At 36.0% G+C, this 269,281-nt stretch overlaps 2 protein-coding genes, 1 non-coding gene and 2 pseudogenes across 10 annotated transcripts; 2 read left to right on the top strand and 3 right to left on the bottom strand.

Annotated features, from left to right (window-relative positions):
* Positions 1 to 1,852: 1,852 nt before the first annotated feature.
* LOC144376333 (uncharacterized) lies at positions 1,853 to 120,334 on the bottom strand. The gene is made up of 5 exons (XM_078043721.1): positions 120,098 to 120,334; positions 69,373 to 69,438; positions 52,751 to 52,851; positions 47,250 to 47,384; positions 1,853 to 46,855 (listed from the first exon to the last, which is right to left on the bottom strand). The coding sequence occupies exons 1-5, from the start codon at positions 120,205 to 120,207 to the stop codon at positions 46,797 to 46,799; spliced, it is 471 nt and encodes a 156-aa protein (XP_077899847.1). The 5' UTR covers positions 120,208 to 120,334; the 3' UTR covers positions 1,853 to 46,796.
* Positions 120,335 to 120,410: 76 nt separating this feature from the next.
* Positions 120,411 to 237,356, top strand: Atp11b (ATPase phospholipid transporting 11B (putative)). Of its 8 annotated transcripts, none has more exons than XM_078043713.1 (33): positions 120,411 to 120,710; positions 134,308 to 134,424; positions 137,186 to 137,221; positions 139,339 to 139,428; positions 141,412 to 141,492; positions 153,470 to 153,577; positions 153,875 to 154,003; positions 154,820 to 154,923; positions 160,007 to 160,054; positions 162,335 to 162,399; positions 164,995 to 165,076; positions 169,423 to 169,573; positions 170,630 to 170,827; positions 173,238 to 173,480; positions 174,217 to 174,392; positions 175,117 to 175,185; positions 176,436 to 176,509; positions 176,582 to 176,685; positions 179,882 to 180,063; positions 181,686 to 181,889; positions 187,228 to 187,381; positions 189,326 to 189,428; positions 192,545 to 192,690; positions 193,956 to 194,015; positions 196,037 to 196,164; positions 196,911 to 197,024; positions 197,274 to 197,412; positions 213,915 to 213,980; positions 214,474 to 214,577; positions 215,164 to 215,329; positions 218,633 to 218,718; positions 229,212 to 229,345; positions 233,536 to 237,356. In XM_078043713.1, the coding sequence occupies exons 1-32, from the start codon at positions 120,684 to 120,686 to the stop codon at positions 229,315 to 229,317; spliced, it is 3,660 nt and encodes a 1,219-aa protein (XP_077899839.1). In that variant the 5' UTR covers positions 120,411 to 120,683; the 3' UTR covers positions 229,318 to 229,345; positions 233,536 to 237,356. The 8 variants fall into 8 exon arrangements, with proteins under 8 accessions (XP_077899839.1, XP_077899841.1, XP_077899838.1 ...); XM_078043715.1 differs by lacking the exon at positions 233,536 to 237,356 and adding an exon at positions 221,876 to 222,001 and having other exon boundaries at positions 229,212 to 229,311; XM_078043712.1 differs by lacking the exon at positions 218,633 to 218,718.
* LOC101969694 (very-long-chain 3-oxoacyl-CoA reductase pseudogene) lies at positions 157,430 to 159,619 on the bottom strand (annotated as a pseudogene).
* On the bottom strand, positions 157,797 to 157,869 carry Trnat-agu (transfer RNA threonine (anticodon AGU)). Its single transcript has one exon. It is a non-coding gene; the product is annotated as a tRNA-Thr (tRNA).
* Positions 237,357 to 260,075: 22,719 nt separating the features above from the next.
* On the top strand, positions 260,076 to 262,996 carry LOC101955212 (splicing factor 3A subunit 3 pseudogene; annotated as a pseudogene).
* Positions 262,997 to 269,281: the final 6,285 nt, after the last annotated feature.

The raw sequence follows: 269,281 nt of genomic DNA on the forward strand, positions 1-269,281 counted from the left end.
AATCATAATGTCTGTATTCTTAATAGCTGCCATTCTAACTGGAGTGAGATGAAATCTTAGAGAAATGCAAATAAAAACTAATTGCTAGAGGTGTTGAACATTTTTTCATGTATTTGTTGATTGGCCTTTGACATCTTCTAGATTTTTCAATGATTTAACTTTTTCAACTCATTGCTTCTTTGAATATATAAATGAATAAAAATTCTGATTTATTTTTGTCCAGAGCTGGCACCAGGGATTAGTAACCAAAGAGAGAAAAAAGGAAAAAGGAAATTGGTGTAATTCAGAAACTGAGTGGAATATTTTGAATAAACAAAGACAATAATGTGAAAATTATTTTCAGTGGACATAAAAATAGCATACCATTTACATAAAATGAATGTACAATTGGGCAGGCAAACAACATTACTCTACAGTCTTGGGTAACAACTTTCATTTCAGTCATTATTAGGGACTGTACTGCATCCTAACACCTTTTTCCAAACCAGTTTAAGGGCATCAGAAGAACCTCCCCAAGAAGTGACATCTATGCTGAGCCCTGAGGATGTGTAGACAGATGTGAGTGGGCAGATGAGTGGACCTGGGGAAATGGTGGCAAAAAGAGCATCATAAGTGGATTGCCCCAAGTGCTCAAGATAGAGAAAGCTTGTCACTTTTCAGGACCTCAGAGGGTTTATCATGGGAAATGTGGAGTTGCAGGATGATGTATGAGATGATCCCAGAGATGAGGCCAAAGAGACAGACGAGGCCAAACAGAAATAGTTATAGAAGCCAATTCTTGGTGATTTATAACAAATGCTCTTTATGGGGAAGGTGTTCATCCGGGGACTTCCTCTTTGTGGCACTCTACCCTGGAGCCTACCATGGTCCTTTGTGGCTCCTGCAAATCCTATCAAGGTTGGTCAAAGCCATCTGGTAATAGCATTTTTATAGCAATTACTATGTTCTAGGCATTGCGCTAAGAATTATGCATGAATTAATGCATCTAATCTTCATCATAATCTTATGAGATAGATATTATCCTTATCTCCATTTCACGGATTAAACTGAAACACAGAGAAGTTAATATGTCCAAAGTCACATTGCCTAACTTGGCTCTAGCAGCTTTGCTCTAAAGGGTTACCCCACACACCCTCCTCATGAATGTGTAGTGCCTATCATATGGCCTGCACTTTTAACCATGTGGAACAGACACATCGACATGGCAAGTGTGTCCCAGTGACAAGAGGTCTCACTTCGTATGCTGTTTCAGGAAACCAAATTACTCAGCAAGTCCTTAGCTGAATATCTCAGTAATTCATCAACAGATAAGCCTCTCTCAGTGACAACAGAGTAATAATGATTCACTCTGGTATTTGTGTAGCATGTTATCATTTATGAAGTACTTCCTTGTGTCACCTCACAGTCACGGTGGTCACAACAGTCCTGTCAAGCTAGAAAGACAGGATTACCTGAGAATTAGACTCTGTGGAGGGAGGTGACTACCAAGGACACTAGTAAGGAAACAAGACTCAAACCTTTGGGTCCTGACTCATGGCCAAGGCTCTGGAGAGACTCCTAGCTCCTGACCTTGGCTTGGAGTCTTCTTTTAGTCTAGTAGAAGTTACCTGCTAGTTATGTGACCTTTCTTCCTCAATTCTTTACCTCAAAAGTTAGGATAACAAGATCTATGATATACAGTGGGTATGAGGCCTAGATAAGGAGGTGGAGGTGCCACTCAATAAATCCTGCATATCCTTTTCCCCCATGAGCATCTGCTCATGGAGCAGGTGTTTGTGAAGTTGAACTTTGCTGCAGTCTGGCTACAGTTAGCAAACTAACTGGGGGGTGACGAACAACTTGTGAACATTGATACAGAAGGAGTGGAGCCATTTATTGTAGGACAGGAGGGGTATATATACATTCCACACAGCTTATCTTAATTAACATAAAATAGATACAGCAGTCAACCAATAAGGAATCTCCACACTTAATGGCTCGCTGGCACCACCTCACAAACCACTCCCCCTGGCAAAATGCCAGGCGCCATCCTGACTTGTTTACAGACTCTAACATTTCCCCCTTTTGTTTAATTTAAATAACGACCATAGTTGTTTTTACACAAACACCATAAATAATCTGCTACAAGCAGAAGGGAGGATACAAATTGCCATAATACCAAGCCAATTGATGGCTCCATGCAAGAAGCCCTTGGAAAAATTATACCAGCAATGACACCGTTAGCAAAGATACTGAGTTACAATTTGTTGTAGATTACAGTTTGTTGTCTCAGTCCAGGTAAAGCAGTGTCTCAATAGATTAACTCACAGTCCAGGTAAATCACAGTCCAGGTAAGTTCTGCAGACAGCTAGCTTAAATCACAGTCCAGGTAAGTTCTGCAAGCAGCTAGCTTGATCCAAAGTCTCATCCGGTTCCCTCAGCCAAAGTTTTGTTGGTTTTCAGCAACACTGGAAATTCTTCCACCCTCGTCTTCACTGGCACTGGGACGAAGGCAGGAACTCCAGATGGCTAAAGAAAATCCTGTAGTATTCCAGCAGGCACTAAGAAAACAACCTTCTGAACAATTTAGTACATTATCTCAAAGTATTTTATATTTGAAATAGGCCTTAATGGTGCTCATCACTCATTAGTAATGGTGTGGAGAACCCTTGTAGTTACTGGCATTTAAAATAATCAAACTTCAGGGATGCCTGCAGCATCTGGGGCAGCCCCAGATGGCCCCAAGGAGAGTCCGGGGAGTATTCCGGACTCAAACTGCCACTGGGCACAGGGAGCAAGAGCCTGCAAGACTGTGCCTCCGGGTCAGGTTTGGATTTGGGCTCTCACAGTGGCGTGGGGAGCGGGGAAGAGCCCGCTGTCGCTGCTTGGAATGTCCTTGTTGCACCATGACCCGGCTCACACACATGGCAGACGCCACGCTGATTTACGCACCCTCTGATAATGAAAAGTATTTAATAATAGCCTTTTGCTGCAACTTTTTTCCTGACAATCCTTCCTCCTCTGAACTTTCTTCTTTCTGACTAGAGTTCCTGGGCTTCCCTCAACACAGGCCCTAACTATTCTTGGTTCCACTGGTGTGCCTCTTTCCCTTATCAATTTACCTAATATCCCTTCCATATTTTCATCACAAAGACAATACAATATACCAAGACAAAACAAGACACAAACATACTGCATCAATCTTCTCCATTTTCTCAAAATGGCCATTTTTCCTCCCGCCCTTTCTGTCTAGGGACGAGCAGATTTGCTCCCATCCTATCTATGGACGGGCAGCTTTTCTTTTTTTTTTTCATCACTTACCCCTGAGTGTCCCAGAGCTCCCCGTATGGGCCACCATCTGCCGAAGCCCAGCTGCAGCAAACTAACTGGGGGGTGACGAACAACTTGTGTACATTGATACAGCAGGAGTGGAGCCATTTATTGTAGGACAGGAGGGGTATATATACATTCCACACAGCTTATCTTAATTAACATAAACTAGATACAGCAGTCAACCAATAAGGAATCTCTACCCTTAATGGCTCGCTGGCGTCACCTCACAAACCACTCCCCCTGGCAAAATGCCAGGCGCCATCCTGACTTGTTTACAGACTCTAACAGAACTTGTAAATGAAATCAGAGTTCAAATATTGTTTCCAAGAGGAGCCCATGTGGTGTATAGCATGAATAGTCAACCTCTCTGCCTTCTTTGCCCACCACCATTATCACAAATTCTGATTTTTCTCTTTGGAGTTTTCTTAAAGTAGATTGCTTAAACAGTAGCTTCCAGAAAATGTGCATGTGGGAGTGGAGGGCCCAGATGCCCCACCACATTTCTGAAGGTGACTAAGTGTTTGTCTGGCTCAGATTCAAACTCTTATGGCAAATAACAACCAGAAGAGACTTGCTCCAGGATCCCTCCCTGCAGGCAATACCAGACCCTGGCCTTCCTGATGCCCAGCCCAGCACGCAGCCCTTGGATCATACTCTGTTTTTCCCCAGGCTCCAGGGACTCCATTGTCCCCAGAAGCATAAAAGCCTGCACATGGGGTAAGATGTTCTACCAGACCATTTAAACCCTGAGAGCAAGCATCAAGATCCATCTGCCACTGGCCCTTTTGGCTTCGTCCTGGCAGCCACTGTCTGCTAAGAGTATCCCCTGTGTTCCCCTGCAGAAGGCACCAGTAGAAATTCTGAGAATTGAGAGAATTCACTGTCACCTGAAAAAATATGTAAGGAGGAAAAAAAAAACACATGTCATGCTTTTTTATGTAAAATAAATTCGGGAGCTGAAATGTCTCAGGGAGAAAATGAGGCTTTGAATAGAAGCCTGCAACAGGGAGGGAATGGAGGGAAAAGGTTGAATTTTTTAAATAACCACATTTCTTTCCTTTAAAAAAAAATTTTTTTTAAAAACCCACTGCCTGTTCAAGTGAGAATAAGCATCCTCCCCTGGGCTCTTCCCAGGACCTCAGAAGCTGAGGAGGAGGAAATGGTAGAGTTGCTTTGCATCTTTCGGCTGAATTTCTGTAGCATTTGATTGCCCTGGTGGTGTTTACTTCACAAATGCAGCCTAGTTCAGGCCCCAAGGGAGGCGAAGCCAATGAAAAGAACTCAGCGGGCTGGAAGGTGAGCAGGCTGAGCATCCAGCAGGGGAAGCGTTTTCAGAAGCAATCAATAAGAAGCCATCGCAGCTTGGGCTGCAGAGGACTCGGGGCTCCTTTGGAAGAGCAGGCACCAGGAGGATGGTGAGAGACAGCCAGCCTTTGGACTCTATTATCTTAGAGGGTGGACTCGGGAAATAGAGGCCTCACCAATCCCTGCCTCCAATGAAGCTTAATTCACCCCATTTTATAAAAGCAAGAGAACACTATTTAGAAAAAAAAGGTTTCCAGTGGGCTGTTACTTTCCCTCCTCACCTCCCTGCATCCCAGAGCCATTTGTATGTCTGGACTTTAAACTCCATCCTTTCCGGGAAGACTTTGTGGATCCCCCAAGGCAGAGTCAGAGGCTCCTTTCTAGGTCTCTCAAAGCAAGCTGTTTTACTCCTCAAGTGGCACTTCACTTGCTGAATTTTCGATATCTTTTTGCTAGCCTTTTGCCTCTCCCTGGCTCTAGCTTCTCTAAGAACAAGAACCAGCTTCTTCACTGCCATATCCCTGTACAACATTACGGGTACTCAATAATTATTGGTTGAAAGTCAAAATTTGAAAAGAGCAAAAGAGATATCGGATACCCATTGACCAGAAAGGTGCCCTCCATGGTTCTGACTCACAACTCAGGCTATTTATTGCTTTCTCTGGAATGCTTTGGGTCATTCGCATGCAAGGAAAATGTTCTTCTGAGTTTAATTATGAGCTGGAGTAGATAAACATAAGCTTTGGTGTCAGAACAGCTCTGGTTTTGATTCCTGGCTATGCTAATGCATGCTGTCTGTAGAAGCTTGAACAATTTTGTAACCTCTCTTAAGAAATTTCTCACTTACCAAAGAACAGTTAGAAGATAAAACTCACAGAACTAATACAAAGCAAGTGAAATAGTCATGTGGTGGGTGAGACTGAAAAGTGTCAGCCCAGGCATTGCCCACTGGTCTATTTTCTAATCTTGTCTTCTTCTACCTAGTTCTTCAAAAACTAGCCTCTACTACAGCCTCTCATTTCTCACTCCCTCTTAGGGTGAGAAATAAGATAATTCTTGATTTTTGTTTGTTTCCAAAGACCTGGCTTCTAATAAACAATAGGCTTCAGAAGATTACTGGCTAAGCAGCCCGCCTTCAGCAGAAGATCCCCCACTTCAGCGCCTAAGTCTTTCAGGCACAAGAGCCTCAGGTAAGCTTGGAGAAGTGAAGGGAACAAGCTAGACATTGGTTTGGATGCCAAGCCCCTGCCCACTTGAGCCAAGTCCCAGTAAGAGAATCAGAGGAGAGAGATGACAGATCATTTTCAGGTTTGAGGAGCCCCTGAGAGAGGGGCCTTGAATCCCACTTGCTAAGAGGGTCTCCTTGTTAAATTGCAAGAAGCATGAAAGCAGACATAGGGGACACTGTGGAAGGACACAGCAGGTGGGATTCCCTTGGGGGAGCTAATAAGAATATGGTTATTTCTTATGAGAAATGAAAATATTTCTCAGGAGACGGCCAATGTGGAACAGAAAGGTACAAAGACCAAGCCAGACAGCTAACTCTCATGGGAGATAATGTCAGATCAGAGGAAGGATGTGCCATCCTCTCCTCCAGATCCATAGAGGCCTAAACCCAAATCACAGCAGTTTTGAGAACAGTATTAGGAAGAGTAGGGGAATTCCAGAGCTGTGTGGGTTTAAAGATGAAATGAACTAATCTAATCCAAGAAGGGACTAAGTTGATGTAAATATAACTGGACTCAGGTTTTTACTTTGGGGAAAAAATGAAGATTTAAGACAAAATTTAAGTTCAGTTACAGAAATTTAAAATTTCTAAATTTAAAAAAAAATTTAAAAACTATATTCTTGCTTTTTTCTGGGTCTTGAAACACACACAACCAATATAAAGCACCTAAATAGGAACCTAGTACATAGAAGGTTCTAAGATACCAGCTCCCCTTGGCAAGATCACCATAAATTTTTATGCTAAGACTTCTTTTTAAAGTCTGAGACATTTGTAGCTTGGCTCAAGGAACCAGTTAGGTTTACTCTGAGGATGCAAACAAATCAATCAACAATCATTTACATCCAGCAAGTATAGAAAGAGAGCCCTGTCCTTCCAGGAAGTGATGTTGTAATTAGAAAAAGGAGTTGATGTTCATCATTACCAATGGCCACTGCCATCATGGGAGTGAAGTTAGAAAGGCAATATAAAATCTGTGGGCTGTATCTTCTAAGTTGACAAAAATTCCAACTCCTCTTCTTCATTTCTAGATCTCTCTCCATGGTCCACACTACCATCTCCCACTGGATGCTGCTCAATCTCTCTGCCCTGACGACTCTCTACACAAAGTGACTCTTTTAAAACATAAATAGGATAGTATCAGTCCTCTATTTAAAATACTCCCAAGAAGCTTAATTCCCATCCATTTCCCCCTAAGGATGAGCTCAATTCCAAAGGCTAGAATCAGAGGAAAATAGTTACTCTATGGTGGGGAAATCGGGCAAACCTACCTTAGCCAAGTGATGAAGGTTAGCATCACCAGTACAAGCACCCAGATACTAGGTTCTCACCTCCAGGTATTCTAACCAGAGACTCGTAGCCCTTATCATGAGAGGAGCAAAAGACAAACCCAAAAGGGAATATTCTATGAGATACCAAACTGATACTCCTTAGGTAAGTCAGGGTCATGGAAATAAAAAAGAAAGAGTATCACAGCCCAGAGAAGATTGGGGAGATACAACCATAAATGCATTGGATCTTGGAACAGAAGGAGGACATTGATGGAAAAATTAGTGACAGTCAAATAAAATCTGAAGACTTGTTAATAGTAATAGACCAATGCCAATGTCCTAGTTTTGACAAAGGAACCATGGTAATGTAAGATGTTAACAATAGGGGAAATTGGGTAAAGGATGAAAGGTAACTTTCTTGACCATCTTTGCAACTTTCACGTAAATCTAAATTGGCCCAAAATAAAAAAATTTATTTCAAAACTCTGGTGCAAACATGTAATTTTTCATATACTTTTTAAATTAATTTTAATTTTTGAAACTCCATTTTTGTAAATGAAACAAACTTTTAGTTTTATGACTTCAAGGTAGTCAAGGTACACTCAGAAGGACATTTATTCACTTTGGGCTCAAAAGAAAAAGATCCCAAAAGACTCCACATTTTTCCCCACAATCTCAATTCCTACATCCTCATCACAGCCTACAGCCATCTGTACTATCCTAGGATCTGACCACCCTTCCTTCTTCAGCCTCTTTGCCTTTTCCCCAGTCATTCCCCCATTTTGCTATTCTTGGAAAGCTTCACGCAATTCTCTCCTCCGGATCTTTGCTCTTGCAATTCCCAGATACCTGCTTGGTTGCTCAGACCCATATTCAAATGTGAATTTTTCAGAGAGGTTCTCCATGACCACACTATGGAAACTCTGACCCACTCTGACGGACTCCCTCATCTTTTACCTTACTTTTTTCCTGATGCTTCTCATTATCACATTATCTGATATGATTTATTATGGACACATTTGGACAGGGTTTTTTGTGGGTTCTTGTTTCATTCATTTTTCTGTTTGGGTTTTTGTTGTTGTTGCTGTCAATTTTCTCTGAGGAGAGGGATTTTGTCTGCTTGTCTGCTTTGATCACTGCTGTAACCCCAGTGCTTAGCAGTTCCTGGCACACAGTATGAGTTTAATCTGTTGAATGAATGAATATAAAAATCTGTGTAGTTCTTGCTTCTGTCCATGTCCCTTCAGGTGGCATTGGGCCATTACAACCAGAAAACTGAGATTGCTTTCTGGGCCCAAAAGATACCTAATGATGGACATGTTTGATGTAAATCAAACAAAACCTCCTGCCTTGGACTAATTATAAGAAGCTATTTATAATTAGCCCATTGTTAAATTAATCAGCAAGCTTTTGCTACCTCATGAGTAAAGTTTAATTTCCCAAAGGATTTTGGCACTACTGATAAGCCCATGGGCAATGAACAATATTTAACTGCCAACAAATGTTAAATAAAATTACTTGTTTGGTTAAGATGCTAGTAAAATGCATTAATTAAGCCTTTTAAAAATTTATTTGCATGAATAAGCCAGATTTCTGACTTTTATATCTAATATAGTATATATACTTAAAATTATAGCTCCTAACCTAGGGAACTTTATGGAATGATGGAAATGTTCTACAACTTGACTGAGGTGGTGGTTATTTAGGCATATATTTTCATCAAAATTCATAGAATATTACACTTGGTGTGCATATGAACTGTGTGTAAGTTTTACCTCAAATATTTAAAGTATGACCCTAAATTGGTAATAATTGCATTGAACCCAACTCATATTAATAAAATTCACTTTGTATATGTATATGTTTATGTAGTATTCTCAAATGTGCACAGATATATATCATAGAAATCAACTTTGAATCATTTATTGCTGGAAGTTTCTAACTGAAAACACTGCACCAGCCAGGCGCAGTGGCTCACACCTGTAATCTCAGTGGCTTGGGAGGCAGAGGCAGGAAGATTGCAAGTTCAAAGCCAGCCTCAGCAAAAGCCAGGGGCTAAGCAACTCAGTAAGACCCTGGCTCTAAATAAAATACAAAATAGAGCTGGGGATGTGGCTCAGTGGTTGAGTGCCCCTGAGTTCAATCCCCGGTACCCAAAAAAACAAAACAAACAAATAACAACAACAACAAAAAAACACTGCACCAATATTTCCAGTTATCATCATCATCATTAATATTATTATTAAACATAAACCATCTTGAAAATGTTGTTCCCTTCATTTAGAAAAATGCAAAACAACAGACAGTAACAATTATCTCCCAAAATCTAAATATTAGCAACACAATCTCAAATGGAGGCAAAATTTGAATATTTTCAGTTATAGGGAGAATTTACATAAAAAACATAAATATCCAAAATGAAATTAAACCAAATGAAACCCTTAGTCCTTAAGGGAGGGAAATAAAGACACCTGTAGATAATTAGCATGATCATTAACACAAAAGGGAACACAGGTAATGAACTATGACCTACATGTGCTCAGCTCAACTCTAGGAGCAATATTATGAATCAAATCCCAACAGTAAGATATCTATCTAAATTATTTCAGAAAAACAACCTTGTAATACATATTTCTGTGTTTCAGTTGATAAGAACTGATGTAAGATTTTCTTGTTCAAAACTAACATCAAATTTTCCCAAGAGATGAACTTATATAAAGAATAAATATCTGCAATATTTCTACTTTCTATTCCCCAAAGATGACCTAATTTACTGCCAATTATAATATAAAAATGTTTTTTCATTATATTTTTATTTAAAGAAGTCCTCTTCAGATGAAGGTAGGATGTGTGAGGCTGACATCCCTTCCCTCAAAAGAATTTCTTTAACATCCACTGTCCTAATATTACTTATCACCACCTGAAATTACATTGCCTGAAATCACATTATCTGTTTGCTTATTGACTTGTTTAAGGGCAATCTCCTCCTTTGCCATGTGAGCTCTGTGAGAGCAGGACTTGGATTCTCCCATCTTTGTTGTGTCCTGATACTTTAAACAGTGGCTAGACATAATAAGCACGAAAGTCACCCTATTAGGCCACTATAATGTGGGTATGTGCCCTGGGAAAAAGGCACCATGGTTCTTGTTTCATTCATTTTTCTGTTTGGGTTTCTGACCAGCTCATCTGTAGAGGATGAAAAGATTATGTGAGGGCTCACGGTTTCAGAGGTCTTAGTCCATTCAGAGGTCTTAGCTCCATTCCTTGGGCTTGAGATGAGGCAAAAACATCATGGCAGAAGAGTGTGGCAAAGGGAAGCAGCTCAAATCACAGTGATCATGAAGAAGAGAGAGAGACTCCAGGTCCAGATACAAAATATATACCCTATAGCCACGCCCCAATTAACCACTTCCTCCAGCCACATCCCACCTGCCTCTAGTTACCACTCAGTTAATCCCATAAGGGATTAATTCTCTAATTGGGTTAAGACTCACATTCCAATCATTTCTCCTTCGAACCTTCTTGTATTGTCTCACACTTGAGCTTTTGGGGGACATCTTACATCCAAACCACATAGTAAGATGAAAGAGCTACACTACTTCAGGTCCCAAACATCTGTGTTGTCATGTAGGGAAATGATTATGGCCCGCTGAGCAGGCAACATGATGGCTAGGGGGGATGAGGGATGAGGGGGGCAGTGAAGGAGTGGTCAGGATCACATGCAGTAGGGAAAGTGCCACATAGAGCAGCATGTTTGCATTGGCTGGAGCCTAAGGAGTGTGGCATGTGGCAGTTCTGGAGTGGTTGACCTGGGCAAAGCATGTGGAAACACAGCCTGCAAGCAAAGGATGTCAGCAGCAGAGCAGACAGGGCCCATGAGAGAGGGGTCATGAGACATAGCAAGCTAATGCCAGAGGACATGCCAGTTACACGTAGATAAAAATTGAAAACGAAAAAAAAATTGGGAAAAAAAATATCTGTCCTATGTGGGCATTTCCATCACCAGCTTGGATTCCCCCGTTCACATACCACAACCCATTACATCCCAGGGAGGTGGCACAGCTACTGCCCTGGGCTCATGCACTGTTCACACACATGTGCCCCAGACATGCTCTGAAGGGTCCCTCCTTGTGTCCAGCCCCAAATGCCCTTTTCCATCTCTCCCTGCCTGCAGTTCCATCTAATTGGCAAAAACCAAATTTCCACCTATGTCCTAGTAACTTGTTCCATTAACCTTGCACAGGGTATGGGGAGTACTGTCTAGGAAATGTTGGACTATAATGATACCAGAGTAAGTGCCTGTATCTAATTCACTGAAAGATGGCAGCCCAAAGGAACCATTGTTAATGCCTATCTCCCAACTTTGAAGAATTGAAACTTACCATAATCAAATTCACACATCTGAATCCAGAACATGCCCTGTGAACTAGACTAGTGCAGATGACAGCAGAGCCTGGACAGTGCAAGGTGACAGGCACAGTTCTTGGTAAGAACAACCTCCACTTCACAGAGTCAGTCAGTATGAGACAGATTGGTCAGAGATTAGATTAAGGGAAGAGAGAGGGATTTGTTCCATTCCATCCAAAATCTTACCCTTTATCCATTCCCCAAACCAAGTCCTAAGAGTTGATCATTCCATTCTGAAAATATGTAGTGCAGCTGGCTGTTATCTCAGCTCTAGGTAAAATCAGTATAATATTGAGGTCAATTTACATGAAGCACAGCCTCAAATTTGTGCTCTAAAGATGCTGGAAGTTTCAGGCAGTCCTCTAACACAGGATTGCCAACCTGAAAGAAGGGTTTTATTTCATGCTCTGCTTCTTTCACCAAATGTAAGGACACACCACATTACCCCTTGAGACCTGGAGTTCCATATGGCCTGATATAATTGACCTGCAGGACAAAGTACAGCAACGTCTTTGAGTTACAGGTGCAACGCTCCCAGTGCAGTTGTTACAGGATTAGGACAGCAGGAACGCTAGTAGGACCAGATGTCCTGGATTATACACTAAACACGTAGGCTTCCTCAGCTGCAGCATGAGAAAGAGGCAAAGGGGCTCCCTCCCAGCTCACTGGGGTTCACTGGTTTCTGGAGGGTTCTAAGGCCTACCTTTGAAACACCCGATCTTGAGAATCAAGGCACTGAATCCAGGTACATCTTCTAAACCACCTCAGAAAGACTTTATCCTCCCCTTAAATCTTCTAAAGCCAGAAGACGGAGTGGGTCCATGGGAACAGAGAGCTCAAAGAAGAAACCAGAAGGAGTCCCCTAGAGACCTCAGGGCTTCTGGGATTACTTATCTGATCTCCCCTCCTCATAGCTTCAGGGCACTGAAGTTAACACCCCAGGGAAAGATGGATTAGGGACCCATTACAAAAGAGCCAGGATCAAAGGTGAGCAGGTAGAGAACAGGACAAAATCCACAGTGCAGAGTTAGTACCAAGTAACAGTGCCAGGAAAAGTTTCCAAAGGTGGATCCCGGATGAGCCCTACAGCTGACACACATCCGAATTCTTGACAGGGCAACTGTAGCCCAGTTAAGAGCACTGAGACTATCCAGACAAGCAGCCATGAACCCCAGATCACCTTCACACTATTTCTAACTAAACTAGTCTTTTCCCATATAAGATAGATAAAGAGGTTTGTGTGTGCCCATTCGTTGACAGATTAAATTGGGTTTCCTTCTCATTTGAGGATTATAAATATTTAAGATGTGTGTGTATATAGAGACAAAACTTTTGCATATATCCTACATGTTTTACATATTAGTCAACTATATCGATAAATAAGTCTAGTAGCTATAAATAACTATACATATATGTATAGATACATATATAACACATAAGTATGTATAAGTATTTAGTTGATGGAGACCTAAGAGGAGAGACACTGAAAGCAATGGAGAGACAGAGAAAAAGAGTGTTAGAGATGGAAAGAAAGAGAAGATGAGAGACAGAGAAATAGTTCTCCATACAGGAAGAAGCCAGAGTCTTTTTTGTTTTTTGAGGTGGGGGTGGAGCACTTTGGATTCAGAAGACCATGACAGAAAAACAATGTCCACATGCCTGGATGAGGTTTGAGTTATCAGCACCCTCCGATCTTAGTGCAACAGGATTTGCCAGTGGACCATAGCCACTGGAACAAAGGCGTAAAAAGGATGCACATTCCTTCACACACGCCATCCCCCGTGACCTCCAGGGTCCAAGGGCCACTTCTGTCTGTGGCATGTCCATCTCCTGTCATTAAATCTCTATGCCCTCAACCATGAAGAGTTGACTAACAGGGAGAAGGAAAAGGAGCTTGGCACCTTTAGCAATTTGGTAAAAGCCCCGGATAGGTATGTTTTCTTTAGTATTACTGTTTTCCATCTTTATTACCTAAGGCTATATTTGACTATAGATAAGGTAGGGGCAATCTTGGTTTTGGTCATTATGCTTCAAGATGTCACTGTTTGTTGATGTATAGGGAGTCTTGGTCACCCTCTTCCTTTGCTAAATACAATGCACTTGAGTAAAGGGTCCTATCCGCTAGTTGATAGATCCACTGAGTGTCAGAGCACTAAGGTATGCAAGCTACTCTTCAGTGTGGGTCACTTCCAATGATGAAGGCTGGAGGATGTTAGATTAGATTTTCCTGAAATTCTAGCTTTCATTTGTATAAATAAATGCCATCTAATGCTCAGCAGATACATCAACTGAAATCTTGGGTTTCAAATAGGAATGACGGATGAAGAGACGTGCATCAGAGAATAAGAACTCCTCTACTTTGCCTTTTTAAGTTAAAGTCTTGTCAGAAAGTGCCTATGTGCTAATGTAAAAATTATTACTAGAAAAAGGGTCAATGTGCTGCAAGGAAACTGAATTTTCGTGTTAACAATGTTAGAGAAATTAATTCATAAGAAAATGAGTTTAAAAGACAAATTAGTTGATTTCCACAAACTGTTCACAAAATTATAACCCATCATTTTATGATTTATAAAGGTACCCCCCCCAAAAAATTCTGATGGGAAGCACCTAGCCTGCATCCCTACACGTGTTCCTCTTTGCCCTCATTTGTTCCTCCCATTTATCATTGCTAGCTCACCAAAGTATGTAGCTATTCAAACAGAGAGAAAACTTGTGATTCCAAATTGTCTTCTGAGAAATCCCACAAGAATGTATAATGGTATTGAATGTCTTACTTATTAAAACTATTTATGTTAACTCATAACTAATCTATTCATTTTTTTTACTTATTCAGAAAAGATTTACTGGCTAGAATATAACAAATTCCCTGTCTTCATGAAACTTACAGTCTGATAGAAAAGAAGTCATTAAGCACCAAAAAAGCTAAAAAAGAGAACTTAGAATGTTTCACCACAAGAAATATCAAATGTTTGCAGTAATGGATACACTAATTGTGCAATTTGATCATTACAAACATATACATGTATGGAAACATTACATTGTACCCCATAAATATGCCAATTAAAAATAAATGAATTTTTTAAAGTAACAATGAAGAAATGCAATCATGGTAAGGAAGAATTACCCAGTCCAACTAAGTCTTGGAGGCAACATATTAACCCAGAGATGACAGAGAATACTTTCTTAAGGAAATGACAACTGCAATCTGTATAAAAAGAGCAGAATAAGAATCAAGGGATTAGGGCAAGAAGAACTACACATGCAAAGCCCTGTGGCAAGAGGAAGTAAGATGTATTTCAGAAATTAAAAATAAGCCAGCAAGTTCATTAATCACTAGGAAAATGCAAATCAAAACCACAATGGGGAGGCTGGGATTGTGGCTCAGCGGCAGAGCACTTGCCTAGCACATGTGAGGCACTGGGTTCGATCCTCAGCACCACATAAAAACAAATCAAGATTGTGTCTATCTACAACTAAAATTTAAAAAAAAAACACAATGGGATACCACTGAAAAACTATCAACATGCCTAGAATCAAAAAGTCAATAACAAGTGGTGGCTAAAATGTGGAGAAATTGGAACCCTCATTCATTGCTGGTAGGAATCTAAACTGGTACAGCTACTTTGGGAAGGAATTTATCACATCCTCAAAAAACTGAACATAGAACTACCTACCACTTGACCAAGCAATTCTATTCCTAGGTACATGCACAAAAGAATAAGTTCACATAAAAACTTGGATATGGATACTCATACAGCATCATTCATGATAGCCAAAAGGTGGAAACACTCAAATGTGTACCAATTGATGAAAAGATACAAACAGTAGAACATTATTTGACAATCAAAAGGAATGAAGTGTAGACACATGCTACAACAAGGATAAACCTTGTATTTAAGATAAAAGAAGCCAACACCAGGCTAGGGTTGTGGCTCAGTGGCAGAGAGCTTGCCTCGCACATGTGAGGCACTTAGTTTGAATCCTCAGCACCACATAAAAATAAATAAACAAAATAAAGATATTGTGTCCATGTATAACTAAAAATATTTTTAAAAAGAAGCCAACACAAAAGGCCAGTTATTCTGATTCCATTTATATGAAATATCAAGAATAGACAAATTTATAGACATGGAAAGTAGATTCATGATCGCCAGAGGCTACAGGAGAAGAGAGTGGAGAGTGACTGTTAATGGGATTCGGGGGTGATGAAAATGCCCTGGAATTGGACAGTAAAGCCTGCATGAACTGAGAAGCATACTGAAATAACTGAACCCGATACTTCAAAAGAATGAATTTTATGTACTGCAGTGCCCCCCCCACACACCAAAGAGTCATAATTAAGCTTCTGCAAAGACCCTTACCATAATTGTTCTTATCAACAGGATATCAGCAAAAGAGTTCTGCAGAGGGATTAATACAGTTTGCAGCTTCCTATTTCCTGTAAGGACTCAGTTGACCTTTCTTGTAAAAGATAAGTTTGCCTGCAAACTTGATACTGTAAAAATAATAAATAAAAATAAAAATTACTATTTCTGCTTCCCATGGTAAAATCTTGTGAAAATCTCTGACTAATATAAGAAAGTGACACAAAAAGTACTTCTTCTACATAAACTCCCACAAAAAAATGTAAATTCCCTCCCAATGGGTATAAAGCTCAAAGAACCTCCAGCCTCAAAGTCCAGACATATTTAAGCATTAGCCCCCTCTAGACTGCTATAGATAATATAAACCTGCTTCTTGCTAAGTCCTGGGGTGTCCAACCTCATCAGCAAAAAGGGTTATGGGTGGTGCAATACAAAATAGGCTGAGGGAGGGAAAGAGGAAGTTTGGGGGAACAAAATTCACCAAGTTATATTGTGTGCATGTATGAATATATAGCAACACATTCCACTATTATGTATAAGTATAATGCACCAATAAAATTATAATAAGGCTGAAACAAGAGAAAGGAGCAGGAACACAAAGGTCTTTTGCAACTTGAGGCTTTGGTCTTCTTTGTTCTAGGAGTAATGAAGTCTTTTAAGGGCAAAGATATGATTAAGAACCATTCTAAGAACCATCATTTGGGATGTCTTATAGATGAAAAATTAGAGAGCAAGAGTGAATACTGAAAGGCCATCTAAACCTTTGTAGGATCTTGTGTATGAAAAGTCAGTAACTTGGACCAAATAAGGGAAGTAAAGATAGAAGTAAGCAGATACAAGATGCTTAGGAGGTAAAATCTCTACTATTTCATGCATGTGGTGGAAAGCATTGCCAGAGGCGGCACTCAGGTTTCTGGTTTGCATAACAGAATGAAGTGTACTCTCATTTGCTGAGAAAAGGAACCCTGCAAATAGACTGAGCAAGGGAAAGAAAAGTGCCTTCAAGATACCCAAGCAGAATGACCAGTACCCTGGTAAATATACAGGGATCAAACCCAGAGAAGATGTCCAAGATGGAGCTAACATCTGTGAGACATCTGCATGAAGTGTTCATGAAAGCCACAGGCATGAATGAGAAGAGAAGAATGTGCAATGAAAAGAGGAGAGGGCCCAGGGCCAAGCCTTGAGAGAATATAATATCTCAAGACAGAGCAGAAGACAGTGAGCCAGAAGGAGTACCAGAAAGGTTAAAGGGAAACCAGGAGTGTGACGTCAGAAAAGGAGAGAAAGCAATTGCTTCAAGAAAGGTGTGATACAGTTCTCCAGATGTCAATCTTGTTTCATGAAAAACATGTCCTGTGAGAAAGAAAGTCTGTGGTCAAATACTTTAACCAAAGTTATATCATTTTCTTTACTGCAAGACTATCAGATTTTTTTTAGATTGTTAATGCATAGCTGACTCTACAATGGTATATAACCTATTCCAAACTTAATGTCTAATAGAATCCTTTCTTGGAATGGAACACCTATTAATATGGTTCAAACACACTTTGGGAAACAAAGAAGGAGGCAACGTGTAGGTAAAGCTTAGTTTGGGGTCCACTCTCCATAATTCTCTGTAACCAATAGATTTGGAAGGGAAAAAGTCACATGTCCTTTAGCTTCATCTTTTTTTTTTTTTTGCCTCCATTACATCAGCACCCAAGACCATTCAGTACATCAGATTTAAATGAAGAGCCGAGGTAACTAGAAATAATAAAACAGAAGGCAGTGGAGTGGGCAGAGGGTATTTGATGTCTTACGCGATTTTTTTTTTCATGTTCAAGTGTAGAGCATTGTCTTAGTCCATTGGGCTGCTGTAACAAAATCCCTTAGACTGGGCTATTTATGAGCAACAGAAGTTTGTCACTGGAGACCAGGAAATCTAACATGAAGGCTGCAGCAAATTCAGTGTCTGGTGAGGGCTGCTCTCTGTTTCGTAGATGATGCATTTTTGTTATCCTCACATGGTGGGAGGAACAGAAAGAGAAAACAGACTCCCACAAGCCTCTTTAATAAGGGCATTGATTCCATTCATGAAGGCAAAACCCCCATGATTTAATCATTTTCTAAATGATCTCACCTCTTAAAACTACCACTATAAGATAAGATTTTAACGTGAATCTTAGAGCTATACAATATTTAGACCATAGCAAGCATCCAAGAAAATACTTTATGGTAGTAGGATGTTTCTTCATGGTCACATGCATCCTAGCCCCTGACCTTGCTCCTCTGAACTTATGGCCATGCCTATCTAGTGGAGCATTTCTGGAGTATCTCTGCATGGCTCACCTCCTCCCACAGCCAGCATTTATATGTCCTTCTGAAAAGAATCTCAAAGTATCTTCTGCTTTCCCCTGACCATATCTTTCCCTAAGCCTGAGGTATTTGGTCTAGAGAAGAACATTCCCAGGAAATTTCTGAAACAAACTAGATAGCAGTTACACAACAGGCTTTGGATATGAAGTTGGGTGGAAATGGGGTTGGAGTAGAGATGATAGCTGTAAAATTGTAAGACCACAAGGCAATCCAGAGTTGGCCTAAGAATTATAAGTGGGTCTCCTCTGGTATTATGTGTCCGCCATACAATCTCTTCAGTACATAGCTATTGTAACACACACACTTTCCAAGAACCAACATTGATTCTCAGAGACAGTATAACTCATAAGGCAGAAAAAAATATTTTCCTAGCTTCCTGTACATCTTCTGAGATCAACCATCTCACAATGGAATTGATACTGCATGTTGGAATTTTCTTCATATTCTTTTCATAAAGAATAATTCTTCTTTTTAGATAGTTTCTTTTACTATTTTCATCCAGCCAGTCTTAAATTATGCCCCTCCATACCTACCAAAAAAATAAGAAATAGCTCCATTGCTCAGCAAAGCATCTCTTGATAATTACCAAAACACTTGGTTTACAAGGAACCCCATCAAAATTTTTCTTGTAGTGGGACAGACTTTGTTTGATTCTGTTAGGTTCTTCACTTTCTTAGAAAAATATTTGGGAACAAAGAGTTAGAATAAAGGTTTCTTCATCCCTTATATGCAACAACACAGCTAAATTCATCCATATAATTTTAATGTATCACTGAGTTTCCTCAAAAAGATCCTTGAAATTCTAGAACTTCCGAAAGGTAGTAATGGGTTCTCTGTGCCTTTTTCAAGATTTTTAAGTGATTGAAAGAAATCATGTACTTGATCACCATTAGGGAGTCCATGATACCTATGGGAGTTTCTTTGGTTTGGGTGGGAATTACAGCAGCTCAGTGCTGAAAATCTGTTGGCTACACTTTCATTACAATGACTAACTGGTGGCTGTAATTGTGTTTGCTTATTAAAATGGAAAAGCCTAATAAATAAGTATAATCTGATAAGAAAAAAATCTTTCAAAATTCTCAGGTGATGGGACAAGTGACTTTCAGTGATAACAATATTAGAAACCATTACTTCCAGTATCCCCCGAAACAATGCATTCAATAAAACAGCTGTTTTCTGGCTTAGTAGTCATATAAGTGGGTGGTGTTACGCTGACAAATTTTTGTTTTGTTTTCTGTATTTGTTTACAGTTGAAAACACTTCTTCCTTTGCATCTACAAGGTTATAATTATTAGGTGTTCCAATTAAAGCCATGGAAGGACTCATCTATTGTTGCATGATTTTTAAAAACATGCTATCTTTTTTGATGACTATGATATTATTAATCAGCTAATTATCATCATTGGAAAATATGTGTCCAAATAGTTTTAAAAACACCTTCTCAAAACAAAGTAATTTAAACTCTTAAAATGTGTATGTTATTTGCAGATAAGATGTATTTTTGTGCACAAATTCTTCAGCTCCAAGCAAGGGCAAAAATAAGTATAGGACCCCACAGGAATTATGTGTTACTTTGTTGACTTGTGATGTTTTTGTGACATTCCATCCAAGCTCAGCACAAGGTCTTTGTCTGTCAGCAGTGGTCAGATAAATGATTAGCTGACACAGCTCTTCCTTGTATGGGTCACTGGCAGAACAGATAGGTTCAAATGTACAAGATGTTGGCTCTGGCCCTTCCTGAATGCCTTTCCTACTTCATTAAGCTTTAAGCATAGCTGTTTATATAGGAAAATGACACACATTGGCACTCAAAAATATAAACCCACTGCTTAAATGCAATATGGCAATCCATGTAGGAAGTATCTAACAATTGATTCCCAGGGAAAGTTTTTTATAAGGAGAAGAAATTTCAACTGATTTTATTTTGAAGGGTTACCCATATGGTCACATAATAATGTCAGATTAACAAAACCCAAATATGGTCACAATTATCTATTCTCCCTCCCTAAATCACAGTCATAAATGCAAGAGATATCAACCACAACTTATTAAAAACAAATACTGACCAATAAAATTTATTTTGTGCTTATCACAATGCATCTTAGAAGACAAGTGTTTGACTTCGAATTGTACTTTTCTAGGAACGGTTGAGGAAGACCAGCAAGTAGAAAAAGGACAGAAAAATCATGACTTGGAATAAGATGGGGATAATCCAAAGGCTAATATTAAACTAAAATCCTAGTTAAATGTAATTGTCTGGAATATTACTGAGCAATAAAAGAGAATAAAATCATGGCATTTGCAGGTAAATGGATGGAGTTAGAGAAGATAATGCTAAGTGAAGTTAGCCAATCCCAAAAAACCAAAGGCCAAATGTTTTCTCTGATATAAGGAGACTGATTCATAGTGGGGTAGGGAGGGGGAGCATGGGAGGAAGAGATGAACTCTAGATAATGCAGAAGGGTGGGAGGGAAAGGGAGGGGGCATGGGGTTAGAAATGATGGTAGAATGTAATCCAAAGTACATGTATGAAGACACGAATTGGTGTGAATATACTTTGTATAGAACCAGAGATATGAAAAAATGTGCTCTATATGTATAATATGAATTGTAAGGCATTCTGCTATCATATATAAATTTAAACAATTAATTTTAAAAAACGTAACTGTCAATCTTCCTTCCATAGAGAGACTATTCCATAGCAATTATAGCTTCAGTCCTAGGGGACCAGAGACCTCATCTCCCTGGTTCACCATTGCATTCTGAGAACATAGAGCTTAGTGGGGTTTCATAAACCTTTGTTGGTGAATGAGTAGAGTTCAAAAGAACCTTAAATAGTCTGCCATTAGAACAGAGAGGAAAGATGAAGACCAGAGGAATGGAATGATTTTATAAATTCACAACTATGTGGCAATATAGCAAGGGTGCTTCCAGAAGAACCTGCCAACATTTTGTGGGAGAGGACTTGATCCTCCACTCTCAGAGGAAGGACCATACCCTTTTACTCCAGGATTCTATTTCCTGTGGAAGTGACAGAGTTGAAAGTGGTCTCCCTTAACCTGAGATGTGTTTTATGCCTTATTCCATACCACTGGGCACCAGAATAGTTCTCAGAGACTCTTGTGCATCCAGATTGCCCAACTTTACTTCTCTAAAAGTGGTAATAATTGTTGAAAAAACAAGGGATGGGCACAAGGTGATGCTGACCACCCCAAATAAAGGGAAGCATTGTGAAGTTGGAGGAATCTTAACTTTCTGGTGAAATAGAAAGTATAATTGAAAGCTAAGGATATATTAGACAGGGAAGATCCTATCCAGTGTCTAATTTTCATGATGTTGAAATGAAAACTAAAATCCTTATTATATCAGAAGAGGTGTTTCCTTTCTCATTTTGAATATGCTTAAGGGGAAATGGCATTAGATTTTGTCACTAGGAAAAACAGAACATTGTCCTTTGTACATGGTTTTGTAGTAGAAGGATATTACCCTACAAGCTCAAAATTGGATATTAAAGACATAATCAATGTTAATATCTACAGATTTAAGGATGGGGATTAACAACCTGCTATTGTGTTAAAACAAAAATATGTAAGTCCACAAATTTAAGAAGCTGCACTTCAGGCTTTGGGGACAATGAAAGTCAGACCCAAAAGCCAAATGTTTATCTTTCCATCATTACAATGCAGCCAGATACATGTGGCCCTAAATGAGCACCATTCAGAAGAAGAACACACATCCCAAACTCCAGGCCCTTATGATCAAAGACAGCTCTAACACAACTACTAAGTGGCGCAGAGACAATTTGACACACATAAACCAAAGAAATTAATGAATAAATCCCCGCTAATTCCCAACATACACACAGCATGTGTTGGTTTCACAGGGAAGGGGTAGAAGGAAGGAGAAAATCATGGAGTCTATTTGTGCAGACAGCTTTAAGCCTGAAAGAACTCACAACTTGTTCAAGTGTATTCCACATGATATCATGATAGTGTTGGACAATCCAGAAGACCCTGCCTACAGGGAGATTTCATGACTGAGTGAGGTGAAGGTTTTGTCAACAGGAAATAGCTTGGGAGAATGCTCAAGGGGTGAGACTGAGATGATTTGACAAGTTACTAGATAGATTTGCTTGAGAGGCTGAAGGGCCTGAGGCCATAGGGAAGCAGAGGAAGATGGGAGAGGAGCCGAGAGAGACCTACATGAACAGGACTGCAGCCTCCACTGTGAAGAGCTAAGTGCCGACCCTGCAGAGAGCATCTGCTGGGTGCCTAATTTAACTACATAAGCATTTGGGAATTCCAAAGTATTCTCCCTTTGATACCTTTGGTTATAAGCACTTCGGAGGCAACAACAGTAATCTCCTGTTTTGATTGTCTTTATATGTATAGGGGGAAAAAGGAAAATAGGGTACTTAGACACATGACTAGACCTGGAAACCTAGGAAAACCAAATCTCAAAGCTGAAGGGAGTTATAAAAAAAAAAGACTGAAGCAGAAGCACATTCCAGACCCAAAGAAGCTCCAGAAGTGAGGTTACTTGTCACCTGCAGAAGTTACTTGTCACTTGGCCTCTTAATCTGGTGTTTAGTTAAAGAGTCATAATCAAATATATCTCTGGAGAAATTTTATTTCACTCAATAACATTTACAAAACATCCTCCACAAGACAATCACCATCCCGGAAAGGGCCAATGTGCTTGTTGATGTGACTCTATAAACACCTGTTGTGCTTGGAGTTCTCTGTGATCGCCACAGGGTGTGCTCTGCTATGCTGTCGCAGTGGAAGACAGTATAGGTGTCTCCCTGCCCACCTCCCATCCTAGGGGCTCCAGATCCCATGACACTGCCTAACATGGCCTGCAGTCCCACTGCCAGCAACCTTAGTGACCCTGTTAAAGCTCAAGTCTATAAATACATAATCGAAGTTATTTTTCCTTATGCGTGATAATATGATTTTGATCATATATATGAAAATTAGATTTAGGTAAAAAGATATTTGGCAACTGAATCATCTCTCTATCTTCTTTCTCCTCAATATACTGCTAGTGAATAAATGCATTTCCATGAAAAGCTATCTAGAGAACTGAAGGGTATTTACTTTTAAGCAAAAGAAAATGAGATCAGAAACTAGTAAAAAAAAAAAATGGATTTTAAAATCAATTCAGAGATAGAACAAGTAGCTACCAAACTCATTTTTTTTCCAGCCCAAAATTTATTTCTTTTGGAAAGAGGACTACATATTACAAAAGGAAGATTTTTCTGTACATCTTCACTTCTTTGGGGCCCAATTATATCACAGATCTCTGTACTGCTGGGTATTAGTATGTGCCTGATGTGAGGTTGATGGAGAGAGCTTTATTACTCCTGTCTTGGAAATCACAGTCAGTAAAGACAAAAACAAAGAAATTTGACTCCCTGTCACATTTTGGAAAAGTCACAATTGTTTCTATGCAGGAGGGTTAGATGTGAATAATTCCAAACAAATTCACATGACCTGTGATTTACCCACAATTCTTACTCTGACCCTTTTACTTGTTTTAAAACATAAACTAATTTTCAATTTCTAGAAAAACAGACTAATATGATGAGCTTGAGTCCTGGGTAAATGAAAACCCCAACCTATAAATATAGTCCAATAGTTCTCACCTCTTCCCATCTATGGTTTCAGTATCTGCAGTTTCAGTTATGGGTCACCTTGAGCTGAAAAGATCAAATGTAAAACTCCAGAAATAAACAATAACTTCAAATGCACACTATTCTGAGTGGTGTGATGAAATTTTGCTCCATCCTTCTGCATCGCCCCTAGGGCATGAATCATCCCTTTGTCCAACATATCCACATTCTATTCACTACCCACCTATTAGTCATTTAGTAGTCATCTTTGTTATTAGATCAACTGTTATGGTACCACAGAGCTATGTTCAAGTAACTCTTATTTTACATGATAATAGCCCCAAAGCACAAGAGTAGTTATGACAGCAATTCATGTGTGCCAAAGAGAAGGGAGAAAATATTTCATTTAAGTAAAAGGGTGAAAGTTTTTCACGGATATATAAGGGGAAAAAAACAGTATGCATAGGGTTTGGTATTATCTCTAGCTTCACACATCACTGGGAGATTATGAAACATATTCCCAAGGATGAGGAGGCCATGGTACTAGACACGGAACAGTTTATTCCCCTTTTCTGAACTTGATTGCACATCTCTTGATTTCATCATTAATTAACTATTTGTCAGAGAGAATGTTCCTATCTTCTTGATTAAATTGAACATCAGAAATCTCTTGTATCAGAGCAGTGGCTCTCAAGCTTGACTGAGAATTAGAATCACTTGGAAATTTTGTTAAAACACAAACCATTGAGCCCCACTCCCCAGATTTCTGATTTAACAAGTCTGGAGAAAAATCCAAGAATTTGCATCTCTAATAAATTTTTGGCTAATACTGAGACTAATTGGTGCCAGGATGACACTTTGAGTACTATTGGACTAGAGAACATGATTATTGACTATTGTTTTTAATAGATATAAGAAACCAAGATCTAGGTTTCCCACTGAATATTTCAATGTTATTATTGGCTTAGTTGACAATAGATTGGTAGAACCAAGAAAACAGTAAACCTCTTGAGGGGAACATTCCTGTGGAGTAGACAAAGGAAACTAACAGACTAACAGGATCAGGTCAAGCTACAACTTAGAATGGGGACTTAGGTCAGTAGTAGAGCATGTGCTTAGCATGTGTGAAGCCCCGGGTTCAATCCCCAGCAACACACACACACACACACACACACACACACCCACACACTCAAACACTCAGAAGCTATAACTTTAGCTATCTTAAAATCTAACCTCTATTTTAGAGAATTTGACAGCCAAAAGGCCAAATCCGAACAATTCGTGATATAATGGTTTAGATAATGGGGTATCCCCCAAGAGCTCACATGTGAGACAATGCAAGAAAGTCCAGAGGCGAAATTATTGGGTAAAACAAACAAACAAACAAATAAAAGACTTAACCTAATCAGTGTGTTAATAATCCACTGATTCAGATTAACTGGGCAAAATTGTAGGCAGGTGGGGTATGCTGAAAGAAGAAGGTCACTGGGGGCTTTAATCTTTTATATTTTGTCCCTGTTTTGCAGAGTTCTATCTTTCCTTCTTGGTGCCATGTCCTGAGCTGCTTTTTTCAGCCACACTCTTCCTCTGTGATGTTCTGCCTCAACTTGGGCCCAGAGCAATACACTGCCTATTGACTGAGACCTCTGAAACCATGAGCCCCCAAATAAACTTTTCCTCCTCTAAGTTGTTCTTGTTGGGTATTTTGGTCACAAAATTGACTAAAATACTTGGTTCAGAATATCTGAATCACCTAAATTGGTCGGGATATATATATTGCATGTAGAAGTCCAGGGAGCTGTGAGGCAACTGGAATCAAGTCAAGGATACAACTCCTAGAGACCATGATGGAGATGATGTGAATCCTAATTCCAGGACAGATTGCTCCCAGAATTTCAGTGGAGGGAATAAAGAAAGGCAGTTGTACGTGGTTATGGTGTGAAATTGAAAGAAGATGGGAAAGTCTCAATATCCAGAAGTGCCCATAATACACCACCTGGGAAACATCTCAAAGATACCAATGTCCAGACCACAGTTCAGACCTTAAATAGAATCCCTAGTAGTGGAGCCTGGATATTAATATTTTTAAACCTCTCAGATGATTTTGATTTCTAGCAGACTGAAAAGCACTGGGGTAGAATAGCAATCTTGATATCCTTAAAATGTTTAGGGCAGGATGATGGGCCAAAGATGAAAACAAGAAAAAAATATACCAGTAATTTTTTTTATAAAAACTTAAGTAGATTTAACATACCAGTTTAAAGACCGATACTAACATACTGGAAAAATATACAAAGATTCAGGTATATTTATAAAAGACACTAAAAAAAACTAAAATAAGGGGGTATGTTGGGGAATAAAATAGATCTAATTGTTAAGTAAACAAGATGGACCCCACCATGTTACATGAAAGAGTACACTAACTTTTATACCAGCTCATTTGGAAAACTATGGAACTGAAGATCAGTTTCATAGGCCGGTTTTGGCTAGGCAAATCCTGTTAACTGAATGTTTTAGAACAAGATAGTTCTTCCTTTCACAAACAGAAAGGAATTACAATGGCATATGTTAATGTTTCTATTAAGTAATGATTGTATAAAAGATGGGTTAAAAGATAGAGTAAACATAAAAATTAAATGGGAATGAAAATTCAAATATTTTTCTGCAGTTTTTCTTCTAGGATCTATTTTCAGAAATAGTATGTGTCAGCTTGGAAGATAAACAATAGTGTGTATACCTTTCTATTGTTCTTATATTTTGGTTTAGTATACATTTTCTACAAGCAATTTTTATTGGAATTTCTGTGTTGTGGTCTAATCTTCAAGTTCAGAAACACAGGGACCATTTAGTAATTGTCTTAGGGATGTGTGTGTGATGAATTCTGTTTCTGATTCATTGAAAATGCATCCTAGACTTAAAATCCCTCTATAACATTTACTTGATAAGTCCTTACTGTTAAAGGAAGCATTAGAAATAGAAACAACATGGAGCTGGGTGCAGTGGCACATGTCTGTAATCCCAGCAGCTTCCGAGGCTGAGGCAGGAGGATCTCGAGTTCAAAGCCAGCCTCAGCAACTTAACAAGGTTCTAAGCAACTCAGTGAGACTCTGTCTCTAAATAAAATACAAAAAAAGGGCTGGGGATGTGGCTCAGTGGTTAAGTGCCCCTGAGTTCAATCCTCTGTACCAAAAAACAAATAAATGAAGACAATATGGAGGAGAGTTATGTGTAGCAATACTACATATAATACTAAAAAAAAAAATCAGAAAATTTCCATTTATCCACTAATTAGGAAGGCATAAATTAATTGTTGTGTCCAAGAAAGGAAATACTTTCATTTTTGTAAGGAATATTTAATATGTGAAAATACTTATAAAATATATTGATATGTTGAAAAAGACTGAAAGATATGTAATAAAATGTTAACTTTTTACATTTCTATATTTTACTAATTCCTCCAATATGTAATTTTATTTACAAAGGGAAAACGAGGTATTAAGAAAGAAGGGAAAGAGAAAGAGAGGAAAGAAAGAGTATGGATAAAAGGAAGGAGAATTTCTTAGATGTTTTCCTTCTTTTCTCCTCATAATGGGACCATCCAAATTCAGTACCAATCATGGCACCTGTCCATAACTGTTTGGCTCCAATACCTCTTCCTTCCATTCTTCTACCTACCGTTGCCAGACCACACTTCCTGTGATCAAGAACTCCACTGAGTCCTAATTTTTCTGCCAAGAGTGAAATGAAATGCACGCTCTCATTTCTGCTGCTGGAAACATAAATTGGCACAACATTTCAGTAAAGCAATTTAGCAGAATATATCAATAACCTTAAAAATATTCATGTATTTTAGACCAAGCTGTCATTCTGATAATTCCTCTTGTGGAGGAAAATTATCAGATTTTTTTTTTAAAAAATTATTCTCATAGAAGTGTTACATACTTTAGAAGGAAAAAAAAACAGAGCCACAAAAGGTCCAACAATAATTAGCTGACTTAATAGCAAGGCCACAAAATATGATCTTACATGGCCATCACAAATCTTACTTCCAAAGATTATGTAATGGCATGTAAAAATGCTGACAAATATGAACAGCAAGTTACAAAAGTACATGTATAGTATTGTCCCAGATTATGTTTTAATCATAAAAGTAGATATTTTCATTGGGACAAAATAACCAGAAGGCAGCTTACTGAAGTTCTCATAAGCAGTTGATCTCTGGGTGGTAGATCATGGGATATTGTTCTCTTCTCTCCTTTGTTTATGTCTATTTTCTACTAGGAAGAGGTATATTCATTCACCTAGTCAATCTTATCTTTTATGACCCATACCTTCAGTCAGATGGTCCCCTCATTGTCCCTTTGGAGCACTAAGCTCTTTCCTACTTTCAGACCTTTATTCATACTAGTACTTCTACCTAGAATTCCTATCTTTTTCTCCAAGAACAAGCTTCCACCTCTCCGTCTCTACAAAGGTTCCCTGGCTATGTTGATCTTCAGACATCACTTCTTTTCTCTGAACCTCTGTTTTTCTTCAGTTAGTGGAATTATATGCCATTATCAAGGGCATGAATTATCTCCTTTAATCCCCAAACCTCCCTGGGAGACTTACATCATTATATCCATTTCGTTGGTGAGGATACTGTGTGAATCAAAGTAATTAGGTGGCTTGTTGGAGAGCACTGTTTCATTACTCTTTCATGATTGCATGTTCTTACATGCTTTGTCCCTCTACTAAGAGGATATGCACTTTGTTTTCAGGGATCTTATTTTATGCGGTGGTGCTTTACTTATCTGGTATCCAAGAATTAATTTTTGCCATAAATGTATTGTCCAAACAATTGTTTGCCTTAATTATCAAACAGCATTTTATGCTAACCACTTATAACCATTTTAAGAATTGCCTGCCTTTTCTAACTGAGTATTGTGAGCCTAATTAAGTTTTTCTCCAATATGTATAGTCAGTTATGGTACCAAGCTGTATCATAGTGATTCTCTCAGAGAATATTGGGGAAAGGGGTAATTTGCCTGTATACCAAATGTCAGGCACAGAATCCTAGTGTGTCTTACATAAGTATCACCAGTGAGACTCCTGTATCTAATTCTCTTCCTCTCCTTCCCCCTATTAAAATGAACAGATGAGCTCATTCTAACAAGTACAGTATCATGTCTATGCATTTCCAGCTGCATCTGGCTGTTGCTAAAAGGAACTTAGTACTGAAACACAACTGGACTGACTGTAATTGAAACTGTAATGAAAAATGAGCAATTTAAAGAATGGATGAGATAAAAATCTGCTCTATTTCAAGGATCCTTATATAGAATTTATATTGCAAATTCCCTGTTAAACTCTGGAAAGATAGATAGATGATAGATAGAGTATTATACACATTCAGACACATGAACACACTGCAACTATTGCTACTGAAAGTCAATTCAGATTTTTTTTGTTATATGATTAACTTGCCTTATGATAGGAAACAGAAGAGGCAATTGGAAATTTTCAACTTAGTAGTTTGAAATATTAAGATTCTAGGACCTTCCCCTGGAAATTCTTTTTCCATCAATCTGGGTTGGGGTCTGAAAAATCTATTGTTTTTAAATAAGTGCTTTAGGTGATTCCAAGGTCTGCTTGAGAATTTAATCAGTTGATGTTTGTGGACAATCAAGTCTCTGAGTCCCTTCCCTGCATGTCAATATGTGTCTTTTTTTTTTTTTTTTTCATAACAGGAGAGTGTCTTGGCTCAGTACAGGACGCTTTTCCTTTCTTTGACAAATGATGAGTGCTTACTAATGGCCAGTTCTAGATGGTAACAATGAACAAACAAATCCTTTGATCTCAAGGTACTTATATTCTATTGGGAAAAAATGCAATAAGCAAGTACACCGGACTGGGGGTATAGCTCGTGGCTATCAGTGTCTGCCCAGCATGTGTGAGGCCCTGGGTTCAATCCCTATCACCACACGCAAAACAAAAAAAGAAAAAACAAGTAGACAGTAAAACAGAATCTGATGTTATATAGGAAATAAAGCACAGTTAGGAAGATAGAAAATGACCAAGGGAGAGGGGGCTATTACTTTATTAAAATAGAGGGGGTTAGAGAGGCCTCTTTGATAAGGTAGTAACTAAACAAAGACCTGAGGGTGGGAGGGAGCCTCGTGTAGTCTGGCGAAGTTCATTCCCGGCTGAGGCACAGGCGCCCATTGTGCTGTCAAGGTGTGAGCAAAGGGAGAAGGTCAGAGGTGGGAGATGGGAAGTGCTAAGGGGTTTTGAGCACAGAAGTGATTCCATCTGACCATTGTTTTCTAAAGGATCATTCTGGCTGTTGTGTGGAGAACAGACTCCAGTTAACAGGCCACTGCAGTCATACAGATGAGAGATCATGGTGGCTAGCATCAGTTGTTTGGGGCAAAGGGTCACAGGTTTGTTGCTTTTTTTTTTCCCCCCTCTCATATGAATCATATTATAATATTGTAGATGCTATATTCCATTGTCTTCCGACTTTCATGTTTCAAAGGGAAAGAACAAGGCCACTCTGACTCTTTTTACTTCTTTATGTAACTTGTTCTTTCTATTTGGAAACTTGTAGGACTTTCCTGTTTATCCTTGAACTAAGGTTTCCAATGTAGTATACAAAAACAGCATTAAATGGAGTGATAGAGGATAGAGGTGGGTTATCAAATCTAGGTCAGAAAAACACAAAATTGGGAACAAGAACACTATTGGAAGCCCTGGGCCTGAGCACATAGGCCAAAATGGGTTAAGGGCAGAAAGTCAACTTTCAAAGAAAGTTCCTGGGGCCTTCTTTACCTGGCAGCAGGACAACTACCTTCCCCCACTGGCCTCAGCTCAGACCAGTTAACTTTAGATCCCAGCCACCAAGCTGTGCTAAGGACATCCTAGGCCTTGGGCTTTTACTATCACTCTCCTTTGCAGGGGGCGGGGGAAAACAAGAAGAAGAAGAAAGAAAAAAACATGGAGTTTTACTTGGGGCTAATTTCATTGGCCACATATGTTGACAGCATTTAAATTCTCTATGGCTACTTTCATCTGTATTCATAAGCATCTGTTCTAGATCCTTACTTAGGACTTAGATAGATCTAAGTATCTATTCACACATATCTGTGGCCCTGAAAGAACTTGGATATATTTATTCAAATGTATAAGTAGAAATTCTGCTTTATTTAGATGCATTTCTTGATTTTTTTTATTTCATATTTGGCTAAAAGCTGAGTTCATTCATGTCTATAAAAAGTCGGTCTCATTTGGGATATAGGCAGGGAAGAGCCCTGAAGAAAGTATTTATGCCTTGTGCTATTTGGTGAGGGCAGCGGGAGGGGTGAGCAGGAAAGCCTGGCCGGGGAGGGGTAAGAGAGACGGGAGGAGGCAATGCTCCTCTGTTGACGGTGGAGGGTGAGCTAGAACACAGACGCAGGGCCACGCCAAGACACGAGCAGGTATCTGATGGAAGATGGCTGCAGGAAAGCTGATAACCATAATGTTCCTTAACGATACACAGAAAGATAGAAGTGTGAGACAGACAACGTTCCTCTTTTATTCTGTGTGTCCTTCCCTTCTCTATCTGATCCGCTGTTAGAATATGCCTTGTTCCTACTTCCTCCTTGTTACCCCAAATCACTGCATTTTCTCTCTCATTTATTCTGTGAACATCTTCGTTGGCTGTTTCTGTATTTTGCAATAAAGAAACACTTCAGGGAATGATGCAAATAGAAGTTGCATATGCAATTGCAGATAAAACTAACAGATCAAGGGACACCAGGAGAAACACAGGGAGCTAGAGAATTAAGCAGGCAAGACACCCAGGCAATAGAGACAGAGATGAACAATGTAAAATCCAAGGAGCCAGTTGGAGAACAGATGGAAATCCAGGACCGGACTGCTCTTCTCACATCAAATGGAAAATAGTAAAAAGATCTGGGGAGTAGGGAGAATGAGCGATGCAGAAGGAATTTTGATCCAGGAGCTTATTCCGAGGCAGAAAGAAGGATGGGGAGGAGGGGTTCCCTTCAAAGGTTTACAATATGCCAAACTGGTTCTAGAGGGAAATCTCAAAGACTGCCACCATTTTCAACCTTAAAATGTTCTTCTTCTTCAATGGCTACGTTTGTTTTGAAAAATCCTCGCCCAGTAAAATATTCCTCATGAAGAGTTTTTGTTTTGTTTTGTGTGTGTGTGTGTGTGTGTGTGAGTGTGTGTGTATGTGTGGTTAAAGAATATCCCAGGAGATACTTTCTGTGTTATATTGCCACCTTATGTGGAATTTTCTCTTCTCACTTCATTCTTCATTAGGTTGGACTTGGGATAAAAGAGTAGAATGGGTCATAAGGTCCTGTTCCAAGTAATTAGAGAGTTTTTTTTTTTCTCTTATCTAAATGTGCCTTGTTAGAGTATATCAATGTCAGCCAGGTTAATTGGAACTTTAATACATAATTGATGTTAATTTATGGCCCTTTTTGTTCCAGGATGCTACTGCAGACCTTAAAGTCAGGATACAGTTTTCTTGTTATTAATTATATACAGAAAGCCAATATCCCCTTTGAGAAGGGACCCATGTCATCTGTAGCTTATTAGAGATACAGTGTGTCAGCCGTAGGTCACATTTACTGCATAAGTCCTCCCTAAACTCCATACCACTCTTTCATAATGTAATATACTAATCACAGTATATGAAAATTGGAATTATGAGCTGATGCCCTTGCATACTGCATATTAAAATGTTTAACATGCCATATTAAAAATGCATTATATTTATTTGGATTCTCTGTATCCCACAGGGCCAGAGAACCTAGTTACATTTTTGAAATCAATGTACTATCTTGGAATCAGAATTATCTCCACAAATGTAAAGGCAATAATGTGGCCATAACTGAGGCTGTCATGAAGACAGAATGCCAAACGGAGACTATAAAATTTAGGTTTCCTTGCACAGTTGTCATTCCATTTCAAATTCTTGTTAAGTCGCTCTTTGGGGGGGATGAAGCAAAATGGTATGTCCCCATTCAATTAAAGGTTCTATGTTCTAATTTTCATCCATCATTATGATGAGTGCTAGCTCAAGAACTCAGTGCAAAAGTACAGGATCATGCAAGATTTGTAAACCAGACAGTTCCACATGTTCTGAATGTTTAGCCAAAACCTTGAGCTAGAAATTGAGGAAAGACCCAAGTCTAATAGTCTGAACTCACCTGATGAATAGCAGTCCTGGATTTGCTGATGGCTAAAAGATGCCAAATCGACCAACTTTGTCTAGACTATTCCATTTTGAAAGAGTGAAGAAGGCATGCTTTATGTAAACCTGATATGCCGGATTTTTTTCTAATATGTCACTACGTTTTGTTCAACTTAACATTGCCACAATGTGATCAGATATGACATAATGTGATAAACAACAGGGGTGTCTCACAATGGAACATGACACAACATGATGTGTCAAGTTTCTTTTGAACCTTTCTTGGGATCCAATATCAGCCAAAAGGAGGTCATTTTAATTATCAGATGATTAATTAATTAGATAGTGAATTGTCAGAGGTAGATGAATCCAAAGACATTGGAGTTCTGTACGTGCATGTTTATACACAGAGGGAAATACAACTTTTTTAATGTAGTAATAAATGAAAAGAAATGAAAGTTTAAGCATTTGAATTATTTTTATTCAAGTGACTTTCATGTACAACTTCTATGTATTATGCCAGATGTTGTATGAAGCACACTCAGAAGTAGAAAATCTGACCTGCCCTCAAAGGGCTGATATTCAAGTTGAAAATACAAACCTTCCCTAGAAACAATCTGGACAAATAGAAAATATTTAGTAAACATATATTTTTGAGCTAACAACTAAGGAACAATTCAAAGGCAATAAATAATAAAAATAGCTACTTGTCGTACTTTTAAAAATATATTTGTTGTAGTTGTAAAAGGACAGAATGCCTTTATTTTATTTGTTTATTTTTATGTGGTGTGAGGATCAAACCAGTGTCTCACACATGTTAGGCAAGTGCTCTGCCACTGAGCTACAGCTCCAACCCTACTTCTAGTACTTTGGCACTGTTTGCTTTCTAGGGAAAGTTATCATATTTCAGGAACAAGGGTGACAAATATTTTTTTGAAATAGCATCAAATATAAGTGAAATCTCAGTATCAAATACTTTCATGAGTTAACCAAAAACTTAAGATCCTATGTAAAACTTCAAAAAAATCAGTGTTTAACAATGGAATATTACTCAGCCATAAAGAAGAATGGAATTATGGCATTTGCCAGTAAATGGATGGAACTGGAGACTATCATGCTAAGTGAAATAAACCAGTCCTCAAAAACCAAAGGCCAAATGTTGTCTGATATGTGGATGCTGACTCACAAAAGGCCGAGGGAGGGAGGAATGGAGGTTCACCAGATTGGACAGGGGGGAACTGAGAGAAAGGAAGGGGGTGGGCATGGGAAGACAGTAGAATGAATTGGACTTAACTGTCCTATGTCCATATATGAATACCTGAACAGTGAACTTCCACATCAGGTACAACCACAAGAATGGGAAGTTATACTCCATGTATGTGTGATATGTCAAAAGACATTCTACTGTCATATACAAATTTTTTTAAATGCAAAAAATAAAAAAATAAATCAGTGCTTGAAAAGGATTGTTTTTTACTTTTCTTTTAAAAGCAGAGACACAGGACACAGGAAATACTCAGAAATCTCATAGCTCTCTTGGAAAAAGCTGCCAAGATTGTAAGTTCCTTTATACATATTTAGAAGGGTTTTTTTTTTTAACAATCAATGGCAATTAATGTATCATGCAGAATCATTGTCAAATGAATTTCTTAAGTATCTATTTGCATGAGATTCCATCCTAGGCATTATTAAGCAAAATAAGCATGTAGTTAATGTTCTGCAATCTAAGATGTAAAGTACTTTTTATTATTCTAAACTAATGAAGTAGTTTTTGTTTGATTTCCCCTCCCCACAGCATTTGTAATTAGTTCCACAGACCTTTCTGGGCCCTGGTCTCTTCGTTTGCAAAATAAGGATATACTACTCACTTGCAGAACCCAGTGATTGCCAGCAACATCTTAAGTCAAAGTTTGTGCTGCTTTGAAATCATAGTATGTTAAAAATCAAAGATTACCAGAATATTAGGAGGGATTTTTAGACAAGAAAAGAGCCATAGTGAACTTTAGATTTTGAACCAAAATAGTAAAATCTCCAAGGCTTTCATCTCAATATAGCTGAAGCAATTACGATGTATTGCCTCTTTAGGAGGTTTTCAAAACAATATTTTCTTGATCCCTTCCTTTCTCTCCCTCCCACTGCCAATCCAAAGCAAATTCCTATCTCCAAAGCATACCTAGAGTCCGGGCATTCTCTCCATGCCTAGCAACACTTGCCTGTCCTGATGCACAGCATTTCTCCTGAGCACAACAACAATGATCTCATCAGGTTGATGTCACTCCATCAAGCCCATCCCCCACGTTGCCACATGTGTGATGTGCTGCCAGTGAATCCCCATGAGTCTCTCCCAGCCTCTTCACTCTTAATGGACAAAATATCTTGCTTCTTATTTCCCTGAGAAACTAGAAACAAATTAAAGAGAAATTCTACAAAGTTCTGCCACCTCCTACAGCCACATACCTGTGTCCACATGTGTCCATTCTGACTACCTTCTTGTGGCTCAGTGACTTGCTTGCATTCCCATCAAAAGGCAACCTTTGTGTCCTAGATCTCGTTCCCTCTTCCCAACTTGATGGCATCATTCCAATGATTCTTCCCTTTCTAGGCATTGACAATTTTTTCTTCTCTGTTGGATCATTCCCGTCAATGAATAAACACTATAATCTATCACATGGATGAAAGAAAACTCTTCCTAGGCTTTGCCTGTGTCCCCCTAAACCACTACTCCCTCCAGACTGAACATCTTCCCTGAACTTCAGGTTCAAGTCTTCTACTTCCCATTTAACTCTCCCATGTGCTGTCTAGCAGGGGTCTCAAGGGAGCGTGTCTACACTGAGCTCCCAGTCCTCCTCTAAACCTGTCCTTCACGCAGTCTTCCTTGCCTCCGTGGTAACACCATCCTTCCAAGATGCTCAGGTCAAAAACTTTGACTAATTTTTGTCACCAGAAAATCCTCTTTCCTACACTGCTACCACCCTGGTCTAAGCCATACCTCATCTTCTGAATTATGGTATACACCAAATAATGTTTCACAAAGACACTGGTCCCATAAGGTTCTTTCACCTAGTGACATCGGAGTTGGCTTGGTATATACAAGTACACTCTGTGATGTTCTCTCAAAGACAAAATCACCTAATAACACATTTCTCAGAACACATCCCCATTATTAAGTGTCCACTACAATGGTCTTCTAATCAGCCTCCCTACAATTTCCACCTCGTCTCCCTTCAATCTCTTCTCAACACAGCAGATAGTCATCCTTTGACTCATAAATTAGATAACTCCTCTTCTCTGCTCTCAACCCTCCAATGACTCACCGTCTCAAACAGGGTGAAAGTTGGAGTCTTTATAATGATGTAAAATTCCCTACATAATCTGAGTCCCCGTCACCTCTCTGATCTTTTCTCTTTCTGCTTTCCTTATGCATCTTACTCCATATCTACAAGGTCTCCCAGATATTTCTCAAACATGCCAGGAATGCTTCTGCCTCAGGATATTTGCATTTGTTCTTCCCTCTGCCTGGAAAGCCCACTGGCTAGAGACCTGCAAGGCCACCTTCTGCAGGTCTTGGCACAAATCCATTTCCTCAGTGAAGCATTCTCTGATGCCCTATAGGAAATCGTTCCCCCCACTCCACAAACCAGACACTGTCTTCCTGCTCTGCTTTATTTTCCTCCATAGCAACTACGCCATCTAACATACTCTTTGTTAGCTTCATGAGAGCAGGGAGATTTTTAATCTATTTTATCTGTTTATGTGTTTTGTTCACTGCTATTCTAATGCCTAGTAGGCACTTGCATTAGTCAGCTTCCAGTTGCTATAATAAAATAGCTGAGATAATTAACTTACAAAGAGAAAAGGCTTATTTTGGCTCACAATTCTGGAAGTTTCACTTCTAAGAGGGAGAAGAGCAGGGCTTTAGATCTCTGATAAGGCAGCACATCATGACAGAAGAACATGTTGGAGCAAACCACTCACCTCATGAGCCAGGAAGCAAAGAGTAAGAGAGGAATCAGTCAGGATCCCACAGTCCTTTCTAAAGGTACACACACACCCAATGGCCGAAGAACCTCCCACTAGGTCCCACCTTCTAAACATCCACAACATCTCTTAATAGCACCACACTGAGGACCAAAGCTTTAACACACAGACTTCTGGAAGACATCAACATCCAAACCTTAGCTGCATTCAAAAAGTATCAGGTGAATAAATGAAAATCTCTTTCAAAAGCTAATGCCTACTGTTGATAAGGGTTCAGAGCAACAGATACTTTCACATTCTGCTAATTAAAATATAAATTTTAATATTTTTCTAGTGGTCGGTAAGAAAATTACTGGCAGTAAGAATCCAAAACTTTAAAAATATATACATTATTCAAGCCAGCAGATTCATTGCTATAATCTAATCTAAGAACATTATTATGGATGTGCACAAAAAAAAACAAGTTTATATAAGAATGTTTATTACAGAACTCTGCAATAATAAAATATTGGAAATAATCGCAAATGTCAAAATGAATTTGTCAGAATAAACTGCAATGTGGCACATCTATACAGTGAAATTCTATTGCAGCTTGTTATGGTAATATTATGAATTATACAATGATGTACAATGTAAATAATAGATAGTATAAAATTTTGAGATAAGAATGTATAAGATTGAGAGTAGATCCTCTCTGGATGGCGGGATTACATATAATTTTATTCCTTTTGCTTGTCTACATTTATAATGAAAAGATATCACTATAGTAATAGGAAAGTGTGTCCCGGCACAGTGGCACACGCCTGTAATCCCAATGGCTCGGGAGGTTGAGACAGGATGATCGCGAGTTCAAAGCCAGCCTCAGCAAAAAGCAAAGGTGCTAAGCAACTCAGTGAGACCCTGTCTCTAAATAAAATACAAAATAGGGCTGGGGATGTGGCTCAGTGTTAGAATGCCCCTGAGTTCAATCCTGAGGACCCAAAAAAGGAAAGTGTTGCTAAAAATTATTTACTGAGCATTGAAAATATGCCATATACTTCAAATATACCCTCTCATAAGTCATGAAGGGATACCATGAGGAACGTACCATGATTATTCCCATATTACAGCTTTGGGCACTGAAGCTTAATGAGCTTAAGAATTTTTACATCACACAATAAAGAGCACAATCTATGCTCTTAGCTATTAAAGGAGTTGGATAAACAAGAGAAAAAAGTTTTCTTTTGTGATCCAAAGTAGTCACAATCTCAAAGCCAGCTGGGCAGGGATCACCAATTCTTGCCTCCAAATGTTCCTGCTCCCCTTCAACTCTGTTAGAAGCTGCATGAACCCCTAATCCCTCTCCTCATTTCCCTTTATCAAGCAGTGGCTTCTCCCCTTCTCTTCCTCTCTGGCCTTCACCTGGGGCAGCACATCACCAGTGATTATCTCAAACATCTCAGGACCTACCCCAGCACTCTGTGGTTAGGGTTAATGAACTGGGAGACTTCAGAATTATACTCTATGATTAGAATATGCAAAAATGAAGGATACTTATAGTACATCAACTAGGGATGAGATCTCTTTATTGAGATTAAGTGGGAACTTAAAAAAGAAATGGGAGATTGGTCTTAGGTCAGGGGTTAGTCGTTACTACTGGCTGCTTCCATATAACTACAAAAGACCTCCAACCTTTCAATTACTGTATTAAGTATAAGACAATGACTAGTTTCAAGGAGAAAAATATTCATTGTAGTGAATTCACAATAAGAAAACACCACCTCATTAATTTTGCAGTTACCCTCTTCCAAGAAGTTGAAATCACTAAAATAATTTGATTCAAGGAAAATGGCAAATATTCTGTGCCAATCCCACACTCAAAAAGTTATGGTCATGATTTGCAGAGTACGGCCATCCAGCGCTCGTGCGCTCGCTCTCTCTCTCGCTCTCTCTCTCTCTCTCTCTCTCTCTATATATACACACACACACACACACACACACACACACACACACACACACACCAGGTACCAGGGATTGAACCCAGGGGTGCTTAAACATTGAAAAATATCCCCAGTCCTTTTTATTTTTTATGTAGAGATAGGATCTTGCTAAGTTGCTTAGGGCTAAATTGCTGAGGCTGGCCTCAAATTTGTAATCCTCCTGCCTTGGCCTCCTGAGCCACTAGGATTACAGGCGCACACCACTACACCCAGCTACAAATTTTGTTTGAGCCCTTGATGTTGCTTTCACTGTTGAAGCCTCTTGGAGTGATAAAAAAAAAGAAAAAGGAAGAGGAGGAGGAACAAAGAGGAAACCGAATGGTCCTAACCTAAAGAAATTTGTTATTTCTTTTAGGCCTTAGGGCCTCTGTCCTGGCCAGCCCCTGCCCTGATACAGCTGGTCATTGGCCTTCAGTTAAGACAAATGTCCCCATGGAGGAAGGCCTTCCTTACCCATCCCTCGTCAACAGCCTCTCACCCCAGCCCTGCCCCCTCTACCATCTCACCCTCATTTTTTTCTTCCCTGTACCTTTCACCGCCTGAAATTGCTAGATTTACATGTGTCACTATTTATTGTGTTTCCTTGTACTTGAAAGCCAACTCCGTGAAAGCATGAACCATGTCTGACTTATCCACAGCACATGCTTGGCTTCAATAAATATTTATGAAACAAGTAAATGATTGAAAAGCAGGCAGATGGAAGAGAGTCAGTGGTGACTAGAGTCACCCAAGAAGACGCTGGGATGGGCTTTGAAGGATAAATGCTAGCAAATCAATCAGAACCTGATGAAGTTAATTCTTTTTTTTTTCTTTACCCCTTCTTTACCAAAAGCTAAACAAGGGCTGGGGTTGTGGTTTAGTGGCAGAGTGCTTGCCTGGCATGAGAGGCACTGGGTTCAATCCTCAGCACCACATAAAAATAAATAATATAAAAGTATTGTGCAATATATATATATATATATATATATATATATATATATATATATATACACACACACACACACACACACACACACACAAATAATTTGAAAGTTATTGCTAAATGCTTATTCAGTTGAATAGCTTTATTTTCAATTCAAAATTTCCAGTGCTGTGTATCATTTCTGATTAGATGTAAGAGTCAGCTCAGCAACCTTCACTGAGGTTGTTTTTGGTTTTGTTTGTTTGTTTGTTTTTTGATTTTATGGTTCTGGGGATGGAACTCAGGGCCTCTTGCATGCTGTGCAATCACTTTACCACTGAGCTACACTTCTGCCCTTGAGGGTTTCCTTAGTTCAGTCACAAGGCCAGCAGCATCCCAGACAGTGATAGCTCTATGTTCGGAGTAGGTGAAGCAGAGCTCACGTCACCCACACCAGTGTCCATGTAAAGAAATGAATGCACTTGAAGCAAGCTCCTTTGCTATGGCTAGACCTCAGGCCTAACCTTAGAAAAACATCATAATGTGAAATTTTGCCCAGTTTTGTAACTTAAATGCTGTGACGTTGCCCTAAGACAGTTTTTGGCTTCTATTATAGTTTAGATGTGAGATGTCCCACAAAAGCTCATGTGTGAGCCAATGCAAGAACGTTTGGAAGTGAAAGGATGAGATTATGAGAGCTATAACCTAATCAGTAGATTCATCCACTGATTTATATGGATTAACTATGTGTTAACTGTAGGCAAGTAGTGTGTACCTGGAGGAGGTGGGTCACTGGAGTGTGCCTTTGGGGTTAATATTTTGACCCCAGTGAGTGAAGCAGTTTCTCTGCTCCTTGGAGGTTACGTCCTCACACGCTTCTGCCATATACTCTGCCTCACCTGGAGCCCAAAGCAATGGAGCTGGCCATCTATGGACCCAGATCTCTGAAACTAAGAGCCAAATAAAATTTTCCTCTTTTAAAATTGTTTTTGTCAAGTCTTTTGGTCACAGCAATGAAAAAGATGACTGAAACAGCTTCCATACTATTTTTTAAAAATATATTTATTTTTTAGTTATAGGTGGACACGATATTTTATTATTATGCAGTGCTGAGAATCAAACCCAGTGCCTCATGCATGCTAGGTGAGCTCTCTACCTCTGAAACACAACCCCAGCTCTACTCTTAATTTTCTGGTAATATTTATACAAGGATTTGCAAAGAAATGCAAGGTTTTGGTGTTCTCTCCATTAGATATTTCATAGGCTAAATTGTGTCCACACAAATTTCAGATTTATAAACCTTAACCTTAGAATACCATTGTATTTGAAGGCAAGGTCTCTAAAGAGTTAATGAAGTTTAAAAGATATTTTTAGGACCTAGATCCTCATCCTATCTTATAATCTGTCCTTTTAAGAATAAGTTTGTACATAAACATGTGCATGAAGAGGGAAGAGACCATCTGAGGATACGGCAAGGAAGCCATCTGCCAGCCAAGTAAGAAACCTTAAAAGAAATCAAACCTGCCAACACCTTGATTTTGGACTTCCAGCCCCTACAACAATGAGAAAACAAATTTCTGTTGTTTAAGCCACTCAGTCTGGTATTTTGTTTGTTATGGTTGCTCTGGAAAACTAGCAAATTATCCCTACTCATGAAATTTTAAATTTCAGGAACTAGGGGGGTAACTCAGTGGTAGATCACTTACCTAACATGAAAAAGGTCCTGAACTTAATCCCCAGCACTGTAAGAAAACAAACAGGCCAGTCCCTGATTTATAGTAGTTGAACATACAATTTTTCAACTTTTACAACCATGTGAAGTGGACCCATAGGTCCACTTCATTCTGTTGTTCACTTTCAGTACTACAGTCAGTAAATTACACTTTATAAAACAGGCTTTGGGTTAGATGAATTTACCAACCATAGGCCAATGTAATTGTTCTGAGCACATTTAGGATTAACTAGATATATGATGTAGGATCTGTAGGTAAGGAATATAAAATGCATTTTTAACATATGATATTTTCAACTTACGTTGGCTATATCAGGGTGCAAACCTATTGTAAGTCAAGGGGCATCTGAAATTGCACCCCATTTCCATCTCATGATTCCCAACACCAGGTGGAATACCAAAGAAATGTGTTCAATTGGAATGAGATATGTGGAGAAAACTTAAAAATCAAAGATCCTTTTTCTCTTCAATTTTTTAACAACAGTGAAGAAGAAACCAGGGTAGTTGTTTGGGAAATAATGGGTTAATGGATCTTTTGATGTTAGGACACCTAGTTCATGAGCTCAGCTTGGTCTGAGTTTGTCAGACCAAGACTGAGATTGAGAAGCCTTTGGTTTTTATGTATTACATCCTGATGAAAATTCCAAGTTCCAGGAAAAATTTGGTAAATAAGGAAAGGATAACGTGCTATCCAAATATGTCCAATATATTTATAAAAATACCTCAATTCTTAGATCATAGAATTTTTTAAAATTTTTGTCCCCCTGGAGATCAAGCCAGGGCCTCTTGCAGGCTAGGCAAGGACTTCTGCTGCTGAGGAACACTCCCAGCTCAAAAAGCTAAACTCTTACTATGTAAAACACAGTTTACAAATTTACAAGAAAGAGACCACTGTCACAATAATAAGTAAATAATATGAAAAATTAATTCACAAAATAATAAGTTTAAATCTTACTACTTTTTTAAAAATCCAATCATAATTATTGGTCATTTGGGACATGCTTAGCAATGTAGCCAACATGATATTGAGCAAAAATGGCCCTGATAACAAAGTACATGTATAAAGACATGAATTAGAGTGAACATATTTTATATGCAAAGATATGAAAAATTGTGCTCTATATGTGTAGTAAGAAATTGTAATGCATTCCGCTGTCATGTATTTAAAAAAATAAAATCAATTTTAAAATGGCCCTGATATGCAAGAGTTCACAGTATAACATTAAATCCAATTCACAAAGAAATTCAAATTAATTGTGCTATTAATGTTAATTGTACTATTTATAATAGAGGAAAGTAGAGACTACTTTAATGTTCAACAGTTGGTGATAGGTTAAATAAATTGATGCAGACATTAAATTTTTTAAAAAAATTAATATCATTGGAAAATTCTCACAACACAATATTACTAAGAGAACAACGCAACACAAAACTGGAGACAGCAACAGAATGAAATTGATGTGTGGATATGGGTAAATTCTACATTTTCTAGAGTAAAAGTGTTATTCTAATAAATAAGGGAAAAGTTTCTAAAATAAAACAATATAAACGCTTTTGACAAAGATGCCATCTTATATTTTAATTACCAAGTAAATTTTCTAAATATACTCGTTTTATTTTTTAAATTGACAAAAATCGTCTATATGTACGATGTATAACATGAATTTTTGAAATTGTATAAGTACGCTCTTCTGAAAGATCACAATTTGGGTACATTTTGGAGCACAGTGGGGCTAAGAAAATCCTCCTGATGCTAGAAGTGACACAATTCTCTTAATTGAGCAATGAAATGCCACTGTCTTGTTTAAATTGTTTTTAAGAGAAAGTCAAAACTTGTCTTGACATTCACTTCTGCCTTTATAAGATAAACAGAGTTATTACCACACCCCCCCCCCCAAAAAAAAGTTTAAAACCACAAAGAGGTCTGGGATGTTGCTCAATTGTTGCTCCTATATTTTATCTCTTGTACCAAATAAAATTAAAAACAAAAACAAAAACAGCACGGTACTGAGTTTCACTGGAGGCCTTATATTTCCTCCCTCTTGCCCTGACTTGCCGAGGTCCACAGCTGACCCACCGCCGCAGGTGGCGGACTTCTGCGCCAAGCCCCGAATCACCGCTTCCCGCCCAGGGGAGGCACTTGGGCCCTGCGCCGGGATTTCAGAAACCTGTTCGTACCATCCCTTTTTGGCGGAACGATCTTATTTAGTAAATATTTATTTCGTTCCCTGAACACTCAGAACTAATCACTGCCACTTCTCTTTAATAATAAATGGTGAACTTCAAATGCGACAGAAATGAACCGACTAATCAGTGCTCGCCGGGAGGTGCAAAACTGTCTGAAACCCACCGATGGACTTGAAAGACGGAGCATTTCCTGTTCCAGCTCTCGGTGGCCCAGAATAAACTTCAACCAAATGGGAAGATGCGGATGCGGCCGCCCCCCGCGCGCGGGCCACAGGAGCCTGGGACCCATCTGCCCGCGCGCGGCCCGGCCGTCCGCCCCTTCCCCGGGCGCCCCGGGGACCCTCAAAGCCCGCGGCTCTGCCTGCTATACAATCTGGGCTGCTTCTCCTTTGGGCTTTGAATGCTTCCTTTTAAACTCGCTGTTCAGTTGCAAACCAATTAGCCCTTTCCGTTTGCCTGGGCGATGAGTGGAAAGCGGAGAGCGCGGCCCGTGCGCCCCTCGCCAGCTCAGAGCCAACGCGCGGGTTCCTCACGGTGGGGCTGGGGCAGCCACACCTCGCCTTGGTGAGCAGGGGTCAGCACGCGGGGTGGCCTTTATGCCAGCGTCCCTGCCCTTTGGTCTTCAAAGGTTTTTTAAATTGAATAGGTAAGATAAGGGTTGCCCCTTCGATGGTTTCATTAGGAAACGTACACCACAAATATAAAGACCATATATTTTTCCATCATGGTGCGTGTATTGCTGTCCCCACTTTCGTCACTGCTGGTTATGGGAATGTTATAGGGTCCTCAGATATGTTGTATGATTTTCGTCCCAGACACAGGGATGAAGACACTAAAACTGTGCGGAGACATTTTTATTTAAAGTTGTTTATCCAAGATGTAATTTGAATTTCATATTCAAATGAAATCACGAGTGTTTGAGACGAGCTTACAATAATTTTCTGATAAACCGTATTTTAGCTTTAAATGAGAACTTTATCATAATCTCCAAATTATTCAATCTTTCGTATGATGCAGACCCAAACAGATCTAGATGAAATTTCTTTTCAAATTTAACATATTTCTGTTATATTTGTAAATGTGAAATAATTAGGGATTGACATCAAAATGGCTTTGCCTCATTCCTCTAGAGTTCTACAAATGTACTTTTAATTCTATCCATTTCAAAATCCCTAGTAGGAACCGGGAAAAGACTGGAAGCTCTTGTTCTGTCCGCAACCAGTCACTGAAAACAATACCGTGGAGTGTTCAGTGCTGGACTTGGAGTGCCCCTCTGTGGAAGAAGCTGGGCACTACAGTTTTTCTTTCTTAAGGTGACTTGGAGGAGGCTGTTCTCTAGGGAGCCTTGTTTCTCATGCTCTCCCCACCATAAAATCAGATGTTACTTTTCCGTTGACACTTAAGAATTGAACCTCTCTTTTTTTCTTATATTAAAACTTGAACATTTATTGAAAACAATGAATGAAGCCTTTTGTCTTCCTCTCTTCCCCAAACTCTCCAACTGAGGGTAAAACATTGCAAAACCCACAGCTGTGCTCCTCCCCACGGTGGCATCTTGGGAGCAGATAAAAAGAAGTGGCAAGGAGCAACATGTGTATTGTTTCATGTGCCAGCTTTCCACAATTGGTAGTGGCTGCTACAGAGGCTACTGAGAACTGAGTTTGGACTCTGAAGGAAAAGAGAGGTATAATGCAGAAACTGGATTGATTACTCTGCTTCCAAGAAGCTGAAACCTGTCTTATTGATCTGTAATGGCAATGGTCATTGGCTTATTGTCGCTGAGTCTATTTGACTTATTTTAGTCTTTGTTTTAATCTTAAACTTTTACAAAAGCATTCATCATATCCCCTTTAACACTACCAAACAATAAATCCCATTTTTGTTTATGAGATACTTGGTAGCAAAAAGTTCTCCCTCCATAATTATCACTAAAGTCTCTCTCCTGGTTTTCCAGATGCTAGTCTAATCCATCCTTTTTCTACTATTTTGTTCCTCAATTTTAATTTGATCTGTGTGCCATTATGTGCTGTGTGCCACAATGATGCAGCTTATAAGCAGGAACTGGCCGAGAGTGTTATTACAACAACATAAACTGGAACTATCCTGGGAAAATAAGAACATATGGCTATCCTACCTAGAAATCCTAAAGTTCAAGGGAGAAGGTCACTGTTCCTTCATAGTACATGATGAACCACAAGATTATCATGCACCTGCTACAGCTCCCCATGAAATCACCACAGACTATGTTCCTCAGAAACAGTGTATGTGCTGCCTGATCATTTTCTCTCATTTGCTTGACAAGGTATTTCTAACTACAATCTCAGAGTCTTTGCAAGCTTCAAACTAACTCCTGAAGGAATATTAAATATTTGACACAAAAGGTTGCTTACTAGTAGATCCTCAGATGTTTCATACAGAGATGACATTAAGTACCCCAGATGTCCAGAACAGTAATGCTTCCACTTAACTCAACTGATATGTTCCTAAAAAATATATCAAGTTAATCACATTTTAATTTACTGCAAAACTGACTGAATAGTGAAACTGGCTCATAGTGAACCTCCTATAATTGTTGAACTCCTTTTAAAATGCAAAGAAATTTTTACATGCAAGATTTACTCTTGTAAATCTGGACTTCTATAGGCTTGGTTTTCTTACAGCAGAGAAAGTGTAGCATAGAACTTTGGTTTTCATTAGAGGTGATAAAACTGAAGTCAGATGTTCAACTTATCTCAAATAGGAAATGTTTTCATTTGGTTACTTTTTACCACAAGGGACCAAACCCTGACTGGTCTTACAGAATGAAAGTAATACATTGGCTCATGAAAATGAAGCTCAGACATCAAGCAAGTGTTGATCCAGAGGCCCCAATAGTGTCACCAAAGTGCTTCTTTCCATTTCCTTCATTATCTTCCCTGTATTAGCTTCATCCTGAAGGTACATTAATGAAGCCACCAATTCAATCGTGGGTGCTCAGAGGACGTAATTCAGTGTTCTCTGAGAAGGAGCAACATTTGAAAACACTGAGTCATCTGAAAAGAGATTTTTCCAAAAAGAAAATAATCTACAGATTGAACAGTATTTAAGAAGCAAAACTTTGTTTTGAACCCATTTAAGTCCACAGTGGAGGAACTTAACCTCTTTTTTGTTTTGATGCAAATATTTAGTATGCCAGTAGGGGGAGCTGTGGTGAGTACCAACATGTATTCCTGGCCTTACACATCACACCAAACACTGTGCTAAGAGAAACTTGGCAAACATGTAATCTGGCCTCTTCAGTGTCTAGGGAATTCTACCCAGAGAGGGGAGAACATAAATTTCACCGTTATGAGAACTAAATATATATTTTAAAGGTGAATGGGTATCAAGGTTCTGAACACTCAAATATATTATTTATCAAGAAACAACTGCAAATCAGTGTCTTACCCAGAATTTCCCACACTCCAGACCAGCTAGACCCCTGTGAAATGGGGTGCAGCCTAGTTTTCGAGAGCAAGCACACTTTGTTCTGATACTCACAGCTGATACCCACAGCTTCTTCTTGGCTCAACATGGTGTTTTCTGAATTGAAAAACATAGAGCATGATGTCATGTATTGTAGAAAATATAACTAGTATATTAAACTTATGATTTCACCAAGATTATTATTTGGATTGAAATTATAGTTTCTCTATCTGCAACATTCTATCTTATATAATCTTTTTAACTTTAAATGTAGGTTCAGAAATAGCCATGAGCCTTACACAGAATCAACCTTAACACATCGAAAGACATTTAAACATGCTGCCGTATTCACAAAGCTTTGTATGCTCTGGATATTTCAAGGTTTAAGAGAAAAATTTTATAAAGCTTTAAAGACTATTAGTCTCATTAATGTTAGATCATTGTTTTTTTTTTTTAACTTTTTAAAGAGACGGGGCTCATTGGCTTTCAGTCAGCAATGTTCTCACTCCTCTATTTGTTTTGCAAGGAACTTCAAGTTTCTTCTGTATATAATCTTCAATCTGCCAAATTGTATGCATGACTTGTGTTGGTGTTAAGAGATAATTGCTCATTTGAACATTCTAAATCGAGCCTTCCATGGCAAGTTTACATTCCTCATGCGAGATAAAGTGAATGAGGAGATCAGGAAACTGGAGCTATAGGGAACACTGCTTGATCATGGTGAGTAAGATACATTTCATTGTCCAAATTACCTTGTGTAAACTCATCTAAAGAACTAGTTGTAAATGTTCTAAACACTATTTTTTTAAATTCTCCAAAAAAGTGTTTCAAATTTCTTCTTCCAGCAGTTTAGAAAGATTAATTTTTGTGAAAGACCCCTACCCCCCCACACACACACAAAAAAAGTCTCAAATAAACTATCTTTTATTGCATTTCTAAATTTGTAAGGATAAAATAAATTTTCAGCATACTCCCTCCAAAATTAAAATTTAAAAATGCAAGATAGTGAGCAATAATAAAAAGGAGAAAATGGGTTGACCTAAAGACAAAAGCCAATACCAGTTCTGTATAGCTGAATTAAATCTTGTACTAGAAGCAAGTTCATGTACTGAATCTGAAAGTCCCACATTAAGCTGAGATTTCAAAAAGACACTAAATTATTCTGGGGAAGTAGTTCCCCTGTTTCCAAGCAAAAGCAAAAAATAAAAATTTCCTGGGGAAAACCTTTCCTAATGTATTCCCCCAAAATTCCCATAGATCAAAAGGAGGGCTCCCGTTGTGGCTCAGCAGTAGAGCACTTGCCTAGCACATATGAGGCACTGGGTTCAATCCCCAGCACCACATAAAAATAAACAAAGGTACTGTGTCAATTTACAAAAAAAAAAAAAAGAAAAAAGAAAGAAAGAAATATGAGCTCAAAACTAAAAACAGCAAATACACATGAAGAGAAGGAACTATTATTGCAAGTCATCACTAATTACAAACAGATGGAATTCATATTTGAAATTGTCAGACACAGATTACAAAATTGCTTCCTGTAAACTGCAAATAATTAAAGATGTATATTTCTGAATCCTATAGATTTTTAAACAATTAAAAATGATTAATTATTAAGAAAGTGCCAAAAATATCTTGCAGATTTGAATAATATAAACAAAATAATGTTTAGAAATAAAAATATAATTGTTGAAAGATAATTAACAGATGGCTTAAATTTCAGATTAGATGTAGATAAAGAGGAAATTAATGAACTGGAAGATATATCTGAAAGACATCTACAGGATCCAGTATAAAGAAAAAAAGGAGGGCTGTAGTTGTAGCTCAGTGGTAGAGTGTTTGCCTAGCATGTGTGAGGCACTGGGTTCAATTCTCAGTACTGCAAAAAAATAAATAACAATAAAGGTCCATTGATAACTAAATATATATATATATATATATATATATATATATATTTAGTTGTATAATTTTGTATAATTTTTTTAAAAAGGAGGCATATATTAAGATAGACAGCAAGAAAGAGAGATTAAAAGATAAAGGCTTTAAGATACAACCAATCAGAGTACTAGAGAAGAAATAGAGATAATGGAGAAGCTGAAATATTTGTGAAGAAAATGACAAAGAATTGTTTAGAATTAAAACAAGAATTAACAAGAAGTTAATGTATAACAAGCAATATAAATAGAAATCCATGAAGATGTACAATGTAGCGAAATGGTAGACCACAAAAAAAATTAAAATTAACCTGAAAGAAAGGGAATTATGGTTAGACTCTCAATAGTAACAATAGAAAATAAAAGAGGAATAACAACTCTAAAGTCTTGAGAAAATTCGCAAATTTAAAATTATGCATTCAGCAAAAACATCTGTTCAGAAATAAAATGAAAATGTCTCTATAGACATTATCAGTTGAACAAAAACCTAGAGAGTTTGTTACTAAGAGATCTTCAGCACGGAAACTTCTAAAAGAGGTGTTTCCATAAGAAGGAAAGTTGTTGCAAAAAGAAAATCTGAAATGCAAAAAGAATCAATTGATAATGATGTGAATGATTTTTTTCATCATATGTATGAAAAAAAGAGAACAAAAATGACAAGGAGGAAAAGTGAAAAAAGGGAAGGAGGAGAAAAAAGAGAATGAGGAGTTTAAAAGGTAAAGATCAAGCTTTTTAATCAAAAGTGGATAAAATCCTAAGATTCTTATATTTTTCAGGAGAGTATTTAAATACTCTCACTTTAAACTTTAATATATCTGATAAAATGTCAACCTTGATTACTAAAAGAAAAGAGCATACTATTTTAACCAGTGCAGGGGTAACATGTGATTAAGATAAAGATTTAACCAAGGGGGAAAAAAATGAGTTAATTTTGAAAAGGCAAGAGGAACAAAGAAGCAAGAGCAAAAGACAGGCTGCACAGGGTGGTGTACTCTTGTAACCCTGGGGACTCAGAAGGCTGAGGCAGGAGGATGACAAGTTCAAAGACAGCATCAGCAACTTAGGGAGACTGTAGGCAACTTAGCAAGACCCTGTCTCAAAATATATGTTTTTAAAAAAGGGATGGGAATGTGGCTCAGTGGTTGAACACCCCTGGATTCAATTCTGGTAGCGAAAAAAAGAAAGTGAAAGACATGGGACAAATTTTATTTTGGTAGGTTCAAATCCAAATATATCAATAATCACAACAAATATAAGTGAGCCAAATACCAATTTTTTAAAATATAGTTTTCAAAATATAGCTATACTGTTTATAATAGTCACACCTAACATATAAAGATGTGGAAAGATTCAAAATAGGAACATAAAATAAGAATTACCAGATGAATACCAAAATAATGCACAGAACATACTATTATTATTACTATTATTATTAGATAAAATAGAGTGTAAAATAAAGAACATTATTGGGAATAGAAACGGGCACTACATAATCATCAAAGTTTTCAATTCACTGTGATTCTAACAATTTTGAACATGGGTACACAAAATTAAATTGCCTCAAAATAATGTATGACATCTCAGCACATTTCCAATAATTATTGAGTGTTTGAAAGACAGCAAATTAACACAGAGAAGTAATATTTAAACAACATATAAGATTGTTATAATTAACATATTTAATCGTGCACCCAATAACTAGAGAACTTACATGTTTCTCAAACTCAAAGCAATGTTTCCAAAGATCAACTACTTACTTAGCAATAAAGCACATCTTAACATGTCTCAAAGAATCAGTATCATGCAGACAATATTCTCTAGCAATAATACCATACAAAATTTAAAAAACAATTACAAATTAAATGGAAGACTTCATTCAAACCATACATTCAAGAAATCCTATGAATCCAAATCAGAATAAGTACAAAGGAAAGTACATCAGAGTAAAACAGTGGTAAACCAAAGACAAGGAGCACATTTTAAAAGCACCCAGAAAGAAAAAAAGACATTATCTTCAGAGGAGCAACAGTAAGACAAACAACCATCTCCTTAACAGAAACCATGAAAGTCAAAAAACTATGTGCTAAGAGAAAATAACAATAGCATGGCATTTTATATTCACTAAAAATATCCTTCAAGGATAAAAGCAAAATGTAGTTGTGGACATACAAAAATTAACTGAATTCTTCACCAGCAGACACGAAATTAAGGAAAATGCTAACAGGTAGTCTTCAGACAGAAGGCACATGATCCCAGATGGAAGCACAAAGGTGCAAGAAGGAATTAATAATAATAAAGAGGATAAAATGTGGTAAATTTTATTTAAATTAGTGAATATTTACTATGTAACACTATAAAATTGCCTTATGGGAAAATAATTGATAGATAATTACAATAATAGCACAAAAGTCAGAGAAAAGTAAGTAAAGTTGGAATGTTCTGAATATTACAATCATTGCAACATGTGCAGTTTTATTTACTAGTGTTGTACACATAGTGGACAAGTTCTCATGTAGAATATCTAGTCCTTCTGTATGTTTAGAAATGCTTGATTCATTTAAAAGTAGAAAGAGTAGAATAAAACTTTTATAAATAGCTTTTAAAACCTGATGAGAAACACTGTGTTTGGAATTGTTAAACCACCTCTGAACTGTATACCATCTGTACTTGTTCATTGGGTTGAGGAAGATTGGAAGAAAGAAATTGCAAAAGATGTTCTGTTGGCATGTGCTAAAAAAAATCTCAGCTTATCTATTGTCCTGTTCTTTAGAAATATATATATCTTCATTGTGTTATCTGAGAAGGCCTAAAAGAAACAACATCCTAGAAGCAATGAACACCCCTAGCGCCCAGATCTTGATCTTTAATATCAACTTCCAATAAAATAAAAAGAACTCAGAAGGACTTCTCAGAGAAATGACTAACTGGGACAAGGACAGCAAATATACAAGAGGAACCTGGAGCAACTTGTAATGCCAGAAAGAAAGAGTTCAAATGCACACACAAGTGCGTGCACACACACTGATGGGAATATTTCAAAAGGACATAGGAATCAACTGAAAGAGCTCCCAATGGCCAAAGCTAGAACAATTTATGCAACAAAATAAATGAAGTAGTACTGGGTTGTAGCCCAAAATATTAAATGTTGAATATCTGTAAGCCCATACTGATACAAATAAACCAATGAATAAATGAACACAAGCAAAAAGAAACAAATGTCCAATACAAAGGAATTTCAAATAAATTACATAGGTACTCCATCCTAAAGGAAGAGGAGCAAAGTCTATGTATAAGAAACTTTCTTTCAAAGAATACAGTAGAGAAAGTAAGGAAAGGAAGTGAGAAGAATATTTTTATGAAATTGATTAACACTCTTTCAACCAGGAGAGCAAGGTCAACTTCAACAGTCATAAAACATATTGATAGTACTTGATATTATATGATGACAGTGGCCCTTTATGTCTATGATCTTCCCAAAACCTTTTAACAGCAGCCTAATCATTTTTAAAAAAAATACAGTACGTTACAATAGAGGGGCATCCTACACCATACCTGACTGGTATGCCTTAAAATTGCTGAAGTCATTAAAAACAGGGACTATCAAGAAGAATAAAGGAACATGACAACTGTGATGAGGTATCCTGGATGAGATCCTGAAACAGAAAAATTACATTAGACAAAAACTAAGTATACTTTCAGAGCCTATGAAATTCAGTAATAACATATCAATATTGATCATTAATTATACCAATGTAACACTAATGTATGATGCTAGCAACAGGGGAATCAAGGGGCAGAAGCTGGGTATATGGGAACTCTGTACCATCTGCTCAGTTTTTCTGAAACCAAAATGCATTCTAACTGAACAAATGAGGAAAATGAAAAGCTATAAAGTAAGACAGTAAGCACAAATCCAACTATATCAGTAATCTCATTAAATGCAAAGAGATGAATGCTTCCAAATTTTTTAAATATTTTTTATTGTAGTTGGACACAGTACCTTTATTTTATTTATTTATTTTTACGTGGTGCTGAGGATGAAACCCAGGGCCTGACACATGCTAGGCAAGCGCTCTACCGCTGAGCCACAACCCCAACCCCAAATACTTCCAATTTAAAAACAAATATTATCAGTCTGAATTTTTAAACACACATATGTGTTATTTATGAAAGACAACTTTAATAAAAGATACAAAATGATTGAAAGTGAAAGAATGGGGAAACATGTCAAGTTAATACTAACCAAAAGAAAGCTGTGTATCTTTTTCCATGTTTTTACTTTCAATCATTCTGTCTTCAGATAAAAGAGTGATATGTTCAGAATATACTTCATCAGATAAAATAGAGCTTAAAACAAGAAACATTATTGAAGATAAAAGGAACACTCTGCCATAAGGTAAAGGACAATCACCAGAAAGATATGATCAATTAAAATCTATTATTACCTAATAATGAAGCCTCAGGATTTTTTAAAGCAAAAATTGACAGAATTAAGAAGAGAAAAAAAGCTACAATCAGTAAGAGTTATATAAACACTTGTCTTGGTATTGAAAGAACAGAAAGACAAAAGCAAAAAGTCAGTAAAGATCTATACTATTTTATGTTCTTGATGAACAAACTGAATTTAGTAACCATGGATTTAACCATGGATTTAGTAACTGCCCCCACAAATGCAGAATACAAATTGTACCCAGGCTATCTATTCTTCCTTAAAGCAAGTCTTAGCAAATTTTAAAATGGTAAATCAGAATATGTTCTCTCTGACCACAGAGGGATATAACTAGAAATAAATAACAAAAATGATTAGTTGGAGATTAGCTATATACTTAGAAACTAAACAGCACAGATTTAAATAACCCATGGATCAAACAACAATAGATACTGGTAATTTAAAAATATTTTCAACTAAAAAATAAATGCAATATAACATTTCAAAACATATAGGTTGCATACAAAACCAGACTTATACAAGAAATTTATATATTTAAATACTTAAATTAGAAAAGAGATTGAAAAATCAATTATCTAAGCATTCATTCTCAAAGAGCTAGGTAAAGAAAAGCAAAATAATGCAAAGAAAATTGAAAAAACAAAATAATAAACATAAAAACGAACATGAATGTAGCAGAAAACAGACATGCAATATAGAAGATAGAACGCAAGTTATAATATCCAGGAATGAAAGAGGAAATATCACTACAAATACCATTTATATCTTAAAATTAATTTAAAGGATGCAATGAATAACTTAGCCCAATAAATTTGATAATTTAGATGATATGGACAAATTCCGTGGAAAACTTAACTTACTAAAAGTGACACAAGAACAAATAAAAAATATTTCACATAGGAAGGCTTTCACTACATGTATCAGTATACACAGGAATATTTAATTTGCTAGTTTCTTTTTTCATGAGCTTTAAATTTTGTATCCACAAGGAACTTGCCTATTTCACCTAGTTTGCCAAATTTATGTGCCTAAAGTTGTATGTGATGTTCAATTTATTATCCTTTTAATGTCTGTAGGGCTGGTAGTAATAGCCCCTATTTTATACCTGACATTGACCATTCACATCTTCTCTTTTTTTTCCCTCACTCTAGCTAGATGTTTATCAATATTAACGATATCCTCAAATAACCTGATTTTGATTTCAATGATTTTTCTCTATTGCTTTTGTTTCCTATTTTACTGATTTCTTGACTTTAGTTTTTCCCTTTGCTCTGCTTACTTTATGCCTAATTTGCTCTTCTTTTTCCAACATCCTAAGGTAGAAATTGATAAAGTACTTCTACAAAAAAAGTTTACAATTAATAATCGTACTTATGATAAAAGATTGAACATTATCCATTTAAGACCAAGAACAAGACAAGGATGTTCACTCTCGTTGCTGCTATTCTGTATCATAAAGGAAATCATAGGATGAAGTAAGAAACAAAAAAGGCATACATATTGGAAATAAAGAAATCTCTCAGTTTTTAGAAGCCACCATTTTCTATATAGAAAAATCCTAAAAAAAATCTACTAAAGAGAATGAATCAGATATAACTTTTCTATATTCAATATAAATACACAATCAGTGTACAGCCACATCATGTACAACAACAAGAAGGAAGTTATACCCCGTGAATGTATAATAAGTCAAAATACATTCTACTGTCATATGTAACTGAAAAGAACAAATAAAAACTTTAAAAAAGAAAAAAATCTAAAGGGGGAGTAGTGTGGAGAACAACTGAATGGCAAATAAAATATAACATTTCAAAACATGTAGATTTCAAAACATGTAGAAATCATGATTTTTGCAAGTTTGCAGGATAAAGATCACTATTAAAAAGGTAAGTTATGAGTCTACATATTAGCAGTGAAGAATTGAAAATTGAAATATAAAAGCAGAATTATTTATAATACCATCAAAAACACAAGACATTTAGGGGTAAGTCTAACAAATAGAGCAAAAGCTGTACACTGAAAAATGTAAAACATTGTTAAGAAAAATGAAAGAATTAAATAAACATACTAAGGTCAACTGGTAGCATGCTCAATACTATTCCAGATATCAATTTCTTGCCAAATAGACCTACATAGCCAGCACATTCCTGAGCAAGTTTCTAACAGGTTTATATGTAGAAATAGACAATCCAATTCCAAAATGCATATGGAAATAAAAAGACCTAGCATAGCATATTTCCCCACCAGGCACCCACAGAGTCCCTAAAAACCAAGTTTCTCACTATCCTTAGGATTTAATATTTTCTCTCCTAACTATTTGCTTTGTAATAATTGCTAAATATATTGTATCTTGAATAATAATACATTATTTAAACCACAATCATGTTTCATGATGAGCAAAGATTGACATAAATATCCTCAATTAAAATAACTTTCCCTTCTTCATTGGCTGGTTGGGAAGAACAAAATTCACATATCAATGTGTGAATTAATCTTTTTTTTCTGGAATATAAAAGTGTGAATCTGTGCTTCTGCCCTTGCAAGCCATAGAATAGTGTATTCTTTTCCATATTTTCACAGCAGCTTCTGTCACTTACATCTGTTGCTCTTGGTATATTTATGTGAAGATTTATGCCAGTTATTGTGAGCACAATCAAAAAGGAAGGTAGGCAGACCATGTGAACCAAAGCCTTAAAATATGAATAGAAGGACTTTCTTTTAAAAGCAGCACCTATGTCATAATCCCTCAAACACATGCCTTTGGTTTGAGCTTTACCTATCTTTGTGGATGTGTCTGTCAAATAATTAATGATCCTTCTGATCATTTTGCCTCCACCACCCCCCTGCTTGACCCAGTCATCTCCTCAGACTTTCTGTGTGTGGCAAGTCTCTAAACCTCCTAGAAATTCAGGGTGGATCTCTGCTGCGCCAATTTGATTAGCTCATTTTTCAAAGTTTCTGGGTCGATGCGGACCACCACAAAGCCAGCTTGGCCAAGGGACGGAAATCAATAAGGAGGGAGTCCACAAGAGCGACAGGGGTCGGGTTCAGAAACCTTGCCACACAGTGCGCCGGCTTTGTTGAGCATCATGGCATGGGCCCATGTTCTGTAAACTTTTCATCTGCACACAAATTGCATTTCACAGCGATACTAAAAGGGTGGGTTACTTGTGCTGCATGTGGGAGGTATGGGCACAAATCCTGTTATCAGATAATGGGATTACCATGCATGCCTCCTGAGCACACTTTCAAAGTTTATTCCTAATCTTCATATACAGCTATCATGGGCCAGCCATTTATGATACAACAAATAAAATTGCTGCCAAATCATGTTTAAAGCCATTATTATTGTTCTCATTATTTCCATCACGTCTGAGTTGAACTTCAACAATTACCACATTAAGGTGAATACTATTTTTTTCCTCCCACATCCACACTGCCACACCCCTACCTGCCCCAAGTAAAACCAACTTGTTTCTTACTATATGTTCTGAAGCTCACAGAAAATTATAGGCCTCAAGAGAACTAAGGGGAAAAAATCAGTAAGGAAAAAAGAAAAGACCAGGTATTTTAGCAACACTGATAAGATGTCTTTTATGGACTTTATAACCTAAAAGCTACTGTAAGTACTCGTTTAACATCTATGTTGTCATTAGCTTTGATTTAATCCTCTATTTAGTTTTAAGTTATGAGCAGCACAGGTACAGCTTGAATCCTGCATCCCAGTTTCAAAAATTCCATGTCTCTTTCATTTCTTGGGGCTAGGGAGACCTCATACTGTGCATCCTGTGCTCTGGCTTCACCACTCCAGCTGGGGAAATTAATCTGCATGATTAATTAGACCATGATCCTCAGGGATGAGGTGACTGTTGATCCAAGTTTCTGAACTGACAATCAGAAAACCCTGATCTATCAAAGATTTTTTTCCTCAAAATGTGAATTTATTTATTTATTTTGAAATTATTCAAGGGATACAAACAAAACCTTTTTAGATACACATTTAATGAATCATTTTGACTACAAATTATGTGAAGAGAAACACAAAACATGTACAGATTAAATATATAATTCAGTAGTGATACATATCTATTCAACTATATGCACAATATATAAACATCTGAAATCAAAAGTATCCTAAAATATGTAGGTTGAATGATTACCTCCTATGCAAGATGAGTCTGATGAGAAATTATGAAATGCACCAAGTTTTATTTGGTACCAACACCATAACTCCCTATTTTGTATCAAATGGGATCCTTCAACTAAACAGAGCCTCTTTAGATACCATCAGTCCTTCCAGATGGGATCCTGCATACTCCAGATTAATTGCACTTCTCTATCCATCCTGAATATCATATATCATTCCCCCAGGATTTTTCATTTCATGACTGTATTAAGGGAATTTTTTTAGGGGGGGATACTGGGGATTGAACTCAGGGGCACTGGACCACTGAACCACATCCCCAGCCCTGTTTTGTAGTTTTAATTAGAGACAGGGTCTAACTGAGTTGCTTAACGCCTCACCCTTTCTGAGGCTGGCTTTGAAATAGCAATTCTCGTGTCTCAGCCTCCCAAGCCACTGAGATTACAGGAGTGAGCCACCACACCCAGCCATGCCTGCATTATAATAAGAGAATTCCATTCAATACCCCTGAAGGTGTCACACTATTGTAATCATCAGTGTAGTTGTGAACTGGAATATATTTGCAGCTCACTACTTTCTGGACCCTAGACAAAAATTCTAGGAACTCACCCCTGTCCTAACAACCCTTCTGAATTTGACAGGGCAATAGACTCCTGCCTTATACAAGATTTCACTTTTCACCATTTTAATTACCTGCAGTCAACTGTGATCCAAAAATATTAAGTGAAAAATACCAGAAATAAACAATCCACAAGTTTTTAATTGTGCACCTTTCTGCGAAGCATGATGAAATCTTACACTGTCCCATCAGAGATGTGAATCGTCCCTTTGTCCAGCATATGTGCACTGCGGTCACTAACCACCCAGGAGTCTCTTGGTAACCAGCTCAGTTATCAGATGGGCTGCTGTGGTACCACAGAGGTAGTGTTTGAGAAAACCTCACATAGTGGCCCAATTGCTCCATCACAATGCCTGCCTGCTGCATCTCACATTCTCCTCGTTCACCTCATCACCTGGGCATGGTGTCAGCCCCCATCACCACAGGAAGGTATGTGCAGTAAAACAGTTTATTCTGACAGAGACATTTGCTTAAGTTTTATTATAGTACGTTGTTATGAGTCTTCCATTGTAATATTGTTATTGTTAATCTCTCACTACACCTAATTTATAAAATAATTATACATGTACATGGGAGAAAGCTTAATACATACAGGGTTCAGTAATATTCACAGCTCCAGACATTCACTGTGGGTCTTGGAACCTATTACCCCATGGATAAGGGAGGACTGCTGTAATCATTTCCTGGCTTTACTTTATAGTTCTACCATCCCTATATGAATCCTCAACCTATGTAATTTAGTTTTGACTACTTTTGAATAATCATTCATACAATTTTTACCTTATTTAAATGGAATACATCTAAATATGTGTTTTTTGCATCTAGCTTCTTTTATTCAAATTATTACATAAAATTCATCTATGCCTATATGGTGGTTGTTGTTCCTTCACTTTTTTCTTGCTGTATAGTATTTCATTTTATGAATATATCATAATTTATTTATTTCTTCCATTATTAATGAGTATTTAGTTTGTTTCTAATTTGAAGCTATTTTAATTCATACTGCTATAAACACTCTTATACATGTTTTCCTGATAAACATAGTCACACATTTCTATAGGATATTGTCTTAGGAAAGGTATTTTTTAGTAACAGAATATACACATCTACAACTTTACAAGTTAATGATAGTTTTCTAAAATGAGAGCATCAATTCACCACCTCACCCCCTTCCAGCAGTATGTGAAACTTTCCATTGTTCCACATCTCAGTCAACTTTTTATGATTACAATTTTAAGTTTACCCAGTCTAATCAGATTACAATTTTATGTTTACCCAGTCTAATCAGTATGTAATTATACCTCTTGGTAGTTTCAATTTGCATGATTTTAATTACTAATGAGTCTAAATGCCTTTACATATATTTATTGTCCATTCAGATATTCTGTCTTGTGCTTTGTCCAATTATTTTCCATTTTCCATGAGGGTGTCTTTCTTATTTTCCCCTATTGAATTGTGGAAAGTATTTTTATATTTGGAATATGGCCCTTTCCCTATTAGATGTGTTTCAAGTGTGTTCTCCCTCTCTGTGATTTTCTTTTCCCTTCTCTTGCTGTGACTTACTGTGTCTTCTGACACATGTAGTAAATTTTAACTACCTATTTTTCCATGTGCCTTATTTTAAAATATCTTTTGCTAAATATATTCTCCTAGATTCTCTTTTAAAAGCTTATTGTTTTGCATTTGACATTGAGTTCTACTTTCCACCTAAAATTAACTTTTGTCGTGATGTACAATATGGATCCAGTTTCTTTTTTTTTTCCCTTTTCTGCATCCTTCTTCTCTTCCTTCCCTTCGCCTCCTCTGCCTCATCTTTCATTTATGGTTCATTTGTCTTTGTACCTTTTATTTAAAAGATAGTCCTTTTCCTAATACTCTGCATTGCCTCCCTTGTAATAATAATCAATTCATAAGCATATGTATGAATGCTTCAACTCTATTATCTTCATTTCTCCATCCTTGAACCAAAACAATGTTTTATAATTATTAATGCTTTTAAGCCTTAGAATCAAATAGAGCAAGTCTCCCCACATTGGTCTTCTTGATTTAAAGTATCTTGGCTATTTTAAGCCCTGTGCTTTTCCATATAAATTTAGCATTAGCTTGTCAAGTTTTACATTCACACACAGAAAAATGGTGTTGCTACTTTTCACTAGGATTACAGGTGAAACTTCATAGTAGTTTAAAGAGAATTAACATTTTTTAAATATTGGGTCATCAAATCCATAAACATTTAATTTGCCTTTATTTTCTTTCAAGTTTTACAGTTTTCTTCACAAAGATTCTCAAAACAATTTAAGATCTAAACCTAAATGCTATTTTCTAAATATTGATTGTGGATATGTAGCAATGCAATTAATTTTTATATTAACTTGTATCCACTATTAAAATTGCTTTTATAATAATGTATTCACAAGTTCTTTCAGATTTTCTGTCATAATCCAATCATTCCCCCCCTGTACTGGGGATCAAACCTAGGACTTCATGCATACTGGATGAGTGTTCTATCACTGGACTACACTCCTTGTACATTTGGAGGACATTCAAGATCCAAACAATAGCAATTCCCTTTATCTCACTCTCACATACCAAGCATATCTCTCCTGGCCTCAATATTCCCAGGGCCAGTTGCCAGGCTACTAGGTAGCTCCCTCTAGCTCTAAGACTGCCATTTATTACTTCACAGAGCCAGTTCTCAGTAATAGTAATAATGATAATAATAATAATAGTAATATTGGTGAATGCTTCATTTCTTTCTTTTCAATCCTTATATAGACCTTCAATATCCATGAGTTCCACTTCCATGAATTCAACCAACCACTGATCAAAAGTATTCAAAAGAGGGCTGGGGTTGTGGCTCTGCAGTAGAGCACTCACCTGGCACATGTGATCCTCAGCACCACATAAAAGTAAACAAATAAAATAAAGGCACCACTACAAAAAAATTTAATTTAAAAAATACATTCAAAAGAAAAATTTTCATCTATACTGAACATGTACGAACTTTCTACTTTTTTCCTCCTCAACAATACAACTATCTACACAGAATTTAGATTATATCAGGTATTAAGTAATCTAAAGATGATTTAAAGTAATGGAAGAGGGACTGGAGTTGTAGCTCAGTGGTAGAGCATTTGCCTTGCACGTGTGAGACACTGGGTTTGATTCTCAGCACCACATATGAATAAGTAAATAAAATAAAGGTTCATCAACAACTGAAAAAAAATGGTTCTCTTTAAAATAAATAAATAAAGTAATGGAAGAAAAAAAGAAGGAGAATTAAAGTACAGATAAGGATGCGTATAAGTTATATGAAAATACTATGGCATTTTATATAAGGGACTTACACATCTGTAGATTTTGTTATTGGGTAACCAATTCCTCATGAATATTGAGTATTATGCATCTTATTTCTTTTTTTAATCTAACTGATTTTTCTCGGACTCAGCTAAAATTATTAATGGAAATGTAATAGTAGGCATCTTTGTATTCTCCTAATTGTCTCATTTGTACCCATGGGATTTAAATTTATGGTGGTATAACAACACAGAGTGGTTAATGCCATTGAAAGAATAGATTCACCAGGAGAAGGGAACACACCATGTCACCTAGAACCAGTAAAGAGCACTAGATTTGGTGAGGGACAGAAGCAGGAGTAAGGCAAAAGCCTAGTCCAGAGCCTTTATTGGGATTTTCCTTAAGAAAGGCCAGGCAGGGGACGGGGAAACATGGAAGACCTAGCTACAGTGGGAGTATAGCTCTGTGGCAGAGCATGGGCTCAGTATGCACTGGGCTCTGTGTGAATACCCAGTATCACCCATAGGATTTGGCTAATTTGAATAGTACACAGCAGACTTTGGGCAATAGGGAGCTACCTACTTGCCCAATACCTGGCTCTCAGTATACTGAAGCCAGGGAAATATGCTTGTGATACATGAGTGTTAGATAAAAAGGAGTTGCTATAGTATGGATCTTGAAGATTCCCAAAGGCCCGTGTGTTGAAGGCTTGGTCCCAGCCTGTGGCACAATTGGGAGTGGGGAGCTTTTAGGAAGTTAGGGCCTTGCGAGAGAGGAAGTTAGGCCATTGGGAGAATGCCTTTGAAGGGTATATTGGGACCCTAGACCTTTCTCTCTCCTCTCTCTCTCCTGGCTGCCATGCAATGAACAGGCCTCCTCTGCCATGCACTGCTATTCTGATGTACTGTTCTACCACAGGCCCAAAGCACCAGGACCAAGAGCACATGGGCTGAAACCATGAGCCAAAATAAACCTTTCCCTTATTAAGTTGATCATATCAGGTATTTGATGAAAGCCTAACTAACACAGGAGTGGTTGACTTGCATATAAAAGCATATTCCCAATTAAGTTGTCTTTTTTTTTTTTGAAATAGGGTATGTTACCCAGGCTGGCCTCAAACACCCAGACTCAAACTATCCTCTTGCCTCAACCTCCAAAGTAGCTGAGAACTACTGGTGCATACCACCATGTTCAGCCAGTTGTCTATTATCTACTAATTTTTAGGAATGTCCAGCTCAGTAAGGACAGTTTCTCCATAGCTAGGAAGATTTTTGAGATGTCAGCACATCATAAGCTATAGAAAATACAATAAACACAATAAACACACTGGTCTAAAAAAGAAAGCTTTCAACATTTCATTAGTTTTTGTTTTGTTTTAGATATGACTTATCCTAAAAATGTTCTTTTCTAATCCTAGTTTTTAAAAATATTTTTCCAAATTAGGGACAGATGTTGAATTTTATCAAATATTTTACTGATCAAAGGGCTGGGGATGTAGCTCAGTGGTAGAGCACTTGCCTAGCATGCACAGTGCTCTGGACTTGATCCCCAGTACTAAAAAAAAAATGCACATACACATATATAGAACTGCCATGTCTTCTTTGGTGAGTTTAATCTTTTTACCATTATGAAGTAAAGCCCATTAATTCTATCACTGCTCTCTTCCTAAATTCTTTTTTATCTGATATTAATATATAGCTGTAGCCAGGCACAGTGGCTGCAAGGATGTTGAGGCAGGAAGACTGCAAGTTCAAAGCCAGCCTTAACAATTTAGTGGCTGGCTAACAATTTAGTGAGACCCTTAGCAACTTTGTGAGACTCTGTCTCAAAATAAAAAATAAAAAAAGGCTGGGAATGTGACTCAGTAGAGCACCACTGGGTTCAATCCCCAGTACTAAACACACACACACACACACACACACACACACACACACACACACAGCTGCTCCCATTTTAAAACAAATTGGGGAGAGGGGAGGGATTAGTATTCTACCTTCAGTTTTTCTATATCTTATCATCTTTATACTTTATGTATATTGCTTGAAAAATTATATTTATTATAAATATACTTATAACATTCATATATATGTGACTGCAATCATACAGCTTTTTAACTAGAGCACTGAGTCCATTTATAGTTAATGTTACTGTTATGGTTATTATCTTACCGCAAAGCCTCTATCTGTGTGCTGGCTTTGGGTTCCTTTTTCTTGCTCCCCTCTTTTGCCTTCTTGTGTAGGGATTGCTTGGTTTTGTTTCATCTTGTTTTTATGGTATTTTTCCTGTTTGTGTGAAGATATATTCTTTTAGATTTCTTTTATTAGTGACCCCAGAAATTCCAAAATGGATCTTTAACTGACAAAGTCTAATGTAAGTTGAAAATTTATTTATAAGGAAATTTTAAGAGCAAGGGTAGTATCATAATCCTCCAGATGTCATTTTCATTTCTTCCTTTAAGGCTTCTGGCAGCACAGGATCAGATCATTTTATTGGGATTTTCCAGGCAGCCCAGAAGATCGGGAAAAAATGGTTTACTTTTAGTCCATTTTCAAGCTACAATTGTAGTGAAAGAAGTGGGGACAGGTGTAATTTAGCAGGACACACATCCTTTCCGTGTCCTAGATTTGGATCTGACACTTCTAGCTCAGCCTTATTACTGCCTCTTCTAAATTATAAAAGTAATCAAATGAGCTCCCATACTCTCCTAGATCTCAACACCATAATTGTTGACTGTAGTTTTTGCTCTTTAATGCTTTTTTAGAAAAAAAATTTAATGTAAACTTTTTTATTTTAATTAGTTACTCATGACAGTACAATGACCTTGACATATCATTCAGAAAAAAAATTTTAATATATTCCATTCCACTCTTCAATTTCAGTGCCATGGAGAGATCACCCTCAGTTCTGCAATTTTAGTTCCTGGAGCTATCTATTACCTTGAGAGCCTGGAGATGTGGCAATAAAGTCCTGCTATCAGGCAGTTGACATTCTAGTTGAAGAAAGAGATGATAAACAAGTAAAAGTATCTACATGGATTGAGCAGGTGAACTACGCAAAATGCTGGCAATAAACTTCTTAGGCAGGTGTTCTGATTTAGATGTAGAATGTCCACGAAAGGCCCAAGTGTTGAGGGCTGGGTTCCCAGTGCAGCAGTATTCAGAGGTGGGCTTTGGGGAAGTGATTGGATCTTGAGGGCTCCAAATTCACCAGGGGATTACATTGATGTATTCACAGCTGATTGGACTATTGGATGTGGTGGAAACTGTAGGAGGTGGAACCTAGCTGAAAGAAGGGAGTCCTTGAGGGCCTGCCCTTGGGGACTATATCTTGTCCCTAGCATGCCTCTCCCCTCTCCTCATCCTCTCTCTCTTTCTCTGCTTCCTGGCTGCCAGGAGGTGAGCAGCTTTCTTCCACCATGCCCTTCTGCCATATTTCTACCTTGCCACAGGCCTAAAATCAGTGGAGCCAGCCAACCAACCAAGGACTGAAAACTCTAAAACCATGAGCCAAATTAACTCTTCCGGGGCTGGGGATGTGGCTCAAGTGGTAGCGTGCTTGTCTAGCATGCATGAGGCACTAGGTTCGATTCTCAGCACCACATAAAAATAAAATCAAGATATTGTGTCCACCTAAAACTAAAAAACTAATATTTAAAAAAAAAAAAAAAAACTCTTTCCTCCTTGAAGTTGGTTTTCTCAAGTATTGTGTCACAGTGACTAACACAGCATGTGAGGGAAGTTCAAAGGGCCTGAGATGGGAGAGTGCTTGGTGCTTAGAACCGCAATAGGGAAGAAGAGTGCCTGAGGCCCAGACTGAGAGGAGGAGGGCTGCAGAGGTGAGGCAGGGTGGCCAAGACCAGAATGTGCAGGGCCTGAAAGGACTTCATTCAAGGATGATGAAAAGTTTTCAGTGAGGAGAGACTTGAAATGCCTTGTATTGGTTTGATATTGCTCTGGCTGCTTTGTGGAAAACAGCCTGTAGATCTTCAATAATGATTTAACACACTCTAATAAATTCTGTTTACCTCCTAAATTAACTACAGTCATAAAACAAAAAAATTAAAATGCTTAACTGATATTTCTACAGAAAAGACTACAGGGAAATGTGGGGTATTGGGCTAGGAAACCAGCAGTCCTGGTGTGCAGAAGACTCAAACCCTGTTCCCCTGGATCTGGCCTCCCAAGGGTCTGGCTGCTTATTTGAAACAGCCCCGCCTACAGCAAGAGACCTGAGAAAAGCTGCAACCTGGTCCCAGGCTGCTCAGGGGCCAATCACTCCCTGAAACAATCAAGGTCCTGTTTCCAACCTAGATCACCAGTCCCCATCTTCCCCTCCCTTTTCCCCAGTGGGAGCTTTTGTGTCCTCTGCACCCCATACTTCAGGAGGTCACCTCTGTCACCTGAGATGTCCTCAGAATGGAAAGATATCTGGCTGTTGAGCCAGGGATAAAAGTTACAAAGGGGACAAAATAGATGACCATTGAGTAGTAGCTGAACACGTGATCCATCTCCTGCTACAGAGAGAGCACACTCAGACTAGCACAAGACTTCAGAGAGCAGAGAGCAGTTTTCAACCACTCGGGAAAATGAAGTGGAAGTGATCATGGCAAAATTAGAAGATAAATGCTTATGTTTAAGACTCTAAAGAAAATGGTTTTGCAATTCTTAAATTAAATGTGTGAACAGATGTTAAATATTATATATCCCATAATCAGCCATGAAGTCAAAACAGTCATTTTACTCCCTTGTATGATAATACTTCATCTTTTCAGAATCCTGCTATCCAGCTATTTCAGGTATCTAGAATACAGATAAGAAAGGCAGTACACACACACACACATACACACACACACACACACACACACACACACACACAATTATCCAAAGAATTTAGATAGATTGAACACAGTTTGTTTACTAGGCCTCCTACCTTTACCATAGGAATGAAACTCACAACCTCTTTTAAAGTGGTTCTTTCTTCGTAGGTCATTCGTATTTTCTCAATTCTCTTGTCTTAGTTTGTTTTTTTGTTTTTCCATCTTAGTTATACCCACCATGTTGATATGAGAGGTGAGAAAATGGGTTACCAGAGGAAATGTGTCAGGAACAACCAGAAATAACAGTCTGACATCTGGAGGCCAGAATGAAAATTTGAAAAAAACAGGTGCAACATATCAAAAGATATGATAGTTTGGACCCATTTTGTCTATTCACAAAAGGTACTAAAGGACAAAAGTTACAAAAGGACACTGTAGCATTGTAGACCTCCGAAGTAGATAATGATTTCTCATAAAGATCAGGAAAAAATTGTTTTTCTTGAAAAGGGAAAGAAATGTGTACTGTATTTAACATTAAAACAGTCAAGATTCCTTTGAAAAGTGAGGGTCTGTGGAGGTGAATTTCACCTATTCCAACCACTATTTTACTATAGAGGTTAAGTATCCCTGATTCAAAAGTCTGAAATCCAAATGCTCCAAAATCTAAAATTTTCAAGCACTCATGCAATGTCATAAGCAGAAAATTCCACACCTGACCCCATGTGACAGTTGCAGTCAAATACAGGTGCATTAAAAATACTGTATAAAATTAACCTCGGATTATGTTAAGGTACATATGAAATATAAATGAATTTCCTATTTAGATTTGGGTTCCATCCCCAAAATATTTCATTATGCATGTGCACCCCAAATATTCCAAAGCACCCCCCAATATGAAATTTGAAATACTTCCAATCTCAAGCATTTCAGATAAAAGACTGTAGTAAATTTTTTCGTCTCATCACATGGTGATTAGGTAATGCTTTAAAAAGCCACATGATTATGTGATTAAGAAATGGGGATCTGGAATCAGACAGATCTAGATTCATCTACTGAACAGCTGTGTGATCTTGGACATGGTACTTAACTTCCTTGAGACCAGGTTCCTGATTTCTAAGATGAAGTAATCAATATCTCCTTCATAAAATTAGTGTGAGGATTAAATAAGATGAAGCACATGAGGCACTTACCATACACAGTAATTGCTCAATAAATGGAAGCTATTACTTTTACTATCTTAATGCTAGAGGCAGTAATATCTAATAACCCCGGACTCTGAGCCAAAATGATAAGTCAAATTCAAATCTTGGCTTGCTAATTAACCTAAGTGTGACCTTGAACTTGAAGTTACTAAATCTCTCTCTGCCTCCATTTCCTGGACTTTAAAATAGAGAAAGTGGTTGTACCTACTTCACAGAGAAGTGAGATAATATGCACAAAAAGTGCTGAGATCAGGGGCTGGCACATGGTGAGTGCCTTGTAAGTGTTGACTGTCATTGCTGTTAATAATTGACCAAACCATTATTATGAAGCACTTCACCTCCTTTGATTAAGCCAGGACTTCCTGACTCTATTTTCTTCTGGCGATCATGTCATAATCAAAGCACTTTTATGTATATCATCCCAAGCTACTTTCCTTCTGATACAACCAGGAGAATTTGATACATACACATATATACAAATTTCACACAAATTATTTTACAAGTATTAACTGAATCGTGAATCCTAGTATCAAAAACACAAGTATATGTTTACATTGTAACAAAAATTTTTAAAGGAATTAATGGTGTATAGTTTTGAAAAAATGGGTTTCTTATTCCTCTAAATCACAGATACTCTCTATAAACTTCATACTGAGTCCAGCACAGTGAAATTAGTTTTAAAAAGTGCAATTCCTTTCATTTAGCATATGGGGGCGCCAAAGGATGCTTTAATCTGTGGTTCTATGTATGGGACAAGGCATACCAGGAGTCAGCCAATCTAGGAATTAACTGGATAGCCACAAGGAGCCTCAATTGTCAGCAGCTTCTTTGAACCTTTCATGTTTAAACTTCTGAAATTGATTCATCTTGGGTACTACCAGGAAAGTTCCTTACAAAAGTATGTCTAAAAGTAACCTTTTGTTGTACTGCCATTATGACAGTGCATTTGATTTTTGCCAGGAAGCTGTGCTGTTTTCTGTTAGGCTGGGAGGAAAACAAAATATATTCCCCAATGAATAATAATATTCATTTGTAAATAGCTTTGCAGAGCATTGGAATGGGAATACATTGTCATAATAAACTATGGGTGTATTTAAGGAAGTTGAAGCAAGGGGATGTTTTAAAAACAGAAACAAGCAGGATTACATCAGATATTTCAAAACAATAATCCTTAGCCACAATAATTTAAAAAGAAAGTGGCATTAGTTTGAGGATGAAGACAACTGCTGGGTAGATGTTCTTGTAGAAGTACTGTGTGTGTGTGTGTGTGTGTGTGTGAGAGAGAGAGAGAGAGAGAGAGAGAGAGAGAGAGAGAGAGAGAGAGAGAGAGAGAGAAAGAGAGACTGTAAATGGAACCCAGGAGTGCTCTAACATTGAGTACATCCCCAGCCCTTTTTGTTTTTATTTTGAGACAGGGTCTTACTAGGTTGTTCAGGCTGGCCTTGAACTTTGGATCCTTCTGACAAGGCCTGCCCAGTCATTCCAGGAGTGCACAACCACTCCCAACGGCAGAAGTACTTTTTGTATAAGATTGTGGTGACCACTTTGTAAGCTTGTAGTTCCATCAGAGCCTTTTGTGACTGTTCCTATCAGGAAGTCATGAGTAAGAACTTTTCCTTCATAACCTCTTGGCTTTACTTACTCACTTGTTGACACAATTGACTTCATTTTGATTCTGACAGCTTTCACATTCTGTTTCCTTTATTTCATTTCTGGTAAATAGAAGTACAGAAGAGCCATCAAATTTAAAATATAAGAAAAAATAATCATGTATAATGCTACAACCTAACCCATCTCCAAAATTCAGCCTCCCAAATTCCCTATTTCTAATTTCCAGTCTCCTATTTCCCAACTGTTAATTCCCTCCACCAAAATTTTCCAATTGGCTAAATTCACAACATTTGAGGAATTTTAACTTTTTTATTCCAAAACAACAAAAAATATCCATATATCTACCTAGAACTGTATTGTTGTAAAAATGTTTCACTGTTGGAGTTCTGTGGCACAGTCCTGTGAATGCACTTAGCATTAATGAAATGTACATTTAGAAATCGTTAATTTGGTAAATTTTATGTTACATGAGTTGTACCACAATTAAAAGTGTTAAAGTTTTTTTTCCCAAAAGAAAAGGAACAAAGCCCAAAGTGCTTAACTACTAACATTTTGATGCACTTAGTTTAAATTAACACAAACAGCTCCATTCATGGTACAGAGAACCAGTGGGAAATGGGCCAATAATCAAACTTATGCTAAGAAAATAAATAAAATAACCTTGTGACTTTGGGACTCCCTGGGCATGCATTCTAGGGAATATACCAAACCCACTGCTACAGATAGTAAAAGGACAAGATAAAAGTGAAGATTAAGAATAGACCTTCAATTTTATCTGCAGTTTCTCCAAGGACTTCACCACAAGGTCAAAGTGACCCTGAGCACTTCTTTAAAGGGCAGGTGGTGAGCAAAACCTGGAAATACCCTAGATCAACTTCTAACAACCACAAAAATTATTGGGTATCTATGATGTGGGGAAGGAATTTAAGAAAAATTCTGGGATTCTATCTGGACCTCAGTGTGGGATGGAGATGAGGGGTTTTGTTTGGTGGGCTTTAATAGATGGAACCGATTTGGAATTAGACCAAAGCAAGATTATGGACTCTGAGAAGTTCTAGAGGTAGGCTGTGCCTGGGCCAGAAGCTTCTGTCCAAAGCTTTATTTTCATATTGTTTATAAATAAACCTCAGCAGAGAGGCTGGGTTGTATCTCAGTAGATGCATGCTTAGTCCTTAGGAGGCCTGGGTTCAGCCCCATCACCAAAAGAAGCAAAGGAACCCTCAGAGGGATGGGGGTATTTGAAGGAATGTACACAGAATTGACTCTTAACTTTGCTAATCATGTTTTCCCAAAGGGAGATGAGAAAGGGAGACAAGTTCCCTTCTCTGAAGCAGAATCTTAGTTGGGGGAAATAAATGCATTGCATATAGTTTTGTATTAGTTTCCTGTAGCTGCTTTGGTGTTGGAACAACACCCGGTTTCTTCTTTGCCCTGTGAAGGTGAGAAGCCCAAACTCCATTTCACTGGGCTGAAGGTTGGCAGGCAGTACAGCCTCCTGGGCTCTAGTGGGGCAGCTATTTTGTTGCTTTTTCCAGCCTGAGAGCAGCATTCCTTACATTCCTTCTTTCCTGGCCCTTTTCTCCATCTTCAAAACCAGCATAGCATTTGGCTTCAGTGTTCACCTTGCCTTCTGCAGTGTCCAAACTCCTTCTGTCTCTTTCTTAAAAGGGCTCTTGTGATTGCCTTTAAGGTTCATCTGGATAATCCAGGATAATCTTTCTATCTTGAGACCTTCTAACTTACTTGCATCTACAAAAATATGGAAGATAACATTCCCAGGTACTGGAGATTAGAACCTGGATAGCTTTAGGACTTATATAGCCTATGACAGGTTTTATTTCTAAATTATGCTTTGCGGGTAAAGGGGAGCAATCCAGTGACCTTTTTTTAAACTCATTAAGTATAATGAACTTAAATCACCTCAGGCACACTGGCCCTCTGAATCCTCCTTCACCTTGGATTATAACGAGCTGAATGGGGAAATATCCCTGGCTACAATGGGCCAGAAAGAAAGTGTTACGAGTCACCAAGTCATAGCAGTGATATTCAACAAGCCTGGAAAGGCCACTGATGGCCCAATAGTGTCCCCACCATTGTTGGTGTCAAACACGCCCTGCCTGCCCAGCTAGGGCTATTGACAAATGCCAGGGTGAGCAAGCAGGTGGTAAACCAACCGAGACCAGCACCAGAGCCTCTTCAGCACCTACCTGCAGGCCAGCAGAGGCGGGCACCAGAGATAGGGGCTGCACCCCTTTCCCTCCTCTGGTGTGGAGTGGGAGGATCAAGCTCTGGGTATGGGTCATAAGCTCCTTTTTAGACTACCATCTGTCATGGTTCCCTTTCATTATTAATTATCTCGTTTTTGTTTTTAATTTGGCAAGGCTTGTGGCTATGTTGTTCCTAAACCATGTGGTTCTCAAGGATTTTTCTTGGCTGTATCTTATAGACTTGGTGATTCTCTCAATAGAAATAAGGAAGTCTAAAGTGAGTAATCAAGGAAGCAAAGGAGACATCACTTGCTGAGTAGCTACTATGTGCCAGGTCTATGGTAGGTGCTTTATTTACATTATTTTATTTGTTCTTACAACAAATATATCATACAAGTGAAGAATTGAGGCTCAGCCATGTTAAAGTTACTTTCACAAAATTACAAAGTTAGTAAGACGTAGGGTTCAGAGTCCAGCTTAGTGTGTTTGACTCCTAAGTCAGTTCCAGCTAACCCCCTACCTCATGGAAGGGGAGCCAGGGAAGCAGATGACCACGCCATGTTGCAGTGGCTTTCTCTGCAGCTCCTTAATTCCAGCAGCAGATTATTCCTTCCTCACAGTCTTACACTCCTAATCACCAAACCAGGAGGTGTATGACAAGTAAATAGCACACCATTGAGAGATTGCCTAGCAAACTGAAATCTCGTTTATTCTGCTCAACAATTGCTCTAAGGACCAGTAGTATATTGATATTTTGTTTATGCATCCTAGTCAGTAAAAAGTTATTAACAGTACACCTTCAAAAAACATATTTTAAAATAAATCATATTTAGCTGGGCATGGTAGCACATGCCTGTAATCCCATGGGCTCGGGAGGCTGAAGTAGGAGGATCACAAGTTCAAGACCAGCCTCAGCAACTTAGAAAGACCCTAAGCAACTTAGTGAGACCCTGTTTCAAAATAAAAAATTTAAAAAGGGTTGGGGATGTGGCTTAGTGGTTAAGTGCCCCTTAACAGGTTCAATCCCTGTTACAAATAATAATAATAAATAATAATAATACATTCTATTCAGGCACTATTAATTGAAAAAATTAGGGAAGTAAACATTTAGGTCTGGGGATATATCTCAGTGGTAGAACACTTGCCTACTCTGTGTGAGGCCCTGGGTTGAATCCCTAGCACTATACACACCCACAAAAGTAAATATTTATAATATTCTATATCAGTAGTTAGAAGTTCCAATAACTTCTTTCCATATTTGAATGGGCCAACTTGCATTCATGACTATATGAATAGCCCATGGGATGATGTCCTGTGTAGTTACAGTTCAAATACAAACTCACTGCTATATAACAAAATTCATTTATCAAATCTAAGTCAACCCCACTAATAGTTATTAATATCTGCAATGAAAGTTCCTACTTCTAGAGCAAAAGAATTTAGGTGACTCTACTGTACCTTCCACATTGCTGATAAAACCATCTCAAACCCTTTCATGCCCAAGTGGCACATCAATCTAAATTCAGAGCACATTTTCCTTGCTCTTCCCTCAATATTCTGATTACCTCAGGTAATGTGCTTTAAAAAAATGGGACTAACTCAGAGAACACACCACAGAAATTTAGACTTTCATCTGAGCAAGGTGCAGTGGTACATGCTTATAAACCTAGCTATTAGGGAGACTGATGCAGGAGGATTTTAAGTTCAAAGCTAGCCTGGACAACTTAGTGAGGCAGACCTTGTCCAAAAATAAAAAGAGCTGGGGGTGTAGCTGGGTTACAGGGTTAGAAGGCATCTGTGTTCAATCCCCAGTATCCCACCCTGAGACACACACACACACACACACACACACACACACACACACACACACCAATTGTTCTGAATTTGGGGTAAAGAGTGGGTTGTATATTTCCACACTGTGGAAATTCTTCAATCACAAAAGAATATCCATCCTCCAAACCACTGCTATCTAATTTATGTTTTCTGGAAGAAACATGTATCCCTGAGTTGTCTGCCTTTGGAATGTCTAAGATCTTACTCCCTGAGTGAGGAGGCTATCTGAAATATGTTTCCAAGCTACCCCTTCTGAGACAGGGCTTGTCTGAGCCAAGGAAAAAGCCTGCCCAAGCAGGTGGCCCCACTCACCCACAGGGAATTCTGTCTCTTGCACCACAGGTGAGTCAGAATAAAGGGAGTGTACTGGGAAAAGCAGCCAATGGTGTGTGTGTGTGTGTGTGTGTGTGAGAGAGAGAGAGAGAGAGAGAGAGAGAAAGAGAGAGAGAGAGAGAGACAGAGACAGAGAGAGACAGAGAGAGACAGAGAGAGACAGAGAGAGACAGAGAGAGAGAGAATGAATAAGGGAATGGGTGACTGTCTGGAGAGAACTGTTTAAGGAGGAAATCACATAAGGAGGAAGTGCTGAAGCAAATAACAAGTCAAAGTCCAAGTCCAAGAAGTTAAGGAACCTGAGAATTCCAGCAGACCAAATTGGATGTGTCAACTGGGCAAATGACACAAAGGAAGATCATCCCTTCAGCTGTCTTTACATGCTTATCAAAATATAGGGGAGAAAAAAGATACTCCAAAGGGAAATGCCCTGTCAGACTTTGGTGGGCCTGGGATAAACAGGGAATGCTTTTAAAAATGACATTCCAATTCAGCAGACTTTGGAGGGGGGAAAGGGAACAGTGACCATGATCCTGGATTTTTAACAAACACACTAAGGGATTCAGATGCAGGTGTTTCAAGGACCACATTTTTTAAAGCACTGAAATAAATTTATTGTAATGCTTAGGTTACTAGGCTATCATTGGAAAAGAACTGCTCTGAGGTTTAACTTGTGCATATGTGTATAAATGATTGAAGCTATCATATAATGTATACTATGTATTTTTCCACTAAAAAAGGTATCCAGAAATTTTCCATGTCAAATTAACTACTACAAATAAAAATGCCAGCACCAGGAGGCCAGGAGTGTATTGAATGACAACAAATTAGGAGAGTATTACCATACCCTCCTTACAGTGGGGTGCAGAACATAAAACACCTTTTAGGGTTATCTTATAACAATTATATCACAAAGTTAACCAGGTAAAGTTTATACTAGCCCTGAAACATTTTGTAGTATGGGGCTTTTCTTTTGTTTTGTGGCATAATTCATGGTTTGAAAGCAATAAATAATAAATAAATACTGGGAGTGTAGCTCAGTGGTTGAGTACTTCCTAGTATGAGCAAGACCCTCGATTCCATCCTCTGATATTGAAGGCAGTTTAGTGTTTTAAGACTTTGAGAAAAAGAACATACTAGAGTTGCCAAAGGTGTTTAGATCTTGCAACAACCAAAAAAATTTACAAATACTTAAAGAAGCATTAAGTTTGAAAGCAGTGAGTTCATAGTCAAGTAAAGCAAAAGAGAGTGGTAAATAGGTCTTGGGTTTGTTGTTTTTATGTATTGGCCCTATTTGTCGTATGATGATGCTCAGTGATGAAGAGATCTATCAGAATTTAGCAACAGAAAAGGGGCTTGGGCTTACTATTGTTAGGGATTAAAGAAAAAGGTTTTTCTGGGTTCTAAGGACAAATAGTCAAGCACTGTGAGGCCCTTTTATGTGGTATTAATTGCATGGCTGGTTTCCATTGGATTCAATTTATTTCCCTGTAGCTTTCTATATACTAACATTCTGTGAACTATTCCATCCAATTGTCTGCATGGCTATGACATTGACATTCCTTCGAATGCAATGATTTGCTCCTATAACTTGCACTAGTTTTTACTGAAATATCTGTTTGGCTACATATGCTGTCACTCCCTACATAGAAATCAATTCAAATTTATTTTATTAGCATTTTTATTGATATATTTATTCTGTATAGACTATGTGGAAATGTATTCTAAGCTTTTTTTTTTCTTCCAGTACTGAGATTGAGTCCAGGGCAGTATGTATGCTAAGCATGTGTTCTATCCCTAAACTACACTCCCTGCCCCTATAACTCATTTTTTAGTACTAGTATTTAATAAAATGCAGTCCCATTGTTTTTCTTTACAGTACTATACATGATAGATAGAGGATTTAAGTTACCAGTAAATTCATGTTTTACTGCTTTTCTGGGTACTAATAGTCAATGGTAATTAATATGTTTCCTTAGCCCTATGCATTTTTGTATTTTTCCAAGGTTAGTGGAATATTATTATGTATATTATACAGTGTTATATAAACAAAACTGTCTTCTGCTGGGGGGGGAAAACTTTAACTTTTGTGGGGGAGGGGGTTACTGGGGATTTAACTCAGGGCACTTTATCACTGAGCAACCTTCCCAGTCCTTTTTTATTTTGAGACAGAATCCCATTAAGTTGCTGAGGATTTTACTACAAAATAACTTTTTTAAAAAATAACCCATGGCTGGGCATGGTGGCACATGCCTGTAATCCCAGTAACTCCAGAGGCTGAGGCAGGAGGATCAAGAGCTCAAAGCCAACCTCACAAATGCAAGGCAGTAAGCAACTCAGTGAGACCCTGTCCCTAAACAAAATACAAAATAGGACTGAAGATGTGGCTCAGTGGCTGAGTGTCCCTAATTCAATCCTGGGTTCCTCCTCAAAAAAATAAAAACTAGTAACAAAGTCTAGAAATAATTCTATGATCTGTAATTTTAATAAATAATAGAAATCTTACATCACACTTCTTTACTTTAATCACACTATCCTATTTTTATTTTTTTATTTTTATTTTATGCTTTTATTATTGTTTTATAGTTACACCTAATAGTTGGGTTCATTTTGACGTAATCATACATATATGAAATTTAATTTGCTCTAATAAAATAACTTCTAATACAAGTTTAGAAACAAATCTATACTGAGTGTTTGCCATGTTGCAGGCAATTTTATGAGGATTATTTTACTTAATCCTTATGATAACCCTATCATTATCCTTATTTTACATATGGTGGAATAAAGACTCAGTGAGAGAAAGTAACTGACTCAAATCTCATAGCAAGTAGGCTTTGAGGAGGACACCAGGACCACACAGGTCCTGCCTTATCTATGTAATCCTATTTGCCCCAAGGAGATCCTCTGGCTTCTGTTGGCTTCTGTTCTGACCAAGAAAAGGATCAGGAGGAAAATGGAGATTTCTGTGCCTTGTGAGGTAAACAATGAGCAAAAAGCGTAGCAAACAAGACTATTATGGTTTGGGTTGCATGTGCTGCCCAAAGGTCATATGTTGAAGGCTTGGTCATTAGTCTGAAACATTTCTGGGAGCTGGTGGATGTTTTGCAGGTAGGGCCTAATGGAAGTAAACTACCGCAATGGGAGCATGACCTTGAAGGGGATCTCTCTTTCTCCTTCCTGGCCACCATGAAGTAAGCAGCTTTGCTTCACCACACTCTGCCCATCATGATGCTCTGCTTCTCCACAGACCCAAAGCAATGGGGCCAAGTGACCATGGACTGAAACTGTGAACCAAAATAAATCTTTCCTCTTTTTAAAGTTAATTATCTCAGGTATTTTGTCACAGTGACAAAAAGCTGGCTAACACAAAGAGACAATCTACTTTGGTTTCATTTTTGTCTTCATTTCCTACATCACTGAGTAGGTAAACCCACCCTCTCTGGTATTGAATTTCCTTAAAGTATGAAATAAGTAGTTTGGCCGGTTAATCATTGAAGACTTGTTAGTACTATATGCTAGGAAAACTCTTCCAAAATTATTAGTGGAGGAAAGCAGAGTTGGAAAGTTAAACTCCCTTTTCCTTATGACACCAAACATTAGATACATCTGTCATTTAATCCCCAAAAGAACTTTAAAGGTGCTATTCCTTTTTTTTTAAGAGAGAGAGAGAGAGAGAGAGAGAGAGAGAATTTTTTTAATATTTATTTTTTCAGTTTTCAGCGGACACAACATCTTTGTTGGTATGTGGTGCTGAGGATTGAACCCAGGCAGCACGCATGCCAGGTGAGCGCACTACTACTTGAGCCACATCCCCAGCCCCGTAAAGGTGCTATTCCTGTTTAAAAAGACAGGAGATTGAGTCTCCAAAAAAGATAATTAATTTATTTAAAGACACACACAGAGTAAGTTATAGAATTTGGAGTGGAACCCAGGTTCGTCTCCTTCCAAAATGCACACTTTGAACCACCATGCAATCGTGCTTCCTCTGCCTGTGCTCTGCAGGGATTCAATGGAGAGACAGGAGGGATCAAACAGTGTGACCAGGAACCCTCCTTTGTTTGTCTATGGCCATGGTTTTGTGAACGCAAATGTGTATATAGTGTGACATTTAACCTTCTTTCTAAGTGCTCCGTTTCCTCCTTCTTATTTCTTCTAAGATGGTTAAGACTAATTGCTTATGGACTATTAAACAGAAAGAAACACCGTAGGGAAAATAGAAGACCTGGGTTCTGCCACTTTCATGACTTTGGCAAGTTTAGATCCTTTGTAAACTATAATTTAAGTTAAGATCATGTTAAGATCATTTTCTCTGCCTGTCTCACAGGATTGTTAGAAAAAAAATCAACTTCATTCATTCACTTATGCATCCACTGAAAAAAATTTTTATCAAATATCTGATATGTGAAAGGCATTGTTGTGGATGATGATAATAAATGGTGAATAAAACAGACAAGCCCCTACCCTCATATACAGGGCCTCTAAGCAGAGGCATACAAACAATAAAAATGTGAACAAATAAACAGAATAATTTCAGAGAAGGTATTGAACCTGCACCAAACAGAGCAACTATGAGGAAGGGGGCTATTTTAGATAAGAATGGTGGGAGGACCCAGGAAAGAATCAGCAAGGTAGTTTGGGTCTCATGCTTTAGTCTTTGCTCCAAAGAGCATTAAGGGCAGCAGGAGAAGCTGAGGGTGTTCCAGGAAACTGACAATGGTGCAGCTGGAGCACAGTGAACAGGGGGCAAGAGGAAGAAAAGAGGAGAGAGGTATGAAAGGAAATTGTTTTTATTTTAAGTGCAAAGGAGGGTGTTGAAGGGTTTGGAGCTGAAGAGCGACCTGATCTGAATAATTGTTAAAGGAGATTTTTATGGCTGGTATGTGGAGAATGGATTGAGGTGGAGGGGAAAGACAGGGGGTACTGAGGAAGACTAGAAAGAAGGGTATTGCTGGAGTCCAGGAGAGAGACAACAATGGCCTAGACCTGGGTAGACCTGGGTAGAGATAAAGAGGACATGTTGATGGATTGCAGCAGAGATCCACAAGTTGGATCTTGGTCCATTTATTAGGACCTCTTCACTCTGGACCATCTCATCTGTCATAGTCACAGGATCAAATTTAACTCTGTCATCACTAATCCCTGATGCTTGAGATGGTTCCAGCAAGAAATCATTTTGCAAGAAATAATTATGTTTTCCCACACTCCTTTGCCCTTACATGCATAAGCTTGGACTTCTTGGGGTTCCCTTGCTCATGCTTCTTTGAAGTAACTGTCTTTAAGTATGTAGGTCTTAATAAGGAAGTCACACCCTGCTTCACTCACCTGCCCACCCAGTCCTGCCACTGTCTTTTTATTTTCTTCTATAGATTCAAAATGGAGTGTGTCCAAGAGCACAAAGGGTGCCAGGAAGGAACAGGATTAGACTTGAAGAATAATTTGAGAAAGGGGAGAGAAGGTGGGGGGAGCAGGGTGACTGACGGCAGCAACCTTTATCAGACAAGCCTCAAGGACTTGCGTCCCAGCAGGTTTCACCAGCTCTTCCTTCTAGTAGTTTGATCTGAGAGTGAGAAGGAAGGGTGGACTTCCTCCTGGCTCTGCCTCTGATTCATAACAAGTCTTTCTTCTTGTCTGGAAGAAGTTATTATTCACAAAGCTGCCAAACTTGATAATTGGCTTTTCTGGGATCCTCCCAGAGAGTGGAGTACAAATTTCACAGCACACAGTTATGAAATTTATATCATGTCAATTAAGTCAGCATAAGAGATGACAAGTTGTATTGTATGTACTAAGTCATGATAGGTTGGCACTATCTATTTCTTGTCATGACAACATGAACAATTGCCCTATTTTCGTGGAAAGTTACAAAGCTAAAGCGTGTAGCTGACTTGTGTCCTTTCGATTTTTTTTTTTCCTAGCTCAAACATCAGTTTACAGTAACATAATCTTCTGTGAAGTCTCATGGGGAGAAAAGCAATTTGGACATCCACACTGTAATTTGATTCATCGGAGTCTGTTGAATATAGCAGACACTTCGAGTTACTGTCTTACCTATGCTCGCAACAGGAGAGGTGATTCCTCTTCTGTCTATTCTGCTTCCAAGCATCTCTCTTTACACTCCTTCTTTCATTCTCTCCACCAGTTTCAGACACATAATGCATGCTACCTTTGCCACCTGCTTTCTCCCCGACTGTTGGTCTTGCCTCCTTCTCTGTTAAATTCCCCCCACCCCCACCCAGCAGCTTTACTCTGTTCTGATCCACTGGCCTTTCTCTTTTGCTTACCCTCTGAAGCAAGCTTCTCAGTGCCAGAATAAAACAAATAACCCAGGCTAAGTTGCTCTGTTTTTACACCACCCTGCCCCTCTCCTCTTTCTTTGCCAAACTCCTGGTCTCCACCTATTGATTCTACTTTTATGGCGTCTTTGCACTTTGGGTGGAATCTTGTTCCACCTCCCGCATTCGGGTGTATCTACATTCTCCAGTGATGCTCACCTGGTCTCTCTCTGCCTTCTCTGCTCTTGATGATCCTCTATTTGAAAGGTTCTCTGTTTGAATTTCAAGTTTTCTAGCATCCTCCCATCTCTTTTATCTTCCCTCCTCACCCCTTGCTTCTCTATAACCACTTCCCACAAAATCTTCCAAATACTCAACTCCAGCCTTGCTGGGTACTTTGGAGCAGCTGTGCCTATCCGGGTGGCATGTCTCCAATGCACAGACTTTGTTTCCTGGTCTGCAGTGTGTGGAGACTAGATATCTGACTGAGAAACAGCCTGATTCATTCCTAGCCCTGCTCCTTGGGACAGTCTTTTGTATGGACCCATTGCTCATCCTGTTACAGACTGACCTCTCCCTCAGATCACACTGATCCATCTTGGCAGCACATTCACTTATTATGCTTTGGATCTTAAGTTTTCTCCTGGGGTTTAATTGTACATTTTAACTATCTCCTAAATAGTTCCACTTGATTTACTTATCATCGCCTCAAACTCAAAGCCTAAAAATAAATGTGATTTGCCCCTGGGGCATAGGGGAACACAGTGCCTTTTCTGACTCACAGATTTCTATCAGTGGTGCCACCATTCACATCTTAAGTCAGCCTCAAAATTCCAGTCATTTTTGTTTTCTCTTCTTGTTCTAATTACCAAGCCCTCTTTGTTTGAGGCAGGGTTTTGCCACATTGCCCAGGTTGGTCTTAACCTCCTGGGCTCAGGCAATCCATCTCCTTTAGTCTCCTTTATAGCTGAGACAACAGACCCACCAATCCTGGCTATCAAGTCCTTTTAATTCTTCCTGGTGCTTCCTCTTTCTTTCTTTTCTATTCCACTGCCACATCTTGCTTTCTGTAAACTATTGATGACTAGATTAATCTTCACAAAATGCCCCTGCTCAGGAACATTTTTTCCTTATATTAACTAGAAGTTTTCAATTGCCAAAAAAAAAAAAAGTTCAAACTGGAAAAAATTTAAAAAGAAAATGTATTGGCACACATCTATATGAAAAAGTCAAGAAAACCTACCTTCAACTGTGATTAATCTAAATACTCAAGCAATTCATTAGGAATCTCTCTCCCTCTATCCCTTGGCTGACTTTGCTTCAATGTCAGGGACGTTCTTCCTAAGTCACCATTTACAGACTTAATGCTGATGAAGAGCAGCGTCATTAGTAGAAAGAGAGGACTCTCTTCCACTGTTCATCAAAAATCCTAAGGCTGACTCTGATTTGTAAGGCCTGAGTCAGGGGCTCAATCCTGGAATTAGGAGCATGATGTCACCCCTATCAAACTACATGGGTTAAAGTGGTGGTGGCGGGGATAAAGTGGAAAAAGCAGGTTCCCGTAGAACATAAAAGTGTTATTTCCAGAGGAGAGCAAGTGTTCTGGGTGAGCAAAAGCTACAGCTGTCCAATATACATTCCTGTGACTATTTGATGAAATCAACATTTATTGACTGTAAGCTTGGTCAGACAGAAGCAAGAGACTGTGTCTAATGTCAGATGTGGACAACTGAAAGCTTGAAAAAGACAGAAAAAGTGTTGACATGAATATTTATTTAGAATAGGAAAATAAATGACAACTATGAATTCTGAAAGCTGAGAAGTCACAAATATCACAAGATCCAAAATGCAACAATATTTTTTAAATAATTAACTACCTGGTAGTCCTCCATAACACAATATTTATCTGGTACATTTTTTTTCCTTTACAGTACTGAGGAATCAACCCAGGGATGCTCTACCACTGAGCCACATCCCCAGCCCTATTTTGTATTTTATTTAGAGACAGGGTCTCCTTGAATTGCTTAGTGCCTTGCTTTTGCTGAGGCTGGCTTTGAACTCAAGATCCTCCTGCCTCAGCCTCCCAAGCCTCTGGGATTACAGGCATGCACCACCGCTTGACATCTGCTACATTTTTGTCTGTATATTCTTTAATCAGTTCATTTGAAAGGCATTTTATAATATTTTCTATAATGAAATAGAAAAATAATTCAGTGTTTTGGTTTCTTGCTTTTTATTATTGATATGTTTCAAAACTTATTTAAGCTTCACAACTCATATTGATAAGGTCATATAAATATTTAGGATGTTATTAAATTTGGGGAAAGTTCATCAATCAAGCTTTTTAAAGAATGATCTATAACATTTGAAAAATTTTCAACAGACGAATTTCTGGCTCCTAACATTTTTAATTGCCTCCAGTGGTGTTGTGGAACATAAACACATCTTAAGAATTCTGATTCTGTTCTCCTTTGGGTGAAGAATGACATGTGAGGCAGCACAAAAATTGGGAGAAATATTCTTAGAAGCCATTCCCTGTCCTACTGGAATGGACAGCAATCATTTTACTGAAGGTGAACCATGTAAATACAATCTCCACAAAATGTACTTCCAGCTCAATTGTCCCACAACTGGATCTGAAAAGCATTCATGGCCACTCCAAGGCCATGAGGGAAGAAGTTATAAAGGGCAAGTCAGAAGGGGAAGTTATGGCAAAATTAATCTTTTGCAAAAACATATGACCACATTGCTAAGAAAAAAAATGTGAACGAGTTTGAGAGGAACTCCTCCCACCCCCACCCCCCCAAAAAAAGTCACTGAGTGTCTTATCTAGCATATTGGTTGTCTGTCTCTGTAGGAGCCTCTGTTCTTTAGCCATTTTACAACTTAGGAAGTTATAGAAAACATATAGTGATATAAATGATTGATTGCTGTCTAAAGATATGCATGTTATCTTGTAGGATACAATTGATTATGGCTCTGTGAATACTGACTTCTCTTGGGTCTATGTGTAAATGTATCTCAGCAATCCTAATTAACACATAAACATATAAGAAGTTAGATATAATGTTTAATATACATATAAAACTTTTTATATGTTCCTTCATTAATTAATGAGTTAAATAAGATACTTGACAATGTTCATCTTATTTGTACAAGGGTCATGCTTCTATCAGTTTTAAAAAATGTATCCATTGGGCTGGGGAGTATAGCTCAGTGGTGGAAATCTTGCTCATCCCCGAGGCCCTGGGTTCAAACCTCAGTACTCTGAATAAATAAATAAAGTATCTTCTATCCTTTAACAATATAAATACCTTGCTAGGGCCCTTCCTGGGATCTGGGAAGGGGGTTAAGGCATGGCAGGAATTCAAATGCTTACATTTCCTTTGTTTCATGGAAAACAGGCCTCTGCTCTTGGTCCTGACATTTGATGACACACACAGATGATAAAAGGGATGACCTTGTGTGCTTTGAAGGGCAGGTAAACTCTATGTGAAATGAAAGTTATAAGGAAAAATTAGAAAAGAAAGAGCTTAAGAACTGACACAATCGTATGCAGGCCAAAACCAGCTTTCAACACCACTTGGGGTTGGATAGCTCCTAAGAATCAAAGTCCAGATCTCTTTCTGGCAGGCTTCTTCACACATTCTGTAAATCTAACTGTGTCATCTTCATCCCAGAACATCTCCCTAAAAAGGAACATTCTAAATCAGCAGCCACAAGTGTCTGGTTGTCGAGGTCTGTCTAACCACTTAGACCAGTTCCATGAGTCCTTGCACTGTTCAAAGAAATGAAACTGGATCAAAAGTCCAAGCTAATGCTTGTAGGGGCAAAATAATGATGCTGAGCTAAAACACAGTATCCTAGATGACCAACTGTAAAATTCATATGCCTTTTTACTAAATCATGTTCCCTAAACAATAAACACCTTTTTACACCAGTGCTGAGGCTAGAGTGGCAGCTGCTACTAGCACACCTATACCTGATCAACCAAAGGCATTGACTCTTTCCCCTTCCCCTTCATTGAGTTCAGAAAAGTTACAGTGTTTCAAGATGAATTTTAATAGGTGAACCTCAAAGTAGAGTTATATTTATAGTGGTCTTCCATTAGAGCTGAAACTCAACTGCTCAGGGGTCATACTTCTTACTCAGAATAGTGCTTCTTTCATGGAAGAAACAGACCTCAGAGAACTGTGCAAAGAAGACTGGGCTCAGAATAATCTGAAGCTTTTGAAAAATGCAGACCTTCATCTTTGACCTTTGAGTATTCTTCTGAATGGCTTTAAGGACTAAAATATGTGGTTAAGACAAAACTGGGAGAACTAGTTTGCCAAGAGTCAAAAGGTTTCCTCAGGTTAATCATCTAAAGTTAAAAATATAAGGAGAAAAGAATAAAGGAAGAACACTGAAGTTGAGTGGAAGACCTCCAAATTCTTACAGAAGTATAACATTTAATATCAATTGAAAGTTACTATGTGTCAACTGTTATTATAGGTTCTACATTTGTGTTTACCATATCCTAGATGAGGTAATTATACAGGATGAATAAGTATTAGGTATTATTGAGTCACCTGACAGGATCATAAGGATTAGAAATGGTGCACACAGTGTCCGATACATAGTAGGCACTCAATAAATGTTAGCTATATTGTTTTACAAAAAAATGCTTAGGATGAGATGGAGCTCAGTAGTAGAGTGCTTGTCTATGATGTGTGTGGTCTTGGATTTGATCTCCAGCATACACACACACACACACACACACACACACACATAGAAAAAGCCTAAAGGAACTTATAACCTTTAATATAGAGTGATTCTTAGATTGATGGATGTAGATATAGATAATAATAATTGTCTCCAATTAGTTGTATAAAACAATGGATTTCTTTTGTATAGCTTTAAAGGGAGGATTTAAAAAAAACAGACATTATAAGGAGCTGATAAAAAAAAAAAAGAACGAATGGAGAAAAAAGGAAGACAAGAAAGGGAGGAACAGAAGGAAGTTAGGGGTTTCCCTGAAAAGTGATGATAAGCTCTCAGGTACCTGTGGGGCCATTCTAGAAGGCACAGGCAAGACCTTCAACAAGAATGATCATGAGGGGAATTCAATATCAAATAAGCTTGCAGATAGGGAAAGATCTTAATCATTAGCCTAATACCAAATCCCATTGTAAATCTACCCACATGGCCTGAGCTATGAAAAAGAACAACATGGGGACTTTTCATGGGCTTCCCAGCTTCACAGAACAAACAGTTGTTTACCAGCTGGAGTTCTGATCAATGAAGCAAAGGATAAGGAATTCCTGTACAATCCAATAGGTCATTTATACACCATTCATATTTAAAAGCTTCTTAGAATTAGTAAGGGAGGACACTTTCCCCTGTCAGCCCAACATTCCTGAGGCCAGCAACTCAATGACAATTTGTTTTTCATTCTGTGGCCAGAAGACAGTGGGTAATATTTGCAAAGCTGTAGGGAGTTCTTGTTAAGTTAATGTGATAATTAAATTCTTAGAAAATGCTGGATCTTTTTTTCAAAGTGAAGAATTGCCCCCCTTGTAATTGGGAAATTCAACATCTATAAACATTTCAAAAATAAAATACTAGACAACATTAGATTTTCACAGCCTCACTCAACACATTCCTTTACAAAGTTATTTTTCACTATACCAATTTAGAATCGGTTTTGAATTAAAAAAGAAAAAAGAGCTTAGAGAACAAAATCTATGTTCACTGCATAGGGTATGTTTCTACATAAAATACTTTACAAAAATGTTATAAAAGTTCATTGGAATATAGTCACATTTCTGATATTTACTTGTTACACTCAGCCCCAGGGCAAATGCAAATCTCAGCAAGGCATTTTGATGTTAGATCTCACTAACAGAGATCTTAATGCAGGATATGGTACAGTAATAAAACAAGTTGGTGCCATATTCAGATTATCTGGATCAAATCTTGACTCCACCACTCACAGGCTATTAACCTTAGGCAAGTTACTCAAATGAAAATAATGGTTATCCATCTCACAGAAGTGTTGCAAGTTAATACAAGGAAAGAACAGGCATGAAGACATTGGTCAATGAATGATAGGTTCCATTGTTATTAGGATTGATATTTAAGAAAGAAGAAAATACATCTCATTTCAAAAGGATTGATTGATGCTATGTTAAAATACAGTATCACAAAAAAGCAATGGTAAAATTGGAATGCCTATGTACTAAATGATAATAACAATTCTTACGAAAAATTAAATTACATTTTTAGAGAGGTTTTCTTGTTTGCTCTTTAGTATACAAACGCTGAGGCATGCATACTTTTTGCTATGCATGTGTGAATGTGTAGGTGTTGTTTGGTGGGTGGGTGTGTAACAGAGAGTCTCATAAGAGTATTTCATATAATTCTATAGTAAGATTTTCCACTCTGATGACTGAGATCATACTCAACAGCTTTGGAAGACAATCACGTTTGATAACACATGGTAAATTTTCTAAAGCTTCACTGTTATTATAAGAAGCAAACATGTCATATATATCATACACAATGATTTTTAGCAAATGAACTCGGAATAATTACTCATAATTAGTGGGATGAATTGCATACCATGATCATTTCCAGTGGTGCCTCATTCTATAAAGAAATATTAATAATAGCTACCATTAACTTATTGAGTACTAAACATGTCAGGCATTTCCCCAGTTTCTTTATGTGTATTTTCTAACTCTATCCTTATAACAGCCTTGTAAAGTAGATATTATTATCATCTTCATTTTATGGAGGCTCTGCAAGTTGAAGTAGTATGTTCAACATCACACAGCAGTTGTGAAGGTAGAATTAAAAACCATGCAGTCTGGTTTCTAAGCCTATATTATTAATCCATTCATCACACTGCAAAGTGATGCCTTATCAAGTAATTCTTCACTACCCAAAGAGTTTACTAGAAATTTTTATCAGCATATCCAGATATAAATTATATCCTATTTTAAAGTAGGATATAATTTATAAAACTTTAATAATTTAAAATAGGATATAATTTATAAAACTCTGGGGCTAGAGGTATAAAGATCAGCAATTCAGTGCTTGCCTGGCCTTGGTTCCATCCCCAATACCAAAATCACCCAAAACACAAACAAAAACAAAAAAAAAAGTGTTTGATTTAATAAACTAGACTTAAGATAAAGAATTGATAAAGAATTTAAATGAGCAAAAGGAAGACACATAAGATTTTTCACAACAAAATTTCCTGTAAATGAAGCAATTTTCTGTGAATGCAGCTATAATCTTTTTTAAAAAAATTTTAGTTGTTGATGGACCTTTATTTTATTTATTTATATGTGGTGCTGAGTATCGAACCTAGTACCTCACACAAGTTAGGCAAGTGCTCTGGAACTGAGCCACAACCCCAGCCCCTGATAGAATCTTTATCATAGCAAGAATGATGCACAACAATGTCTCTGGGATGTACAGAAGGAAGACTATTGAATGCTATTATAAATAAATGTTTTGGAGATTTGTGAAATATAAACTTCATAAACACATGAAGTTTAATATGTCTCCCATAAGCTGCAATAAGAGAGGAAATGCACAATGAAAGTAGGGGACAAAGAGTGCCCAGATTAGAGGCAAAGGGAAGTGTACATTGTTGAATCCCCCAGCTTACCAGGAATAGCAGGTGTCAGGCATTCTTCAGCCTATTGAAAAGAAAAATCCTCCTGGGTTAATGCAGAGATAAAGTCTTTTCGCAGAATTTGAGAGCCAACTTTAGCAAAGGCTAATGTAAATGGGCCCTATTAGAACAAACTGAAGTCTTAGTATGAGACAAGGTCAGCAGGGAACACACATGGAATAGGATTGGCAGAAGCTAGAAAAGAAAGGAATGCAGATCAGACCTGAACCCAGGCTCCCAGGTCCTCCCAGCTGCAGCAGGCACTGACATTTACATCGAAATTGTATATATTTAGTGTAGAGTACAGCAAAGCACATAGAGATTCTCTTCTAGAGTAAACTGAATCAATCATAGGTGTCTCTATTATCTTTATAAAATCCCACACTTAAAAACAAACAAATGAACAAAAAACTTCTTTAAGGGACTGTATAGATCCATATCTGAATTTTAAAAATTCTAGTTTAGTCAATTTTCTCATTTTTATCCATTCTCCAGCAAGAAAGAAAGTGCTTTATAATTTTTGCCTCAGGAATTTTTAGAGCTGATAGTGTACATAGGAAGTCAGAGGACCCTTCTAGTTTTCTGTATAAACTAAGTCTACAGTAAACATAGCCCTAGGTGTCTTGGTACAGAACAAGACAGAGGAAAGTAGTTTTTAAGCAGAAAAGAGAGAAAACAGAACTCTTGGGGACTGGATGAGGGATGGAAGTCAATGGGGTCTTAGCATAGGGACGTGCATTGCATGGTGGCAGTGCCCAGAGGACCTAAGGCCTCCCAGGGAAGACCTGTAGTGTTCTTTGGAAGACAGACTCCAGACACAGGGGCTCCCAGGACCTCACATGAGTCTCCTATCACTAGCATGATCCAGAAGCTGCTAAGCCCTCAGACCATCTGATAAGACACAAGCATGTCAGTAGAAACCAGGGTGGATCACTGTCATGAACTAGAATGGTCAGTGTTTCCACAGAATCTCAGCAGGGTCTGTTGAGAGAAAAGCCAATTACAACAGTGAGTGAAGGCCCAGCTTTGCTTCAGGATGGGATGGGGGTGGGGGAGAAGTCTCCTAGTCTGATTTCAGTTGCTGGGATAAGATAAAGGCATGTGATACTTCCTGCACAACTAGGTTTGTGAACTGAAATTCATCCCCACAGCAGATAGCTATCTGGAATGGAGGGATACTGCCTGGCTTTTACAGTCACAGTCTTGGTGTCCACAGGAGGAAAAATCAGATAACTGATTTCTCTTACAGAATGATGTCTTAATAAGCTTCAATAAGTAGAGAGGTTTTTTTTATTTTTGTTTTTTTTTAAGTACTTGTCCCATTTAGTAATTTGTTATTATCCCTTTTCTGATTCATTAGGAAATGTTGTCTGGTGTATTAATCTTATAAGGGTGGGAAAATTGGTCAACTGCTCCAGTTCACCAATTTGAACTCTGATTGTTCAAATAAGGACCCGAATTTATAGTATTGTATATATCTTGGATACTTGAAGAGATTTTTTTTCAGAATGTTATAAAGGTAAAACATTTTACTTTAGAAAGGTAAAAACATTTACCAGATTTTATTTATCTTGATCCCTATGGAATGACAGGTAGAATTATTAAAATTCACATTGGAAACAAATATTTCAGTTAACTTTTTAAAATTTATTTACTTTGGTGCTGGGGACCAAACCCAAGGCCTTGAGCATGCTAAGCACAAATTCTACCAATGAGATATGCCTCCAAGCCCTCAGTTAATTTTTAAAGGTTTCATCATTTCCAATTCTTTATTTTAACAGGGAGTGCAAACCTGTTTTCATGTATTCCTCATTTCAAAAGTCATAGTTAGGGAGTTATTTATTTATTTTCGTACCAGGGATTGAACATAGGGGCACTTAACCAATGAGCCATATCTCCAGCCCTTTTTATGCTTTATTTTAAGACAGGGTCCTGTTAAATTGCTTAGGGCCTCACTAAGTTGCTGAGGCTGGTTTTTGAACTTGTGATTTTCCTTCCTCAGCCTCCCCAGACACTGGGATTACAGGTGTGCCCCACCATGCCTGACCAGGAGTTTATTCTTAGCATAAGAAATTTAAGACATTAAAATGAGTATAAAAGAAAAAAATATGATACTGTCTCTGGATCTAAAATGAAATTGATCAGCAGAGATTCCTTGCCCAAATAAGAAGCATCAATAAAATGTAAACTGTTGATAGCAAATGAACCAAAATTGTTAGATAGATAACCGGAAATTGAATTTTATTTCCCACTCCAGAAATGTGTGTGTGTGTGTGTGTGTGTGTGTGTTTCCTTGTCATTACAAAATTGTGTGGAAGAAAGGAAAGAGGGTAAAAAGAAGGAAGGAGGATAGAAAAAAAGAAAAGGAAGAGGGAGAAGAAAGAGACGGGAGGGGAGAAGGGGAAAGACAGACTCAGTTTTCTCTTAATCTTACAATCTAATTGAGAGAAAAAAAATGGATCTGAAAAAAATTCAGAACAAAGCAAAACACTCACATGCCAAGTTAGATGCTAAACTCAGCTGATACATCATTTCACTAAACAAACTGAAAATTAAACAACCACTTTGTATATGTGAAATATTTTATTATCCTCTCTTAGGTGTCAAAATATATATCAATATCAAATAAAGGGCAAGCCACTTGGAAAAGAATTGAGAACCACTGGAATCAGTCATCAAGGACGCAGTGTCCATTCCTGGTGCTGGAGGTCAAACCCAGGGCCTCATGCATGCTAGGCAAGTGCTGTACCGCTGGGCTACATCCCCAATCCAGGGATATTCTCTATTGAATTCAACAAAACCCAAAGTTACCTGTTTATATGTCTCTATCTTGGGGGGGTTGTTGGCTTTAATTTTCTTTGCCCCCTCCTGTCTTCTCCTAAAGCCATAAAAACCTGTAGGCCCAGGTGATTTTGTAGTAGTAGAAAGTATTCAGGGTGTGATTCTCCCCTGCAGCATTCCTGCTTAATCTTGGGCCAATGAGTTAACTTTCCCATTTCCTCATAGGTAAAGGGGCAATAACATTGCCAAACTCACAGAGTAAAGACAAAGGAAATGCAGCCAGGAGATCTTACCTGGCAAGAGTGGGCATGCAATGAGTGGTGCCCTTGATCCCTTTCCTTCAGGATGGGGGTATGAAAAGTGAGGAGGTCTTTGTTCTAGAGAGTGCTTCTCCAGCTCATCTGAGAGGTTGTTAAGAGTACGTTCTGATTTCCTATCTCTGGGCGGGGCATTCCCCATGTTGCTAGTCCAGGCGCACACTTTGAGTAGTAAAGTTTTAGAGGTAAAAAGAACATGGAACTGGTAAGGGGACAAAGATGAATATAGAAGGAAATAGATCAACATTTATAGAATACTTACTGTATGTCCAGAAGCATATACACAAATACATTTCTTCTTTTCTTCATTTTATCCTCAAAATAATTCTGAGGAGTAGGTTTTATTTCATAATACACAACAGGATGTTGAGAATCGGGTGCTCTCACTTCAAAATTTTACATTTGATGCACACCTTGAGAGAGGACACAGACAGCCAGATCAGTAGAAGTAGACAAAGACGGTTGAACCTAAATGGAACAGAATGACCAACAGGGTGGGCATAAGGGACCTGAAGTAGAGAAACAGAAGGGGCTCAGAGGATTCCGAAGCACAAGGGCAATAAATGCTCTTTCTACCATCTTCCTTCAAAGCCAGAATAGTTGCTGTTCAGGCTTCAACCCTTTACCTTTTGTATTAAATCATCCACAAAGCATGCAACTCATGCAACTGTCACTGCCAACCGTGGATCTGGTCCAACTTCACCTTCCAACAAGTTTCTATGGTTACCAAGATAAGAAAGAAAATGCAAAGAGAGGTCCAAAGGAGAACAATCAAGCCCCATTCAACCACTGAGCTTAGCCATGAGTTCACAGCTAATCTAAGTTTAACAGTGAACTAGCAAACAAGAGCTGGAGCCAAAGGCATGAGTACTTGATTACAATGAGGACTAACAGGTGACAGTCACAGGAAAAAGAAAAACGTTTCCAGAAATGTTTTACTGTAAGATAGCAAGTACTGCAGTGATTAGGTTCCACATACTGTGAATTGAATTTAAGGCAGACACATAAAAAAATACTAATAAATTATAACCTTAATTTTGTTTTCTGGATGACATACTTAATTCTCTTCAGACACCATTCAGGAGTAAACCAATTTAGACCCAAATTAGTAAATTTCTTCAAAAGTTGCTGAGCAACTTATAATTATTAAATGCTGAGAATTCACATAATGTTTTTTATACTACCAACTCCCTTCCTGGGGGACACAGAACTTTAGATGAGTAGAATCAAATAGGTTTCCTTTCTTGTTTGCCTAAGTAACATCTAGTTAGAATGATGCCCCAGGGTAATCTTGATCCATAAATTAAAAATAATACCAGGAAAATAGCAAATGAAAATGGTCAAGAAAAAGCAGAACCAGCTTCATACAAGAAAAAACATGTATTTAGTATGACCAACATGTATTAAATTTATTTATTCTTCATAAAACTGTGGCCAGATGTTCATTTTACAGATGATGGGACTGAGGGTCATATGAGTTAATTAATTTGCATGTGGACATACTACTAGTAAATGGCAGAATTGGCAGTCAGGATTTGGTTTTTGTTTTGTTTTGTTTTGTGTTTTACAGAGAACATGGAGATTGTGATAAAAAAAAAAAACTGCCTCCCTGTATAAGTTTTCTTAAGATAATCCCAAATTCTCAAATTTTTATTTGGGCAAACTGTCACTTGGAATAAAAAACTATATCTCCCAGTCTTTCCTGCAGGTGTTTGTAGCCATGTGCCTAAATTCTGAGCAATGAGATATCAGTGCAAATGTTACCTGGAACTTGGAAGGCAGCTATGCTCACCATTATACTACCAACGCCATCCATTACCTGGAACTTGGAAAGCATTGATAGCATCTTTCATATGGTCAGCTTGTCATCACTGTCCTCCCTTCTGAATCTCTGGTTCTCATTTCTCTGGTCATTTCCAACTAGGACTCTACACCAAATATGAGCTCCATCCCAGTTGTCTAGAGCCTTTAACTTTCCAAAACCCAAACTTAATTCCCACTGGCTTCTCCTCTGGGGATGATGCTTGTCGACTCACCTAAACGCCCCACGATGAAAAGACAGTCCCAATGCCCAAGTGACACCAAGGAGCCATTATTTCTATCTAGAAGCTGACCGAGTTCATACTGGTCCTTGGTGCCCATTCTTATCTCCTTCCTCAGTCTGTGAGAGTAGAACCCAGCTCTGAGCCTTGGTAAGCTGCCTGGGGTCCTCACTGTCTCCCAGCTACTGTCCTTATTTCCAGGACCAGATTGTGGTGTATCTCACCTCCTCACAAACACACCTCTTTGATTTATAATATAGTGTTCACAGCATCCAGAACTGCTCTGCCCTTTCAAATCAGATCCCCTTTGGCCATCTTCCCCTGCATGAAACAAACTGATCTTTGTTGTGGCCACTTTCCTAACCCTAACAAGACATCATCAAGCTGTTGTGATTCCAAACAGCAAGATGCCACATGTACACCTTCCCCAGTATATCCCTGGTCAGTAAGTTACAAATCTGTCTTGGCTCAAAATTCCTCTTCCTTTCCTAGTGCCATCATTCAGAATGCCATTTTGTGAGGGGGGAAAAAGGACATCAAGGGACAGAAACTCTTATGATCATGAAATTTGTACACATGTGCATATATATTACATATATGCATACACACACACATATATATATTATATACACAACAGAATTATGCTAAAAATCTGACCATTATTTCTACTTTCTTAACAACAGATGTGAAAATGTGTTCTAAGTAAAGATTCTAATGGAATCAAGAAAGATGCTAGAAGACTCAGTTGGCAAGGAGTTCAGTGTCTGAGCACTAAGTTCTTGCATGCATTGAAGCAATTGTTTGCTCTTGACTAAATAAATAGGCATAAAGGGGCTGCTTAATGTCAGTTAATCTCATTAATGTCAGTGAAGATCAAGCTCTTAAATACAACTTCCCAGGGAGGGCTCACACAAAAAAAAACTAATCCAGGAAAGGGGGGAAAGGAGGAAAACTTTATATTTTGAACAATTTGAGTGTGGAAAAACAATGGAGATATGAATCATTTTTTATCTGTAGGTCTGATACTGGAGTCAGAGGCTGACGTTATTGCTCTGCAGTGTACAAGAGGAAAAGGGACATGATCAAATTTTGGTCATGTAAAATTTAATTCAGCAAAATGCTACCATGAAATCCACCCTTCCACTCTGTAAAGGGCAGAAAGAGAGAGAAAAAAAAAAAAAAGAATTGCCCAGGAAAACATGAATTCTTCATGGGTATTTGTGGGGGGAGTACTGGGGATTAAACACAGAGGGAATTACCACTGAGCACATACCCCGCTGTTTTTGCTTTTTGTTTTCTTTTTAAATTTGAGACAGTGTCTCAAAAAGTTGCTTAGGGCCTCAGCTAAACTTCTGGTCTCTAATTTGTGATCCTCCTGCCTCAGCCTCCTAAATCATGCGTTTCTGTACCTAACCTTCATGGGTTTTAAGGTAGAATATTTATTAATTCTGGAACTAAGCTGAGAAGGCTAAGTAGCAAGGGAAAAAGTAGTTAAAGATTCCTTTTGTGTTGATACAAGGTGGGTGGTGCCTTTCTTAGGTGAAGATCCAAATAGAATAAGTGTTTAATAAGGGAATAAGTCAAAATTCACTTTTTATATTAAAATTGATATTTCTTAGGCTATCTTCCCAACTTTCCTGTAGATTTAGACTTCTTTGTACTCACTGCACTTGGGACATGCCTCCCATATGGCACATATCATATTGTATTGTAATGGTTTAGCTTGTCTGTCTGCCAACTAATCTACCTGGGGCCGGTGATTGTTTTATGAGGGCTGCCAATTTGTACTAAACTGATAAATAATTTTATTCCATATAGTAGTAGTACAAGACCAATAGAAGGTCTACATTTCTAACATGGAAAAATGGTAATGGAAAAACTAAAACATGTTTCCTTTAGTCTTTTTTCTAAGACAAAATCAAATATAGCAAGCAGAATCATCTGTTCATGATTTTTAGAAATACATTATTTCAGGAATATGATTCATGGGAAGGAAAGACTACTTTTGTATAAAATGTCTGTCAGGGTTGCAAATCTTACTGACAATTTAAATACTGCTTCTTTCTATTTGGGTTTCTTGAAATACATTTTTATTAGTCAAGGTTCTCCAGAGAAACAGAATCAATTGGATTCATCTACCTTTCTAAGAAAATTTATTGTAAGAATTGGATTATGTGAGTATGGAGACTGGCAAGTCATAATCTGCAATGAAAGCCAGTAGGCAGAGATCCAGGAAGAAAGATGATTTTACCAAGTCCAAAGCCAATCTACTGGAAAAGTCCCTTTTACTTAGGGGAAGGTTAATCTTTTTTGTTCCATTTTGACCTTCAACTGGTTGGACAAGGCCCACCCATTTTATGGGGAACAACTTGCTCTATTCTACCAATTAAAATGTTAATCTCATCCCTTGCCAAGATACCAAGAACAATAGTTGACCAATTGACAAAATTAACCACAACATTCATGTGACAATGTCTGCATAGGTTGTTTGCTGTATATTGTTCTGCATAAAGAAAGTCTGCAAGAAATCATGATTGGGGATGTGGCTCAAGCGGTAGCGCGCTCGCCTGGCATGCGTGCGGCCCAGGTTCGATCCTCAGCACCACATACCAACAAAGATGTTGTGTCCGCCAAGAACTAAAAAATAAATATTAAAAATTCTCTCTCTCTCTCTCTCCTCTCTCACTCTCTCTTTAAAAAAAAATCATGATTGAATAGGAAGGATACTACAAGTTTTGTGCAATCACACCTAGCATGGACTTTTACTTTTGTAAGACCTGGGTTCCAACCTCTGCTATGCCAGTCTAGTGTCTATGTGATGTTGAGCAATTATCTAGATTTTTATACTTCAGCTTCCTCAACAGTATTTCAGGAATAATAACAGTAGTAGCTCTTCATGGAGTTGTAAGGACCAGATACACAAGTCACTTAGCCCAGGACCCACACACAGTAAAACATCAATAACATCCATGTTGCTATAGCCATTTCCACATGATTTTCTTCTTAAATGGTCCATTCTTCAAGACAAAGACTTTTTAAAAAATATTTTTTAGTTGTAGATGGACACAATGTCTTTATTTTATTTATTTTTATGTGGTGCTAAAGATCGAACCCAGTGCCTCACACATGCTAGGCAAGTGCTCTACCACTGAGCCAAAACCTCAGTCCCAAGACAGAGACTTATTAAAAAAAACTTTTCAATCACACTTCTTGTTTAATTCATCATGTACATTTGATAAGGTCCTATAAGTTTAATTGGCCTCCAATTTTATGGCTTTCCTTTATGATAATAATGCCAGGTTCAGAATATACTTTAATAGCAGAATTGTTTGAGATTTTTTTCCCCCAAGAAACAAATCTGGGAAGTAGTTCATATGCTATTGAGATGTTGGGGGAAGCTAGACAAAATTCTTAGAGCAGAAATAAGCTCTAAATAGGCTCTAATGAAGAAAGATAAGGAGTCCTTCAAATGTGGTAAATTAATTTGCAAATGGAAAAGTGTGGTGAACACACACCACATTATATGGGCTTCAATCACAAAACAAAACTGATGTGAATGAGTGTGGTGGTGCACACCTGTAATCCCAACAACTCAAAAGGCTGAGGCAGAAGGGTCACAAATTCAAAGCAAGTCTTAGCAACTGAGGCCCTAAGCAACTTATTGACACTCTGTGTCAAAATAAAAAAATAAAAAGGACTGGGGACATGACTCCATGGTTAAGTGTCCCTGGGTTCAATCCTCATTATCAAATTAATAAGTAAATATTGGTGTGAATTTTCTTTTGCAGTGGTAGGGATCAAATCCGGGATCTCATGCATGCCAGGCAAGTGATCTACCATACAGCCACATCCCCAGCCTTGAGGTAACTTCTATTTGAAGAACTGCCAAATAATACATATCACTTATTCTATATATTTCAATACATACCTTTTTGAAAAAGACTTTTCTGGTTTTTGGTACCAGAGATGGAACTCAGGGGTGCTGAGGCCCAGCCCCAGCCCTTTTTCATTTTTTTATTTTGAGACAGGGTCTTGCTAAGTTAGGGCCTCACTAATTTGCTGAAACTGACCTGGAACTTGCAATTCTCCTGCCTCAGAGTTCCTAGCCACTGGGATCATAGATATCCACAAAAAGGACTTTTAAAATAGCCTCAATACCACTACTTCCCCATAAATCAAGAAGAATTACTTAATACTTTTAAATATCCAATACTCACATTTTCCTTTTTGATGTATAATGTATATATACATAATATATATTGTTATATATATATATATACACACACACATACACACATATATATATATCTTGAAGTTTGGTGTCTGTTCTATTTTGCTTTTTTTTAATCTATAATTTCCCCATAGGTCTTCTTTTTCCTTGAAATTTTGATTATTGAAGAAAAAGGACCATAGCCTTATAGGAGTCCGCACTGTCTAAACTTTGACTGAATATCCATACAGTAATTGAACATGTTCCTCAAGCCTGTGCATCTTCTAAAAATTAAAATCTAAGACTTCATAATTATATATATATATAATTTTTTTTGTGGGGGACAAGACTGCCTCACTGTTACATATTTCCGTCAGAAGCCCACATTGCCTGCCATCATCCTGGCATGCTAGCAGCCATAGTAATGCCTATATAGTGATATTCTAACTCTATTATTCCTTCTTCATTTATTGACTATAATACTATAATAAAGAAACATTTCAACAATAAATTTGGCAAGGATGTGGGGGAAAAGGTACACTATGGCTATTGGGACTGTAAATTGTTACAACCACTCTGGAAAGCAGCATGGAGAATCCTCAGAAAAGTTAGAACCATCATTTGACCCAGTTATCGCACTCCTCAGCATATATCCAAAGGAATTAAAATCAGCACACTGTAATGACATGGTCACATCAATGTTTATAGCAGCTCAATTCATAATAGCTAAGCTATGGAACCAACCTAGGTGCCCTTCAACAGATGAATGGATTAAAAAAAGGTGGTATATATACACAATGGAATATTCCTCAGCCATAAAGAAGAATGCAATTATGGCATTTACCAGTAAATGGATGGAACTGGAAACTATCATGCTAAGTGAAATAATCCAATCCCCAAAACCAAAGGTTGAATGTTCTCTCTGATATGTGGATGCTAACACACAATAAGGAAGGGGGAGAATAAAAATTCATTGGATTAGACAAAGGGAGGGGAGTGAAAGAGGTTCGAATAGGAAAAACAGTAGAATAAACTGGACATAACTTTCCTGTGTTCATATGTGAATATACGACCAATAGAATTTCACACCATGTACAACCACAAGAATGAGAAGTTATACTCCATGTATGTATAATATGTCTAAATACATTCTATTATCACATATAACTAAAAAGAATAAAAAGATCTCAAAAAATTTTCTCATCAATTACTAGGTTACTCTGAGAACCAGGTTATATTAGGATAGATGATTATTGAAACTACAATTTCATTAAAACTTTAGTAACTAAGTTTTATAAATTTGATATTATATTATGGAATGGATCATTATTCATCAGTGTCAGCTGCTGGATTGTCTGCAGTGTCTGTAATGCTCACTTGTATTATGAAATAGGCACTCAGTTTCAATTAGGGTTGAGGAAGGAGTGTGGTACCTAGTTTCTACAGGCAATTAATCAAAATTTTAGTCTATACCCTAATATTAATTATTTTGCTTATAATCATTTCTTATTATTGTGTATAAAGAGATAATGAGTGTATTCATTTATCTTTTTACTTTTTTGAATAATTGTATTGGAATAAATTTCTTAAAGTGGAATAACAAAAGTTTTGACTATATTTACAGCTATTATTTCTTATTGCCATATTCCTTTTTAAACAGATTGTATTAATTTATAGTGTCATCAAGAATGAGCACATCATCCCACTACTAGGTATGTATTCAAGGGACAGGAAATCAGAATATCAAATAGATATCTGCATCCTGATGTTTACTACAGCACTATTCACAATAGCCAAAATAAGGTATCAACTGAGGTATCTATCAATGAATAAATGCTTACAGAAAATGTGGTGTAAACACCCAATGGAATGCCACTCAACCATAAAAATGAAATTCTGTCATTTGTAACAACATGGATAGAATTGGAGATCATTATGTTAAATGAAATAAGCCAGACACATAAAAATAAATAGTATGTACTCTCACTCTAATATAGCAGGGTCAGATGCTAAAAAGTTTGATTTCATAGAAGAGAAGAGTACAATGTGGTTGGTTATCAGAGGTTAGGAATGGTGGGTGGGGATGGCTGACAGAAAGAGGTTGGTTATTAAGTACAAAAATAGATCAATAAGAGAAACTAGTTCTGGGTTCTATAGCACAGTAAAGAGACTCTGGTTAATAATAATTTATTGTGTATTTCAAATAGCCAGAAGAAAGAATTCTGAATGTTCCCAATATTTAAAAAAATGATAAATATTCAAGGTTATGGCTATACTAATTGCCCTGATGTGATCATTACACATTGAATATTTGTATCAAGATATCACACTGTACCCCATGAATATGTACAATTATTATGTGTTGATGAAAAAAAGAATGAGCACATAATTTTAGTATTGACAACTGTTGTAATAAACAGCTTTTTTCTCTTTTAATAGATACAAAATGCTATTTTTAAAATGCTGTCACTCATATTCCTTTGATTACTGCTAAGGGAAGGAATGTCATAATTTACAACATTTTTTTCTAACTATATTCCTTCTTGGGTAGAAGGAACATTTTTCTTTAGTTATTAAAGGGCATGTCTGAACAAGTAACTATGTAACAGAAGCCAAGAATTTTTAAATCTGGTGAATTCTCAGTTTTCATGAATTGACTTGAGAGAAGTGGGCATAGATATTTCTGGTTTTAACTTCTTCTTCTTCTTCTTCTTTTTTTTTTTTGTAAAGTTGGGTTGGTTATACTTTAGCCATAATAAAAAACTATTAAGAAATTTCTATGAATGTACATACCATAAATTCTTAGGAAAAAGTTAATGCCAATCATTTTAAGTCTTTTTTTTTTTTTTAGATAGCAGGGATTGAACTAGGGGCATTCAACCACTGAGCCACATCTGCAGCCCTATTTTTTACTTTATTTAGAGACAAGGTTTCACTGAGTTGCTTAGCACCTTGCTTTTTCTGAGGCTGGCTGGCTTTGAACTCAAGATCCTTCTACATCAGCCTCCCAATCCACTGGAATTACAGGCTATTTTAAGTATTTTTAAATATAACTTTAAAATAGGAATTTAGCATACCAAAACAAAAGTTAGTCTAAGATTACATTAAATTATATCCCTGGATTTAGAGTCTTAGTTTGTCCATACTGCTATAACAAAATACTCTAAACTGAGTGGCTTATAAACAAGAGAAATTTATTTCTTACAGTTTTAGAGGCCAAGATCAAGGTGCTGGCAGATTCAGTCTTTGGTGGGATCACTCTCTATTTCATAAACAGTGTTTTCTCTGTCTTCACATAGGAGAGAGGACATGCAAGACCCTTCAGGCCTCTTTTATGGAGGCACTAACCCCATTTGTGAGGGTTCTGCCCTCCTGATTTAGTCACCTCTTCAAAGGCCTCATCATCACATTAAAAATGAATTTTAGAAGGACACAAACATTCACACCATGGCATTCTGGATTGGGAATTTACTCCAAATAAAAAACTTAAAAACCTATTCTTCTGAAAAATCAACATATTTAGCAAATATTAACTCACTAGATTTTGGGGATGGGTACTGGAGATTGAATTCAGGGGCACTTGACCACTGAGTCACATCCCCAGCCCCCCCCCCCTTTTTTTTAAGAGACAGGGTCTCACTGAGTTGTTTAGCGCCTCTAGTTTGCTGAGGCTGGCTTTGAACTTGCCATCCCCGAACGCCCCCCTCAGCTTCATGAGCCACTGGGATTACAGATGTGTGCTACAGCACCAAGCTCACTGGATTTCTTGAAAATGGGAGGAATAGGGGTAATGTTTTGGGTGAGGAATTTCCCTGGGGGTTGGAATATATAATGACATTCCCTCCCATTTGGTTTTTCCACCAGAAAACACAGTGGTTTTATTAGCCAATCCTGTAGTTATTCTGATAAACGTAAATAGACTGACTTTCCAAGCCTAACCAGGGCTTTGGCAGAATCCAGATCAGCAAACCAGAGGAGTAGGAGGTTCTGGAGGAAACGAGAGTAGCTAGCACAAACTGGTCCCAGCTTAAATCTCATATGCTAGCCAGGTTCTCAATGCCAAGCTACTAGTTTGACTTTAGTTGATTTAAAACTAACAGAATTTTGCTTCTCCATTTTTAACAATTGCTGGCTTTACCAATTTTCTTTACCCATGTGGACACAATCAGTGACAGAATACACAGGTGACAGTGATTTTACAAGATTTTTTTTTAAGCTCCCATGGATTTTACTTCTAGGAAATTTAATCAATTGTTTTTCCTAGTATATAATGGACTTTTCTTCTTTTAATTGGCACCTCAGTGCCCAATTAAGTAATAAGTATACTAATTAAAATAACAATGATAGTGTAGAATTAACTTTTGAAAACTAATGAATTTATCAAAGGGTTATGCATTAGAAAACCTTAATTTTAAAACTAGCCTGTTACTGATGTAGTCTACATCTATATCCCTATTTCCCTATTTCTTCCATTTCTGAAACCAATGTAAAATTAGAAATATCAAAGTAAGAAGTATGGGCTGGGGTTGTGGCTCCGAGGTAGAGTGCTCGCCTGGCATACGTGAGGCTCTGGGTTTGATCCTCAACACCAATAAAATAAAATGAAGACATTCTGTCCACCTATATCTAAGAAATAAATATTTTTTAAAAAAGAGTAAGAAGTAGCTAAAAGCTCAGTAATCATTCTTATAAATAGTACATGGGAGGAAATACATCGAATAAAGAGGTATCCTGAAGACTGGGAAATGATATCATCCTCTGGTCAAAAGGGCCAAAATCAACAGAGATGAACAAAGTCATCTTAAAGAAACAAAATAGACTACCATCTAACTGACATATTGAAGATAAGAATGGTAGATATCTGATCAGCCACAAAAACAGGGAAAAAGATATTCAAAGCCCAGTTAACTTTTATCTCAAAGAAATGAACCCATCTAGTTTCTGCAAACATCTGGTCTACTTTGTAGTAATCCCTGGAGCAGAAATGCATGTACTTGGCTCTATTAACATGATGGCATTAAATATAAGACTTGCATAAATACCTCCTCTTCTTCTAGGTATCTTCTGAAAGTTGGGCTTATTTGGGTTTGTGTTCAGTGAGAGTAAGAGGAAGAGAAATTAAACAACAGGCTCTCCTGGAAGTTTTCTTTCTCACTGTAAATTAATAAAATAGATTTCTGGTTTCATGTCAGTTTGTTAGGATATTTGCAAAACTGAATATCCTGTTTGATAAACTTCAAAATATGGTGAAACAGGTTTTCTAATCCTGCCTGGACAGGCCTCTATGAAGCAGTGATTTCTCTTAAGTCTTCTCTAAGTAATCTCTTCACTGACAAATGTCAAGCAGAACTTTTCCATTTCAAAATTAGCACACTCCTACTAGTGGGCAGAATACACACCAGGTCCCATTTCAGCTACAGTATGTGAACATAATGGTGGATGCACAGAGATGACATCCAGAAGTTAACCATCTGTTCCCAAGGTGATGTAGCCCTCCCTTGACCCTCTTCCTTGAGCTACAGTCATGAAAAATATAGCTCCTAATATACAGTAGGTACTCAATAAATGTATTGAAGTGTTGGCTGCACTTGTACAAACATGATGGCCTTCCATAAGCAGGGGAGAGGCCCCTCACCATTCTGACAGTATCTTCCTGACTACTATTAAATGACTCCACCATTCAGTTTCAGAGAGAGTGAACCTAAGGAGAACAGAACTTCTCAAAACTTGGGTAACTTTTTTTGTTTTGAAGACAATTCCCGGATTCCTAGGAAAAAATAAATAAAGATAACTGCAAATAAATGAAGATAACACAAGCCTCCTGGGCTTAGGTTCTCTAAGGTACTTTGTGGAGATTCAGCCCTCCCCTTCCAAGTTTCTTCCGTCTCCCGTCAGGGTCCCAGGGGATTCTCACACTGCTAGCTCTAGTCTTCAGCAACCACAAGAGCTCCTGCTTTCACTGCTCCCTAATTTTCTTTTTTAATATTTATTTTTTAGTTATAGGTGGACATAATACTTTTATTTCAGTTTTATGTGGTGCTGAGGATTGAACCCAGGGCCTCACGTGTGCTAGGCAAGCACTGTACCATTGAGCTACAACCCCAGCCCACTGCTCCCTAATTTTGATCCCTTTGAGCAGAAAGACAATGAAAAAGTCAAGCTTTGGTCTTGTTCTTACAGCTCTCAGAGCTCAGATCTTCCTTCTTCCACCTTTAACCTGCGGAGAGGTAATGCGGGGGCGGGCTGTATCTCTTCCTAAATGTTACTAAAAGTCCCAGGATTAAACATCATCAGAGAACTATGTGGTCACAACCTTGGGGCCCCAGGTGTTGCTCAGGGCCCAGGAGAGACACCAGGTAATCTCATCCCTGCTGCTGCTTTGGGGTAAGGTTGCTTGGTGCTGCTGCTGGCTGACTCTTCTGCTGGTCCCAGAAGTCTTAGACATATCCATGCCCACTGCAAATTCAAATGAGCCAGTAAGTGAAAGGCTATAAGAAAAAAACAAACTTTGAGTTTTTCCTATTATACTCTCACAGCATGGAACATTTCTGTGACTGTAGATGTTCGGGTCCTCCCCAACACACAACACCAAACACTTCTCCAGTGTATTTTCCAGTAGATACCAGCTGGCTATCCTCTAATTCAATTCAATTTTGACACTATCTGCCTGAAAATAGAGGAAAATCCCATAGGTTGAGGGTTCAGTCCCAGAAGACTGCCAAGCACCTCGAACTCCAATCATAAGCATAGATTGTGGCCTGTTTTTCTGACCAACCAGTTGCAAATCAGGGTTCCCATGGTACTCTCCTTGGGTCCAATCTATTTGCCAGTGTGGCAAACAGAACTCAGGGGAACATACTTTCATTTATGGGTTTATTATTAGGGATACTAAAAAGGAAACAGATAAACAGAGGGAAGTGATGCCTAAGGCAAGATATGGGAGAAGGGGCCTAGAGCTTCCATGCCATCTCTAGATATATCACCTTCTGGGACCTCCATTGTTCAGCTATCAGAAAGCCCTCAGAACTCAGTTCTTTCCTCTTTTTTTTTTTTTTTTTTTCACGGACATCTCATTAAGTAAGATGATTGATCAAACCATTAACTATTGGTTTATCAATTCAATCCTCAGCCCTTTTCCCCTCCCCCAAGTTAGGTGGAGGTACTGTAAGCTCCAACCTTCTAATTGCAAGGTTGGTGCCCCTGGCAAACAGCCCCCATCCTGAGGCTAACGTGGAGACTCCAGCCACCAGTCATCTGATTAGCACACAAAAGATATGCGTCACTTTGGAGATTCTGGATACACAGAGCTATTTGTCGAGAAATGAAGGACAAAACCAAATACATATTTCATAATATTATAGCAAGAAATACACATATGCTGCCCAGAGAAAGATCCAGTATGCCTTTGGTTGTCATGCTGGGCCTCCATTAAGACAAGTTAGCCCTGTCCCTATGTCAGATAGGGCAACCTTGGAGAGGTCTTACAGTTTCTACACTCCATACATCACCTACACATAAAACCTATCATTTCTTTCACCATACCGGAAGTATTTCTGCATCCCTTGTCAAATTTTTCTGCTTTGGCAGATAGATGTGGTATATCCAGTTCTCAAAGCACTGTTGCAATTTGCTAAATAAAAATGTGCTTTGTAGTCAGCAGACTTTTTGATTCACCTGTTGGTCTAACTGCCTTTAAAAAATATACAGCACATGCTAATAGAATTAGAATATTCTCTGATACTAAGGATGGAATTATATAAGTGGCTTGGACATTATGGATCTTCATAATGTCCATATGAAGGCTAGGTTTTTTATTTTTGCACTGGGTTTTTTATTAACAATAGAGAGAAAGAAAAGGTAGATGAGAGAGAAGTGAAATATAATGCCAAGGGGTTTCAGCCTATGATACTTGGATTTGCTATATTAAAATTATATAAAAGTAAATAAAGTTTAAAAGTATATAAAAATGTTAAGTTTGTAATTTATCATTTTTGGTGTGTTTAATCATTTGTCTGAATAAGGGGCATCATCCAAAAAGGGATGAATAGGGGCTGTGGTTGTAGCTCAGTAGTGGAGCGCTTGCCTAGCACGTATGAGGCACTGGGTTCTTTCCTCAGCACCACATAAAAATATATAAATAAAATAAATGTATAAAAATACAATAACATTTTAAAATGTTTTTAAAAGAGATGAATAAAGAAGGTAATTTCTACCTATGGAGATATTTTTGCAAAATACAACATGGGCTAAATTAGTGAATACAGGATGCTGGTAGAATAATGCAAAGTACCCATTATCAACCTAGTACTTGCATGCTCATTATTATGGCTGAGAACCTAATGAAAAACATAATTAAATTTAAAATTCATTGTACAAGTAGTCAGAGTAGATAGAGTACCAAAGCTATTCATTGTTGGGGCCTGGGAAGTCAACACTAATCACTGGCTGGTTTTCTCTATTTTTTAGTCCACTATACTAGTTAAGAGCAAGGATTTTGCCAGGCGCTGTGGTTTATGCCTGTAATCCCAATGGCTTGGGAGGCTGAGACAGGAGGATCACAAGTTCAAAGCAGTTTCAGCAAAAGAGAGATGCTAAGCAACTCTGTGAGACCCTGTCTCTAAATAAAATCCAAAATAGGGCTGGGGATGTGGCTCAGGGTTGAGTACCTCTGAGTTCAATCCCCGGTACTTCCCCACCCCCTCAAAAAAAGAGCAAGGATTTTAACTTGAGAGAGACCTAGATTTGAGTCCTGGATCTGACACTTTCTAGGTGGGCAATCTTGGGCAAACTGATGAACTTTTACATACTTATATGAGTTTTCCCTCCTGCAGAACAGTAATGATAGTATCTACATCTTTGCTAAAAAACACAATATTTAACTACTGGAATAGCTTGGATACCAACACATCAGAATGACGTCTAGCTGCTAGAGCAGGAGTCCCAGAGGGTCTCTGCCATGCCATTGTTAATCCTCTAGTTTCTGGATTTGAGGAGGACAAGATGGAGAGATCCCCAGGAAAAGAGATGGGAAATTGGTACAGAGGACACTTGGGGAGCTTGGGACAGCAGCTCTTCACTACCACAATAAAAGTACTAAAGTGTTTTAACAACCACTTTGGCCGTATGGTAGATAGAAACTGTGCCATCCTCAGGTTACAAAGAAGGTTAATTAAGACAATGTATTAAGTTCAGTGATTAGCACCTAGTAAGTGTTTAATAAATAGTAGGTATTATTATTATTGATTCTGTTGTTATTTAATGTCTGGTATGTAGATTAAATTGGCAGTAGTGGATTAAAGACCAATGAAGGCCAAGTCAATATTTGCAATGTCATAGCTTTTCTAACTACTAAAATGATTGCCACATTCATATTATGAGAGTAAATGACATCATGGGAAGTAATATGAAAAACCAGTAAATAATTTTAAGGAAAACCAAGAGCAACTCCTATAAAACACCTAGTAATATGGGAATACACCTAGTTTGCCATACAGTGCAAAAGAAAATTAAATTCACAAATGTAATTGCATCTGACAAATTACTGGCATAAACCCAGGAATGGCACAATAAAAAGAAATTGACAAAAATGATAAAATCAATTTTAGCATCCTCAAAGCAATTTGAACCTTAATTAATTGCTACTGATAATTTGAAATTCAATGGAACATTTTTACATTTCTGGGACTACACATTAGAGATGAATATCTTCAGGTAAATTAGCAAGCAAATAAGAATTTTTCCTTATGAAATACATCAGCTCAAATCTGAGTCTTCTGAAAGCTCTGTAATACTATACAACTTAATAATTCTACATACTATCATTATAGAGCCTAAAATGAAGTGGCTATTTTAAAATCTTCTACTTATTTTTTTAAACATTCAAAATAGGATAATTTAATGGATTTGGAGTTTGTGGGTTGAGCCTCAATTGAGTCTCAATTGTTTCTTGGCACTCAATATTAAATCAATTAAGCACTAAATTACTATATCATCTTGCCATGACCTGAAAGTCTCCAGTGAACATTTAGTGGTTTAGTGGTTTGGAAAATGTGGCTGAGATGAAGTGAAACAATAAGTTTACTGACAACTAAAATCAACAGTATTTTCTTTTTAAGCGCTTTCTTTCAGATAAAATGGTAAAAGGTCAACAGATCTTTTAATTCCATAAGGTAAAACAACCTTTACCGCTGTTAAAAGGGAGGTATATTTGAGAGTTTCAACCAACTAAGGAAGTGCACAGACAGAACCGAGGGACTTACTTTCTGACTCAAATATATTTTTCCACGTTTTGATGGTAGGTACAAGCTAATTTGCATTACCAATTAATCAACATTGTACCACAAGTTCTGTTGTAGCTTCAAAGGGATTTTTTTCCACTCAAGTAAGTCTAAGAGAACAGAAGTTGCTATTCACATAAACTGTTTGAACAGAAAAAAATTTAAAATTATACTTACAGTAATCAGATTGTGCACTATTATTAAACATACAGTGTGCATTTGTAATTATCTGGCTTCTGTTGATTTATCAGCTTTCAAAAGGCTCAGTCTGTCTGAATGATGAAATAAAGACAATTGCTTGCAGGGGAGAAAGGTTGAAACCAACTGGGGATACAGAGAGAAAAGACAGCTAAGGACAAGATATTAAGGATCTGCTCTCATCCACAAAGATGATATTTTATGGGGAGAGACATAAAGAATACAAACTTTGAGATCCTCACACTGTATATACTCAAAAGATGTCTTTTATTCCTTATTCCACAATTATTTTACAGAGAACTGTAAAGACTATAAACTGGTCTTAAATAAGAAGAGATTCTTTCTGGTAATAGATTAGCATACCTTCTAGTATGTTCCCCATTTATTGTTATAAATTTATTTATTATTATATACATTAATTTGTTATAAGAATTTCTATATTAGCTATAAGAATTTCTATATTAGCCATAAGAATGTATAGTGTTCGTTTATTACATCATAAACTGTAGCAATCAGTAAGTAGCACAATTTAATCAAGCATACTTCAAAAAATATTTTTAGTTGTAGATGGACTCAATACCTTTATTTAGTTTTTCAATGTAGCTGAGATGAAGTGAAACAATAAATTTACTGACAACCAAAATCAACAGTATTTTCTTCTTAAGCGCTTTCCAAACCACTAAGCCACTAAACCACTAAATGTACCTCACATATGCTAGGCAGGCATTCTATCACTGAGCCACAACCCCAGCCCAATTAAGCATACTTTTATTCTAACCTTTAATCAACATAAATTTGAGTCAGATGAGGAAAAAAGGGATTAAAGAGCAGACTGTACTTTATTTACTCACCTTCTATATAGAGGATGATATCATTAATTATTATTAATAAAATAGGATCAACATAAAAATTAATAATACTCATCAGAGTTATTACAATAGGTGATTGACAGTAACAAATGCTCCCCTTTAAAGAATACAAGTACTTTATGTCAGTGGTGCACCTCTGGTCTTTGACTCAAAGGGCAGGTTGGGAACTCAGTTCCCAGAAAGGGCAAGAAAAGGGAGGAAAATCCAAGAGGAAATTTCCAGGTTTGAACTGGAGACAGATTCCATCCACACATTCTAGAAAAATCCATGAGAACTGTAAAGACTCTGAGATTCTGATGTGACCATGAACTACCCTTAAATAAAAAGAGATTCTTTCTGGTATAGGATATTGAGGAGCAAAGAACAGGCTTAGGGGCTAGTTATGAAGTATTCATTTTAGGGAAGTATTATGGTTTGATTATATGGTGTCCCCCAAAAGCTCAGGAGACAATATATGCTTGTTAACAAGCAAAATGATCAGATTGTGAGAGCTGTGATCTAATCAGTAGATTAATTCATTTGATGGGTTAACACTGAATGGATTACTGAGTAGTAAATGTTGGCAGGTGGGGCATGGCTGGACAAAGTAGGTCACTGTGGGTGTGTGCTTGGTGATTATATCTTGTTCCTCTGGCTCCTCTCTCTCTCCATCTCTCCTCTCTCTCTCTCTTTCTTTTTCCTGTCTAGCTACAATGAGGCCAGCAGCTTTCTTTTGCCGTATGCTTCTGCTATGATGTTCTATTTTATCTTGGGCCCAGAGCAATGGAGCTGGCTGACCATGGACTGAACCTCTGAAACTGTTAACTCAAAATAAATGTTTCCTCTTCTAAGTTGTTCTGGTCTGGTATTTTGGAAGTTAGTAGGGACAGTATTGAAGCTACAAACTAAGTATTGTACCAGAGTTTAAACAGCAACTTGATAAAACAAAACAGATGGAGCTAAAAATAAAAATGATGGTGGCAACATAAAAACTGGCATGTTTCCCAAAGTACTAATTAATTAATTAATTAGTAAGGAAACTTGCATCTTCTCATTTGACATATTAAAACAACCCAATAAAGTAAAAATAAAATGTCATTTGGAATCCTAATGCAACCTCACACTCATGAAGTTGTCATTAATTACCCAGTGGAACTGAATCCTATTAATTAGTATTCATACACATTATTGAATTGTTCAAGGCTAAATGATGTTTGCATTTTTCTGTACAGGTACATAGATTTAAAAAAAAACATAAAATAGTACTGAGGAAAAAGTATCTAAGTCTATAAAATTGTTCAGCTTTCTCAATACGATTGAGGATTTTTCATCCTTTTCCCCCAATACTGTATCTAACAGTAACTTTTTCTTCTTATAATGATCATCCTTAACCATCATAATATGAGTGAGTTGACTTTCTGGTCATGCTAGTGATTCCACTAAGTTAGATGTTCTCTCATTGCATTTCAGGGCTAGAAGTGCAATCTACAGTCATGAGACAGATATTTTCCTCTGTGCAAAACTAACAATCATGTCTTGGGGTTAAGCCTTCAACTTTAGCTTTATTAATATCTCTGAATAAAAAAATCCAAGTGTGCTAAGTAATAAAACATGCACACATCACTTCTGTAATAGCTTCTCCTCTTGACACAAGCACACACATTCACGTGCATAAATGTATGCGCACATACATTCACAGAGACATCACACTCCTGTTTTATAGATACAATGAGTAACCTCGTTTTCACAACAGGATGTTTCTTCATGCAAGATCACTGGGTGTTGTCTATGCTGATTAGCAAGAAGCATTACTCCATCCCCCAAAGTTACCACGTCTTAGGTGAATAATTGAGGACCTGGTCAGGAAACAAATACATCTTAAGGTGAAGGTGTCAGAACTAAGAATATCTAAACTTTATCTTATAGACTTTCTTTTTTCTATAAAAACTATACTTTCCTACATAGTTCAAATACAGTCCTTCTGAATACTTTTGTCTATATTTTTATTATACTCTGGGGTAGTACCTTTGATCTGGAACTATAAGCTACTTCTTCTTTTTTTAATATATTTTAAACTGGTACATAAAAATAAAAGTTACAGATATGAATGGGATATCATATAATGTTTCAGTACATGTATATACATAGTGTAATGTTTAAATCAAGTTAGACATATCTATTTTCTCACATCATTTCTTTATAGTGAACATTTTAAACATTTAAAATCTTTTCTTTTAGCTTTTTGAAATGTATGGTACATAATTATTAACTATATTTCTCCTACCAGGCAATAGCACCCCAGAATTTGTTGCTCCTTACTGTAACTTGGTACCCACTGATCTTAAACTGTAAATTTCTTGAGGGCAAGGCCTATGGGACTATTCACCTAGGTACCAGGCACAATGACTGACATGTGCTAAATGTTCAGCAAATATTTGTTGAATAAATGTGGCAGAAGGGCTGATGGTACAAAGGAGGACTACAGTCTAATATTCTGGACACCAGACTAGGAAAAGGTTTACTATGATTTTATGAATGGATCTTATAAAACTGTCGATAGTAAATATATTACTACATTATTTATTAACTCCAATAATAAATATATACAGATCTACATTGTATTTTAATAGAAATTATCTAGAGGAAACTAATTTACCTCACCAGAAGTACAATATTAAGTAGAGTGTAAAGTCTTTGAATTAATCTTACACAGGAAAACACCTCATTTCATTTGGTTTTCTCACCTCATTGTTTTCATCTTCTTTTATCCCCTATATTCATAAAAATCCAGTTTATTGTTCTAGAGGATTCCTTGATTTCTCCTCTGGTCACTTAAAAGTTGTTTATTTTTTATAGGATACCAAGTCAAGCAAACACATATTTGCGCTCTTCATGAACTTTACAAACTGATGAAAAGTCCCTGCCATATGGAAGAGTCTCTTGGGAAAGACAGACATTAAAGAGAGACCACAGTAAACAGTGTCATGATTACCAATGTGCAAAGTACTTGTAGTACAGGGCACTGTGGGAATGTTTAATGGGGAAAAGTACAGAATGACCTGGTTGGAAAATTCAGCACTTGCCTGGGGCACCAGCAAAGCAAGACTCAGAAAGAGGCAGAGAAAGAGTGAGCACAGGACAGCATGTGTGAGGAGACAGAATGAGATCACAGAGTTGAAGAAAATCTAGGAAGAAGTTATTCAAGATACATATACATTTTGTTGTATGCTGTCTCAAAAAAATAGATAAATGTTTATTTGTTTCATGCTTCTATTTTTACTTGGTTGGCAGACAGGAGCACAGCCACCAGAATCCTTTAGGTATTTAGTGATAATGAATGTTTTAGCTCTGTAAGGAGACCTAACCTCTAAAGGGATAGCTTTAAAGCTAAGATTTAGATGATGAAGAATTAGTTGAGTAAGAAGGTAAAGAAGAATATAAGAGATTTCCTGGTAAACGGTATGTGCAACACAAAAAAAGAAGTATTATGGTTTGATTATATGGTGTGGCCATTCATCTCTTTTTTTCTCCTCCACAGGGAATTACTTCCAATGGCAGATCCCTCCAGCTCAAGGAAAATCCACCCTGCTGTGGGGCCATGTCAAGAGAGAAACCACTAGCAGGTGGTCACAACAGCATAGACACAGGGTTCAGTCTGATTCAGTTTTATCTTTGTGACAAAGTTTCAAATACATACTAATGTGCTGGGACCTAGTTAAGTGCCAAGTGTTCCCTAGGGTTTCTTCTGCTCTAGTCCTCAGGCCCACTGCCAGATCTTAGCTCTCTCCTGTCTAATTTTTCTCTCCCTTAATTCCTAGAGAAATAAGGCTTCTCCTCCTGGTTGCATTCTCTTTCTGCCCAAGTATCCTATCTCTCCTAATCACAAACCATTCCAGCTACTACCTGTTGAGAGCCACAGCTGAAGGGGCCCCAGCTTCCAGCTGCCAGCAAAATTCCAGCTGCCAGCAAACTTCCAGCTGCCAGCTGATGATTGGCTAACAGTGGCCCCAGCAAACTTCTAGCTGCCAACTGATTGGCTCCATGCTGATAACACCAAGGTCTCGGGTTCGTTCCCATACGGGCCACCAAATGCTGCAGTCTGGCTGGGCACAATTCAGGAGCCACTTGTCAAAAGAAATGAACTTTATTTTTAGAACACACATGCCAAACCACACAGCTCTTCAGGAAAAACTTCAGAGCCCAAATGCCACCACCAGCTTGCCACAAGCCTCTCAACCTCCCCCACTCCTCTGCTCTCGAGGCCGATTGGCTGGGTCACGTAGGCGGAGCCAAAAAAAGTCCCCCAATTAGCAGCTCTGTGGTCTGAAAGGGCGGGGAAACAACCCAATGAGCATCACCACAGAGGAGCCCATCAGTTGGCAGCTAGAAGTTTGCTGGGGCCGCTGTTAGCCAATCATCAGCTGGCACCTGGAAGTTTGCTGGGGCCCCTTCGGCTGTGGCTCTCAACAACTATCCTTGGTCTATCTCAGATCCCTTGTTCTCAACCTTCCTGAGCACCAAGAAAACAGTATGCTTTCTTACATGTTATCTGGAGTCACTCAAAACTCTGCCCTAGTACACTCTCATGGTGCTCTCTGCCACCCTATTGTAGTTTTTATCATGACACTCCCCATGTCCTTTGTAGTGGTGAAGTGGCACCCCCTTTCTCCACTGAAAAGTCTTTACTGGGCTTCTCCAGAAATCTTCATCCAGACTGATTTTAGGACTGTCAGCAAAAGAGTCTGCAAAAGAGTTCAATGTAGATAAACTTCCTATTTTTGTGCCGTCCTGTTTACTTGGCCACAGGCCGATAAGATACCAGCACTCCAGGTGCTGGACACCCCCTTACTAGTTTTTCACAAACATATCCAGTATAGTACTTTGAAGAAATGTGCAAACAAGGTCTCTGGCCTTGAGCTGGGCTTCACAGAGATGTCTACATTTTTTTTTTTTTAAAGACAGTGAGAGAGAGAGAGAGAATTTTTTTTTTAGAGAGAGAGAGAATTTTTAATATTTATTTTTTAGTTTTCGTCGGACACAACATCTTTGTTTGTATGTGGTGCTGAGGATCGAACCCGGGCCGCACACATGCCAGATGAGCACGCCACCACTTGAGCCACATCCCCAGCCAAGATGTCTACATTTTTAAGATAAGAAAGTTATCAACTGGGCTCCATGGTAACAGCTGGCAGCGGGAGAAGAAGCTCTCCCCTTCTCAGGTATTGTCCTTGAAGTTCACATAAAAGCAGCTTTTTCTTTCACTGTTCTGGACCGTGCTTTCACCGTTTCTGAACAGTGAAAGAAAAAGCTGCTTTTATGTGAACTTTTGCAGACTGTGAACTTCTGAGCCCCTCTCCTTACATGCCGCGTATAAAACTCTGGAACTACCTGAACTTGAGGTTCAGGGGATTAATTGATTACAGCAAAAGCCATGCCTTCTGAACCAGGCTGCAGCCAAATAAAAACTGTTTCCTGCTATCTTCGGTGCCTCGCCTCGTTTGTCCCTACAACAGTGGTAAGCTATTACCAAAGTCAGATATTCAGTCTAGTCCCTGAACAAGTAGTCCTATTCTTCCTGCTTCCCAGTCAGAAGTTTCTTAGAACTAGTACCCCTCGATTCCTAACTTTTAACACATTCTACTTCTTGCAACCCAAAGAAATACAATCTTCTATTTCTCTGTAACTCAGCAGTCTTTACTTGGCTGCAGTCTTTAGTCATTTTATTTTCTTCTATCAGTCTCCTCCTGCTCATAGAATTAACATTTAGAGTCACTGTAAAATAGTGAAAGTGTGGGGTGCAATTGTGGTGAAGGAAAAGGAAATCAAATAACCTCCCTCAGAGGAACAAACTCTAGATAGGGCAGATGGGTTGGAGGGGAAGGGATAGGGCATGGGGTTACTAATGATGGTGGAATGTAATAATCATTATTATCCAAAGTACAGGTATGAAGACATGAATATACTTTGTATACAACCAGAAATATGAAAAATTGTGCTCTAAATGTGTAATAAGAATTGTAATGCATTCTGCTGTCATATATAATTTTTTTAAATGGTAAGAAAAAAAAACCTCCCTCAGATTGTCAAGGGCCCACTCTTACTTTATTTCAAAAATTAATCTTTATGATTTGTAATCATGACTGATTTAGTCTTATATTTTCTTCTATTTCTTTTAGTCCAAAGATTGAAATATAGGGCTGGGGATGTGGCTCAAGCAGTAGCACGCTCGCCTGGCATGCGTGCGGCCCGGGTTCGATCCTCAGCACCATATACAAACAAAGATGTTATGTCCACCAAAAACTAAAAATAAATATTAAAAATTCTCTCTCTCTCTCTCTCTTTAAAAAAAAGATTGAAATATATACAGTACAAGATATAAAAGCAGTGGAGTAACCAGCTAAAGGGAAACTAAGAGTAGAAAAAAATAATAAACTGAGATAAGAGTAATTCACAGAATATGCAGTGGCTACAGTAAGTTTCTGAATTTTTAAACAAGCAACACAATGACAGAAAGCCTGCATTCAATTACATAATTCAAAATGCCCATTAGATTAGAAAACAAACTAGTTGTTCAAGGGAAGCACAGTTTTTTGTGGTACTGAATTTCTGCAAGTGCTCAGTGCAAGAACACAGCGTGATGAGTGAGCAGTTGTCTCAGCTGTAAAACTGTTGTGGGGGTCCCGCAGCCACTTCTGCAGTCACTGAACTTAGAATGTTTGAGTGATCCTGGACTGCAGTTCAGTAAAAGTAATATTAGGGGGAGCCAAAAGAAGACTAGCCAAACATAGAGTTCTAAGGGTTTTTCTTAAATCTGAAAATAAAATTTAGATGGCTTCAAAGAGTGCATAGTTTTCAGGAAATTCTGCATAAATATGACTTCTCACAACTGAGCATGTCTGATCATGTCTAGAAAGCAGAGAGTAGTGGTAGCAATTTAGAGCTATTATTTCAAAAATTTGCACAAGCAGCCGTCAGAACTAGGGTTAATGTTTTATTTTATTTTTTTAAAGAGAGAGATTGAGAGAGAGAGAATCTTAATATTTATTTATTTATTTTGTAAGTTTTCAGCGGACACAACATCTTTGTTTGTATGTGGTGCTGAGGATGGAAACCGGGCCGCACACATGCCAGGCGAGCGTGCTACCGCTTGAGCCACATCCCCAGCCCAGGGTTAATGTTTTATAAAAGTTAAGGAAATAGACAAAATATTTGTGGGCTAGGCCAAGATTTTTCTCAGAAAACAATCTTGGATCCACTCTAATACAGATAAGGGCAATGTGACCCCAAAGGTTTTGCCAGTGAACACAACTAAGAATGTTTTTGCCTAGAAAAGCTATGACACAACTGTTAACAAACACCTATCTAATGCAGTTATTTTAATCATCCAAAAAAAAAAAAACCCTCAGAATATCTAACTTTGAGCATGAAAGCTTCTATTGATGGCTTTAAGACAAAGTATTACAAAACTAATGCTTCTAGATGGCTAAATAATTTGCTCTATTATGTAGCATAAGTAACTCAAAGTTGGGTAAGTATTGGAGACTGCCAAAACATAGTAGTTCTGTTTTGTGGTTCTGGGGGATTGTACGAAAGGGTCCTTTATCACTGAGCTTTTTATTTTTTATTTTGGGGCAAGTTCTCACTAAATTGCTTAGGGTCTTACTAAGTTCATGAGGCTGGCCTTGAACTTTCGATTCTGTCTAGAGTTCCCAAGTCACTGGGATTACAGGTATGAGGCACTATGCCCAACTACATCATAGTTTCTAACAATATGAGTTAACCATTTCAGTTTTATTATAGCCCACCCGAAGTCATCAATATTTCTGTCAATCCAGGCCATCTGTCTATTTAACCTTTTTCTCTCAATGTCAAAAATACATATAACAAAATTTATGCATTTTCTATGTGATGGAATGCTACAGATTGCACATCCAAAGGAAATATCAAGTTATTAAAGGGCACCTTAAAAAAATCAGAAACAAGGGAGGTGCAAAACATATTTATATTTTATATACTTTTTTCATCTTTCAAGAAAGAGATCATTTTTATGGATTCTAACTCTCACAGAGGTTTTGCTTTTCAGTTCTGTGTAAGTAACTGAGTTCATGTAACTTAGCACACAACTGATATCTGTTTAAGGAATTTTCAGGAAACTATGCAAATATGTAACATGATTTTGTCCTAATGCAATTCTTCACAAGAGATACTAAAATATATGATGATGTTTAGTTCTAGAAGTTTATTTATTTATTTATTTATTTCCTTTGCCTGAAGACTGATCTGGTCTGGAACTCCTGGGATGCTTTTTAAGTGGAACAGATTTACTATTAGATTTATGATTTTGAAGACGTAGAAAGTAGTTATTTTTTTAAAAAATGAGATAAAGCAGATTTGGGGACCCATCTGATAGCTCCACTGCTATAGAAGTAATTAAGGCAACAAACTAGCAAGGCTCAGGGTCCTCCATGCAGATTGATACTGAGTGCCCTTGACTTGAGGATGGAGACCACTGGTCCTATCACATAGTTTGGGATCTAATACAATCATTCAAGATGCTTTGCTCTATATTGCCTTGGTATTCTGGGCCTAGATATTTTTCTCTAACTACTCAGTCATTGGCCTTAATTCATTTAACAAACACTTTTAGACACCATGAGTATCAAAATTAATGAGCCAGAAATCCTGATTTCAATAAGCTCACAGTATGCATTTTCCATTAGTGGTTCAAGAAATTCTGATCAAGAAAAATGTCTCTTTGTTTTGTCTGTTATACCTGCGAATGTCTATTACGCCAAGCTAGGAGACAGTTTTTTCCCCCCCGGAAGGAACGTGTCTCACAAGCAAAACTAGCACAGAATTATATTAACAAGTTTACTCTACAGAATGAATCATATTTGCCATTAATTCAGTGGCTGTCACACAACGTTGGTAAATTATTGTCTTTGAGTGTCTGTCACCTCACTTGGAATGGCTTTTAAGTTTCAGGTTTCCTTAACACCATGGCATCATTTCCTATAAAATGCTTTACTTCTGGCCCTTTGCCAGTCCAGCATTTTTCAATTCAATTCTTCACTCTAGCAAGTTTCCTACCTTACCATTTTTGTTTCTGTTTTCCCCCTCATCCTATCTCAAAGCATCAATACTCTGATGAGTATTTCTACCATTTTTCTGGTTAGAAAACTCTAGGAACTGCCAATTTCCTATACTCTTATCACTAGCCAGAAATTCTGTCCCTATTGTGCCTCTCCCTACTTATCCAGCCCAACTTCTTACTATTCCAAATTAGTTATTCTACCTCAAACATCTGGAGTTTTCCTGACTCAAGTATTTGCTCCTATAGTTCTTCTAGTGAGAAAGCCTCTCTCTCTCCTCCATCCTCCTATTTCAAAAGTTCAGCTCTGTGGCTGGGGATGCAGCTCAGTGGCTGAGTGTCTGCCTAGTTTTGCTCCACAAGACCACAAAAATACATAAATAATAAACTCAGTCTCTTTTCTTCTGAAGGCTTCTCCAATTGTATTGTCAATATCAGTATAATAATCACTAATTTCAGAAAATTGATATAAATTAAGGCCTAAAAATATAAATTTTTAGGCCTTAATCCCTTTCTATCTTGAATTGTTAAATGGTTCCCCATTCCAAATTCTCTTTCCTACTAGATTATAAACTGCACCCAGAGCAAAGGGCCTAATTTGTCCCCTTTCAGTTTTAGGCAGTTGTTATAAATACATTTGATGCTCAAAACATGTAAGAAATTATTGTGGAATAAATGAGTTATCACTGACTCCAAACACATTTTTTTTCTTTCTTTTATAGCTGGCGTCTGTCTTCTTAAGTTCTGTATTTTCCTATTTCAATGTATTTCGAGCTTTTCCAATAGCAACCGAAGAAATTCCTTTTATATTGTGACTTGATGTGCATCCATACACATACACACATAAATAAACCCAAAATTTCACAAAACAATACACATTACATTGGGCAATGTATTCTGATGTTTTCTAATGTTTTATTTTTTAAAACACCCATCATGACACACTAAATGAATTTCACAATCACTAAGGGGTTATAACTATAGCATAAACACTCTGCTATTTTATTATGGTCCTGATTAATAAGAGATATACAATACTCTTCTTTAAAGAAATGCTTAGAAAGAAATACTGCTTGGACTACTCATTCTTTTCCTTATAGTTGCGCTTCAGTTATGATCTTTATGTTGTTGTTGTTATTATTATTATTATTATTATTATTATTATTTGATATAAGGGATTCAACCCAGGGGGGTCTAATCACTGAGCCATCTCCCCAACGCATTTTTATACTTTATTTTGAGACAGGGTCTCACTAAGTTATTTGAGGCCTCACTAAATTGCTGAGGCTAGCTTTGGTCTTGCAATCCTACTGCCTTAGCCTCCTGAGTTACTAGGATTACAGGCATGTTGCACTGCGCCTGGCTCTTGAGGTCACTTTCTACCACCTTCCACCATAGCACTTAGAATCATCTCCCCATACACCCCCAACTGCTATCTCTCAAAATTTGAGACACAAACAATGATACATAAAATGTCCTCTGGAGGGACATTTTCCATTAGTGGTTCAAGAAATTCTGATCAAGATTATTTTTAGTGGCATATAAATAAAAGTTTCCAGGCCTAATATAATCAAACCACTTACAAATGAATACAAGTAGGATGGTCATCTCTGAGCATGCACTCTGTTGCCTGACAATACAGAATCTGCTTCACTAAGTTACTTAACATGAGTCTTCATTTCTGCATCCACACTATTGGTATAACACTTACTTCAAAAGATTGGTGGTGTTCAAATTAGAGCACGCACATAGAGCTTGATAAAGGTCCCGGAATACAGTACTCCGTGAATGGCAGTAATGTTTTATACATAACAAATAAATAAATGCACCTGGAACTTCATTTTAGGGTAATAAAGTAGGTTCAGTCCTAAGAACAAGAGTAAGACTACTTTTTCTCTTTAAATATCTTGCTATTTTTTGAAATTGAATGATTTATAATATAGAATTCCACTGCTAGTTTCATAGACCATAAATATCCTGCAATGAAGCTTCTATTTGTAGAGCTGAATAAGCATTATATAATAAGGATTGCCTACTGAAACTAAAAAAAATGAGTATACATATGCAATGGCTTGCCTAGTCATGCTAATCTAGATTTAGATTTGTTTTTGCTTGATTTTTTTTTCAAACCATAAACGACCATCTGTTGGTGAAGTTTGCTTTCAATCAGTAAGAACACAGCATACAGATGCATAACACAAGAGGTACATGGGGCTGCTTTCGAATAAAGTCAGACCTTCAAAGTGAAAGCCTTGTTCAAGCTGCTTTTATATTTCTTACCTTGTCATCCACACACTTAGATTTACCCAGTAAGTCAAGATACTTCTGGGGTGTTTCTGACTGCAGGGTTTTGGCGGTCAAAAGCAAACTACTTCTCCATTGAAATCATTTTTCTCCTAACCTGTCCCATTTAGCACCTCAAGAAAGAATATCTCGCCCATTCTCCCATACACACTGATGCCGGCTGGACCAGGCACTGGCGAACTGCAACCCTTTAAAACCCACTAGTCCCATCTCAGTTATTTGCTAAAGAGGGAAGAGTTGTGTTGACAGAGCCTTGGACAATTTAATCGAACCACTACAGGAACCTCTGAGGATTAATCTTCAGTCACATAAACTCCAAATTGCGCTTATGTGCTGGGGGACGCGTGGACCCAAGAGGGCAGAGAGCCAGAAACAGACCTGCAACAGGAGGCAGAGACAGCGGAGTGGGCCACTAGCTGCGGACTCGAGACAGACTTACAGAGCGACTTAACTCGAGCCCGAGAAAAGCAGACCGCGGCAGGACGCATACACCGCGCGGAGAGCCCCGTTCCCCTCCGCGATCGCGTTCGCCCCCGCCCGCACTGCCGACCCCCAGCTCCGAGCTGTGGTGGGAGCAGCCGGCCCCCAGTGCTCCGCGCACCCCCTTTCGTCACGTCCGGGGGCGGGCCGGAGCGCCGGGGGCGGGGCCGGGCGGGGCCGGGGGGCCGGGCAGGGCGGGGGTGGGGTTGTGGGGGGTGCTTCGGGTGACAACGGTCAATAATGAAGGTGGCTGCGGCGCGGTGGCTGGCTCAGCAGAGCCGGGCGGGGGCGGCGCCGGGGCCGCGCCTGTAGGAGCTCCGGGCCGGCGCTGTGGGATGGGGACCCGGCGCGAGGAGTGAGGTGGCTGCGGCGAGCGGAACTTCAGCCGGAGGGGCTCATCTGCTCCCCCTCTGGCTAGTCGGGCCTCCACCTGCAGCCCCTGGGCTCCAGCGCCCCGCGGGGCCGCGACGGCGTCGGCGAGGGCATGTGGCGCTGGGTCCGGCAGCAGCTGGTAGGTGTCCCCCGCCCCTCGGGCACCCGCCCACGCGTGGCCTCTCAGCCCCCGGTGGCGGGACTGGGCCCGCGGCGCGGAGATAGGCCGCTGCGGAGGCGGGCGCGGGGCCCGGGCCGGAGAAGCCCCGCGCTGCCGGGGCCGCAGAGGCTGGCGCTGCGCGGAGGGAGGCAGCCGCTTCCTGCCGGCGCTTCTCCGATACTTCCTCCTTCGGTCGGCTCCTGAGCGGTCGCGGTCAGAAGATGAGGGTCTCCAGCGGAGTGGGGGTGCCCCCTGAGGAGACTGCTAGGGCGCCGGACGCGAGGTGGTCTTGGGGAGAGGAAAGGGGCTTGGGTGTCTTGCCTGTAGCAAATTAGAACAGGTTTGGGTGAAGAGCCGGGAAGGACTTGCCTTCAGCCCCCGCTTGGCACCGGGGTTCAGGATTTACTTACTGTTGCGTTGATTGACAAGGAGGAGGATACCTATCTCCTACCTCTGGACGAAAGAAATTTTTACCCAAGGCCTAAATGAAGGAAAGAGTATTCCAATTCCCCATCTAGTTTCGAGAAAGATGTACGGTAGTTATGAAGAACTAGTTTCCGTTCTACCTTGTCCTCCCCCCACCCCAAGCGAAACTTTTAAACCGTACCTTTTTTTTTTTTTTTAATCCGATTGTACTTAAGGGGCTGTTTGAACGAAAGGTGTATTTAACTTTCAGTATTACTAGAGCATCTGGAGGAAAAGAAAAAAGAAAGAAAGAAATCTTAGGAAAGGGTGACTTTAGGCATCTTTTAAAAAGCACCACCTTTCCCAGAATTTATTCAGAGAGAAAAATCTTTCCTGTCTTCTGGCAACTGCAGTCCAAAAAATACACTACTAAGGCAACGGTGACAATTAGGACAGAAATTACTTAAGGCTGAAGAATCTTAATACCTAATACCTTATCTGTGTGATGAGGCTTGCTACTGTTTATTCTAAATCTCACTGTTTAAATGCTTCTACATTTCATTGTTTTTGTTTACTAGTTTTAAAGGCAGTGGTAAACCTTAATGAAGCAGAAAGTGTTTTTGCGGGACTAAAACATCTTGTTTTCCCTGTTCTAGAACAACATTTTTATGTTAAGACTAAGTATGGTGTTTTTTAGTCAACCTTCTGTTACATCATTTTCAATGGGTATCATTCTCAAAAAAAAAAAAAAAAAAGCTTATAAATAAAACTAAGAACTGCCGCCACTCACTCCCTCATACAAATGTTGGCTCTTTATTTTTAGCTAGCTATAAATTCAGGTACTCCGGATGATATGCTTTATTAGGAAACTAACCTAATGATGTCATTATAATAGCATATTGCTATAATTCTTTGCCTTTGTTGCAGTAAGCTGTAGCACAGTAATTTGACTCTAGTAGTTAATTATTACAGATGTGATCTCGTGCTTTTGATTTGCCAAGTGTTCATGTATATGAGGTTTGATTTAAAATCATTTACCTGATGATGAGTTTGTATAGCAGGAAGATTGTTCTAAAGTGATTCTCTTAATGCTTTTACTAGTAGATTTTTCAGCGTTAGGAATTTTTGTTAGCCTGAAAATAATCCTGGTTTTATAACCATGCTCATCTTTAAGATAGAAAATCTGGTAACGTTTGGAAAAAATGGCTTCAAATGAAAACAACTAAAAGGAAGAATCAGAAGTTCTGTGGTTAATTTATAAGGCAGCTGTCTTACTGGAATGGTTAACAAGTTGAACAAGTTGCTGTGCATTTAAAAAAAAAATGCTATCACTGACATTTAGTTGCTCACCTTACTGGTTTTACTTTTAAGTTATCAGATCTTCTAAGTATGTAATCAGACCTGTGCCAGTGTTGGGCTTTGTATCTGTGATTAAGTTTGTGTAGTCACTTAAATTATACATTCAAGGCAGTGAATACATAGAGTAATGAAAGTATATTTTACTATCCCAGTGACAAACAGCTATTCTAGCTATTCAGTAATAACTAGAATTAGTTACTACATCAAGCAAGAATTGTTCAATTCAAAGTCTAGGTTATACTTCCATTAGCTCAATTGGTTTAGTCACCATGTACTTTAGCGTTAGGTTTATTTTAAAGTTTAAAAAAATGAAACAAATTTGGGGAAATTAAAAATCACAAGGAGTTACAAGCACACTTTATTCATTGTATGAATCCTGATTTTCAGCTACTTATATTGTCTCACTTAAAAAAAATTACAGAAACAACTCCTATGCTCCAGTTACTTCTAAATACAAAATATTTTTAATATTTGACATCATGGAAAAATCAAAGGTTGAAATAAAGTTAGTATTTTCCTTGGGAAAGTGGAGAAGGAAAAGACTTTTTTTTAAAATTCCTTTTTCTTTCTCTTTTGTTCTCTGTTTTTGGTTCACAATATTCAAATTATTTTAGGCTAAAAATTTTTCTCACTGTGTCTTTCTGGTAAAGTTTATATTATTCATATAGTATACACATTTTCAGTAGCATAGTGTATAACTCCTTTTACAGTTGACAGGACCTTGATTGTAATAATGGCAATACCATTAGCTACCCACTGAATTCTACTATTTAGAGATGTATGGTAGCTATTGACTTCATGTGGATGTTAAAATTAAGATGTGAATTCATGTAACTATTGGCCACTATATCAGTCAGTTCAGAGCAGAATATTTTTATTATCAGAAAATTCTATTGGAAAGCTCTGATGTAGACTTTTAAATGAAGGTTTTTGTCAACATTTATTTTAGTTGACACATAATATTTCTTTATAGGGGAGTATAACACTGTGTATTCATAATACTTAGTGTGTGTAGGTAGTCTAATGCACTAAACACTGGAGGTACACATGGAAATCAGTGAGGACCTTACTCTGCTTAGTACCTTACATTTGTCGTACTATAGGCATTGAGTATGTGTTTGCTGAATAAATGATGAACATGTGAATAAAAGAATGAACTCTATTATTTCTGGGTTTAGACATAAAGTGACAAAATTCAAGATTGACTAGAAGAAAACTAGAAAATAACTAACAATGCAAAAGCACAATTTAATATGTCATATTAGGATAACTGTTTCTCCACTTTTTTCATAAATATAGTCCCTTTAGATTTATATTGGAAGGAGCCTGATAAGATTGTTTTTGCTTCACTGGGAAAAATGGGAGCTCTTAAAGAAAACTCCCTCATTTTCTGTTCTTTTGCCCCTCACATTCAGCATACTCGGTTATACCTATGTTTAATTCGTCCCTTGTCCACCTGTCACAAAGGAAGGTATGGTCCTTCTCTTCTACAAGTAAGTCATTCCCCTTGTGCTTTTGATCCTATTCTTTCATCTGCTCTCCGCTAATTACCATTAGAATATTTGTTGTTTCTCTTTTCTTTTAACCTGTAAATATGTTCAATCCTCCCTCTGCTATTTTCTTTGCCCTATACCTATAACTGCCAAAATCTTTTTAGTTAAAAAAAAAAAAGTCTATTCTGAATAACAGTGCCATCTGGTACACTTGCAATGTGGTTAATTCAAATTGAGATCATCTTTAAGTATAAAATAAACATTGGGTTTTAAAAACAGTATGGAAATGTAAAATATCTTGTTATAATTTTATGTTTCCTTTTCTTTTTATAAAATATAGTTACTAGAAAATTTTAAAGTATGTATTTGTCTTGCATGTGTGACTCGTGTTAGATGTTTATTAGTGCTCCTGTATGCCATTAAAAGTGAGCTTGTGTTTCTGTATAGCACATTAAGTGGAGAGGTCTCATTTACTAGACTAGACTATAAATATCTTAGAACAAGGACTGTATATTACTTGTCTCTATATCCTTGCACTCAAGGAGGAGCTGGGTCCTTGTAAGTATTCACCCACCAAATGCTGGTTTAATAAAATTGAATGAGTTTAATTCAACATCAGTTTGGAATTATTATACTTTGTCTCTCTCCCAGGTAATGAATAACAACTATTTTAACCTCAAGAATGAATGTTTAAGAACATAGTTCTTTGAACATATGCTTTTTTATTTCAGTGGTCAGACATATATTCTTTTTTTTAGTTGTAGATGGACACTATACCTTTATTTTATTTGTTTCTATTATTATGTGGTGCCAGGGATTGAACCCAGTGCCGCATGCATGCTAGGCAAGCATTCTACCACTGAGCCACAACCCCAGCCCCTAGACATATGTTCTTAAATACTCAGTTTTTTATTTACTGGGGGGAGGAGTGGTAAAGCAGTAGAGCAACCACATATTTCTAGCAGCACTAAAGTAGAGACCTTGTTCCAGATCCTCCAAAGAACCTTATGAATTACTGTTATTGTCATTAATATTTTTTAGACCTATGCTGTCCAATGTGGTAGCCACATATGACTATTGAAGACTGGAAATGTTCCTACTTCGAATTGAAATGTATTAGAAGTGTAAAGTACACGTGAGATTTTGAAGATTTAGATTGAGGGGAAAAGGATCTAAGCTCATTCATAATTTTGTGACTACATGTTGAAATTATACTGGGTTATATATATATACAAATATGGCTAAATAAAATGTATTACTAGATTAATGTTACTTATTTACTTTTACCTGTTTTAAAAGTTGAAACTAAGGAAATTACATATTTGAACAGCACTGTTTTAGATTGTGGTGATTATATGTAATCTCTTTCATAGGCAAATTCAAGAAAGTTTTCACTTCTAAGGACTTTCTGATTTCACCTATGCTTTTTTCCTGTAAGTTTTCTATTTCTAGAGTGTTGGTCTTGTTATATTCAAGAGACTACAGGCTGCCTGATACATTAACCAATGTGTATAGAAGTTCTGGTCTACACAAGGGAAGAATTGCTTCTGGCTCTAGTGGGGTTCTAGACAGCATCTAACCATGCTGTTCTTCAGTTTGTTTCTGAAGTTGAGTGTTAATCATTCTAAATAAGATAATATTCATGATTAGCCTATTTTTTTTGTTTTACCAGAAATGCATATTTCTTTCAAAATATTAAAACTGAACTCTTGATATTTGAACTCATAGGCATGTTAGATTTTATTCTAAGGAATTCTTTGTCTTTTCCTGAAGTTCTTCTATTATAAAATTTAGTATAACAAACGGGTAATCTTCCTAAGATTTTTATATGGGAAATACTAAGAGATTTATTTTTATGCCAGTAGTTCTGGTTAGAATACATATATTTGCATTTTAATAATTCTGTGTGTGTGGTTGTAATGGAGTCAGTAAACTTTCCCCAGTCTTGCAAATGAGGCATGCATTGAATTTTTGTTGCTTCTTATTGCTTGGAAATGGCTGTGAGGGAACTGTCTGACTCTTAGGAGATTGCTGGGACACTAAATTTTCATGCTGTGACTAGCTTGCTTAGAATAATCTGTATAGTTTAATTTTTTTATTTTCTTCTTTCCTTATCCAGTACATGATATAGTTAGTTATCCCTTATTATCATGAGGGAATTGGTTCCAGGACCAAAAAATCTGCAGATGCTCAATTCCTTCTATAAAATGGTGTAATATTTGCATATAGCGTGTGCATCTCTAGATTAGTTAAAATACCTATTACAACATAAATACTGTATAAATAGTTATTGTAGTATATTGTTTAGGGAATAACCACTTGAAAATGTACATGATTGGTACAGTTTCTTTTTTCAAATATTTTCAATTTGTAGCAATTGAGCCAATTTTTTTTGCCAAATTCTTTCCAAATTTGTAACATATAGTCTATCCTAGTTAACATTAAAAATCAATTTATGTAGCTGGGCATGATGGTGAACACCTGTAATCCCAGCTACTCCAGAGGCTGAGAAGGGAAGATTGCAAATTCAAGGCCAGCCTCAGCAACTTAGTGAGACCCTGCCTCAAAATGAAAAATAAAAAAGGTCTAGTTCAGTGGTATAGTGCCCCTGGATTCAATCCCCAGTATCACAAGGAAAAAATTTAACTTATTGGGGAAAAAAATCATATTGTTTCTCTTTCAAACTAGTAGGTAATCCAAAATTTCAATTGAATGTTAAATTTAAAAGTATTAATTAAACCCTGTTTGTCTCCACATTTTAATTGGAAGTAGAGTACCCCCAGGAAAGGGGGGAAACTAGGATATGCACAGGTATCTTCCATTCAGTTATTCCCCTATATTTTGCAGAAGAACAAAAAGAGATGTGTCTTTATTGCTGATGCTTATTATGTGAAGCCAGTATACCTGATACAGCTTAATTGTGGTCTCATGGTTAATCTTGTTTTATCTGTTTTCCCCACTGACTATCCTTATTCCCTTGAATGATTTTGAATCACATCCCAGATATTATATAATTTCATCCATATAAATTTTTTTTTAATCTCCGGAAGATAAGAACTCCTTTTGTTTTAAGGGACTTCATATAGCTCATGCATTCCCTTTCTCCTTTACTTCTTCCTTCTCAGCAGCCAACTTCTTTAAAAGTCGAATATTGTATGTTGGGCGGTGATGCACACCTGTAATCCCAGTGGCTTGGGAGGCTGAGACAGGAGAATCGCAAGTTCAAAGCCAGCCTCAGCAACTTTGAGGCACTAAGCAACTCAGTGAGACCCTGTCTCTAAATAAATACAAAATAGGGCTGGGGATATGGCTCAGTGATCAAGTACCCCTGAGTTCAATCCCTGGTATCAAAAAAAAGGTCGAATTTTTTTTTTTTTATGATTACATATCTGAGCAGAAGAAATCATAGATAGAGCACGTGAATCCAAAAAGTGCTTTGCTTCAAAACAATACACTATAAATGTTCTATAATTTTATTTGTTAATTAAAATGCTTTGCTTATAACAAAAGAATGAATGGGGATAGTTTTAAGTTGGGGGGGGAATAAATTATGTTTCCCTCTTTGTTGCTGCTTAAAAACAATACAGGGGCTGGGGATGTGGCTCAAGCGGTAGCGCGCTCGCCTGGCATGCGTGCGGCCCGGGTTCGATCCTCAGCACCACATACCAACAAAGATGTTGTGTCCGCCGAGAACTAAAAAATAAATATTAAAAATTCTCTCTCTCCTCTCTCTCTCTCCTCTCTCACTCTCTCTTTAAAAATAAATAAATAAATAAATAAATAAATAAATAAAAACAATACATACAGAACCCTTTCTCTCACCTTCCTCTGCCACTCACTACACAAACTATACTTAACCTGTTACCCAGATTATTGCAGAGCTTCCTAGTTTACCTCATTGTTCTCTCCTTCTGTCCCTGCTGTTTCAAATATAGGAGCCGGAGTCATTTTATTAAACACATTAGATCATGTAATTCCTCTGTTGAAAACCTTCCAAGGGCTTGCCTTTCCTTCATGTTCAGAATAAAAGCCAAAATTTTGGCTTGATCTGTATTCTCCCATCTTCCCCCAGACCACTTCTCATCTTCCCGGCTCTTTACTTTATCGGTACAATTCAGATGTTCCAGGCACACTTCATTCTCAGGATTTTTGTCCTTATTGCTCCCTCTCTACCTGGAATGTTCTTTCTCCAAGTATCTGGCCCCTTCATTCCCTTCAAGTTTTTATTCTAATTTTACCTTATCAGTAGTGAAGCCTTTGTGGGTGTTGCAAATTAGGTTATAACCCCCTGTACTTCCCCATCACCATTCCCCACTTTATTTCTCTTAGCACTTTGTCACTATTTTGCATACTCCATAATTTACTTGTCTTGATTATCTCAAAAGGCAGGAATTTTTGTCTGTTTTGTGTTAGTTTTCCATTTAACAAAAGCTGTTTCTCAATTCTCCATCCCCTTTTAGTAACACCGTTTTTATCATTTGTTTATTAATTAGCTTAAACATTTTCTTGAACATCTACACTGTGATAGCATGTGGATAGGATTTTGAACCATCAAAAAATCCCTGCCTCAGCTAGTCTTTGACTAGGCTCTTTTTTTATAATGGGTATGTGGGTTGTTGCTAGTCCCACCCCCATTCAGAAAACGTTGCAGTGACTATTCTTGTTTGTTTTTATTTTTGAATTTTTGAAGAGGAATACCTCCTAGAAGTAGAATTGTTGGGTCATGGGGTGTGCACATTGTGATTGCCACTTGTTTCTTCACTTTTGTATCTTCTTAACTATAAAATAGAGATACACATATTCTTGCTTAGTTCTCCATTGTGCTCTTTAAAAAACATCAAGTTAACCTGGTGTGGTGGTACACGTCTATAATCCCAGAAGACTAGGAAGCTGAGGCAGGAAGATCAAAGGCTCAAACCCATCTTCAGCAACTTAATGAGGCTCTCAGCAACTTATCGTGACCCTGTCTCTAAATAAAAAATAAGTGGATTGAGGATGTAGCTCAGTGGTTAAGCACCCCTGCATTCAATCCCTAGTACCCAAAAAAAAAAAAAATCATGAAGTACATAAAACTCTAATAATAATAGTATACTGATTCCTTATCATGGGGAGACAGAAAAATAGTTCTCTAGTCTTTTCTTTTTCAACTTTAAATATTGTAAAGAAATAGGCTTCTTGAGCTGGGGTTGTGGCTCAGTGACAGAGCGCTTGCCTCGCATATATGAGGCACTGGGTTCGATCCTCAGCACCACATAAAAATAAACAAAGATATTGTGCCCATGTATAACTAAAAAAAAAAGAAAAGAAAAGAAACTGGCTTCTTAACTTAGATATATGCAAGGGACTCTCAGAGTTTGTGGATCGCTGCAATTCCTTGAACAGTTAGAGGAAATTAATGCAGTGCTTATGTGCCCATGCTGATCAACATTTTTCTCTAGTATATATTGTCAGAATTCAAAAAAAGAAAAAAGAAACATGATCATCTTAGAAACTTAAGGGAAGTGAAAGTCAAAGTTCTGAAATAACCAGATATGCTTTTTTAAAAAAAATTATTTATTTTTACATGGTGCTGAGGATCAAACCCAGTGCCTCACATGTGCTAGGCAAGCTCTCAAACCCTGAGCCACAACTCCAGCCCCCACCAGATATGCTTTTAATTAGTGTTTTTAGTTTGTAGTCTCCTAGACCATAGACTCCCTAATGATGTTCCATTTAAATTAAGTAAAATTTTCAGTGATCTATGACAAAATGAAAAATTAGCACAGTGTAATGTGTGTATTTGCATAAATTTTAGATGTCTTTGTTTTTTGAACAGTATCTACTTTTTTAAGCTATAAGTTTATTTTAGAGAAGTTTTAGATTAAAAGAAACGTTATAAAGAAATAATACAGGCCTGGATTGTGGCTCAGTGGTAGATTGCTTGCCTAGCATGAGTGAGGCACTGGGTTCAATTCTCAGCACTACATAAAAGTAAACAAAATAAAGGTATAAAATATTTTTTAAAAAAGAAAGAAATAGTACAGGGGATTACACTCCTCTCCCATCCATTTTTCTTACTGCTAACATTTTATGTTACTGTGCTACATTTGTAGTACCAATATTGATACAAAATTATTGGGTTTTATTAGTAGGTACCCTTTTTTCTGATTGCAAACCTCTGGGATATCACATTACATTTAGTCTACACTTCTAAGTCAAGTTTCTCAGGCTTTTGAGAACAACAGTCTTTCTTATAAGTCAGGATTTGTGTTCACTGCTTTCTTTTGTCTTAATATTCTTGTTTGGGAAAATAAGAAGTTGGCAACCCTCTGTCAGTTTTACTGGTCTGTGAAATCCAAAACTCAGTATGATGATGATTAACAATGAAAAAGTCTCCAGGTTCTGTAACTTTTATTCAGTAGTAACTGCTATTTCCATTTATCCACCCTCTCTACCTCTACCCAACCTCATTATAGTCTGACTTTAGCCCCTTTAATTTTACCTGAATTGTGCTGGCAGAAACCACCAATGATTTCAGTACTCTCCCTCCCTCATCCTTCCTTTTTTCTTCCTTCCCATTCATTCCCTTCCCTCCCTCCCTTCCTTCCTTCCTTCCATTTCTTATCTTTCTTTGCAGCATAAGAAATAATTATTTTGCATTTTCTTCCTGGGTTCCTGCCACACCACAATTCTTGTTCTCCTTCCACTCTGATTTTTCTTCTTTGCTTATTCCATTTCTCCCCTGTGCATTTTAAATGGTGACCCTGAGAATTCCATCTCCTGCCCTTTTTCTTCTTTTGCTTATACTTATCCTTGGCTTTACTCCTCATCCTTGTTCTTACTGAACTCCAATTTCAAATTCAACCCTCTTTCCTAAGCATATTCAGTTACTTCCTAAGTTAGTAAATATCCATGTTGATTGTCCCATATTCAAACCAGAAAATAGTTGTGGTTTGATCTTAAATATGTGAGAGGTAATAGGAAATTAAATGATATCTAGGCAAATAAGACCCGAATTGCTAAGATTTCATCAAGTTGCCAAAGAATAAGTCATATATTTCTTTCGCACTTTTTAAAGAATATGGTAGTTGTAAAATAGTTTAAATTTATGTGTCACCACTATCTACCCATAATTTTTACCTTTAGCAGACCTTAACTTAAAATTGGAGTGGCTCCAGTAGCTTTAATCTGCCTCAGTTTCTTTGCCCAGAATAAAATAATATCAGAGGAGAATGCATTAAGGGGCTGAGGGTATAAATGGATAGTCTGGGATGCCAGCAGAAAAGTAGTATATGCCAAAGTTTTTTGAACCCTGGTGCAGGTAGCCTTGATCAGGGAGTCCAGATTATTTGTTTCTCAGTACCAGAGAATTCCTGATAATGAGTGCTGGAAATACTTTAAATTTCGTACCAACTGTATAGTTTTACTGTTAATTTTTTAAGAAATTTTTAGTTGTCACTGGACCTTTATTTTATTTATTTATATGTAGTGCTGAGAATCGAATCCAGTTCACACATGCTAGGCAAGTGCTCTACCACTGAGCCACAACCCCAGCCCAGTTTTACTGTTAATTTTGATAATATATTTGTTTTGACTACATTAAAATAGGGAAGGGTGTTAATGAAACAAAGATTCTCCTTGGGCATTTTAAATAGGGAGCAGGGAGATGGGGGACTGATTATAAAATAAGATTTTAGGTTAAGTGGTCTTAAATTTCTTTATGTCATGAAAATCTAATGAAGCCTATGCACAATTAGAAAAATTTGTATATATGCAAATTGCATACAATTTCAGGGATTCACAGAACTGAGGCCCATTTAGACCCTGCTAAGTCAATTTCTATATTTTTGGACAGCTTTTTTCTTTTTACTCAATTCATGATGAGTTGAACTTGTTGTGGAGAAGATGCTACTGAAAGGTATAGGTTTAATTTTTATAAGGGATATTTAGTTATAATTTAGAAACATCTCAAATTTAAATTTTTTTGTAATAAATACACACATTCACATAGTCTGCATGCCATTGATTATAATATGATTGAATGAGATAATATGAATTAATCACAACTAAAAAAACTCAATGCATAAGACAAACATTATTCTCCTTTTGGAGCTGTCATTTAATTTGTGGTATCTTAGAATGTAGAGCTGCTGTATAAATTTTTTAAATACAATTCAACTTAAAATTAATTTTGTTGAGCAGTATTTCAATACATGCTCTTGAAATAATTGTACAAATCTCAGGAGTTCAAAATTTTACCACAAGATCACTGATTCATATCATCCAGTAGAGATGAATGGGGAATGATGAGCTTGGTTATGTGGAAAGTACACTTGTTAATATATAAATTCTAGTCATAACTATAGTTCTCTGTTATTTTGAGTACTTTTTGTTGGTTTCTTTCTTGCCTTAGATGTACAGACTAATAAATTCCAATGTTGGTTGATTTTAGCAAAAAGCATAAAATAAAATTCTGTATTAGTGGTTCTCAATCTCAGTTGTTTTGACATCTTCTTAAAGATTTATATATTATTTCAGGCCCTCAAATCTGCTTTTTTCCTGTAACTTATCTCAGAAACTTACCTGCTGATTTGTAAATTTAGTGTTAGATAAAAGTAATAACATATCAGGTGCATTTTATTAATTTTAGTTAGCTCCAGCGGGTTTCCATCTCAGTCTGTTGTGCTGAGCTGAAGGCAGAGTGATACTGAAGAAGACGGAAGGAACTAATGTAAGGAGGGGAAATATATTAATATGGTCACAAAGTGGATGTTAAATAAATATGCCTGTGTGTAGAGAAACTCCTGTGAACCTCTTTTGAAAAATAAAAATGTAGACTAATGCAGTAACATTCAAACTACTTGTTTGCTCACTTATTCATTTTTTTTATAAAATTGTGAAATGTTTAATAGAAAATGTATGAACAAAACAAATATGCATGCCATCATAATTTTTCCTTGAAAAAACTGATTCTGAAAATGGACATATAATGAATGACACATGCACATCCACAAAATGTGGTCATTACTAATGCAAAGTGTTATAAAGACAAGATTGAAAGTCATAGGACTTTAAATAGCATGAACAAATGAAATTACACATCATATATTTTATGGAGCATACAAATGTAGTTAGTTTGCATAGTTCCATATTTGCTGTTTCTAAGATCATAAAATAAAATTTTAAAACCAAGAATAATAGCAGGTAAATACCATAAATAATACTGTTAAATTTCTGATAAACAAATTTATCAGAAAGGATATTTCTAAACAAAATATCCTTCTAGATAATTGGGAATTCCCAGATCTATCTGCTTAATGGAAATGTAAGAATGCTAAGCATTAAATGGCAGCCAGATTGATTAGTGGATTACTGAATTAGAGTCTTCAGTAATATTTAAAAATCAATTGTTTTAAGTTTGTGGATATCAAATAATTGACTGTTAATAACTTAGTACTAGTTGAAGTACTAGTAAATAATTTTTGAGCATTATTTTTAAAAATGAGAAAATCAAAGGAATTTCTAATTATTTGCCCGTTAGCAAAGGTAATGTAGTTGGGGATTGCTTTCAGTCTGTCAGAAGGTTCCCAAGATCTGTCAAGGGAGTTACAACTTTGGAAGGGAATAGAGTATTATAGAAATAAGATATTGATATTTTTCTCACCAGTGAAAACTTTTCAGTAGAGATTATTACCAGTGTACCTTGCAAGATTTTCTTCTGAATTTGAGGCCACTATATGTGTTCCTCAAGGAATATTATATTCATATTGGTGTTTCAATATGTCATTTGATACTGTAACTGGCACAAATAAACAATCGATGGAATGAATCTGGGCAAGACAGTGTGTGATGAATTCTAAGTCCTCTGGGAACAAAGCTGTTTGAAACCAAATTCATCTTGGTGTAGAAGAAGTAAAAATACCTTCCTCTGCCCTCGGACATGGTAGATGCATATTTGCTACACAGGACTGCTATATTCCTTAGGAATACTCCTAAGAGAAGACAAGACAAGTAATATGCAGAATTAAAAAAAGGAATTCAGTAGTGAAAGGAGCTTTGTCCTCGAATAATTCTATTGGTCTCCTATATGATTTTTTTCTTTGTATTAGTATATTTGAAGATATGAACTGTTTTTATTACTGAAGGTATATTTTATTTATATCTGAAAATAATATACCTGTTTACTTGCAAAAGAAAAAAAACAACTCTTCTAATAATTAGATTGAGTCTATCTGCAGTTTAATTATGTATGTAATCTGATCAATTAAATAAAACAACTTATGAAGTATCATAATAACTAACCTTATTTACAAACATTACTTTTTCTCATTTGGTCTTAGGGTTTTGACCCACCACATCAAAGTGACACAAGAACTATTTACATAGCCAACAGGTTTCCTCAGAATGGCCTTTACACACCTCAGAAATTTATAGATAACCGGATCATTTCATCTAAGGTAAAGATTAACACTTTTATTATTATTAAAATTGTAGATACATAGCATTTTATTTTGAAAAATTATTTATTGTGTATGTTCAAGTTTATTTTGTATCCTTACAAAATAAAATGTGGTTAATAGATTTATCTTAATTAAAATGGTGAGTTATGAAATAAAAGGAGTTGCTGGTTGCTGTAATCAGGTAGCCAACATGCCAAAAAATTACCTTTAGTTTCAATTAAATTAAGGTGCTAATACTTATATTTATGTGCTAGGGAGTATATTCATTACTTCTCATATCATTTAATCCTGAAAACAACCCTGTGAGATAGCTATTATTGAATCAGTTTTACAAAGTGTTATTATACTCATTTTACCTTTCTTTTAAATTTATGCTAGGGTATTTAATTTTCCCATGTTTACACACTAGTAAGTGACTAGACTGGAGTTTGAACTCCATTCCGTATGACTTTAAAGCCTGCTTGCCTCCAGTCTTATCACTTTTCTGTAAATGTTTTATGGTACCAAACTACTGCTTTACTCTTCTTCTTCCTTGTTTCATTTTTCTGTGTGACATTTTTAAGATGTCTTAGTTTATTTGAAGTTGAAGATTATACAGGAAGGCTATCTAATAGACTTTCCTCTCATGTTGGAAATGTTTTCCACATTGTTCAATATGATAGCCATTAGCCACATAGGGCTGTTGTGGCCTTGAATGTGACCAGTGCAATTGAAAAACTGAATTTTTAATTTAATTTAAATGTCAAGAGCCATATGTAACTAGTAGGCTAGCTTATAGAACAGTACAGTTATAGAAGATTGGAGTCAATAGAGATTGAGTGTAAAGTTCTTAAATCATAGCTAATGCTTGATAGAACACTGTAAGAAACATCTTCCCTCCTTTCCAAAGAGACTAATATGTTTTCTGTAATCCTGATTTCATCTTACCTAAGGATGTTGTCTTAGTTCAGGTGTTTCTTTGTCCTACCCCTTTTTCTCTGCCTTCACATTATTTATATATATGACATACCCATTAATGATGTCTTTTATTTTGGACAATAGCTCTAGAGCAGCAAGAGGAAGAGGAAATACCAGAATCTGTGATGATGGAGGAGCTCTATACTAATGACGTAGTTTTTAGTAAATTATGTCAGAAATTAACATCTTTGAAATTTTTAAGATTTTCCTTAACTTGGAGTATTATTTAAATACAAGAAAATTTATCAGTTTTAAGTGTATAATTCGATAACTTCTGATAAATGTATACCATGTGACCACCACCACAGTCAAAATGTGCAATATAGCTATCACTCCACAAAGTTCACTCATGCCCCTTTGCAGCCAGTCCCCCTCCTCCTTACCCTTAGCATTAGCAACCACTGATCTGTTTGCTATAATTATAGTCCTGCCTGTTCTAGAATTTCATATAAGTATAATCATACAGTTCAGATCTTTTTTATCTGACTTATTTTTACTTAACATAATGCTTTTGAAAGTCAGATTTGTTGGTACAAGTGTCAGTATTAGTTTATTGCTTTCCTAATGTACAGTTTAGCTGCTAGCCTGGGTTTATATCATTTATATCCTGAATTTATGTCATTTTCTTTGTGTGCTTCTCTTGTATTTTCCCCTTACATTTCCAGCTAGCTTTATAGCTCTGAGCTCTAATATCTATCACATTTTTATATTTTGGTGAATAGGTCACGGTTCTCTTCTGTTTTGCTGCCATAGTTGTGGAAGTTGAACAGTGTCTCCAAGCTACAAAGCCCCAAATTTCTAGTTCTGTTTTCTCACAATTTTTTTCTTCTTTCCTTCCAAACTCTCTTCCATTTTAAAAACACTTTTCAGAATTTTAAATAGTTCTTAAGTTTTTTGTGTTTTTTTTTTAAATTTTTACCTACTGGGAGTTCACAGGACCACTTCATTAAACTCTTCTGCCAATACAGAGAGCTGATTGTCCTTCCTGAAAACTTTTAGGATTAAATAAATGCCACTGTGTGGCTTATTTCATAAGCAGGAGTATTGTTTCATATTTTGACCACAATTTCAAAAATATAGGTGTTTAAATTAACATTGCTTTTTTAGAAATTTTTTCACCATAAATAAAATGACTGTCATTACTACCTTCTTTCTTTTTTATCATGCCACTGTTGCTTTCATAACTTCCTTCCCAACTAGATTATTTGCTATTATGCATGCTCATGTCAAACTTTCCTACCAAGTTACCTTTGCTAGATTTCTTCCTGTTAGCCACAGCTTTTAAAATGTAAAATTTTGTGGAGATTGTAGATTTTTTTAAAATATAGAATTCATATCTTTGAACCCAATTTTAGGAATGTAGATATTTATGTAGACACTATTACTTTTTTCCTGAATGTAAGTGAAGCCTGACTCTTGATTATTCTCTTTATACTATCTTTTTACCATCCTGTTATCTCCTTAAACTCTTTTCAGACTGTGTTATCTTGTGTCCCACAAATCCATGATGAATTTTCCTCCTCTGTTCCTTTTCTCATACTGTCCTGTCTTTCTCAAATGTTCTCCGTTATTTGCTTTTGGTTTTCAGCTTGTTGAATGTTCCTTGTTTAAAGCCCCCATCAAATATGACCCTTTTCATTAACTTTTTTGTTCTCATTTTCTCCTTTTTCTTTGAATTATTCATGTTCTTTTGTTTACTTCATCTTTGAATACAACTGTTAATATTTTGTTCTTAACCTGCTCTATTTAATAATAAGCTTCTTTGTTTCCCCTATCAATTAAGTGTTGTACACATTTTTAGGTACATGATCTGCTTTATTTCCTTTCATTGGCCATAGTAAGTACCCTATATTGAATTTAAACTTCTTTGTAAAATATTTAATTTCAATGGGTATAGTAACACATGCCTGTAATCCAGCAGCTTGTGAGGCTGAGGTATGAGGGTTACAGGTTTGAAACCAGCCTCAGCAACTTAGCAAGGCCCTTAAATGACTTAGTGAGATCCTGTCTTAAAATAAAAAGGGCTGAGGATATAGCCCAATTGTTACCAAAAAAAAAAAAAAAAATTAAAGCATGTAATATTGCACCAGAGGAAATTAGATAAACTGCTTCTTCAAAAATTTTAAATTAATTTATTGCTTTTCGTTTTCAACTTGTTGGATGTTCCTTGTTTAAAGCTCTCATCAAATATGACCCTCTTCATTAACATTTTCTTTCTCATTTTTTCCTTTTCCTTTGAATTATTCATGTTCTTTCATTTACTTTATCTTTGAATACAACTGTATTTCACATTGATTAATTTAAGATTTTTGAAGAAACAGTTTATCTAATTTCTAAAAAATCAACAATTTAGTAGCAAAATTGATAAGTTCCAGTTTATCTAATTTTTAACTACTAACGCTTCATTATCTGAAGTCAGCATATTTGAGGGGGAAAAAACTTATTTTGACCATTTTTATTTATTCATTCACTAATTCTGCAAAATTTTTGATCTCCAACCTTGTGCCAAGTGTAGCTTAAGTACCTGAGATACAAAAATAGATAAAATAATGTCCCTGGTCTCTGGGATCTTACATTCTACTGGGAGAACAGACATAGGATAAAGTAAAAGTTCTATAAACTATCTCCCTATTTTATGTATAAAGTTATGTTGTGTGTAATGATGCAAATAAAATCTTTAGTATATTAACTCTGTCCCTATAAACAGCATTATGAGCTTATGAACTGAGTAATTAATAACAAACGTAGCAATTAGGATGAGCCACTTTGTATTATACATGCTTCATATATTAGCTGATTTAAGCTTTTTAAGAACCCTATAAGATATGTGCATTATTATTATCTTCATTTTATAGAGGAACAAATGTGGGACACAGAGAGAGATTAAGTCCAAGGTTATTTATTTAATGAGTGTTATAATTAGGATTGGGACTGCAGTAGTTTAAGCCCCAAGCATCTAGCTCTTGACTATTAAACTCTACTGTCTTTTTAAAATTGACATTGTAACAGAGTTTCATTTCTCTCCTTGGGACTTTTTATTATTTATTTATTATTAATTTTTTATTTTTATTAGTTATACAGAATAATGGGTTTCTTTGTGACATGTTTGTATGCTCATGTAACATACTTTGATCATTTACAATCACCTTTATGAAATTTTTTATGTTTTCCCACTAATAATGTATCTGAAACATTCTTATTTCCTCAACATACTAGATAATTTTTCCATGTTCTGTACTAAAAAAAATAACTGAATAATTTGACCATTTTCTATTTCTGACACTGAACCAAATGAAATAAATGTTATCTAGTGTCAGCATTTACGTCAACTTTTATTCATGTTTACCATTATTTAATTTTGTATAACAAAGTCCAAAATAAATTATTAAAATATTGTTTTAGACCTGCCTTCTCTAACTTCTAAAAAATCAACAATTTAATAGCAAAATTTATAAGTTCCAATTTATCTAATTTTTGAAAATTGCATTAAAATTACTAATAGAGGAAAAAGGAAAGTAGAATAATAAGAACTACTGAAACTAGAAACCAGAGACTAGTTTCTATAGCATCTAGAGTTACAAAAGTGGACTCAGTGGTACACACCTATAATCCAAGCTACTCAAGGGGCCACCACAGGAGAATCTTGAGTTTGAGGCCAGCCTGGGCAACTTAGTGAGACCTAGTCTCAAAATAAAACATAAGCAACACTGGGGATGTAGCTCAGTGGTAGAGTACCCTTGGGTTCAGTCCCTATTACCACACATGTGCATGCATCACACACACACACACACACACACACACACACACACACACACACACACAAAGGAAAAAAAAACTATATGAATTTGATGATTTAGTAAATCTGATTTTACTTTTCTTATGTTTACATCAATATAGCATATATTCTTTTAGGACATTAATTTATTGATATCTTTTTCTTTCTTTTTTTTATAGTATACTGTATGGAATTTTGTTCCAAAAAATTTATTTGAACAATTCAGAAGAGTGGCAAACTTTTATTTTCTTATTATATTTTTGGTTCAGGTAAGCTTTATCACTTAATGGATTATTGTTTGTAAACATGTTTTCTAAAAATATGTCTTAGAAAAGGGAAAAATTACATTGTGTTCTTAGGTATTTGACCATGGGATCATTTTTTTAAAATATTTATTTTCTAGTTTTCGGTGGACACAACATCTTTATTTTATATTTATGTGGTACTGAGGATCGAACCCAGCAAACCGCTGTTGAGCCACATCCCCAGCCCATGGGATCATTTTTTTAAAATAAGAGGTGTCACAATGTAGTCAAAGAATAAATTCTCTAAATCATATCTAGATTTCTAAAAAATAGCCTATGGATTTTAAGATCAGTTGTATTTTGTTTCATTACTGATGTACCATAGAGCTGATAACTGAAATCTAAGCTAAGATATAACCTATCATAGTTCAGAATCCTGCACAGAACATATTTTGGCTGTTAATATACAGTGCATATTTTTGGCACATGCCTACCTATGGAATCATCTTTGAATAAAGTGAAATTCTTTTGTTTTTTTAATTTAAGTTTTATTTTAGCTGGATATAATGGTTCATGCCTGTGGCCCTAGCTGTTCAGGAGGCTGAGGCAGAAGGATCACTTGAGCCCAGGAATTCGAAGCCAGCCTGGACAACATAGTGAGACCCCCATCTCAAATAAAGAAATTTTAATTTCAAATTTTTTAAACAGTTCTACTTTTTAAGAATCTCCAGGAGTACAGAGTCTTTATTCAGGAGAGCCTTTTCTGTTCATTATAATATGGTTTGCCAGTTTCTAAATCTTGACATTATACTTTTTCTTATATATCCCAATTATCAAGAGAGAAGCCTATGAAATCTGAGTATAAGTCAAGATGTAAAAATAGTGATTATCATTTTCCTTCAGAGATTATGCTTTTAGGAGAAAACTTCATAAATTTCTTTCATTATGGCATTGAAATTTTTTAATAAGCTCTTTACTTTTCTCTCAGTAGAACCTGGGATTTCAAAAGAAAAATTTAGGGTTGGATTTGTAGCTCAGTGGTAGAGCCTAGTATGTATGAGGCACTGGGTTCAATTCTCAGCACCACGTTAAATAAATAAATAAATAAATAAATGGTATTATGCCCATCTACACCTAAAAATATATTTTAAAAAAAGAAAAGTTAATACTAGTCAATCATTTTAATGCTTTGAGAAACATTTACATTTTTTTAAAATTGCTTTTCTTTATGAACAGAGTTCAAGGATCTCCTGATTTATGTCAAGAGAGCATGTGTTTGGTTTTCTTGGAAAAGTGAGAAGTCATATTAGCCATATCCAAATAGTATACATGGCTTTGTGAAATAACTAGCTAAGATCAGGAATTTAGCATATCTGTGAAATAGAACAAATTTAATTGCCCTATTCAGAGTAAAGGAACAGTAATAAGTCATAAGGCCCCTGTTCTTGCTAACCATATGTAATCACTGCTGTAAATACTTCTTTACTTCTCTAGCAACTTATTGAAACCTCAGTTGTATGATTTACATTTTAATTACAGCATCATTTTCTTTGCTGTCCCCCTCTGACTGCTGGATAGAACAAAATTGCTTGTAGCAAAAACCTTTTCCATACTCCCATTCCTAGTTCTCACTTCCCAGTGTTGAGTTTATTCTGAATGAGAGGGTAAAAATTACTGACACATTTATCAGCATTTTTCAAGATGTGCAAATAAATTGTAAAACAAGATCTGAACAGCTATAGCTCCACTTCTGGGCAATATTGAAGAAGAACTTAAAAATACCCTGTGTGTTAAGAAAGCAGAGTGACTGAGTCCACGCTAGCAATGTATGTGGGTATACGATACAGATTTAAATATTCTACCAATCCTTATATCATAGCCAATAAGGTGAAGTTGTGAAATTATAAATTAAATTATACTTGCTGCATAATAGAATGAGATTTTAGATGTTAATAGTATGATGTACATGGTATAAAATAATAATACTCTGCATTCTTTTTAATCTAGCTCATGATTGATACACCTACCAGTCCAATTACCAGTGGACTTCCATTATTTTTTGTGATAACAGTAACCGCCATAAAGCAGGTATGAAATACTTTCTATTATTGTTGTTTTCATTCAGTTCATTTAAGTTGCTAAATCTTTCCACAACAAAGTAACATTTATTATCCTGAAAAGAATTCCATTTCTAAAAAAGCATAAATTTGTTTAATATATAATAAAATCAAACTGTTAGCCAGTCTATTATATTTCGGGTACCTGATGACTGATAAATGATTACCATTATTAAAATGTTGCTCCTTTGACACAGCTAGGAAGCATGTAAAAACAAATACTATATGTACAAGCCAATTTATATATGAAACAGTTTATTATAATCATCTTAGTTGAATCTGGTGATATTTAAAGAAAAATAGTTCGAAGGAATATGTTTACAGGTAGTAAAAAGCATACTTCTGGATTGAACATTTGTGAATAAAAGTTGTATAGTGCTTTCTTAGTTTTTACAACTATACTTTTATGTAAAGTAGCACCCTAACGAAAAAAGTTTCAGCCAAATTATGAGTTTACATTAAAATCTAGGTGTAGAGACACAAAATTATAGGATAAACATACTAATTAAGAAATAAAGACTTCTTTAAAATGTCATGTTGTTATAGCTAGCACTCTCAAAAAGTCTTGACAGGCTCTCTGATTATACAGAGATGTGATCCCTACCAACGGAGAGAGTTAATTGACTTATCTAAATGTGATGAACTTTCATTTTGTAATATATAGGGCTGGGCACAGGGTAATCCCAGTGTCTTGGGAGGCTGAGGCAGGAGGATTAGGAATTAAAACCCAGTCTCCAAAAGTTAATGAGACCCTGTCTCTAAATAAAATGTTTAAAAAAGGGCTGGAAATGTGGCTCAGTGGTTAAGTGCCCCTGGGTTCAATCCCTGCTACCAAAAAAAAAAATAAGAAGAAGATGTAAGAGATAAGGTATAGATGGACATGAAAATAAAATTGACAAACACTTTGGGATGAAGTATGTTTTCTATTATGTAAGGAGGATAAGAGGAGTCTATGGATTAACAATTAAATTATGAATCTAGTGTAGCAAAGAATATTGAGCCACAGCTCTTAGTTTGATTTCTTTCTTTACGCTTCTATCAAGGACTAGAATTGGTGCATGTAATTCAGTAAGCATTCAAATCATTCTGTACAGTTTTCCAGATGTAATTTTTCTCATCAGAGTAACACGTATTCATCCCTTGTACCTCTTTTATATATATACTTTCCTCTTAAGTGATTTCATCTAGTCTGGTGATTTAAAGTATCATCTGTATGTTGATAGTTCTCAAATTTATATCTATCTTTAAACTATTATTTGAACTTCCAACACATGTACAACTGTTTACACAACAGTTCTGCTTATTATGTCTTACAAGAATCTCAAACAGAACTCTTGATGTTTTTTCTCTAACGCTTATTAAAGTTTATTAATGGCTCTGCCATCTGTCCACCGCAAACCTTGGCATCTCCTTCTTTGACTATTTTTGTCCCTAGCTTCAAGATCTACCTCATTAGTCTGCTTATCATGATCTCTTCCCTGGACAATTGCATTATTCTTCCAATAGTTTCTCACTTCTACTCTTGCTCTCCTGCTGTTTCCATATAATAGCCAAATTGATCTCTTAAAATCAGATAATACCACCCTCCTATTTAAAACTGTTCGGAATTTCTTGTCAAACTGACCAAAACACTACCCATTTCAATGATCTACACAGATATACAGTCTAGTTCCTGGTTCTCTTTATTTCCCATTGTTTTTACATATACTCACTGTCCTCTAGCCGTACCCTTGTACCCTTCTCTTTGTCCTCAAATGCAGTAAGCATGCTCCTATCCAAAAGCTTTATGACTTGCTGCTGTACTCTTCCTGGAAAGTTTTTCTACCAGGTAATTGCATGGCTCAATTCCTCATTTTACTTAGATACTTGAACTTTGGCTTTTCCTGGTCATAGCATACCATTCCCTAATGTTTTTTTCCATCTTTTTTCTTCATATCATTTATTCTGACTTGGTGTTCTGTTGAATTAATGTTTGCTTAAAGTTTATCATTTTCATTCAAATGTTTAGCTCTCTAAGGACAGAGACTGTTTTATATACTGGCTTATTTCCAGTGACTGAATGAGACCATACACCTCTATGGGCTTTTAAATATTAGCTGAATAAATGAATAAATTAACCTATTGAATATTTTTAAAGCAATGTAAAATGTTATTATATGTCTTGTCCTTATTTCTCAGTATATATTGGCCAAATATGAACTGCATTTAATTGGAATTTGATACCATTCATGAAGTGAGTTGAAAAAAATTATGGTATATACCTATCCATAAAACAATCATTTAGTATAATTATAATAATAATTGACATCCTGTCTTCTTCTAAACTGGGTTAGGTAAAAATGCATAAAATCTAAAGTAAGAAACAGGGAAATTATACTTCAAACCTGAGTTAGTATGGTTATTGCTGTTGTGAACTAAATTTTTAAAAATTTTTTTTTCATTGTAGATGAACACAATACCTTTATTTTGTTTGTTTATTTTTCTGTGATACTGAGGATCAAACCTAGTCCTCACACATGCTAGGCAAGCACTCTACCACTGAGCCACAATCCCAACCCCTAGAACTAAATTTAAATGAGAATTTCTTGACACCTAATGCAAAAGAGGAAATATATAATTTTCAAAGAGAAAATTTAACCTATAAGGCTTTTCTGCCTTTCTCAAAGCAAATTTCAGGACTTGAATTTTTCTGTTTTGTAATAACTATTCCGAAGTTTACTCATTTAATAAACAAAGAAAGTACTTTCTTCGATATATTATTCAGTCTTTATGTCTGTCACTATAAATCAAGAGAAGAAATTCAGAAAAATTGTAGAAGTGAAAGTTGCTACGATCCAACCTTATTGGTATTCTTTTCTTCTCCCTTTTTAGTTTGCTTTTGCTTTTTTCGCTTTTGCCAAAATAAGAAAGACTCCATTACCAGTTGTTTGTTTTTAAAATTTTCCCATCTGTATATACTTGTCATATATTCTCAAGATATAGTGCTCTGGTAAATAAGATGGTCTCTACCTTTTAGGAGCTTTAACTCCATGAAGTAGGAAGGTAAGACCAAATACAAAAATAACCACATAGAGTGGTAATAAGATATACTAGATATGACTGTTCAAAAAAGTGATGTAGCACTTCATCTGGATGATCAAGGAGGATTCTGTGGAGGAATGTTATTTAGTTGAGTCTTAGAACATGGATAAAATAACAAATGAAAAATGTTAAGGTAGAAACAAACTCAAAGACTCAAATGAGAGAAAAGACAAGACCTATTTTGGGGAATTATAAGGCTAATTAATGTTTGAGCCTCTTTAGGAAAATACTAAGAGGTAATAGTAGAAATTAACATAGATACTAAATTAAGGAAGCTATAAGATTCTTTGCTCTAAGGTTTGGGAGTCACCAGGGATTTTGAGCAGGATAGTAATTTAAAACAATGTTGTATGAAGATTGATCTGACAGTAATACGTACAAGGAACTAGAATTTATAAACTTATATTAGAAAAGATATTGCCTTTATTATTATAGCTTTGCTGTTAATGTCTTCCTACTATAAAAGTGTACTTTTTGACGGTTTCAGAAAAGATGTTTTGACTCCATTAAATTTTTCTCAGATTGACATATCTTAGCTTAAATGGGGCCAATATAACTTAGCCTATCTATCTAAAGTGTTCATATAGGCAAGGATATTTTCCACAAACGATAATATAAAACATAGTCTATAATTCTATACCTTACTTTCTGTCACTTAATGTTATCTCTTAAGTGTCATCTCATTATCTGTACTTATACTTTACCTTGAGTCCTTGATTAAATAGCACAGAAAGTCTTTTCTACTTAAAAAAAAAATATGTTCCTTAACATCAAAAGATTCTTGGTGAAATATTTGTCTGTTTCTCTTTCTAGTAATGACCTGTATAGTCTACCCTGTTTTTTATGGTACTACAGATTGAGCATTCTTTATCTGAAATGGTTGGGATAGAATTACTTTGGATTTCAGGGTTGGTTTTTTTTTTTCAGATTTTTGGGATATTTGCATGTGCATAATAAGATACCCTGGGGATGGGACCCAAATCTGAACATAAAATGTATTTATGTTGTATATTCACTTTGTAGTCTTGGCTTGAAGATAACTCTGTACAGTATTTGAGATATTTTTGCACATGATATTTTACACATGAGATCAGGTGTGGAATTTTCCACTTGGGGCATCATGTCATTACTCAAAAAGTTATGAATTTTGGAGCATTTTGGGACTCCAGTTTTCAGGTTAGGGATGCTCAACCTGTAATTATAATTAATTCTTTTGGTCTATTGTTTTAAAAAGTGAACAGAGTCAATCTAAGTTTCAAAATCTTCTTTTTTTTCTGTTTATAGTCTTTAATAATACAGTGTGATTTTATGTTTTGTAATTAAAATAAAATATTATTTGTACATTAAAGTGATAGAATTTAGTGATGGAATAGTGTTAGGAAAATAGGAGTCAAGAATATGACTTTGCAAGGTCTGGGGATATAGCTCCATTGGTGGAGTGCTTGCCTTGCATGCCCCCCCAAAAAAAGAATGACTTTGTAGATTTTTGGCATGAGTCAAGTTAGGAAATATGGAAAATGCAACAAATTTTGGGGGAAATATCCTAAATTTAGTTTGTAAGATATTTATGAGAGAGGTGGAATCCCGCCAGCCAAGCCCGCACTGACCACCGGGCTGAGTACGGGATTTTAGACGGGGAAGGAAGCGGTACAGTCCCATCCCCCACAGCGGACACTCCACCAAGGCAATCAGCAGCCAGCATCTTGAAAAGCTGAAGTATCCACTGCCACTCTCCGACAGATTGCAAACAACAAAACAGGTGTGTGGCACTCAGCCCATCCCCCATTCATCGGGAACTCTCATAAAATCTCTCCTAGGCTTTCCGGGGGAGTGAGTATCAGAGTGAGCCTGCATAAAGACTAGGGGGGAACTAGAGGCACCTGACCTGCAACCCCCCCTCCCCATCTGCAGCCAAAACGAAACCTGTCTAGCTAGCGCTGGGGGAGGGGCAAGCAAGAAAAATCAAAAGGACAGAGTACCTGGGATCCCAATTGCCAACTGGGGGACCCCGGAGATCCAGGCAACTGATTCACGCGGCCTGCCCTGCGGCTACAGAAGGCGTGGGAGGGAGTATCAGAGTGAGCCTGCATAAAGGAAGGAAGCCGTACAGTTCTATCACCCGCAACGGAAACAAAACAATAGAGTGCCGGGGTTCCCAATAGTCACCCTCCACACCCAACAAACGGCAGGCCCAGAGTACAGTTTGAACTGCTGAGCACCATCACTCAGGGGAAATCTGGTCTAGCAGGAGAAACCAAGATTAGCAGGAGAAACCAGGAGGCTAGAGGCAAGGCCCTCGAGACTGGGCAGCTGGAAGCTGCAGGCCCACCAGCGACAGTTCACTCACTGCCCGCGTAGCTGGGCGGTAGGAGAACACCCGCCCGCAGGCAACCGATCACCCGCCCGCGGCCTGTGATACTGGGCAACTGGAGACCGTCCACCTGCCGCGACAGGGAGCTGAAACCAAACAGAGACAGTCCAGTCACACCCCCCCATCAGGACACCCCGGCAAGGAACTGGGGCCGGTCATAGCAAAGTAGTGTCGTCACTGGAGCTCGGACGTCGGAACTTCCTTCACAGCGGAATCCACGTTAGCAGGCATAGTTTAACAACACAAAGGAGAGACATCAGAGTAATACAGAACCAAAACAAATCTATAGAAGAGAGCAGAAACACGACAATCAAATAGAGCTGGAAAGCAACAGGGACAACATGAGAAAACAAGGGAAAAAAGGAGTACAAACAATGCAAGACAACTTAATTCTACAAGAGGACATAGAAACATCAGAAGCAGGGATAGGGAAAGAACTCAAGGCATACCTAACTCGAATGAAAAGGAATATTAGAGAAGACATGAGACAGCAAGTCCAAGAAATAAAAATATATTTTGAAAATGAATTAAACAAACAAATTCAAATGGCAAAGAACGAGCTCTACCAGGAGATAGAGATCTTAAAAAAGAATCAAACAATAATCCTAGAATTGCAGGAAACTATAAACCAAATTAAAAACTCAAACGAGAATATTACAAATAGACTTGATCAAGTAGAAGTCAGAACATCAGATAATGAAGACAAGGTTTATCAACTTGAAAAGAGTATAGTCAACACAGAAAAGATGCTTAAATCCCATGAGCAATCTATTCAAGAGATATGGGATGTCATTAAAAAACCAAATTTGAGAGTCATCGGGATAGAAGAAGGCACAGAGATTCAAACCAAAGGAATGGACAGCATATTAAATGAAATAATTGTAGAAAACTTCCCAGAGATGAAAGATGGAATGGATTGCCAAATCCTGGAAGCCTGCAGGACCCCAAACATTCAAAACTATAATAGACCAACTCCAAGACACATAATTATGAAGATAGCCAACATACAGGACAAGAAGAGAATATTAAAAGCTAAGAGAGAAAAGAGACAGATTACATTCAGGGGTAAACCAATTAGGTTAACGACTGATTTCTCAGCACAGACTTTGAAAGCGAGAAGATCCTGGAACAATGTATTTCAAACGCTGAAAAATAATGGATTTCAACCAAGAATACTGTATCCAGCAAAATTGAGCTTCAGATTTGACAACGAAATTAAAATCTTTCACGATAAACAAAAGCTAAAAGAATTTGCAGCAAGAAAACCAGCACTGCAAAGCATTCTGAGCAAAATACTACAAGAAGAGGAATTGAAAAATAGTGCCCAAAACTAACAACAAGAGGTATCTCAGTAAAGGAGGAGGAAAATAACCAAAAGGTAAAACTAGCCAAACTAAAATAAATAAATTAAGAAGCATGACTGGAAGTACAAATCATATCTCAATTGTAACCTTAAATGTTAATGGCCTAAACTCACCAATCAAGAGATATAGGCTAGTAACCTGGATCAAAAAAACAAATCCAACAATATGCTGCCTTCAGGAGACTCATATGATAGGAAAAGACATACACAGGCTGAAGGTAAAAGGTTGGGAAAAATCATACCACTCACATGGCCCTTGGAAGCAAGCAAGGAGTGGCCATACTCATATCAAATAAAATCAACTTCAAACCTAAGTTAATTAAGAAGGATAAAGAAGGACACTATATACTGTTAAAAGGGACCATCCACCAACAAGACATAACAATTATCAATTTGTATGCACCAAACAATGGAGCTGCAACGTACATAAAACAAACGCTCCTCAAGTTCAAGAGTCAAATAGACCATAACACAATAATTACGGGTGACTTCAACACACCACTCTCGCCATTAGACAGATCCTCTAGACAAAAACTGAATAAAGAAACTATAGAACTCAACAGCACAATCAATAACCTAGACCTAACCGACATATATAGAATATACCAACCATCATCAAGTGGATACACGTTCTTCTCAGCAGCACATGGATCCTACTCAAAGATAGACCATATATTATGCCATAAGGCAACTCTTAGTAAATATAAAGGCATGGAGATAATACCATGCACCATATCTGACCATAATGGAATGAAATTGGAAATCAGTGATAAAAAAGGAAGGAAAAATCCTACACCACATGGAAAATGAACAATATGTTATTGAATGATCAATGGGTTACAGAAGACATAAAGGAAGAGATAAAAAAATTCTTAGAGTTAAATGATAATACAGACACAACATACCGGAATCTATGGGACACAATGAAAGCAGTTTTAAGAGGGAAATTCATTTCCTGGAGTTCTTTCATCAAAAAAAGAAAAAAACCAACAAATAAATGAACTCACACTACACCTCAAAAACCTAGAAAAGGAAGAACAAAACAACAGCAAATGTAGTAGAAGACAAGAAATAATTAAAATTAGAGCAGAAATAAAAGAAATTGAAACAAAAAAAACCATTTAAAAAATTGATAAAACTAAAAGTTGGTTCTTTGAAAAAATAAATAAGATAGACAAGCCTTTAGCCATGCTAACGAAAAGAAGAAGAGAGAGAACTCAAATTACTAATATACGGGATGAAAAAGGCAATATCACAACAGACACTACAGAAATACAGAAGATAATTAGAAAGTATTTTGAAACCCTATATTCTAATAAAATAGAAGATAGCGAAGATATCGATAAATTTCTTAAGGCATATGATTTGCCCAGATTGAGACAGGAAGACACACACAATTTAAACAGACCAATAACAAAGGAAGAAATAGAAGAAGCCATCAAAAGACTACCAACCAAGAAAAGCCCTGCACCGGATGGGTATACAGCGGAGTTCTACAAAACCTTCAAAGAAGAATTAATACCAATACTTTTCAAGCTATTTCAAGATATAGAAAAAGAAGGAGCTCTTCCAAATTCATTCTATGAGGCCAACATCACTCTGATCCCAAAACCAGACAAAGACACTTCAAAGAAAGAAAACTACAGACCAATATCTCTAATGAACTTGGATGCAAAAATTCTCAATAAAATTCTGGCGAATCGAATACAAAAACATATCAGAAAACTTGTGCACCATGATCAAGTAGGATTCATCCCTGGGATGCAAGGCTGGTTCAATATACGGAAATCAATAAATGCTATTCACCACATCAATAGGCTTAAAGACAAGAACCATATGATCATCTCGATAGATGCAGAAAAAGCATTTGACAAAGTACAACATCCCTTTATGTTCAAAACACTAGAAAAACTAGGGATAACAGGAACTTACCTCAACATTGTAAAAGCTATATATGCTAAACCTCAGGCTAGCATCATCCTAAATGGAGAAAAACTGAAGGCATTCCCTCTAAAATCTGGAACAAGACAGGGATGCCCTCTCTCACCACTTCTGTTCAACATAGTCCTCGAAACACTGGCCAGAGCAATTAGACAGATGAAAGAAATTAAAGGCATAAAAATAGGAAAAGAAGAACTTAAATTATCACTATTTGCAGATGACATGATTCTATACCTAGCAGACCCAAAAGGGTCTACAAAGAAACTATTAGAGCTAATAAATGAATTCAGCAAAGTGGCAGGATATAAGATCAACACGCATAAATCAAATGCATTCCTGTATATCATCGACAGATCCTCTGAAATGGAAATGAGGACAACTACTCCATTCACAATATCCCCCCCAAAAATAAAATACTTGGGAATCAACCTAACAAAAGAGGTGAAAGACTTATACAATGAAAACTACAGAACCCTAAAGAGAGATATAGAAGAAGACCTTAGAAGATGCTAAAATATACCCTGTTCATGGATAGGCAGAACTAACATCATCAAAATAGCGATATTACCAAAAGTTCTCTATAAGTTCAATGCAATGCCAATCAAAATCCCAACAGCATTTCTTGTAGAAGTAGATAAAACAATCATGAAATTCATATGGAATAATAAAAGACCCAGAATAGCAAAAACAATGCTAAGCAGGAAGTGTGAATCTGGAGGTATAGCGATACCAGAGCTCAAACTGTACTACAAAGCAATAATAACAAAAACAGCATGGTACTGGTACCAAAGCAGGCAGGTGGACCAATGGTACAGAATAGAGGACACAGAGACTAATCCGCAAAGTTACAACTATCTTATATTTGATAAAGGGGCTAAAAACATGCAATGGAGGAAGGATAGCATCTTCAACAAATGGTGTTGGGAAAATTGGAAATCCATATGCAACAAAATGAAATTGAATCTCTTTCTCTCGCCAGCCACAAAAGTTAACTCAAAATGGAACAAGGAGCTAGATATCAAAACAGAGACACTGCGTCTGATAGAAGGAAAAGTTAGCTACGATCTACATATTGTGGGGTTGGGCTCCAAATTCCTTAATAGAACGCCTGTAGCCCAAGAGTTAATAACAAGCATAAACAAATGGGACCTACTTAAACTAAAAAGTTTTTTCTCAGCAAGAGAAACAGTAAAAGAGGTAAATAGAGAGCCTACATCCTGGGAACAAATTTTTACCCCACACACCTCAGATAGAGCCCTAATATCCAGAATGTACAAAAAACTCAAAAAATTAAACAATAAGATAACAAATAATCCAATCAACAAATGGGCCAAGGACCTGAACAGACACTTCTCAGAGGAGGACATACAATCAATCCACAAGCACATGAGAAAATGCTCACCATCTCTAGCAATCAGAGAAATGCAAATCAAAACCACCCTAAGATACCATTTCACTCCAGTAATATTGGCAGCTATTATGAAGTCAAACAACAATAAGTGTTGGCGAGGTTGTGGGGAAAAGGGCACACTTGTACACTGCTGGTGGGACTGCAAAATGGTGAGGCCAATTTGGAAAGCAGTATGGAGATTCCTGGGAAAGCTGGGAATGGATCCACCATTTGACCCAGCTATTGCCCTTCTCGGACTATTCCCTGAGGACCTTAAAAGAGTGCACTAGAGGGATACGGCCACATCAATGATTATAGCAGCACAATTCACAATAGCTAGACTGTGGAACCAACCTAGATGCCCTTCAATAGATGAGTGGATAAAAAAATTGTGGCAGCTATACACAATGGAGTATTATGCAGCACTAATAAATGACAAAATCATAGAATTTGCAGGGAAATGGATGGCATTAGAGCAGATTATGCTAAGTGAAGCTAGCCAAGCCCTAAAAAACAAATGTCAAATGTCTTCTTTGATATAAAGAGAGCCACTAAGAATAGAACAGGAAGGAAGAGCATGAGGAAAAGACTAACAGTAAACTAAGACGAATGGGGGGAGAGAAAGGGAGAGATAAGGGAAAGCATATGGAAATGGTAGGAGACCTTCAGTGATACACAAAATTATAAGAGGTTATGAGTGGCAAGGGGGAGGGGGAAAAAAGGGAGAGAATTGAAGAACAGCAGAGGAGGTAGAGAGGGAAGATGGGAGGGGAGGGGAGGGGAGGGGGGATAGTAGGGGATAGGAAAGGTAGCAGAATACAACAGTCACTAATATGCCATTATGTAAAAATGTGAGTATGTAACAGAAGTGAGCCTGCAATATGTATTTGGGGAGTTCAAAACCCAATTGAGTCAAATGTATGAAAGATGATATATCATGAGCTCTGTAATGTTTTGAACAATCAATAAAAAAAAATGAAAAAAAAAAAGCCCAAAATACCCAATAATAATCTTTGGAAGCAGACACAAGAAGCCAACAGTGGTTGTTTGCTTCTTGGGGATGCAAATGATGTTGTTTTTTTGTTTGTTTGTTTGTTTCCTCTTGATGTTCTTGTTTCCCTCTCTGTACTTCCCCTACCTATATCAAACCATAAATTATTTATAATATATGTAATTTTAAAAGGAAATCAACAAACCATTAAACTAATTAAAATTTTAAAAAATATATTTATGAGACATCAAAATGGAGATAATAATGCAGCTAGATATTAAGTTTGGAATCCAGAAGGATATGAATTAGAGATAGAAATTTCAGAATTACCATATATTTTGTATTATATGAATACCCAGAAATAGTGAGGGTGAAGTGTGAGAAAAGGGTCCACAAAGGTAATGTGGACCTCCAATAAGGAAATGGAGAAGTAGCTAGAGAGAGCCTATGAAAACAGGAACCATGTATATCATGAAAACCAAAAGAACAGAGTATTTCTAGTAAGAACAAATGTCAAATATCTGGTGAATGAAATGTGGTGGTTTTTTTTATTCTTTTTTTTTTTAAGAGAGAGAGAGAAATTTTTAATATTTATTTTTCAGTTTTTGGAGGACACAACATCTTTGTTTGTATGTGGTGCTGAGGATTGAACCCGGGCCGCACGCATGCCAGGCGAGCACGCTACCGCTTGAGCCACATCCCCAGCCCTGAAATGTTTTAAGGAAGTTTTCACAATGTTTTTCTTACTTGATCAAAATGGTTTTAAAATTATACTGAAAGGGGTATTTTTTTATTCTTTATATATTTACAGGGATATGAAGATTGGTTACGACATAACTCAGATAATGAAGTAAATGGAGCTCCTGTTTATGTTGTTCGAAGTGGTGGCCTTGTGAAAACTAGATCAAAAAACATTCGGGTATGCATCTAGTAAATAATAGAAAATAGTATTTTGATATTAGAGCATTAATTTCTATCTTGATTATACTTTAGTACAACAGGCTTTAGCCTGTTTTTTCTACATAAATGTAATATGATAGGGGCTGGGGTGCAGCTCAGTGGTAGGGTGCATGCCTAGCATGCTGGAGGCCCTGGATTTTACTCCTAATACCAAAATAATAAGAAATAAAATGAAGTGAAATACTCTGATAAGGTTCTTATAAGTCCTTACCTTTTAAAATCTGTTTACTCAGCTTTCCCCCAACATTTTTCATAGGTGGGTGATATTGTTCGAATAGCCAAAGATGAAATTTTCCCTGCAGATTTGGTGCTTCTGTCCTCAGATCGACTTGACGGTTCATGTCATGTTACAACTGCTAGTTTGGATGGAGAAACTAATTTGAAGGTTTGTTCATATATATGTTAGAGTGCTGCTCTTGATGAACAAAATAGCTTTGTGTTATTACTGATATTTTCCTTTGGTTAAGTAATAAAATTTGACCTGATGAAGAAGACATTTTTTTTAATTACTGAAACTTTTAAAAAGCATGATTTTTTAAAAGAATAAGTGTTATTATATATCTATTTTAAGAGTGGTCTAACATGGTTTAGTCAATTCAAGTTGAAAATGGAAAGTATATTTTAGGAAAAATATAGTCTTATTATTTTTGTGATGATTATTTTTTTTTGTGTGTGTGTGTCTATACACATCAGGGATTGAACTCAAGAGCACTCGACCACTGAGCCACATCCCTAGTTCTATTTTGTGTTTTATTAGAGATAAGGTCTCACTGAGTTGCTTAGCACCTCTAAGTTGCTGAGACTGGCTTTGAACTCTTGATTCTCTTCTTTCAGCCTCCAAAGTTACTGGGATTACTGGCGTGCATCACCATGCCTGGCATGGTGGTTTTTTATCTAAGGGACAACTTTAAATTTTTTCAGTTTTCAGACTACAGCCAAGAGTGAAAATTCACATTTTTCCCCTGTTAAATTGCTTATAATAAACTTTGAACAGTAGTGACTGTATGCACACACTTCATTTCCTTGTATGTAAATGGCCTCCATAGACAGGTAATCTCAGCAATCCCTTTTTTCTTTCCCTTCTGTTTTATTATCTAGCTGAGTTATCTCAAGTACAGTAGGTTTTATCTGTAAAAGAGATTTGAAGTACCTGATATCTAAAGTCACATTTGATTACAGTTTAATCCTTTTTCCCCCCTAGACACACGTGGCAGTTCCAGAAACAGCAGTATTACAAACAGTTGCCAATTTGGACAGCCTTATAGCTGTAATAGAATGCCAGCAACCAGAAGCAGATTTGTACAGGTATGATGTTCAGTGTACTCATTGTAAATACCATTAATAATAGACTTCGTTTTTTGGTTTTATAACCATAAGCAGAAAATCAAATCTTTATCTAATTGGTAATATTATTTATGGAGAAGGTAAAGGAAGGGTGAAATTGAGGACAGCAATTGGGGAGGGGATAAAAGCAGAATTTACCAGAATTCTAAGCAGAAGATATGAATTTAAAAGCATGCCTTCCATTATCTTCTACTTCTACTGTTATGAACCAGCATGCTCACATATAGCTCTAAAATCTATAGAGCTGCAGAAGTAGTATTATTCCTTTTAAGCCCTCATAGATTTGGGGCTTTAATAAATATACTGACAAATTACAGAAGCATTGTAATTGGACTGATTTTTATCACATAAGCAAAGTAAAAGTTTATGAGATTTTTTGTTGTTTCAGATTTTTACTAGCATTAAGTATTATAATTTTAAAATGTTTACTAATTTTATAGATAATGATTTTAAACTGTATTTTTTTATCAGAAAGGTTAAGTCGTTTTCTATGCTTGTTTTCGTTTTTCTCTCTTAAATTGTGCTTCTTTTCAATTGCCTGTTTATTAATTGGGATTACATTATTCCTCTTTAAGAACTTTTAATAGTTTATTGAAAGTAACTCATGTGGTATTGAGTGATCTGTGCTAAACTACTGAAAGAAGTGAAAAATAGTGCTCCTTTCTATTTAGGAGCAGCCTCTAGCATGTGCCTATTTCACAGAAGTCTTCATTTTCTCTTTTTTGGGCTGCTTTAGTTCTCTTTGTTTTCTTTCTACCATTTATATTTTAGACTTTTACATAGCTCTTCTATATTTAAGATTTTTCCCTAATAAAATAACATTTTGCTTCTAGGAATTTATCTTAATGAAAATGTGAAAGGATATATATGCAGTGTTATTCAGTCAGGACTATATTGTTTAGGCTGTTCATAAGTGGAGAAATAAACCTAAATTTCATAGTAGTGGTTTGAATAAATTATGCAATAACCAAGAAATGCAGTACTATGTGTGGCTATTAAAAATAATGGTGTAGATATGCTTTTGATTGGGCACGTTAAGTTGGGAGAAAAATGTTAATATCACTATTTATATTGTGATCCTGTTTTTGTTTTTAAGATGCATACATACACGCATACATGCATATGAATATAAAAAAACCTGGAGAATGTACTCCAAAATATTAGCAGAATTTGTATTTGGTAGTGGGATTACCAACATTGTGACTTTAAAAAATATTTTCTTAATTGTTTTATAAAATACTCATATATTTGAGTATGTATGTAGCTTTTGTATTTGAAAGGGGAATAATAAAGTGATTTTGAAGAACATCAAATGTGGATTTGAAACAAGGGATAAAGAAGACACAAGATGGATTGGGCCAGTGTGGAACTGACCTGAACAGATAACTTAGAAATGCCTAGAATCAAGAATAACAGAACAGGGCTAGGGATGTGGCTCAAGCAATAGCACGCTCGCCTGGCATGCGCAAGGCCCTGGGTTCGATCCTCAACACCACATAAAAATAAAATAAAGATATTAAAAAAAAAAAGAATAACAGAACAAATAAAAATAAAAGAAACAGCTCCTTGTTGGAATTTAGCTAAGGGAAACAAAAGTACTGATCACACATCATCTCTGAAACGTATAGAGAAACACTAGCTGAATTTTTTTTATTATTATTATTTTGGTTTTTTGTGGTACTGGGGATCAAACCCAGGGCCTTGTGCATGTAAGGCAAGCACTCTCTTAACTGAGCTATATCCCTAGCCCAAATTGTTTTCTTTGAATCTAAATTCAAGGTCTAGGAGTCAAGACTACATAAAATTCCACTATAAGTGGAGAAAATAAGAACAGTACTTCGCATTGACATAAACTGACAAAAATAGAAATAAGAAACTGGAAAGAAACAATGAAGTCAAAGTCTCCAAGGGATAAAGGATCTGTGACTTGGAAACGGAATCATAGGGGACATTTGAAAGGGAGTACTTAATATTTCTTTGCCTAAAGATTAACATGATACTTTGTCTAGAATTTGCTTCAACTCAGAATTTGCTTCTTACTATAGTAAAAAGTAACTGTATTCATGAATTGACTCCTTGCTCTGATGATGTTTTGGTGGTAGAAGTTGGGATTGAAAGGCCCAGCTGGAAGTCCATTATACCATTCACTCTAGATTTCAAGCAATGGACACTTTAAATATAACTGCAAGGCTAAAGAAGTCCAGAAGTTCACTGATAGGTTTTTTGCTTACTACTCTATCCCTACCATATAACTCATACATTAAGTAGTTGCTCAGTGAATATCTGTTGAATGAATGAATGAATGTATAAGCTGGTTCAGTGACATATAGTCACAAGAGTCATTAGTCAATTATAATGAAACATGTAGATATTCATTGTTGGCTAACTAACATGCATTTTGTGTAAAAACTATAAATTCTCATGATGATCAAACAAATAATAATAGTAAAAACATAGCATTTATATATTTTTTTTCATGGTTATATCACCTTTTATTAAAGCTAATTGTATCAGTACTGTAGGGTTCCAATTTAAGAAGTACAATGCCATTTCCATGATAGCCATTATTATTTAAGTAGTCTGTTTTCATACATGTGAGCAATATTGGTGCAAAGCGAAAAGGCTGGGGTCTGTGCAGGTCCTGAGTTGGGGTGTCAGTGGTACCATAGGGATGGTCAGCCTCAATGTACATTTTGGTCCATTTATCTTTTTTTTTTAATATACCTTTATTTTTTTAAACTTCGTTTTTAAAAAACTTATTTTGTATTAGTTCTAATCAGTTCTACATGACAGCAGAAAGCTTTTCGATTCATTGTACGCTATTTAGTTTTTTTATGTGGTGCTGGGGATCGAACCCAGGGACTCATGCGTACTAGGCAAGCACTCTACCACTGAGCCACAACCCCAGCCTTGGTCCTCTTATCTTTATAATTCAATCATACTGCACAGTTTCAGTATTTACATTTGTGTAAACTGAGAAGAAATAACATGTTATAATAAAGCTTATTTTAGTGGGCTTTACGTGTCAGAAATAATTCCCTCTTTCATGATTATACTTTTTAGAAGGAATAGTTCCATATAAACATATAAATTGGTATATACATTTAGAAAACCTTATAGAGATCTATGTAAATTACAGTTTGGCCACCAAAAAGCAAATTAATTCCCCATTTTTTCAAAATCATTACTGTCACCAACAAGCAAATTAATTAATCCCCACTCCCTCAAAGTGAGTAAAATTTTTTAAAAAAAAGAAAAAAAGAATTGCTAGTGATTGTATTTTATGGTATGTTTTTAGAGAAAATATAATAATGATCACTGACTTTGGGGCCAGATGGAACAGATGGCTTTTATGTTTGTCATTCTGTGATTTGCTATAATCATGTTTTTTCCTATTAAATTGTTCTTGGTAATATGAGTTCTACATCCATTTTATATGAGTGTTTATATTAAACTTCAAAATTAGTTCTGGTGGAATCCAGAACATGTGTCGGGAACTTCTAAAAGCAACTTCTTTTTTCCTCCAAATCATGACATCATTTGGCCAGGTTAGCAATTGCTGCAATGAGAACAGCAGCTTCTGGGGACTGGTGGGTGCCCTGCAGCGAACGTGTACAGGCAGAAGCATCTGGCTGTGGGATGACGTTTAGTTCTTCTTGGCTTTCTTCAGATAGCGAGCCCTCAGAGACTTGTTGAGACCCATGGATATTTTAAGGTAAATCCAAGAAGGCAGGATGGAGATTATTGAGCCCATAAGAGAATGGATCAGGTATCCATTGGTTCGGGACTGCAAGCCTACTGTTTTAATTGCAGATTTCACAAATGTCTCTGAAGAGGGCTTGTCCCAAGTTGGCTTTCGGATTTTAGCCAGTTTTGTAGCTATGTAAAATGGCAGGACATTCTGCACAAAGATGCCCTTGCTTCTATACTCCTCATGGAGGTACTGAGAGAAGAAATCTACAAAAGCCTTGGTCGCAGAGTAGATGGCCAATAGTGGAACCGGAAACATGCCACTGGCAGAGGAGATGTTCAGAATTGCACCTTTAGACCTTTCTACCATGCCAGGCAGCACCACTCATGTCATCTTACAAACAGAAAGAATATTAATATTTATCAGTTTCCTAATGGCATTGTCCAAGTCAGGAATTTCCAAAAAGTATTCAGGATACTCATATGAGATTCCCACATTGTTCACTAAAATGCCAATTTCAAGACCCGCCAGGTCTGTTTTAATTTTATCATAAATATCTTCTGATGTAAAGTCAACAGCAATGGTCCTTGTCTCCACTTTGAATTTTTCTTTTATCTCACTGGAAACCTGGTTCAGTTTGTCTTGTGATCGGCTGATTAGGACAACCTTCATTCCATGATTTGCTAGCTCTTCTGCATATGCTTTTCCAATTCCATCAGTACTACCTGTGACAACTGCCCATTCACCGAGCGCCGGGCTGACCCCCACCTCGTTACCCACACCCCAGACGCGAAGAGCCGAGTAGAGCGAGTACGAGATGCGGAGGGACAGGTAGGCCACGGTGCCAAAGCCTACCCAGTACAGGAAGCTGGCAGCAGGGAGAGCGCTCTCCATGGCTTTCTAGCAGGCCTTTCTACCTCCGTGAATGGAAGAAAAAAAAAAATCGAATGAAGTCAGAAGGAGGTGCCAGCTGTGACTGCCAGGACAACACTCACGCGCCTTTCGTAGAACCCTTTGAGCCTAAAACCATAGCATTTATATTTTGAAAATTTTTTTAATTTCTTAATTACCAGGAGTAGAAAAGGCAAGATTACTAAGTGTTTTAAAGCCAAAGGACTATCAAGAGCTTTGTAATGTTGTGAACAACCAATAAAAAAAATAAAAAATTAAAATAAATAAATAAATGAAGCCAAAGGACTATTTTTATAATTTCTAGCATGAATATTGAACATTCATATATGCAAAAGGTTCATTTTTGTTTTATATATATGCAAAACTAGTGCTAAAACTAAGGTGTTTTACCCATTGATTTATAAGTAATATATTTTTGTAACATAGTGCATTCTTTTATAGATTCATGGGACGAATGATAATAACTCAACAAATGGAAGAAATTGTAAGGTAAGAATAAATTCACATTATCTAATTACTCTTAAGTGGGAATTCTTTGTGGGAGGGGTTAAAAGGTAAAGGGAAATTATAAGTAAACAACAGTGTATCAGAAAAGTTTAATATAAAAGCATTTAGCACTTTATATGATGGTAATTTATGGTGGCAATGAGTAAAGGTAAAATATCTTAGAAAATGTTATCAAGTAATTTAGTAAGATTTGTATATTTTTATTTCTCTCTTTAATAATATTAGGTAGTACCTTTAAAAGGAAATAGCTGCTGTGTTCAGATCCTTATGTATTTAAAGCCATGCTTAAAGTCAAGAACATGAGGGCTTGGAGGCATAGCTAAGTGGTAGTCATGTGCTTAGCATGCATGAGGCCCTGGGTTCTATCTATCCCCAGCACTAAAAAAGTAAAGAATGTGAAAATTTTCATATGTAATATTTAGCAAGTATAAATGCAATGGTCTTCCTGACTTCATAATCATGGATTTCAAACTGGAGTATTTAGGGACCAGTCCAGGACCATTCACTCACTCTTCTATTGGTTTTTTGCTTGGTTGATTGTTTTGGTTTGTTTTTCCTCAAAATTCAGGTTAATTTTGGGGATTTAAATGAAAGACTTTGGGTCAGTTCAAAGATTAGCTGGTAGAAAGAAATTACATAACCTTAAAACTTAATTTAGAATCAATGTTGGAATCAGCCCTTGAATTTCTAATCAAATTTGACATGGCACTTCTTTTGGGGGGACATGTTCATTTATATATATGTGTGTGTGTGTGTATTTTTTAGTTGTAGTTGGACACAATACCTTTATTTTATTTATTTTTATATGATGCTGAGGCTCAAACCCAGCACCTTGCACGTGTTAGGTGAGTGCTCTACTGCTGAGCCACAACCTCAGCCAAGATATATTCATTTTATACTAGCTGCATGAAATAAGTCACTAACAGAATGAATTGGATATTTTTAAAATGAAATCCTAAAGACAAGCCACCAAAAATTCATGCATCAGCACTGATTCACATTTTTAATAAATTTTAACACAGAACCACATTCTATAAACTTTAATAAGATCTTGATATGTGTAGGATCCCTGCTGAATAACTGACTGGATTTTATTTTTATTTCTGTAGTGAAATAATGAAAAAATATGTGGATTTTTTATCTTCATTAACATTAAGATATTGTGGCTGGTAAAGGAAGGTAGCAGTTATGTGACTTCAGCTCCTAGTGGCCAAAAAATGAACTACTTTCTTTACTGTAGCAACTGGAGTGAACTGATGAATTACCTTTTAATCTGAAGCTGTCATTTTAGCCCAATTTTGTATACTAGTATCAACTCAAAAGATTTGTATCCATTGTTAAATCCAATATTAAGTGCAAAAGAATTGTTGTATACTTCTGAATAGTTAGTTGCAATATTCATAGAGAGGACTCCAAATACGACTATGTAATAAAACCATACTTATTAGCCATATTCCAAACACCTAGTCCTCCTTGGTTCTGTTGCATTTTTTACAGTGTTTGGGTTTGCAGATACTTTCATAAATGGTTCAGATTCTGTTCGATTTAGATAAATATATGTTTCAGAAAAGCATAAGGAATATCAACACACTGAAGGTTTTTTTTTTAACTTATCCATAACAGACTCTTCATTTTGCTATCACTACAATTTCCTTTCTAGTTATACCTTGTGGTTTTGAATCTCCTTTATGGAGAGAAATTCAAACAGCAAGAAGACCTGTGCTCCAAGAAGTATTCAATGCAAGTAGTCAAGTTGTAATGTGCATTCCTGCGTACAAAAGACACTAACAAACTTTCTACATTATATTTTGTAATCCAGCATAATTTTAGTTGTGCAAACTCATGCATTTATACACAAATCATACCATAATCATTTATAATGCATTTTAATTCTGTATTTCCCTTCTAAAGCTGTTTATTAATTTTGCTCAAGTTTTTAAAATTTTATCTTTTACTAAACTTTCTTAAATCACTGCTTTTAAACATTTAAAAATTTTTGAAACTAGTGGCTTTGTGAATTTATTACATGTCTAATTTTATTTTTCAGCCACTAACTTTAAAGTGACTTAAATGCTAAAGCAGGTGTTTGTTGTTATAATAACTAACATCATGGTTGGCCTAGGTAGCAGAGTACCTGGGATTTTGGTTTTATATGAAAGCAGAGTTGTAGCTATAACTTGAGTACCTCCTACTGAAGATGTCCTTTAATTGAATTGAATTTTTAATATATTCAGTGCTCTTTGATGTTCTCTTTTTTCTTAGACCTTTGGGACCAGAGAGTCTCTTGCTTCGTGGAGCCAGATTAAAAAATACAAAAGAAATTTTTGGTCTGTATATATTTTTAAATTTTTAATTATTATTTTGTATTGATATTATTTTGTATTTTTTAAGAACACAGCATGTATGGTCTTTTTGTTAAATAATTCAATTCTTATGTTATATATTTTAATTTTCTTACAAAGATTGAATTAATTTTATATTTTTTGTTGTTAATCCTAGTTGGTTTTGTTGTTGTTGTTGTTGTTGTTGTTGTGTGAGTAAGAGACTAGAAACTTCCTCTTATACTGTCTTTGTGGATACTTGTAAAACAATGCCAAGAAAATAATTCTGGTATTTCTAGTAATGTGGATGAGAGCTAATATAATCTAGCATCATGGAATAGTAAATTATCTCTATAATTCCATTGTGATTATTTTTAGATTAGATTAATTACTGCTGTCTTATTCATTCATATGTTCATTTATTCAGTGAATTCCTGTTGACTTAACTATAAACCACATATTATTGGGACATATGCTGTCTATATCAGAATAAATAATAAATAGTGCTCTTGCCTTGGAAAATGAATTTAGTACACTCTGAACTCACTCTAGGCCAACTGTGAGATTCGTGATAATCTTTATGTATCAACTAGTTCCTCCCATTTCAGAATACTTCTTAGTACTCTGGCCCACTGTTGCCCACAGGTTTTTAGGTCTTGCTCCTGATTTTCTTTTCCTGCTACCTGTATTATATCTTATCTCTCAGTATTAGGCTCTCTGATAAATCCTATATATATACATATTTTTTTAAAGAAAATAATAAGCATTGGCAAGGATATGGAGAAAGAAGAACCCTTTTTCATTGCGGATGGTAGTGTAAAATGTCACAGCTGCTAGTAAAACAGTTTGGCAGTTCTTCAGGAAGTTAAACATAGTATTACCATATGACTCAACAGTCTCACACTAGGTATATACCCAAGAGAACTGAAAATGGGTGTTCAAAAACTTGCACAAGAATCTTCATAGCAGCACTCTTCACAATGACCAAAGATTGGGAACAGCCAAATGTTCATCAACTAATGAATGGATAAATAAAATATGGTATATCCATATAATAGAATACTACTTAACCATAAAAAGGAATGAAGTAATGCATGCTACAACATGGATGAGCCTTGAATATTGTGTTAAGTGCAAGACGTGAGACATAAAAAGTCACATAATGGTATGATTCCATTTATTGAAATACCCAGAATGGATAAAGTCATAGACACAAGTAGATAAGTGAGTCCCAGGGGTTGGGGAGAGGAGGGAACTAGGGAACCAATTATTTAATGGATGCAGAGTTTTTTTTCAGAGTGATAAAAATATTCTCTGGTTTATATGGATGGTTCTATAAAATTGTGAATGTACTAAGTGCCCCTGAAAATAGTAAATTGTATGTTATATGTATTTTACCATGGTTTTAAAAAAATCCATTGTAATGTTCTGATGGCAGAAACCAAAGTAACTCTCCAGGGCTTTTAGAGCTCAAGTAAGTATATTTTAGTATATCATTCTAATAATGTCTCCTTCATCCCTGTTTACCTTAAAGCAGTAGTCCCAGTTTTGTGCACTCTTAAAATATGTATTTTAATGCCTTTAAGTGGGTCTATTTTCTGTTGTTTGCCTCAACACTACTTTTTCCTGTTGTTTCACTATGGCTATTTTTACACATTTCTAAGTTCCAGTGCCCTTTCTCATTTGAGTTATGACCCCTGCCTTTAAGGAGTCATTCTAATACTAAAAATTCCAGGATAAAGAGTGCATGATTAGTCCTGTATTGTTTCTCAGATTAATATTTAGCATTAAGAATGAACATTTACTAATTATCTGTTTGATTCTAGACATTTTGTTAATTTTTCATACGGATCTCCCAGTTCTATGAGGTATTTTTCCTCCATTTAAAGATGGGGAAATTGAGACTCCAAGAGATTACGTATACATAGATGTGGAACTAGTAAATGGCAGACTAGTATTCAAACCAAGGTCTAACTGCAAAGTTTTTATAAGGTTGTTTTTGCCAAATGTCATTTATTCCCAGTATTAGTCCTGTTATTACTGTCATTCTCACTCATCTCAGAGTCTTTTATATAGGCACACATTTTTTAAATGGCATTTTCTTTGCATTTACGTAATTTACTATGATGGATATCCATATTATCTCTCCAGTGCTTATAGAATGATGTCTAGACTCCAGATTCTGGCATTGAGGCTTTCACACATGGCCCCGATACATTGTTTCAACCTAACAAAGTGCTTTTCTGTTTCTGTCTTTGTTAGTTAGCACTGTTAACTCGATCTGTAATGGACATACATCTTTTTCATCATTTTTCTCTATCAATTCCAACACAAATAATATCTCTTTCAGGAATCCATTATAACTCTGGAACAGGACTCTCATGGCCTCCTTGTCCAGCAGGCTGAGTGATTAGGGTTTCTACAAAATTGGACTTGGAAAGACTTTAAAAACTTAAAAGACTTAGAGAAAAGCCAAAAGTACAATAACTGTCAGACAATCCTTTTTTAAAGATGGTTTCATGCTGTTAAGCACATTTATTTCCTGTGAAACAGCCCAGAGGATTATTTTTAAAATAAGTTTTGTTTTGTTTTGTTTGGTAGGTGTTGCTATATACACTGGAATGGAAACTAAGATGGCATTAAATTACAAGAGCAAGTCACAGAAACGATCTGCAGTAGAAAAGTAAGAAAACTTTTCACTTATTTATATATAATTATATTTGTCATATATATATATATATATATATATATATATCAATAAAATTGTGTCCTTGGAGGCAGGGCAGTGTCTTATATTTTTATGTACAGGCAGCATTTTGCATGTTGGCATACTAAAATATGACTTTAAAAATAAATATTGTGTTGGGTAAATTGTAGAATCACTTGAACAGGATAACCTTCCTATGATAATAATTTTTAAAAGGAAAAAAAAACACGTTTTAAAATAATCAGCTATTAGAAAACACTGGAAATTGACCAAAAGTAAGCAGAAACCAGCAAGGAGGCTAATCTTGAAAGATGTCAACACCAAAGGAAAAGATTTGAATACAACTTTTGTCTGAGGGCATTCCCAATTTATGAACTGCTAAGGACATCAAAAAGTCTAAGCATGGGATGTGGACTCAGCTCAGTATAGCATTTGCTTAATGTACATAAGACCCTGGGTTCAATCTCTAGCACTGCAAGAAAAAATAAAAGAAGAAGAAGAAGGGGGAAGGGAGGAAGAGGAAAGAAGAAAAGATTACTGGATTAAAATACCAGAGGACACGATTCAAAGGTGATGGAAGAGCAGCTGGAAAGTTAGGGACAAATATGTAAGGAGAGAGCTAGAGAACTTGAAAACCTCAGAAATTTCTTTCAAATCCTTGCCTGACTACTAGAACCATATATATATGTGCAAGGTATACCTAGTGGGCTTGGGGAAAAAAATAAACAAAATAGTAGTAGGAAGCTGAAAGAACTGAACAGAGAATTTCACTACTTCTTACTGTGGAAGTAGTGAAATTCTGTGGAGACAGAATTGAGGGGGTTAAGTCCAACCAGGTTAACTGCCTAATGAAATAAAAATCAGCACTCTTCTGAGAAATATGAAATAATATAGGCTCTGCAGCCTATTATTTAGAAAGTCCAGTATGCATTAAAAAAAATAAGCAGACATAAAGCACTTGCCTAGCATGTGCAAAGTCCTGGCCTTGATACCCAGTACCACCAAAAAGAAAAGTCTGCAATAAAAAAAGAATGTAACTCGTACTTTATTGGAAAAAGCATTCAATAGAAATTGTCTCCAAAATAATCTAAATCTTACAATTAGCAAATAAGAATTTTGAAGCAAGGAGCTAAAAGAAAATACGAATGAACAAATGAGAAAACTCTCGTTTTTGTTCAAGGGCCTAAAAGAAAACATGAATGAACATACGGAAAACTCAAAAGAGAAATGGAAACTTTAAAAAAGAACCCATGAAAATTATTGAGCTGAAAAATATAAGTACTAAAAGATAAACATTACTGGATAGAGTTAACATCAGTTACTGAACTTAGGGAAATTATTCAATTTTAAGAACTGAGAGAAAAAAGATTGGAGAGAAAAGAACAGCACTTCAGAGGAGGTGTGATAACATTAGACTGTCTAGCTTTAGTATAAATGAATCCCCAAGTAAGAGAAAGAGGCAAAGTGAAAAAAAAAATTATTTGGAAAAAATGGCTTGAGACTCTAAAATTTGGAGAAAAAAAAAGCGTTAGTTTATACTACCAATAAAGATCATCAAATGCTAAATGGAGGAAAATGTAGAACACCTGCAGGACTTAGAGTTAAGCAAAGAGTTATTAGATATAATAATTAATAAGTTGGATTTCATCTAAACTAAAAAACTTTCAAAAGTTCTGTTAAAATGATGAAAGACAAGTTATAGACTGGAAGAAAATATATGCAAACCATAAATCTCCCAGAGGCCTATTTCTAGATATATAAAGAACTCTTAAACTGAACAGTAACACAAAAATTCAGTTACAAATGAGCAAAAGATGTGAATATATATTTCACCAAAGAAGAGTTGCACATAGCAAATAAATACATAAAAATATATTCAGATTATCATGTCCATTTACAAGAATGGGGGTTCTAATTAGAATAAGATATATTTTGTGCTTGTATAATCTTATCAGAATTGATTCTACTATCACATATAACTAGGAAGAACCAATTAAAAACAAAGCAAAAAAATAAAAATAAAAAAAAGATATTCCCATCATTACCTATTAGGGAAAAGCAAATTAGAACCACAGTGAGGTATTGCCTCACCTATTAAAACAGCTAAAATAAAAAATAGTGGTAACACCAAGTGCTGGATAATAGGTGAAGAAACTGGATCTCTCATCATTGTGGAAACAACACTCTGGAAAATAGTTTTTCAGTTTCTTACAAAACTAGACATGCATTTACCATACAGCCTAGTAATTGCATACTTGGGTATTTATCCCAGAGAAATGGATTTTATGTTAACACATAAACTCATACAGGAATGTTCATACCAACATTATTTGTAACAGCAAAATATAACTTTATTAGGAGCACTTCTCAGTGTCCTTTAATGGGTAAATAGTTGAACAAAAAATCTAGTACATTTATGCAATGAACATTACTTAGCAAGAAAAATAACAACCTGAATAACTCTTAAAGGCATTATACTTGGTAAAAAAGAGTCACACTCAAAAGATTATATACTCTTATGATTTCAATCTTACAACATTCTCAAAGTGACAAAATTATACAGCTACAGGAAAGGATAAATGCAAATATTGTTAGTATTAGCACAAGAGAGTTCTGTGGCAAAGTTCAATATCTTGATAATGGTGGTTAATCTATATATAGCATTAAATTATATAGAACCGTTTACACACATACAAATGAGTACAGATTTTATAAATGATGAGAATGAATCTACAGTCTAATTCACTATACTGTAACAACATCATTTTCCTGGTTTTGATATTATGCTACAACTATATAAGATGTCAACATGGGCTAAGAGAACATGAGACTCTGTACTGTTTTTATAATTTCCTGTGTGCCTGTAATTATTTTAAAAGGCAATTGATGCCAGGCATGGTGGCACATGCCTATAATCCCAGCTACTTGGGAGGTTCAGGTAGGAAGGTCTGAAGTTCAAGCCAGTCTGAGCAACTTAGAAAGATTCTTTCTCAAAATAAAATTAAAGTGGGTGGGAGGGTGGTGAGAATGAGGAAGTCAGTGGTAGAGCACTTGCCTAGCATGTGCCAGGCTCTGGGTTCAGTCCCTAAAACTAAGAAAAAGAAGCAATTAATGAAATGACAGGATTTAAAAAAATAAAAACACACACACAAAAAAAAAATAAAAATTAAATGGGTAATTTGAAAGAAGGAAAGTACAGAAGAAATGAGAATGGTAAAATGTTAATATCTTTGACATTTTAAGCAGCAGAAGAGCAATGAGGGAAGTGTGAGCAAAGACAGAAGGTGGGGCATGACTGGGTTAATGAAGTCAGAATTTGGAGTCAGGCTGATGTAAATTTGAACTTCAGATCCACTGCAATTAGTTATGTGATCTTGGACCAGTTGTTTTATTCCCTTGAACCAAATGTTTATTTTTAACAATGTGAGCAGTACAAAAGGTGGAATGTCAAACACTGTGCCTAATACATAATACCCAAACAAAAAACAGTTACTTTCTTGATCTCTTTCCTCCCCACCTGTTCTCACTATAGCATAGAGTTTATGTTGTAAAATAGTGGAATATCAATTACTTGCATAGTTAAGATAAGGGTAAATTATGAAGGTCTATGGAGAAAATCCAGAATTCAGGCATTTTTCCATCCTTAAGAGTTTTTACAAAGCCTGAGACCTGCATTTGCCTTCAATACATGTTAGATGCGTGGGGGTTCATTATACCATTGTTTTATTATTTTGAATATATTTGGATTGTTTAATAAGATGCCATTTATTTTATTATATGAAAAATGCATGTTTTTAAACTTAACATCATACAGGTGACATTAAATTTGACTGGTGAAGGGAAGAGGGATCCTGACTTTGATGGTTTGGAGAAAGTACAGAAATATATTTGGACTTTGGTCTTCAGCAGGAAAAACAATGGATTAATCTCTTCTTCACAGAATGTTTATAAAGATAGTGGATGTGCCAAGTTTTGTAAAATTTTAAAGCACATGGCATTAAAAAAACATAAAATGTTCTTTTTAGTTAGTACATTTGTAATGAGATGGGTCCTGAAAATACTTAAAATTCTTCAAACAATTCTTTACAGCAAAAATAATTGGCCAAAGCTGTTATTTACTATAACATCTATATGTATCAGTCCTTTTATTTCTAGTAAATAGATTGTTTTGAATGGTTATTTCTTGAAAATAAAGACTGTGTCCTCTAAAATAGCTATAATAATACCTTATTATTTTATTATCCTCTTTAATAAAAGTATTAATTACTAAGCAAATGAAGACAGTAACTTGGATGTTTTGTATTATCTTTTTCTTGCTTCAGATCAATGAACACATTTTTAATAATTTATCTAATAATCCTTATCTCCGAAGCCATCATCAGTACTATCTTGAAGTATACATGGCAAGCTGAAGAAAAATGGGATGAACCTTGGTATAACCAAAAAACAGAACATCAAAGAAATAGTAGTAAGGTATTCTATGGTGCTCCGCTATAAAAGAAACTATTTTTTTGGCGAAGTTAGTGCTTTGCTAGTGGCTTGTGATAGGAGGGAACACTGTGATCACATAACCATTAGTACTGACAAAACAACGTTGCAAATGAAGAGCAGTCAGCTTTTCATAGCTTAGGATGTGTAAGTAGTTGCGTTCCCTGTGGAATGACTTGAGTAGTTAAAACAGATCGAAAAAATTTAAATCTGATTATATTTGTATCTACCTCAATACTACAAATTCTGTTTTCTATTCCATTTACTGTATATTGAAAATTATTTGAAGAGCAAGTTGATTTATTTTCTATCCTGTCTATATAATTCAGGTTTCTCTGTTTTGGTGGTATGAAGTAACTCACAAATTATATCGTATAAAGGTTTAAACTGATTAAATGTGGACTACCAAGAGAATTTAAACTACAATTTTGGTAAATAATTGTCCTCCAAATTTAACCTTAGATTAAAATATACACATTGAAAGATGTATTTGGATCTCTAGGAGATCACAAAGCAGATAAAATGCAGGATGATATTTTTCAATATCATTCACAGTTATTTTACCTTTCGCAGAATTCAAATGGAAATTTGGCTCTGCTATGCCGTGGATTAAGGCTATCCCTGTAAAATCTGTACTTCAGATTTTGATTTCTTACCAGTTCCAACCTAGCAATTATCTTATATTTTTTTGGAATTTACACTCAATTTTAATTGTCCATGGTTTTGAAGGGAGTAGAGTGGGTAAGTGCACTCCAGAGGGCATAATTATAATTTTACCAAAGGCAGTTTCAGTAATATCAGGTGACTTTAGCTTCTGAAAAGTAACAAATTATTTGAATTTATTGTTTTCCTTTACTCTGATCAAGAGTCTAAATAAAGAAAATAAATGTTAAAAAGACAATTTAATAAATGAATTTCAATTTGTGATATTATCCTATTTTGGAATATAATTGATGATCTGTTTAGGTATGAAACCTTTTGATAAGAAGTAACAGAAGAAATTCTCATGCTCTTATCAAATAATCATTTCTTTTTTCCTAGATTCTGAGGTTTATTTCTGATTTCCTTGCTTTTTTGGTACTCTACAATTTCATCATTCCAATTTCATTATATGTGACAGTTGAAATGCAAAAATTTCTTGGATCGTTTTTTATTGGCTGGGATCTTGATCTCTATCATGAAGAATCAGATCAGAAAGCTCAAGTCAATACTTCTGATCTTAATGAAGAGCTTGGACAGGTGAATATAACCAGAATATTTTATTTTTAAAACAATACATATACAAAGGCTAATATAACAAATATTACAAAGTTCATATCAAAAACATCCCTGCTTTGTTCTACATCTAATTCCATTTTTAATTTTTAAGTTGCTTTTTTTATTATTTATCAGTGTATTTCTACACTCTTTCTTAATTTTAACATGCTAGAAATTATCTATTATGAAATATGAAGATAAACTCATACTCTTCCTTCCCATACATATTCTGACACATAACCCCCCTTACTTCCCCAAGCCCCTCAATATTGTTATTTCACAAATTAGAATTTATTATTTATTGATTGATATCATTTGACTACTATTCATTAATTCCCTACTCTTTATGTTTCCTATAATGATGTTATTTTGTTTTCTTTCTCTATATTTTGTTTTCCTTATAATTAGAATTGCTTTGTTCTTTCATTTGCATAATTTCCACATACCACAAACAAGTCCTTAACAAATACATGAAGCTTCTTGCCTCTGTATGTTCAAGCGTATCAGTTACTTAGGAATTTTTTTTCTTCTCCCTCTCTTTCTTTGTCTCTCTCCCTCTTCCAACCCCGACCCTTTTATTTTTTTCTTCAAGATGGGGTGTTCCTTTGCTTCCAAGCAGAACTCCTGTAGTATAGTCCTCCTTCCTCAGCCTCATGAGTACCTGGACTACAGGCATTCCTCACCAGACCCACCTTTATTATCATTATTATTATTTTACATAGTGGAATTCCTATGTCTCTGGTGTTATAGTTATCTTTACTATTCCCAATAATATGGACATTTAAGTGTTTATCACTTATATTTATTTCTTGCTCGAAGCAGTAAACTCTACTTTTCCTTTTTTTAATTCTGTTTAGATACACATGACAGTAGAGTGTATTTTGAATAGTATACATACATGGAGTATAACTTAGGTGAACTCTTCTTTCTACATGGTGGTGCTCTTTTATCCTAGAATCCTGGCTGAACTTGGTTATTTGTTCTAATAGATATTTCAGTGGATTCCTTAGGACTTTTTATATACAATGTCATTTCATATGCAAATGGAGAAATTTTCCCAGTTTGTTCAATCAGGATAACTTTTCTTTTTCTCTTTCTCCCCCCCCCCTTTTTTTGGACTAATTTCCCTAACTAGTACTTCAATACAGTGTTGATAAAAGTGGCCAGAACAGATATCTATGTCTTATTTCTCTTTGCATTTAGGAGAAGAGCATTCTATATTTTGGTACCTGTGAGGGGTTTTTTGATATGTTTTATCAAGTTGAGGAAGCTCTTTTTATATTTTTAGTTTGTTGGTTATTTTTATCATGACAGGCATTGAATTTGGTCAAATCTTTTTTCTGTATCTATTAGGATGGTCATTTTATTAATCAAGTACAAATATTATTAATACGGTAGATTACATTCTTTTTTATTTTTTTAATGTCGAATCCGTCTTTTATTCCAGGAATAAATTCCACATAATCATGGTAGATAATCTATTTTATATGTTTCTGGATCTGGTGTGTGTGTGTGTGTGTGTGTGTGTGTGTGTGTGTGTGTGTGTTTGTTCATTGGTCTGTGGTGTGTTTTTTCTTGTGACAGCTACCTCCCTCCCTTTTTATTTTTTATTTTTTAAATTTTTAAATTTTGCAGTACTAGAAATTGAACCCAAGACCTTGAGAACACTAGGCAAGTGCTCTGTCACTGAGCAACATTCCCAGCTCTTACCTCTCTTTTCAGGAATCAAGTCCTCACTGTAATTCTGGTTATATCAAGACTTAACCATTGTGTCTCTCTCTTCATGGACCTACCATCTTCTAGGATTAATTTTCTGGAATTAGTCTCTAAAAATATTAAAATAATTTTTCTTAACTACCTTTTAAAAATGTTTTTTTTTCTTTTAAACATTTAATTTTTTCATTGTATTTGTTTCCTGCCCTCTGTTTCAGTTTTCCCTATTTTGGACAACTTTCTCACCTGTGATCTCTTGCATTGCCATCATTTTGGGTTCCTACTCCCACATTTCTTCAGATCCAGATATCCTTTCACTTTCCAGGTTATAAGGCATTCCTTAAATCCTTACTTTAGTGATAATTTTTTAGTTATATTATTTAAAAAATAGTTTACCCATGAGATAGAAATGAATTTCTTATACTATATGTGAGTCAGTTCTTCAGAGGAATTATGTATCTAAAGATGCTACAAACATCAAAGTTCATATAGATTTAAAATGTTTTGTGTTGCCTTGTTTAGTTTCCTTGGCATCTATATTGTATATGCATGGACTTATGCTTGAGATCTCAACATTGGTGTACTAAGGTTAATAGATCAACTAGATTTCAAGAGACAAAGTTTTTGTTATTCAACAAAGGACCTTGAATACAAGGTTTATTTTGTTCTTTCTCTCTAGGTTGAATATGTGTTTACAGATAAAACTGGAACGTTGACAGAAAATGAGATGCAGTTTCGAGAATGTTCGATTAATGGCATGAAATACCAAGAAATCAATGGTAGACTTGTACCTGAAGGACCAACACCTGACTCTTCAGAAGGAAACTTAACTTATCTGAATAGTTTATCTCATCTTAACAACTTATCCCATCTTACAACCAGTTCTTCTTTTAGAACCAGTCCTGAAAATGAAACTGAACTAGTAAGCAATTTCTAAATTAATAAATAAATGTTTCTATAGGTATGTGTACTTGCCTGTAATCCCAGCAACTTGAGAGGCTGAGGCAAGAATATCCTAGTTAGCTGAAGCTGGCCTGAGCAGCTTACCAAGATCCTGTCTCAAAAAATAAATTAATAAATAAAAAGGACTGGTGATATAGCTCAGTGGTAAGCCACCCATGGATTAAGTCCCCATTACCAAAAATAAAGAAATAAGTGTTGTATATGCATTAATTCTCTTCAGTAGTTGATGGATTGTGGGGGAAAAGTTTGTATCTTTGAAGCAAGGAATGAATATTTGTAATGTATATATTTGAATATACTACAGAACATAAGCCTAAGAATTTTTAGTTTCAGCCCAATTTAACTTGTCACTTCAAGTGTGTTAGTCTGAGTTCTCCAGGTATTTAAATGAAACAGAGTTAAGAAAAGCTGTTATGCCCTTGAGGTAAAGAAACTGAGAAATAAAGCTTAAATTTATTTAACACTTTTTGAGTCCTCACTTTGTCCACAAAAAGGTATTCTCCTTTACTTGCAGTTTGGTTATACCTTCTAAAAAGATGCACATATGTTGAAGGATCTTAAGCCAATGTGATGTTTCATGGCTCTTTGGGTCATTGGACTCTTTCTTGTTTTAGCTGTTAGGATTCTGTCTGTAGTTTCCTTAATGATATTGGGGAACGCTGCTGCTTTTATCATCGATTATTATATTTTTACAGATTAAAGAACACGATCTCTTCTTTAAGGCAGTCAGTCTCTGCCACACTGTTCAGATCAGCAATGTTCACACTGATGGCATTGGTGATGGCCCCTGGCAATCCAACTTGGCACCCTCCCAGTTGGAATATTATGCATCTTCACCAGATGAAAAGGCTCTAGTGGAAGCTGCTGCAAGGTAATTGAATCAAATTTCCTAACCCTCAGAAAACAACCTTTTAAGTAAATGTTAGAATATTAGAAAACCATCATTTAAAATTTTCAAGCATAAATTCATCATTTTGAATTTTCTAAAATCTCTAAAACTCTAGTTACTATGAAGAATATAATAAAAGTTATAAGAAATACTTATGGTTGTATTATTCTGGACCTCTCTGATCCTTCAAGTTCTTAAAAATAATGATTTATTCGAAAAAAAGCATTTTAAAGTACATTTTAAACTTTCATTTTAAATATTTTCACTTAAGCTAAGTTATAATAATGTCTTTTTTTTTTTTTTTTTTTTTGGTACCAGGGATTGAAATCAGGGGCACTTGACCACTGAGCCATATCTCCAGCCCTATTTTCTATTTTATTTAGAGTATTACTGAGTTTCTTAGCACCTTGCTAAATTGCTAAGGCTGGCTTTGAACTCATGATTCTCCTGCCCTCAGCCTCCCAAGCTGCTGGGTTTATAGGCATGCAGCACTGTGCCTGGCTAATAACATGTTTTTAAATATTTTTTTAAATTGTAGTTGGACATAATACCTTTATTTATTTATTTTTATATGGTGCTGAGGATCGAATCATGCTAGGTGAGCACTCTATTGCTGAACCACAACCCCAGCCCCTGGCTAATTATATTTTTAAATATGAAATATCATCCATTAATTCTTAAATTTCTTTGTTCTTTTAATCCCTAGAATTGGCATTGTGTTTATTGGCAATTCTGAAGAAACTATGGAAGTTAAAATACTTGGAAAACTGGAACGGTAATTTTTTCATATGTAGTGGTATTCTCTATACAAAATATATAGTACTGAACAAGGATCAATAAGTATAGCCCATGAGCCCATTCTGACCTCCAGTCTGTTTTTTTGTATAGCCCGTAAATGACATTATGTTTTTAAAACATTGTCTTTTAAAGAAAGAAAGAAAGAATATGCAGCAAAGACTGCAAATGGCTGGCAAAGTTGTAAAATATTTACTTATCTGGTTCACATAAAGTTTGCCATTCTCTGCTCTAAAATCATGTCAATATCACATTGTATCTCCTCACAGTTATAATAATATTCTGTTAAGTCTTTTCCTGAATTACGGCTATGCTTATTTTTAGACACTCTTGGGGTTGGGTTTCATTGATTTTTACTCATTGAAAAAAGAAAACTTTTCTTAAATTTATTTTACTTGCTTGTTTGTTTATTTTCTTGCAGAGCTAGGAGGGATCAAAACAGGCCCTCAAACATGCTAGCTGCACTTTACACTGAGCTACACCCCAACCTAACTATCCTCCTATTTCCTGTGGTTTTGTGTTTCAGATATTAAAAAACAGCAGTCTCGTAGCCATTATTTCGACTTTGATAAGTTAATCCATGCCTATTATACCTTTTGTGGTTTTATCAGTTATGAATATATTTCAGCTCTAGTTATCCTTTTCCAAACTCTGCTTTTACAAATATAGGGTCCATTCTTTGGGTACTTTCTGTGGCAGCCTGTCTAGGTCATTTCATCAACTTAAAATCATCATTCATCTCAGTGTTATTCTATGAGATGTGGAAGGTATTTCATATGTCCATCATTGTACAAGATTTACCTGGATTTTTCAAGCTATCACCTATTTACACAAATTCTTTTTTAACTCCATGAAGAGGTATCTATTCAAATACACAACCAGGCTCAGAATCACTCCTCTAATGAACTTCTGATAGTAATGTGTGTTGTTGTACTTGTCAAAATAAGTGTTGAAAATAATTCACCTTTTTTAGTGAGAAAAACATGGAACTGGGCAGATCTGGATTCCAGTGCTTGCTCTCCCACTCACAAGCTTATTTAACTTTATGAAAATTACTTAATCTTTCTGAGTTTAATAGTCTAAATCTGAAATGAAAATGTAATTGAGATTAATTTGTTATTTTAAATAGTGTTTTATTTTTTATAGGGATTCTTTCCAAATTTTCACTTATCATTAATAGGAAGAGTAAGGTTTTTGTCTCTCTTTTTTTTTTTTTTTTTTCCTTTTTAGGTACAAATTGCTTCACATTCTGGAATTTGATTCAGATCGTAGGAGAATGAGTGTAATTGTTCAAGCACCTTCAGGTAACCAATCTGAACTTTTATGACTTAATTTACCTAGTATTAAGAGCTTTATAACCTATTTTTTTCTTTTAGGTGAGAAGCTTTTATTTGCTAAAGGAGCTGAATCATCAATTCTTCCAAAATGTATAGGTGGAGAAATAGAAAAAACCAGAATTCATGTAGATGAATTTGCTTTGGTGAGTATAAATTTCTGTGCTATAAATCAACAAACTCTAAAAGATATATTTATAAAAGATTTGGGGCTTCATTTTTTAAAATTTTTTTTAGTTGTAGATGGAGACAATACCTGTATTTACTTATTTAGTTTTATGTAGTGCTGAGTATCAAACCCAGTGCCTCATATATGTGAGGCAAGCACTCTGCCTCTGAGCCAGAATCCCAGTCCCTTCATTTTTAAAATAATTTGTCAAGGCTAGAATTGTAGTTTAGCAATAGAGTGCTTACTTAGCATGCATGAGATCATGGGTTCACCCCCAGTACTGTAAAAAATAAGAAAAATATTTATCAAAAATTATGAAATTCTTCACTCTATTGCACTTTTGACTTCCTATTCTTTACATAAAAACTCATTTGTGGGACTAGGGTTGTAGCTCAGTGGTAAAGTGCTTGCCTAGAACATGTGAGGCACTGGGTTCAATCCTCAGCACCACATATAACAAAGATATTGTGTCCATCTAAAGCTAAAAAAAAAAAAAATTGTTATCTGCTTAAAATGTAAGTCTTCTCTTCAAATCTGTTACAGTCAGGGGCTGGGACTGTGACTCAGCGGTAGAGTGCTCGCCTAGCACTGGCAGGACCCAAGTTCAATCCTCAACACCACCATTATAAAATGCCTTTATTAAAAATAAAGGCATTGTGTTGTGTCCATCTACACCTAAAAAATAAATATTTTTTTAAAAAATCTGTTGCAGTCCAGGCACTTTTGGTTACAAGGACTACTCAAACTGCAATTTAAAAAAAAAAAAATGTTTAGAGTTAAGAATATAGCTCAGGGATAGAGCATTCACCTATTCCTGGACCTGGATCAAACCCCAGCAGAACCATAAAAAAGAGGCACAGTTCCTAAAGCCCCAGCCACTGGGAAGTCTGAGGCAAGATAATTGGTTGAGCCCCAAGAGTTTAAGATCAGTCTGTGTCTTAAAAGTAAAATCCTGTCTTTAAAAAAAAAAAAAAAAATGGGCTGAGTGTATGTTTAGCATGCACAGTGCCTTGGTTTACTCCCTAGAAAAGGGGTTACTAAAGAAATATAGGGAAATTCAAATGTGAAGAAACCAGAACCCTCATACATTGCTGATAGGAAGAGAAGTGGCATGGCTTCTTTGGGAAAACAGTTTGGCAGTCCCTCAAAAGGTAAACATGAAGTTATTATTTGACCCTGCAATTCTATTTTTAATTATATACTCAAAAGACTTGAAAACCTTTGTCTACACAAAATCTTATACATGATTGTTCAAAAGCAGCATTGTTCCTAATAGCCAAACAGTGTAAAAAACTCAGAGGCCCAACTAATGAATGGATAGACAAAATATGATTTATCCATTTAATGGAATATTGTTTAGCCTTTAAAAGGAGTGAAATACTGAACCAGGCACGGTGGTGCACTCCTGTAATCCCAGCAGCTCCAGAGGCTAAGACAGGAGGATCCCAAGTTCGAAGCCAGCCTCAGCAAAAGTAGGGCACTAAGCAACTCAGTGAGACCCTGTCTTTAAACAAAATACAAAAAATAGGGCTGGGGATGTGGCTCTGTGGTCAAGTGCCCCTGAGTTCAATCCCTGGTACCAAAAAAAAAAAGGAATAAAATACCGATACATGCCACAACATGGATGAACCTTGAAAAGACTGCTTGAATGAAAGAAGCCACTCACAAAAGGTCGTGTTACATTTACATGAAATATCCAGAATAAGCAGATTCTTCAAGAAAGCAGATTAATGGTTCCTAGGAACTAGAAGAAAGGGAGAGAAAGGATTGTCTGCTAATGGGTATGGGATTCCTTTTGTGGGGTAATGAAGTATTCTGGAATTAACAGTGATGATTATACACTTGTGAATATATTAAAAATCACTGATTTGTACTTTTTCAAATTAAAAGGGTAAATTTTATAGAATGCAAATTGTATCCCTTATTTAAAAAAAAAATAAAAGAGTTCAGGTGATTCTTATAAAAAGAAAGAATCCTCATTTTAATATCCAGAAAAATGCCAGCACACAGTTGACTGTCAGTATTTGTTTTTTAATGAACTAATTGATTCATATATTAATAACTGGATACCCCCTGTTATTCATAAAACATGTTCTTTTTAGGTGTGAATCATTTATAAATCAGGGAATGCCAGTGTCTAGAAATTTGCTTAATATAGTCATATGATATTTTTAAAAAAATTTTTTGGGAGGCAGTTGTAGATGGACACAATACCATTATTTTATTTATTTATTTTTATGTGGTGCTGATGATCGAACCCAATGCCTCACACATGCTAAGCAAGCACTCTACCCTGAGCCACATATGCAGCCCCTCATGTAGTATTTTTTAAAATCTACCCTTTCTGCCATTATTAGAAAAGTATGATGGGTTTTCTTGAGTAAAATATGTAGCAAGGAAAAGAACTTTATAAGCCTTTAGATTTAAAGATACCAGCTTTTAGAGATTTAACTTTGATCCCAGTGGAATCAAATAATCAACTATATATTTCTAAGTTTTGAAAATTTTAATTCACTACCAAAGACAAAACAATATTATTTCAAATTTTAATTGTTAATTTGGTAGATCTAGAAAATATAGTTTGATAATAACTATTTTACAGACTTCTTTATTTGAATGTCAGACTTTGTCATACAAAAAACTGTCAGAAAATTATAGTCTTCTTTGCCTAAAAATGAAAGCAGATTTGTAAGTTCAACCAAGTGAATAAAACCTTGTACTGTCTTTCTTGAGAGTCATGAAGGCATCATTATAGAACTTTCTAGCTTTCTGTGTAACCATTTTAAAACTATAAATAAGATAGTCCTTGCAGTCCTTTCTAGGCTCTAATATTGTACAGTCCAATAAACTTAATTATTTTGAGCAACATTTTAAGAAATTATCAGAAATTCAAAGAGGGCTGATGTGGGACCCATAACTCAGATCATGAGGGCTTTGTGACATTTATTTCCTCACTTAACGACAATAGTACTTTTTAAGTTATTCATAATTGATTTTTTTTTGGTAATGTGATACTTTTGTCGTTTATTTTATTTATTTATTTATTAAATTTCTGTTTTATTCTGATATTGGGGATTAAACTCAGGGTCCTCAGTGTATGCCAGTTAATTTCATTTTTCATTAGTTATTTGTCATCAATTTTTGTCTTTAATTGTTTTTTTTTTTTTTTTTAGAAAGGGTTAAGGACTCTGTGTATAGCCTTTAGACAATTTACATCTAAAGAGTATGAAGAAATAGATAGGCGCCTTTTTGAAGCCAGGACTGCCTTGCAGCAACGGGAAGAGAAATTGGCTAATGTCTTCCAGTTTATAGAAAAAGACCTGATATTACTTGGAGCTACAGCAGTGGAAGATAGGTAATTATCAAATAAGTAAACAATTATCATTTTTCTCTCATAAAAGTATTTTAGCCAAGTTTCTAATGTATGAATTAAGTTCTGCTTATTAACAGCCTATTTTGATATATTTAAAATCAAAATATAAAAATATTTAAAATCAGCTGGGCATGGTGGTGCATGCCTGTAATCCCAGTAGCTTGGGAAGCCGAGGCAGGAGGATCATGAGTTAAAGCCAGCCTCAGCAAAAGCAAAGCACTAAGCACCTCAGTGAGACCCTGTCTTTAAATAAAAAATACAAAAAAGGCTGGGCATGTGGCTCTGTGTTGAGTGCACCAGAGTTCAATCCCTGGTGCCCAAAAATTAAAAAAAAAAAAAAGTGAAATCAAAATAGGGAATTAAAGTCTTAATTTTTCCCAATCAGTATATCATATTTTGTTGTAGCCAAACATCTGAGATGGACTTTAAAAAGCACTCGTCTGTAGTTCTCCCTGTAGTCTTGAATACTCTTCAGCATGTACCATGCAATAACATAAATTACCTGCCTACTTCTCCAGCCAGACCTCCCAACACTGTTCCTTTCTACTTTATGCCTCAAATGGTACCACACTGACTATAGTTCTCTACACATGGACTATAGTTAGAAAATATTCTACTTTACTCTTGTTCCCCTAGCAAGGCTGTGCCTTCTACCTGGATGATTCTTCCCTTCTGTATCCATCTGCAAATACTTATTCATAAAATACACTTTGAACTCCACAAAATTTAAGGCACAATATAGCATAGATATTAACCTCACTTCAATAAGATCTTTCCTGACACCTGACAGTATTAAAACTTCTCTTCTTTATGAAGTCACCATGTTTTTAGGTAGTTCCATTGTTCCTGTGGTACTTTATTATATATGTATTCCCTTAGCCTGTGAATTCCTTGCATCCCATTTATTTGTCTTTATTGCCAAGTATCTCTCAATGTTTCTTGCAATAAATTTAATTCTATATTAAGCCTGTAGTTTTGTATTTTTCTACCCCTGGATCTAAAGGTGTTTATATATTTTTTAATCTAGATTTTTATTTGGTTTTTAGTTCTACTCATAAGAGTTCTTAGATTCACTTGAAGTTATATAGACCTCTGTTTTCCACAGTCTGGTTTTTTAACTACAAGAATGATTTTCTTGTCAAAAAGAAAAACAGAAATATAAATCTTTTGATTTGAAATTTAAGATTTTCTAGGGCACAGGGGGTATAGCTCAGTGGCAGAGTACTTGCCTAGTAAGCTTGAGGCCCTGGGTTTGATTCTCAGCACTGCCAAACGGTACAGGGCTGTGAGTAGGGGAGTGAGCACTTCCTAATAAAATAGGAGTTTATGAAGACCACATAGTTTGGTCTCATAAAATTCAGTTTTGAAGATAGACTCTAAAAATTCGAAGTTGCAGATTTTAATTGGTTGATTTTTAGGCGAGCCAGATGATCATTAGTCAGTTTATTCTTGTTTCCTCCCTAATAGGAGAAATTTTCAATTATATTGCTATGCTCTAACATGCCTAGTTTGAGTTCAGACTTGACTTTACACATACTATGTAGTTTATATTTATTAGTCAGAAAAATAATTTCTTTATCCCATTTTGTGACTTTCATTTTCAGACTACAAGATAAAGTTCGAGAAACTATTGAAGCATTGAGAATGGCTGGTATCAAAGTATGGGTACTTACTGGAGATAAACATGAAACAGCTGTTAGTGTGAGTTTATCATGTGGACATTTTCATAGAACTATGAACATCCTTGAACTTATAAACCAGAAGTCAGACAATGAATGTGCTGAACAATTGAGGCAACTGGCCAGAAGGTAAGAATGTAGATATCTGGATCATGCAGTTTAGGATCAACCAACTGTAGTGCAACAAATTACAAGTCAGAAATGACCTACTACCACTGTCCATTTTTTATGGTTCATGAGCTAAAGGCAATTTTTACATTTTTTTATAGATAAAAAATAATCCAAAGATGATATTTTATGACATGAAAATTACATGAAATTCAGATTTCAGTGTCAGTGCCTGAAATACAACCACATAAATTTGTATACCTACTGTCATAATCATTGCAGCATCAGAGTTGAGTAGTTGCAGCAAACTTTATAAAGTCCTCTCATCATTTCACACTGGTGCTGGTATACTACAAATCACAGTGACATAGTTACAACTCAACAATGTTTTGAGTGCCATGCCTGGCACCATATTTTATTTATTGTTAGTATATAATCATCATGACAAAACAAGAAAAATGGACTCTAATATTACAATTTTTAAGGCACAATGTAGTGGGGATTACTTTATTGTTGAATTAGATTGTAAAACACTTTATTATGCAGTGGTATTTAGCTGGACCACCTGTTTGAAATTACTTTGTCAAACATCAATTCCAAAATCTCATAATACAGTTCTATTGTATTAAAATATCAAGACTCATTACAGATCAGCAGTCAGTATTAATAGATGAATATTTGTAATTATTTAATAGTAGGGAACATAAACTTTGAACTCCACTTTAGCAAAATATTATTCCCCCTAAAAAAAGACTATCATTCTTTTTATTAGTAGGCTTCTGCTATAAAAGAAAATTGTATTGAATTTTTACTACATTGTTGTAATTTCTTTTTTCTCTCATCTTATAAGTACCTATATAACATCCTTAATTTTACCTTTCCACCCACAAAGCCTGAAGTTGAAATACTTGCTCTCTGAGCCTTTCCAAAAACATTTGCTAACTCCTTGTCTAGTTCACATGCCAAACTGGGAAATTAAATCTGCATTTTACTGTTGAAAGATTATTTCATAAGAATAATTTATACTCTAAACCATCTTTTTTATGGTACTGAGGATTGAACCCCTAGGGGCTATCAACCACTAAGCCACATCCCTAGCCCTTTTTTCTTACATTTTATTTAGAGATAGGGTCTCACTGAGTTGCTTAGGGACCTCACTGAGTTGCTTAGGGACCTCACTAAGTTGCTGAGGCTGGCTTTGAACTCACCTCCTGCCTCAGTCTCCCAAGCTGCTAGGATTACAGGCATGTGCCACTGTGCCCAGCTCCAAATTATCTTTTTTACAAATCTGTTTTTTAGAGGTAGTTCAGATTCATTTAAGTGTCTACATTTAACCATCTAATTTATTTTTTAATATTTTGGGTTTTTTAGTTGTACTTAGACACAATGCCTTTATTTTATTTTTATGTGGTGCTGAGGATCAAACCCAGTACCTCCCACATGCTAGGCGAGTGCTGTACCACTGAGCCACAACCCCAGCCCTAACCATCTAATTTTTCGTAATAAATTTAGGAGTGCTTTGGTGTGAGCATCAGGGCCGGTTGTATGTAGACAAATTAGGTCTCCTACAGGTATTTGTAATTTGCAGTCTTGTGATTTTTAACTCAGAAAAACAAACCCAAAAAGACAGGGCCATAATTGTTAATATTCATTCAGTGTTTCATTTATGTTTGTTATGTAGGCATTGATGTGGTACTAAAGACTAGATTTCATCAAAAAAAAAAAAACTTTTTGAAGGGATATTTTTAAAAGACAGTACAAAAGAATGCCAAAAGAATCTTTACTTGAATACAAAAAGGCACTTGTTTCTAGGTAATTATACAATTAGAGTCAACATCATTGTGGTTGCTTAAGTATTTGAATACCATAATGTCAAGGAAACTCCCCCCAAAATAGAAATCAATTGCTTAAAATCATGTACTTTATTTATGCTTTTAAAAATATTTTTCCTGGGCTGGGGATGCGGCTCAAGCAGTATCGCACTTGCCTAGCATGCGCAGGGCGCTGGGTTCGATCCTCAGCACCACATAAAAATAAAATAAAAGATGTTGTGTCTGCCGAGAACTAATAAATAAATATTAAAAAATTCTCTCTCTCTCTCTCTCTCTCTCTTAAAAAAATTTTTTCCTGATTATAAAAATAGTAATTGTATACTTAAAAAAATAGTGAAAATTAAAGATATATTGGTTAATAATGTAATACAAACATCTAAATTTATTTAGCATATTTTCTTTATATCTACTATATATGTACTTTTAATGAATGTGTTATGATCATTAGTATTCATTTCCCTTTTTCTACAAAAACTGTATTATTAAGTAAAAAGTATACACATATTATATTCCATGTCTATAAGTTAAAACCTAAAAATTTACATAAAGTAACCTAAATTTAAAATTTACATATAGTAAATATTAGACTTATTATCTTAGTCTGTTTGCATTGCTATAACCAAGTACCAGAGATTAGGTAATTTATAATGAACAAGAACTTACTTCTCATAGTTCTACAGTCTGGAAAGTCCAAGATCAACACACAAGCAGGTTACATGGTGAGGGCCGCTCCCTGCTTGCACCTTATTTGGGTAGAAGTTGTGGAATAAAGGACAGGAGAGGGCAAACTCAGTGTTTTTATTTTGTTTTGTTTTGTTTTCCCTTTTGCTAGTACTGGGGATTGAATTTAGGGCCTCATGGCATGCTAGACAATCAGTCTGTCACTGAGCTATATCCCCAGCCTTAAGGGCAAATTCTCTGACGCCTCTTTTATCAGAGCAATAATCCATGAGGGCAGAGCCTTCATGTCTTAATCACTTCCCAAAAAATCCCACCTATCAGTACCATCAGAATGAGGATTAAGTTTCACCAACTTTGGAGGTGACAAACCAAGCACTTGCTATGTAAAATTTATATTATATTTTAGAAATGTATCTTTTTGGTGAAATACAGTTTCTCATATGACCACTGTGAATAGGATTTTGGTGTATAGACTTTCATATGTATCTGTTCTTAAATTTTAACAAAAATATGGAGTGGAGCAAAGAATTCCATATCTTTGAGAGTCTTGCTTTTTGTATCCATTCTTCACAAACATATATTATCTCCTCTATCTAGATGCTAGGAGCATGATCTTGTAACTTGTGGTGTTTACTCTCAAAATTATTAATAGTATATAGGGAGAACAAAGAAATGAGTGCACTGTCCATAGACCTGTCACAATAGAAATGTAACTGAGGCAAGAACAAAAGTTGTGGAGGACAGAAGAGGGAAGCTTAACCTCAGACCAGGGTTAGCAGGGAGCATTCTGGAAGAACTGATGGCTATTTTACCTCCTGAGAGATGAACTATAAATTGGGCAGAGAGTGACACCAAGAAGCAAGAAGCAAAAGGGCGGGGGAGGGGGGTTGTGGCTCAGTGGTAGAGTGCTTGCCTAGCATGTGTGAGGCACTGGGTTCATTCTCAGCACCACACATAAATAAATAATTTTTAAAAATGAGTTTTACCATCAACTAAAAAAAAAAATTTTTAAAAAAGAAGCAAAGGGGGTTGCGGATGCAAGATCCAAGAGCTGGGAGGGTGCATGACAGTAAAGTGTGGTTAGAGAACGAGGGAGTGGTGAGATATGAGGCCACTGAGATGAGGACATGCTGTCTCTTGTGTGCTAGAACTTAGATGTTTTTCCATATTTCCTAAATATTGTCCCATAGATTTACCAAGCCTGCCTAGAGGAATACTGAATTTAGAGTTCCTTGGAAAGGTTCCCTAGGAAAACTGGTCTGATCTGTCCCACTCTGGGCTGCTACTGCTTCTGAGGGATGTTGTTCAGGCAATGCTTAGAACAGGCAGAAGACACCGGCACAGCCCAGGTTTCTAAATAGGGAACAAAATCAGTCAGCATAGGTGTTCTGTTTAGTTATTGGAGATTAAGTAAAGGGAAAATATAGACATTTTAAAGATTTTCATGGTGTGGAATACATTGCCTAAATGAAATGCAACACAATAATGATTAGACAGAATACAAAAGGCATCCTTTTAACTTATGAAAGATTTTTCTATTATAAGACTAAAATCTCTGAATGGTTAGATTTTATAGCTTGTTGCTTATTTATTATTATTTTTATTTCTCATTTTAAAATGGAGGGATATTTCTCAGAAGCATCCTGTGAATTTGTAGTTCTTTCTTTTTTCTTTTGCTTAGCATAATATTTTTTAATTTATTCTAATTTGTTATATATGACAGCAGGATGCATTTCAATTAATTTTACATATATAGCACAATTTTTCATATCTCTAATTGTACACAACATAGAGTCACACCATTCATGTCTTCATACATGTACTTAGAGTTATGAAGTCCATCTCATTCCACTGCCATTCCTACCCCTCTTCCCCCTTGTAGTACTTTCTTTATGTAACATAGGGTTACCTTGAGTGCCGGCTTTCACAACATAAAGGAGTGTACACCAGAGGTAAATCTGTGTATTACTTTATCAAGAAACTCCTATAACTGCTGTGTGCAGTGGCACACCTATAACCTAATCTACTGAGAAGGCTGATGCAGGAGGATTGAAAGTTCAAGGCCAATCTAGGCAACTTAGCAAGACCTTGTCTCAAAATGATAAATAAAAAGGATTGGGGATATAGCTCAATGGTAGAGCATACCTATGTTCAATCCTCAATACCAGAAGGGAAAGAAAAGAAGAAGAAACTCTAGTTACCAAAGGAGGATTAGAGGGAAAAAGTTGTACAAAATAATATGTTTAGTGATATAGTTGATTCCTTACTAGTGTACCCTCGTTACCTCTTTATAGCAACAAATAGTTTGACCAAATGCTAGTAAGCAGACCATACCCTGAGTAACATTTGTTTATTGTATCCCCACAAGTAGGGTGTTATTTTTGTTCCACCATAGTAACATCTGGCATTACAATCCAGTATAGGAATTAGTATCAGTGGACATTACTATTGCTTCATTTCTTTCCTTCCTACTTACACATATTGACTGTAGTACATGGGTTTTCCTAAACATTCTTGATTTCATTTAACCTTTTAAAGTGAGGATTTACTAAATATATGTAACAAATAATGCTTGTATTTTTGTAAGTATTTTTCATACAGTTTTGAAACATATCCTCAGATTGTATGTTACAATTCACATTTTAGGACTGATACAATATTTATATATCAGTTTGTTGTAAAATTGGATATCCATCTATTTTATTCATCATATTGTTGACAGATAATACAACTGAGTTTCTTCCCTGGCATGTCAATCTTATAACAATTAAGTCTATGGTTGAACTACCCATCTTAAAGAAAGAATTTTTTGTTCTGTCTTACAGAGGATATATTTTCTCTTTCAGAATTACAGAGGATCATGTGATTCAGCATGGGCTGGTAGTGGATGGGACCAGCCTATCTCTTGCACTCAGGGAACATGAAAAACTATTTATGGAAGTTTGCAGAAATTGTTCAGCTGTATTATGCTGTAGAATGGCACCACTGCAGAAAGCAAAAGTATGTATATTTTACAAGTTCCATAAAGATATTTAGATCTAAAAATATTAAGGTTAATGCCTAAATAGTTTCAATATGGTGGTATGCAGTATATGAATCTTTCTAGGAGCCAGTCTCTTCCCATATTATGAATTTTAATCATGTCCATTTAATTTTTAGGATTCTCAAAAGAGTACATATTGAAGTTTCACGTATTCATAATGACGCAGAAAGTCTGTACTAAATAGCAGTTTGTGATCTTGTCAAACACAAATTTGAACTGTGATAATTAACATTGAACAAATTACTTAGTGAAAGAGTCTAGGAGTCTTGAATTCATCTGCACTTTCAGATGGTTCTGTTGATCTCTGCTTATTTCTACATTCTCATGAATTGATAATTCTTTGTTAAAAGTGGCTATCAAGTGATAAATAGACTTTAGTAAAAAGTTAAAAAGCCAATTCACTTGTAATGCATAGCTATTATGTATAGGAAATATTTATTTTTAGCTACCTGTGATTCAAGTGAAAGCCTATGCAAACATTTTTTGTAATCCCACATTAGGACTTAGGCTATATTCTTCACAAATACCTCTTGCAATGCACATCTAAATACGGATTGTTTCACATATAAGTCTTAATAAATTAGATAATTTAATTTTGGGGGGCTTTAAGGAATTTCATTATAGTGCACATATTATAATTCACATATCCTAATGGGTTAACTTTTTGTTACTGTGACAGAACCTGAGAAAATCACCTTGGAGCAGGAAAGATTTATTTTAGTTGACTGTTTCAGAAGCTTCAGTCTGTGGTTATTGTTTGGGGCATGAGGCAAGGCAGAACTTCCCTGGTTGAAGAACATGGCTTATGAAAGTTGCTCAGCTCATGACAGCCAGAAGGCAGGGGATGGGGGTCCTGGGGACAAGATATAGTCATCCAAGAGCATATACTGAAAGACGCCTCACCTCAACTAGATCCCACCTCCAACAGTTTCCACCACTTCCCAGTAGTCCATTTAAATGATGAATCCCATATGGATTAATTCACTGATGAGGTTAGAGTCTTCATGATGCAACCATTTTCTAAAAGCCCCGCCTCTGAACATTACTGCATTGGGGACCAAGCCTTCAATACATGAGACTTTGGGTACATTTCATTTCAAAACACCACAACCAATCTATGGATACTGAAACTGGAGACCAAACAGAGTTAATACCTAGGTTCTTGTTATTTCCTTTTTTTTTTTTTTTTTTGGTACTAGGGATTGAACCCAGGGGTGCTTTACCACTAGGCCACATCCAGCCCTATTAGTAGTAGTAGTAGTAGTAGTAGTAGAATTATTATGTTTTATTTTTGTTTTGAAACAGGGTCTTACTAAGTTGCTTAGAGCCTAAGTTGCTGAGACTGGCCTTGAACTTCTGATCCTCCAACCTCAGCCACCCAAGTTGCTGGGATTGCGCATGGGTGGCTTGCCTAGGTTCTTTACAAAAGGGCATTCAAGAATGTCAGAGAAATCTGAATTTAAAATTGATTGCTTTTTTTAAACTTCAGATTTTGCTTATTACAAAAGAAAACAATGGTTGTTCCTCGATAGCAAGTAAACGAATAAGAAAAAACATTTTATCTGACAATTCAATTATTTGAAGTTATTTATTAATAATTTTATTTTTTATACAAGTTATTACTTTTTGAAAATTTAAGATACATTTTAAAAATTATTTCTCATTACTCAAAATTCAAACATAATACCCTGTTTGGTTATGACATTTCTGAAAGACATTCCTAAAACCTTATTGGAGGCATTCCTCAAAAAAATGAACCCCAGTGCATAATATTATCTAATATAAAATTAAATATTTTTTAGTATTATCCTTATTGTAGTCATTTGAGAAAAATGACATTGCACAATGCAAGACAGTCAAAAATTTTATCATAAAGAAATAATTCATTGTATGTCTTCCAGGTAATAAGACTAATAAAAATCTCACCTGAGAAACCTATAACACTGGCTGTTGGTGATGGTGCTAATGATGTAAGCATGATACAAGAAGCACATGTTGGCATAGGTGATTGACTTTTTTCCTGAATTTTAAAGTCTGTAATTATTTGGTGTTTTTGGATTTTCCTTTTGAAAATTAAAATACAATGTCAAATATATAAATGAAAACTAAATGCAATGTTGGTAATATGTCTAGTATATCCGCATCAGAAATGATTATAATTAGGCACACTATTTAGGATATTTTAGTTAAAATTTTAAAGGAAATATTACATTAGTGAATCATATTTTTGCCAATTTTAATTTATAATAAAAATAACTTTATTTTTACATGCCATCTCATACCTTATAAAATACTTTCACATTATTTTATCTATAAATTTATGATTTACATGGTTGCCCTTATGGTTTAAAATTCTTTTTTAATATTTATTTTTTAGTTATAGGTGGACACAATATCTTTATTTTATTTTTATGTGGTGCTAAGGATCAAACCCATTGCCTCACACATGCTAGGTGAGCACTCTACCTCTGAGCCACAGCCCCAGCCCCCAAATTCTTATTTTAGAATTACTGTGATTATTTGTGAAACTAAAGGTTCTGTAACACATTTGAAGACAATATTTAGAGATGAAAATAATACTAAGCAATAGTAAAAAGATAAAATGTCAAATAATTTTGTGATTTTAATGCCTTTATTCTAATTTCTATTTTGTCTAAGACTTAATTGGGTTCAGAGTACTAATACCATTAGTATTAGTAATAAATTATAATAAATAATAAATTTAATAAATTATTAATCATTTCCTACTTTAACATATTCTGACTATCTTCTTCTGTCATTTTATATTATAAATACAGAGTCAAAGAGAAAAGTATGGTTATAGATTTTTTTGCTATTGTCAAAGGATAAAATTTGAGAGTTAGGCTAACATTTGTTATGTAATAGTCTTCATTATTGCCTATGACAGTTTTCAAGTCTACTATTTCCAATTTATCCCTCAAAATAACTCCTTCCTCTTTGGGATAATTAACTGTTCATTTTGAAATTTTAATTTTCTTTCTAGTTTGTACACTATTGTTCCCCTTAAATCTCCATAATAAGTTGATAATTTCATATATCATACATTAAAGCATAAAAAATTTGCTTATATTGACAAAGGAGATGTTTCAAATAAGAAAGGAAACACATTATTCAATAAAAAGTGTTGATTAAACTGGTTAGTTATTTGGGAAAGAAGAAAAAAGTTAAGTCTTCTATTACTAAAGCAAAAGAAATTCCAAATGGATTAAGGATTTAAATAATTTATCACCATAAAAATTAATTGAAAATGTAATGAATAGTTCTATTATTTGAGTAGTGGAAAGTTCTCTTAAGTACAATACCAAAGCAAGGAACTTGAGAGAAGTTTTTTGTTTTTGTTTTTTGGGGGGATACAGGGATTGAACTCAGGGGCACTTGACCACTGAGCCACATTCCCAGCCCTATTTTGTGTTTTATTTAGAGACAGGGTCTCAGTGAGTTGCTTAGTGCCTTGCTGTTGCTGAGGCTGGCTTTTAGCTTGTGATCCTCCTGCCTCAGCCTCCTGAGCCACTGGTATTACAGACGTGCACCACCGCACCTGGCTTAAGAAGTTTCTTGTTATTGAGAAAAAATTAGTATGTCTGGCAAAGGTAAAATCTCCCCCAAAACAAATTTCAGTGGGACACTAGTAAGGAACACTTGTAAAGTAGATGACCAAGTCTTAATACTTCTAAATATGTGAAGTCTTAACAAATTAACAAGAATAAGAGTCACACTCTAATAGATATATGTGGAAAGATGTGAGTTCCAAATGAGAAGTATAAGACAAATACAAAGTATATGAAAAAAGTGTTTCATCTCTGTAACAATCAAAGGAATGTAAGTTAAAATTGCCTAGCAGATTGGCAACAATTACAAAGATTGATAAATCTGAAGTTGACAAAGATACAGAATAAAAAATGATTTTATACAGCTTTAGGGAGAGTGTAAACTAGTATGCCCTGCATTATTGTGCATGACAAAAAAGTTTAATTCTGTGCTTCTTGATCAATAGTGCACCCAGGAATTTCTTCTAATAATTAACGTGTTGTAATGATATGTATATCGTCAATAAAGTTTATATCTATAAAGTAACAAATTCAAGTTACAAAACAAATACTCTCATTTTTGTACACATTTTTTTATATATTAAATACATCTACACATGCATGTAAAATACAGAAAGAAAAATTCTAAGAGAATATAGGCTAAAAATTGTTTTTCCCCATAAGTATTGTGAATATAGATTTTTTTCTCTGCTTCTTCATTTAGAACATTTTGATACTTTCATAATAATTTTTTAAAATAATTATTTTTTAGTTTTAAGTGGACACAATATCTTCATTTTATTTTTATATGGTGCTGAGGATAGAACCCAGTACCTCATGCATGCTGGGCGAACACTTTACCACTGAGCCACAACCCCAGCCCCATGACAAAAATTTTAAAGGTTAATTTTGAAAAATAATTTTTAAAAGTTGCTTTGGGTCAAAAAACACAAACATGGTGATCTCTGATTTGTTTTTTTGAAACCTAAAGGATTATTGTAACCTAAAGTACTCTTTTTCAGATAAAATGATGCACTGATTTCAGATGGTACATTTTTTTCAATTTATTTATTTTTAATTTACATTTTTCTTTTAAAAAGCACATTTGACTTATTTATGACAGTTTGAAGTAGCTAAATATGCCTATTTTTTACTACATCAAGGTTGTTCAAGTTTAACTTTTTTATATTCACTAGAACTAGTAAAGACAAAGTTGTTTAGCACTCTTTTCATTAGATGTTTATTACCCAATACTTTGTGCTTATTGGTACAATAATTGATGCTTCTGCTAGATCCTGAACTTTTAATATTATTTTTATTTTAATTGTATTTTTTTATATTATAATTCTTTGAATATTGGTGTTACATGTCTTGTATATATTACAGCTTTATATTAAACTACACATTTAAGTAGAACAACCTTTTGGATCGCTGCTAATTTCTGTATATTAGGATTTAGTGTTTCTAAGTCCAGGTTCAACTACTAAAATATTTAAGATATTTATAGCTATTTCATGAAAATTAAACTTATGAATTATAAGTGGACATTCCTTTTTGTTTTCTTTATTACAGGAATCATGGGTAAAGAAGGAAGACAGGCTGCAAGAAACAGTGACTATGCAATAGCCAGATTTAAATTCCTCTCTAAATTACTTTTCGTTCATGGTCATTTTTATTATATTAGAATAGCTACCCTTGTACAGTATTTTTTTTATAAGGTGAGTTTTATATGGATTTTTAGGATCAATTATTGATGTAGTAATTTGAAATTTTAATTTAAGGAATGTTATAACCATATTAATTATTCTTTAATTATTTTAATTAGGTATATATGACAGCAGAATGCATTTTGATTCATTGCAAATTATTCTTAAAAAATAGTTTCTGTAAATAAAATAGCGGTACCTTTGTAATTAACATGTACTGACAGAATGCAAATCAGTAGTTTTCTGGGACCAAGAGTATAGGTGTTAGAATTAACTAGAAAGGAATATAAAAGAACTTTTGGAATTGATGGGAGAGTTCTCTAATCTTATGGCGATGTTGGTAATATATAAATTTATCAAAACACATCAAAACTTACACTTATATTGATGTCTTATTCTGTACAGATTCAGCTGCAGTAAGTTTGATTTCCTTAAGTTTACTTCATCTTGAGTCAATAAGTTTTAATTTAACTCCAACATGATGATTTCAAGCAGAGGTTAAATTTGTTTTGTTTTGTTACCATCATTGGTCTGTTAGTAAGTTAGTGAAGGTGGTGAGCTTCTCAGTACAGGGTTTTTGTATGCATAAAGTGAAATACTTAGAAATGTATTTCAACATTTTTATTTGTAATCCTATCTCTGGACCCTTTGGGAAATGTGGGAATCTGTAGACGACATGTTAAATGCCTCTGTTACTAAAACATTTAATATGCCAGAATGTCTTATATTGCATATATTTTTATAATTTATAGCTATAGGCCGGGGTAGAACATAGATTACATATTACTATAAAATGATGTGGCAGTTTTCTTCTAATTTACTGTTCTGGCTTTTACTTGTAATATGAGAATAGATTGAGGTCATAAAATGTTTTGATAGTTCTGTTTATTGTGTACTTTAAGTATTTTTGCATTGTAAAGCTATCATGGCCCAAAAAATTAAGTAAATCTTGCTTATTGTACTGTGTTTCAACTATATTGAATGAGAATTGGAAGATTGTAAATTCAAAATAATGGTATTACTTGGCAGTGATGGGAGGTGAGGGTATGTTCATTCTCATATCTACACTGCTCCTTCAAATTCTTTTAGGTATTTTTTTAATAGAATAAGAAACCTACTTTCCCATTTTATGTTGACAAGTCCTTATGAAAAAAATCCTCAGGTTGCCATATTAACTGAGATTGTGTTTCTGGACCCTTTACCATATTTAGGAATTTTTTTCTCTTTTAGTCCAAAATATTTTAATTGTTTTTCATTTAATCTTTTTTTTTTTTCAGAATGTGTGCTTTATCACACCCCAATTTTTATATCAGTTCTACTGTTTGTTTTCTCAACAAGTAAGTAAATAGAAGCTTGTGTTTTGTTCTTTTAGAATAAGATAAGTGTGTTCAAATTTTGATAGATATTTAGAAGGACTTTTTCACTTTTCTAAGTCCTGCAGGTAACTATACAAACTTCTCTGAGTAGTATGCTTAGTCAGCATAACATGCATAATATTTATTCTGGTTTTCAGTCTAAAGTTAATGTTGATACCAAAAATTTATTTTAATTCATGATGCTTTTTTTTTTCATTTTTCTTAGTCCTGTAAGTAATTAGACAAAACTTTTCTGATTAGCAATTAGCATATCACTCATAAATTTTATTTATTCTAGTTTTCAGTTTGAGATAAATGTTGATAACAAAATATATTAAAATTCTGGATGCTTTTTAAAGAATTGATATTAACTCTTTAACAGCTTGTGAGAAAATTTTGATAATTTGTTTCAATTATTTTGTGATACTTCTATAGAATCCATATGAAGCCACACCAAATAACTCTTTAGTGGTTCACCTCATCTTAATTCTTGACTCACAATTTTTAAATTTTTGTGTGTGTGTGTGTGTATGTGTAGTTGTAGATGGACAGCATGCCTTTATTTTATTTATTTCATTTTTATGTGGTGCCAAGCATTGAATCCAGTGCCTCACACATATTAGGCAAGCACTCTGCCATTGAGCTACTAAGCTCAATGACTCACAGTTTTTTATGAACTTTAGTGGTTTAGTCCAGGGATGACATACAGGTTTTACCACAGAAGCTAATGTAAATAATTGATAGAAACACCTAGAATGCTATGTTAAAAAGGTTTCTGGAGTTTAAGAGAGGGAAAATGCTGTAATTTATTAGTGATTGTAATGGGCACAGAGTGGGTCTTTAATTGTATACATGTCTCATATTTGCCATTCCTGATTTACTGTTTTATTTTACAGAAAAGGAAAGTGAATTTCAAAGAGATTAAGTAATTTGCCCAAAATAAGATAGCTAAGTTCATGACTAAACTATGACTTAGACCTACTGCTTCTGACTAATTGAGCACCCTTTTCATACCATACTTTATCAAATTGAGCAAGACATGGTTTCTAATTTATTGAAAAAAATAAGAACTTAATTATCTTAAGTTGTTAGGTTTTCTTTTCATGTGTTGTTCCTCCTTAATTACTATTTTCAACTCTGTGTACAAGCTGAACTCTAAATTTTAGGTATCTACTCAGGTAGGCATTAATTGTCAGTAACAGTTTACCTGAATGAAATAAAGAATGCTATAAGACCATATGACAAGGGGACCTGGCCTTTTTTGATTACATGTTCAGGGAGTTTACAGTATAACTTGGGAGTCAGTATTAATAGCAATAAAACAACATATAAAAGCATAGGCACAGTGCTAAGCTTTTAGTACCAATAGTGGCATCTGTGACTCTTTAAAGAACACTATCAGCAAGGACTTGTGTCACTGTGAAAGTTTCATGGAAGAAATTGAGACTTATTTATTTAATGTCCTAAAGAGAGTGAGGGATGTAGATGGGGAGACGAGCCATGAAAGCAAAACTATATGTGTAGCATACCGAAGGGATAATAAGAAGCTTAGGATGCATATAGAATTGTTTAAAACTATTATCACAGTGACCAAGTTGTGGAGAATTTTGAAATATAGATCCAGTTCACTATAATTCCAAAAACAACTGACATAGCAAAATATTTCAGTTTCTACACAGAATTTAAATCTAGGAACACTATATGTTAATGTCCATTTAAAAAACTAATTGGAGGGCTGGGGTTGTGGCTCAGCAGTAGAGCACTCACCTAGCATTGTGTGAGGCCCTGAGTTCGATCCTCAACACCACATATAAATAAATAAAATAAAGGTATTGTGTCCACCTACAACTAAAAATAATCATAATAATTAAAGTAGATTTTGTTGTAATTTAAAAAACTGTAGTTTTATGCTTTTTTAACATGCTTATTTGTGATTATACACAAAAATATAATAGGAATACATAATTTAGAATGTCAAAATTTCCTCTTATTTCTCTTTCTAGACACTGTATGACAGCGTGTACCTGACTTTATACAATATTTGTTTTACTTCCCTTCCTATTCTGATATATAGTCTTTTAGAACAGCATATAGACCCTCATGTATTACAGAACAAGCCCACCCTCTATCGGTAAGTATTTTCCAGCATTTAAGTGTCCATTGTTTTCTGATTACAAGTATTGTATTTAATGGTTAGCAGTTTAACGTGTACCTAAAAAATAAGCAAATATGTAGAAGTGTCTGCTAAGGGGTTGGAGAGTAGTAGAGCACTTGCTTAGCTATTGAGGCCCTGGCTTCAGTCCCCAGCACCACAAAAATAAATAAATAAAAATATTTTACTAAGCATGATTATTTTATGGTTTATAGTTGCTGAATATCAAAGAGAAATTTTGAGTTTTTCCTATGTTTTTAAGAATGAATGCTTTCATTCCATTAATACCTTGGGTGATTGTGTAATTTGTACTTACCTGTTGTAAACCAATAATATTCTACTTTGTGTGACAAGTTATTTCAGTAATTGTTAGTCTCTAGAATTCCTTAAGAACTAGTTTATGTCTTACTCTTGCCAAATTTATGAATGATAATCCATGCAAAATGCAAGTCGATATTGATCCCTGTTCTCTGCTTTATTCCTGCTTTTCTAGAAGCAAGTTATCACCAGAGCTCTGGAATCAGGCAGGGATAGCTGAAGGTTCACATCATAAACTCTTATTATAGAGAGGCTACGGAGATACCATTTACAGAGGTGTATCCAGTTATCCAAATATAAAATAACTTACTTTGATTTGCCAGGTTATCTAGCACAGGGCTTAACCCAAGATTAACATAGATTATTTTTCCCCATAATAACTATTATTGAAAATGCTATTAATTAAGACCCTCAATGCAGAAGCCAGCTCAAATGACCTCACTTGAAGGAGACATAGTCAGACTGGATGAAAATCAACAGAATGCAATACAGATAAATCAGCTTTTCACAACTAAACTGAAGTAATAATGCCCATATATTTCTTTATCAAATGAGAAAATGTATGAATTTCATTATGTGAACTATAAGCTGTTACCCCTATGTATGCTATTACTAGAACTGGTGGTTTGTCAATTTGAGCATATTTATTATTCTAATATTTTCTAAAAAATTTAAATTAAAACTTCTTGTTTTTTTTAAATTATCAAATTATAATAATTATTCTGTAGGTAAAATATGAATCCTAATGTATTCCTTTTTTTAATTCACAGGGACATTAGTAAAAACAGTCTCTTAAGCATTAAAACATTTATTTATTGGACCATCCTGGGTTTCACTCATGCCTTTATTTTCTTCTTTGGATCCTATTTTCTAATGGGGAAAGACATATCTCTGCTTGGAAATGGCCAGGTAAAATATATAATGTCTTAAAGAATGCTTATCAATATTTTCATTTGGTTTAGTTTTTTATAATTTTATGTCATGGAAAATAATATAAATTCAACTTAAATTATAAAATTTCAGATACTAAATTAAAATAAAAATATAAAAAGGTTTTAACTTTTTTCACTGAAGTTTCATACATTAATGACATCCTTAGAACTGCCAGTGTGCAGTTCTAAGGAAAACATAACTGTACTGCAGTGTAATTATAAAATGAGCCTCAAGTTACTAGACTGTTTTGCTGTTCAAAAATTAGTTTATACAAAGATATATGTTAATACCCCTGCATGTGGTTTACCTCAGGTATTCTAATAACAGGTATCATTTATTTGGTACTTACTTTTGTGCTAAGTGCTGTATATATCCCATGCCCATTATCCTTATAGTAATCCTATTACAAGGGTGTAATTACTCCTATTTTTCAGATGAGAAATAGTGGTTGTTTGATTTTAATTGCATGAATTGATTGTTTATTTATGGAGTGCCACCATACTCTTCAGTGCACACTGGCAGTTCTAAGGATGTCATTAAGTTACTATTTAATATGGCCACTTTTCTGAAATATGAAATTTTAAAAAGAATACTAAACAGTATACTGTTCCACTGTGCCTTGATTGGAGTGCTTATGTTGAGACGCTTGTGGCAGAACTAGGCCTCTCTTTCTGGCTTAGGTGGGTTAGAAGAACAGAAATGACAGTGGTTAGTACTATAATAGACTGGATTCCTTTGTTGTATCTGTCAGCTTTGTGTCTCTGATCAAAATACCTGATGAACAATTCAGAAAGATTTATCATGGCTCACTGTTTTTAGAGGATTCAGTTCATAGTCCACCGGCTCCTAGACAGAAATGTGGAACATTACAGAGGGAAGCTGCCCAGCATATGACAGCTGGGAAGCAGAGAAAGAGGCAGATAAACCTTTCTGTTGACCTACTTGCTTCTCACCTCCCAGGAGTCCATTCATCTCTCAGAGCCCTCATGATCCAATCTTTGCCTAAAAGACCCACCTTTGAACTTTGAAACATTGGGCCTCATACTTTAGCACATAAGCTTTTTGGGGGACATTGCATATCCAATCTATAACATTTTATTTCTTTTTAATTGGCAACACTTGGATCTTATATAATATGTTTGGAGGCACAGAAATACAATCTTTGCAACTGAAAGAGTATAAGGTTTTATTTGTTCACCAAACATCTTATTGCGGACCAAACATTCCCAGGTAATATACTAGGCTCTGAATTATATATAAGAGTAACTTACATACTTTGATATGAGTTTAGAGTCTTCTAAGTGACTACAGAAATGGAGCAGGTACACTAGTAACAAAATAGGCTAGTGCAGTTAAGGAAATAGCCTTCAAATATATAGAGGCCTTATCGATGCTCATCTCTTAAGGTTACAGGGTAGGAACATAAATGTTTTGTCACTGCACTTTTGAGGACATATTAAGTCTGATTCGGATAAAAATATGAGTCTAGTTTGTTTTGTGTAACACAAGGGCACATCACTTTCCAAGTAATAATTATCTTTTATTTTCCTCTTGTGCCAATTATATTACATGCTTTTGCTTATTAAATCATAATAATCCTGCATGAGAAAAAATTATTTTTTAACTTTTTTGCATATTGGAAAATTTATAACCTCAGAGAAATAAGTAATATAAGAGTAGAATTCTAACTCAGTCTGTGTGCTTAGTCATGATCCTTAATACCTTTGTAAAAACAACTGTTAGCCTGGTGCCCTTCTACTCAGCCTTGCCACCTTTGCAGGGTATAGTAACCATAGAGCACAGACACATGAGAGTGCCCACTTCCTATTAAATAGTAAGATGGAACCAGACAGATGAAGAGGTCAAGGAGTATTAAGGCAGAAGTCATTGAATGAAAAGAAAATTAAAGAGATCTTTTTTGCTAGTTACTACTTTTTTCCTGAAAAATATGTACACATTGTGGTAAATATTTTTAAAATATAGGAAAAAATATAAAGAAGGTAAATCATGGTCTAGGGATGTAGCTTAGTGGTAGAACACTTACCTTACATGTGTGAGGCCCTGGGTTCAATCTTTAGTACCACCAAAAAAAGAAGAAACTAAATTGCCTGTTATACCTCTATCCACACATTATTGCTTCTGTTTTTAAACAGATTTTGTCTGTTTTAACAAATTTCCTTTCATTCGTTTGTAACTTTTGCAGTTTTCATTATCATTATAATTTGCATCTCCTTATTTCTTAACATTCTAACCTGTGGTTTTTCATATTATTATAATTTTTTCATAGCTACACAATACTCTATTACATTATGTGAGTATTCTTTTTTTTTCCCTTTTTTTTTGTGGTGCTTGGTATTGAACCCTCAGCCTTGTACATGTGAGGCAAGCACCCTACCAACTGAGCTGTATCCCCAGCCCAAGTATTCTCTTACTTTGAGAATTTAAGTTTGCTTCTACTTTTTAGTGGCTTGTTGTTATTGTTGTTGTTGTTGTTTAAGAGACAGTGTCCCATTATATTTTACCCAGGCTGATCTTAGACTCCCAGGCCCAATCGATCCTCCGGCCTCAGTCTCCTGAGTAGGTGGAACAACAGGTGCACACCATCATGTCTAGCTTTAGTAACTTTTTAAAATTAAATTTTTAGCATTCTTTATAAAAAGATAGAACCTTAATTCAGGATAAATTGTTGGTCTTTAGTATAAAAGTTTTTTCTCTCATCACCTGCTTAATTGGTTTTTTTAACACAAATTATAATGCCCCCTTTACCTTGCCAGTTATATCATGTATGTAGTGTATATACTAATAAAAATTAATCTGCTACTTACTGCTGCCTCTAGAAATAATGGAAAAGAAACACAGTGGAACTATTCAGAATAGGATTTACATTCTGGCACCTGTAGTAGTAGTAGTAGTAGTAGTAGTAGTAGTAGTAGTAGTAGTTGTTGTTATTATCATTTAGTTTCCTCTCCGCTAAAATAAGAAGTGTGTCCCTACCTTGCAAGTTTTCTGTATTAAGTGACACATAAAACATTAATCACAGTAGCAGTTAATATAAGTACTTGGTAAGTCTTAGTAGTAATAGTTGCTATTTATACTATCAAATCATTACACTAGAGAAGGCCTGTGCTGATCTACTTTTCCCAGAAATTTTCTTTTTAACTGTGAAAATCCCCTTGCTATCTTTTCTAGTTCTAAACCATTGTTAATGTTTCCTCTTTAGGTTGCTTTTGCCTCTCTACCTCAGTTCCTCTCTTCATCACTAGTTCTTATTTGAACCCACAGACCCCTGTCCTTTAGCTCCAGCTCCCTCTTTTATATCTGTGCTAAAAATCTGTTTAGAGTTGTATCAAGTACAAGTCTCATTTTCATTGCTCATATGTTGATGCTTCCTGTTTTCCTTGTAGTGTTTTTATATGCCCAGGAAATCTATAAACATCTCTGATATTATTGGTTTGTATCTTTGCACTCTTTCTTTTGGTCAGTTTGGCTAACGGTTTGTCAATCTTATTTATCTTTTCAGAGAACCAGCTCTTCATTGCATTGATCTTGTACATTGTTTTCTTATTCTCAATTCCATTGATTTTTAGCTATGGTCTTAATTGTTTCTTGTCTTCTACTGGTTTGAGTGTTAGTTTGTTATTTTTGTAAGTCCTCAAAGTAGAACAAAAGCTTATTTATCTCAGATCTCTTTAATTTTTTGTAGTTGTAGGTAGACATGATGCCTTTATTTGTTTATTTTTATGCAGTGTTAAGGATCTAACCCAGTGCCTCACTAGGCAAGCACTCAGCCACTAAGCTACAGCCTCAGCCCTCTAATTTTTTAATGTAGGTACTTAGTGCTATAAATATTTTTTAGCACTGCTTTCATACTGTACTGAAATTTTGATATGTGATCTCTCTGTTCTCATTTATTTCTAAGAATTTCTTGATTTCTATTCTCATTTCTTTCTTCATCCATTATTTATTTGAGAGTATTGGTCAATCTCCATATGTTTATGTGATTTCTATTATTTTTCTTGCTGTTGATTTCTGGTTCCATTCCATTATGATCTGATGGAATACATGGATTATATAGGATTTTTTGTTTGTTTGCTTGTATTGTATTTGCTAAGATTTGATTTGTGGCCTATAATATGATCTATTTTAGAAAAAGCTCCACACGTATCTGAGAAGGTAAATTCAGCTGTTTTAGGGTGGAATATTCTGTAGATGTCAGGTAAGTCCATTCAATACATAGTGTCATTTTGGAGGGAGATATCCTTATCGATTTTATGTTTTGATGGCCTGTCTGTTGGTGATAGGGTCTATTGAAATCACTCAGTATTACTGTGTTAGGGTCTGTGTGTGTGTTAGGGTCTAGTATTACTGTGTTAGGTCTATTACATTAGGCTAAATGTCATGGAGTATTTGCTCCATATAATTGAGTATTGATATCTGGGAAATAAGCGTTAACTATCATTATATCTTCTTGTTGGATTGTTACCTTTACTAGGATGTAGTGGAATTTTTTTGTCTCTTATTAATTTTTGCTTGAAATATGCTTTGTCAGATATGAGAATAGCTACTCCTGCTTTTTTTCTTGAACATATGCATGGAATATTTTTGTCATCCTTTTACTTTCAGCCTTTGGATGTCTTTGCCTATTAAAAGGAGTCTCTTGTAAACAGTGTATAGTTGGATTATGTTTCTTGATCCATTCTGGTTATCTGTGTCTTTTAACTGGGGAGTTGAGACCATTAACATTTGGCATTAGTATGGATATGTATTTGTGGTTTCCTCCCATTTTGTTTTTTTGCTATATTTTGACCAGTCTGGATTCTTATTTAGTGAATTCTGTTGGAACTTCCTGTGTTTGGGAGCTTTGGAAATTTTTCTTTTGTTTATCTTTGAGTATTCCTTGTAGTGCTTGCTTGGTGCTCATGAATTCTTTCAGTTTATTCTTGTCATGGAAAATTTTTATTTCCCCCTCAAATCTGAGTTTTGCTAGGTATATTAACCTTGGCTTGTTTTCTTCTAGGGTTTATAATATCTCATTCCAGGCCCTCTTTGATTTTAGGGTCTGAGTCAAGAAATCAAAAGTAGGCTTTATTGGTTGCCTCTAAATGTGACATGATGTTCCTCTCTTGCAGCTTTTATTATTCTTTTTTTATGTTCTGTTAGGTATTTTATTATGATATGTCTTTATGAGCTTCTCATTTGAATACACCTATTTGAGGTCCTATGACCCTCCTTTTTGTGGACCTCTATCTCATTTCTGATAGGAAAAGTTTTCTGTAACTATCTCATTGAAAATGTTCTTTATGCCTTTAGTTTGTATCTCCATATTCTTTTTTTTTTAGAGATAAAGAAATATTTTTTAAGAGAGAGAGAATTTTAATATTTATTTTTTAGTTTTCAGCGGACACAACATCTTTATTTTTTTGTATGTGGTGCTGAGGATTGAACCTGGGCCACACACGTGCCAGGCGAGCGCGCTACCGCTTGAGCCACATCCCCAGCCCTCCATATTCTTTTCTATCCCAATGATTCTCAGATTTGGTCTTTTAATGTTGTTCAATAGTTATTGTATATTCTGGTCATGTTCTGTATTTTGTTCCCTTTCTTGCATTCTGTGTAATCAAAATCATATAACTAATCTTCAAGGCCTAAAGTTCTGTGTTCAGTGATTGGGGTTCTATTTACTACACAATCTAATCTGTTATTGATGCCTTCAAGTGAGTTTTTTATTTGATTGATTGTGTCTTTCATATCTAGGAGTTCTACTTAGTTTCTTTTCACTATTTTTATGTCTTTATTAATAAAGTACTCTTTCATCTCCTATACTTGCTTTCTTAATTCCTTTCTTAGATATTCTTTTAGTTCACTGAACTTTTTTTTTACATTTTATTTTATTTTTATTGGTTCTTTTTAGTTATACATCACAGTAGAATTCATTTTGATATAATTATACAAACTTGAAACATCTTACTCTAATTAGGACCCCAGTCTTGTGGATATACACAATGGTGGGATTCACTGTGATGTACTCATATATGTGCATAGGAAAATTATGTCAGATTTATTCCACTGTCGCCCCTTTTCTTACCCTCCCTTCCCTTCATTCCCTTTTGCCTAAACTACTGAATATCTCTTCTTCCCCCCTCCCTGCCATTGTGGGTTAGTATCCAAATATCAGCAAAAACATTTGACCTTTGGCTTTTTGAGACTGGCTTATTTCACTTAGCATTATAGTCTCCAGATCCATCTATTTACCAGCGAATGTCATAAAGTCATTCATCTTTATGGCTGAGTAATATTCCATTGTATACATATACCACATTTTCTATATCCATTTATTTGTTGAGGGCACCTAGGTTGGTTTCATAGCTTAGCTACTATGAATTGAGCTGCTATAAATATTGATATGCCTGTGTCACTATAGTATGCGGATTTTAAATCTTTTGGATATATACCAAGGAGTGAGATAATTGGGACAAAAATTTTGGTTCTATTCCTAGTTTTCTGAAGAATCTCCATACTGCTTTCCAGAATGGTTGCACCAATTTGCAATCCCATCAGCTGTCTATGAGTGTACCCTTTTCCCCACATCCTCAGCAATTTTTATTATTACCTGAATTCTTGATAATTGCCATTCTGACTAGGGTGAGATAGAATCTCAGTGTAGTTTTAATTTGCATTTCTCTAATTACTAGAGATGTTGAACATTTTGTTCATAAATTTTTTTGACCATTTGTATTTCTTCTTCTAAGAATTGACACTGTTCAGATCCTTTACCCATTTATTGATTGAGTTATTTGGGGTTTTGTTTGTTAAATCTTTTTAGTTCTTTATATATCATGGAAATTAATACTCTACCTGAGGTGCAGGTGGCAAAAATTTTCTCCATTCTGTAGGATCTCTTTACATCTTGATTGTTTCCTTTGCTGGGAAGAAGCTTTTTAGTTTGAGCCATTTCATTTATTGATTATTGATTTTACTTCTTGCACTTCTAGGAGTCTTTTTGAGGAAGTCAGTTCCTAAGCCGGAATGTTGTGGCTACATTTTCTAGGATGTGCAGGTTTCTGCTCTAATTTCTAGGTCTTTGATCCATTTTGAGTTGAGTTTTGTGCAGGGTAAGAGATGGAGGTTAAATTTCATCCTGCTAAATATGGATTTCCAATTTTCTCAACACCATTTGTCTTTACTTTAATGAATGTTTTTGGTGCCCTAGTCTAGTATGAGATAACTGTGTTTATCTGGATTTGTCTCTGTGTCTTTGTTTCTTTTCCAGTGGTCTTCATGCCTATTTCAGTGCCAATACCATGCTGTATTTGTTATGATAACTTTATAATATAATTTAAAGTATATATTTTTTAGTCGTCAGTGGACATTCATTTTATTTATTTATATGTGGTGCTGAGAATCGAACTCAGTGCTTCACACATGCTAGGCAAGTGCTCTACCACTGAGTCACGACCTCAGCCCCCTCTATAGTATAATTTAAGGTCTGAGAGTGTAATGCCTCCTACTTCACTTTTCTCACTAAGGATTGCTTTGGCTATTGTGGGCCTCTTTTTTTTCCAGATGAATTCATGACAGCTTTTTCTGTTTCTATGAAGAACTTCATTGGAATTTTTATGAAAATTGCATTGAATCTGTATGGCACTTTTGGTAGTATGGCAATTCATTGAACATTTTAAATCATTTTTTTATAATCTTTCTCTAGGTTTTCATCTACTTCACTATCCCCTTTTTTGGGGAGTTATGGTATTTGGGGAGAGATTTTATTTGCCTGTTTTCTCACATTTTTAGAAGTCTTGCATATCAACTGAGGTGGATTCCCCTACCCCTTTTTTTGCTCATCCTTTTGTGTGTAAATAATTCACCTATCTGGGACTTCTCTCTTCTTTTGATGTATGAGTAGATGCCAAAGGGTAGGAATTGAGTTCTCTCTCTGATTGTTTCTCCTTAGGTCCTTATTAGTTTGGGACTTTGTGTCCTCACTTCTTTGAGTTGGAATAGTGTCAAGGAATGTTTAGTTCAGCAGCAGAGTTTCTAACTTGTGAACTTTTAGTGTCCCTGTAGTTTTCCAGCACCTCACAGAATGGGGCAAAATAATCTGTAGTAACAACCCGTTACAAACAATACACAGCATTAAAGTTAAATACCCAATTTTTACTATTCCATCTTCAACATTAATTTATTGGTGGTAACCAATAAACAAGAATGGTTGGTTCAGCAGTTGTCAACAATAAAAATAATTACCATGAACTAGATCTAGCTTTAATGCAAATAGCAGGTGTCAACTATATCACCCACAGCAGTAATGATTGTATTAGCCTTAATGTTGGGGGCAGGAGTTATATAAACCAATTATTTTTGAAAGATGGTAAAAATACAGTCAATTAGGAGAGAAATGTATTCGGAATTTTTATAAGTTTACAATTTCAAAAAGTGAACAAAAAGGACTAGGCGCCTTGGCACAGGCCTATAATCCCAACAGCTGGGTAGGTGTAGGCAGGAGGATCACAAGTTCAGAGCCAGCCTTGGCAATTTAGCAAGGCACTAAGCAACCCATGAGACCCTGTCTCTAAATAAAATGCAAAATAGGGCAGGGGATATGGCTCAGTGGTCAAGTGCCCCCAAGTTCAATGCCCAGTACCACTGTCCCCCCCAGCATGTGTGAGGCACTGGTTTTGATTCCCAGCACCGCATATAAATAAATAAATTAACTAAAGGTCCATTAATAACTAAAAAATATATATATTAAAAAGAGAATAGAGAGAATGTAGAAGAGATGTAGCAGATGGTGTTTCTATGGAAGGAGGGGGAAATATAGAAGAAGCAACATATTGGGAGAGGGAGAGAAAACAATAGAATATTGCTGTTAGCAGAAGATTAAGAGAGAAAGAGAAACTTATAGAAATAAACAAATGAGGGGCTGGGGTTGTGGCTCAGTGGTAACTCACTTGCCTAGCATGCATGAGGCACTGGGTTCGATTCTCGGCACCACATACCAATAAATAAAATAAAGGTCCATTAACAAAAAAAATATTTAAAAAAAATAAAATAAACAAATAAAAATAATACAAACAAAACTATATAATCTAAAAAACCTTAACCATCAAAAGACAATGCTAGGAAAAATAATTCATTTTAAACAATTCTAAAACTGAAAGTAAAAAGAAACAAATGGGTGTATGTATATATGTCCCTGAACCAATCAGCACAGTCAGAATTCACATGCACCATGCACACACATTCATTCATTCTCTCTCTCTCTCTCTCTCTCTCTCTCTCTCTCACACACACACACTCACACACACACACACACACACACACACAGAAAAAAAAATTTAAATGAAATTTAAAAATCCAAAATCTTAATGAAGAATGAAGGAACCATCTTCTTTAAGATGGTCAAAGTAGTTAACTAGATTTGAGTGGTCACTGTCTATGTCCAAGTCTTTTTTTCTAATTCTTCTTGATTTATGTTTTGATAGAGCAAGGGGGGTGAGGCTATTGACCCCTTCCTGATTTTGTGTTGTACTCTGAGCTGCCAATTGGAGTGGCATTTGATATAAGATTTGCTTCCCTTCTCACCAGTATGAGGTGGGATGGGTTAGGACATACTGTCATTTGGCATTTTATCCATTAAGACCAGTGCAGTCCCAGGATACAGCTTCTGCAGTGTTCCACAAGGGGAGCTCTAGCAGGTGGGAGAGCATCTAATCAAGCCTCAGGGGCTTTGTGGGGTGATGCCTTCTTTGGAGAGACTAGATTGACCCTCCCCTAAGGCTAGACCATAGTGGATCTCTTATGCAGGTCTGCTTCCTTGGAGCCTCCAAAGAATTCCAGTCATGGGGCAGAAGGGCTGATTCTTCACTCACTGCACCCCACAGGCACAGCCTTGCCAGTCTTAGTCTCTGAGTGTTTAACCCACCCCATCCCCACCCACTCTGACTCTGGCTATTTCAGCTGATCACATGAGCCACCAGACACAAAAGTGAATCAGGCTCCCCTTCCCCTTCTAACTCAAATGCCCCTGGGTAAAGTCTTCTTCTACCTGTTTCACTCATATCCCACCAGGCCCAGCTTAGGTCCCTAAATAAGCACCTGCTAGAATATTGTGGTTGTGCATTGTTTTTTGTTGTTGTTGTTTTTCGGGGATTTTTTTTTCCTGATGTCCTGGGTCCCACGGTCAGCACAATGGTATGTTCACCCCAAGATAGCTCCTGCCTCAGCTCTCCATAGCCAGTTGAGTTTCAGAACATGCTTTTCCAGCACCAGTGTGCAATGTAATCTCTGGATCAGCTAAGATTAGGTAGCATTTTTTATCTCAGGCTTTTTCATACCAAAACTGTTCTCCAACTCTCTCTGATGAATCCATGCAAGCAGTGTATGTGGAGACATCAGATGGGCTCCATGTATTCTTTCTTCTTTGTTTATGGCACCCAAATTTCTGAGTACTTAAGCCCCTTTTATTAAATTTTAGGGAAATCCCTCTTTCACCATTCACTGTGTTTGTCTACACTATGGCCAACTTAGAATGCAGCTTTCCTCTGCTCACCCATCTTCCATTTCCCCTATAATTAACATCCCTTTTTATTTTATCTTGAGAAAAGTTCTTACTGAGTTGCTGAGGCTGGCCTCAAACTTGTGGTCCTCTTGCCTCAGTTTCCCCAGTAGTTGGGATTATGGGTATATGCCACTAAATCCAGCTTACTTGAGAGAGATTTTTATATAATTTAAATTTTTTTAAATCCCCAACATTGCATCTAGAAAAACTGACTTCTATGAAATTATCTTTTAAAACAGCTTTACAGCCAGCATGGTGGTACATATTTATAATCCCAGCAGCTCAGGGGACTGAAACAGGAAGATCCCAAGTTCAGAGCCAGCTTCAGCAATGGCGAGGTGCTAAGCAAGTCAGTGAGACCCTGAGTCTAAACAAAAAAATACAAAGTAGGGCTGGGGATGTGGCTCAGAGGTCAAATACCCCTGAGTTCAATCCTGGTACCAAAAAACAGCTTTATAATTTATGCCTTAGTAAAGCTATAATTGACAAATAATTTTAAATATATAATTTGGCACATTTTTACCATACAACTTTTAAATGTGCAGTTCAATAATGTTAAGTATATTCACTTTATTTTACAGCAGAGGTCTAGAGCTAAAACTTCGTAATTATTAAACAGCTACTCCCCATTTTCCTGTCTCCTCTCCCCTTCCCCTAATCTTTAAAAATCACTGTTCTGTCTTCTGTTTCTATGAGTTTAACTATCTGTGAAATTAATTTTTTTAAAGCTAAAGTATACAGTAAATTAGGTGACTAAAAATTAATGACTATATTTTTTATAAAGGATAAGTTTATTTCCTTCATTGACCCATGCAGAATGTGTTATCTGGGACATGCTTATTCTAACAATGTTGCTGTCGTACACAACATTTTTGGAAATAGTTAATATAGTCATTCTGTGATCTTAGCAAGAAACTTCCTTCAGGAAGAAGCTTTGTAAAATTATAGATAAGGAAAAATGCTATGTGAGATTATAAATACGGAAAAGAAAGTAACAGGAATATGTAAGAGAAACAAGCTAGATTGAGAGTTCCTCTCCAATTAAACTTACTTCAACTACATGCCATGAAAAAGGTATCATGGCTACCATAAGAGTGTATGAGATGGGTAGGGATATTATGATGAAGGAACAGGAAGGAGGGAATAGTCACATGGTAAGAATAGAAAACTAAGATGATGCAGGGAGGAAAATATCAGAACAATCTCAGAAGTAGCCTAATTCCCATCCCAACGCTTGATTACATTCTGCTTCTCTGGTAGTTTCAACCAAAGGCTTCAGAAAAAAAATGGGGACTAAAGATACATCCAAAGCTTGATATCTACTACAGTCATTCTTGTTGGTCAGACATGAAAATTATAAACTAGCTAGTAACTTTTTTAAATGAGATCCTCTCCAAATAAGGGGTTTGATTTGTTTTGTGTGTTTTACCAAAATATATAGGAACTCAAAAGAAAGTTTCTACTATTAATGATTTTTCCCTTCTTTATGAAAGTGTACCCAGTTTAAAAAAAAATAAAATAATTAAAATTCAAAAATATATAAGATGAGAGGGTAAAAGCAAAATGCTATTAGAGCAGTGTTATTCCACTTAGACTTCTCTAGTAGAGATTTTGGAATTGTCAGACCTTGGATGCCATTCTAAATAGTATATTATACACTATTCCATCATTTTAAAAATTTAACAAAGGATTAAAATCTTCACTCCTTCATCAATGCAGATAGGTACTGATCATTTGCCAGATTAGTTGGAGGTAAATAATGAGGTATATAGTAGACTGAGAAAATGAAATTTCAAGTTGTTTTTAGGGAAAGAGGAAAATAAACCTTTATGTAATGTTTACTGTAATTTTCTTTAGTTTCTAATGATTTCTCCCCTATTTCTTATCCTTAATTAATTTATCTTACGTGCTATGTATGTCATCAGCTGCTAAAACCTAACTATCAAATGGTAAGAGCTCTATTAAGGCTAGAAATGAACTCTGTGGCAACTGTGTCCTGCTGCAAAATGCTTTATTTCAACTCAAATGATTTAACTAATGTAATTACCAATCAGGTCTTTCAAGAAAATATACACAGTTTAATTCTTATGATGAGTAAATACAGGCTCTTAAATTAAAGATTATATTATAAAAATACCTTTGATTGTCTAGTTCATTATAGAATTTCCTGGTATGTTCATTTATTCATAAGAAATACTTAAAGCACTCCAGGCACCTAATAGGAAATTAAATATAGCTGTATCTTAGAGGAAAATAGAAAAGTAGACTGTCTCATAGTATCACTCTACAATCTATCATTTATTATAATGGGTCTGTAATAGAAACAGTTTGTATAGGAGCTGAACAACTGATTAACTCTGGAAAAGTAATTTTTATATAGATACAAGTGAAATAAATAAAGTTAAACCTGATGAAGCTTTCACCTTTTGTGAAAGCAACTCTTGCTTAAACCACTATTTTTCTCTTGTAATTACCCTCTCATTTCTTCACCATCAGCCTTTCATCCTCTTGGATCAAACACACTGCCAAACAAGTTCTAAGCTCTCCCATCTTTAAATAAAAGACATACCTGCTTGGCCCACAACCTTCTACTTACGTTACAGTTTTCTATGTCTGTTTAGAGCAAACTTGAAGAAATTCTCTTTTCTCACTGTTCTACTGCTGGCTCCTATGCTTCTCTGAATGTTATCCACTGGAGCGTTGAACCTTAGCACTCCCACTTTATGGTCAACACCAATTCTACATTCCTGCATCTAAAAGCGTGTCTGAGACCTAATGAAATTGACCATCAGCACAATTTATGAAGCCTTCTTTATGGCCATGTTATCTTCTGTCAACATCTGTAACTTACTTTGGCTTCCTTATATTTTTTACTGGGTTTTTTTTTTTTCAGTCTTTCTTCCCACCCTCAGAATCAGGGTTTCTCTCCCTCTAAACTGTTGGTATTTTGAGCTAGGTAACTTTTTGCTTTGAGAGCTCATTCTGTGAATTAAAGGATGTTTAACAGCAAGCCTCACTTCTGCTCACTGGACACCAATAGCACACACACACACATATACACACCTCTAGTTATGACAAGCAAAAATGACTCCATATCCAGCCAAAAGTCCCCTGAGAGGTACAATCACCCGCAATTGAGAGCAACTTGGTCTAAAGTAGAGCAGTGGCATAGGGCTTGGTTGTGGGCCACCAGTTCTTTATCTGTTTAGAAGGTGCACTCATCTCTCCCATCTGAGAAGTGATCCAGAAAGTTAACAGTTTAGGATAGAAAATATTCTGAGTAACTCTGTCTCCTAATTTCCTGAAATTCAGGCTCTATTTTAATGGGGGGGGGGGGTATACAGCTCAGCAGTAGAGCGCTCGCCTAGCATGTGTGAGGCCCTGGGTTCGATCCTCAGCACATGTAAAAATAAATAAATAAAATAAAGGTATTGTGTCCAACTACAACTAAAAAATAAAAATATTTTTTAAAAAAGAAGAAGAAAGCTTACAGTTATGAATACAGACCTAAATACACTGGAAAGTGATTTTGACCCAAATATGTCTCATTTAGTGCAAAGCAAATGTAAGTTCAGCTCACTTCTCCTTAGCCACATCCCCAAAATGACCTCTGCAGGTCCATCACCAACCAGTGATGTCAGAATGGAAAGAAATTGCAGTCTTAACTGATAGATTACAGTTAAATACATTACTTTTGGGGAGCTGACAAAACAAAATCCACACAAATGTGTTTCTGTGGCCCTTTCTAGAACCTCAAATGAGGCTTATGCAAGAGGAAACCCTGAATCTTCTTCTGCTTCTAAGTAAGATACCACATAAAATGCTTTCAATCTAAACCCAGTAAAACTAGATACTGTCAAATAGATACATAGTTTTTACCATTTCCAGGCCTGGGTCTCCTGGCTGCAAACAAGTATCTGTCCCTAAAGCCCTGGAAAAGAGGAGACCAGCACTCCTCCAGGAACTGAATTGAAATCCGATAATTTTCTGTATTTCTGGGTCATTATTTTAGAGGTGATAAAAGTAGGAAAGTAAGCAGAGGTTCAATATAAGTTTTCCATTCTTTGCATCATGACACACTTCCAAATCACTCTCAAATAAGGGAATGTTAAGTGATGTTTCATTGTTAATAATGATAACTGTTATTTATTATTTAATACATACCAGATTCCTTGTCCTTTTTGCAAACCCTAATTCTTATAGAAACCCGTGAGATTTATCATTTACAAATGATGTGTGAGATACAATGAAGTAATATAAGTAAATGCTAATTATTAGAAATCTATGGGTTTTTTTTAAAAAAACAAGAACTTTTAAGCAAATTATTAAACTAATGTTAAGATTGTGACTACTTTGTAAATGAAATTAACATAAACTTCTGGTTATATTCTTATCCGTGTTCCTGATATTCTTTAGGGATTCTGCGTGTTTAATGAACTTTAGTCAGTTTTAGCTATAACTAGGACTAAAGTTCAGGCTATAAATACTTTCTCAATGGCATTAACTGCATTTTCACATGGAATCTTTTGAAGAGTAATTCCATTGGCCATTATCTTTTCTTTCAGATATTGGTTTTAAGTTTAAATTTCTTTTTTTCCTGCTCTGCTTATGTTGTATCCAGAAATACTGTCGCAAAATGATCTGCTGTCTTTTCTGTTTGGAAAGTTCCCAGAAAATAATTGTCGTAGAACAGAGTTTTCTTATTTTTACAACATGGTAGGAATAAAACAGTCACCAACAGCTGTATCATTCTAAAAATAACCTGTGCCACACAACTCTTAAGCCCATATTGGTTTTTCAGTCTGATGATATTATCCAAAGGATCATTGCACATGATAATAATAAACATAATAATACTTTATAATGGTGGTTCTCATATTTTATCTATATTTGTTTTTTAAAATTTTTTCAATATAATATTTATTTTTTAGTTGTAGTTGGACACAATACCTTAATTTTATTTACTTATTTTTATGTGGTGCTGAGGATCGAACACAGGGCCTCACCCGTGCCAAGCGAGCGCTCCACCGCTGAGCCACAACCCCAGACCCTATCTATTTATTTTTTATTGGTTCTTTTTAGTTATACATCATAGTAGAATCCATTTTTATATAATTATGTAAGCAAGGAACACATCATACTCTAATTAGGACCCATTCTTGTAGATGTACACAATGGTGGGACTCACTATGATGTATTCATATATGTACATAGAAAAATTATATCAAATTGTTTCCACTGTTTTACCTTTTCCTATCCCCATCCTTTTCCTTTATTCCTCTTTGTCTAAGACACTGAACTTCTATTCCTTCCCTCACACCCGCCCTTCTTGTGAGTTAGCATCCACGTATCAGAGAATATTTGACCTTTGGCTTTTGGGGATTGGCTTTAAAAAATTAATTAGCATGAAAATCTCCAGATCCATCTATTTACCAGCAAATGTCATAAAGTCATTCTTCTTTATGGCTGAGAATATTTCATTGTATATAGAAACCACATTTTCTTTAGTCATTTATCTATTGAAGGGCACCTAGGTTGGTTTCATAGCTTAGCTGTTGTGAATTGAGCTGCTATAGACATTAATGTGGCTGCATCACTCCAGTATGCTGATTTTAAATCTTTTGGATATATACTAAGGAGTGGGATAGCTGGGTCAAATGGTGGTTCTATTCCTAGTTTTTTGAGGAATCTCCAAACTGCTTTCCAGAGTGGTTGCATCAATTTGCTATCTCACCAGCAATGTATGAATGTACCTTTTTCCCCACATCTTCGCCAAAATTTGTTGTTATATTCTTTAAACTTTATTAATGAGCCAATTTTATATGTAACTAACTTAACATAGTTCAAATGATTTTGAAGAAAGAATGAAATTACCTTTTACCTTACTTCTGATTAACACCATGTTATTCTTTCTGTTCAGATGTTTGGAAACTGGACTTTTGGCACTTTGGTCTTTACAGTCATGGTTATTACAGTCACAGTAAAGGTATGATACTGGAATTAGAAACATAGATACATTTTGTGCCTGTATAATTAGCAGTTGAATATTCTTTTTTTCTCCCCCCCCCACTATCAGTAGATGTTTTCCTTATTCAACAGTGGATAATTTCACTGATTGCTATTTTAGTATTCATTTAAATTTTTTATCTGAAGTTTTTGGAAAACTTCAGCCTATTTTTATGGTCAAATAAAAGTCACTGAAATTGTACAGCTCTGTATATATACAAAACACACAGTTGTTTTAGACTATGGAGTTGAGATAGAATCATCACATGAAATTTCAGTGCTGCTTTCTCACAGGCAAAATAATAAACTTGAAATTATGTAACTTTCTACTAGTAGCCTTTCATTAATACTTATATTCTGTGAGACTGTGCGGTGAGACTTTTAAATACGTAATGTGCTTTATCCTTGAGTTTTATCTAAGAGGATAATGTTTTATTATTTTACATTTCTAAGACTTTTCAAATTTTTTTTAGATGGCTTTGGAAACTCATTTTTGGACTTGGATCAACCATCTTGTTACCTGGGGATCTATTATATTTTATTTTGTATTTTCTTTGTTTTATGGTGGGATTCTCTGGTGAGTGACTTTAATTATATCTATTCAGCTATAATAAATATTTATAGTTATGGGTTATATCATGAATAAATTCTGCTCAGAATAGTTTTGAACCCCATCCTAGCAATAAGTTCACTTCTTTCAGTTTATATTGTGTTTGCCTTTTGTGCCTTTGATCTGTTTACTAAGCAAAAACTTTAGAAGTTAGGCAAAAAAATTTGGATTTAGCTAATCATCAACTTTTATTTAGGATCATAGAAGGATACTCTATGCATTTTGTTTGTCTGTAATCCTCTTCCCAGAGTACTCTTAAAATTGTTTATTTTCAGCCATGTGCCGTGGTGTATGCCTGTAATCCCAGCGGCTCAGGAGGCTGAGGCAGGCAGATCATGAGTTCAAAGCCACCCTCAGCAATTTAGCAGGGACTTAGCAGTTCAGTGAGACCCTGTCTCAAAATAAAATACAAAATAGGGCTGTGGATGTGGCTCAGTAGTTATTTATTTTCAAATATGATGTGTTTCTATTATATCTTGATTAAGTTATCTTTCAGGGTTTTTTTGTTTGTTTGTTTTTGTTTTTTTATTAAGCCCACTGTCTTTCTTCTCAGGCCATTTTTAGGTTCCCAGAATATGTACTTTGTATTTATTCAGCTCCTATCAAGTGGTTCTGCTTGGTTTGCCATAATCCTTATGGTTGTAACTTGTCTCTTTCTTGATGTTGTGAAGAAAGTATTTGACCGACAGCTTCATCCAACAAGTACTGAAAAGGCACAGGTAAGCACTTTTTATTTCAATATCTTTTTAGTTAAGAGCTTTAGTTATAAACAACTATGATTATAATTTGCTTATGTCATAAAATAGAAAATAACTCATTCCTATATCAAGTATTTTATAATATAAACATTATTAAATGTGATATTTTTAAGTTGTTTAAAATTATATCATGTTATTAATAAAATTCCAGGTATTTAAATATCAAACTTTCAAGTTTTATTCACATAATATTAGAAAATGTATTAAATAATATTATCAAGTTATTCCAGATACATCTGAGATATATGGCCTTGTCTTAGAAACGTTAGAATTCAAGTAATATTTTTTATGTTATATGGTCTTTAACAAAAGAATATGAAATAAATTCTTTAACCTAAATAATTTTTACAGAATGAATTTTTATAAAATATATTCTTTCACTAAACATTTATTAATAAACATTAAATTACAGCAAATATTAACAGCATGTTACATAGTGCTTAAGAATATGATGTTTAGATCCTGATAGATCTTAATTTGAATCCCAGCTCTGCCACTTAGTAGTATTATGAGTTTGAATTCTAGTTTCCTCAATGGTAAAGTGATAGATATATCTTTTTCATTCCTACTGTAGTTAAGATTAAGTGAAAAAATGTTTAAAAATAGTATATGCCCAAGAAATGGTACATATTTAATTGAATGTGCCTTTTTTGTATGTTTAATTGGTATAGAATATATTTTCATCTCCTTTTATGCCTTGTTAAAAGCTGAATTTAAGCCAGGTACAGTGTATGCATCTGTAATCCTACCCAGCTACTTGGAAGACTGAGGCAGGAAGATGACATGTTTGAGGCCATCTTCTGCAACTTGGCAAGACCCTGTTTGAAAATTTAAAAAAATAAAAAGGACTAGGGGTAGAGATCTCAGTGGTAGAGGGACCCTGTGGGTTCAATCCCCTGCACTGGGGGGAAAAAAAAGAGCTTGAGTTCCTTAATCATTTAGTCCAAGCCAGGTTGATATTTTTTCAACATTATTTTTGTTTCATGCCAAGCAAATTTTATTAAGATTTTGAAAATGTGTATTCATCTTACAAACAGAAAAAGTGCTAAGTATTTAGTGATTTAAATTATGATTTCTAAATAGTACATTGGTTTTAATTTATCTACTTCAGTAGTTTTTTTGTTTTGTTTTGTTTTGTTTTTACTTTGGTAGTTTAATACAAATACTGTCTTATTTGGATTAGAATTCAAATGCTGTTTCAGCCATTTATAAGATAGCTGTATGTCCTTGATTAAGTCATTTTCTTAGGCCTCAATTTCCTTCTCTATAAAAATCACAATAATAATTATTACCTTATGAGGGGCTGGAGTTGTAGCTCAGCAGTAGAGTGCTTGGCCAGCACATGTGAGGCACTGGGTTCCATCCTCAGCACCACATAAAAATAAATAAAATAAAAGTATTGTGTCCAACTACAACTAAAAAAAGATTGTAAAATACTTATTATTACCTCAAGTGATTTTTGTAAGAAAGAATGAATATAAGCATCTGTCATCACTGTGCCTCTTATATAGTTGGTCCAAAATTTTTTTAAAAGTTGTCATTTTAAGTATGAGGAAGTGAGAATGTATCTATAATATTAATCTCTAAATGGGACTGAAAAATCAACATAATTGATTACTGTCTGCCTATGCATATATTTATATCAATATGGACAGACTTTTCCACTCTGCAATGTATTACTTAAATCCATTACAGACAGGTTTGTCTGTTTGTCTGTCTTACTATTTCTAAACTTGGATTTTTGGTTTTTTATTTGGGGGTGTTTTTGTTTGTTTTTGTTTGTTTGTTTGTTTTGCTTTTTTTTTTTATTATTGGGGATTGAACCCAGGGCATTTAACCACTGAGTCATGTCCCCAACTCCCTTTTTTTTTTTTAATATTTTTTAGTTGTAGTTGGACACAATATCTTTATTTTATTTATTCATTTTTTTATGTAGTGCTGAGGATCGAACCCAGCGCCTTGCACATGCTAGGTGAGCGCTATACTGCTAAGTCCCAGCCCCAGCTTCCCCCAGACCTTTTTTATATTTTATTTAGAGACAGGGTCTCACTAAGTTGCTTAGGGCCTCACTAAATTGCTAAGGCTGGCTTTGAACTCACAAAACTCCCTTAGCCTCCAGGGCTGCTGGGATTGCAGGCATGCAACACTGTACCTGGCTTAAACTTCAGATTTGTAAATTTACTATTTCTAAACTTTTCATTTATAGTTATTATTAATACATATTAATGTATTATTTTTAATACATTGTCTATGATACTTTCCTAGATTTTTATGAAGAACAATTTTCTTCCCCCTTGGCCTATATGAAGTTGTATTTAATGAAAATGTATGAATAATATCACTTAAAAATGTAATTATTTATAAAAGTAAATTGATCAGATTTATCTACATTTATCCTTTGAAATGCTGTGGTAGACAGAGCATTTATAAACTTTAGTTGTGTTTTTCATAGAGATTTCTTAATTGATATGAAGGTGATAATATTAGAATTTATTACCTTTTCTATAGCCTCTTTCCAAAGGATTACATAGGAAATATTTGGTACCTTAAGGTAGGCCCTTCACAAGAAAAAGGTTAAAAGTGCTTATGTGTATTTTGGTTCTTAACATAAGTTAAAGTGGAATGAGCATCAAATCAATAACTGAATCTATACGTGAAAGCCAGTATATTCTCTCTTTTTGACTCACTAAATTCATTTCCAAATGACTTACCCAGATGTTCTAGGCAGTCTCTTTCAAGGAAAAAACCTCCATTTCCACTCAAGGATCTTCTAGCACACTGGTGGCATTTGGTGGTTGGTTGGTGGTTGGTTGGTTTGTTTTATTTTTTACTGAAACAGTATATGGTCATTCAAATCCTATATGTGACATTATTTCTTGGCTACAGGCAGTAATCATTTTTTCAGCTTCTGCCATCACTTCTGGTTTCAAATAATGAAGAAATGGTTAGAAAATTGTCAACTACTTCATTGTTTTACTAAAAGTAACAAGAAAAATCATATTAAAAGAAGAACTATCAGCATTTATTGTGAGCTTTATTCTTCTGCAGAATAACCATGTGGTGTTACAAGTGAAAAAATATTTTTTTTGATGGCAAAGTCAACACAGTTCAAATGTCAGTCATGTATGTGTACCATGTACATTTCCTACTCTTGTGGGAACAGATGTTCAATATTTACAAACCTTGTCCTGTGTCTGTCTCATAGGTGATGAATAGAGCTCACTGACTTGTTGTGTGTTCCATCCTTTTTCTGTCCACTTATAGATGTACTCCAACACAGTGGCTTTAAGTGATGAGTTCATCGCACTGCAGCCTTTATCGAGGGCAAGGAATCAGCTGAGCAAACTTAGGTAGAGTAGGAGGAATAGAACCTCATTAACTCTTCTGCATGCTAAAGGTCAATTAAACCATATCCAAAAGATAGGCAGAGGCATGAATAAAGAGTGGGGTGTTTTTTGTTAGCACAGCTCTGTCTCTGACTAATTTGACCTTTATTAGTATTATGTTAAAGCCTAAAAATCATATCCATTTCTTCTTTGAGAAGAAAATTCAGATGAAAATTCAATATAACAGGACAGAGATCTGTACCTTGTTATATATTTTACACTTGAACTATCTTTTCTAGCACAATTTTAATGCTTCTGCTTGTCATATTGTTCATATTTAAGAATGTTCCTGCATGTTGAGTAATTAAAGCTACAGAAATTCATCATAAAATTAAAATACTTAAGTTATAGTTACTTGGAAGTGAGATTTGCCCATTTTTTTTATCTTGCCTTAATCTGTGTTGTAAATACATGTGTGTTTGTGTTTGTACACTGTAATGGCTGCCTAAGCATTTCATATCCTTGCTACTATTCAGAGCATCTATAAATTGAACAATATATTTTATGTCTTATATAAACCTTTATTACCACAGACATATCAGTTCTGTCATGGAAATTTAAATCCTAGAACTTTTGATAACAGCATATCATAATAACATACTAAGTTTAATGCCATTTAAGTTTTGAAGAGAAAAAAGTCATGTAACTAAAGTTTTTCTTTAGTTTTGACACTTTTCAGTTTCTTGCCTTATCAATATCTTATAGATTCTTAATCATGTAAATTTTGATATTGCTTTTTCTTCTCAAGGTTTCTAATCTTTCCAAATTCTCTTGATTAAATGAATGGTTTTGACAAAGTACCACTTAATCTTTTTATGTAATACTGACTTTATAGTTTTGAGCTGTCTTAAAGTTTTACCAAACCTTTGGCCTTTTTATTATTAACTCAGAATTTTTTTTAAATATTGTACTTTGAATTTCTTTCAAAGATAATCATTATAGAGGAATATACAAATGGATTTCTAAGTGCTAAACTAAATTTCATATTTAAAACAAGAAAAAAACAAATGTAAAGATTTGCTTTCATTTTTCTTTGAGCCAGGTATGTATATTACAGCTTTATCAGTAGGAAACAGTGACTATATATGTCACATTTTTTAACATCTAATTATTTAATTCTAAGGCAGTAGGAGAGCTCATTATTTTAAAAAACACATTGGTCAATGAAGATAACTTTTGCATTGCGAATAATCATATTGTTATGAAATCACATTTTCACATATCATGTTACCTTAAATCAAGTGACTCTTTTTGAGCATTACTAGACCTAAAAAGAATGAGGAAGTATATTATAATCAGAGAGATCCCAGGCTCTCTAATACTGTAAGAAATTAGTAAGTTTAACATTTCTCTGCAAAAGATCACAATGAGAGCAGGTTGATCATCCCCTGTTAGGTGATGTAACCACAGAAAGAGAGCACTGGTTAGCCAGTGACCCACCTGAATGCTGATGCTGTACTTTTTGCTACTACCAGTGGTCCTAACCAAGCATACTCCCAGTTATGTTCTTGTTTCTGGGCCTCCACATTCTTCACCCATTACATGATCATTTTATGTACTCTGTTCTATTAAATTAATATCAGCAGCAAAGAAAAACAAAAAGAAGGAATATGCTCAATCAAAGGCCAGGGAGAAATAACAGTAATTCATATGAGCTATGAGTGGCTCCTAGGTGGGCATTTCTTCATAGCTGATGGTAAACATCTCTGGAAATACACCCTATAAACTTTGAATACACCTTTTTTTTAACTGTTTTTTTTAAGAGAGAGAGAATTTTTTTAATATTTATTTTTTAGTTCTCGGCGGACACAACATCTTTGTTTATATGTGGTGCTGAGGATCGAACCCGGGCAGCGCGCATGCCAGGCACGCATGCCAGGCGAGCGCGCTACCGCTTGAGCCACATCCCCAGCCCCTTTTAAACTGTTTTGAATGGTATTCCATAGCTGTGATCCATAGTTGCTGAGCTATTTAATCCTGGTGATGAAGAGCAAGATTGTATAGATATCATATATCTTTAAGAACTCTCAAATCTTAATCAGGTTAGTACTTCTTAAGATTGTTTAACAAGCCAGGTGTGGTAGCACACGCCTGTAATCCCAGTGGCTCGGGAGGCTAAGGCAAGAGGCTGAGGTAGGAGGATTGCAAGTTCAAATTTCTAGCCTCATCAACTCAGCAAGGCCCTAAGCAATTTAATGAAACCCTATCCCATCTCCTGGCTGGGTGAACCCCTGGGTTCAATCCTTGGTATGGGGGTGGGAGAAATCCTTTAACACATACTATTTATACTTTTCTTTTGACTAAAGAGTTTCTGTGTATTATAGGCAAAACTAAACTGTCTTCACGTGAACTTACTATACTCTTGAAACCGAGGAATTCTACTGCCTTTTTTTTTCTATGTAAGAAATGTACTATAGTATTTTTCATAGATACAGTTATTGGGCAGTAGTCCTAAGACTGGAAGAACACGGAGATGAGGCAGAATTTGTCTTTTATTAATTATGGACATGTTCTCATAATTTAAGAAAAGTTAAAATAAAAAAGGCTATGGCACATTTTTAAATTAAACTTCTTTAGAAGGCCTGTAATACAAATATAAGATAAAAAGAACTAAGATTCATGAAATTAGTTGGTCTTCACTAAAAATATATTTCAGATTAAAGATTAATGTTAACAAGTAGATCAAATCAAGCTCTTTGTTCACATGTCCAAAATTTGTAAGGTTATAGGAGCCTTGTTCTCTGCTGAATTCCATTTAGAGAAGTCTCCTAAGTTGGAAGCATGAGAGGTGAGAAAATGGACATACCTTTGCAATAAGAATCCAACCTTGTAGCAATGAGTTTCATAGAAGACAAAGAATTATTTTAAAGGAAACAGTTTTACTAGGCTGTATATTCAGTAAGAGATTTGTGCACTGGGAAATCATGGCTTTGTGTGCTTTGTTGTGTTCCCTTTAAGAAGCTCCTATTAACCCTACCTTGTGATAGTAAATGTGTTATTGTATGAAGATTCATTTGTGCCTTACACACTGTGGACCCAACTTATTGCTTTGATTCTAAACCTATATAATGTGAGAGTATCATTCTGTAATATGAGACTTGTTGCTTTTCTGTCCTTCTAGATGGAAGAAGATAAGGGTTCAGTCAGCTCAGCATATGAATTTGCTGAAAGCCAGCACAGAGGGGAGGACAGTAGGCACCTGCTAGCTGAGGCTTGCAGCCAGCAGGACAGTTGTTACGTGCACTAGGTAGTACTGCGCTGGACCTTCCTGGGGACTCATCTGCTAAGTTCTCATGCTTGGGCCATGCCATGGAGCACTGACCTGATGTTTCCATGTTTACTTTTCTAATTCCTTCACTGTTTCTCATGACGTTGTTTTAGTCTTTTCCTTTTTTTGTGGTCTTCACACTTTTTATGTCTATCACTGAGTATCTTATTAATCTTTCTTTGGAGTTACAGTTTCAACACCTCTTGTCTTATATTCAAGGAATCATTCCTTCTCACTTCTTTTGTTTTTTAATATTTTTAGTTCTGGATGGACACAGTACCTTTATTATTTATTTGTATGTGGTACTGAGGATTGAACCCAGTGCCTCACACATGTGAGACAAGCGCTCTACCACTGAGCTATAACCCCAGCCCTTCACTTCTCCTTTTGAAAATATGTTATGCTGTATTTCTGACTTCCAAAATCATTTTCCCCTTTGAAGTTGTGGCTGTATGACATTTTATACATTTTAACTTAGACATTTATAAGTGGGTGGCTTATAAGCCCACCTCTTGAGTTAAATAATCAAACAGATAAGTGTTTAGACTTAGTGATTTTCTGTTGGCATATATTTAACAAACTTTCAGATCTTTTCATAAATTTTTGGAGTCAAATCTTTGTAATAAAAAATATGAACTGAAAAGGGTTTAATTTACTCTCCTTTTAAGGAGTAAGACCTAACTGCTTCTAGACCTAATTAGGATATGCAAAAGTGTTTTGATTGGTAGTAATTATGAAGGATAAAAATGCCTACCACTAATAATTACATTTTTACTTGGACTAATTGCCATTATTATAATTACTGATCAAAAAGATGCTGTTGTCTTGTGTGGGATAATCAAATGATAAAGCAAAACTTTAAAACAAAGTCACTTAAAGATTATATACTTTTCAACTATTATGTATCAGACCATATTATATAACAGAACACATATAATAATTGGGAAAAATCCTAATTATTCTATAAAACATGTTTTAAAATTCGATTTCTTTAGTGAATTGACCTAAATGGATTGTCCTAAGTAGAAAATTCCTCTCAGCTATTAGAAACTTAAAAACTCTGAATTTTTATTTTGCTTTGGTATGCATCATGTGATTGTATGGTGCTTTAATATAGAAAGATTTTTATTTTCTCAATATACCCCAGTTGAGCTACAGGGAAAGCTCATGTAAAGAACTTAGCTTGGCCAAAAAAAAAAAAAAAAGATCTTGCTTGGCTAGTATTTGTATTATGCTCCAAGCAGATAATCTACTAGGGTACCTAACTATGCTAGAACTATAAAATTAATGTCCTCTATGATAGTAGTTCCCCAAGGGTTCTAGTTCAAGTTGGTATCTCATTAGACGAGGATATGGTACTACTCTGCTTTAAGATGTACATTAAAATGTACAAGATAGCTGGGAATTAGGTTCTTAGAATGCTCCCATTAAATAATAGGGGCCTTATTATTATTACAAGAACAATTAGTGAATTTTCTCCCTTATACCCTCTGATATTAATTTATGCTCCCCATTAAGTTGGAGGATTAATGTTTTTCAGGTACTGATACTTTCCCTTACCTAAACTATAAATTCCTAGTTGTATATTGTCATTTATATAACCATTTGAATAAGCACATCATTAAAATAAGGGGACTTTAGTCCCCTTTGAAACTGAGTGTGACAAATAATCAAAATAAGCTTACCTTTTAAATATAATTCTTACCGTTTGTTTATTTTCATGAATTTAGGCAATACACACAGACATCTCCTTTCTAAAAAGCCCTAAATGACAGTATGGAAGTATTTTACTTACATTTATAACTGTCTTTCAAAGTTCCAGTGTTTCAGAGTTATTATTTGTTTTACTGAAGGAGAAGGGAAGAGAAAAGGAGTTTAGAGGAATGAACATGTTCTAGAAAAAGAGGCCTTAAATGAAATGCCAGCCATCTGAATGCCAGCACTAACAGCTGTCTACATTGCAGTTAATGAGATGAAGCACTGATTTATTTTAAGGATTTTAAATACCTTTATTCTGTTTTTGTTTTTTTAACGTGGTATTAAGGATCGAACCCAGGGCCTCACGCATTCTAGGCAAGCGCTGTGCCGCTGAGCCACAACCCCAGCCCTGATTAATGATTCTTAACCAGATTTGTAAGTCAGTAATATTTGATGATTATTGATTTCATATTAAAAATAAATACATTTCTATAAACACAACTTTTTTCCAGATAAGTTCTCTTTTTTTTTTTTTTTTTTTTTTTTTTTGGTACCAGGAACTGAACCCAGGGATGCTTAATGACTAAAACACGTCCCCCCAAGCCCTATTTTATATTTAGAGATAGAGTCTCACTGAGTTGCTCAGGGTCTTGCTAAGTTGCTGAGGCTAGCTTTGAGCTCGCAATCCTCCTGCCCCAACCGCCTGAACCACTGAGATTACAGTGTGCACCACCACACTAGGTTTCCAGATAACTTCTTTTAAAGCTCAACAGGGCATTCACACTGATTATCCAGTATATAAAACAGCTTTAAAAGACAAAGACCTAATAGAGTTAATAACATGACAATTCTTATCTAAACTTAAATCATGTCATAGAAGTGATCAAAAATGCTAAAAAGTGTAAGATAATTTTTTAACATTTTATAAGATTTAAGGAAGATATCAATATGAAAATAATGAATATAAGAGCAATGAGCCAGAATTTATTTCAAAAGGCAAGTTCTATAAAGATGAACATTTTCATTGGCCATACATAGTCATGTTGAATAAACAAGATGTTTTGCTTGGCAACCCTCCTAGCTCTAAATTACATAGTTGTTACTGGGAAGCAAGTGTAGTAGAAAGTGAGGCTCACTAATAAATCAAATCTTCTGGTAAATTAAAAACTATTTCTTAGTGCCAGGCATGATGGAACACGCCTGTAATCCCAGCTGCTAGAGAGGCCGAGGCACAAGGATCGTAAGTTCAAAGCCAACTCAGCAACTTAGTAAGGCACTGAGCAACTTAGCAACACCCTGTCTCTAAATAAAATACAAAAGGGGGCTGTGGACATACCTCAGTGATTAAGTGCCCCTGAGGTTTAATCCCTGGTGCCAAAAAAAAGAAGTAGTTATTTCTTGGTGCCACTAGATAAGGTCTCACTACCATTAGTTTGTTTTTTTGCTTTTCTGTGTTTATAAATAGCCCCCCCCCCAAAAAAAAAGCCCTTTCCTTACTTTGAATGAAAATACTAATTCAATACTCCATTCCATTTCTGCCAACCCTCATTTCAAGTTGTACTGGCAGCTGTGGCTACATCATCTCTGGCTGAGCTCCTGGTTATGTATGTTAGAAAGTAGTAGAACTTTAAAATCTGCTAGAGAATAGTACAGTATTTTCTGTAGAAATCTTTACAGAAACAGTTACCCAGCATTCAGCATTTTCTAAGCAGCTGGGGCTCTTTTCTCTTTGAGGGAAAAAGGAAATAATTTTAATTCAGAAGATAATCTGAAAAAAATATTTTTTATAACAGTTCTGACATTTCAAGATATTTATCCCCCTCCCCCATCTATATCTATCTCTGTCTCTCTGGGGTTGTTCATAATTTAATCCCTGTCCTTAGATGATCAATGCAGAGTAAGGTTAATACCTAAAGTCAGATCCAGAGTAAGTAGTATTCTGCATGTATGTGGACTCTCATGCTAGTGATCTTCTGGATGTCCTTTTCAGTGAATCCCAATCAGTTGGATGAGCACCAGCTATGAGCAAAACACATGTTGTTAAAGTAAGAAGTACCAGACAAGGGCCTGGGGTTGCTCACATGTTTGAGGCACTGGGTTTAATCCTCAGCACCACAAAAAAATAAATTAGTTAAATAAAGATATTGTGTCCATCTACAACTTAAAAAAAAAAATTTTTTTTTTTAAAAAACAAGTACCATACAAGATCTTTGTCATTCCCAGTATCTCTGCTGAAATGTGCTGAAGGACCAGTTTGTTATTTTCTTGATTTTAATTTCCTGTCCATCATGAACTAGTGCTTTTATGAAAACAGTAAAAATGAATTATTAGGCAAATGAAATTTTTAAAATATACAAAATTACTCCCAATTTTTAAGTTATTATTAGATTCAACAGTTATAAAGTTGTTCTGTCAGATTTGTATAAAATTGTCTAAACTCTGTCAGATTGGCATAAAAATCTTAAAACTCTTTCTCTCACCAGACCAGCAACACTTGCTTTGTCAGCCAGTAACAAAGTATTTACAGATGAACAGAATCAGGGATCACACTTTGAGCCGCGCTACTGGTCATTTTGCATGGGGGCAGTAGTAACAACTACTCCCTTACACCTAAGCTAAGCTTTGTGGTGAATACACGGGATACTCTGCCCCCACACAGTTATTTGTTCTCTTTCATTACCCTAAGATGCCCTTTCTTTCCCATCTCCAGCTATGGCAATCCCACTCATCCTGCCGGATGTATTTCCGATGCCATTATTTTCATCAGATCTTTCATGCCTTCCCACTAGTACTACCAGCATCTGGGTCTGGGCCTTCCCCTCTCTTTTCTGAGTAGTTTGCCTCATACATAGTTGGAACAGGATAGTAGCTTGATAAACAATTTGGAACTTTGGAATCAAAGAAACCAAAACTCAATTCCCCACTTGAATGTGACCATGAACAAATTCTTGACCTCTGTTTCCTCTTCTTAACTGGAAATGATTGCTTGGCACAGTGGTGCATGACTGTAATCCCAGCAATTCCGGAAGCTGAGGCAGGAGGATTACAAGTTTGAAGCCAGCCTTAGAAACTTGGTGATACCCTATCTCAAAGTAAAAAAGGTCGGGGATGTAGCCCACAGTAGAGTGTCCCTGGGTTCAATCCCCAGTACCAAAAATAAAAAGTGGAGTGATTATGGTGCCTCTTCCAGAAGGTTGTGTTAAGCTTTCAGTAAGACAACTCATGAAAAGCATTTTTCTTAGTAACTAACACATACATAGTAAGCATTCCCTTAATACTTAATACTCTTAGAATGTCTTTCTGCCCTGTCTCTCTCGGCTTTTTCTTTACCCTCACCTCACTAGATTGAGGGTGGGGTTGCTCCACCCTATGGGCACTGGCCCAGTACCTTGTTCAATAAGTGTAAGTTGATTTTAAGTGATGCTAACAAGCAGTGAAATGGAATCCAGAGGAAAAGATTACTCATAGTTGGAGAAATGAGGGAAGTTTCCTGATAATGATAAGATTTAAACTGAACCTGGTGCAAGGTCAGCATTCTACCCTCCTTCATGACAGCTGCAACACGCCCACTGGCAGGGTGCATCTCATGGTTGGCTGGTATGGAGTCTACAAAGGAACTCAGGAAGTAGAGCAGGAAAGGCAGCCTAGAGACAGGTTGGAAAGGGCCTTCAAGGCCACTTGAGGTGTTGTGTTTTATCCTTTGACTCCAGTGGGAGCACTAGAGTCAGGTTCCTTCAGAAGGTGAATTTGAGGTTGGGGGAAACTGGAGACCAGGGACCCAAATGTGACAAAACTGGGAAACTGATGAAATCCTGTTACTTAAACCAGTATTTCCCAAACCATTCCTCTGAATATTAATGTTCCTCCTGGTATTGATTACTGTTTCCTGGTGAAACAGGGTGGTAGAGTGTGGGGGTTAGTGAAAAAAGATAATCCTAGTATGTGAAGCTTCCCCCATGGAGACCAGCACTCCATGTGCTATGTGTTGAATCGTATCTTACTGACAATCTTTTATTTAAGTCTGTTTAGGATTTAATTGAATTAGTGTTTTCCAAACTTAAGTGATTATAGATTTTGTTTTTCTTCTGTGAAATATCTAGAAACATCTCAAAAAACAGAGTTTAAGAGACAGTGCCCTCAACAGTTCTAAACCAAGGGTATCTAAATGAAACAAGTAAGATTGGGTTCTTTCTCAGTGTTTAGCAGATCCTAGGATATTGGTGCAACCAGGCAGTTGCCAAACAGGAGCAATGTTCTGTCTCACACTGCTCAGTGTTGGGCAGGAGCATGGATCTCATTGGGACCTCACTGATTGCTTACACTCAGAAGGCCAGGGTATTTATGTTCCACCACATTCACCTCTCTGTCCATTGTGTCTCCACAAATGTCCTTTGTTGCCATGCCTCCACATGACACATGGTGATTCCCAACCTTTGTGGAAGTGTCCATTCTATTGAATTTGTTTATTGTTCTCCTTCCCTTGCCTTCAAAAGATCTGTTATGCAGGATATTATATATTAATGAAAAGTGAATTAAAATTAATTATTTAAAAATGACAACCCTTGAGAAATTTATTAGGAGCACTCCTGACTAGCAAAACCAAGGTTGGGATTCATTAAGCTGTGTGGTCATACCATATTTTTTTTCTCATTCTAACATAATTAAAATTGTTATTATAATGTAATTAATTATCTTGCTGGGCTGTTTTTGCCTGAATCAATATAAATCTTGGATATTTGAGAACTTAATTCAACTTTAAATCTTAATAGTATTATTTATTAACTTGTTTAATGAAGTTTAACCCATGTGCCACTAGACCACTCACTGTTAAACAGATAATGAGATGGATGGCACTTCATAGTTGGTTAGCAATTTAAGGTAAATGATATTTTTTTCAAAGATAATTATTGAGTGGATTTATGTAGAGTGCTTAGATCTGGCACATAGTACACCCTGTATCAAGTGTTTGCTCCTATTATTGTTATTTTTCTTATGAGAGATTGGGCATAGGTTCCTGTCTGGTTGTTACTTCTCAGTCTTCCAGATAATTCACTTTCCAGTTTCCATGATTGCTACACTTTTTTTTTTTTATTATTGTAATTGCAGGAGCATTTCACCTAAGCAAAGACTCCAAGAAAAATTAGAATTTGCTGAATTTCTGAGTGACTGATATAAATGAGAATTGATAATAATAAATTATTAAAATAGGCTATTAAATTCCTAAATCCTTGCAGATTTAAATACTATCTAGCTTGTTATGTTTATATAATTTTTTTACTAGACTTGTCATTAGGACACAAGGCTTTTAAATATTTTTTATGATTATGCTCTATAAAATTAAAACCTTGTATACAGTTCCATAGTGTAGAAAACATATATACTTATAAACATTGCTTTTGGTTTTAAAATGCTTGTGATTTTTTTTTTAGTTCTTTTATATTAGTCCAAATCTATAAATAACTAATTTTTTTTTTCTTTTCAACTCCTTCAGCTTACTGAAACAAATTCAAGTATCAAGTGCTTGGACTCCATGTGCTGCTTCCCAGAAGGAGAAACAGCGTGCGCATCTATTAGAAGAATGCTGGAACGAGTCATAGGAAGATGTAGTCCAACACACATCAGCAGGTGTGACATTTCTCTAAGTAGCCTTTGCTGCAGATGAGTACCTGTAAACTGGAACAGGATGAACCTGCAGCTCTAGATATCCAATAAATCAGCAGCTGGTTTTACCAACTGAAGCAGGAAGTCTACTACTTATTAGCACTCTTTGATGGTAGATTTCACTTGTGGCTTTGGGGTGGGATTCTTTCACTCACAAAGGAAGAGAAGGCACTTTGAAGAGACTTTTCATCCAATGAACAAAATAATTCTGTTTATATTCTTTCTAAAATGTGGTAAATACAAATGTGTATATGATACTCTTTCTTGATTTGTATAACTTTCTTTTTTTAATAATACCTCTACTACTGCTTGATTTCCTGCTGAGCTTTTTCCTATTTGTCTTTACAAAATAATCTTCACATACAGTGAAGTCAAAGGTCTTTGCTTTTCCTATTCTTCATGTCTGTTTTCTAGTCAATCGAGGTTGAACACAGAAGGCTGTATTTCTGCCCCCGACTTCTTACATCTGTAATGGAATTAGTTGTGATTTTTAAGTTTCTTTAATTTGATATTTATTGTCTAATTAAAAGTTTATAGGGTTGGGGTTGTGGCTGTATGATAGAGTGCCTGCTTAGCACGTGTGAGACACTGGGTTCGATCCCTAGCACCACATAAAAAAAAAATGAGTTTTTTTTAAAAATCATAAGTTAGGTCTTAGACCTAATTTATAAGATTATGGGTCAGAAGAATCTTAGCATTTTTGTCCCCTCCCAAATCTATTTCTTGAATTAGATTTATCACAGCTTGCTTTTGTGGATCATAACAAAAAATGCCATTTTTTAGCAAATCCTATTTAAAACTGATTTGACACTGAAGTGGATTCATTTATTCATACATTTACCCAAGATATATATCATTATTGAGGGGATACTAGGGAATAAAAATAGCTCTCTCTGTACTTGGTGTTCTTTAGGGGGATGATATCATACTCCCAAAATCAGAACAGCAGTGCTATGGTGTGCGTGAAGGCTTACAGTGGACACAGATAGATGTTGATGCCCGTTGTCCACAGTATGCCATATGAATATTATCACTTACCATCTCTGCCATGGCTTTGGCTTGGGAAGTGCCCAGGAGCAAGAAATAAAGGATGGGAGGGACCCTACTCTTGCCTACTAATAAGCTTTGTGTTTTTAAAAAATTATGAGAATGATATCATTCATGTATTTTAACATTGAGGAAACTTTTACTGGTGAACTTGTTAGTCCTCACTTTGGCTTTGGATATGGCCAGGATTTTATAGTATAGTTGGGCTGATAAATAGCATTTCTATGTTAATATTATGTCCATGGTTTTAACCCTCATTTATTCTGACTTAATTATAATATGTGATCCAAAATATTTTACTAATGCTGTGATATTATTTTGTAGTAATTTCATACCACATAAAAGTTTACCATGAGCAATTAAATTTACTGGGATTTTGTTATATCTTATGCAATGGTATTATAAAGTACACCATAAGTAGCTCTGTCATGCACTTAGGCTGGTGAGTTTTCCAAAAGATGTTCCAGAAGGATCTTGTGTTTTTATTTTACCTGATAACAGTTTTACTGCACAGAACCAAGATAGGAGTTAGATTAAGATACTACAATAGAACTTAAGTAGAATTTTTGAAATTTCTACTTTAACAGAGATTCCTCTTATATCTTTGATAATGATTTTAAAAGCTAGAATTAATTTTAAATGAGAAAAAAAATTGTTCACTTTCTACATTTATCCATTTCTCTAATATCAATTGTATGATGCCCCAATATGCTTTGCACAGCCTTTTTTTATTACCCCTTTTGACCCTGACTCCAAGGGTTATTCAATTTATTTTGGCAGTTCTCTTAAAGGTAGCTATTATCATCTAGTCATTCAAAGTTGTATCATATTCTTTTCTGAGACTTCCTTCCCTAAAAAATGTTTAACTTTATCTTTACTATCATATTTGACACACTGTAAATCCCTTTTCAGTGTTGTCCAACATCTCAGGTTATATTATTTGTTACTGTTATCATTTTCTCCTTGTACCTAAAATGAAAGATCTACAAAGTCCTTTTAGATCTGACAGGTTGCATTTTGGGGTTTTTTGTTTGTTTGTTTGTTTGTTTTTTAGGGGATAAAATCATACAAAACACAGAGCTACTTGGTGCTTTTCAAAGGGCTATATGAAGATTGCCATAGGTCCATCAACATTATATTTAGACTTTAATAGTCATTTTGATATGTAGAGTCTTGTTTTTGTTTTCTACATATAATTGTATTTGTGAAATATGTTTGGCATTTTTATTTTGGAGCAGGCTGTCTTTTTATTTCTATTTCATGTGTAATTTAAGGCAAGACTGAGAACTCCATTACAAAATGTAGAAACTTCATGGCTACTTGTTCCATTGAAAGATTGTACATAACAGTAGTGGCCATCACTTAAAAAATACAACAGTGCTTTTATATTACAGATTTCTCTGCTTAAAATTCTTACCATTCATACACAAAAATTTTACTTATATTTTATTAATTAATGTTGTCAAAGGAATATGCCATATTATAAACTTAGTTTGAAAGGGAGCATTATGCTGCTTTGTAAAGGATAAGCCATGTAGTAGCCTAAAGAGCTGTCTCAGCAATGAATGATTTTCTGTATGTATTTTACTACAGGTACTTTATCCTAATCAAAACAATCTTTTAAATAGAAAGGAGGTAATAGTTAATATGTAGTTCAGCTGTTTAATTTTCTATCAGAAATTTTATTTAACATGAATACACATGTGTGCTTTGAAAAGATAAAAAATGAAGGAAACCTTGCCTAATAAGATTTCTTGTGTAAACAATGGTTGGAAAGAGGAAGGACTAATACAAAATATTGTCAGTTTGGAATTGCACATTTGACTGCAGATAATTGGGTACTGGCAGTTAAGTTATAGTTAAAAGCATGCTTCCCCCTGCACCACCATAAGTACTTAACTCTGTAAGAAACATTTTTATATTCTCATTTTTATTAATGTATCCTATAAGTACTGGGTGCCTAATGTGTGCCAGATGCAGTTCTAGATGCTAGAAAGACAATAATGAACAAGTCCTTCCTTAAATTGAGGTAGAAGTTGTTCAGGCTTTTGTGGAAACCAAGCTTGTTTTCCTATTTGCCCAATTTTGTAAAATTTCTAGATTCAAACTTTATTATGACTGTGCTCACTTTGACTCAAACTTGAACTACATACAAACTGAGAGTCTGTAGCAAACATAAGATGTTTGATAAAGAGGAATTGGGGCTGTTTTCAATAATAGTCTCTTCCTCTGATATCTCTGCTTAGGCAAAGCAGGAACTGTGGCAAAAGTTATATAAAATGTATTTATTGTTAAGTGCTTTTAGTTTCCTAAGAAAAGCCACTCTTTATGTGATTATCCTGCTATGTCCTTGAGTTAGGGTAATCTATTTTAGGCACAGCAGGCTACTTTGGGTCTTGAGTTATTTTAGCTTAAGTTAACTCAAGCTAATTTAAGTTTACAGCTGCAAATAAAGTATTACATATTGAATTGCTCAAGGGCCTTATCACTCCAACAATAATTAACTTTTCCAGACCAATAAAGGATCATTTTTTTTCTTAGATAAGTGAAAATGCTAGTGACCTACAAGTGTCTTTGAAAATCTTTTGAGTAAACCATTTGCTGCATTCACCCTAATTAGGTTTCAATCTTTAGAGTAGAATTTATAGCTGAAAAGATGTGACAAATAAATACGAATTTCATTCCAAGGCTTTTGGTAAGTGTGGATGTTGTTTTTTTCTGAAATGTCAAAATAGAGTTGTTTTTCAGTAAAACTGAATGTGTATAACTCTTAGTAACATTTATTTTTACTGGGTTATTAGGATTTAAAAAGCATCTCACGCTTTACTACCTATAGAAATTGTTTTAATGCTAATGAATATTTGAATTTTGGCTAATATTTTTATATGATTTATAGAGCATAATTTTTCCCTAGTTTTTATATAATATAAATAGAATGGTCATTCAGTGTTGGTCTGAAGAACTTCTCTTTAGCATTTAAAAATGATTGAATCAGTGATTATTTTAAAACTCAAATTGCATTTTGGTCCTAAGTTTTACAGTCAATTTTTTTCTCAATTAAAACATAGGTCCTAGTGAGCCAAACTTTTCTCTTATTGTTACTTTAGATCATGGAGTGCATCGGATCCTTTCTATACCAACGACAGGAGCATCTTGACTCTCTCCACAATGGACTCATCTACTTATTAAAGGGGCATTAGTACTTTGGGGAGCAATTTCACCTCCTTTCCTCAGATTCAGGGTGATCATCCTGTAAATGGCCACACTAGCTGTGAAATTACTTTCTGAAATCTCTGGAGTAGTTCATACTCACTCAGAGTAATAATGACAAACAGAAAATTAAAATGAACCCTTCTCTCCCTTTAATTTTAATCTATTATTTCATGTTAAAATTTATGAATAAAGAGACATTTTCAGTCTCTTTGTCTGGGTTGTCCCTTGTGCTTATGGGACTCCTAATGGCATTTCAGCTTGTTGCTGAGGCTACTGTATTTTAATATCAAAGTAGAAGGAGATAACTTCTAGTTATGTGTATTTTTTAGAATTAGCTTAATTGACTCTTCTATTTAAACTTGCTTCTGTAAATTATGCTGAAAGTTTGCCTTGAGAACTCTATTTTTTTATTAGAGTTATATTTGAAGCTTTTCATGGGAAAAAAATGTGAATTTTAAGGAATTCTGGTCCTGCATTGACCTGTGTTGTTAATTCATTAGTATTTTTAAGTTCACAGAGCAAATTAGGAGAATATATTTCCAATCATTATTTACTGCAGTATGAGGAATAAATTTATACCTATACCAAATTTCTCTAAATGTAGCCCAGCTAGTAAACCTGATAAATGCAAAGAGGGTTTATCATATCTTATATATAAATCAGAAATCAGGTCCAGTCACCAAATTTCAAAGTGATGTATACTAACATTTTTGTGACTGAATATGAAGAACCTATAGTGGGTAAATGTGATACTATTATCATATTATTAATTTGTCTTTATCATTGGATCTTTTGCATGCTTTAACCTGGCTAATATATTTAAATTTGCATTCTTTCTCTCTCTTTATCCAAAGGCTCTGTTGAGTATTTTATGACAATGTTGTAAGTTCAACTATATCAATAAAAAACAAATTTGGACAGTATTTAAATATTGCAGATACTTTTAATTATACAAATCAAATTTGGGTAACTATGCTGGGTGTGGTGGTACATGCCTGAAATCCCAGCAGCTTGGGAGGTCAAGGAGGGAAGATAGATAGTGAGTTCAAGAGCAGTGTGGGCAACTTAGCGAGGCCCCATCATCAAAAAGAAAAAAAAGAAAGAAAGAGTAATTAAATTAATAAAAATGGAACAGCCTCTTATGGCCAACTTAGAATTACTCTTGCCTTTCTGTAAGAGACTTCAAAATAAAGAATTTCTGCCTTTTTTTGTTGTTGTTGTTGTTAGTGTATGTTATCTAAGTTGCAGCAGACCACCACTGTAAATTAAACTGCTCAAGGTCCCATATAAGGTATATTGTTGGTTGGGACTGCGGAAAATAAATCAAACAAAGTCTAAAACGCTAAATTTTATCAGCAGTAAATAAATTTTAGCAGCAATAAAGTACTAACAATGAATAATTAGGTACATGTCACTCTAATTAACTCATTACATCTCAAAACTTAATCTCAAAATTTAATTTCTTCCCAAATGTATCATGTAGTTTCAGTATTGTCATTTGTTTTGTTTAAAAGTAATGTTATTTTAAGATTTTGAAGTATCAGTTTATATACTGTAATCTAGCTCTAAGCATACTTACAATTGTAAATAAGTGAGGTTTTTCTAGATTTTCCCTTGAGAATGTAATATTTCCTTTTTGAAGATTTATTGTGCAATTCTCTCTCTACTCATTTCCCATTTCATGAATCCAGGACTTCTGGACTTGGACTGGTGGTGAAAGAACATAGAGCAAGAATTAAGACTGCACTCTTTTTTGCTAGTAAATTATTTACTTGCTAATATAATATTTTTTCAGTAATGAAGGATATGAAGTTATTCATTTCAGGCTAAATTTCAATTTTCATAAATAGCCCTTCTTTAACAGATATTTCAGTTAGATTTAGAATGCTCTCTTATTCTGGAAGTATGCTAAAGGAATAATATGTTGTATAATGTATACACTCACCAATTCTTGTTTTAGAGAGAAATATTGCAGAAATATTCAGTGGAATAATTTAGTGGAGGACAATATGAAATTTGCTTTCTCTTGGAATGTCTTATAAAGCACATATATAACAAAATGAGATTCAGTAGGTCTGCCTTAGCAGTGTTTTGTGCCACCAAATAAACTAACTACTGACACTAGAGAAGGACCACAGAGTCATCAAGTAGTCTATGGCCAGCTGCAGGGAGATAGGTCAGCTGGCTTCCATGGGTCTTCTCATACATTTGATTGTAATTTTCTGCACTCACCCATTTGCAGTTAGTGAAGAACTTTTTTGTTTCATTGCTTTTATTGTTTTGGTACTGGAGATCAAACCCAGGGTCTGCCTCGCTCATCCTAGGCAAGTGGGCTACTGCTGAGCTATCCCAAGCCCTATTTATATTTTTCAGGAAAAAAAAAATGCTTGAGCATGCATGAGCCCTGAGTTCAGACCCCAGCACTGCAAATAAATAAATGGTACTATATGCTCACCCTGCTTTTTTGTTCAAAACTTCATTTTTTTAGGAAAATCATAAATTTTTTATTTAAGTAGTAATGCAGCCTATAAGCTTCCTGTACTTTTCTAACACTTATACTACAAAACTTTACTACATAACCAGTATTCACAGATAATTTCCCCTTGCATATTCAATGTTGATAATTTTATTCTTATCTGCCAAAACCAGAGTGAGATGCTAAATGTGTTACTGCTAGTTTACTAAGGTCTGAAATCTTTTTGCCTCGCTGGCTTTCCTTTACCTAGTCTGAAGTCTTCAGGCCTAGAGATAAAGACGATCGCCAGGTTAGTTTCCAGAATTGCCCATCAGCTTTTTCAGGTGACTCAGTGCCCTGCCTTGGCTTATAACAAGCACAGGCTCACCCTGGAAGGCGAAGAGTGGGGATTGAGAACTATAGCTGCCAAGGCTTGCTGAGGATGAAGAGAGAAGTGGGGAGAATTAATGGTCTCATTTCTCTAACTTCCCTTCTCCTTGGGTCTGAAGTTTGTGCTATATAAAGGCTTCCAGAGCTGACCCAAACTCTGGCACTCTCCTGAATAGATTTTAATTGAGGCAAATCACCTTGTTAGGAGATAACTGCATTCAGACCTATTAGTAGTACTAGGACTGCAAATAAATACTGAAGAAGATTGTGAAATTGACTTGTCTAATAATCTTGAGACTGATGATTGGCAGGAGTCAGGGAGATATATAAAAATTAAGAGACATAAGTTTTCAAAATATACTACTTTAAAAATCTCTTGGAGGCTAAGGGAAAGAGGAATTGTCCATGTTTGTGTTTTCTCTAAAAAATCAATTTGGAGTATAAGCAGGTATTAATAAAATTAACAAACCAAAGAGTTGTATTAAAATATGTTCTATTAGTTTTGGTCCCCCTATAGATAATTTTATTTCTATCTTAAAATTAGTTATCTATTTTCATTTTTTTAAAAAAACAATATATTGCTGTTTGAGATGAAATAACTTGAAAGATATTCTTACAAAAAACAGATAGTAACTAATGATATGTTTGTAATAATGGTGATTTGTTAGATTTTTATGAAGAATGAGTAGCTAGAAATATTGTAGCAATACTTAGTTTAAAACTTTGGACCTCAGACACTGTGGTTGTCTAATGTAATCCTTAAAAATTCTCTGCATTGTCAGTAACTTTACTATATTTATTGTATAGCTCTCAGTAATTTTTTTAAAGTTTATGGAATTATATTTATCAAATAAAAGTATTTCTATATAAGTAAGTGTTTCTCCATTATTTAAGCATTTTTAAAATTTTTTTTAGTTGTAGATGGATACAATACATTTATTTTATTTACTTATTTTTTTGTGGTGCTGAGGATCGAACCCAGTACCTCACAGATGCTAGGCAAGCACTCTACCGCTGAGCCACAACCCCTGCCCTATTGGTATTTTAAGCTTCTGTTCATCATAACCAGCACTGCCAAACTGGTTTCAAAATAAATGTTACTGTGTTTACCCTCCATTATAGTACAAGAGTATCATTTATGCCTTTCACTAACTGCATTTTTATAATATAGAAGTATCCAGATTTTATAAGAAATTAGTACAATTCCTGAAGAAGGGTCTGAAAGAAATGCACCAATTATAAAGACCAGTACACTTCAAATAGAAATTACATCGTTCATGAAAAGCCATCCAAGACCACTTGTGAATCTGGAAATGCCTTGTAAACATAAAATACATACTCTTTAAGAAATATAACTGTTCAAGCCAGGGCCATGGTGCATGCCTTAAACCCAGCATCTGGGGAGGCTGAGAAAGGAGGACCATAAGTTCAAGGTAAGACCCTGTCTCAAAAAGGGCTGGGAATGTAGTTCAATGATAGTATATCTAGGGCACTTTAATTCCCAGGAGTATAAAAAAAGAACAAAAGAGAAAGAAATATAACTGAAATGTATAGAAACTATTCCAATTTTAGGTAGAGTACAGATAATTGTTTAATCTACGTTTATTTTTAAAAGTTAAGCTGTTGTTTTTGCCAAAGTGTTATTTAATATTTGCAAAAGATGCATTGAATGATTTATGTAATTTATTTTTGAAATAAGATATGATCCTAGACAAATCAATTTATCTAGCAGTTTATTTGTTTCAGTACTGGAGATTGAACCCATGAGTGCTTAGTCAACCTCTGAGCTACATCCCCAGCCCTTTTTACTTTGTGAGACAGGGTCTCACTGAGTTGCCAATGTTGGCCTCAAATTTGAGATCCTCCTGCCTCCGCCCCCTGATCTCAGATCTTGGGCATCCATTTATATATTTTAAAAGGGAGTTGGGTGGTTTGACTATCTTTAAGGTGTTTCTGACTTTTGATGCACAAGAAGTAGAACATGACAAATTATACTGAAGAAGAAATCATTGAAGAAGAAATTTAGACCAAAAAAAAACTTATGGAAAGCATTTTGCCAGAAAATTTTGTGAGTTCAAAAACAATTCAAGTTTTATATTGAAGAGTGAACTGACTCGGAGGAAAGGGCTATGGGTTAAGTCAAATGTTTAGTACTAACATCTTAAGATAAAATGATTTGTATTCAGATACGGTTATTAAAAGCAAAGTACACAGATGTTAGGGTTGCAGTTCAGTCACTTTTGACTAACATATACACCTATGTAACCCATCATTCCTGATTTTTTTTTTTTTTTTTTTTTTTTGGTACCAGGGATTGTACTCAGGGACACTTAACCACTGATTCACATCCCCAGCCCTTTTTTGCATTTTATTTAGAGACCGTGTCTCACTGAGTTGCTTAAAGCCTCACTAAATTGCTGAAGCTGGCTTTGAATTCAAGATCCTCCCACCTCAGCTGCTGGGATTACAGGCATGCACCACTGTACCTGGCCCTGAAAAGATTCTTAGTGCCTCTTTCCAGTGAATCCATTCCCCTTCCCTACCATAGCAATAAAAGAGAATAAAAGGAAAACTACTCCATTTACAGCCATTTACAGTAGCCTCAATCATTTTTTCTGATTTCTGTGGTTGAAGATTAGTTTTGCGTGTTCTTGAATTTCACATAAATATTGTAGTATGTTCCTTTTTCTATCTGGCTTTGTTGTTCAGCATGTCTATTTGATTGATTCATGCTGTTGCCTGTATCCATGGCTTGTTTCCTTTAGGTACTCCTAAAGTTCCATTGCATGACATAAAATTTCCTTCCCTTTCTCTTCTTTGTGACCATCTGGGTTATTGATTATTGCTATTATAAATAAAATTATGAACATTCTTTGTGGAACTGTGTTTTCATTTCTCTTATGAAATAACTAGGAGTAGAATTGCTAACTCATAGGGCAGGTTCATGTTCCTAAGAAACTGCCAAAATGTTTTCCTCAGTGGTTGTGCATACCATTTTATACACTAGCAGTTATGAGTTCCACTTCCATATCATTGCCAAGATTTGGTAGTGTCAGTCTCTTTAATGTTAGCCATTCTAATGGATATGAATACTTATGATTTTAATTTGCATGATAAATAATGACATTTAACTCCTTTTATGTACTCATTAGTAATTTGTCATTTTTTTCAAAGTAACGGTTCAAATCTCTGGTCATTTGACTATTTTCTTAATGGTAGGGAATCCTTTATGTAAGGATGTAAATCCTTCATCAGATATGTTTATTAGCATTTTTCTCCCAGCCTGTGGTGACTTTGGAAGCAGAAGTGTTTTGATGAAGTTTAATTTTTTTTTCTTTTATGGTAAAGTGATTTTTAGGTCCTTAAAAAACTCCTTGTCAACTCCAATGTCATGAAAATATTTTCCCATTTTTTAATTAACTTTATATATGACAGCGGAATGTATTACAATTCTTAATACACGTATAGAGCACAATTTTATAACTGGTTGTATAAAAAGTATGTTCACACCAATTCATGTCTTCATACATGTACTTTGGATAATAATGTCCATCACATTCCACCATCATTTCTAACCCCATGCCCCTTTCCTTCCCTTCACACCCCTTTGCCCTATCTAGGGTTCGTCTATTCCTCCCATGCTCCCCCTCCCTACCCCACTATGAATCAGCCTCCTTAAATCCGAGAAAACATTCGGCATTTGGTTTTTTGGGATTGGCTAACTTCACTTAGCTTTATCTTCTCTAACTCCATTCATTTACCTGCAAATGCCATGATTTTATTCTCTTTTATTGCTGAGTAATATTCTATTGTGTATATATGCCACATTTTTTATCCACTCATATACTGAAGGGCATCTAGGTTGGTTCTACACTCCCTCTAAAAACTGGAACAAGACAGGGATGCCCTCTTTCACCACTTCTATTTAACAGTTCTTGAAACTTGCCAGAGCAATTAGACAAAAGAAATTAAAGGAGGGGAGGGGGGATAGTACGGGATAGTAAAGGTAGCAGAATACAACAATTACTAATTGGGCATTATGTAAAACTGTGGATGTATAACCGATGTGATTCTGCAATCTGCATTTGGGGTAAAATTGGGAGTTCATAACCCACTTTTCAATCTAATGTATGAAATATGATATGTCAAGAGCTTTGTAATGTTGTGAACAACCAATAAAAAAAAATAAAAAAAATTAAAAAAAAAAAAAAAAAAAAAAAAAAAAAAAGAAATTAAAGGGATACACATAGGAAAAGAAGAACTCAAATTAGCACTATTTGCTGATGATATGTTTTTTTTTTTAAGAGAGAGTGAGAGAGGGGGGAGAGAGAGAGAGAGAGAGAGAGAGAGAGAATTTTTAATATTTATTTTTTAGTTCTCGGCAGACACAACATCTTTGTTGGTACGTGGTGCTGAGGATCAAACCCGGGCCGCACGCATGCCAGGCGAGCGCGCTACCGCTTGAGCCACATCTCCAGCCCTGATGATATGTTTCTATACCTAGAAGACCCTAAGTTTCACCAGAAAACTTCTAAAACTAGTAAATGAATTCATCAAAGTAGCAGGATATAAAATTAACACCCATAAATCAAATGCATTTCTGTATATCAGTGACAAATCCTCTGAAAGGGAAACAAGGAAAACTATTTCATTTACAGTAGCCTCAAATAATTGGGAATCAACTTAACAAAAGAAGTGAAAGATCTATATAATGAAAATTACAGAACTCTAAAGAAAGAAGTCAAAGAAGACCTTAGAAGATGGAAAGGATAGATAGAATTAATATTATCAAAGTGCCCATACTACCAAAAGCACTATAACAGATTTAATGCAATTCCGATCAAAATCCCAATGACATTCCTCATAGAAATACAAAAAGCATGGGGCTGGGGATGTGGCTCAAGCGGTAGCGCGCTCGCCTGGCATGCGTGCATCCTGGATTCGATCCTCAGCACCACATACAAACAAAGATGTTGTGTCCACCAAAAACTAAAATATATATATATATATATATATATTTAAAAATTCCCTCTCTCTCTCCCCTCTCTCTTAAAAAAAAAGCAGCAATGTTTTCTTTTGATGGCATTATAATATTACCGTATACATTTAGGTCTGTGATCATCTCCAGTTGTCTTATGTGTACATAATAGAAGGATGGAAGCTCTTCATTCTTCTCAGCCCCATTATAAGCTTATCTGTTTTGATTAGTTCCATTTGTTGAAAATATTCTTTCTCCATTCCATTGGGTTGGCATCCCTGTTTAAAACTGATTATCATATAAATGTGAATCTGTGGCTCTCTTCTGTTGTATTCATTTATCCTTGCACCAGAAGCAAACTTCCCTGATTTTTATAGCTTTGTGTTTAGCTTTGAAATCAAGTTAACATGATCCTCCAACTCTATCATCAGGATTGTTTTGGCTTTCCTGGGTCCTTTATATTTCCATATAAATTTGGGAGCTAGTAATTAGCTTTTTTTTAAAAAAAAGGAACAGAAAAAATTGATGTGTTTTGATTTATATTGCTCTGAATCTATAGACCAATTTGGGAAGAACGGACATTCCTCCTATCCATGAACACAATCTCTCTGCATTTATTTAGATCTTTTCTTTCTCTTAACAATATTTTACAGTGTTCCATATAGACATTGGATAGATCCTTTGTTAAATTCCTGTTATTGGGCTGGGGATGTGGCTCAAGCGGTGGCACACTCACCTGGCATGCGCAGGGCACTGGGTTCGATCCTCAGCACCACATAAAAATAAAAAAAGATGTATCCACTGAAAACTAAAAAATAAATATTAAAAAAATTCCTGTTATTGTTATTATTTTATTATGCAACTATAAACAGAATCCACAACCTTGCTGAAAGCACTCATTTGTTCTTGTCTCCTTTTGTATAGAATCCTTTGAGTTTGCACATACTCGTCATCATACGTGAGAATAAAAGGTTTTAACTTTTTTCTTTCCAATATTTATACCTTTCATCTATGATTACCTATCACACTGGGCCAGAACTTCTGGTACAATGATAAATAGACATGGTGAGAATAATGGAGGGAGGAATACACACACACACACACACACATATTTTTTTGTTACAGTTGTTTTACATATATGTATATATGTGCATATATGTATAAATATACATATGTGTATTTATGACATATTTACATGTATGTATATTTACATATTTTATCTTTTGTGTTGGGTTGAACCCAGAGCTTCATGATTGCTAGGTAAGCACTCTACCACTAACTAGATGTCTAGCCCTATCAGTATAATTGTGGAAAATATTTTTTCTCCATTTATTGATTTTTTTATTATTATTTGACAATATGTGAATTGCCTTGGTTGATTTTCAAACGTTAAGCCAGCAGTTCACCTGAAGTAAAATCCCACTTGGTTATGGTGCATTTTTCTTTTATATTTTGCTATCTTAATTTGGTTTTGCTGCTATTACACACTGGTTAATTTATAAATAACAGAAGTTTAACTCATTGTTCTGGAGACTAGAAAGGCCAAGAGCATGGTGGCAGCATCTGGCAAGGGTCATCCCGTCTGAATTTATCCTTTTATCAGAAGCTCACTCTTGATATCTAACCCACTTCTGCTATAATAATCTTCATCCATTCAGGAGGTTGATGTCCTTATGACCTGATTACCTCTTAAAATTCTCACCTTTTAATATTGTTACTGTGGCAGGGCAGGTAAAGGCTGGGAGTGTAACTCAGTGGTAGAACTCTTGCCTAGCATATTGCCAGACCCTAGATTCGGTCCCCAGCACAATAACAACAAAATAAATTCCTGAGTTCTGCATTTTCTAATATTGTGTTAGACACTATTATGGAGAATATCAGTCTGTAATTTCATTTTTGTATAATGTCCTTGTCAGGTTTGGGCATTAGAATCATGGTGGCCTCATAAAATGATTTGGGAAGGTTCGCTCTTTACCTGTTTTCTGCAAGACTTTCAATAAAATTGGTATTATTTCTTCATTTAAAGTTTTGAAGAATTCACCACAGAAAACATTTAGGCCTAGAGGAGTTTTGTTGAGGAATGTTTGTTACAAATTCAATTTCTAAAGCAATATAGGACTATTCAATTTTCTATTTCTTGTGACAAATTTGGCAAGCTGTGTCTTTTAAACAGTTTGTTCATCTCGTGCAATTGTATTTTTGACATTGTTCAGAATGTTCTCTGGTTATCCTTTTAGTGACTGTGAGATCTGTAATAACGTTCCTGCTTTCTTTTAAAATTTTGGTAGCTTTTTTCTTACCTTTTTTCACCCTGACCCATCTGCTGGATGTTCAATCATTTTCGTAAATCTTTTCAAGTAACCAACTCTGGCTTTGTTAATTTTCTCTATTGTTTTCTATTTGATTGCCTTCAGCTCTCATCTTTATTATTTCTTCTATTTATTTTAGTTTTGGTTTGCTTTTTTGTGACTTATTTGAAGCTCAGTGTTTTAGTTAGCTTTTTTATCATTGTGACTGAAAGATAAGCAAATGTAGAGGAGAAAAAGGTTATTTGGGGGGTCACAGTTTCAGATGTCTCCATCCATAGATGGTTGACTCCATTTCGCTGGCTCAAGGTGAGGCTCAAAACATTATGGTGGAAAGGTGTGGCAGAGAAGCAACTCAAGACAGCAATCAGTAGAGAGAGCTCTGCTCTCCAGGGACAAAATATAAACCCCAAAGTTATGCCCCCAGTGACCTACTTCAACAACCACACTCTATCTACCTATTAAATCCTATTAGTGGATTAATGTACTGATTGGGTTAAGGTTCTCATAACTCAATCATTTCACCTCTTAACTTTCTTGCATTGCCTCACATGAGCCTTTGGGGAACATCTCATATCTAAACACTTAGGCAATAAGAAACACTTAGGTAATGATCCAAAACCCTTCTTTTTCATAAAAGTCATTTTATATCTTTCCCTTTTTGTAGTTTTTTTTAGATGCATCCCACAACTATTGATGCATTTTTGGTAAATATTCTTTTGTGATTTCCTCTTTGACCCCTGGATGATTTAGAGGTCCTTCATTTGATTCCTAAACACTTGGAGTTATATATCTTTGAACTGATTTCCGTTATAGACAGAGAACATACTCTACATTACTTCAATATTAATATATTCTTGGGAATATATTAAAACCCCGAAATTAATCTATTTTGAATCACCCAAATGCACTGCAGAATATAGAATACACCTTGTGTAAAATGTGTGTTCTGTAGTTGGGAATGTGATGTTCTATAAACATCAGTTACATTAATTCAGTTGATGGTGTTATTCAAATCTATGTCCTTACTAGGTTTTTGTTTTTTGTTTTGTTTTTTGTTTGTTTTTGGTGGTTGGTTGGAGTCAGTTCAATCAATTTATAAAGAATAATTGGTAAAATCTCCAACTTTTAATTGTTGGAGATTTTACCAATTTTTTCTCATTTTTGTTTGATATATTTTGAAGCTATGTTATTAGGTGCATCTGCAATTAGGATTGTATTTTTATTATTTCATCAATATGAAATCTCCCTTTTTTTCCTAATCTGATGTTAATATAGCCATAGTAGTTCAACAGTAGAACTACTATAGTAGTAATATAATCACAACTACTATGATTATAGTACTAGTAATTTGTACCTACTATCTTTTTCTATCCTTTTTTCATATTTTTTTTATTGTTGGTTGTTCAAAACATTACATAGTTCTTTATATATCATATTTCATGTGTATCCTTTTATTTTTTAATTTGTGTCTTTATATTGAAAGCATAGCTCTATAAACAGCATCCTGTTGGATCTTGTTTTTTATCTACTCTGACAGTGTGCATTTGTTGGAATGTAGCCTGTTGTGTAGTTATTTATATATGTGGATTTAAACTCTTACCTTTTATCTTCTGTTTTTTTCCATCTCTCCATTGTTCCTTTCTTGTTCTTTTCCTGTCTTCATTTTAATTTATTTTTGAGTATTTTTTTTTAACATTCAGTCTCTACAACGTTTTAGTTATATTAACTCTATTTTCAGGGGTTAGTCCTAGGGTTTGCAATATATCATCCTTACTTAGAATTAGTCTGGTTTCTTTTTTTTAATATTATTTTTAGGTGTAGTTGGATACAATGCTTTTTTTTTTTAAAGAGAGAGGGAGAATTTTAATATTTATTTCTTTTAGTTATCAGCGGACACAACATCTTTGTTTGTATGTGGTGCTGAGGATCGAACCCGGGCCGCACGCATGCCAGGCGAGTGCACTACCACTTGAGCCACATCCCCAGCCCCACAATGCTTTTTTGATCTTATTTATCTTTATGTGGGTGCTAAGGATCGAACCCAGGGCCTCCCACGTGCTAGGTGAGTGCTCTACCGATGAGCCACAATCCCAGCCCCTGTTTTCTTATTATACCATTTTATCTATAATAAGAATCTTCCAAGAGTATAATTCTATTTATCCCTCTTCCAGTCCTTTCTACTATTGTCATATATTTTACATGTTACAAAACCAATTTTTTTTTAATTTTTTTTTTTTTTTTTTTGCCTTAAGCAACCTTTTTCTGGGGGGAGAGGTGTACCAGGGATTGAATTGAATTGTCTGCTGACCCACATCCCCAGCCCTATTTTGTGTTTTATTTAGAGACAGGGTTGACATAGAGATTGAGTTGCTTAGTATCTTGCTAAATTGCCAAGACTGGCTTTGAACTCATGATCTTCCTGTCTCAGCCTCCCAAGCCGCTAGGATCACATACATGCACCACCACACCAGGCACAACCAGTTATTTTAAAGAAATTAATATTTTAAAGTCTTTTTGTTTACCTATATTTGTCATTTTCACCAGGCTTTATTCTTTATTATTGTTAAGAAAAACAGTATGGACTCACAATGGTGGTATAAGAGAGATAATTAAGAATGAGAATACCAGAATTAACTGGCCTGGAGAAAGTGTCAACACATAATACAAACCCTTTATAAGAACTTCTGTTGGCTGCGATTGTGGCTCAGTGGTAGCGCGCTCGCCTAGCATGTACGAGGTACTGGGTTTTTTACGTGGGTTCAGCACCACGTAAAAAAAATAAAAATAAAAATAAAGGTATTGTGTCCACCTATAACTAAAAAATAAATATTTTTAAAAAAGAACTTCTGTTAATATCAAAGTCTTATAGAACTTATGGTACAGGTGGTAATCTAAATGTCCATTGTTTGAGAAAAGACTTGTAGGGTGTGAATACTCCTTGCACTACACCTGAGGTAGAATCACCCTGCAAGGTATTTAAACATATTTGTGCCTTTTGGATTATCTCCCTGGGGAGGCAAGAATCTACCAGCCCAATGCTGAACTATCTTGCCAAACTGCTCAAGGTGCCCAGGTAAAAGACACTAAAGAGTCTGATTCTGTAATCTGGAACATTACTTTTTTTGTTTTGAGAGAATAAGAAGAAACCCACATGTCTAATCTCAACCTTAGAATTCTTCAGTTCTACCCTGACCCAACATTTCCCACCCTCCCTTAGTACTGGGGATTGAACCCAGGGGCACTTTACCATTGAGCTACATCACCAACCCTTTGTAATTTTTATTTTGAGACAATTCTTACTAAGTTTCCCAGGCTGGGCTCAAACTTGCAATCCTTCCACCTCAGCCTCCTGAATCATTAAGATTGTATGTTTGCACCAACACACCAGGCTCAAGCCTATTTCTAATCCATTTGTTCCCCATCACAGTAAATGTCACTATCATCCAAAAATTGTTGAACTTTTCTTTCATTCTTCCCCTCTAACATCCAACCCCTCTTTAAGTTCTTTAGCCTAGCCTTTAAAAGTATACTCCTGGTACACAATACCTTTGTTTTTATTTTCATGTGGTGCCAGGGATCGAATCTAATGCCTCACACATGCTAGGCAAGAAGAGCACTACCACTGTGCCAGAACCCTGCCCCCCCCCCTTTTTTTTTTAATGTGTGCACTCTGGATCTTCCCATGTCTCTTCTATTCTCCATGCAACAGTTCAAACCAGCATCCCTGCTAGCTTATACAGCAACTGCTAATTGGCAGGAAACCTATCTCCAGAGTATCTTTTAAAAGTAAAACTTGATAAGGAATGAAACCACCAAGTGACCCAGTATACCACTTCTCAGGTTTTATCCTCTAGAAAGTCATCATACTATAGCAATTCATGCACACCCATGTCTATAGCAGCCGAATTCACAATAGCCAAACAATGGAATTGGCCTAGGTGTCCATCAACAGATGAATGGATAAAGAAATGTCGCATACGTACACAATGGAGTTTTATTCAGCCATAAAGGAGAATGAAATGATATCATTTGCAGGAAAATGGATGGAATTTGAGGACATTATGTTAAGCAAATAAACCAAATTCAGTCTAGGGTATCTTTTTTTCTCATGTGTGGAAGATTGAAAAGAAAAAGGAAAAGAGAGGTGGGTAGGTGGATTCCAAGAAAATCAAAGGGAGACCTATAAAGGAAATGAAAGGAAGCAGAGGGAGGGGAAAGGGATGGAAAAGAGAAAATACTGAGAAATGATATTAGCCAAATTATATTGTTATAGTGTGTATGTGTAAGATTATGTAACAATGAATTCCACCATTATGTATAAATTTAATATACCAATAAAAATATGGAAAAGATAAATAAAATAGAAAACAAGTAAAATTTAAATAATTTTACTTCCTTTCTTTAAAAATTTCCAACAATGGGCTAGGAATGTGGCTTAGTAATTTGCCTAGCATGTGCAAGGCCCCAGGATTCCTAGTACTACAAACAAAACATTTTTAAAATCTCCAAAAGTGTCTCATTCTGCCCTTAGAATGAAATTCAGATCCCTTTTGCTGCTTATAAAGGCAGATATGATGGTTCCTTGCATGTCCCTCTGATCTTGTTTCACACACACTCCCCAGTGGGCTGCCACCTCACTAGCTTTCCTTTTATTCCTCAAACTCCCCTAGTTCATTCAGCCTCAAGGTCCTCATTTTTGTCTCTCTACTAGATCTTCATGAGCTTTTTTTTTTTTTTTTTTTTTTGAGCTGTGACCCTGCTGAAGAGATTCAGAATCTTAAGAGTAGGACTAGACAGTTACATTAAAAATAAGCAACTTAGTCAGTATATATACTAAGGAACTCAAATACACTTTCTTAAATAACATTGTTAATATGGAAAATAAAAGCATCTGGGTATAAGATTCATCTATTTTGCTTGTTTGTTTCCCTTAGAAAAAGTTCTTTCACATTTTATACATATATCCGTTAGGATGAGGCCACCTGTTATAATAGACACCCAATAAAAACGGGCTTGAAGAGGTTGACACACTTTGATTCAGAGCTCAGTCACAGCCAGCCCCGTTCCATGCAGTCATTCAGGGACTCATCTGCTTTCTCATCTGATGCTGTGCCCTCCTAGGACATTATCCCCACCTACATGGTTGAAATTGGGTTATCATGAATTGTGGTTGACAGGACAAGGAGAGAGAAAATGCAGAAAAGGAGTGCTAACTAAACCTCCAGTCCAGAAGAGAGACACATCAAGTCTACCCACATCCTGTTAGCAAGAAATTAGTCACCTGGTCACTCCTAACCACAGGCACGAACCAGGCAACATCCCCAGACAGATACCAGCATGGCAGCCACAACTTAACTACAGAAAGGAAGAATGGATTGTAATGGCCTCTGCCCCAGCAGATGCAAGATGGCTTGTGAAACACTTCAAGTCACTCCATAACATCTGTTCCATCAAAACCAAACAGAATATGTGAAGTGGTTGCACATATCTCAGGTGAAGGCATCCTGCACTGATGTAGAAGAAACCCTAATTTTACAGATGTGAAAATTGAAATAGACTCCTCCTCAAGGTCACAGTGATCAGTGGTAGAATCAAGGCTGTGCCTACTTTTCTGATACCTGCCAAAATGTAACCAGTGAAAGACAACCACATTGTCAATGCCAACAGTTTCCAATGTACTAAGCTCAATATCAAGGAAATGTGCCCACTAAGAAACTGCCTATGGGACAGAGTTGAATCATGCCACGTTGTTTTTCTTCCATATTGAAAGCAGCAGCGTGTCCTTATTGTGTTGAATTCATAAAAATCTTAATGAAAAGTAAAATGCATTCATTTCCTTCCAGTAATCTTGTTTTAGAAGAACAAACACTGGCAAAGATTTAATAATAAAAAAATTGAAAATTATGTCAAAATGCAATATGAAAATAGCTCTGTCACTTATTAGGTAGTTATTAGGTACTTCATTTCTCCGAGCCTCACTTTTCTATTTTAAAAATGGGGAAAATGATGCTTTGTCTTCATAGTGCTTTCAAGATTGAGTGCTATTGGGTTCACAAAATGCTTGGCACAGTCTGGAACATGGCAAGTGCTCAACAAGTGGGAGCAAAATAAAAGAACAGGGACACTTTACAAAACAGCCACATCTGTGATGCTTGAATTGCTTTTCAAAACCTCAACACTGGTGCCAATTCTCTTTTTGGGGAAAAAATAATTAACAAACTTATTCATTCATCAAGCATTTAGTCAGCGATAAACACGGTCTATAGAAAATACAGTCTTGGAAACCCCCAGGCAGTGATGTCTGACCTGCTGTAGAACCTTGTGGCCACCTTGCCCATCTCCAAGGCACCAGATTGCCTCAGTTAGCTCTCCTCAGAATTGCTGTGCTGGTTTCCCCCTCAAATTAAGTGGGGGAACTCTAGATTTTTTCAGACTAGAATTTGTGCAGTGAGAAAGTTTTGATTAGGCTACTTTACAAGTGATGGTCTCAATCGACCTATTTCCCAACTATAGGGACGAGTGAGAAGAAGCCAACCTGCAAGATTCCTGTGAAGCTAAACAGAATTAGATTAACACAAGCCACTGGTCACAACATTTTCATCAATCAATTGATATATAACTTGTTTTATGTGTGTTTCTGATTAAAAACACATTAATATGTGCTGTAGATTTGTTAGCACTGAACTCATGGTCAGCATTACTATAACTTGGGTCTAAACAAAACTTACCTTATACACATATTTCCTCTGTAAGGCACATCACAGTCTTCTTGGGCTTGGTAATTACACAGCACTACACTTGTGGGCAGGGACATTTAAAGCAGTGAAATTGTCAACAAAAGGTACAAAAATGCAAACAATGTGGCATTAAATATATACCCCTTCCCTGTTTTTCCCTTTCACAGAATTTCTTACTATATGTTTTAGTCAACCGTTTGTCACTCTGACCAAAATACCTACAACAACAACTTAGGCGGACGGGATTTATTTTGGCTCACATTTCTTGAGGTTTAGTCCATGGTTTGCCTAGTTCATTGGTCTAGGCCAAAGATGAGGCAGAACATCGTGGCGGAAGGATGTGGTGGAAGAGCACTACTCCATTTATGGCACCCAGAAGCAAAGGGAGAAAAGGGTCCACAGGGGAGATGCACCTTCCAGGGTTCACCCCCAGCAATCCACCTCCTCTAGCCACACCCCACTGCCTACAGTTGCCACCCAGTTAGTCCATTCAATCTAGAATTGAATGGACTGATTAGGTTATAGCTGCCACAATCCAACCACTTCACTTCTGAACATTTCTGCATTAACACAGGAGTTTTGGGGGGACACTCCATATCCAAACCATAATACTGTATCTCATACCATATATTTTATTGATTTTGGGTATTGCATCCCCCACACTATAGTGTAAGCACAAGAAAGGAACGATTTTGTCTACTTTGTTCGCCGATGAATTTCCAATTCATTAAGAAATTAGGGACATTTACTTGAATAAGTTAGTAAATAAATTCTGAAAGCTATGGGGAGTCACCAAAGGATCTTTTTAGATAAATTTACTGACAACAATGCAAACAAGTGATTGGAAGAGCAGCAGACTAAAGAACATTTAGGAAGACGCTTCAGGCATGCAAGCCCTATGTGAAGAATTTAAATGAAGGTGGTAACATTAGGAATCAAGAACATCATATAGACACATGAAATTTTTAAAATTTATGATTGCTCCCAAAACTGATCTACAAAGTAAACACAATATGCAAGGTATTCCAATTACAACAAAGGAATAGAGTCAGTCTCATTTTCTGATTTTGAACCATTGCTACAAGGCTGGGGATAGTTGTTGGGTACTTGCTTGCCTAGCTTGCATGAGATGCTGGCTCAGTTCCTACCACTGGGAGGAAAAAAAACTAAACTTTTATGCCATAAAAAAACACTACCAATAAAGTGAAAAAACAATCCACAAAATACAAAATAGTTTTAAATCATGTACCTGATAATAATCTAGTATCCAGAAGATATAAAGAACTCTTACAATTCAACATTAGAAAGGCAATCCAATTAAAAAATGGACACATAATCCACCAAGACTGAATCATAAAAAAAGTAGAAAACTTGAATAGACCAATACTAGTGAGGAGATTTAATCAGTAATCCAAAACTTGCCATAAAGTCGGACTCAATGGTGCACGACTGTAATCCCAGCAACTTGGGAGGCAGGGGCAGGAGAATCACAGTTGGAGGCTGCAATTTAGCAGGGTCCTGAGCAACTTAGCAATAGCCTGTCTCAAAATAAATAACAAACAGGGCTGGGGATATGGCTCAGAAGTTAAGTACCTCTGGGTTCAATCTTTGGTACCAAAAAACAAATAAGCAAAAACTCCCCAACAAAGAAAAGCCCAGAACCAGATAGATGATTTTACTACTACTACTACTACTACTAATTATTATTATTATTATTATTATTATTAAAAAAGAAAACTACTAAACATTTAAAGAAGAATGAACACCAATTATATAAGAACTGAAGAAAGAAACTCATTCTATGAAGCCAAAGAGTTTACAAAAAAAACTACAGGTCAGCATTCCTGATGAATATTGATGCAAAAATCCCCCACAAAATACAAGAAAACTGAATTCAACAGCACATTAAAAGGATTATACCACAGCTAAGTGGAAATCATTCTTGGAACGAAAGAATGGTTCAATATACAAAACTCAATTATGAAATATCACGTCAGCAGAATGAAGGACAAAAACACACAATCACCTCAAGAGTTGCAGAATAAAACATTTGACAAGACTCAACAACTTCTCATGTTAAAAAATCTCAGCAAACAAGAAATGAAAGTAAATGACCTCAATTTCATAAAGGCCGTCTTTGAAAAACCCATAGCTGTCTGGGTGCCATGGCACATATCTGTAATCCCAGGGGGTCGGGAGACTGAGGCAGGTGGATCATGAGTTCAAAGCCAGCCTCAGCAACAGTGAGTTACCGAGCAACTCAGTGAGACCCTGTCTCTAAATAAAATACAAAATAGGGCTGGAGGTGTGGCTCTGGTTGAGTGACCCTAAGTTCAATCCCTAGTACAAAAAAAAAACAAACCCAGAACCCATAGCTAACATCATACACTGGTGAAAGATAGCTTTGTCATCAAGATCAAGGACAAGACAAGTATGCCTATTTTTACCACTTTTCAATATAGTACTGAAGTCCTAGCCAGAGCAACTAGGCAAGAAAAAGAAAGAAGTAAAATTCTCTGATTACAGATGACATGCTCTTATAAGTGGAAAACCCTAAATATCTTGTATATATACCCACACATGAAACAATGATTAGGAGGGTGGGGTTGTGGCTCAGTGGCAGAATACTTGCCTAGCATGTGTGAGGCCCTGGGTTTGAGTCTCAGCACCACATTTAAATAAATAAAATAAAGATCTATTTACAACTAAATTAAATATATATATTTTTAAACAAGTGTTTTTTTAGCTTTTTAATTTATTATTTGTATGTGGTGCTGAGGAATGAACCCAGGGCCTTGCACTTGCGAGGCGAGCACTCTACCGCTGAACCACAACCCCAGCCCCTAAATATATATTTTTAAAAAACAATTATTAGAAAAATGAATTCAGCAAAATAGGACACAAATCAATGCACAAAAATCTATTGCATTTCTATACACTAACAATGAACAATCCAAATAGAAACTTAAGTAAATAATTCCATTTACAATAGCATCAGAAAATAAAATACCTAAGAATAAACCTAAACAAAGGAAAGAAATTGCTGAAAGAATTTAAAGAAGACATAAAGGAAACAACATCTCCTGTGTATGGATTAGATGACTTAAATGTTAAGATGTCCATATGATCCAAAGCAATCCGTAGATTTAACGCAATCCTTATGAAAATCCCAAAGGCATTTATTGCAGGAATAGAATCCATCCTAAAATTCAAATGCAATTTCAAAGAATTCCAAATAATCCAAACAATTTTCTTTTTGCAGATAAAGGTTTTTATTTCAATCATACTCTTTATAAATTACTGAGGCCACTATGTAGACACCAGAGCTGTAGTTCTTGGTCTCTTGCTGCTTGGACCATGTTAACCCCATCTCCTCCTTGGCCTGGAGGTGCTCAGCAGCTCCCTAGTTTTTCCCTGCCACCTCAACCCGGGAAGCCAGGAGCTTCTTGCATTCTCTTCCCCTCAGTCCTTAACAATGATTGATATAGTCTCCAACTACAGATCTGGCTCTCATGGACATTACACATGAATGGAGAATCCACCTGCTTTTGAACACGCTCGTACAGGCTGTGACGTGGGGAATCAGTCATCTTAGATTCACAGTATCTTCTGGACCACCTGCAGAATCTGCATCTCCTCACCCAGACTACCTTATCTGGCATTTGAGCATCGGCCATACCATTTCTCTTATTATGTCCATGTGACCGTCCTTCTGGTGAGCCCAGGTATTTTTCAAGCATGGAGTGGAGAACAGTCAGGCACAGGATTGCAGATGATCAGCCTGTCTCTTACCATCTTCCAGAGCTGCTGGTAGAAGTTGGCATTTTGATTTCATTGACCTCCCTGGGGACACCAGATGATCTTTGGCCACAGCTCAGGGCACTCTTCTGATGCTTGGACACCTTCAAAGCTGTGGCTACAGAAGCAAAAGGAAAGAACTTGCTCTCCAAGACAATTTTTTAAAAGAATAAGTTGGAGGACTCACAACTAATTTCAAAATATAGTACAAAATGACAACAAGGAAACAGGATGTCACTGGCATGAAAACAAACATATAGACCAAATGATCAGAAAAATCCCAGTAATAAGCTCTCACACATACGGTCAAATGGTCTTCAACTAGAGTGCCAAGACCACTCAATGGAGAAAGGACAGTTTTTTTCAAAAAATGGTGATAGAAAAACTGACATCCAAACACAAGATTATTAGGTTAGGTTATATAGTTATACCATACGCAAAAATTAACTCAAAATCAAAGACCTAAACATAAAATCCCAAACTATAATGCTCCCAAAAGAAAATGTAAAGGAACCCAGTGACTCAAGAAGCTGAGGCAGGAGCTTGGCAAGTTTCAGGCCAGCCTCAGCAACATAGCCTGTCCCAAAATCAAAAATAAATGTAAAGAGTTGAGAATGTATCAAAGTGGTAAAGTGCCCCTGGCTGCAATCCCCAGTACCAACAAAAAAGAAAAAAAAGAAAGAAAACGGGGAAATCGTCATGACATTTGATTGTGTGAGCTCTTGGATATCACACCAAAAGCACCTGCAACAGAAGCAAAAATGGACAAACAGGGCTACACATCAAACTGAAAAACTCTTTGAGCATTGATGGACACAAAAAATAGTGAATGGGAAAAAATATCTGTAAAACATTTATCTTTCAAGGGGCTAGGAAAAAACTCCTACAACTCAATAACAAGAAGAAAATCAACCTGAGTTTTCAAATAAGCAAAGGACTTAGACATTTCTCCAAAGATGATAAACAGAAGACCAACAAGCATGAAAATAAAAGTTCCATATCACTAATCAGGAAAGAAATGCAAACCCGAACCATAGTGACATATTATTTCAGAATAAGTAGAATGTCTACTGTTAAAGAAAAGAAAAAAAAAGATAACAATAGTTTAAGAGGTAAGGAGAAATGGAAATCTTTGCATACTCTTAGTAGGATTATAAAATGGTAAAGCTGCTATGGAAACAGTATGGCCATGCCTCCAAAACTTCAAAGCAAAACTACTATATGATTCAGCAGTCTCACTTCTGGGAACGTATCTCAAAGAACTAAAAGCAAGTTCTCAAAAAGATACTTGCCATATCCACGTTCATAAAAGCACTTTTTACAAGAGTCAAGAGGTGGAAGCAACCCAAGTATCCATCAACAGATGAGTGAATAAATAATAAGTGGAGTATGTACATCCAATGGAATATTATTCAGCCATAAAAAGGAAGAAAATCTTATCAAATGCTTCAACATGAACAAAGCTGGAAGACATTTTGAAAATAAGCCAATCTCAAAAAAAGACAAATACTCTATGACTCCACTTATATGGTAGTAAATTCTATAGAAAAGAAAAGATTGGTGTGCCAGGCGCAGCACTGCACACCTGTAAACCCAGTGACTCAGGAAGCTGAGTGAAAATTTCAAGTTGAAGGCCAGCCTCAACAACTCAACAAGAGACTATCTCAAAATAAAAGATAAAAAAGGGGGGGTGGGGTTGCAGCTCAGTGGTAGAGCGCTTGCCTCGCATGTGTGAGGAACTGGGTTCACCTCTCAGCACCACATATAAATAAATTCTATTGATAATCAAAAAACTAATTTAAAAAGATAAAAAGGACTAAAGATGTAGCTCAGTGGTAAAGTGTTGCTGGGTTGAATCCCCAGTACCCTGCAAAAAACAAAAAAAAAAGGAAAGCAAGAAAAAACAAAGGTTGGTAGTAACCAAGGGCTGGGGGCAGGGTAGTAGGGAGCTTCAGTTTTGTAAGATGGAAAGTTTTAGAACTCTGTTGCACAAGTTTGAATGTACTTAATACTACTCAACTGCACACTCCAAAATGGTTAACATGGTACATTTTACGTTGTTTATTAGTATAATAGAAAAAAAAAAACTTCATGGACAAAGATTTAAATAGATATTTGCTAAACACAAATATGCTAATGGCCAATACTTAATCACTAGGAAAATGCAAATCAAAATCACAATGAAATTCTTCATACCCACTAAGATTGCTTTAATCAAAAGATAAATGATAACAAGTGTTAACAAGGATATGGAGAAAGTGGAACCTTCATAATGTAGCACTGGTAGAAATGTAAACTGGCGCAGCTGCTTTGGAAAACAGTTTTGATTGTTCCTCATTTAAAAGTTAAACATAGAATTACTGTATCAGCAGTTCCAATCCTAAGCATATATGTAAAATCAGTGAAAACAGGAATGGCATAATGATGGTGCACACCAGTAACCTTAGCTGCTTGGGGCCAAGGCAATAGGATTGCAAATTCAAGGGAAACTTAGCAAGACCCTGTCCCCCCACCATACACACACAAAGTGAAAACTGGTACTCAAACAAATACTTGTGGATGGATGTTCACACCCCCATTATTCAGCAATTTTCTGCATTACATTTGGGATCAGCTAATTCTTTATTGTATAGGGTTGTTCTATGCATTGTAGGATGTTTAGTAACATTGCTGGCACAACTAGATGCCAGTAGCACCACTCCATTCCAATTGTAATTAAGAAATGTTTAAAGACATTGTTGCAAATATCCTCTGGGGCAAACTGGCCTCTCCTTGATCTACAACACTATCCATCAAAATCCCAGCAGGATTTTAGGCAAAGCTTTTTTTTTTTTTTTTAATAGGAAAATTTGATTCTAAAATTCATATGGAAATGCCAAGGACCAAAGTTGAAGAACTTAAAGCACCGATGTCAAAGCATAAAGCTGCAGTAGCCAAGGCAGAGTGGTACGTGTATGTGGAAGATGACATACATTGTAAAAGAAATGTGACAGTTGTTAGAGCAAAATGGAGGCACCTAAAACAAAAGAGAGAGAAATAAAGCAGGGAAGTGATAAAAGAAGGGTTCTTACCCAGAACAACTATAGTAACTGATTGATAGTAACCACAGTAACCAAAGAGCGCCAGAACCACACACTTCCACAGAGCCACCACAACCTTTGTGGAAAAAGTACTTCTACAAAGACATCTGCCCAGCAACTGTCTGTTTAAACTCAGACTGATGCCACTGCTGTTATTATTTATTGAAGCCAAGGAGATTCTTGTTTCAAAATATCTGATGCAGGCTCACCTATAATCCCAGCAGCTCCAGAGGCTGAGGCAAGAGGATGGCAAGTTCAAAGACCTCAGCAACTTAGTGAGACTCTGTCTCAAAAAAAATATATAAAAAGGGCTGGGGATGTGGCTCAGTGGTTAAGCACCCCTGGGTTCAATTCCTGGTACCAAAAAAAGAAAAAAAAAGTCAGAAATCTGATGCAATCCTGCTCATTTTTGTCCTGGAGGCCGAAGCAGGAGGATGGCAAGTTTGGGATCAGCCTTGGCAACTTAGCGAGATCCATCTCAAAATAAAAAATAAAGAGGGGCTGGGGATGGAGCTAAAAGCAGCCCTGGTTCAATCTACAGCACTGAAAAAACAAGACAAAATAAAAACCCTTGCCCTTTGCCCCACGATCTTAAAATATACCCATGGTTTACTTATAGCACATGTATTTTCACTGCAATGTTCTGCTATTCTCAAATAAATATCATTATTCCTTGGAGAATCTCTATTTTTTATTGAAGTTGACAAAATCACAGAACAGAAGAAAGTCCAGAAATAAACCCACACATATATGGGCTATTGATTTTTTTTAAGTACTAAGATAATTAAATTGGGAAAGAATAGCTTTTTTAACAAATGGTGCTGGAAAAATTGGACATCCTTAAAAAAAAAAAATAAAGTAGAGGGGCTGGGATATGGCTCAAGCGGTAGCGTGCTCGTCTGGCATGCGCGCTGGGTTCAATCCTCAGCACCACATACAAATAAAATAACGATGTTGTGACCACCGAAAACTACAAATAAATATTTTTTAAAAATTCTCTCTCTCTCTAAAAAAAAAAAGTAGAAAATTAGACCCTTACTTCACATACCATATGTATACATTAACTCAAATCGAGTCATAAACCTAAATTGAAGACCTAAAAGTATAAAAAATAAAAATTTTAGTGACCTTGAATCAATATTTAGTGTTTAGATCCAACACTAAATATTTAGTGTGTTTAGATCCAACACTAAAAGTGTTTCCTGTTGAAAAAGATTTGATAGAACTTTATCCAAATTAAATTTCAATCCCCGGAACAACAACAACAAAAGAATAGAAAGAAAGAAGGAAAAGGAGGGTGGAGAAGGAGCCAAAAAAGTAAACACAAAATACATATCTAATAAAGGACTTGATCTAGAATCTCTTTAAAGTGTTTGATAATCCAATAAGAGGAAGGCAAACAAATCCTATTCTAGGGATTTGAATCTTCAAGGATCTGTAAATATAAAGATGGGTGTTTTTTCACAGAATTGTAACAATGAGATCAGGCCCACTGCTGTCTCAAAGTACTTTTAATAATATTCTCTGTAAAGCAGTGGTATGTCCTGCTTCTTAGAAGTCAGGAGAAAGGCTGGGATAATAGAGACAAAAGGGATTCTGCTAACTACCCACAACAGATATAAAACCTAGCCTGTTCTAGTCATATTTTCGAAAGGGTTCCATTTCGGGCTGAATTGTCATTTTATGGATTATTTCTTCAAACTGAATAGGATCAAAAGCTCACCAAAATGGGTATCTCATACTGAGCCAGTTAGTACTTAAATTGGAAACAGCCAGTTGTGATCTCAGAAGTGATAAGGTTCTATCGAAAGGACAAAAACAGTCTTTGAGAAGAGTCTGCATGCCAGAGCTTAAGCGGTTAAATCAGCTAGGTTGAGAGCTGGTACCCTGCATGACTGGATAAGCCCTCACAGCCATATCCTGGCACTAGCATCTCTAGACCAAGGGATGGCTGCTCTCCAGCCTGGTCAAAGGGAAAGGCATATTCCAAAACAGTGGGGTCTCTCATTCTAAAAGAAACCGACAAATCAAACCGGCTCTCTGAAAGGATCTGACATAAATAAACTAACTTTAGAAAACATTTTAAAGTAACTACTTTCTAGACCCCTCTTTCTCTATAGGAAATGAAAGATCTTTTGCTATGAAGAGAAGTTATCCTTCCCTTGTAGATGTAAAACACTTCATGTTGTAGTAACTCATTGTGGGCAATGGGTTTGGACTGAACTGCTATTTGTCTTCCTGATATATAAAATGAAGATACATTCATCCAAAACTAAGCTGTTTATCTGAGCCTCTGAGGGATCAGGAGAGACAGAGAAATCCCCAGAAAAGTCCTGTTTCAGCCAGTATGATTCCTCTGCCTCTGCTTTAACCCTTACAAGGAAAGTAACCTGAAGTAACCTGAACCAATCTGCATTCAGTGTAATGTTGTTTCTTCATTCCTGTTAGTTCAAGTTTTTTTTTTTAATATTTATTTTTTAGGTGTAGTTGGACACAATATTTTATTTTTATGTGGTGCTGAGAATCGAACCCAGGGCCTCGCACATGCTAGGTGAGTGCTCTACTGCTGAGCCACAACCCCAGCCCATTAGTTCAAGTTTTCTTATAAAAAACAACTATTTTGCCAAGGCCCAATGTAGTTTCTATTTTGAGGTAAGTTGCTACCACATTCATAAATTGCAAATAAGTCCAATTAGATCATTTAACTTATTTGTTCAAATTTGTCTTTTTGATGGTTACAAATATGAAGGTTTCTTTCCCTCTAGATGAACCCATAGTTCAAGGTAAGGAAGTTGACAAGAAACTGGCTACAGCTAGGAAACTTAGACTCAGGGGAAAGGGGCTACACAGATTTATCCCAGCTGTAATAGGGTTGGCCTACAGACGAACACAAGCTCCCATGAACAAAGTCACAGCACTATTAAGGGAAGGGAGGTATCATGGCAAAGCGAAGACGGAGACAACTCTGGAGCAGCAGCAGCATGAGGAGAAAGAATGGCTCATGGCCAAAGAGATCCTCACTAAGAAGTCCACTGGCCAGGACCAGATCAATACTGATTACTGCACCCAGGCCATGCAAGATAGGTATATAGAGGTCAGTGGGAATCTGGGGGATTTGTATAAGGATAAAGATGGATTATAAAAGGAGGAGCTTAATGCTATTTCAGGACCCAATGAGTTTGCTGAATTCTATAACAGACTCAAGCAAATAAAGGAATTCCATTGGAAGTACCCAAACGAGATCTGTGTGCCTATATGTAAATGGAATTTGAGGAGCTCCTGAAAGCCCGTGAGAATCCAAGAGAAGAGGCACAAAACCTGGTGGAGTTTACAGATGAAGAGGGATATGATCTCCATGACTGTAACCTCAAGTACGTTAATCTGAAGGCATCTGAGAAGCTGGATTATAGTACATTCCTGTCCACCTTTGACATTCCTAAAGAAAGGAAGAATGCAGTAGAGATGCTGCTTGAGTGCCTTTAGGATTACATGGATAGAGTGAAGCCCATTCAAGATGAGAATGAACTTTTGGGGAAGATTCAGACTAAGTTTAAAAGTGGAATAATGGTACCTTTCCTGGATGTCAGAAAGAGACAAGCAGTGCCTGACCCATGTGGAGCTCATCTTGACCTCTCTGCATTCTCCTCCTGGGAGGAGTTGGCCTCCATGGGTCTGGACAGATTGAAATTTGCACTCTTAGATTTAGTGCTGAAATGTGGTGGGACCCTAGAAGAGCAAGCCCAGAGATTATTCAGCACAAAAGGAAAGTCCCTGAAATCCCTTAACACCTGTTTGCCAAAAATCCAAAATCAAAGTGAGACACTGAGAGGAACAAAGACATTGCTTTCCTAGAAGCTCAAAGTTATGAATATGTGGAGATCTTGGGGAATAGCAACAGCTCATTCATGAAAATGTACAACACAAGCAATCCAGGACAAGAGCAGAGCAAGAAGAGGAGGAGGAAGAGCAGATTGGTGAGAGTGAAACTGAAGATGAAAAGAATGAGATCATTTACAACCCCAAAAAACCTGCCCCTGGGCTGGGATGGCCAACCTTACTGGCTGTACAAGCTTCATGGCCTAAATATCAACCACAACTGTGAGATTTGTGGGCCTGAATGGTGTCATGCCCATGGCATGAGGTGATTGGACATCCCAAATGCTGTCCACTTTGCTAATGTGACACAGATTGAGAATGCTGTCTTCTTGGAGGCCAAGCTGAAATTGCAAAAGGCTTCAGAAACATGGCAGCCTGACACTGAGGAAGAGTATGAAGACTCTAGTGGCAATGTTATTATGAATAAGAAGATATGAAGATCTGAAGACAAGGACTACTCTGGAGAACAACGTGTAGCTCAGCCTTTGGGCCTGCCCAGGCTTCCCTAGGATCTCCTTTTTCTATTTATCTCAAATGCTTTATAAAAGACTGCTACATAGTCTTGAGTAGCACCTTGTAGGAACAGACATGCTGGCAAATTACAGGGCTGAGATGTAATTTATCTTTGGTTTATATTTTTAAAAATCCTGTGGGAAAATAAAACTAATTCCTTGTTTAAAAAAAAAAAAAAGTAAGGGAAGGGCTGGTAATATAGTTCACACTTGCCTAGCATGTGAGTTCAATCCTGAGTTCAATCCACAGCACCACAAAAAGTTAAGGGGAGACAGCAAAGAGGGCTTGAAGTGAAAAATCAAAGGAAGTAACTCCATCTTAACAGACTTCCTAAATTCTTTTGGTAATTTTGTAGGACATTAATGTTTTATGCCATTATGTTCTCCTGGTTAAGGTTAGAACGCAGGAACTACCCACCACCATTCTTTGTTGCTTAATAGAGGTACAACAGTCAGATCCCAAGCTACCTGTAATCAGCTACATGTGGGCTGGGCAGTAATTCAAACCTGAGTGCTATGCAGAGTGGCCCTTTAACACCACTACTCATAAGAAAGCTTCTAAGGCCCTAAACTTTGAAAAATAATTGGAAACATATTCCTCCTACTTACCTTCTAGATATGACAAAAGTACAATCTACCTTCAATTCTATCAGATGGATTCCCCCTGCTATTTACCAACTTTCTTTCATCAAAGATTACAAAACAGGCTGGGAGCAGTGGCACAGACCTACAATCCCAGCTACTAGGGAGGTTGAGGAAGGAGGATCCTGAGCTTAAGCAATGTAAGATGACCCTGACACAAAATACCAACTTTTAAAGGGAATTGGGATAGGGATGTAGCTCAGCTCGATGGTAAAGTGCTTGCCTAGCCTATGCAAGGCCCTGGATTCAATCTCTAGCATCTTTAAAAAAAAAAAAACAAAAAATGAAGGGCGCAATTCTTCGTGTTTTTAAAGGGAAATATTTTGAAGAGGGGAAATTTAGAGCTACATGTGCACAAAATATGTAACAATCCTATGAATCACCAGCAGCTGTCTTACCAAAATCAGGTGAAATTAGCAAATTTTCCAATGTCTCCAAAAGAATGCCAGTGTTACGAAGCTCCATTGTCTTTAGCTATGTATGCCTGTATTTATTTGTGGTGATAGGGATTGAACCCAGAGCCTTATATCCCCAGGCCATGTATTTACTTTTTAAAATAAATATGGCTATATAATCCACATATGCATGCCTGTAGTATTTATTTATTTTGTGGTGATGGAGATTGAACCCAGGGCTTTATATCCCCCCAGGCCATGTATTTTTTAAAATAAATATGGCTATATAATCCACAAGCCATAAGACTGTCTTAAAGCATAAACTCTGTTTTTAGTGTATTCAATAGTTGTACAACCATCACCATTATCTAATTCCAGAATATTTTCATCATCCCAAAAGAAATACTTATCCATTAGCAGTCGCTCACTGTTCTCCACCTCTCACCCAAACCACTAATTCTCTCTATAGATTTGCTTATTCTGGACATGTCCTGTAAACAGAATCATAAAATATAGGCCTTTTGTGACTATTTTTTTTCACATAGCATGTTTTCAAGGTTCATCCACCTTGTAGCATCAGATCAATACCTTATTCCTTTTCGATGCCAAGTACTAACTACTTCATTGTATGGATTGCATATTGTCAAGTTAATGAGCATTTGCATCGTTTTAACTTTTTAGCTACTATCAAATATAAAATGCTACCAGTGTTTATGTACAAGTTTTTGTGTGAACATTTTCAATTCTCTTGAGTACATACCTAGGAATAGAACTGGTAGATCACATGCTGTTTAACTCTCAAGAACAGCCAAACTCTTTTTCAAAGCAGCTGTACCAGTTTAATTCTCACCAACAATGTTTCCAATTTTTCCATATCCTCATTTTAAAAGGAACTTTTAAAAGCTTTTTACAAAAATTTAAAAACTTTCCTTTAAAAGGAAATTATACATAATTGTGGGATTCACCAAGACATATTTACACATGCATGACATAATTTGGTCAATTCCACACCCAGTATCTCCCCTTTTCCTCCTTCTGGTCCCCTTCTCTACTAATCTTCCTTCTACTTTCATGGAATCTGCGCCCACACACCCCTCCCCCCTTTTCTCTAGCTTCCACGAGAGACTTTCAGAGTCTGGCTTATTTCACTTAACATAATGCTCTGAAATTCCATCCATTTTCTCCATCTATTTTCCTCCAATGTTGTCATCCTTCTTTTTTTTAAATATATATTTTCTACTTGGACACAAAACCTTTATTTATTTATTTTTATGTGGTGCTGAGGATCGAACCCAGGGCCTCACATGTGCTAGGCAAGCGCTCTACCCCTGAGCCACAACCCCAGCCCTGTCATCCTTCTTATTAAAGCAATCCTAATGGATGTGAAGTGATATCTTCTTATGGTTTTGATTTGCATCTCCCTATGACTAAGCATATTGAGCATCTTTTCCTAGGCATATTGGTCATTTCTATATTTTATTTAGAGAAATGTCAGTTCAAAACCTTTGCTCATTTGTAATTTTTTTTTAATGTTCTGGGAGTTCTATTTTTAAAGTATTAACATTTAGAAATTGTTAAAAAAAATTGTTAATATTTATCTGTAAAAACAGAATTATGGTTATATTTACAAGCTCTATCTTGTATACATACATACTGAAGTTATTTACAAATTAAATAATTTGCTCTCTAGGCCTTGCTTCAAAATAATTAATGGTCATAAAGTGAGTGTCATAGATAAATCAAAATTGGCCATGATTCAGGGCTGGGATTGTGGCTCAGTGGTAAAGCACTCACCTAGCACAGGCGGGACCGGGGTTTGATCCTCTGCACCACATTAAAAAAATGAAATAAAGGCATTATGTTGTGTCCATCTACACCTAAAAAAATAAGATATTAAAACAAAAAACTGGCCATGAATCAATCATGTTGAAATAGGTTCATTAGGTTAGTCTCCTTTTAAGTGTCCAAAATCTTCCATTAAAAATAGAAATACTGGCCAAATAAACACATGGAAAAATGCTCAACATGCCTGGCAATCAGGCAATGCAAATAATTGAGAATCCATCTGGCTCCAGTTAGAATAACAATCAAGAATATAGGGGCTAGGGATATATCTCAGTTGGTAGAGTGCTTACCTTGCATGCACAAGGCCCTGGGTTCAACCCCAGCACTGGAAAAAAAAAAAAAAAATCCGTCTACCTATAATGCTGGTGAGGATGTAGGGGAAAATTTATACTCACACATTGTTGGTGGGACTGCAAATGAGTACAACCACTTTGGAAAGCAGTAATATAGAGTCCTCCCCCCCCAAAAAAAAAAAAACAAAACAGGAATAGGATCACCATATGACCCAGTTATGCCACTTCTGTCCAGATGCCCATTGACAGAAAAATGAATTAATAAAATATAATATATAAATATATACAATGAAGTTTTACTCAGCCATGAAGAAATAAATTATGGCTAGACACAATGATGCATGTCTATAATCCAAGCAGCTTGGGAGGCTGAGGCAGGAGAATCACTAGTTCAAAGCCAGCCTCAGCAAATTAGTGAGACCCTAAGCAATTTAGCAAGATCATGTCTCAAAATAATTAAACAAAAGGGCTGGGGATGTCTCTCAATAGTTAAGCGCCTGTAGGTTCAATCCCTGATAGCATCTTAAAAAAAAAAAAAAAAAAAGATGAGATTATGACATGTCAGCAAATGGATGGAACTAGAGAACATCTTACTAAGTGAAATAAACCAGACACAGAAAGTCAAGGCTCAAACACTCTCACACGTGGAAGCTAGAGTAAGGTAAGGGAAAAAAGCAGGACAGGGTCATATTTTCTAAAGGTACAGAGGGAAGATCAGTGAAGTAGAAGAATGGGGGTGGTGGGGAGATGGGCAGGAAAGGGGAGGAAATGTAGAATTAATTCAATGGTTACATTATGTCTAAAAATTCCATCTTTACATATATCTATAAAACACCAACTTAAACAAATTAGACAGAAGACCAGCATAATAGAGGAAGAAGAATAGTGGGAAGGAGGAGGGAATGGAAAAAGGCAGCACTGGGGACTGAGATGAACCCAATTAAACTCCATGCATGTATAATTATGTCAAGATGGACCCAACTATTATGTGTAACTATAATATGCTAATAAGAGCATTTAAAAATAAAATGTACTCACTTCAAGTTAAAGAGCACTCTGAAAAGTGCTCAGCAATAAATGATATCAACTAAATGTCTATAAACTCAATCTTTTAATTCCCAAAAGATTAGGAAAACAACCAGATATACACAGTAATTTATGTTAAGTTTTAATTACCCTTACCAGTCAGAAGCTAACTGGGTAGCTCTATCAAGCAAGGTACACAAGACACCAGCCACACACCAACAGTCAGCACCACTCCACCTCACGGCAATTGAAGAGAGATCACTGAGGGCACTACAGGTATAAGAATTACACCAGCTTAGGTTACAGAAAATACTACCTCCACATTAAGTACAGATCCATGCTGATTTTAGTAACTTAACTAATTCTAAAGCAATCCCTTGGGCCATTTGAATACTCACCCAAATTGCACATTCCATATATGAATTAGAATAGCTAGGTGTTAAGTTGTACACTTAAAATACATATCCACCAGGGGCTGGGGTTGTGGCTCAGCAGTAGAACTCTTGCCTAGTACGTTCGAGGCCCTGGATTTGATCCTCAGCACCACATAAAAATAAAACTATTGTGTCCAACTAAAAAAATAAATATTAAAAAAATACATATCCACCAGAATGGCAAAAGTAAAAAACAAAAACAAGCATTGGCAAGAATGTGAACTGCAAACCTCGAATGTTATGGCAGGCAGAATTCTAAATGGTACAGATACTTTAGAAAAAAGTTTCACAGTATTTTTTTAAAAATTAAATTTACAACACAATCTAGCAATTCCATTGCAGAGGTAAAAATTTGTTCAAAGACATACACATTACTGTTCATAGCATTATTATTAAAAGAGTAAGCCAATATCTTATCACCAGTTTAGAAAATCAAAGCATAGTATATCCAAACACTGGAAAAATTCGGTAAGCAAAAGAACTAATTACATATAAAGTAAAACACTGATAAACCTCTATAACATGCTGAATGAAAGATGTAAAAAAGTACAAACTGTATGATTCTACTTAGGTGAAATTTCTAGATAGGGAAACTTACACTTGAAAGCAATCAGTGAGTTTACCTAGCACAATAGACTTTTTGGATCAATGAAAATGGTCTAAAATTGGATTGTGATGATTGTATAACTATAAATTTGCTAAATTCTTGTATATCTAAATGGATTAATTTTATGGTACATAAATTATGTTAATAAAGCTATTTTTGTAATGGTTTTGATGCCAGGGATTGAACTCAGACTGGATTCATAGTAGGCAGTGCTTCTCAACACTGAACTACATCCCAGATCCAAGACTTTTAAACACCATTATAACAAAATCTTAGGAATAACTTTTAAGACTGACAGCCCATTCATTTCAAATAATTCCAATACAATGACTTCTATTATACTACTAGGATTAACATTAGCAATTGCTTGAAAACTGAATGTTACTGATCAAATATTGCTCCTTCAAGCTATAAGTCTTGTAATTGTGACAAAAATCTTCCTATTGTTTACATTAGGATCATCTCTTTTCCATTTTACTAATTTGTTTTTACCCTAATCTTATACCCTATAATATACCATTTTATAAAAATCTGTTACTTGATATTGACCCAATTTTCCATTAGTTTTCTCAGAATATTTCATAACCTAAAATAAAAATCTTAGTATTTATATTGAACATTTTTAAATACATACATTCTTTCTAAATATGAAAACAGGTATTTTCCTATTTTTTTTCCTCCTCCTTTGCTCATTAAGTCACTTCAAGTGCTGTCCCCGATAAGTTTCAAACATCTCAATTGTTTCAAAATTCTTCTTTGCTTTGAATTTGATGGGTTCTTATTTTCAAAGCACTGTTGACTTCCATGCTCAGGATGGCTTGAATTTCAGCCAAGCACTGTTGACTTCCATGCTCAGGATGGCTTGAATTTCAGCCAAGTACAGATGTGTCAGTTATATGTTCCCTCTCAGCAGTCATTGAGAACATTTAACTATTAAAATCCACCTCAAGTCAAGTCTCATATGAAACACTGAGTGCCTACAACAGATAAAAGTACAAAGCTAAAGATGAAGTAGAAGACACCCTGCCTGCTGTGGCCCAGAGCAACCCCAAGTTATAGCCATTAAAAACCAATGTTATAAATTACAAGATACTCTTATGATTTGGGCAAAACACAACTCCAAAAATTTTTAAATTGAAAATACTAACACTCAAAAGAGAAACTTGAAATACATTTAAATAATTTTTTAAATCTCAATTTAAAAAAAAATAACCATAAAATGATTTTCCTTTAATTTCCCTTTGAAACTCCATAAATACAAAGGCCATACTCCTTTTATCATTTTCTGATTGTGACAGATTTTTTTTTTTTTTTAAATCAACCAAAGACAAGTCACATAACACAAACACTGAACTTAGAGGAAAGTAGTCAAATGAACTGATAAATAGGAAATGCCACTTTCCTAACAGTAAAGATGATGGCAGAATGCCTGATAAAACAGTTTTATGTAACTGAGTTAAAAAAAAAAAAAAAATTCTATCTGCCTCCAGAATCAGGTATAAAGAAAATGTTCACTCAAAATGGCAATAAAATATAAGGATAATCCTGGAAAGGGAAATTAGTACAATTAAGAATTTTTTAATTTGATTACAAAATATGAATTCCTTCCCTTCAGAAATCAAAGGTAAAGGTGCCATGAAAATAACTTCAATGAATCTATGAAATAAAAATTATTGCTATGGAATTGTAAAAATGGAGGCAATAAGGAGTTCAGAAGTACACTCAAAAGTTTACAACCAATTAAATGAACCATAATTTGAACCCTATTTTCCATATTATGTAAAAATCACAATCCAGGTTTTGTGTCCTCAGTTATTCAGATATATATTATATAATTCACATTTTAAAGTGTTTTATCATTACATTTTCAAATTTGATAAAATCGAATTAAAACATTTAACTATTCAATATAAATCATTGTTAAAAGTATAAGGTCACATTAAAGGAAATTACTGAGATGTCATAAGTATTTCCTATTTAATATATACAATTTAATATTTAGAACTACATAAATTAATTCTTCCTAAAAGTTGATTCAGTTTTACAAAGGCATATTTTGTTGACTATAATAAATATATCCCCAGTACCACTTTTCTTTTTTATTCTAAAATTATTTGCATTAGTTTTAATTTTCTTCTGTCATTAATATGCAAAAATTACAGGTCTACAGTAAGTAGTCTTGAAAGTAACATGTTTTAAACTCTAAGCAAAGTGCACATTAAACTAGCTACAACTACTCATACTTGTTATCATCAAATAAAAA

This window comes from Ictidomys tridecemlineatus, chromosome 3 (genome assembly GCF_052094955.1).
Source record: "Ictidomys tridecemlineatus isolate mIctTri1 chromosome 3, mIctTri1.hap1, whole genome shotgun sequence".
Lineage (NCBI taxonomy): Eukaryota > Metazoa > Chordata > Mammalia > Rodentia > Sciuridae > Ictidomys > Ictidomys tridecemlineatus.

Excerpts from the sequence above, each read along its gene's own strand:
- LOC144376333 (XM_078043721.1), bottom strand. The coding sequence starts at position 120,207 with ATGCGTCCTGCCGCGGTCTGCTTTTCTCGGGCTCGAGTTAAGTCGCTC. Across the intron at positions 47,385-52,750 it reads TTTTAAGGCATACCAGTCAG|AAAACACCATGTTGAGCCAA; the intron begins GTATGGTGTAGG and ends TTTTCAATTCAG. Across the intron at positions 46,856-47,249 it reads TGGAGTGTGGGAAATTCTGG|ATGACTCAGTGTTTTCAAAT; the intron begins GTAAGACACTGA and ends ATCTCTTTTCAG.
- Atp11b (XM_078043712.1), top strand. The coding sequence starts at position 120,684 with ATGTGGCGCTGGGTCCGGCAGCAGCTG. Across the intron at positions 139,429-141,411 it reads TTATTATATTTTTGGTTCAG|CTCATGATTGATACACCTAC; the intron begins GTAAGCTTTATC and ends TTTTTAATCTAG. Across the intron at positions 215,330-229,211 it reads CAAGTACTGAAAAGGCACAG|CTTACTGAAACAAATTCAAG; the intron begins GTAAGCACTTTT and ends CAACTCCTTCAG.